This window comes from Amborella trichopoda, chromosome 7 (genome assembly GCF_054954075.1).
Source record: "Amborella trichopoda isolate Santa Cruz 75 chromosome 7, AtrichopodaSantaCruz75HAP2 v2.0, whole genome shotgun sequence".
Taxonomy (NCBI): Eukaryota; Viridiplantae; Streptophyta; class Magnoliopsida; order Amborellales; family Amborellaceae; genus Amborella; species Amborella trichopoda.
This window is the reverse complement of record NC_142342.1, coordinates 11327365-11615722: the sequence shown is the minus strand read 5'-3', so window position 1 is coordinate 11615722 and position 288358 is coordinate 11327365. Positions and strand designations below refer to the sequence as shown.

The window sequence follows — 288358 nt, the reverse complement described above, 5'->3', positions numbered from 1 at the left end:
CGACACTATCTAAGCCCTTATTAACAAGGGTCAGATAAAGCTCGAAGATTTAAAGAAAGTGTTTGAGGTAATTGAGGCGTCCCACATAGTGACGATCACTGAGGATGAGGGGGCACCCGCTATCCTCCGTGACGATCACCGACAAGGCAGCCTAAGTTCCTGCCTCCAGGAACTGAGAACCTTTGATGCTCGTATCACCTGATACGAGGCCATGACGTGAGCAAATTCACTGGCTTCCACGAACTCTTGGTAAAGAAGATGCAGCAATGTCAGGAAGCTCATGGTAACTCAGAAGGGTGCCCTCAAGTCCTTCTTCCACCGGTGCAAGAAGAACTCCCGACGCGAGCCCCGGGAAGCACTAAGCTAGACCCTCTATGGGCCCTCTTCGAGGCAATGCTCCAACAGGGCCTCATCACTCCCAAGCCCGCCAGGCAGCTTAAACTCCTTGCCCAGGGTACGAAAAACCTATGGTGCCCATTTCACCAAGTATAGGGCCACGAGCTGAAAGAATGTTCTGAGTTTGAAGCTATAGTAACTGGGAAGGTGTAAGAAGGACACATCATCTACGCCATTGTCCCTAAGAACTTCCAAGCCATTGCTCTTGTTCAAGAGGAGACCCCGCTGCAGATCCCTTATGAGCATACACTGGACCCTTCAGAGCCCTCAACTTCTTAGCCCTAGGAAATCTACCATGGGTGAAGTAGGCTCAAATCCCTGAAGCTTGAGGCAGTCCACCAGGCTAGGACTACTCACCAACCCGATGAAGCAGACCAAACGCTTCCTCAAGGGTTCAAAAGGAGATGATGAGGAGCGAGGTCACTCTGTCGAAGGAATCTCATCCCTCAGCCACCAATCGAGGAAGAATTCCTTAAGCCCCTTCCTCCATTACCAACTTTACAGAACTTCATCCCTGGCACAGCTCACCTTATTCTTTCGTCCAATCAGGCAGACGTCCTTGAGTCATCAACAGCTCGAGATCCCTCCAATATGGGTGATGACACTAAAAGCACCTCACAATGGTCAAAGCCGGGAAAGACCTAAAATATCCCCTGTAGTTGTCCAAAATGAGTGATGACATTAAAAGCACCCCTCAATGGTCAGAGCCGGGACAAGACCTAAAATATCCCCTGCACACGTCCAATTTCGGCGACACGTAAAAAGCTGCCCAGAATATTTTAACCCTTCTCCTCCCTCCTCTTCTATTTTCTCCATAGGTGCAACTCGGCAGTGTCTAAACTTCAACGCTCTAAACAAAGAGCTCGAAGGCACCAGCCTCAGCAAGAGCGCCTCAAAGAGAAGCTGACCCAGACGGCTAAACTCTTGATAGCCACTGACGCCTTGCCAATCCAAGCTAAGACCTAGCCATCTTCAGGCTCCCGTGCCCACGCAGCCTGCCACATGATCCAAGTTCATGACGCGTCATCTAGTTCAGGGCAAGCACCAAGTGATCCCAGACACGAGGTCATGGACTCCCCATTCGAGGTCGACCCCTTCCATTGTCTTGACCAACCAGGTATCAGGAGTCCTCTCCCACACTCGGCCCCTCCTAGAAGCCGAGATGTAAGGATCATGGGTTTCTACACTCGAGGTCAGTGAAAATCCGTGTAAGTCCCCTGTCGATGAACTTCAGGAAGCTCTAGAAGAGTGGGAAGAAGGCAGTCAGGCCACTGCTGACGAGCTTGAAGAGATCAACTTAGGGGATGAAGCCGACCTAAGGCAAAATTTCATCTCAGCAAAAATGTCCCCAGAGGAGAAAGATAGTTATATTTCCCTCCTCTGAGCAAATAGGGACGTCTTCGTCTGGCATTATCAAGAGATTCCCGGTCTAGACCCTTAGATTGCTATCTGTCGCCTTGGTATTGATCCCACCATCAAACCCATGAAGTAGATATCGAGGAGGTTTAGACCTGGCCTCGAGATGCAAATCGATGCTGAGGTGAACAAGCTCAGGCAAGCTGGGTTCATACGTGAAGTCAAATACCCAAGGCCAGTCAAAACGAAGAATATCCAAATTAGGGTCTGTACTGATTTCCACAACTTGAACACCGCCTGCCCCAAGGATGACTTCCCACTACCATTCACCGAGATGCTTGTCAACTCCATGGCTCATTGCCAGATTTTGTCCTATTTGAATGGGTATTTTGGTTATATCAAATCAGAATGGCACCAAAAAATGAGGAACATTAAGCCAACTCAACGGAAGTTCATTTCTTTTATTGCATTAGGAAAAATTACAAGCTACAGTCAAAAGCCCATTAGTAGGGAAGTTACAAAGCTTTTGCATTGAAGGGTAAGAGGACGATTATAAGCCAAAAAGAAATTCTCTCCTCATGAAGAAGAAGCGAAACCACCAAAGATGATGGTTACTAGCCAAAAAAAGAAGAAGCCAACCATTTCTGAGTCAGCTTCAATTCATCTGATGAGGCATGGCTAGCTTCCAAGGAGCCGGCCCATAATGGAACGACATGGACTTCACGGTTGTGCTAGAGGACTTGGCTTCCAACAGATAGCGGCGGCAGAGCCTCCTCATTTTCCATCACTCGACCCTCGTGAGACATCGTCGTCGCCGTGCGCAACTCAGCACCATGCGCAACTATCATCGTGGGCAAAACAATGTCACGTTCTACCATCACCACAGGCAGGCCAATGTGGCATGATACCATTTCCGCAAGCGATGTGCTCCCAAGCATGGCTATCGTTGTGCGTGGCCTAGGGATGCGTGAAGGCAGCATTGCATGCGACTTAATGTCGCGCATGCCCTTAGAGTGCCCCAATTCCCACCGTCTCCAACTCCCGGGGGACATCAACTCCCACGCCTCTTCTCACGACCTTTTGAACCTTCAGGTTTCGCTTAAAACACTCCTCCGCCCACCGGGAACCCTTGTCTAACCCTGTTCTTTCCCCTACCGGCATTGCCCCTCCCCGAAAGAAACACTCCTCCGCCAACTGAAAACCCCGTCTGACCCTTTTTTCCCCCCTTTTCTGACAGTCAGGCGTATTGCGGAAATCCACCAAAATCCCCAAGAAACGTCCTTGTGGCCCCATGGGTCTCCCTTCTCCTTGTTTTTGCGCTTCAACAGTTCGCCACAAACTCACCGAAATTCCACTGAGTTTCCAGTGAACCCACTGGTGCTCCTCCTTCTTTCCCCCTAATAGCCAGAGGACCGTCAAACTCCCTTGACTTCTCTGTGACCTCCCCTTCAGCCATGGGCTACCGGAGACACTCTCGAACTCCTGCAGAGCACCTCTGCAAATCTTGCTAAGACTCTGAGAAGCCCCGTTCCTTTCTTCAAAGAGCCTCTGCACTCTCTGAAAATGTTTGCTAAACACACTGTAGGGACCCGCAACCTGCTGAAGTTGCTGGAAAAGCCCCTGAAAACATGTCTGTTGCAAGCTTTGGCCCAAAAAACTCTCTTCGGAAGTCTTTTGCCAAAGGCTCAGGCTCTCTCTCTCTCTCTCACTCTAAACTATTTTACACTTTGGTAAAATGTTAAAATGGGGTTTTTCCCCCTTTTATACTAAGCAGTGCTGCAAACTACCCTTGACAAATCCAAAAAGACGCTGCAGTCCTCATCTTCAGATGGCAATAAGACCAGGCTGGGACGGGTCAAGCCCGTGACCCGAAAGGGCTATCACCACGCACTGCATAAGATGTCATTGCCACACGCCTTCGTCAGATTCTATTGTCGTGCGCCTTCGTTAGAGGCTATCGCCGCGCGGCTTCATCAAGGGTCATCGTCGCGTGCCTTCATCAGAGGCTATCGCTGCATGCCTTCGTCAAGGACCATCGCCGCATGCCTTTGTCAAGGGCCATCATCGCGCGCCTTCACCCAGCAGCTATCGTCGCGCCCTTCGTCAAGGATAAAACACCATGCGCCTCAACAAGGGGCTAACGCCGTGCACACAACATCTAGGCCTAATGTCACGTGCGTCATCCAACACTTAGTGGCGCGATCATGCCACGACATTCCCATCTTCCCTAAGAAGTTCATTCCCAACACCACAATCTCACGCCTCAGGGAGTCTAGTTTCTGGTGATGGCTCTGTTCCCCATGGAGTCGGGTTCCTTCACTATGCCACGGTCCGTGCTGCATGACTTTAAGCTACACAGCCACGATCTGTGCTTCATGAATTTAAACTGCACAGCCATGGTTCGTGCTGCATGACTTTAAACTGCACTGCCATGGTCCTAGTTGCATGACTTTGAACTACATAACCATAGTCCAAACTATATGACCTTAAACCATAATTCATGTCTTGACTGCATGACGTTAAATTTCTCAGCCTTGGTCCAAACAATATGACCCTAAACTATCGCAGAGGTCTAGTTGCACGACCTTAAAATGCATGGTTCTAACTCCATGACTTTAAAACTACGTAGCCATGGTCTGAGCTACAAGACCTTAAAACTGTAAAGCACGGCTCGACAAAAAGTCCACGCATATGACCTTAACTATGAGAGGGCCCACCTCTTCATCAGATGTATTTCATCAACACCCCCAGTGGAGTTAGGTGTATGACAAGAAAAGAGGGGTTGCACCTACCCTAGTGGGTCTGCTTCGCACCAACACCCCAGTGTGAGTCACACCCTATTGTGACTTACTAACCCCAATGAGTTAAGGCCATGCTTATCTTTTCAACCCTCAATAGGGTTACACCTGGCTCCGGCACATCATCCTTAGTGGATTTATGTGAATCTTCATCCTTGACCTTAGGGAGTCACACTTACCCCCTTAATCCCCAGAGGAGTTCACTTTTGTTTGCCACTTCTTGTAGGGCCACCATCTTCATCTAAAATCCCCTGCCTAAGTATAGCCTTAGATATTTTTATCCCCAGGGAGTCATATTACTATCCACAGACCTATCCCCCATGAAGCTTCACCTACGTGGAGACCCACACAATAGTCCGTGCTGCATGACTTTAAACTACACAGCCATGGTCCTAGTTGCATGACTTTAAACTGCATAACCATGGTCCAAACTATATGACCTTAAACTATAGCGGAGGTCTAGTTGCATGACCTTAAACTGCATAGTCCTAGTTGTATGACTTTAAACTACGTAACCATGGTCCTAGTTGCATGACTTTAAACTGCATAACCATGGTCCAAACTATATGACCTTAAGCTATAGCGTAGGTCTAGTTGCACGACCTTAAACTACATGGTCCTAGTTTCATGATTCTAAACTGCATAACCACGGTCCAAGCTATATGACCTTAAACTATAGTGCATGTCCTAGCCGCATGACGTTAAATTGCTTTGCATAGGTCCAGGAGGCATGACCTTAAAGACTCCCCCACATACGTGCACACCCCTTTTACGTGCATCTTCACGCACGTCTCCCCTAACCGACCCATTCGTGTGCGCATACCACCTCCATTGCCTTGACACACGTGCATACACCTTTTATGTGCATCTCCACACATGCCTTCCCTAACCGACCTGTTCGTGTGTGCGCACCAGCTTCATTACCATTATTTATCATTCCCCAGTGAATTCATTCCCCATTTCCCAGTGAGTCTTACCCATGCTCACAAATGACGAATCATTCCACCTCCATACTCGCCGTCAGCTAGTGGGTTACCATCGTTCACCTACCATTCATACATCATCCATCTTTCATAGGTAGCCTCGTACCATCTCCCCAAAGTGAGTCAAAACCATCACCATACTCACTCCATGGCCTCTATAGACCACCATTCGTCACCACTACGGTTCAGTTGTATGACCCTAAACTATAGTGCACGTCCTAACCCCATGACATTAAAAGGCTTCGCACAGGTCTTGAAGGCATGACCTTAAACACTCCTTCACGAAAAAAGAATGGGCATAGTGTACACTTGAACAAGGGAACCCCAAAAGGCCATCGTGAGCAAAAACAGATAAAAAGGGTGGACATGGTCGCCAGTTCATGGGTAAAAGAGCCCCAAAACAAAAGAAGTTGATGAAAGCTATTTTTACGGCACCACTTCTCTTGTTCAAGTGAAAACCCGCAAAAGGGCGCTTGGACAAACAAAACAGGTTGACGCACTGCCACAACCTCAGCCGACAGTCAAATTTCAAACAGTCACAAACTTGACTAATGAGGTCTACCTAAAATCCTCAAATGTCAGAATCCAATTACAACACCAAATGGCTCATCAAGGAGTGACATCCATAGAAGATCTCCCACACATCAACAACATAAAAATGGCTCATCCTGGAGTGAGAGCTGCATAAGATCTCCCACACTTCAACTCCAAAATGCTAAGGACCATCACGAACGCAAGAAACAGACGAAGCCAGGGCCTAACCTACCAGAGACTTCAGGGTTACTCCTCTCCATGAGATCGCCTCGCTTAAAACCTTTCTTAGTTGATAAGCCTAGAGCTTCGGGACATGCCCCTGACTGGACCCGGTAGGATGGGGCCTAAGAGGCCACCTCGCTAAAATCCCCTTAGTCAACAGACCCAAAATTTTGGGCAGGCTAGAATCCCCCTATTGGACCCTGCTAGACGGGACCTACAGAGATACCCTGATCATCAAAAGCAAACCTGGTGAATCATGATTTCATAATGAAAGGCCTGCAAGGTGCGATCCACTTAACTTGTGTGTGAAATGGTGCTCTCACAACCCCTCACACAGTTGCTTCATCTTCACTCTAATGTCCTCCCACAAGGTTAGAGAAAGGGGGCTGGACTTTGGTGTTTCAAGAGGGAAGGATGGGTTCAAAACGTGAAGCTAAAGCTAGAGAAGGGGCTTTTGTACTCTCTCACATAGGAGGTGGCATCCTGGGCTTGCCAAGTGGTAGCCTTAGTGTCATGTAGCTTGACAAGTGGCAGGGTGGCAGTATGCAGCAGGCAGCTAGCAACCATGGGCCATGTACAGGCTCGGCGGCATCGTATACTCCGTCACGTAGACTCTCTCTTCTTCTGTCTCTTACCACCACACACACTCCACCGTGCGCACTCTCTCTTCTTCTGTCCCTTACCGTAGTTCATGCTCTCTCTTCTTCTGTCTCTTACCGCCACGCACACTCTCTTTTCTTCCTTTTCTTACCGCCGCGTGCACTTTGTCTTCTTCTGTCTCGTACCGCCACACGCACTCCACCACGCGTGCTCTCTCTTCTTCTGTCTCTTACCGTCGTGCGCACTCCACCACACATTCTCTCTTTTCTTCCTTCTCTTACCGCCACGCGCATTCTGTCGCTCGCACTCTCTCTTCTTCGGTCTCTTACCGCCACGGGCACTCCGCTGCGTGTACTCTCTCTTCTTCGGTCTCTTACTGCCACGCGCACTCTCTTCTTCTGTCTCTTACTGTCGTGCGCACTCTCTCTTCTTCTGTCTCTTACCGCTGCGTGCACTCTCTCTTCTTCTGTCTCTTCCCGTCGTGCACACTCCAACTGGCCGGGATAGTCAGGGTCGTTACATTTCAGAGGGGTTTGAGGATAACAATGTTATTCAGATGATTGTTGGTATTATTTGTGCTATTAACTAAATTTTGGTGATCCATTTTTTGAAAAATCGTGATTGTTAGTGTTTTTCATTTTTTTGAAAAAACATGATTTTCTGAAAAATCTTGAAAAATTGTGACAAAGTTTTGATTATCATGAGAAATTAACTTGTATTTTTCAATTTTATTGTTAAATTTTTAATGCAAAAAAAATGTATGTTGATACATAAAATTTATGTATATTCTTGATAAATATTTTATCATTATTTTATCTTGAATGACTAAATCATTGTAATATTATTTGTGGCATGTATGTATATTCTTGATAGGAAATGTATGTATATCATTGTAAAAAAATTGTTGCATGTATGATAATTATATTTTCTTTTAGTTTTCAATTTTATTGTTAAATTTTTAATGCAAAAAAAATGTATGTTGATATATAAAATGTATGTATAGTCTTGATACATATTTTATAATTATATTATCTTGAAAGGCTTCCATTGATTCCCTTATTGTGCTTTTACTTAGATCATATGTTAACAATGTATATATGTATGTCAATTGTGTGTTTGAAATGAAATTACTGAGTTTTGTATTGATGTTTTGATTATAATTTTGTACAATTGGCAGAAGAGTTTTTGTAATTGAGTTGTAAGACTATTTGTGCTCATTTTTATCTTGGGATTGTACCCACATATTGTTATATACTTGCTGAAAACTGATCTTAAAAGAGGTTTTGTAACTAGGCTAGGTGGTGCTATCATGAAAACTTTTGGAAAGTGCACCCTGCTAGAGCCCTTTGCAGACCTCCTGCATCCTGGCCATAATAATAACCAATAAATTCAATTTTCATAACAATGTTAGGGGAATTAACTCAAATATCTCTTTATTTTTATGGCATTAAAAAATGTCACCAATATTTGAAATTTATGCAAATATCCCTGTTTCTGGATTTTTTTAAATTCCCAAAACTTGGTTTAAAACTCTATGTTCTAAATAGGTTTGTTTCTCTTTTTTGGTTTGATACATAAAATGTATGTATATTCTTGATACATATTTTATAATTATATTATCTTGAATGACGATATTATTGTAAATATTATTTGTGGCATGTATGTATATTCTTGATATTAAATGTATGTATATCTATAATGGTGCATAAATAAAAAAATTTTGCCAATAGGACCTAATTCATGCTTATCAAAATGAAGATTTGTGAGGAGTCTATATGTGTGGCATTGTGAATGACTATACCATTGTAAATATTTTTTTATATTGATACTATATCATTGTAAATTTATTTATATTATTGTAAATTTATTTATCTATATGTAGTGGTTGATACAGACTATTTTTATCTATAATGTTGCATAAATAAAATATTTTTGCCAGTAGGAAGTAAAATATTTATGCCTGTAGAAGTATTTTGCATGAACGACAAAGATAAGTTCATGAACCACCCCTACACATTATCACTAGTGATTATTTTTCATGTTTAATTGTCAGGTTCATTTTTAACCATTTACAAATTAAAACAGTTGAACCATGGCAAGATTCAAGGAAGACTCTGCAGGGCAACATGGGGTCAGACTTGACCCCAACAAAAAAGATAAAATTATTTGTAATTACTGCAAAAAAGTGGTAAGTAGTGGAGTACATAGGTTCAAGCAACACTTAGCAGGGGTTAAGAGAGATGTTTATACGTGCAATAGTATTCCTAGCAATGTAAGAAAGCATATGGTGGTCATTCTCAAGGCTACCAAAGGTAAAAAGTCGCAAAGCAAAGGATGGATGAGGAGATAGCTGGCTTATATACGCCATCGAACAGGATTGATCCAGAAGAGCAGTATAATAATGACTCGGAAATGGCCACAAGAATGAGCCCGCACGAAACGTACCACAAGGAAAGCGGGTTCAGAATGCCTGGTGGTTATGACATGGGCATGCATGGTGGGCCCAGCTCAAGCATGCATGGCGGGCCTAGCTCAAGCATGCATGGCGGACCCAGCTCGAGCATGCATAGCAGACCCAGCTCGAGCATGCATGGCGAGCCCAGCTCGAGCATGTATGGCGAGCCCAGCTCGAGCATGTATGGCGAGCCTAACTCAAATATGTATGGAGGGGCTGGTAGCAATATGTATTCAGAGGTACCGGACGTTGAAGAAATTGTTCCTGGCTTATCTAGGAGCATCAGTATTACAGGTCATGGTCGTATAGACCCATTTCTCTCAAAGTCAAAGTCACAACAGATGACCCTCAAAGGCATGATGAAAGGTACAAGGAACATGTTGGGCAGATATGTTGGTAAATGGTTCTACGCTAAAGGGATTCACTTTGATGCAGCCAATAGCCCATATTTCCCCCTATGGTCAACGCAATTCAGAGAGTTGGGCCCGAGGTAAAGCTCCCGACTGTATATGATCTCAGTGGGCTGATCTTGGATGAAGAGGTTGAGGAAGTTAGGAAGTAGATTGAAGAATATAAATAGCATTGGCCAAGAACATGCATTACTCTCATGAGTGATGGTTGGTTGAATAAAGTTAACAAAAAGGAATATCTTAACTTCTTGGTCTATTCCCTAAAAGGTAGAGCCTTTTTGTCTAGCAAAAACATTTCAAGAAAAAAGAAGGATGCAAACTTCTTGGTATGACTATATGACCATATAGTGGAGGAAGTAAGAGATAAGCATGTGGTCTAGTTTATTACTGAAAATGTGCATGCTTATGTTCCTACGGGCAACAAGTTGATGGATAAGACGAAGCATCTAGTATGGATTCCATGTGTTGCACACAGCATCGATCTTATGTTAGAGGAGATCGGTGAGATCAAAATTATGAAGGAGACTCTATAGGAAACGAGGTTGGTGTCAAGATTTATATATAACCACTCTAAAAAAAAAAAATTGTTCAGAGAACAATCTAAGAAAAAAGAGATAATCAGGCCTGTCATAACCCGCTTTGCGACATATTACTTGGCTGTGGACTTCATTCGGGAATCCGAAGCTATATTGAAGAAATTGTTTACAAGTGAAGAGTGGTCAAATGACCGCCTCTCGAAGTCCAGTAATGTGCTAAAATTGGAGGGCATATTCCAGTAATGATCTCGATGTTCCAGTGTCATAAGGGCTACTGCCCATTTGGTCATGATGTTAAGAATGGTGGATGCTGACAAGAAAGTTACCATGGCCATCCTTTACGAAAGTATCGAGAGGGCTAAATTAGCTGTCGGGGATAAATGTAGTTTTGCTAGTAAAGTGATCAAGATTATAGAAAGAATGTGGAACACCAAATTTGGCAATCAAATTCATTATGCAGGCACATATATATTTATAACCTTTGAATTTTTAATTCTAAAATATTTTTTAATGAAATTTAAATGACCTTTCTCTATTTATGTATTTTCTAAGTTACTAATTCAACCCAAAATTTTCTATTTGATACCTGAATATCCCCATAAGATTATTGAAGGGGTCAGATACATTATTGTCAGGCTGAAGAGAAGCCATCAAAACCAAGTAGCGGCAATACATGAGGTAATATTTAATATTTGGGTAAGAACTTCATTGAGTTGTTATATTTGCAAGGAATAACTAATGCACTAAAACGAAATATTTTGTTTTAGCTTTCTATGTATAAGGATGCTGTAGGATCTTTCGAAACTAGACTTGGTAGAAATTCTTGAACTAGTATGGATCCAGGTTAACCTCTAACTAATATTTTGTTCTTTCATATTTCTAATCTTATGAATTGTTCTTGCCCTTACAATGCTTTTTGCATTTTAATCCAGCTGAATAGTGGGAGATATATGGTAGTGATGCACCTGACCTAAGGAAGATAGTAATCAAGGTGCTCTCCCATACATGTTTTGCTATTGGGTGTGAGCGAAACTGGAGTACATTCCAATAGTTGCCAACTAGTAGGAAGAATCGATTCGCTTCTGAGAGGCTTCATAAACTAGTCTATATTTATTACAACTTAAACCTCTGAGAGCGATAAATACGAAAGAAGCTTGAATACTACATGTCGATAGATTTAGACACAATATTTGTCATAGACACAACAGAACAAAGAATAGTATAGAAAAAGGAGTCAGTGTTGCATAAGAGAGCGTTCCTTGAGGCTATCGATGAGGAATATCTTGAAGAAGGTGATGAACAGCATGAAAAAGAATGCTGCCCGCCAACATATCCACAATTCGTCGGAGATGTCAGTGATATTACACATAATGAGAGTGGGAAGGGGATATAAGGGAAAATGAGAAAGATGATGATTTTAAGGCCACCCTCTCCCAACAAAATTATTCACATAGTGAGTCCTAAGAGCAAGAGGGTAGGGACGAGCACGACAGTGTAGGTGAGCATGAAGGATAGACAAGCTTAGGAGAATTTGGATTATGAGCGCAACAAAACAGTAACACTCAGGGATTTGGGTATAGTCAGGTGCCCACTAATTTGCATGATTCGTTCCAAAATCGAGTCAATGAATTGCCATGTGAATTCAATCAATGGCGTCAGCGTAACCAAAATGAAGAACGACGACATATTTTATTTTATTACTAGATCGTATTTTACGAATTGTATGCTTTATTGTAGTCCATGTATGATGATATACTTCATCCATGATAGTTCTATGCTTATCATTTTGTGTGATGTAGATTTAATGGTTAACAGTAGTTCATGCAAGGAAAGAACATCCCAATATTCGCATATTGATGCCAAAAAATGAAAGTTCTTAATAGAGTACCCTTATTTCTTATTGGATTCCTAAAAAATAATATTTATAATGAATTTTAATAATATTTTCAGATTTTTTTTAAGGCTAAATCAGACCGATTCCCGATCTGAAACACCGATTCACTGATCCAGATGGGTTTTTGGGGTGCCCGATCTGGGGCACCAATCCGTTTTTTAAACCACTGGTAGTAATCTATTAAGAGGGGAACAACGTAGAGAGATCTTACACGTGAGAGAGAATGAAATCTTATACAGTGGAAATGAGAATGTGGCAGAGAGAGAAAAGAGGGAAGGTGATTGTTAGTGTGTGTTTATTTTGTAAAAATGAGGAGGAGAATGCTGATCACATTTTTTTTTTTTTACATTGCCCATATACCTATCATTTATGGTATTGGGCAATGTAAAAAATGTGAGTTCTCTTGCCCGTTCTGTCAGCAGTTTTTCTTCTTTTAAGTCAATTGAAGGTTTGTGGGATTCCGAAGATAGGAGGATTGCTTTGGGATAATCTTAAAGGTGCTCTTATATGGGAATTATGGCTAGAAAGGAATCCGAGGACTTTTGACGTTGTGGCCTTAGATATGGCAGGTTTAAAAAACAAAATTGTCTTTAGTACATAGACTTGGTTTAGATTAACGAAGGAAGGTTGGAGTGTTTCTCGGATAGATATTGAGGACAATTTTGATAAGTTGGTACTGCAAAGATTTATCAAGATTAGGCCACAATGTAATTGGACTCCGCCCACTTTAGATGATATGAAATTGAATTTTGATGGCTCATCATTTGGGAATCCAGGGCAATCAGGATTGGGAGGATTCTGTAGGAACAGTGAAGGGCAAATTTTATTTTGTTATGCAGGTCCTTATAGGATGGTGACTGCTAACCATGCGGAGATGGCAGCTTTGTTACAAGGATTGCTGATTTGTAGGGACAAAGGCATGGACAATAACTTGATCATTGAATGAGATTCTAACAATGTCATCAACGGGTGTAAATGCATGTCAAGACCTCCCTGGTGACTTCGATCTTTATGGCAAAAAGCGATGGATTCAGCTTTGGGTAGTAGATGTTTCTTCAATCATGTTTATCGTGAAGCTAATTCCATTGCTGATGAATTGACGAAGAAAGTAATTTGTTTGGATTCATAGGAGGGAGAATTTGTTTACCTCAACTTTTAAATTTGAGGTAAAAGTTGCTAAAAAAAACTTTATTAGAGGTAGGTTCTCTAGAAAGTCTTATTTTAAGAGATTTTTTTAATTTTCCCTAGATATAAATGTTGATATTTAGATGGAGCGCCTCCCTTCTAAGGGGTGAATAGTTACCGTCATTACACATTATCGTCACGTTAATGCGGACAAGACTTTGAGATGCGATATGCTGCATGAATTAAGTCATATTTTATACAGTAAAGATTAAAAAAGAAACCTTCATTTCCAACTTTTGGAAATTGAAATCTTGAAAAGAAGAGTTAGTTCATTTTTAAAATTAAATAATTAATAATTTTGGAATTTTTTTAAATATTTTATGGATATTTCATATTGTGAATGTCCGAAGTGGATGAAAAACTTAAATCAATTTTTTTAATAATCAAATGTTTATTCAACTTTAGGTAACTTTATTTTTTTAAAAAAATAAGAATATAAATCTTGTAGGAACCTAAATAATCACAATAAAGAAACCTAAATCAAAAGAAAGGAACGTAAATCTTATAGATCTAGCATACCCTTTTTTAATAATCAAATGTTTATTCAACTTTTAGGAAACTTAATTTTTATTTAAAAACATAACATACATGTTGTGAATGTCATAATTGCAAATGAGAAAATAAGCAAAATAAAAAACATAAATTATGAGCAACAAAATATTTTTTAAAAATAAATTCTCTTTATTTCAGATTTTCAATGTCCAGAAATTTAAAAAACCTTAATTTCTATTTTTGAAAATTGAAATTCCATAATGAATAATTTTTTTTTTTTCTAAACATAACATAATTCTTAATTTTTTGGATTTTTCTTAAGTTTTTAAAATATTTTTTAAAATTAGAAATATATATATTTATGTGCAACTATGTACAAATTCTAAAAAAGTACCCATCGAATGAGTCTATAAGGAAAATTTAAAAAAATAAATAAACTTTGCTAATAAGGATATGGATGAAATTTTTCGAAGTGATTAAAAAAGCAAAATTGGATAATTTCCAAACAAGACTCTCATCTCATAGATGGTCTATTACACATGTCTTCTATGAGGCAAATATGGTTGCTGATGCTATCACCAAGAAAGCATCCACTAGCCTCGACGCTACTGTTTGGCACTGCTTACCACCAGACTTTATATTTTCTTTGTTATTTCAGGACCCGCAACTCTTTGTTATTTCAGGACCCGCGACTGCCCATTATAGGACTATAAGATAACTATGTTATTTTTTTATTTTATTAATGAATTAATGAAAAAACCGATAACGGGCCTTCTCCCCCTGACTTACCCAAAAAGAAGAAAGCAAAATTGAAAAACCTCAATAAAAATTGTTGAAATCCTAAAAGATAACTCTTGCAAAAAGTTTAAATATTTCATTTTCATGCTGACAATTAGCATGCAACAAATTTTCAAAGTGTATTCTTTAACTTCTGAAAGAATCTCAAAAAATAAATTCTTCAAAAAATTAAATTCTAAAAATTAAATTATTCATTACAAATACTAACTTTTTATTATAAAATACACATGCAAGAATAAATAAAGCAAAATAAATGTTTGGCAAAAGAATTATCCAAAGTAAGAGGCATGTAAAATTTCACCAACCCTACAAAATGTAAAATAGGGCAGGATTGAAACCAAATAATGAAATAGATAATTGTTCTTCTACTTTAACTTATAAATGAAAAAACAAAAAGAATTAAAAAATAAAAAATAAATTCACACTTGCAAATGCAAAAAGAAATACAATAAATTGCCCTTTTCTGGATTTTCATTATCTGTTTTAAAACTTTGGGATGTTCAATATCCAAAAAATTGCATTTTAGCATCCCCAATATTTTTGAATTTTGAAAACCAAAAATTATGTGAAAATTAAAGTTTTGTATTGATAAAATCTAACAATTGTAAAAGAAAATAGCATTCCAACAATTTTTATTTAGCAAAAAAAAGTGTCCCAAAAATCTTAAATTTTGAAATTGCAAAATTTAGTTGAAAATTAATTTTTGGATTTTAATAAGCCAAAAATTACAAAAAGAATCCAAAAATTACATTTTATGCCACATCATGTATTTTTTTTGTTAAATTCAAATTTTGAATATTTGAAAATTTTGTGAGGACATTAATTAAAAAAAAAAAGAACTCGACTACCTTTCAATATCAAACAATTGTAATTTTGTAACTTGAAGATCCTAAATATTTTATTAATTCGGATCTTGAAATTCAGGAATACGGGCAATTTTGGAACCAAAAAATAAATAAAAAAACTGAGTATAAATATAATTGTGTTAAATTGTGAGTAAATTTTATATAACATTACACAAAATAAATATTAATAGAATTTTCTCTAAATTTTACAATTGAAAGAAATTGCGTAGAGAGAGATATTACATCGTAGTGAGAGATGGAGTGATAGAGAGAGAGAGTAAGATAAATCTTACACAGTAGTGCGAGAGAGCGAGACATCTCGTAAATCTTACATGGTAGAGGGTAAGAGATGCGATGCTTAGGTCCTGGGCTCTCTCCTTCCGAGGTAGCCACTTGAGCAACTAAATCATTTGGCCATTCCTCGACCAAACTAACACGGTCATTCAGAGTCAGCGCTAATGTTTCGAACTAATTGTGGAACTTGCGCTCAGGCTACTCGTAAGTTCACGTAGCGGAGGGAGGGAGGGCGATGAATAGAAAATTGCATGTAACCTGTTACGGGTCTTTGGAGATCTTTGTAATGCCGTTTGGTCTAACTAATGCCCCGATAATGTTGTCACTTAATGAACGATGTGTTGAGTGAGTATATCGACGTGTTTGTCATAGTATACTTAGATTTCATCGTTGTGCATAACCAGACTTAAAAGGAAAAAGTTTATATAAGGATGCTACATTCTTCTTTTTCTTTTCTGTTTTTCTTTTTATTTTATTTTTTCGAGAAGGTTCAAAATTTTTTATTACTTTAGAATGAAATTACAAAATCCGAAATACAAGAAGTAGAAAGGGATGAGCCTCCCTATACATATGAACAAAAGAAACAGTGAAGGAGGAAGAGAGGTCAGAAATATGAAGCAACATAGATTTGAGTTCCCAAGGTACCTTCTAATCATCTTTACACCATTTAATGACATTGAGGGAGTCCCCTTCAATGACGTAAGAAGATCCCAAATTCCTCTCCACAAGGGTACATAGACCAAAAACAAGGGCAAAGAGCTCTGCATAGTTAGCAGTCCGTACCCCAAGTGGCCCTGCATACGAAAAAGCCACAGTCCCCATCCAGTCCCAGAGCACTCCTCCAAAACCTGCTTGTCTTGGGTTACCTATCAAACTACCATCAAAGTTGAGTTTATAAACCCCAAGTAATGGAACCATCCATCTACTTTTAGGCCTACATTTAAGGAACACCTTCTTACATCCACTTCAGAAATGCCCTGCGCACAAGTAATAAGTAAGAGGTATAGCCAAATAGACTGCAAAATTCTCTCCAAAACTTTTCCAAGCGGCATAGAAATACTTTACAAAACTCTTCTATTTCTCTCTTTCTTGATTTCTCAGAGAATGACGCCTTTAGAGATTTACCAAACAACAACCCCAATCCGTGGTAAAGAAACTGACATATTCTTTAGAACCCCAACCACTTAACCCCAACCACTAAAGGAGGCATTACAATTGCATCCCCTAGCTTCTCAAAAACCCTCCTCCATATACGGCTAGCAAAAGGACAATGGAGAAAGAGATGCTCACCAAACTCCCCAACCTCCTTGCACCTAAGATAAATATTGGGCAAGATTTTCCCTCGCTTAATGAGATTATCCATCGTAGGCACCCTATTTTGGACCGCCAACCATAGGAAACCTTGCACTTTAAGAGGTATGGGCATTTCCATAAGATAGCTATCTCCGGCCTAGACCATCTCACCCTATCATGGAAGAGCAAATGATACATGGACTTTATTGAATAAGTCCCGTTTTTGTCAATCTCCCATACCACCTCATAAATAGCATTATATGGAATATAAACGTCCTTCAATAATTTGAGAAGGTAAGAAAATTGAGAGATAAGCAAGTCAGAAACCCTATTATAAGGAAGGGTAATATTGCACACAATATGGTCACCCCTTCGAACAAAATATTCTAATATAGTAGCTTCTTGATTAGATATCCTTTGAAACACCAATGGAAAAAGTAATTTCAGTGAATAGTTCCCAACCCATTTGTGGTGCCAAAATGAGATATTGCTGCCATTACCCACACAACATCGAATATCTCGATGAATAAAGCCCTTACACGAATGGATAGCTCTCCAACAAGTCGACATGCCCCTAACTCCTATAAGGATGCAGCCTTATAATGTAGAACTATGGATGCCCCTCAAAAATCCATCGAAAAAGATAGTTTTAACATTGAAAAACCCTTTGATTGATCATATCGACATTGAGACGTATGATTATGAAAAATAAAAAGGTTTTAAGTCTGAAAAATAGTACATTTTACAACATATAATCTACACCGTCCATTTTCAAGATTTTCATAGGTTTACAGATCTATTTGATTTTAACCATTTTTAAAATTTAAAATTTTGTAATTAGATATAAAAATAGATTTTGAGATAATCCTAAGAACATTTTACATCAAAATTATATACCATGATAAAATTTAAAGATGCACCTTAACTCCACACCTATGGATGCATTCGTATGCAAACTGCACCCGACTTTAAATGATCATGTTAATCATCTAATGCTGGTGTTGGAGAAGCTAAGGGAAAATCCATGGCGAAGCTAAGGGAAAATCAATTATATGTAAAACTAAGGAGGAGGAGGTCATGTTCCTTGGGTACAAGATGGGTAAAGGGCAAATCAAATGGATAATCAAAGGTGCTAGCCATCCAAGACTAGCCGCAACCTAAGGACATCCACGAGCTACGCTCCTTCTTGGGGCAGCTAACAGCCAGTAGATATTCGACATTTATCGTACAACATATCATATCTACAACACAACTAAAATTAAGCGTAAAATTTACCGCCTAAAACAAACCACACTCTTATGAAATCGATCTTGGCATACAATATACGAAGCATTTTCTTTTAGGAAAGCTTTCTATGTTCCTTCCTACAACATAGAAGTTCTATCCTCCCTTTTTTAATGGAGGGCTATTATTGTCCCAATCACAATATCACATCTCCACATTCTTTTATTTTTAATTTTTTTCTATATACTATTTTGACACCAAATTTTGGACATCCATTCTTCTATTAAACTCGCACTAATGAAAAATATAAAAAAAATAGTTTCAATAAAATAAAATGACCAAAATACCCTTAAAATATTCAAGGGGTATTTTGGTCATTATATTTTATTAAAAAATTATTGTTAATATTTTTTATAAGTGCACCCCAATGAGAAGATAACATGTACCAAATTTCATATTCAGAAAATTTGTATTAAAAAAACTAAAAATAAAATACTTTGAGGCATCGGATCTAAGATCAAATGATGAATGGCTCGCTTGACGAAATATGGACGGCTGGATGGTAAGGGAGGATAGAATTGCTATATTGTATGGGGAATATAGAAAGCTTTCCCTTTTCTTTTACTATTGGTTCATGGCATTTAGGACCCCAAGAATTGATTCTCTTCTTTACTTCACGGATCACATAGTCACGGCGTTAACTTTTGGCCTCTCATTCCACCTAAGAAAGACAAAGTGACCCGCAAGAGACGCTACTCATCCTCATCCACACTCACTAAATTGACCTAGTGAGTTTTAATGTTTCTGCCCCTGTATCATTTATTTTTCTTTGTAAATAGGTCTCTAATTAATTAGTGCATGGCCTCCACCTCCACCTCCTCTTCTCTCTCTCTAAAAAGGTGCACAGAATCACTATACCACCATTGCCATTGACCTCTCTCTAAAAAAAGGTGCATAAAAGATCTCTCTCTAAAAAACGTTGTATAAAATCATTGTACCACCATTGCCATTATTCTCTTTCTTTCTTAAATGTAGATATAAACCTAGACAAACCCTAACCCAAGGGAACCAAAATCGAAATCCCAATCTCTAGCAACATGGGAGCCCAACACTAGCTCTTCTTCATCAGTTTCTCTCTCTTGTTGGCAGCATTTATTTGCCATGGCTTTAGTAAGTGAAATTTTAGTTGGAGCGTACAAGCAAGTATTGGCCACTAAAACCCACGTTTCGGATCTGAGCAAACATGTCATCTCCACTTACAATAAACAAAGTGGAACCACGTTATATTTCATCCCCGTGGTCGAAGCGCAAGAATAAAACATAACAGTAGAGAATTATGAGTTGGCAATCCAGGTTCTTGAAAATCCATTTGTGAGGATTTACAAGGCCATTGTTTGGGAGAAGCCATGGCTGAAATTCATGAATCACACTTCTTTTGAACATGTTCTTACTTAATTTTAAATTTTCTAAGTATCAATATGGTCTTGGATCTCTCTATGTAGGTTCCCTGTAATGGGTCTTATCTCTATGAAATAATGATGCATAAATTTTGATAGTGAAAGTTATCGTACACAGAAACTCTAAACCCGATAGGTTGATTTTTGGCAAATAAAGTATGAGAAAAAAATATCTACAAAAACAAGCAATAAGCAACAAAAATAAAGTAAGAAATAAATAACTGAAAAATAACACCAAGATGTACGTAGTTTATCACAGATGTGACTACATCCATGGATAAAGATGATCGATGTTTTTCATTAAATCAAATAAAGAAAATTACAATGTAACTTATTTAAGAGATCTAGAAACTCAATCTCCCACAAAGCTTTATTCTCTATAATTTTCTCTTTATGCAAAACCCCTAAATATTTCTCTATATTTTTCTGGATCTTTTTCTCCCTATAAATAACCCATTATATAAAAAAAGCAAACCCCCATTATATAAAAAAAGCAAACCCCAAAGAGGTGCTACATGGGGCTCTATCTTTTCCCATAAAGTTAGGAAACTTTATTTTATCTTTATCTACTTGTGGACCTTAGGCTCCATCTTAATCTAAGTAGGATTTATCTATAAACTTCGATCATAAATATTAGGCTCTACCTAAAATAAATAAGAACCTAAATTAAAGAAAATCAATCCCTTGAAACTAGGGATTCAAGAATTCAAGATAAATATCAACAAATATTCACCTTAGCTTGAATTCCAAAGAGATTTCAATCGACCGTCTTCCCCACATGCATCCCCATAAGCTCTTACCTTGGCAACACATTAGCCAAGTCAAAGTATAGCTTGAACTTCTGTAATTAAACTGGTTTTGTCAACATATCTGTAGCATTCTTTCTAGTATTAATCTTCTGTAATAAGATATCCTCTTCAACTATGATTTCACAGATAAAATGGTATCTATCAATATGCTTCGTCCTTGCATGATATACTTGGTTCTTCACCAAATGTATTGCACTCTGACTATCACAATAAATAATAGTCCCGTCTTATTGTAAGCTCAAATTGCATGATGCTAGGAGCATACACTTGACAAGTGAGTCCCGTGCGTGCATGTGTACAGATATGCAGCCTTGATGCTAGGTGCATACACTTGTCAACTGACGTAATCCTTATGTTAATTGGCAGGTAGTAGTGGACAAGGCTTGTGCACAGCATGGTGTGCAGTTGCATAACTTATACACCACTGTTTGGCATGACTAGACTGTTGTCTGACCGTGGGATTAATGCACTTGGGTTGGGTAGCCACCATGTTTGAAATTCAAATTCAAACAAGCCAAGAGATGGGGGAAGTTGATATAATGGCCAGTGCATGGTCAAAACGGCCAGGACGTGGGCTATAGGAATACAAGTGATGATTAATGTGTAACTACTTTGGACGTGGGCAGCCTGGCCACTTTCCAGGTGCCCATGACTAGGATTTATGCTATGGCTGGCCACGACATGTACCAATTTTGAATTTGTAAACTGGTTATAGCAAGGAGTTATATAAGCCCCTAGCCCAAACCCTATGAGGGTACCTATGGGAGTATACATTGTAAGTATACAATTTAATAAAGTGGGCTATGGCCCTTGAACCCATTTCTCTTGTGCTAGTGCGAGTTGTCTGCATAAGTCATTTTACTTGGTATGCTTTGGATAGACTGAACCTAACCCTTAGCAAATTGGTTAGGTGTTAAGGATGCACGATGCTAGGTTAAAGAATAGGCCCCATGATAGATGGTATTAGAGCAAACCTAGGGCGTGGTGGAAACAATGAAATTGGCCACATACTTAGGATCGTGTAGACCACCTCGAGAACTAGTAGAAGCTAGTTGCATTACAGTGAATGCGCGAAGCTCATGTCAAGATCCAAGAGGAGCACTTGGAAGACATCCGTAGGAAATAACATTGGTCGTGATGGCATCAATGGACCTAGTCATGAAATCTAGGCATGGTGATGGCATCAGATACTAATCATGCAGGCAACAAGTGGGATGTGGTGGCGAGGGAGCTGACCACTCACTTAGGTGCGTGGTAGCTATACGATGACCAACCAATTGTGCTTTCGCTATTGAGACATTCACATAGCGGAGGGAGATGAATAGAAAACTGCATGTATAACCCGTTATGCGTCTTTTGAGTTCCTTGTAATGTCGTTTGGTCTAACTAATGCCCCGATAACGTTTTGTCACTTAATGAACAAGTATATCCACGTGTTTGTCATGGTATACTTAAATGACATCATCGTGTATAGCCAGACTTTAAATGATCATGTTAATCATCTAATGTTGGTGTTCGAGAAGCTAAGGTCAAATCAATTATATGTAAAACTACAAAAATACATCTTTGCCCGGGAGGAGGAGATCATGTTCCTTGGATACAAAGTAGGCAGAGAGGGCAAATCGAAATGGATGATTAAAGGTGCTAGCCAACCTAAGGGCATCCACGAGCTACGCTCCTTCTTGGGGCTAGCTAACAACTACCAATAGTAGAAATTAGACACTTATGGTACAAGATATCATTTCTACAACATTCCACTAAAATAAAAAGTAAAATTTTCTGCCTAAAACAAACCATACCCTTTTGAAATCGATCTTGGCAAACAGTATACAACGCATTTTCTTTTACTGTTAGGTAATGGCATTTAGGACCCCAAGAATTTATTCTCTTATGTACTTCACGGGTCACACAGTCACGGCCATAACTTTTGGCCTCTCATTCCACCCTACAAAGACAAAGTGACTTGTAAGAGACGCTACTCATCCTCATCCACACTCACTAACATGACCTACTGAGTTTTAATGTTTCTGTCTCTATTTCTCTCTCTAAATAGGTCTCTAATTAATAAATGCATGACCTGCACCTCCTCTCTCTCTAAAATGGTGCACTGAACCACTGTAACATCATTGCCATTGGTCACTCTCTAAAAAAGGTGCATAAACAATCTTTCTCTAAAAAAAGTTACATAAAATTATTGTACCACCTTTGCCACTAATCTCTCTCTTTGTTAAACGCAGATATAAACCTAAACAAACCCTAACCCAAGGGAACCAAAAAACGAAATCCCAATCTCTAGCAACATGGGAGCCTAATACCAGCTCTTCTTCATGTGTTTGTCTCTCTTGTCGGCAGCATTTGCCATGGCCTCAGCAACCGGACCTTTAGCTGGAGGGTACAAGCAAGTGCAACCAACGAAAGCCACATTCAAGATCTGAGCAAATACACTGTATCCACTTACAATAAATAGAGTGGAGCCATGTTATCTTTCATCTCTGTGGTCAAAGCGAAGGAACAAGTCATAGCAAGGGCGAATTATAAGTTTGAAATCCAGGCCCTTGAAGAACCATTTGTGAGGGTTTACAAGGCCATTGTGTGGGAGAAGCCATGGCTGAAACTCATGAATCTCACTTCCTTTGAACCTGTTCTTGCTTAATTTTAAATCTTCTAAGTAATTAAAGGGTCTTGGATCTCTCTTGGTAGGTTATTTGTAATGTCTTGTTTTTATGAAATAAGGATGCATAACTTTTGATAGTGAAAGTTACATTTTGCTTTCTTTTTTTTCATATTAGTGAAACAATATGTTGGAATCAATGTTTAAAAAGGGGTTGTATACTATGAGACTATTTACCTTTAATATAAGGAGGTCACAATTACTGGCAAAATCAATCGCTTAAAACCATGAACAAGATTACAAGTTTGGACTTAACTTTGGGTCATATGAAAAAAGGAAAAAGTTTATATAATCCATCGATAAAGGTAGTTTTAATGTTGAAAAATCCTTTGATTGATCATCTCGACATCGAGATGTATGAGTATGAAAAATAAAAAGGTTTTAAGTCGCAGAAATAGTGCATTTTACAACATATTATCTATACCGTCCATTTTCAAGATTTTCATATGTTTATAGATCTACTTGATTTTAACCATTTTTGAAATTTAAATTTTAACCAACGAAAGCCACATTCAAGATCTGAGCAAATACACTGGATCCACTTACAATAAATAGAGTGGAGCCATGTTATCTTTCATCTCTGTGGTCAAAGCAAAGGAACAAGTCATAGCAAGGGCGAATTATAAGTTCGAAATCCAAGCCCTTGAAGAACCATTTGTGAGGGTTTACAAGGCCATTGTGTGGGAGAAGCCATGGCTGAAACTCATGAATCTCACTTCCTTTGAACCTGTTCTTGCTTAATTTTAAATCTTCTAAGTAATTAAAGGGTCTTGGATCTCTCTTGGTAGGTTATTTGTAATGTCTTGTTTTTATGAAATAAGGATGCATAACTTTTGATAGTGAAAGTTACATTTTGCTTTCTTTTTTTTCATATTAGTGAAACAATATGTTGGAATCAATGTTTAAAAAGGGGTTGTATACTATGAGACCATTTACCTTTAATATAAGGAGGTCACAATTACTGGCAAAATGAATCGCTTAAAACCATGAACAAGATTACAAGTTTGGACTTAACTTTGGGTCATATGAAAAAAGGAAAAAGTTCATATAATCCATCGATAAAGGTAGTTTTAATGTTGAAAAATCCTTTGATTGATCATCCCGAGATCGAGATGTATGACTATGAAAAATAAAAAGGTTTTAAGTCGCAGAAATAGTGCATTTTACAACATATTATCTACACCGTCCATTTTCAAGATTTTCATATGTTTATAGATCTACTTGATTTTAACCATTTTTGAAATTTAAATTTTAACCAACGAAAGCCACATTCAAGATCTGAGCAAATACACTGTATCCACTTACAATAAATAGAGTGGAGCCATGTTATCTTTCATCTCTGTGGTCAAAGCGAAGGAACAAGTCATAGCAAGGGCGAATTATAAGTTCGAAATCCAGGCCCTTGAAGAACCATTTGTGAGGGTTTACAAGGCCATTGTGTGGGAGAAGCCATGGTTGAAACTCATGAATCTCACTTCCTTTGAACCTGTTCTTGCTTAATTTTAAATCTTCTAAGTAATTAAAGGGTCTTGGATCTCTCTTGGTAGGTTATTTGTAATGTCTTGTTTTTATGAAATAAGGATGCATAACTTTTGATAGTGAAAGTTACATTTTGCTTTCTTTTTTTTCATATTAGTGAAACAGTATGTTGGAATCAATGTTTAAAAAGGGGTTGTATACTATGAGACCATTTACCTTTAATATAAGGAGGTCACAATTACTGGCAAAATGAATCGCTTAAAACCATGAACAAGATTACAAGTTTGGACTTAACTTTGGGTCATATGAAAAAAGGAAAAAGTTTATATAATCCATCGATAAAGGTAGTTTTAATGTTGAAAAATCCTTTGATTGATCATCTCGACATCGAGATGTATGACTATGAAAAATAAAAAGGTTTTAAGTCGCAGAAATAGTGCATTTTACAACATATTATCTACACCGTCCATTTTCAAGATTTTCATATGTTTATAGATCTACTTGATTTTAACCATTTTTGAAATTTAAATTTTATAATTAGATATAAAGATAGATTTTGAAACAATCCTAATAACATTTTACATCAAAATAATATACCATGATAAAATTTGAAGGGCACCGTACCTCTACACCTACATAGGCATCCGTATGCCAACTGCACCAATGAAAAAATGACCCACTAACCCTCATTGGGCAAGGACCCAATCCCCAACCTGGAAGAACTTAAGACACATAAGTTTATTGATGAACTTGACTTTTATGTACAAACCCTAAAAGAGCTCCCATTGAATTAGTCTAATTTTTTGTTGAATTTTAAGCTATGCTAATTTGATAAAAATTTCAAAGTGAATTCCTTAATTTACGGAATGTATTAGATGCGCTAAATATAACTAACCATAATTTAGAATAGGGTATAGTTGAGACAAAGTAAGGAAATATTTGGTTGTTCTTCTGCTTTAACCTATAGATGCAACGACAAATAAAGTAAAAATAAATTTAAAAACCTAAAAGGAAAGAGGCAAAAAAAAAAAAACATCACACCTGAAAATGTAAAAATAACTAAAATAAAATAAGTTATGCGCAAAAAATCATGATTTATAGACGTTCATTTCTGGTCTTTGTTGCTTTCCTGCCAGCAAAATTTAGCATCCCCCAATATTTTAAAATTTTGAAAATCCACAATTTATTTGAAAATTAAATTTTAAAAATCTAAAATTTGTGAAAACAAATTAGCACCCAACAATTTCAACAATTTTAAATTTTGAAAATCTAAAACCTATTTGAAAATTACATTTTTTATTTTGAGAATCAAAAAAATTTCCCCCCCAAAAATAGTGTCCCAATAATTATATTTACCCGAATAATGTCTCCCAACAATTTTGGATTTTGAAAATCAAAAATTTATTTGAAAATCGGAATTTTTATTTTAAATATAAATTAAGCGCCCCAATAATTTCAGATTTTTAAAATCCAAAATATATGAAAACTGAATTTTTCAATTTCCAAATAAAAAAAAAATATTGCATTTTAGCATCCCTGAACAATTTCAGATTTTAAAAATCTGAAATTTACTTTAAAAATTAACTTTTCAGAATTAAAAAATTAACTTTTCAGAATTAAAAAATTAACATTTTCGAGCCAGATCTTGTATTTTTGTTAAATTCAATTATTAAATCCAAAAAATCTTGTGAGGGATAAAAAAAAGAGGCTCTCGACTACCCTTCAAGATATAAAAATCTGCACTTTCTAATCTTGAAGGTCTGAAATTTTTTATTGACTTCAAATCCTAAAGATTCAAAATATAGGCAATTTTGGAATAGCAAAAAAAATGAGTATAGATATAATAATGATAAATTGAGGTGAAGATTTAAATAACAGTTAAATAAATCATATATGAATGTAGTATTTTTAAATTTTACATTTAATTTAAGCCATTTTACCCGGTCAAAAGAGAAAGATCTTATATGGTAGTGATCCATTAAGAGGGGAACAGCGTAGAGAGATCTTACATGTGAGAGAGTGAAATCTTATACGTTGGAATTGAGAATGTGACAAAAAAGGAGAGAGAAAAGAGGGAAGGTGATTGTTATTGTGCGCTTATTTTGTAAAAGTGATGAGGAGAATGTTGATCACATGTTTTTTTATATTGCTCATATACATATTATTTATGGTGTTGGGCAATGCAAAAAATAAGAGTTTTCATGCTCATTTCGTCTTGAGTTTTTTATCTTATAAGTCAATTGAAGGTTTGTGGGATTCCAAAGATAGGAAGATTGCTTTGAGAAATTCTTAGAGGTGCTCTTATATGGGAATTATGGGTAGAAAGGAATCGGAGGAGTTTTGACGTTGTGGCCTTAGATATGGTAGATTTAAAAAACAAAATTGTCTTTAGTACATAGAGTTGGTTTAGATCAACCAAGGAAGATTGGGGTATTTCTCAGAGAGATATTGAGGACAATTTTGATAAGTTGGTATTGCAAAGATTTATCTAGATTACACCACAATGTAGTTGGACTCCGCCAGTTTTGGATGGTGTAAAACTGAATTTTGATGGCTCATTATTTGGGAATCCAGGGCAATCAGGAATGGGCGGAATTTGTAGGAACATTGAAGGTAGAATTTTATTTTGTTATGCAGGTCCTTGTAGGACAGTGACTGCTAACCATGCGGAGATTGCAGATTTGTAGGGATAAAGGAATGGACGATAACTTGATCATTGAAGAATATTCTAGCAATGTCATCAATGGGTATAAAGGCCTGTCAAGACCTCCTTGGCGACTTCGATCTTTATGGCAAAAAGCGATGGATTTAGCTTTGGGCAGTAGATGTTTCTTCAATCATGTTTATCGTGAAGCTAATTCTATTGCTGATGAATTGGAGAAGAAAGTAATTTGTTTGGATTCATTAGTTGTATCTCATGTATTGTTTTAATTTTCTCATTGTAATCACTCTATTTACTTAATAATATTCATTAACCTTGTCAAAAACAAGAGAGAAAAGCATTGCAAATCTTACATGGTTGTGTGATATAGAAAGAAACATTCCATGCTAGTGTCCTTTTCCTCGAGGGTAAGAGGCAGAACATATTAATAATCATTAAGAGATGAGCGACACATCTGTCCATAAGAGGGAGAGATATAAAGGGAAAAATACAAAAAAAAACCACTAAAATTATACTTTCTAGACAACTTACCCCCAACTAAGCTTTTTTTTGGCAATTTTTTTCCCAAATTTAATTTTCCGAGCAAAACATAAAAGGAAGACCAAAATACCCTCTGAAAAGCAAGTGGTCCAGCACAAAATGGGGGCGGTCTAGCACTTTGCTTCTAGAAACCATAAAGTCTGACACAAAATAGGAGCAGTCCTACACTTTGATCATGCGGTTCGGCACAAAATGGGGGTGGTCAAGCACTTTGCTTCTAGAAAGCATGAGATCTGGCACAAAATAGGAGTGGTCCGGTAAAAAAAAGGGGACAGTTCGGCACTTTGGGCTTCTAGAAAGCATGCGGTCCAACACAAAATGGGGGTGGTCCAGCACTTTGGGCATGCGCTCCAATATAAAATGGGGGCGGTCTGACACTAGGGGTATTTTCTTCAAACAAATATGACTTTATTGACTTGAGGGTATTTGCTAGAAATGTTAAATTTAGGGTAAAAGTGGCTAAAAAAACTTTATTTGGGGTAGGTTCTCTATAAAGTACCCTTTTAGGGGATTTTTTGTAATTTTCCCATGGAGTGATTATTTGAGGGTATTTTTCAACATTTGTATTGTAACGACCTAGACTTTCCCAGCCAAATAGAGTGCACGGCGGGATAAGGAGGGAAGTGCGCGGCAATGTACATGCGCGGCAATGAAGAGAGACTAGAAAGAGAGGGCGCGCGCAGCAGTGTGCACACGGTAGTGCGCCCATGGTAATGCGTGTGCGACAGTGTGCGCACGGCAGTGCACGAGCAGTGGAGTACGTGTGGCAGTAAGAAGAGATAAAAGGAGAGAAGAGCGCGCGACAGTGGAAGACGTGCGCGGTAGTAAGAGTGCGCAACAGTGGGCACACACGGCAGTTAAGAAGAAGAAGAGAGAAGGTGCACACGGCAGTAAGCATGTACGACAGTGGGCGTGCATGGCAGTAAGGAAGGAGAAGAGAGGGAAATGTGCACAGCAGTGAAAGAAGCAGAAAAGAGTGTCGCCGTGCACAATGCCGCCGTGCACAACACCGCCAAGCCTATGCATGACTCATGGATGACACTTGCCTGCTGCATGCTGCCACCTGCCACTTGTCAAGCTGCATGACACTAAGGTTGCCACTTGGCAAGCCCAAGATGCCACATTTCATGTGAGAGAGTACAAAGGCCCCTTCTCTCCCTTTTGCCTCACACTTTGGAACCCATTCTTCTCTCTTGGTACACCAAACTGCAGCCCCTTTTGAGCCTTGTGGGAATACTTGGAGTGAAGGTGAAGTGACTATGTGAAGGGTTGAGAGAACACCATTGCACACACAAAGTAAGTGGATCAAAAACCTTGCATGTCTTTAGTTGTGGAAGTATGAAAATTAAGCATGAACTTGTATGAATTTTGGGGAACAATGGTTGCATGTGTATCTTGTTGTGCCTTGTTTTCCAAAAATTAGGCCTTTTTTGCAAGACAAGATGAGCACTGAAATTACTATTGTTGATCATGAAAATATGTGAATTGGTATTCATGTGAGTGTAATTCAAGATGAAAAAGGTTTCATATTAATGTCTAACCTAAATTGAGAGTAATTGACTGTTACTTGACAGATGCCATGTTTACACTGTGAAATTGTAGGGAAGTTTCATGTTTTTGTAGCACTCTGTTGACCTATCAAATGACACCAAATCTCCTACATTGGAAATATGCATGTCTACTATGATTTTCATGTTTAAACATTGCTCAAATTCCTTATAAATCAAGAGCCATGCTTCAAATTGTGCAAGCATGTCACTGTTAGCAGATTTCACTGAATTTCAAAACTGTTGCTTTTGTTGTCTTGAGATTTTGAATGACCAAATGGAGTCCAATTGCTTTTAAAACCACTTCCATTTGAAATATTTGTGTGTTTACTTAAATTTTCATGTTCAAATCAGTTTGAAATACCCTTTAGACTGAAAATTATATCCCTGATAAGAAGGTTATATCATTGTTAACAGAATTCATAAATTCACTTCTGTTGCTATGAGCTTTTGATCAACCAATTGTAGTCCAAATGCTTTCAGATTGCCTTTGATCAAAAGATATGTATTTGTACTTGAACTTTGGTTTTGAAATCATCTTAGAATTCCCTCAAATTTGGGAGTTATGCTTATGTTGGTATAAGATGTCACTATCATAGATTACTGCAAATTATAGAAACTATTGCTCTTGTTCTGTTGGTCTTTTAATTGATCAAATGATGCACAAACAACTTCAAATTTCTTTTGAACGAAAGATATACATGTCTATTTCAAGTGAATATTGAAATTGAGTTGAAATTCCTGATGAATTGAATGTCATAGCTCATTTAGTATATGCATATCTCTAATGGGAATGACAGTAAATCCCAAACTGTTATTATGAACTATGCAAACATTATATACTTATGTTTCTAAACATAGCTAAATCCCTTCATAAGGAGATTGAAATTATCTGTCATGAGTTACTGAAAATGCCTTCTTGTGATACTATGAATGTTCTTAAACTCTTGAATGGTAAAGCATGAGCAAATGAACGCTAGAGCATACATATACGCAGTGAAACTAAATGTGATATACTATGATTCGGCTATATTGAGACTGATATATGTGATATGGCCACTACGCGATGGGTCTTCCATTGGTAGTTGGATACCGTGACTTTGTTATATTGAGACTGATATATGTGACATGATGGGTCCTCCATTAGTAGTTGGATATTGCGATTCTACTATATTGAGATTGATATATGTGATATGACCACTACGTGATGGGTCCTCCATTAGGAGTTGGATATTGTGATTCTGCTATATTGAGATTGATATATGTGACATGACCACTACGCAATGGATCCTCTATTGGTAGTTGGATACTGTGATTCTGTTATATTGAGACTGATATATGTGATACTGACCACTACACAATGGGTCCTCCATTGGTAGTTGGATATTGTGATTCTGTTATATTAAGACTAATATATGTGATACTAACCACTATGCAATGGGTCCTCCATTGGTAGTTGGATATTATGATTTTGTTATAATGAAACTGATACATGTGACTAACCACTATGCAATGGGTCCTCCATTGGTAGTTGGATATTGTGATTATATTATATTGAGACTAATATATGTGACATGACCACTACGCAATGGGTCTTCTATTGGTAATTGGATAGACTATGCCTCGACTCCAATGATAAAAACGGAGTCGAGAGGTGACTGTAAATTATAGGGAGGGTCGTGCCCCCCACATTTTTATAGGCAGTACGCATTGGGTCTTCCAATGGTAGTGTAACGCCCTCTCGCCTAAAGTCATAAGGAGAGGGTCATGTCTTGCAAGGCCACCGCCTATCAAAATCCCCAAAGCGTGCTGGGGATTGTGTGTATGATTGAGGACATTATGAAATGGGGCCTCTATTTATCATTGTCCTCCCTCCTGAATGAGGGTAGAAGTTCCAAGTTCAGGATTGGCTTAACCTGATCGATGTGCCTTCTACTTTGAGAGTAGACAACTCTAGACTTTGCTTGTGTGCTTTGTGTGTTCTTTCTAGGTACTGACCTGTTACTATGATAAGAGGTGCAATAATTGTTAGCTCATACATATGTACTACCTTGATATCTGAACTATACTCTGTTTTAAACTGCTAATGAATTGTGATACATTACTTTACTTTGTGACTTGTACGAACTGTGATGATCCGCGGACCACATTACCTCATAAGTGTGCATGTAGGTAGGAATGCAAGGGCACTGATCTACTTACTGAGCTTTGAGATCATTCTTCTTATTTTTTCTATTTGTGTAGAGTGATAACCGACCTTTCCTGAGGGGCAGCTGGACAGTGGTAACAGGCAGTTGAAGTTCAAGATCTGACAAGGAACATTTGATAGTAGGTGTTTGGTGGCAGTGCCACTATGTGATTTTGATGTAATATTGACATTTCGTTGTCAGGCCAGTAGTGCCTTGGACAGAATTATAAAGGACCCTTGGAAATTGTTTAAAATGGTTTTAATTTGTGTAGTTTTATGATGCTTGATGAATGAGTTTTTATTTTATTTCATGGTTTTCTTTCATTTTGCATTTTTAAACACGTTGAACCACTCCTCACCTGAGTGACATTCACGAGCTCTGGTCCCGATCCCGCACTCTGTCATCCTCCGACAAGTACGATAGGGGTCAGGGGGGGTCGTGACATGTATCTTCGATGCGAATAAGGATAAGCAGTTCGCAACCTAGGTCCACAGGTATCAAAATGCATGTGGACTACAGAAGCCGTAGGACAATAAGCTCTGATCCAGAAGTGAAATTTCTGACAGTCTCTGAATGGCCCAAGAAGGTTCAAGATAGTGCCTAAGGGTCTCCTAAGAACATCTTCCAAGTTTCGTCGTGATCCAACAAGTTAAAGCCAGTGCAGATGCAGAAACAATTTTGGAAAAATCGACATTTCGCATGCTGGAAATGGACCTTATAACTACAGCCCTATTACTGGAGCTTCAAACGACTGTGGGACTATAGCCATTAGATCCAAAATGTTCGAAAACTCCCATAGACCAAGTTTCGACTTGATGGGACGTTTTTTGACAGTTATGGCAAAATTACCCAAAACGGGTAGGTCACACAATATTGCGATGCACCCTCATTGAACCACTCTCCATTAATGGAAACTGAGTTTTTGTTATTTTGGCCTGAACTTTAGAAGGTCATATCTCTCTTGTCCCAGATTGGATCAAGCCCAAATTTTGGGAACATGTTTGTCTCGTCCGCTCGAACATTTCAAAATATGGCACGACCCTTGTTGTAGCCCAAGCTGGGAGAAAAACTAGAGAGAAAAGCGTGATCGAAAGCATGGTTGTAGAATTTCACAGCAAGAGGTATCGTCGATTGAATGGCCGCATCACGATGCTCACCTATCGGATCGGCCTCAAACTAGATCTGTTACGACCACAACGTCGGAAACTTCATTTGGGCTAAAAATCACACATGATGAACGGTTGGATATACCGTAAAAAGGCGACGAAGTCACTGCAATATCACATACCAATTTCTAGCTAAAAGACCTAATTTGGAAAATGGTCGTTCGGGCACCAAATCGAGCCACGTTTGTTGGAAACATTCATGATGGCATACTCGTCAAAATCCAGTGAAGAAATCATAAAAAACAACAAGAAATGGGTGTGATCTTGAATCAAAGATTGCACATTCCTCATAATTTTCACACTTCGGGATCGTGGCCCAAAAACCCGATCCATGGCTCGAAATGGGTATCAAAATGATCGTCTCCCCTAGTTGATCAAGAAAGCAATAATCTTTTGGCTGGATAGAGACCAGAGAGACCCTGGATGGACCTCGGAAGATCGCAGGAGTTTCATGTCCATGACAGGGATTGAATTGGAATTTCAAGATTTGTGAGAGAGGCCCAAAATCGTCATTTTGCCCCTATTTTCTTATTTTTATTAATATTATTTTTCAGCAATTAAGTTAAGAATTGGACATCCACCAATGTTTGGATTCAATTTCTATATAAGCACGTGATGTGCTCTTGTAAAGGACCCCTCTTTGATCAATTAAAATTTGGGCTTTTGTTTAAACTTTTGGGTCACGATTTTCTTCCTTGGAGAGAGAGAGGGAGGAGAGAGAAGATTTTAGGCGGGTACCCTTGAGCCATTAAGGTAACTTTCTCTCTCCTCTCTGCTTTCCTTTCTCACTCCTCTTCTTTCATTTCTCTTTCTTCTTCTTTCATTTCTCTCTTCTTCTTTCATTTCTCTTTCTTCTTCTTTCCTTTCTCTTTCTTCTTCTTTCCTTTCTCTTTCTTCTTCTTTCCATTCTCTTTCTTTTTCTTTCTCTTTCTCTCTCTTCACTCTCTTGGACGGCAGCACAAACCGTTGTTCATGTCTCTCTCTTCTCTCTCTTTCTCTCTTTTCACTCTCCTAGATGGTCGTACAAGCCACCATCCATGCTTTTCTCTTTTCTCTCTTCTCTTTCTTCTGTCTGGCACGGCAGGGTCAACACGTCGGGCTTGACTTTTCTCACTGCTTCTCTTTCTCTCTCTTCTCTGACTGGCACGGCAAGGTCAACCCGTCGTGCCTGACTTTTCTCATTGCTCATCCTTCTCTCTTTCCTCTGTCTTGCACAACAGGGTCAACCTGTCGTGCTTGACTTTTCTCATTCCTTCTCTTTCTCTCTCTTCTCTGACTGGCACGGTAAGATCAACCTGTCGTCCCTGACTTTTCTCATTGCTCCTCCTTCTCTCTTTCCTCTGTTTGGCACGGCAGGGTCACCCCGCCATACACGACATCTCTTCTCTCTTCTCTCTCCTCCCTCTTCTCTCTTCACCTTGGCACAACAGTCAATCCGCCATGCTTATTTTTCTTCTCTCTCTCCTCTTCTCCCTCTTTTCTCTCTCCTCTTCTCTCTTCTTTTCTTTTCTCTTTCTCTTCTCTTCTCTTTATCTTCTTCTTCTCTTTTCTTTCTTCTCTTCTCTTTTCTCTTCTCTATTGTTTGGTGATATGGCATGTGGTCATATGGTTGGAAGATATTAACTAAATATTGACTTGAAATATCTTTGAAAGATTTTGTTGAAAGATTGAGCAGACTTGTGCTATTTTATGATATGTACAATATTTTGATTAGATTTAATTTATTTAATTTCTATTGATGGGAAAATAGTTTAGGACAGGAGGATAATGGTTCATGCACCTTCTATAATGTTGATGGTCTATCTATGGAATGGATGGCTCAAATCTCTTACCCCACAAATTACCCTTGATCGACGGTCTATGTTTAATCTCACAAGAAGAGGTAAGCCAAAGAAAACCTTAAAAAACCCTAATCTTATTCAAGCCTATAAAAAGGGATTGTCTCTACTAAAAAATCTCTACACCTTATCTTTCTATCTCTCTCTCTCTCTCTTAAGAAAGTTTATCTCTCTCATATTTGATCTCTCTCTCCCACATTGTGAAAGAACCTAAGGATTTAGGTTATGGAGTTCTTCTCTCCTATCTTTTAAATATGGATTTATGGTTAAGGGTTTTAGGGTTTAGCAAAAAGAGAATCCATCTCTCTCAAACTAGATTGTTAAGAGAATTCACATAGGGTTTGAGTTTGTGATCAAATGGGCTCATGTTTCATTGGTGTGGCTTGGCCGAAATTTGCTTTTCGGGCTCGAGATTGAAGCTAGACCGTTGATCCCGTGCCATCGGATGGTGGTAACTCGGTGTGGGTGTAATAAGCCCGGTTGAGGTAATCTCCGCCACTCTTCCTTTTGTTTCTTGCAATCTTATCTTTTATTCTCAAGTATAGTGCATAGTTGTTTCAATGACATCAAGTTGTTAAGATCTTGGTTTTATTGTTATGTTGATTTTATTTTGAAATTTATCTTATTATAGTAAAGACCACCTGTAAGTGATCTTTTAAAAAAAAAAAAAAAAATGTATTCCTCGGTAAAGATCACATAGATCTTTTTTTCAAAAACCACCAAATAACTCAAGAGATTTACGAACCACTCCTGAGCCATCAACTTAGTAAAATATCCTGGATTTTATTCTTTTTTTCCTTCTTTCTATTACTATCATGGATCCAAATTTTCTTTGCTTGATATAATCAATTACAGGCATCAAGCACACTTGATTAAATGAAATTAATAATTATTTTTTATTTTTAAAAATTAAAATTTTAAATTTTAAATATTTTATTATTGCATGGGGTCTATTAGTACACATGGGGCACCATTGCAAGTTGGTGGGGGCCATGGGAGGCCAACCAGGGTGGCACGCCCCACCCTTTTTGCATCTTTCCATATATTGAGCTCAAGCAAGGTGGTTTCAAGCTTAAGACATGTATTTTCGAAAGGCTTGATTTTATGGAGATTTTGAAATCAAGTATAGAAGGATTTAAGAGGCTTGTGCATAAAATTAGAATGTACAATATTATGATGGAATATTTTTATATTTAATTTATTGTTGGAAAATTGGTTTAGGAAATGGGGATAAAGATTCTAGCACCTTCCATAAGATCTTGATGGTTAATCTATAAAATGGGTGACTCACATCTCTCGTCTCACAAGTCTTCCAAGATCAATGATGCAAATTCAATCTCACTAAAATGACCAACCCTATGGAAATCTTAAGAAACTTTAACCTCATTGAGACACTATAAAAGGAGGTACTCTCTACCCATGTGAGCACATCATCTCTCTCTTCTCTCTCCCATATCTCTGTTAGATGGGCACACTCCACATAGTAGTGTTTTTCTCTCTCTCTCTCTCTGTCTCATCCCATTGAACAGGCACACCCCACATAAACCTAGTTTAGGTTATGATGTTCTCTCTCTTCCATCTTTTATCTCGCTCATATCCTATGGGGTTTAGTATTGAGAGGCACATCTCTCGTCTAGGTGCTTAAATAGTGAAATCTTAGTTTTAAGGTAATGCTTTGTGATAAGAGTACTTGTTCCTATTCGAGGTTTGACCCATATGCTTTATCATCTTGGAGATTGAGGTCGACCATTGATCTCGTGCCATTGGAGGTGGAAACTTGGTGTGGGGTAGATTAAGCCCGGTTGAGGTAATCTTTAACATCCTATTTTCGTTTCTTGTCATACTTATTGTTTTTAGCCTTAGTTATGCACAAGCTTAGTATTGTGGTTTTTGTTTGATTAATGAAAGAGTGATTTTAGTGGCCTGAAATTTTAGATTCGGTTTTATTTTTCTTTGTTTATTTTTAAGTCAATGTATTGTAGTGGACTATTTGTAAGTGATCTAGCTGGAAAAAAATTAAAAAATAGAAGAAAACGAATAAAAAATAAAGAATACATACCCCAAGCTAGATCACATAAGTCCAACTTTCAAAAAGAACAAGGCTAAAAATAATGAAAAAAAATATGAGATTTATGACCTCACTGAAGATATGATCCTTGACATAGCAGAATGACAGACTAGGATTTGTATAGCTGACCACAAATAATTGGGAAATGGTTCTAGTGATGATGAAGAGTCATGTGTATCCTTATAAAGAAAATGGGCACACACCAAATTCTAAGTCAAAATGATATATAGAATAAAGGTCAAAATCAAATTTGAGATATACTCTAATCCATCCTTAGCCACCTAATTAGATCAAATGACTACGAATGACACTCGCATATATTTTATATGCAGGTGGTACACATAGAAACGTTTCTCATATATTAAATAACCCACGTAATGCATATTTCATAAGAACCCTACTAATGATTTTGAAACCACTGCTATTCGTGAACCAATAAAAACATAAGTGCCCATATTAAGTTAAGTTAGACTAACGCAAGGTTGTAAGTTATACATTGGGCAGCTCGACGATGGAATTTTTTTTTTTTTTTTTTCTTTGAAGAGTATTAAAATTTTATTAGATCAAAAGATAATTACAATACCAAATTCAAAGTAAAGAGTCAGAAACAACCAAAAAATCTAATGATGCACCCCTCTTAGCCAACCCATCCGTAACTTCATTGGCCTCTTATAGATATGATTAAATGTCAATATCCACTAGGATGTAATATCCATAACCTGCATCCATTGGCCTAGATTTCTTATTACACCAATTAATAACATTTAAGTGAATCTCCTTTAATTACATAATAACCACCAATATGGTTCCCCCTTAAAATTTGAACACTTTGCAATAAAGTGCCTACTCCAGTGTGGTTAGTAGACACACATCCATAAGGGCCCACAAAATAAAAAATAACATTGCCCCAATGATCTTGACAAACACCACCTGAACCCGCCAATCCTGGATTTCAGCCTACCAATGGTGGGATTCAACAGGTGGTTGGTGTCGTAGTTATTAAAATGGTCTCAACCATTAAGCAAAGGTTTCGGCATGAATTTTAAAACATCTTCAAATCTTTTTAGAAGATACAATATTTGGTGGTATAAATTTTTACTATGATACAAAAACTTATTTTCATCCCTAATTATGAAATTTAAAGCTCTAAAAATAATTCAAATGGAGCAGATCTACAAACACTTGAAAACATTACAAATTGATGGTGCGGCTAATATCTTACAAGTTATACTATTTGAAATCCTTTCCTTTCTGTTGACACGTATAGCTATGAGACCTTACGTGTCTTAGCCTACATTTAAGATAACCCCTTTTTTTTTTTCATTATACTTATCCAAAATTATATCCAATATTCATATGGTCCAACATCCATACGAACATTAGATGAATATCCCTGAGATCAGGGAATCCTTTTTTTTTTTATTAGAGACCCTTTGGAGAATATAACGGTTGGCCATTCTTCTTCCTATAAAATGAGAAGCTAGAGAGAGGAAGCGAACAACAAGAAAAAGATGTAAGTTCTTTTCTCTCTCTCTCTAAAAGGTGAAGGGATAAAAAATCTGGGCTCTGCAATCACCAGCCTCATGGCACTCCTCTCTGATCTGGGGTTGGGTCTCATCCACACTCCATCAATTTTTACTAACATTGGTATCAGAGCGATCCAGGTTTTATCTTACTCCTGGAAATTTCCTTTTTTATATATCACCTGTTATTTACCATCAACCTACATTGGTATACTTTCACCATTCATGCTTGAGATCTTTTTCCTATATATAGATTGTGCTTTGGCATTTTTTTATGCACTGTATTTTTTCCGTGAATATATTAGTGGCTTCAACCACACAGATATACATGTTTTATTAGGTTCCAACCTAGTTGGTGGCAAATCTAATTAATTACAGAGTTATCTGATTCATATGTTTATTATATACTTGAGAATAATATTTACTCTAATTTAAGAGAGTTGCTTGAAGTGCAAAATTATAGAAAGTCAATAAACGATGATGCGCCTGAGGTAAGCATTGTGTGAGGATAAAGCCTATAGTTGTAAACGCAACAACGTGACTCTAGTGCAAATATCTCTCCAAATATTGCACCTTTTATCAATTCCAAATATTGCACCCCAATGGGCCATTTGGGTACCTGAAAATATATTACAAGGAAATAGATTCTAGTAAATATCACATCCGTTTGGATACATTTATTAGTAAAAAAATGAAAATAAATTACACAATATTTCCCCACCAAATATAGTGAAATCTATTACACGTGGGGAGGGTTGAGAAAAAAAACCATTTTTCCTCTCTCCTGTGTACACCATCTTCTCCCTCTCAGCCTTCTTCTCCCTCTCAAGCCTCTTCTCCCTCTCAACCTAGTAAGCCTACCACTTCCCTCTCTCTCTCCTCCCTCTCAACCTGGTAAGCCTACCACTTCCCTCTCTCTCTCTAGCCCATTTTCGCTCTAACCTGGTAAGCCTCCCACTTCCCTCTCTCTCAAGTTCCCTTTTCCATATCCAATGACCCCTTTTTCCTCTCAACCTGGTAAGCTTACCACTTCCCTCTCTTTCAAGCTCCTCTTTTCCAGATTCAACGATGGTATCAATTTCTCTCATCTCATCATTTTGCTCGAATCCTCTCTCTCGTCTCCCTTTCTTCCTCAACCTTTCTCTTTTCTTCAGGCACTGCATTCATGAAAATCAAATGTTCTATGTTTACTTAGCCTCTCTTATCTGTCCCACTTCGAGTATGCCTTCTCTATCCCTCTTCGAGCCTCCCTTCTCTATGCTCTCTCAAATCAAATCCCTCTTCGAGTCTCCCTTCTCTATGCTCTCTCAAATCAAATGTTATATGTTTACTCAGCCTCCCTTCTCTGTCCCTCTTTGAGCATGCCTTCTCTATCGCTTTTCGAGCCTCCCTTCTCTATGCTCTCTCTACAAGCGAGCTATATGGATAAATTATAATGATTACTAAGTCTTTTGAGAAAAAAAGGATTTTTTTTGGACTAGTGTTTAGATGGAGACAAAAAAAAAGTAATAAATTATATTTTATTTAAATTATAATAATTATTTTTTGGGAAAAAAAATGATATTTTGGGATCAGGGTTTAGATACAGATAAAGGAGTGACAAATTACTTACACATTCGCCTATTCCAATATCTCAATCTAATTTTTAAAATACTTTCCATTTCACATTAATTTTTTTTTAAAATACATCACCATTTACTATTTAAACTATAAATTAACTATATTTAAAAGTTGTGACTAAAATAGTTCACTCAATGTTTGTGACCAATATTAATTCACAATTATTCTCAAATATATGAGATCTCAAATTGGATGGCTTGAGGTGAGTCATGAAGTGAATTTTTTTTTTGAAAATTTGTATTTATTCAATGATACTAGTACAACCAACTATTTTGAAATTTAAACAACAAGAATAATTGTGCGTACAAAAGATAAATGGTTTCTTTGTAGACAATTTCATGGTTTTTTTGTAGACAATTCCATATTAAATCGCTCTGTCTAGTAAGAGCAATTTAAGGTGCAATATAGACAATTTCAAATTAAACTGTGTCAAGTAAGAACAGGTTGCATCTAAATACTACCCAAACTGTAATACTCTATTTGCATGTAATGTATTACGAAGTAATATATTTCACAGACAATATTTCCAGGTATCCATCCAGACCTCAAGTGAATTTGGATTCCATGTAAATCTCTCCAAATAATCCACCTTTATCAATTCCGAATATTGCACCCCAAAATTTGGATTCTTTGTAAATCTCTCTAAATATTCCACCTTTATCAATTCCAAATATTGCACCCCAAATGAATTTGGATTCCGTGTAAATCTATCCAAATATTGCACCTCAAGTGAATTTGGATTCCGTTATCTTTGTGGTGTGTGTAGCCTGCTAATAGTAAGGAACCATTTATTTTGCAAGGCACAAAAAAAAAAAAAAGAAAAAAAAACTATTGTGTATGTAGAAATAAATGGTGCGAGGCAAGTATCAATTCATTTACTGATTATTGAAGGGCTGGATCTGTTATATAAGATACAGGTCAGTTTGATTATTGAAAAAAAAAACGGAAAACAATTTGAAGTGTACGAAAGTGGCACAGTCTCATCCCACCACAAATCGCACAAAGGGATTGCCTGGTTGTGTGGAGGCGCTCTGGTATAATAGTTTCTCTCTCCTCACTGTTTCGAAACCTTGAGTAATATACACAGTAAGCCTCATCTCACACACGCCCATTACATCACATTTTTGTACCATAAGTACTGCGTACTATTTTTCTCTCTATAATAGAAGTTTTATATTACTAAATGTGCATTACTGTGTAAAATGTGCATTACTGTGTAGAGTTTTCTCTCTCTCTAAATTAGAATACTTTATGACATAGTATGAACATCGATTACCTTTGCATATAATGTGATGTCCATGGGATTTATATTTTAACAAAATATTTTGTCTAATCATATGTTATCAGATAGAGAGAAATAGTCAGTTGCTAATAGAGGTAGTGACTTGATAAATAGATAATCCTCAAGAAATTGGCGGAAATAGTAACTCGTCATTTATTTATTAGAAAGGATAATTAGATTTTATTTTTAAATTGATCTTATCTTGTGGTTTTCTTATAATTGATAATAGATATAAAGACTAGAGTAAATTTTCAAGCCAAAAAACAAAAAATGGGCACCTTGAAATTAAAATCAAGCTAAGTGAATAAGTTACAATCATTTAAACGACAATTACAACAATTTCTAGCCTTATAAAACTACTGCAAATAAATTCAAATACCAATCCTTTATGGGACAATTACATATAAAGCAATATTAGCTTGTGAATTACACTTTCATAGCACAAATTACGTATACTATGTCCCAAAGCTTAAATACAACATGCAACTAATCTAAACAAAATTCTAAGAAATAAAATCAACTAAATAGGGAATTAGAATGCCAAATTAAAATAAAGAATCCATGTTACGAACCTTTGCGCTGGGGCCACACAATCGGGCCCTATAAGGACTTAATTTTGTCCCTTCGGATTGTACAAAAGTAATTCAATCTCCAAGTGTGTCTAATCCAAATGGGAAATAATTACGCACCTTAAAACCACTTCTTAAGATCTCAACACACTGGCATTATCATCCAAAACATAATGCAAAAGGTTTGAATCGAATCGGATAAAGAAAAAGAGAGTTATAGCCAAACTACACATAGTGGTCCCTCGTACTACCAAAACAGTCTTGTATGGAAAGATTATGAATCCCCATAGGTACAAACGTGATGAAAACGTTCTGAAAATTAAGTGACACTTTGAGACTAAATTATTTGAAGTATTTGAAGCAAAATAATCAGTGGATACCATGCATGATTATGGATTCTCATGCATATAGGCTATAACTCATAAAGGACCACACTATGAATAAACATGATGAAAAAGATGATTAAATGAGGATTCTAAGATCAATGAAACTTTTGTAAATTCAAAACTCTAGCAACTGTAGATGTCAAGAATATGATCTTATGAGAAAAAAAAATTCAATAGAGTTTACCTTGATAAATGCACACTATAGATTTAAGCATAAGAAAGAAGGACCACCATCAAGATCACCATTAATGAAACTCTAATATAGCTCTCTCTCTTCAATTTTCTCTCACAAAACCTTAAAAGAAGTGGGGGGGAGGGCGGGGGGGGGGGGGCGGGCAACAACTTTCTAAACTAGTTAAAAGTTGAGATAATTAAGGTTTGAGATCTCATGATATGCTTTTATAACATGGGTGTAACCTTAAACTCAATCAACACCCTTCATGCACTAATCCAAAGGCACATGAGAGGCTAATGTAACTAGCCACCCATCCTCATCCAACTATTAAAATGAAGGGATGAGATTTTACACCATTATCACTTACCCTAAGCCTAAGTTATGTCGCTTTACCATTTTGTCCTTGACCCATGTTTTTGTTCTAATTGTATCCAATATGCTCTTACAAAAATACCCTTAATTTTTTTAATAATGTATTAGAGTAGATAATCACAAAGGGTAAAGGGTAAAGAAGTAATTGGTAAAGCTCACACATGTGAAGATATTATACTTTATCAAAGCCAATCACTTTGTAGATCTAAAATTTCAAACCAATCAATTTAAATATAACGTCCCCTTCACATATGTGTGTGAAAATATTTTCAACTCAAATTTGAAAATGCATTTTCTCTTTAATATCAAAAAAATTAATTAATTAAACTTCACACATGCCATGCATGACCCATGTGTGAGTTAATTAAGACATGTGATAAAAAGGGGCCCTAAGTTATAACACTATATAACAAAACATAACAATATATAATAAGACATCATATCACTACTCCTTATAAAACAAGCAACCAAATGCCAATCTAGTCCCTCACCTAGGGATCAGCGCCCAACTGGGCGTTGATCCTAAAGTGAGGTATGGGGTGCCACGTGGCAGCTCTATGGGCACTTGGATGCCACATGGTACTACCAGGTTAAGACTAAAGTGGAATTTGAGTCAAACAATTTAAAAAACCTCATGTTTTTAGCAAATAAAATTTCAAAAAATTACCTAAAATTCACAATAAATATTTAAAATATTTTCGAACAATTATTAGGTTTTTTTCATCATTATAAAATCAGACAAAAGGTATATCGAGATCTCAGGCTAATAACTATTGGTATCAGAGTACTCCATTGGGCTAGTCCCGAATGATGTTCCGCCGAGTCTCAGATCGACCCAATATACCTATGTTCCACGGTCTAAAGTATGGATACATAATTGGCCATATCAAAGCCATTGAGCCAGAACTTCCAATCATCTAGCTCTCAATAGATTACAGGTGTATCCCTGTGGGACATGATCTAACTCAATTACGGGGGTCCTCTCAAAGCACATATGCACTGACTCTTCCAAACTCGGATAATGCATTTAGAAGAGTGGCTTCCCGTACGAAATGAAAATGCACATGCCATGTAATGGTCTCGTGTCAGGATACAGACTTATGTCCCATAAATCTTGACCATTCCATACAATGCGAATACTCAATAAGTACTCGGTTCTATTTTTCTCTTTTAGATTATCCAAGCCCTGGCCGATCATAGCTAAACATTAGGCTAACCTATAAAATCCTGACTAGGAGGTGACCCTCACACCTCCTGGAGAAATTGTTTTCTCAACACATGAACTCTCAATGGCTCATGCGTACTCGGGGTAAAAGAATTTGGGTTCCATTTCACAAGACGTCAAGATTTCAATCTCTCAATCGCTCCCACTGAATAAGAGACTACTAGAATTTAGGCCTTGATAGGCCATCTTTCCAACAATTATAACAGGTATTGACCACATATTTATTATTATGGTGGTTTCTATTTAATTTTTTTGAACTTAGAAATTAATTTTAGGCCCCTCATAAAGAACATAACTAGTCCTATAGATAGTAGAATTGTTGTGGCTAAACTTTCTAGTGTTGAAAAATTGAATGGAACCAATTTTAGCACGTAGAAGAAGAGGATGGAATATCTCCTAATCCAAGATAGAATCATATATGTACTAAAAAATGATCCACCAGTGGTTGGTGATAAAACAACTAAAGAAGAAAAGAAAAAGTTAGAAATTTTTTTAGTATATGACCTCATAACAAAAACTTCTATGTTAACTTTAATGCAATATGACCTTGTTAAGGTTTTCGAGCATCATGAAACATCTAAGAACATGCTAGAGGCAATAAAATTAAATTATGACTCAACCTCTGTAATGCACCACCAATTGCTATTAGAGCATTATAACTCATTTAAGATGAAGATGGTAATAATGTAGTGGGGCATGTAAACAAAATGCTTGTTATGACTAAGGACTTAGCCATTGCTGAGAATGAAGTCCCTGAGCGCATGCAAGTTTCCACAATCTTAAATAGTCTTCCACCTTCATGGAGAATGACAACAATTATACTTAGGTTGAATGACAAATCTCTTACATTAGGGGACCTACCTATGCAACTAGCCTTAGAACAAGAACATATGAACAAAGATAAAAGGAGTGAGCTCATGCTTGCTCAAGGACCTTCCAAAAGTAGCCAACCCAAGCCTAAATTTCAAGAGAAGTTTAATAAGATGAACAATATGTTAAAAAACATAAGAACTAAGCCCTACAACCAAGAATCTAAACTAGGACCACAAAAATGCTTATTATGTGGTCAGCCAAGTCACTTCAAGAACTGCTGGCCACATAATAAAAACCCGCAAAATCCAAATAATAGCAAAAATGAAAGTAAGATGCGTAAAGTTGTTTGTGTGGCTTCTGAGTGCCTGATGGCAGACCACGACATCAAAGGATGTTGGGTAGACTCAAACGCTAATCAACATATTGCAACCTCAAAAGGCCTCTTCGAGAACTTTAAAGAAATAAAAGTTGGGGAGAAACACATCTACATGAGAAACAACAACTTTTATGATGTATTAGGTATAGGAACTTGAAGGTTGTATGTAGGGACAATCGACCTTGTATTAATTGATGTATATTTTGTTCCTTATAAGAGACGAAATATTGTATCTGTTGCCTTACTCATTAGAAAGGGTTTTGAAGTTCGCTTCCAATCATTGAAAGTATTAATCGAAAAGCGTGGACAAAGTTAAGCTTAGGGACACTTAGTTGATGACCACAACTTGTTCTTTCTTCATGTAAATGAGAAAACTGATAATAAAATTTAAAATTATTCTGGTTATGTTTATTGTGTAATGGTTGTTGATGTATATACTTGGTATCCTAGACTTGGCCACATAGGAAAAGACAAGATAAATAGATCAACAAAGAAATGTCTTATTCCAAATCTAAATAATATCAAATTTTCAACCTGTCAGCATTGCGTCTACAGAAAAATGACTAGGAAATCATTCAATAAAGAAGATGGAGCTAATGAGTTATTGAATATGGTCCACTTAGACATTTGTGGGTCTGTCAATGTTAAAACTCATAGAGCGATGTCATACTTCATCACCTTTATTAATGATTTTTCTATATTTGGATTTGTTTATCTAATCCACCATAAATCAAAAGCTTTAAAAAAATTTAAAATATATAAAAATGAAATAGAAAACCAATTAGGTATGAACATTAAAGTTCTTAGAACTGATAAGAAATGTGAATACACATCCGAAGCTTTCACTACTTATTGTCAAGAATATGGTGTTAAAAGACATACTACTATGCTTTATACATCACATCAAAATAGAATAGCTGAAAGGTGTAATAGAACCCTCTTAGAAATGACTAGATCCATGATGGCTTATGCGAATCTACCCAAGACCTTTTGGGGAGAAGCAATGAGCACATTCATGTATATTCTTAATAGGGTTCCAACTAAGGCAATAGATTCTACCCCTTATGAACTGTGTATAGGTAGAAAACCTGATCTATCAAAATTAAAAAAGTGGGGGTCGACTGCACACGTCCTAATTCCATATCAGCATAGAAATAAGTTAGAAAACAAAACTCTAATTTTTAATTTTATAAGATACCCCAAAGAATCAAAGAGATATCGATTTTATCATAAAGATAATGGACTTATTGAAAGTTGAGATGCTGAATTCCTATAAGATTTTATTGAAAAAAACTTACATGTAGTGGATAATGATAATCCACTTAATATCATAGATGACTTAGAACCACTACCTACAGTGGATATGGATAGCCTTGATCAATATGATGATGTTGAAGTACACACACAACCAATGTTAAGTGGTCAAAAGAGGTCTAGAGCTCATCTATCATACATTGATGATTTTTATATTTATATGAATGAGGAGATAAACAACTTTATTGACCTAGATGAAATCCATAACCCCTTTGACTTCAATTTTGCAATGTAATCACAAGAATCTCAAAAATGGCTTAATGCCATGAGAGAAGAATTTGATTTTATTGAGAAAAGGAAAGTTTGGGATCTATGTGATTTACCATCAGATAGGAAACCTAGAGGTTCTAAATGGTACTTAAAAAAGTTAAAATATGTTGGATCAATTGATAAATTTAAAGCTAGGTTAGTAGCAAAGGGTTTTACCCAAAGAAATGAAGTCAATTATGTCGACACTTATTTTCCAGTTATAGCGTTTATTTCCATTAGAATAATTTTGCCAATCGTTGCATATTATGACCTAGAACTTTACCAAATGAATGTAAAGACTGCATTATTAAACGATGAACTAAAGGAACCCATCTACATGAAACAACCTGAGGGCTTCATAATTAAAGGCCAAAAAAACAAAGTATACAAATTAAATAAGTCTTTATATGGCTTAAAAAAATATTCAAGACAATAGTACTTCACATTTCATGATGTCATCCTACATATGGGATATGAAGTAAACAGATCGGACCATTGTGTGTATGTCTTGAAGAGTGGGAGTAAATTCACAATACTCTCATTATATGTAAATGATAAAACTAAGTCATGACTTTCTTCTCGGTTTAAGATAAAAGATATGAGAGAAACATCTTATATCCTAAGTATAAAAATAACTAGAGATAGAAAATAAAAAATGTCATGTTTGAGCCAAGAGATATATCTTGACTCTGTTCTCAAAAGATTTCAAATGGAAAATTGTAAACCATTGTTTACTCTTGTTGAAAAGAGATTAAAGTTGTCTAGGAAGGATTGTGCAGTAGAAGAACAAGAAAAGCCTAACGTTCCCTATGCACAAGCTATTGGTAGCTTGGTACATGCAGTAAGATGTACAAACCAGATTTGAGTTATGCTGTAGGACTTGTTAATAGATATCAGAGCAATATAGGCATAGCTCATTAGAAAACAATAAAAAGAATTCTAAGGTATATTAAGGGAACAAAGCATCTAAAATTGTGTTTTCAAACAGATAAGCTTGAAGTTATAAGATATTCAAATGCAGATTTTGTTGGGTATATTGACGATAGTAAGTCCACCTCAGGATATATTTTCCTCTTTGGAGGGGCAGTTATTTCTTGGTCTAGCAAAAAACAAAGGTGTGTAGCTAAGTACACACATGAAGCATAATACATTGCATGTAGTACTGCTTGTACTTTTGCCATCTAGATAAAACGCTTCATAGATGACTTGAAGTTGCAAATAATCAACGGATCTATCCAAATATTTTGTGATAATCAAGCCGTAATTAAATTAATTCAAAGTTGAGCAAATAGCTCCAAAGGAAGACATATAAATGTCTAATATCACTACATACAGGGTGTAGTTGATAAAGGTGAAGTAGTTGTTAGTTTCTTGCCCTCATCAAATATGATCGCTAATCCATTAAGAAATGGTCTAAGTGTTGAACAACTGTCTAAGCACATTAGCTTAATAAGACTTAAAAATGTTTAAGTCAGTCAGTTTTCATGAGTGACAAATCCGCATTAGCGTGAAAATCTTCATAATGGATATTTGTTATGAGAGACATATCCACGAAAGCCAAGTAGGAGCATGCATGTGACTTATTATGCTCGGGCATCATAACCAAGTGGGAGATGTTGACACGTATGGCTATGAGGCCGTACGTGTCTTAGCCTACAATTAAGGGAAACCTTTTTTTCTTTTTTTTTTCATTATAATTATTCAAAAATTATATCCAACGTTCATATGGTCCAACGTCCATATGAACGTTGGATGAATATCCCTGAGACCATGGAAACCTTTTTTTTTTTCTTAGAGACCCGTTGGAGAAATATAACGGTTGGCCCTTCTTCTCCCTATAAAATGGAAAGCCAAATAGAGGAAGCGAACAACAAGAAATAGGCGTACAGTTCTTTTCTCTATATCTAAAAGGTGAAGGGATAAAAAATCTGGGCTCTACGATCACCAGCCTCACGACACTCCTCTCTGACATCGGGTTTGGTCTCATCCACACTCCATCAATTTTTACTAACACTTACTTCATATCTACATGTATTGAGATTGAGATATTCAATCAGAAGGTTTTCCTACCTTGAATCAACAATTTCCAATAGATTTTTTAAGTGAATCCTACTTTTATAGGATAGAATTAACAACTTATACAAACCTCTCTTAGTGAAATCCTCGGTCAACAGTCCATATTTTATTGTCCTCCGTTGTGGCCATTAGAGCATTCCCTCTGGAAACAAGCATTACATTAACTAGGGGTTATTTGGTTCATAAGGTATCCAAAATCATGTTTTGTACACTCAAGGTATATGCATAAGAACATGTTCGACAATTTTTTTGGATACATAATCATGTTTTTTGTAACCAAGAAAGAGGGCGAAAACATGGGTACACAAAATCAAGAAAAAAGTTGGGTTATCTGAAACATGACTTTGTGTAAGCATCAAAGAGGGGATACAATATGGTACAATTGACGATAATATTATTTTTACACATCGGAGCTGCTCACTTTAGTAAATACAATTAATTATGCCAAAACATCCTTATAAATAAGAGAGAAACTATCTCAAATTTTAAGGTTTAGAGAGAGAAAGTATATTAAAATTTAAAGAGTGAAACTATATCAAATTTTAGAGAGAGAAATTAGCTAAAAAAATTTTAGAGAGAGAAACTATCTCAAAATTTGTAGGGAAACTATCTCAAATTGTAAGTTTTAGAGAGGGAAAGTATCTTAAAATTTTAGTGAGAGAAACGATATCAAATTTTAGATAGAGAACTGCCCAAATTTTTTAGAGATAGAAACTATCTCAAAATTTTTGGAGGAAGAAATTGTCAACTATCTGAATTTTCAAATTTTTAGAAAGAGAAATTGACTCAAAATTTTTGGAGAGAAAAATATGAAATTTTAATTTTTTAGAGAGAGACACAATCTCTAATTTTTAGAGAGAGAACCTATGTCAAAATTTTAAGTTTGATATGTTCTGTCTATGTGTGCAATAGCATTCAGGTTATATAAAAATGATCCAAACATGAGTTTTGCATAACTTGTGTACCATTCAAAACTATCCAAACAAGTCCTATTTGAGTAACCAGGTTTTAACTCACCCTTTTTCTACGTAATTCAATTTTTTTGTAATGGGGTTGAGGTCGTGGTGATAGCACCACTTGAGTCTCAGTTACAAGTCTAGGTTTCCATTCCCACTAACGCATTTCAAAACCGCTAATTATTTCTAAAAAAAATGGGTAGGGGCCTGTATTCCCCACTGATCTACCCAAAAAAAAAAAAAAAAAAACATAACCAAGGTTTTGATTCAAAACTTGTTTTATTGACCCATGGAGCCAAAGGTGCCTTGGGTAAATTTGCTCATCCTAGGGGATATTTTGAAAGGGGAAAGTTTATATAGAGTCGAGACTTTAAACAATCAAATTAGAGACTACATAAAAAATTTCACTAGAAGAGGTTGTTTTTATGCCCAAATATCCTCAAATTGATCATCTTGACATCAAGATGCATGGACATGAGAAAAAAAATGAATTTCAAGTTTTGAAAACAATGTTTTTTGTAACGCATTTTTGGACCGTCAATTTTCAAGATTTTCAAGTTTTTGTATATCTCTCAATCTACACTGTTTTTTGAGTTTTACATTTATAAACAAAAATGAAATATATTTTAAGGCTATCAAAAAGATTTCTAATTGAAACCGCATTTCTAGACGGAAGTTAGGCTCTAATTTGATTGTTTAGAGCCTAGTCTCTATACAAACAGCACCCTTTTTTAAACTTAATATTCATATTTTGTGGAGTAAAATATGTGACATCATGGTTAGATGCCCAATTAGAGCTCCTTAGACTTGAATTTGTGGAATACAATACGAGAGAGAGAAGGGACTTTTTTTTAATTTAATACTCATACTTTGCAAAATGAAATATGTGACATCATGGTTACATGCCGGTTAGAACTCCTTAGACTTGAATTTGGTGGAATATAATACGAGAGAGATATTATTTAGTTTACCTTAAAAGAAACATATTCTTTAGTGTAAATCATTGTCACATGCGATTTTGAGAGAGAGAGAGAGAGCGGGGTGCCTCCAATGCTTGTGCCTGAAGTTCCACATTGAGAGGCGTAGGAAATGAGCAAGGGTATGTTGATTAGACCTCTACCAAGACTCCAAGACAAATTATGTGTTACGACAAATTATTTCTAGAATACCACCAATCACAAATTATGTGTTTTTCAAAATTTATTTTTTCACTATTGTTTTAACTTTATTAAATTATTTTGTTTAATTTTACTTTAAACATATTTTTCTATTTTTGGAAATTTTTAATTTTTGTATTTTTTTTTCAACACTTTTCGGCTTGACTTGGACCCGGCCTGACTAGGGCTAAGTAACTTGGACCTGGCCCAAGTTACTCGGCTTGGGTAGGGGCCGATCCCGGCCCGGAGTCATGGGTTTGTGCATTGCTCATGGACACAAATTTGCATTGTTTTAAAAAGGTATTGTGAGTCTGAATCACTTTGAAGATCCAAGGGATTGCAAGGAGATGATAATTACCTTTAGCCATCAAATATGACATCCGACTGCTTGGGTGTGTTACAAAGTACTTTTATTTTGAGTTTTGTTCCTAATAAATTATTCACCAAAAACCATTCACATCCAATGATTGTTGTATTTTTTCTTTGCATAAGTACCTTATGTTATTCCAAAATAATATTCTTTTTGTTTTATAGTGTTTTGAAAATATAGAGCCTTGAAAATGATGTTTTATCTTATACATTGAGAGGGAAGTGATGGTTATTTATCCCATATTGAAAATGCAGAAGAGAACAATTTTATTTAAATATATAGACGTCTTCTTCACTTATTTTTTAAAAGTCAAGGGGCGAAAAAGTGTATATGCAGCATGCAAATGCTATCATGCATGTGCGAAGATGTAAAAAACGTAATGGTGCTTGATGGTACACTTAGTACTTCACATATACTAGCAATGTCTTCAATAGAATGCGCTCTCCGTGGATTGGTGATGAAGGGCATTCTGGTATACAGGGCGTCAATGGTTAGATGTGTAACAATTGCTTTACTGGAACTCAAGAGACACCGTGTGATTACTGGCCCACGCATGGACTTGTGGCAGTTAGTTTCTTGGAACCTGAAGGGTCATTGCGTGAATATAGGATATTCTGTTGCACGTCATTGCAGTAGGTGCGCCATTTTGATGGTCGAGATTTGGTGAGACACAAATCTTGACTGATGTTGTGGCATTTTGATGGTGGAGATTTTGTGAGGCACAAATATTAATTTATAGGTTCTTGAACAGTCACACGTAGTTGAAAAGTCACTTTATCTCTTTGTAGATAGAACAATGCTACTTGTTTGAACAAGTTTACATATCAAGTTTTTTTTAGCGTAACGGGACAACTCCATTACTCTTGCTCTTGCAATACATTTATATTAGCAATATAACATTTATATTGACAAGATAATTTTTTCAATCTTGTATTTCACGTATCTCGAGAATAAACTTGTTTGGTAAAAACTTAAATACATACTAATATTTATCAGTAACAACAAATGTTATATTGAGAAAGTAATTTATCATGCTCAGGAATATAAATATTGAAGTTTCCTTATTTCAGATTTTATAATTAAAGATGAAAATAGATTAGGGAAAAGTTTATATAGAGCCTAGGCTCTAAACAATCAAATTGGAGCATATCTTAAAACTTTATTTAGAAGAGGTTTGATGCTCAAATATCATCAAATTGATCATCTCGACCTCATGATGCATGGATATGAGAAAAAAATCGATTTCAAGTTTTGGCAATTCTGCATCTTGTAACGTATTTTTTGACCGTCAATTTTCAAGATTTTCATAGATTTGCTCAATCTACATTATTTTTGAAGCTTTAAATTTTATAACTAAAGATGAAAATATAATTTAAGGCTATCACAAAACTTTCTAGTATTGAAACCATATTTCTCGATACTATTTGAAGGTGGGCTCTAATTTGATTGTTTAAAGCCTTGGCTCTATACAAACCGCACCCAATAGATTATCGAGCCACACATTTTTTTTGAGAAAAATTATATTTATAATAAAATTTGTTTAAAAAGTAGAAATAGGCAATGATTCCATGCAACTGTTGTACGATGCAACAACTTTAAAAGACTATCTTATGGCCATTTTTTTGATCTAAAATTTGAAATATACACTTTTTTCATTTTAATGAGCAATCACAAGAAAAGAAAAAATTGAAAATACAATTTAGAAAGTATTTTTTTAGCCCAATTAATATAAGCTGTTCATTTTGGTGATGTGTTTAGATCTAGGCCTTAGAAGGATCTTTTGCATTTCTAATTTTTTTGGATGGCTTTATTATCATTAGATGAACAATGTTAAAAAATAAAAAAATAATTTGAGTTTATAAAGACTGAGATCTTGAAGTTTACAAAATAAATGATTTAGATTCGTTTATAAAGATTACTCATTTTGACCATAGAGTTGAAGTTGAACCTTTTTTTTTTTAATTTTTTTTTTTTTTTTGAGACTGATCATTGAAATAAAAAGATCGGCCTAAACTTTGAACTCATACAAATACTACAAAACTGATTTTCTAAAAGCAATCGTTACGATGTAACGATGATACTACCTCTTTACATTATACTATGACACAACCGTTAGCATAGGATCATTGCCCCCTACAAATATCAAAATTGTATACCTACAACCAGTACGGCCACGTATCCCTCGCTAGTTTTACTTATGTGCCAGGATGTTGTCGGTTCCCTCTCGCATTACTTCAGCTATTTGTTTCTCCCCAAAGTGTCCTGGATCACTTGCGTATCTCTCTCTCTCTCTCCTGCTATCTGAGAAATCATGGTCCTCTCTCTAATTCCTGTGATCTGAGAAATCATGGGCATGATTTGAGGTACATTTGTCATTTATGACGTTTGCCCATTAAATTCTATTTTGCTTTGCTCTTACTTGCAATTTTTATACAAACTTCATTGCTGCTTCATTTTCCCGTGATTTCACTTTATTCTTTACAATGTGTCTGGTTTTCACTCTCTCTCTTGTTTCCATGGCTTCTCATGATCACACGTATTCGACTTTCAAAAGTGCCTTTTCCGTGGCAGCGTCTATGTTGTTTCTGTAAGTTCGATAGTTTCACTTCTCAGAAGTAATGGCTGTTCCAGTTGAGGAGGCCATTTCAGCTCTTTCTACCTTTTCTTTAGAGGTATGCGACAATATTATTTTAGCACAAATGTGCTTGAACAATTGGTTGCTCTTGAGCTCCTTTTCCTCTTGATACATTCTGTTTCTCTTTCTAATTAACTAGTCATCAAATTTTCTCTCAGTTTTAATAAATTTGGTTGAAATTTTGTCACATTGCTTGTTCTATCATGTTTTAGTAATTCATCGAGAAATTGATTTAGTGATGAAATAGAGAAATTGATGTTCCACGTTGATGAATTTTTGCTACATTGGTGTCACTATGTTCTGCTATTCATCGAAAAGTTTGTTTTTTTAGAGTTTTGTTCGTTGCTCTAGTCTAGCAAGCTGTATTTCAGGGACCTATGGTTCTAAGTTCATTCCCTCCTTGTTCTTTATTTTCAATAAATAACCGTATGTTGTAAATACGTGCTGCTCCTTCCATGCCTGTGATGTTCTTTCTGAATCACTCTTGCTCCTTCAAACCCATTTGAAATGTACTTCCTCCTACTATCTGTTGTTTTTGCTCGTAAGCATCTCATATCCTTTGAATCCCCAAACTTGAGCAACACTTAACCCAATTAACAGTTAAACCTCTTATATATAGTGAAACTGGTTGATAAAGAACCAATGAGCCGATGACCAATTGGTCACCATTCCTTTCTTATTCTACTTAGTCTCCAGGCCCACTCATTGTCTATCTCCCTCTGCCTCTTGATGTATATTTCTTCCTCTAAAGTTCAATGCTTAACTGTAAAACAAGTAACTGTGGCAATGTTCTTGTCCCATCTACAATTCTGTTTCCAAAGAGAATCTGCTCTGTACTGATAATAATTCCAGTCCTCACTAAGGTGTCTAAGAACTTCACCCCCTAATCTTTCTCTTCAAGTAGTAGATGCCCGATGATCCCTTCTATCACGGCATCTATGATTTGGGAAGCTAAAGTTCCCTTTTCGGCTATTCCTTCTCTATCCACTTAAAATCAGTTTCTTACCATTTGTGTTCTTTGTTTAGACATTTGTGTTTTTGTCGGAAACTTCCACACTATGTTGCTTTTTGCACACGTTGTCTTTTATGCCCTCAATCATATCCTTTCAAGACCAATACTATTTCTTGCCATCATAGGACTTCCATTGGTTATAGGCTTGTAAATGTGTTTGGTCAGGTCAGGGTGAGACCTGGTAGCCACTGGGGTCTCGTTCAATTGGACCCAGATTCGATCCAACATCGAGTCAGGTTGGGTCATGAAAAAATAGAAATATTGTAATGATCATACTAGGTAAACCCATTGGGTTCAGAATCTGGGTTTGGAGCCAGATCTAGGTTGGGTCGACTTGTTGGTTCCGCAGGTAGACCCAATCCATTTGCCAATTCTTTGAGATCTCATAGTTGCAAATAATATATTCCCTGCCTTAAAAGGAAAGCACATACTAGAAATTTAGAGACAGACTTCCAAAGGTTATTTACATGCCCTGAATTATTATTATTTTGAAAAGTGATATTGATTTGAATGAAGCATACATCAAAAAAAAAACAAAAGATGATCTCAAAATAATGAATACAAACAAATATCTATAGACTGGGATAAAGAAGGGAAAAAATAAATAGTAGGAAGTGTGAAAAAAGGGAGGATGAATAGACTATCCAGAAATTGATTATCGTCAACTTGATAGATCCAAAATTACAAGGATTCCCTCAACTCTCAATGTATAACAAGGATTGAGTCACCTTCAACAAGGCGAAAGCACTTTTATAATTTGAGAAGAGGCAGAATGGGACTGATTCTCATTAATGGATTCATTAAAAATTAAAATTACGACATTGATATATGTACGGAGTATCAGGGTCTGAATGGTGAAAATACCTCTGCACAAATACATGTGCACATACATCAACAGAGCGGAAAGCCGTGGATAATCTTAAACTAGCCAGCAGGGGAGTCACTTCTGCCATGTGGGGTTGCGTGTCCCAACAAGGCCTGGAATGCCATGAGAATTCTGTTGCTCTAGGCTTTTAGATACTTTTCAATAATGATGGTTGATATTAAAGTTTGATTTCAACTGCTGTAGTTTTAGATATTTTACCTATACTAGAAGTGAAAGAAAAGCTTAATGCACTCCCTTGCTTTTGTGATTGTTGCTCTAGGCTTTTAGATACTTTTCAATAATGATAGTTGATATTGAATTTTGATTTCAACTGCTGTAGTTTTGGATATTTTACCTATACTAGAAGTGAAAGAAAAGCTTAATGCACTCCCTTGCTTTTGTGATTGTTTCCTATTCTTTCATTGCATTATTCTCTATTTAAGATGAAATTCTTTCAAATAATTGTACTTCAGGATGATCAACCAGATGTACAAGGGTTGGCTGTTCAACTGTCTGCTGAAAGATATGCTACAAGTAGTCCAATTGGTATGCGATATCCTTGTCTTTTCCATTTTGATTGAACACTTTCAAGTGTCTAAGCTTTAATTTGGCAATTTCATTTTTGGAAGTTTGAAGAAAATAATTACATGTATTATTTGTGTTGGTGGTTTATGCATAGATTGATTGTTGTAGTTGCTAGTTGCTAGAATACTTAATTACTGACCCCAAATACCCCAATTGTCTTGGAGTCTGACTCTAAATCACTTTTTTCTTTTGGGTAGATCAGTGGGGATTTTAGGCCCCTACCTGTTTTGGAAAGAGTCAATTTTTTGAAAGTGTTGGTGAGAATGGTGGCCATGACCTTTAACTGGGGCTCAGGTGGTACTACCACCACGACCTCAGTCCCATTCTCAACTCTAAATCATTTCTTATGGCAAGAACAAGTGAGCCAGTTCCTGCGGGATCCCCATGGCATAAGCATGCTTGTGCAAGAGAATCCCAAAGCAAATAATCTATTCAGGTGGCTCTGCATTCTGTCGCACCTAAGCATATAATATACAACATATTTAGCTTTTCATCTTCCTAAGTAGGTTAGTAGACACCATTTTGTTGCTTAGTTCATGGTTACGTTGCATACCTTAAATTAACAAATATGAACTCAGCTTCAGATTCACTGTAAAGGACACATCTTGACTATTTACATCACAATCAATTTTCTTCTTGCAGAGTATGCTGATGTAGCTGCATATCGTTTGTCATTAGTGGAAGACACAAAAGCCATTAATCAACTGGTATGTTCGTTTATGCCTCTTTTGTTTTGACTTACTGAGTTTCATTTCCACTAGATCTTAAAAAACATTATGTTGTTAAGGAAAATATGATGGGTTCTTTATACATACCTGATAAGAACTAAGAAGGCGGAGAGCAAAGTTTCCCCCACGAAAGACTCTTTTGCAATCCTTTTCTTCGAAATTATGCTATTCAGAGCTTATAGGTGTAGTTTTGGTCTTCATAGTCTTAATCCACTATTTTCCTTGAGGAATAGAAGTATAAAAAAGCTTTAGGCCTCTCTCTTTCTCTCTCTCTCTCTCTCTCTCTCTCTCTCTCTCTCTCTCACCCCTTCCTCTTTTTCTTCTGGATATCTGTTCATTTTTCCTTCCTTTTCTTTCTACATAAAGGTTTTATAGAGAAACCCAATTTATTAAAATTTCTTCAACACCCCTTTATAATAATAATTTCACATCGCTGGCCTTCAAAAGAATGATAAAAAAAGAGGCCTTCAAAAGAATGATAAAAAAAGAGGCTTTAGGGGATTTTTATTTATACTTTATAGAATATTGCTTAGTTCCCTTTGCAAGTATATTAACAAAACAAAATATTGCGTTTTTGGACACCATCTGGGGTAGTTGAAAGTTCCTTTTCCAATCTCTTAGACTCCTATGGACGTACTTGAGATAATCAAAATTTCTGAATTACACATTTGATATTCTCTTCACACTCCTTTGACCTCTACACTTTCTTCTGATGCTGCAAATCTTCCATGCTCATTCGTATGCATTTTGACTTAGTTACAGAGATAAATAATTACATTGCATTTTCTCTATGATCTCTAACTCTAATAATGCTTCCACAACCACCAATTTCATAAAACTATGGTGGTGGCATTCATTTGCCTTTTAATGCAGTCCAATGATGTTAATAAGAGGCAGTCTTTCTGATAATTGAAAGTGAACACCACCAAATTGAATATCATCAAATGTTGTTTTTGAAGAGATATACCAAATGCTAAATGGCACTCTCTTTATTCATATCTTGCACGATACATTTATTTCTTTTTTCTTTTGATTCTGTGGGTATGTTCAGAGTGGGATGTGAACTTTAATCCTGGTGGTTGGCATGAATAGCTTCATGCCCACTGGGCTTGGACTGTTGTAAATGGATCTTGGTTAATGGTTATTGACTTCTAATGAAACATTTGCAGAACTCCCTGATTCAAGAGGGAAAGGAAATGTCATCTGTGCTTTATACATACCGAAGTTGCGTCAAAGCTTTACCTCAGGTAAAATTTGTCTTGTCTGGTTTAATGATGGTCAAGGGATACTTATCAGAAGGGAAATGAAACTGTAGCATTAGCTTATGTCTAATCTTTCTATTGAATGGATCACTTTGTCTTCATCGTAAGGTTGCTAGCTTTTGAAATTGTAGTCCAATTTGATTTTTTTTCTTCGTGTCACATATGATCCCATTTGTTTGGTGGTGCACTTATGATGTCTTTGATCAGATTTTCATTCTGTTTTAAGAGCCCGTATGTAGTAATGTGTTTGTAATTGTTTTTTTCATGCCGCCCAGAGAGCTTTAGGAATCAAGATCTGTTCCATCGCTCCATTGGATGTCTGGTGATAACATTGTTTAATGGAAAATTTGTGTCTGTATTGTGAATTCAATAATGCAACAGCTTTCCTTATTACAGTCATATTTTGTCATGGATTTTTTTAAGATGGATCTGAAATCTGTTTTGCCAATGTGAGTAAATGATCATTTGACTATATGCTCCTTATTTCATTCTCTTCATTCAAAGAGGAATCGTGATGTTGTGGTTTTACATGGCTAATCTTATCTAGTGACTTGTTTGGTTTATATAATATTTTTGGTTTCTAGAGGATTTTTTTTCTTCTTGGCTTTCTTGTCAAAGCTGGCCTTTGGATTTTATGCCTCCCAGTACTTCCCTGAGTTTTGTCTTTTAGGAAAAGACAGAAAAAAAGTAAAATTGAAATACTTGTATGTCTTGGGATGTTTTGGTTGTGGTTTCTGTGATGTATGATGTGTCATTTAAGATGGGAAGAGGGTTCAAATCTCGGACAAAAGTTGGTTTGTTTAATCCTTCTAAGAAGCAGCTTTTTTTGTCTCCCTGCTGGAGCAGTTCCATTATATGTGCACAGTGATTCACTCTGGGATTTGGGTAGTATTGTTTGCGTGTGTTGCATTGATAGCCAGATTTTAGTTAGTTGATTGAAGACTGTTAATTGGCGTTGGTTTCTTTTGCATTGGATTCCAGCTTCATAAATGTGATGCTTAAAAATACAGTGAAAATCACACTGATCTAGGTATATTTGTTTCAGCCTACATGGACTCTGCAATCCTAGGCATCTTGAATGGTGCTTTTAAGGTCACTCTGTTGTTACTTGTAACACACTCCAGTGCTTGGGTTCCCTTTGCTCACTTCATTGAAGTTTTAGCTTACCGCTTCGCTTTATCTGAGCTTCTCTAATGATGTATCGAGTCAGCGGACCTTAATGATCTGCTATATAATTTCCGTTTTACACCCAATTGGTCTTTATTTTCCTCGCGTGATAAAATCATCTCTGATATCATTTACCAATGTTCCTATGGTCCTTGATCTACCCGAGAACTTTCAAACATTTCTTTTCTTCCATATATGCTAGGTCATAGTCCATTGTAGTTTATCATCCTCTGGCTAGCCATATTTGTGATCTGCAATGGTTGAACAGTTGAGCTACCATCTCCTCTTCTTCCCCCACTAAAAAGAAAACCATATTCCCATGCCAATATTGGAAGGACTAGATAGGAGTGGTTGGTTCAACCAGTGATTGGAACCAAAATCATTCCTGTCGTCCCTTAAACCTGGAATTCCGAAAAATATTGATTAAAATGGTGGTTAATTGTTTGGATTGATCTGATTTGTTTTTTGGGAATTGGCTGTTCTGGCATAGTTTTGTGATCGCTTCTACCTGTCAAATATCCATTTTTTAATTTCTCTGTGACTTTGGCAATTTTTGTTTTTGGTTATTTTTTGGTAAGTAACTCAAGTAACTTCATTTTGCTTTTTGTTGGATTTTTGGTGAAGGAAGTGGGTGAGTTGAAGACTTAAAGTCCCAAAACCTCTTTCAACTTGTGGGTGTTTCTTCTATCCTCTCGACATACTTAAAAGTTCATGTCCATTTTTGTGCGCAACAGATACTGAAAAATATTATGTGCTGTGCACAATAGATTTTGAAAAGTTTCATGTTGAGTATCTGCTGATGGAAGTCCTGAATAAGTGTTCGTTAAAGGGGAAAATAGAACATCAAGATTCCATTTACATTCTTGGTAAAATACAACCCACAAAAGAAGTCCATTTACCTTGAAAATAGTATTGGACTTTTGAAATATATTTCTTGTGAAAATGAGATTTTTGTTTGCTTAATATCATGCAACTGCTCTTTGATAAACTACAAGAATATGCAACCTATACAATAGTTGGTTATTTAATTCTGTTTTTTACTATATTTTCTGCCAAATAGTAATACATGCACACTAAGTTTTGATGGCCATATGAAATTGAAATGGTGTTGCAGTTGCCAGATTCTATGAAACAAAGCCAAGCAGAATTGTACTCGGAGACTTATCAGGTCCTGGACTTGGAGATGAGTCGTTTGCGAGAAATTCAGCGTTGGCAGGCTTTGGCAGCATCTAAAGTACCATTCTGGTTACTATTTCTTATGAACTTATTCTGCTTATGACCATTTCTTTTTCATTCTTCCATGTAACATTTAAAGCTTGTATCCCATTATCATATTATACCAGCAAACATTGTTTCACCTTCTAGTTGCAGTAAGTGGTTGTATGTCCAAGGAAGTTGATTGTACTTTACATGAAAAAATTAAAAGATGTAGTTTCTGTTGCATTGAGATGCTAAACAAATGCTTGTAAGCCTTTTATCAGTATTGAAGCATCAAGAGATGTTTCGTGGAGTTTCTGTTGCAGAATTTAAGGATCTTGCCTTCTATATCTCATATCACTGACTGTTCCTGTTATTAATATATCCATGCTACAACCTTATCATGTATTACTGGCAGTTTTTCCTTTTGCTTTACCTTTTAAATGACTCTGGTGTGTGATCAAAGTTATTATGATTGCTTGTAATACCCAAGATTTTAGTTTCTCAGTCGCTTTTTGTTGGGAAAAAGGTTTCATTTAACAGTTGTCTTTTTTCTTTGAAAAGCAGAAGAGAAAATGGACTGCAAATTCTTGAGGAATCATTTGTCCAGGGAGATCACGTTATTAAACTGGAATTATTGAGGATGTTGAGAGAGAGTTCTTAATAGAAAATTGGCTTCAGAATCTCGCTTAAAGAGTTTGGGAGAAATAGGATAGGGAAGTTGTTGTAAAGGCTTAGGGTAATCTACCTCCAAAAACATAAAACCAAGTGTTTGTCTGTGCAACGAATGAGGAGGATTTGTGTCCCACAACATCAGCCTGAAATCGACTCTGTTTTATAAGTTAATGGGAATATGTCATAGTGATGGATGAGGACTTTATGGCCCTGAAGAACATCATTATCAAGGATAAAACCCCTGTACCAGCCATTATTGAGTATCCTGGAGAACTTTGTAACAGGGATAGATAGTTCTCCAAACTTGAACTTAGATAAGGATATTATCTACAAAGGATGATAAATAGAAGACATTCCGTAAGACAAATTTCTATACCCATTAGTAGCCATCTTAAAATCGTTTTGATGCCATTCTGCGTGCAAATGGGCAATAACAGATCAAAGTACTCTATCCTCAATTGAGTAAGTGAATAACTATACGTAGTTAAATTCCATTGGAATTCACTGTAACCTTTTCTTTTTTATCAAACTCCGAGAAAAGGAATTTTACATTATACTAAGGGAAACCATTAAACTCAATTATCCATAACCTAGGAGAAAATTATCCAGGGAGTAGCTATATATCATAAAGTTATTGTCTTTAGTTGGATCGAGAGTTGAAGCATTTAGTTACTCTCTATTTTGTAAGAGTGCATAACAAATCTCAAATTAGATCAAAAGCATCAACTAAAGAAGTCTTAAGGTCCCTTCGAAGATTCTCAAGATCTTTGAGTTCAACAGGTTATTTTCACAAGTTCATGTATAAGATGCCATGGTAAGATAAGCTCCCTGCTAGCTACTCAATAAGAACTCAATTGGGCGTCTACTAGAGGCAGAACTGGCTTTCAAGAACTTAGAGAAATCTGTGAGTACCATCTCATATTAAGAATACTATTCAAGAAGTATCACCAGAATGGGGAATGTTCTTGAATCAGAACTGGCTTACTCGTGCAAGTTGGTGGTCCATTGGCTTTCATAATAAAAAGTTTATCAAGTTGAACTTGGCTTTATCCAATTACAAGATTGGAAATGTTGACAATCATTCACCTGACTTCTATATGGAAATACTCACTCATCATCTGGTGCTTCATCATTCACATTACTTCTCATGGTACCCTGGTCCTTTAACAACCAGAGGAGTCCTCAACCAAACAACAAATCGAGCCATCAAACTCCAAGGATATAGTTACAAAGTTATGCAGTGGAAGTTGCTCACTACAGTCGATGCACTTAGAACACAATCTGGGGAAGACCAAACGCCAATTCAATTTTGGCACCACTTATCAAGTGGATGAAATCATTCGAACAAGAAAACGCTTAAAAATCTAATCAATCCCTAATTCAACAGTCATAATAAGATCTGAATGTAGAACCATATACTTGTGAAAGATGTAAGCAAACGCTTACCAACAAGTCCCTGTTGACAACAATGGAACGATTACAGCTGTTGCACTTTAATGCATTAAAAAGGGGAAAATTTACCAAATCACACCGAAAGTATCAGCTATTTACGATTTCACATGTTTATCAAAATGCACTTAAAATATAAACTAGTCTAACACATTACACATAATTATGATTATTGATGGAGTTTTTGAAAACAAATAAAAAAAATGAATGAGATGTTAAAAAGTTCATATCCTGGGTGCTTTTGATAAAATTTCCCAGGCCTTTCCATCTCAGCCTTAATCTCTTGGACTTGAATGAAAAGGTAAATCAACATTTCTTTCGTTTACTGTGATATATCTCCAAGATCCCAAGCCCTTTTCAACTTTCTGCAATCCAACAAAACTTTGAGCTGACTTTATACAATTTATAGAAGACCTCTGTAGCCCCCTTGGAAAGGCAATCATTGAATTTTAGATCATTTAAGTACACAGGCTTCCCTCTACCTATTATTACTGCCGTACACTACCAAGATGGTGCATCGGTATTCAAACTTCATTGCCAACCTCGCTGGTTATACCTCATACTTTGAGCTGTTATAGTTGAGCTCAGCCACCCACCCAGAAATTTGTGTAGGAACTTATGAACTTATGACTCTCACTATTACTATCCACAAATACCACCTCTAAATTCAGTCATTTTTACATTTATTTCAACTTTCAAGCATGCATATCCTTTTTCACATTATTTATAATATGATTTGTATGATACATATTTCAGGCATGAGTAACAAAGAAATCCACTTTCCTTACAATGTAATAATCAATAAAAAAGGGAATGTCAAATTCTCGATTCTGCTCATACTTTGTGAGCTCTTCAAACGCAATTTAACACTAAGTTTTTCTGTCGTTTTTTGTTGGGAAAGCTTGGTTTAGTGGCACAATATATTCATAGCATTCATGCATTCTCAGAATACTATAACTTTAGATGGATAATTTCAGTAGTAAAACAAATTTATAAGCAACCACAAATATAGTGCCATCGTGGATCAGTAACAAGCCGCACTCACCCCCTGCGGATGTTTCTCCTTGTTCACCCATTAAACATGGCTTTCATTTTCTGTTGACACTCTTCTTTTTTTTTGTGTCTTTGAATGTTGTCTTGCACATCAAACTTACAGTCTCTTTATGAAGGGCTTGACGTGTAACTTCATTCTTTGCCAAAGCGCTGTCCTTGATAAGCGTGTGAATCCTTCATTAGACATGCAATATATGGAAAAAGATCTTATCGTCATGTGAGAGAAAACTCCTTAATAAGAAAAACGAGTATTTTATCCTCAAAATCTGGAGTTTCTTATTAAATGATATGAATTGTTTTTTTGATTCACCTTAAGGCCAATTTCTTCCACCTTTGACAATCACATGATCAATTATTCTCCATGTGCTTTTTTACATGAAAACTTTACCGCATGTTGCTTTAGTTAAACTTCTTGACTGGCATTCTAGGATATAAATTTGTTGCTTGTATCTATATTAAAACACTCAGTACATAACCGTGGACTTTTTATTTTTGTTTGAATTCCCTTTTTCAAACTTGCTATTGGCTATGGTATTCTTTTTGATTCAGGACCTATGAGGAGTTTCTTACTCATTCATTTACTACAGTTAGCAGTGGACATGCAGCGATTTTCGAGGCCAGAGAGGCGCATTAATGGTCCTACAATTACTCATCTCTGGTGTGTTCACTTGTGCTTATTCCCTTCTGATTTTCATTGACATGCCTGTTAGGTGTGCGAATAAGAGTCCAAGTCACTATGCTATGAACAGGATCCTGAGCTTCATAATGTGGTGTGGCTGTTGTTATGCCCATTATAATAGTGAACTACTAAAAATGGATGAACTGGTGCATGGATTGCTGCTTCGTCCATCTCTTGCTGCCCATTCTCAGAGTGGAGGGCAAGATATGCAAGGCATCATGGCGCATGCCATCTTTACTAGTTTCAATATCACAATGTTATTCTCAAATTATTTCTCTAAAAAATTATCTTCTTTTATTAGAAAGATTTCATTAATCGGGAATGGGGCTGGGGTCGTGGTGGCAGTACCACATGAGCCTCAGCTAGCGGTCTAGGCCTCCATTCTCACTAAAACATTCGAAAATTGACTATTTCTAAAATGGGTAGGGGCTTGTTATCCCCATTGACTTACCCAAAAAGAAAAAAGTTAAAAAAAATGAAGATTTCATTAATGTTCTTTTTGTTAAGAGGGTAAATAAGCACTCTCAATGTTAGGTTTACGTGCTTGCTTTTTTGTATTTTACGGAGTAAGGCGTGGATAAACTTTGGTTCCTTGTGCCCTATACAGAAGGCAATTCAGAGCCAATGGTTAGAAGTCACAAGACATAAATGACGAGCTGCTAGGAACTACATATTCCCCCTACCACCCTCAACAATGAATTGATTTGCTCTATTTTTTTAATATAAAGAAATTTGGAAGCCTTGATCTCTTGCAGAATGTTTGGAGATTTCTTCAGATGAAAAATGACCAACAAACTATTTTACATGGATAATTTTGTTTGGGTCATGTGCTTTTGTCGTTGTAGTGCTGGGGTCGTGGTGATAGCACCCCACACCTTAGTCACCATGTTGTGGTTTCTATTCCCACCACTAACACCACCCCACTAATATCTTCAAAAAGTTTACTCCTAATCTACTTGATAAAACGGGTAGGGGTCTATCTTCCCCACTGAGTTACCAAAAAAAAGTATACTTGTTGACACACACATTGGAAGATATTGTTCCAAATTCTTCTTCTCATTCATTGACAATTGACTGAATGATCGATATAGACTTTGATATTTTTTCTTAATTGGGTGGAACTTGAACTTTGAAGATCTATAGGAAGTCAGCCAACTAAGGCATGATTGATTTGTTTGGCTACTTTTAATGGAATGAAGTATTGGTAAACAATGTTAGACTTTGTTCTCTTTAACATATACCCTTGTCGCCGAATATTGTTCTTCATGGCATGAGGAATCTGACACTTCATGCCTATGTCTAACGCACAAGTACCCATGTCTATGCAACAAGTCTGTCCAATATCCATCACTTTTTTTGTGTATTTATAGTTTTCAGCTGTGCTCCACTGGGTGTGGATGCGTCTTGAAAGATATCTTTTACAACTTGTAACCCCTCTATCTATCAATTAATTTATGTATCTATCTATCTATATATATATATATATATATATATATATATATGTGGAAGATACCACTGTTAGCCCAAGGGCTAACAAGAAGATATGAGCCCAACGGCCCAGATTGAGTCTAGGCCGATCTGACAGTCACGACCTCATTTCGTGTTTAAATTTTAATTTTTTTTTCTACAAAGCCAAATCACTTGAAATTTTAAGCATATGTTATTCTCAACAATCCGCACCTAATAAAAATATAAAAAAATAATCCGCAAAAAACAAATTGATAAAAATACCCCTAAAACTTTACGGGGGTATTTTGGTCATTTTATTTCATATAAAATATTTTTTTGATATTTTTCGAAGATTCACCTATTTTTTATGAACACACACCTAAAATTTCAAGTGATTTGGATTTGTAGGAAAAAAATTAAAATTCAAACACTACTGGGCATCTGTGATCGTCAGTTCGGCCCAAATTCAATTTGGGCCGTTGGGCTCATATCTTTCCTGTTAGCCCTTGGGCTAACAGGAAGATTATATATATATATAAGGGCTAACAGGAAGATTATATATATATAATCGGAAGCTTGGTCCAAAATTCCCGATAAACGAGCATTTTATTATTACATGAGTAATAATCCAGCAAAAGGAGGATCATTCAGAGTAGGCTCTATGGACAACGGAGATGGGATAGCTGTTGGGTGGTTAGGACACCCAATCTTTAGAGATAAGGAAGGGCATGAACTCTTTATAAGTCGTGTACATTATCTATATATATATATATATATATGTGGGTTATGTTAGGGTGTTTACATAATAGAGCATTTTATAAATTTACTCAACAAATTTGGGATACTTATATATCCTTGTCTTGTACATGGAGCATTTTGTAATAAGCGTATTTTTGGTTATAAGGAGGGGTGTGACATCATCCACATGAGGTGTGACATCACCCACATGGAGTATTGAATGCCATTATTGTGCTCTATGTGGGTGATGTCACACCCCTTCTAAGGATAAAAAATACTCTTACTACAAAAATTTGTTGAGTACAATTATGAAATGCTCTGTAGTGTGAGCACTCTAACATGTAAAAAATTCATGAGCATGCTTCTGCAGTATTTCGCTTATGGCTCGTCACCATCCAAAGTCCATCAGATGGTCATCATTGTTTGATAATGTTTGAATTTTAATAATTTTTCTACAATTCAGATTTAACTTGAAATTTTGTGGCTTTGTGTGCCTTAGTCAGGTGCACCTAAATAAAATATAAAAAATAATTTAAATAAAAAAAAAGACCAAATTTCTTCTATGAATATTTCAGAGGTATTTTCGTCATTTTATTTTTTGAGAGTTATTTTTTTAATATTTTATTTTGGTGCGAGTTTGTTAGATGCACAGACTCCAAATTTCAGACGAATTGGATATATAGAAAAATTATTAAAATTTAAACACTATCATACAACTATAAATGTACAGACTTTGGATGGTGATGAGTCATAAGCAAAATAGTATAGCACCGGAACATAAGCATTATTATCATTTAATACATGTAGATTATCAGTAGCACTGAAGAGTAGGCTTTATTATCATTTAACTTCCGGCTTCACGTTATGAAACTTTTGTCCAATATTTTCTTTGAATAATTTCTCATTAAGTCAGCATCTCTATTGCCTTTGATTCTTTTATCAAACTAAATTTGATTCTTTTATCAAAATAAATTTTGGAGATCTGGTTGGGGAGGGGGCAGGGTTTTCTTTTCAGGAGTGAGGGGTTTAAATAGATAGCAGGCACTTAGGTTGTTGCTTCTAGCTGAAAGAAAGATTTTTTTCTTTTTTCTTTTGTTTTTTGAAGTAAAAGCTGAATGAAGAGCCTTTTGAATTTAAATCCTTTCTGTCTACCAAAATGCTCCATCCATCACTTCATACAATAAAACCCATGGAAGCTGTTTTCCTTTCCATGAACTTTAGAGTTTTCTCACAAATGACACTGATGATGTAAATATCCAAACTCATTGTATCGGATCATGGGTTCGTTATAGATAAACTGCATCACGTAAGAGAGGCTAAAAGTCAACTGGTGAAAATAACTCAATACTCATTTAATGAAAGGGCTTTGGAGGCTAAAACGTTAGCATAATTATGCTGTTTTACCTGTTTGTTTGCTAAATTCAGATGGAAATTGCTTGTGCTTTTGTTGAGGCTCTTGTAATCCTTTATAAACAACTCGGTGGAATGTATTCTTTTTATGAATATTACTGCTGCCTGTTGTACAATCCATTATATTTATGTGGAGGCTTGCCTTTGATAGTGGTTCTGATTTTTGCTTGCAGGTCCATGCTTAAGTTGCTAGATGTTTTACTAAACCTCGATCATCTCAAAAATGCCAAAGCAAGCATACCTAATGATTTTTCATGGTACAAGAGGTATGTTTGTCCTTTGCAACAATAAAGTTTATCTCCTCATCCCTGATGTTGCTGATTAGATTTATTTTTTATCACCTTATTAGGTTTCCGACTTAATGTGTATATCATTTGGTTTAAACTAGTAACTATAGGAAATCAGAATTATTTTTTGGTCTTTTGAGATGGATGCTTAATTAGTCTCTTTGGTTTTTTAAGCTGTATTGTATATGGAGTTAAATGCCTTTGTATTGGCCATTGAGTTGATTCTCCTCATTATTATTCATTTCTATTCTGCTGAAACTGAAACAATATTATTGCTGAATGATCTAGGTATGCATCCTATACAAAGAAAACAATTGTATGGGTACTGTATATTTTATATTTTATACTTAGGTTCCATTTTTTTATAATGAATATTGTATTTTAATTTTATAATTTTTTCTATATATCCAATTAAGCTTGAAATTTGGGCATCTATACTTCTTATCATAACGTATTTGTAAAAAACTATTAAAAATATAATTAACTCAAATACACATAAACAAAATACCCCTACAAATTTCAAATTTTAGAGGTATTTCTGTCATCTTATTTATTTTAAAATATTTATTTGGTATTGTTAAAACCCTTTGTTATCTAAGTTTTAGATCTAACTGTCCTAATTATGTGTGTATGGGCAGTTTTGTCTGTATCATATTTTTTTAATAAAATATATGGCTGGGAGGTGCGGGAAGTGACATTGAACCTCACATTTCTCTCTCCTTTTACATCTCTCTCTTCTTCTTCTTTAGCCTTTTGTCTTTATATTCTTTGACATGGTATTAGAGCTGGTTCTGAATTGATTCTTTTGTCTTCCCTTTTCTTTCTTGAATCCTTTATCTTTTCATGTTTCTCTTTCCTTTCATCTTCCCCCTTTCTTCCCCTTTCCTTTCATCTACTCTTTTTTTTTTTACCATTTCCTTAGAAAAAAAAAAGGAGACGGAGAGAAATCATGATCTTCCCCTTTCTTTCTTTTTTTGGTAATCATAAAACCCTATGATTGTTCGATGCTGCTGCTGTGTGTGATTTCTTTCCCGACATCAAGATCTACAGAGAGATCATGACCTAGTTTCAAGTTTTTCTTTAACCTTGTACTAGGCTTGTGTGAGTGATTGAAATTGGTCGATCGTGGTTGTCCTTATTCTCCCTCATCTTTTTATGCTCATAAATAAGGAAATTAAATTTTTAGTCATCCTGAAATTGTAGGGATACAAATCACCTTGGTAAAATTAAATGAGTCCAATTATGTTGTACTAGCGCAATTTGTCAAATTATCCGTTGGTGCAAGGGAAACCTAAAATATTTTTGACTAAGGACATGCATAGTAATTCTGATAGTAGATATGAAAAGTGGATGAGGGAGAATTACATAATCCTGATCATAATTACCCAGATCTCCTACTTTGGTAGGCAATCCCTTCTAGGATCTCGATTCTGTTGTTCACGGAACAGATCTATCAGGGATCTCAATTTTTAAATTTTGTAATCTCGAACCCCACTCATAGCGATCCCGATTCCTGCTGTTAGGGTCCTCGATCCCAACCTTAAAGACTAGACAACAACCAAACTGATGATTTTCATTATTTATGCCAACTAGCAACACAACCATTGCTTGCTTGCTATCAATAATAAGATTTCTACTTTAAAGAGTATACGTAATCCTAGATTATTACACACTTTAAGGTTGATAACAAGATCCCCAAAAAGTTGGGATCAAGATCCTAAAGGTGGAGATCAAAATCTCCAGAAGGTTGGAATCTCGATTCGGAACATTTGGGAATCTCGATCCCTAACATGTGCATTGTACGGGCGGCATTCCCAACGATAGGGATCTTCTAGCATTTCACGATCTCTTGCTCCCGATCCTGGTACCATTCCCGCGCTCGATCCCAACAACTATGATCATGACCTAGTTGTCGAGTAGTATGGGACCCTAAATTAGTGCCAATGTGATGTTTCTTGATACAACTAAGGAAATTTGAGGCATTTTAAAAGAAACATATTCATAAGATAAAATATCTCCGGGGTATATGAGCTGTTTGAGGAAAATTTTCAATTGCAATAGGGTAATAAGATTGTGAGTGAGTATTATAGTGGCATCTGGGGTAATATGGGTAGAGGTAAATCTATATCTTGTTATGTGGAGTTAAAGAATTGACATCATGAAGGAAGAGTTAATTCTATATGAGCTTATATCTAGGGATGTGGAATTAAAGAATAGGCAGCATGAAGCATTGAGGTTTACCAAATTCTTATCTGGCCTTATTCCTGAGTACCGTAGGCAGTGAACTCCCATCTCTCACGGATGTTTACTCGCGGATTCAACGGGTCAATATATCTGCTTCTTTCTCTCCATTTGATTCAAGTATTAGTGATGGATCAACATTGAATACATTTGTAGGGAGAGGTGATGGAAGCATAGCTCAGGGATTTGGTCATGACTCATGAAGACGCTGAGGTAGAGGTGATGTGGCACGGATCGAGGAACTCGCAAGTGTACGCATTGTGAGTGTACAAATTATGCGGTTGACAAGTGTTGAGACGAGATTGGTAAGCCTGTTTGGGCAGGTTTACCATTTGACAAGAAGTCTACCACAGGTTATTGTATATTTATTTGCGGAAACTTGGTAACATGGAGAAGTAAGAAACAAAATGTTGTGGCTAGATCTAGTGCAGAGGTTGAATATAGAGCGGAAACAAAATGTTGTGGCTAGATCTAGTGCAGAGGCTGAACTGCATAGTAAGATATGCGCACGATATGTGTCCAATATTATATGAACATACAAAGAACCTAACCACTATAACACATATTACTCTTCAGGCACAATTCATATTGATGAAATTCTTTGTTATTTTTTACCAGTTACAAACTATGCTGGCCACTAAATAGACTCTTTTCTGGCTGCACCTTTCATTTCCCCACTGGCATGAATAGATGCACAGCTGTCGGACTTCACTCCCACTCCTCCTAGGATAAAATTTCCAGTTAGCCTTCGCTCACCCACCTCAGATCGCATTCCTCTATCCACTACCCTAGTGCCCCCCATCTCCGTATCCCAATCCTGCTTTTCTTCACCCACAAACTCGAACCCATCTAACTCAACTCCACCAGTACTGCCCAATGCAGATCCCAGGCACCTTCTTCGCCTTTTTAGAGATCATCTACCCTCCTACTCACAAAAATTCTGACGCCCCAATTCTCTTCTCCGCACCCCCCTTTCCTAAATGCACTTGAACTAACTGATTAAACACTCTGGTCCCACTTCCTCCTAAAAGTTTCTCAGCCATCTCCAATTTCGACCTATCTTCCCTATCCCAGATAACAACCCACAAATAGTTGGAATGATGATGATGGGCTCCTCTACCCCTATTCATTCCTCCAATATCCAGTTCTTCTCCCTTCCTCCTCCAACTCCTCCTCTTAGTCCACACCCATCCCTCTTGCTACCCTTACCTCTAATCCCATCCTTGTGGCCCCAATCCATCCCACCTACCTAGCTTGTCCCACCCCAATCACCAACGGTCCTCATCACCTCGCAACCCATCCTTTACCTTCTTGACAACCCATCCCACCTCCCAACCCTCAGTGCAAATCCCCTAGCCTTTTCTTCTACTTAATCACTCTCCAGTAATCCCACTGCACCCCTCATGGACATCCATTTCAAACTCTTCATTATCGTCACCTGTTGACTTCGCAGATATCACTCAAGCCCTGCAGCAACAATCCATGAAGTTACCACTGCGCTACAAGGGATTGACAAAGAGCTCCACATTGAAGACATGCTGGACTGAATGGGTTTCTCTTATGATAGCCACGTACAGCGAAGCAGTGAATGCTCCTTCCCTTCCTTGTCAAGTTGAAGGGGGTGCAGGTGCGGTTTTGGAATCTCACTCACCTTCCCCCCTTCTTTGTTATCCCAGAAAATCGCCTTGAAGTCTCCTGCGCAATTGCATTCTTTATTGTTTTGAAGATTGGTATTTATTGTTGATTGTTGAACCACTTCTATGAATTGAAGGCATAATTGGATTGGTGAATTCACTATAATGTTTCCCCAGGCCTATAAATTGACCAAATAGACGATCTTGTAGGCCATTTTTACTGAATCTGGGTAACTAGGAAATATTAGAATAAAAGAACAAATAATGAAAACTAAGAAAAAGATAAGATATAGGATTGCTTACCAGAAAATTTCATTTTCTTGATACTTGTTTAAAATAGATTTTGACTCATATAAGTTCGTTGTCAGAGCTTTATGAGCTTCTGCATTTTTCTGAATCTGGGTAAGTAGGAAATATTAGAAAATAAGTAGAAAATATTAGAATAAAAGAACAAATAATGAAAACTAAGAAAAAGATATGATAAAAGATTGCTTACCAGAAAATTTCATTTTCTCGACACTTGTTTAAAATAGATTTTGACTGATAAGTTCGTTGTCAGAGCTTTATGAGCTTCTGCATTGGTCTGCATGGGAGATCAGCAAAGTAATGTCTTGGATGGAAACCCTATCTGCTCTCTGGAATGAAACCCACTTGGGCAAAAGGCGAGTACTTGTGGTATTTCACTGCTTTCCTCGAATTAAATAAGGGAGAGATTGATATACATAATTTACTTAGGGATGGGTATCTTGAGACCAGCTGGCCATGGATATGGAAGGAAGTAAAGAAAAGCAGTTCTTTTTCCCTGTTAATTAGGCAATGCAGTTGAAATATACTGCATCAAATCTCAATAGATTGATATTAATAAAAAACGTGCTTGTGATCCCCTTATGACTAAGGGTTTGAGATGTGATTGATTTATGGATTGTGGAGTATTCTGTAAAATTAGTTAACTTTGCTGATACAATCAGATTCTGACAGAATATTACTGGTGAATGGACATCCATTACCTGATTTGTTCAATTGGAGGAGCTGATTGCAAATAGTAGTTGAAGTTGGGTGGTGTATTATATCAGAGTATAAATATATTTACTTACAATAGTTTGATGTTCTAAAAGTGCCTTTTGCATGTGCTATCTTTTCTGTTTAGGAATATATATGTTATCAATTGTTAAAATTCTAGTGCACCAAATCTTATCATTTTATGGAGTATATTTAGTTATGTTGAAGACTATTTCATGTCTAGTAGGTTGAGTGGTTGTGCTTTGTAATAGTATTAACTTCTTTATCTCCCTTTATGCTTTTAGGACATTTACCCAAGTCAGTGTTCAGTGGCAGGATACTGATTCCATGAGAGAGGAGTTAGATGATTTGCAGGTTTGAGGAATTCCTTTATTTTAGTCTATCATGCTGTGGAATTTGTCTCTAACTATTTTCTCGTTGTTTGATTTCGCATATTGCGTACTTGGCAATTCTGTGATGTATCAAGAACTTTCACTGGGCTTAATTTGGCCACAGGCTTTTTTTGGCTACAATGTTCTTTTTGGGTTCTATTTATGTATAGGGAGCATATATTTCTAAGAGTTCTGGTTATGTAGTTCTTTTATTGTGCTATATTTAACTGGCTTTTGGCAGATATTTTTAAGCACGAGATGGGCCATACTACTAAACTTACATGTGGAGATGTTCCGCGTCAACAAGTATCCAATGCCTTGAATCCGTTTTTCTGTCTTTCTTGTGTAGGCTTCCATTCTGTTATTTGGAGAAATATTCCTTTTTGATTTCTGAGAAATATGTATACTAGTAGTATGGAGTTCTTTGTTTTTGGCTTTGGTTGTACAAATCCCATACATATAATTGAAATGCAAAACCAAAAAGTTGAGCCCCATAGTAACAAGTAATGCGGCTTCCATGTACTGGCCTGATTTCTAGTGGAATATTATAATTCTACGATGTCATTTTTGACGACCAAATTTCTATTTTGGCTGCTTACACTTTTTGAAATTTGAAGAACTTAACTCAGACACAGTGTGGAGGATATCCTTCAAGTTCTTATAGTTTACTGTGTAGAGTCTTTGGAATCCGATTTCGCACTTTTGTTTCCGGAGCATTACTGTCTTCTGCGAGTTTTACCTGTTCTTGTTGTTTTAGCATCATCGTCTGAAAAGGATGGGGATTCCTTATATAAGAGGGTTAAAATTAATCGCCTAATTAATATATTCAAGGTATGACACTGTTATCTGACTTTTCCTTTTTTCCCTGGACTGTAGAATTTCTGTATATACGTTTCCTCATAAATGCTTCTTTCCAAATTATATGCTTAATATGTTTTTGGTTTACAAACTGCAGTAGCATGGTTTAAAATTATGTTGATTGTTTTGCAGAACGACCCTGTTATCCCTGCATTTCCCGATCTTCACCTTTCTCCCGCTGCAATGTTAAAAGAGCTTTCTGGGTACTTCCAAAAATTTTCAAGCCAAAGTCGCCTTTTATCACTTCCTGCACCGCATGAGATTGGACCCCGAGAGACACAAGAATATCCTTTATCTGATACACTTGTAGCATTTTGGTTCCTCCAAGCCATTTTGGTTGGGATGCCTTCTCTGTGGTAGTGCTAGCTTTGCATTTTCAGAAATGAAGTTTTCCTCATTGGCTCTAATGTGTTGTCTAATAGTGGACTGAGAAGTTTGCGTGTTTCTTAAAATCCTTTCTGTAAATATGTTAACCAGTGGAATCTTGCATGGACTTTATATTGGCATATTTGGTATTCTATGAAAAACGTGAATACAATTAGAAATTTGAAGGCAACAGAATCCAGGTAAAACTTAAGGGATGGTGAGTGAGTGCTTACCATTTATGTGGTAAAATTGGCTCACATCTCTGGCAGCTATTGTATGTCTCTTTTTGTAGGTTCGAACATGGGTTCTTGTAGTCTTTTGTATTGGAAGAAACTGAGCGAATGTTGTCTGGGAAAAAGGAAGATCAGGGGGAAGAAATACCATGCACAATTCCACATTGCTGAAGTTCCCTCTTTGCCTTTATGTCCCTTTTGGGGGTGTTAATGTCAGTTGGGTTATGCAGTTTGAGGATCATCAAAGGGATTCCTTCCAGAATTTTGGCGAGCAAAGTGAGTTCCATGTACTGTGGGGGACACAGGTGTTTAGTATCAAATTTTAAGGTTGACGAAGCATTTAGAATGTTCGAGTTTATTAAGTAGTTTGGATGGACGGGCTTCTCAGTTTCTGGCAGGAGTGAGCTTTTGGAGAAAAATGCTAATGCATAAATTGCGAGGTGGAAAACTGATGCAGGAAAATAGAGAAAGGAGGCCAAAAAAGTTCAATAACCATCAAAATAAGCTAGATTTGAGTGGATCTGGCTTTCTTTGCACAAAAACGTGACCCTAAAACTTCTTGATAGGGCTTGCTGGCACCATTCACAATCTGTTTTTACTGTTTACGCCTCAAAAAATGGTAAAAACCCCAACACCCCAGGTCCTTTTATTACATTATGAAAAAAAAGGGCCAAAACTACTCCTACTTAAGTTAAAACATTATAAAAATATCCTGTAAGTCCCTTCGCTTAAAATAAAATGTAAAAGATCTCTAAATTGCCGCTAACTTTAATTGAAAAACTAGAAATAACTAGAAAATTGTAAAAACAACAATAAAAAATAAATTCCTTCAAAAAGTCAGTTTTCTCCTCTTGGATCTCCTTGCAATCTTGGGATGTTGATCATCATAAAGAGGTTCATCAAATGATGGAATGATTGAGTCAAGAGGGTCATGAAAACTTTATTGACTAGTCAAAGGACTGCCAGACGCATCAAAATAAGAGAAGCGTCAAATCACGCATAAGGAGCTTAGTGTTTTGACAGATGATTTCAAAGGAGTCATTATAGGGTGTCATTGTATAGAAGACTACATGCAGATTTTGGTGGGTGCTTGTGTGTTTTATTCTTTTGTATTTTTAGGTGACTATTGTTTTGTGTTGGTCACCCCTCCTCTAGGGTAGTGTCTGTTGAAAGAGAACAAGATCAAAAGGTTGTGGAACTTCTATGGTGGAAATAAGTTGTTTGCTCCCTTTGTAGTCAAATATTTGATGAAATGAAGAATTTAATGGCTGCTTGATTGTTCTTGGAGAGCTATATTTTTTGAACCATAATTGTTGAAGGCGGGGGTAGGTGTGAGAGTTGGAGTAGAAATGGGAGCATGGGATCTTTGCTTGCTAGGAGTTCCCTACCTTGGGAGTGCCCATACGATAAATATATTAAAATGTAGAACTATTTAAAAATAAAAGATTATTGATAATTTATCAAGAGAAATTTAGGCTCATACCCCCTAGATATCCGTTATTACCATTTTCCCTCCAACATTTTGTATGACATTCACCCGCTTTTTACCCTTTTTTGTTTTTCCTAGAATACCCCTACTTTGGACCTTGAAGGTTTAAAGTGATGACAACTTCAATTGAAGTCATGAAGAACTTTTTTACTCTGACTTGACTTTGGACCTTCAAGTTTCACAGTCAACTTCGGATCTTGACTTTGGACCTTGAAGATATAAAGTCAAGACTTGTAGACTTGACTACGGATCTTGAAGATCTGAAGTCATGAACTACGTTACTACTTCAGACCTTCAAGATCCGAAGTGGTAAATAAATTATTGACTTCAGATATTGAAGGGCTGAAGACTTTTAAATTGGTTTGGTTCTTTAAGATTTGAGATGATGTAATTCTCAACCACTTTGGACCTTCAAAGTCAAAGAAGGTCCAAAGTGGGGCCTTCTTAGGAAAAAATGAAAAAAGTGAGAAAAAGTGCGTATGAACCTAAAACACAAAAATTTGGTGGGGTTATCTGTTTGGGGGGGGAGGGGGGGGGGGGGGGGGGTGTGCATGTAAGTCTCATTTATAAACAAATTTTATATGTAAATTTAATGTATGAAACATATGTTTATTACACTAACAAATAAGTTTACTCATATAAAATTTGATAGCAATAACTCATGTTTATTTAATTGAGTCTTATCATATAAAGGTCATTCATAATAATATCATCATCATCATCATCCGAGGCTTATCCCAACTACTTGGGGTCCGCTACGTGGATCTTGTTTTGCCATTGTACTCTATCAAGGGCCATATCCTTCACGATAATATGCTAAAGATATTGATCTAACCTTGCATTTTGAATGATTATAAAGGATATTATTTTGATCGGTTGATATATGAGCACTGCCCTTTTCTTCATATACATACATTAAAAGGCACATTATATATATAGATGAGAGAGAGAGAGAGAGAGAGAGAGAGAGAGAGAGAGAGAGAGAGAGAGAGAGAGAGAGAGAGATCATTATCTCATGGGCACACTTTTGAGAAATGTCAGGTCCAAATCTCATACCATGTGACTAGAGTTAGACCTACCTTTTCCTACATGAAATATGCTTTTGCAAGCATCAAAACTCTCTTTTTGATCAATGTGTACTTAAGGATTCTTTTCCCTTTGAAAAAGTATGGAACATGGATTTGAATAGTTTTTTCTTTTTTAGTGATATGCATTTAGTTTGCTGTCCTTTTATATGGATATACATTTATTGCTTTCTTTGCTTTTTATGTTTTTCTTTTAGGGCCGGGGTGGGGGGGGGAGGAGAGAGAGAGAGAAGTCATTCTCTCTCATGCTTTCATTTTTTTAGAAAATGTTGGGTCAAAGTCTCATAACATTTATGACCACCATTAGACCCATCATTTCCTTTCATACATTAAACATGATTTTGAAAGCATTTCGGATCTCTCTTTTTGATCAATGCGGACTTAAGAATCTGTTTCCGTTTGAGAATTTGTAGAACACGGATTTGAATATTTTTTCTTTTTTTATTGATATGCATTTATTTGATTTTTTTTATTTTATGGATATTTGTTTGTTGTTCTCTTTGTTTCTTATGGAGTATGCATTTATTGCTTTCTTTTTTGGTTTGACTTGCATTTTATTGCTTTTATCCTGGAGAATTTGTGATTGGCTGGTTGAAGGTAAACATCTTGTTAAGTTGGCTGTCTGGGTTCTTTGCGTGTAACTTGAAGGCCTTGCATGTTTGTTTGGTACTAACATTCAGAACTGTGTTGGCCATTTGAGCTTGTGCTTTTGGTTGACGTTCACATTCTCATGTGATTTCCTTTGGATCATTGGAGGATTTCTGAAAGCTTCGTAAAATAGTTGGTGACTAGCAGATATTATGTATTGGCTTATAAGGTGATATCCAACTTCTTTAGAAAGTTTCTAAAGCTTTTGTAAAGGTTTTCATCATTCTGTTTCTGGTTGATGTCTTCGGTATTTCTGTGGAGGCTGTTGCAATGGCATGCACCTTAGTAAATATGATGTAACTTGGGATGATGGGGTTGTCTATCACTGTGAAATTTGTTTTTTTTCGTTTTTTGTTTTTGTTTTTTTTTTTGTTTTTGCTTTTTTGGGGTTCTGCTATCATGGTATTGTATTTATTGGTCGGTTTCTGATTATTTGTTGGTTTCTGTGTGGTTTTCTGTTTACCATGGTTTGACATAACCATGGGAAAGAAATATGAAGTGTTCCCTTATTTATAGTTTTATGTTCTGACAATGTGAGCTTGCTGGCGTTTTGCTCCTCATTGTTCTTTACTATGTTTGCTGTCTTATGGATCATGTGATATGTTAGTATCGAGATTGAATTTGACATGGCAATACTGCCAATTTCAATGACTTTGTTTCGTCATAATTTTGCTTGATGGTGCCATGTATAAAGTATAAACAAAGAAAAAAAGAAGCAATTTGTGCGTCAGCCCTTGACTAACTCACCTACCAGAGGCGTTATTTAATCATCAACCACATTGGAACTATCCGTTTGGAGCACGACGATCATGCGATACGTTTTGCCTCAGCCATGAATCAGGTACTCAGTTCTCTAGACACATTTTAAAGATTCTCTAGATGACCATTATTGCTTTTCTATGATCAATTTTGCAGAGAACCTGTTTGGTGCTGCTTTTCTTTAAGTCTTGCCTGTCAAAGGTCATGTAATGATTTTTTTTAATGTATATTTTATTTATTTATATCTCCTATCACAACTCATTTACAAATCGTAGATGTATACTTTGTTAATGATATATGCTATCCAGGTTATATTAATGAAGTCAACAGATGGTGCCGATTCTGAATGGTGCAAGGAGGTCAAGGGAAATCTGTATGATATAATTGTAGAAGGGTTTCAACTTCTCAGTAGATGGACTGGACGAATATGGGAACAGTGTGCATGGAAATTTTCTCACCCATACAGAAATGCTGATTCCCAAGAACCACGTGAAATTTCAGCGGCTTTCTCTGATTATGAAAAAGTCTGTTCATGTATCTAGTATTCTAACTTTTTTCTCTGTGCTTATCTCACATTCTAATACTAAATGACCACACATTTTCTTTTCATTCATGGTGGTAATTGTCACCACCAATGTAGTTTGTACTTAATGAATGTATAGCTAATGTGACTTCACACTTCACCTGGAGTACTATGATGCTGCAGTTACTTCGTTTTCTTTATTTTTCGGTTTGTAATGCTGAAAGAGTCATCTACAGTTAACCTTTTTCAAACAGAAAAAAAAAAAAAGAGAAGAGAGAAAAAATGCTGAAAGAGTCATCTAATAATTCTTAATCTTATTTGAAGGTGTTTTTTGGATTAATACTTTCTTTCCTTTTTCTGATTCCAAGAACGTGACTGTCAATTTCCTACAGGTCGTTCGATGGAACTATATGGTGGAGGAGAGGAAGGCATTGGTTGAGGTAGTGAGTTATATAAAGAGCATAGGTTCAATGCTGCATCAATATGATACAGTTGTGGCAGATGCTCTATGGGAAACCATTCATGCTGAAGTCCAAGATTTTGTACAGAACAAATTAGCGGCCATGCTGCGAACAACATCCCGAAAGAAGAAAGACTTGTCCAGGTGCCTGCGTCTTTCATGGTTTCAATTTTTTTTGAACTTCTATGGAGAATTGAGTTCAGACCCAAACTAGAGGAGTTTTGTAAAGGATGACCTCTCGAAAATTTTGGTCTAGTTGGCGGTTTGCATTTCAGCTGTGTCTCCATTTCTTCTTTTAGTTAAACCTAAAATTTGGTACGAATTTTATCAAATTTTCTGATTAGTCTTATTCTCTTTTTAATTAATAAAAGTAATTAATGGGAAGTATGCATCCAGTTGCATGATTAAAACACTAAAGTTTTTTTTCCTAAACTTAGATTTTTATTTATTAAATATTTAATTTCTTCTACATTTGAAAAATATTTTTAAATTTCTCTGGACTATGACCGAAGCTGTTTCTGAAGTTTGACCAAAACTTATTTGAATTCTTTACTGTTTACAAAAATTGAAATCTACCCAATGTTTGTTAGTAACATTTAGCAATTCAGCTGACCGAGTTTGAGTTTGAGGTCCTAACCACAGTTTGTAGTGACTTCGATATTCCTTATACGCATTTAAAAGCTCGTTCTTTTACCTCTAGTAGCATGAGTATGAGATTGATTTACGTACTTGAATTCAGCTGCTGATTCATTACCATGGTCCTTGGCTGCCCTTTGTGCATGCCTCCTTATATTCTAGGAATTTATGGTGTTAATGTGTTCTTCCAGTTGCCTTCTGACATGCAAGTTGTTGGTTTATGAGACAAATGTTTTGTGCGGAATTACATTTCACTTTCATAGATTGTTTCAAGCTAAACATGTATTTACCTTAATGCAGATGGGTATGGTCAAATTGATGCTACTGCAATATATTATTTTTATTTAACTTAGTCTTGACAGCTAGTTGTCGCATTCCAGGATTTTGTCAGACATGAGGACACTTTCAGCAGATTGGATGGCGAATACTGGCAAGTCGGACTCTGGACCTCAATCCTTGCAACAGGGGGGTGAAGGTTCCAATGGGAACACTTTTCATCCAAGAGCAGTGGCACCAACTACTGCCCAGGTTTGGCGCTTTGTATTTTGGGTTTTAATTACTATGTGGTTGGTCCATTGACTTGTTCCTGCCATGCTTCAAATCACTATTTTTTACTTTTTATTTTTGTATAGGGACGAATATGTATAGTTTTGTCCAATTTCATCAAAACAGATTCATTCGTTATTTTTCTTCGGATTTTCAAAACAAATTAGCAAACTTTTGTTGTTAATAAGATAATTTGAATCAAGGGTTTCTATGATCAAGCTGATAGAATACATGGAGCTGAATATATTTTGTTCCTGTTGACAATTTTTGATGATATTAATCACAGAGATATTGCACTATAGCAAACTATTTTCTTTGCTGTTGTTTTTACTAAATACAGAACCTTGTTTGAATTCCATCTGTTCTCTTATTATTCATGTAGTTTTTACGATTCCTATTTTGCTTTTGGATTGGTAGTCTGGTTTTCATGAAAGACCATGATTTGAAACCTTAACTTCCCTTTCTGAAATTGGGAGCAATTTCATTAGACCAAAGACCATAAAGAAACTCTGTGGTGCATCTGTTTTGAATACTTTTCAACTTTGTTGTCATTTTGACGAATTTTAAGATTTTGGCAATTGTTTACCGAAAGTGATGGTCAATTAGTTTAGTTTCAACAATATGTGTTTCCATGCATACATTTGTAGCTATTAGTTGAAGGGCTTTGATATTATTGGTGAGTACACTGATTTCCTTGAAGTGTTTCTTCCTATATAGAAGGCGTGCTGTTCTGGGTCACCTTCCAGGTTCCACAACTTGGATCGTTTGTTTGAACTTTATTATATAGTATGGTCTTTAGAAATGTTAGTATGTCTTGTGTGTCCAATTAGAGATGTGAGATACTATGTAACACGGGATGCATGTCCATTTACTGTTCCCTAAATCAGTGAAGTTTGTTTTCTGCAGGTGCATTGCCTCCAATTTTTAATTTATGAGCTCGTTTCTGGTGGTAATCTGAGAAAATCAGGAGGCGTATTTGGAAACAGTGGCTCAGAGGTTATGCCTAATGATTTGAAGCAGTTGGAGACCTTTTTTTACAAGCTCAGCTTTTTCCTCCATATTCTGGACTATACAGGTTTTTCTCAATTACTCTGAGTTATGTTGATTCCGTGTTTTCAAAATAACGTTGTAAGCTAGAGAAGTATTCTGTCTCTCGAGATCTTTAAATCTTGATAATTATGGTTGTGTTTTTGGTATCTGTCTTGATAGCTGGGTTCCTTCTGTTCTCATTTGGCATTCATATTAAGACACTATTTTTGACTTTTGAGCATCTTAGAAGAGAATAGTTTGGTTTCTTGATGGAGATCAAGTGATGACCTTGTCCAATTATTGCTTTGATTTGCATATCTTAAGTTTTAGTTTATCAATAATTTGACAGAGATGAAACAACAGTCTCAAGTGTATATAAAAATGTCATGGTTTTGGGCATGATAAGTTGTTCTTGTGATGGAAACATTTTCTTTGTTCATATTTTTCTTTGGGTAGGTCGGCACTCAACAGTGGAATTGAATCTGGGATGTTTTGCTTCTATTGTCAACAAGTGATCATCAAAATCCTTGTGCCCAAGTCATGGATCTATAGCTTTATAAGGGGCTTAATGAGTGACTTTATGAGAGTATTTAGCGAATTGTAAAAAGGCTACTTCTAGAATTAGTTGTCTAGAAAGATCATTTTGGAAGAATTTGAGAGTTTGAAGTTATATTTTGATGTGACAATAAAAAACAAAAGTTGGGTGCTTTCAATTACGAACTTTCTGCTTGGGGAGGTGGAGTGTTGGTGAGTGAGGGGGTGAAGGGTGTGGGGAAGTTTAAGGATAATCAACAATATGCATTCTTGTGAGAAATCATCATCATCATCATCGAAGCCTAATCATATATATTTGGGGTCGGCTACACGAATTTTGTTATGCCATTCTGCTTTACCAAGGGTCATACTCCCAGTCAGACGGACCATACATCGCCATATATCTTCTCACTACTTCTATCCATGTCCTTTTGGGCCTTCTCCTTATCCTTTGAGAGCCTTACACTTGAGCCAAATAGCCCCTCCAAACCATGTTTTTCGAGGTCGACACTGCACATGGTCTATTTGACCATGGTCAAGTTGGAAGTGTTCTATGCAAGCATGTTACCTATGGAAAATTGGAATTGACTGTAGAAGATGGAAAGTTAGAGTATTGGGACGCCTGGCAGTTTGTGGTTAGAATGCTTGGTTTAGGCACAATAGTAGCCTAGTTCTATTGAGCAATACGTGTCATATTTTCTAGTTTTTAATATTGTTTTTGTTTGAAAATAAACATGGCATCAAGCAATGTAGTTCGGTGTACTTGATCGTTGTTGGTTTTGCATTGTGTGCATGAGGTAGTGCTGGACTTATATGGAGTTGTGACATTGGGTCCTTAGGACATTAATTGATATTTATTTAGCTTCTGCATGGCTTGTTGCGTTACCTCTAGCTTAAATTTGTGCCTTCTCTCATAGAAAGGGTTTTCTAGGCGCCTTTGCCTAGATGAAGATTTAGGCTTAGGAGCTTACCTGCTTCCTTAAGGTGGTAATTCATGAACTCAGAGCAATTCATGGGTTCTAACTGAAATGATTTTCATTGAATAATGAGTGTTGGAGTTGAGTTAGAAGGTTTTCATTATGTTTTCTATAAAAGTGATGTAGAGACTGTGAATACGCACTACAAAATTGAGTCACAGAATAAACAATCCTATGTGCATAAAGACTGCTTTCTTACACATGTCAGTATAAAAGTGATGTAGAGACTGTGAATTCTCACTACAAAATTGAGTCACCGCACAAACAATTCTATGTGCATAAGGCTGCTTCTTACACACATGTCAGTAACAACTAGCCCTATTCTGCTAGCCCCTTCTTCAGCCAATGCCTCTTAATTAACAGCTCGACCTACATATTGTAAGGCCATTTGCAAGGTTTACATTGAAACCATATTTCTTGGAACATTTCATGCAGACTCACTGTGTACTTCTCCTCACTCTCAGCCCACTTGCTATTTTTTTTCATAGTCTCTTATTCCATTACACACATATATGGAAAAGGTTCCCATCATGCTCAATACCAAAAATCATATGAAATTCATAAAACACAATCTCATGGTCGTGGTTAACTGTATGCAACCATCATGAGTTTTCTTATTAGTCTATCATGTCTGGATTTCTTTATGGTTACATTGTCTATGATGGACACATATTTGCCCACCTGCATATGGGTATGCTTACCAAGCCATTTAGCTATCCATTTCTCTTTACACACACAGATGTGTATGTTTGCAAATGCAACACTAGCCAATAGTTGAGCATGAGACATATTGCTGAAACTTCATACACGAAGAAGGAATCGGTCAAAATTTTGGATATAAAATTCAAAGATTTTCAAAACAAAAGTCATACAAGAATAATTGCGAAAACATATGTAATAGATTATTAGGAAATATCTAAGTTAATTCTTCAAAATAAAGTTTCTTTCCTATGGTTCTTTTAGAAATGAGAGTTTAAAAAAGAGATTAAATCAATTTCAAAAGAAAGATGGTAGGAAAAAGTTGAGCAGGTGCTTAGAAAATTTGGCGCATTTATAAGAACCATTTAAAACAAAGGAATTTTAGTTCAGTAAAGTTTGCAATTTCTGTTTTAAGAATTTGGGAAAAGGGCACAAGTGCCTGGGTGGTGGGGATGTTGATTGGGTTAAATTTTGTAGAAAATTGAACTCCAAAATTTCAGGAGTAAAGAGCAGCAGAAAATGAAATAAGATTAAAACAAAACCGAAACAAAAGTTAAATGCCATATGAGCATATGTGACCTTATTTGGGCTTCATTGTTTGCTTCCATAAAGGTGTGTCAAAAAGATATATCGCATGTGCTAACCATGATCAAGACCTCAAAATTTTCAAGATTTCATGGAAATTTATTTTTCAACAGATAGTGGAGAATATTCATAATCACAAATAATTTAATTCGGATCATGATGTGAAGTGATAAGTCTCTCTCTCTATATATATATATATCATCATCATTATTATCATCATAGCCTTTTCCCAATTAATTGGGGTTGGCTAAACGAATTCTGGCCCTCCATTCTGCTCTATTAAAGGCCATACCCTTAGTGAGGTCATAAGTCCCCATTTTTTTTCGGACAACTTCCCATCACGTCCTTTTGGGCCAACCCCTTGTCCTTTTCAATCTTTCCACTTGAACTAACTCACACCTCCTAGCAGGTGCTGTACTGGGTCAGCGCCACTCATGTCCAGCCCACCTAAGTCTGCTCTCTCTCATCTTATCGTTTATTGGTGCCACACCTAAATTTTCTCGAATGGATTCATTTCGAATTTTATCCCTTCTTGTCTTGCCACATCTTCGCTACACTCATTATATGGATATATTGTTTTTTCTTCGCCCAACATTCTACCCCATAGAGCAAAGTTGGTCTCACAGTTGTCCTATAGAACTTGCCCTTCAACTTTGTTGGCATGTGGCGATCACATAGAATTGCAGTTGCACATCTCCCTTCGTCCACCGAGCTCTAATTCTGTGTGTAATTCTTCTTCAATCTCTCCATCTTTCAGGATTATCAACCGAAGATATCGAAAGTGCGGTTTTTTTTGTACTTCCTAGCCATTAACCTTAACTACTTCCTCGTCTCTACTCCTAGTATTACTAAATTTGCATTTTATATACTTTGTCTTAGTCGGGCTAATTTTAAAACCTTGGGATTATATATATATATATATATATACATAAGGGGTTGTATGCTTTTATGAGACTGTGCACATATTCATACCGCAAGCATTGTTTTGTTGGACCAGTCTCAATTTTATTTAGCTGATGACTTTTTTATTGGATCCATATTTAGTACTAATAACGTTTTGCTATATCATTTGGAATAAAATTTGGCTCATTGACATACCATTCTTATTTTTTCAGTTACACTTGAAACATTGACGGATCTTGGTTTTCTCTGGTTCCGGGAATTTTATTTGGAGTCCTCTCGGGTTATCCAGGTGAAACATGCGATTTTGTCGGTTGAATATTGTCTGTTTGTCATGCAAAAACTTGGTATTATTGGGGGCACACCTGGTTTGCATAGGATAGGTAAATAGGTTCTAACCACTCGTGTGATCTACCCAATAAAAACAAATAATAAATTTTGTTTTGTTGAGGAAATCAGTAGTTTTAATTTGAGAAGCATGTTGAATAATGTTTTTTTTTTGTGTGTGTGCTCACCGAATAACTATGTATGGCTTGTGTTATATTGCTGGATACTGAAACTTGGTTGAGTTCTTGGTATTTACCCTAGTTCTCTATTTTGGCTTTGACATTTGTTGTTTCATTCTCTTTGGTTCCCTATGAAGTGTGACTACTTACTAATATTCTCATGATTTTTCTAAGTCATTGTAACCATTGCTATAGGGATTTAAAATTCGAAGTAGAAGATAGAGTGAGAAAAGAGGAAAATAAAGTGAATTATGTATTTCGATACCTTTCTCTATCCTTGCTCCCGATCCAGATACCCTTCTCTATCCCGAACCCAACAACTATGGTTTACCTTTAGAAAATAACGAGCAAAGTGCCTGTCATCTTTTGATAATCATTTTCATAGCCCACACCAAGCTAAAATTGTCCTATGCACTTGCTTGATCGATTTCATGCCTTAGCCTTGATTTTGAGCATCATTGATGCGCAATGTAGGTGTCTCACCCCTAGCACAAACAATTGCTCTCTATATCCCACAGGTTGTGGTTTTTTTAGCCCTCTTCGGTTTTATGAAAATGCCCTGTGTGGTTTGAGCCTTTGGTATATTGCTTCTCGTTGTTATTGAATTTGGTCCATTAATTTTGCACTGTTTGGGAGGAATATAACATGGGGTATAATTAAATCCTTGGGGCTGGCCAGGGTAACCTAAGCATTTTGAACCGGCATCCCATGCTATGTTCACACATTTAATCATGTCTATATATAATAGAGATTAAGTTTTATTTTGTATGTTCCCTGTATATTATTCATGAGAAAATTTTATGTTCCCTGTATATTATTCATGAGAAAATTTTACAGCTTTGAATTTGTATTTGAAATCACATTGTATTGTTTAGTTCTCAATCTCCCTAGAGTTATATTGAATAGGAATTGTCTTAGGAACTATATGAAGTGGTCCTTGTAATATTTGGAGTAATTGTATGTGAGGAATTGAGTGGTTTGCATCCATATATACTGCTGGAATTTGGTTAACCAAGTTGTAATTAGGAAATTTTTTTATGGCTCCTGGAATTTGTGGAGCCAAGATGTAATTCTGAGTTGTTTTCCTATACCTTGGACTCATCCTCTACACCTTCCATCAAGTGCTATAAGAGCGAACTTTAAGAGAGTCCCATATTCCCACTCAAGGTCTAGATTGTGTTTAGGTGTGGAAATAGTCTCTAAGCATGGCTTGATGAAACTCTTCGCTGAAGCCACCATCTGAATAGCGCATGATAATGGGCTCGTGTGGTGCATGTGGGTTTCAGACCTGATTTAAACCACTTAGAATCAGTCACCAATTTAGTCAACTTCATGAAAGGGTCGTTTTGGTGTCTTGGGACATCAATTTGGTTGATCTTAAGCACAATGCTTGGCGGAAATTTCCAGAAACTCCAGTCTGGTCACTATTTCTGGATTAGTGAATAACGCATGATCCAACAGTATTTAGTTTGGGACCATCTTACATCTATTTAGTATTTTTTTAGTAAACTTTTATGTGGAAAAAGTCTCAGGGTATCATGCCATTTATATTTTGGGAGGTATAGAAAATATTTGAGTCGTCGCATACCAATGAGGCTGAAGGGCAAGTTTTATAGGATAGAGGTGAGGCCAGCTTTGCTCCTATGGGACGGAATGTTGGGCGGGCAAAAAACAATATACCGATAGAATGAGTGTAGCGGAGACGAGGATGTTGAGATGGATAAAACAAGACAAGAAGGAATAGAATTCTCAATGAATCTATTTAAGAGAATTTAGGTGTGACACTAATAGGCGATAAAATGAGAGAGAGTAGACTTAGGTGGGTTGGCCATGTGTTGTGCCAACCAAGTACAACACTTGTTAGGAGGTGCGAATTAGTTCAAGTGGAAGGACTGAAAAGGGCAAGGGGTGGGCCCAAAAGGATGTGGTTGGTAGTTGTCCGAAAAGGTATGGGCACTTATGGCCTCACGGAGGATATGACCTTTAATAGAGAGGAATGGAGAACCAAGATTCATATAGCGGACCCCAATTAATTGGAAAAAGGCTAAAATGATGATGATGATGATAGGACAATATTTGAGGGGTGCGAGTTTTGAGTACTGAAATTCCAGGGACAGTAAGATGTTTGACATGACCTTTTTGTGCTATGAAACCTTATGGGATTTAGAGGACTTGTTTTTTCTTTTAGAAAATTGGGTCTAGTTTCAGAAAAATCAAGTTTTGGAGAAAATGTCCTTATATTTTGGAAGTTATAAGCATTTTATCAGATGTTGCTTATTCTGTATTTTCTGCTATACATTATGAAAAATAGCTTTCAGAGTCACGAGTTAATAACCCCCGTTAATCGTCATTCGGGTGTCAAGTACTGAGTGTTTCTTGTCCGATTTAGAGTGTCTAGATTCTGTGGGGACCTATCAAGAAACCTTTCAAATTTTTTAAGTTATGGTCCTAGAATTGAATGGTGGTCAACATGAAGAACAAAAGAAGTCACACCCCATGAGCCTATTGTGCAAGGTATTACACACCCTTATGAACTCCTATCTTAAGATACTGAATTTTAAGTCTCTTGGACCTATTTAAAGTGTTTTGGATCAATGGAAGGCTTGGGCAACCTCCGCTGAACCATGTCTTCAAATTTGGATGCCCCGAGCTTCAAGACTTGGAGGAGATCGGGAATATACCTAGAAAGTATTTTATGGCATCCTTTACGGCCCCAAAGTTGCTTTATGAGAGATTGGACCATTGGAGTGGTAAAAGAAAGAGAATGAAAGAGCGGATTGAGTATCAAAGGCATGAGACTCCACAAGGCAGCATGGTGGACTGTGAGGTATAACTTCTAACACTTATGCGTGTAGTAGGCAATGACAATTCAATGAGCATCACACCCTTAGAGAAACAAACTTCACTTCAATTTTTCTTATCTCACTAGAGTGTGGTAGAATATCTTGGCATAAAATGATGTTGAAACTTGGAAAGCGAGGACTGGTCACATAAGCTAAAAGGGTGCGTTTGGTAACTTTCTATGCAGTTTCCCTGGGATTTTCTCTTGCTGCTGACTTTCTTAGAATCTGGGAGAAAGTGAAAATTGGTAACCTGAAAGCTGGGAACCTTGTTTGATGAATTGTTGTGCTGCTACTTTCTTTTGTTTGATAATGTTGATCCTGGGAAAGTACGAAACTGCCTGTTTTAATTGTACATTATGTATTTCCATGATTTGGTATGAGTAATGTATATTTTTGAATAAAGTTTTTTGCTACTACCTATCTAATGGAATTCTTACAATGTACGGTTAATATTGAAATTTAATCTCACATCTATGTAATTTAAGAAATACCCTCAATAAAAATTCAAATTTCTACCATACAAATATACAAAAAAAGATGAGTACATAATGATATCAAAAGTTCACCACGAAGGTCTAATGAATGACAGATGAGAGAGAGAGAGAGAGAGAGAGAGAGAGAGAGAGATAGAGATAGAGAGAAAGAGGGAGATAGTGAAGACAAACTTATAGCACACCAATATTTATTAATTTACTAATGATTGCGACATCTTCGGTGTGCAACCCACGTTTGCGATGCAATTTCATCCCTCAATTGTACCCCAAAGTTATGGTCAACTCTACTTTGGGAATTCAACTGCTCAATTTCTTCCCTTTCTTCATCCTCTTTACTTTTGCTTTCTTCATTCTCTTCACTTTTGCTTTCTTCTTCCTGTCTTGTGCGCCTTTCTTCTTCCTGTCTTGCGTGCATCTCGATATCTAGTCTCACTTGCCTAAGAACTCGATGCTCAAAAGATATTTCGGGGAAAGAGCTAAATATCTAAATTTGCTTCTTGATTAATTGGCTAAATGTAGGGAGTGTTCTCCCTTTTCCTGACTCATGCATTGTGTGTGACTGATTTTATGACTCTCAGGTCTTAAAAGATTTTTATATTCTGTGCGGTCCATGAGCACCTCCAAGACTCTTTGCAACTCGTTCCCTTAACAGTTTTTTGAAATTCTAGGCAAGGATATCAGGTCTGAAGTTTTTGTACTCCATTTAATATCGCAGACTGTTTTTTGGGCTGCATACCTTATTTTTTGGTTTTTCTTTCTTTTGTGCCTGTTGGTATCTATGAAAATTTGCTGTTACAAGTGTGCTATGTTTTATGATGAACTACATCGCCTTCGTCCTTGTCTGCTAGTAAACTTGAGATGTCAGAAATAATCAAGCTCGCTACTGTACTAGTTGTGATGCTTGTGGATGTTATTTATTGGTGATGGCATGTGACTAATCCAATAATTTTTCATGTTGTAGTTTCCAATAGAATGTTCTCTTCCCTGGATGCTGGCGGACTATGTAATTGAAACTGAAGATGGAGGGCTTATAGAGAGTGTTTTGATTCCATTTGATATTTATAATGATGCTGCACAACATGCATTAGTTGTCTTGAGACAACGCTTTCTGTATGATGAGATAGAAGCTGAGGTATGCATGTTTTACTTTACCATTATACACCGGCTAATGGTTTTTCTTGTTTTGGAGGGAATGGCATGCTATCTTATTGCTTTTATTAGTCCTAAGCATCAATTTGTTGTTTGGTTGATTTCTGGGTAGTGTCGTGAACTCTTTGCAAAATTATGAAGAAATGGTGAGGTGATTCAAATGGCCAAAATTTCAGATCTATCTTAAATAGTTGTTATCTGTATATGAATTGTAGAAATGGGTGCTTGGAGCAATGAGAGAGGTAATCCTCCACTAAGTCGTTGTTCGTCATCACAACGCTGGCTGTAAATTGTTGATAGATAAATATATGAAAAGGTCAAATTTTTTCTAGGTGTGATGGTTCTGAAAGTGATAATGTGATGATAGCCACAAGTTGTCTGGTGTACATAACAATATGAAATCATATGGACCGTTTTAGATGTCTTTTTGAGTTGATTAAAAGAAAGAGGAAAAAGATTTTGGGGACTTTTTTGTGTATTAGTTGGACTAAGTTCTCAAAAGAACATAAATGTGATATTACATTAAGAATGAAAACTATGGCTTTGGGTATGGGTATAATTACACATGCTCTTGTACTGCTGGAAACATACATGTCAAACATTTTATTTGTTCCTTTATGGGTTTGACTGGCTGCTCTGGTACAGTCAATGCTTAGAATATTGTACACGGAATTTGTATCTCACTTGGCTATAGCAGGGGCCCCTCGGCAACTCTTTTATTTTCTCAGTATTCTTAAAAACATCCAGAAATCTAAACAGAAAGAAAAATTCATGAAATATTTAAACACTGATGAATTTTGCTCAAGTATTTGGTATTCTTTCTACATATTTTACATAATAAAGTGGTTTAAATTATGATGAAGAGATGTTCACAACATAAGGGGAAAAAAAAATCCATCCATACAGTAAGGAAAAATTCAAACAAATGTGATAAAAAGTTTAAAGCACTAAGAAATAAAAGAACTTTAGAACTTTAATTTAGAACTTTAGGGATCTATTCTTTATCCGACAGAAGTTGCTGGGAATCACTGAATCTACTCTGGAGACGGTTACTAAAGCATTTTATACGTGTCAAACATTTTACAATGACTAATTTGAGCTATGGCAGTTGTCTTACTCTTCTTGCACGATCGTCCTATTAATATTAGTATGGCAGTGTCCTACTCTTCTTGCACGATCATCATTTTATCTTCCGTAAAATAGATTCAACAATTTCTAGGAATTGTGAATTATATGTTCCCTTTTATTCCAAAGCTTTCTCTCTTCACTAGTCCACTTTATCTCCTTCTGAAGAAAAAAGCACCACCTTGGACAAAAAAACAGACTGAGTGTGTTTTTGAGCTCACAAGACTTTCTCATAATCTTCCTTCTTTAAAAATCCCATCTACATGAAAAAGGATTTTACAAGCTGATGCTTCGGATGAATTTTGGGCATGCATCTTACTTGAAGAAAAAGATAAAGAACGAATGATTTGTGGATATAAAAGCGGAAAATTCAAAGAATCTGAATTTCATTACCACTCTACATTTAGAGAAATCCTTGCAGTAAAAAGACGAATTGAAAAATTCCAATTTCATCTGATAGGACATTTTTTCGTGGTAGAAGTGGATCTTTCAACATTTCCGAATATGCTCAGATTAAAAAACAAGATACTTCCAAATCTATAGTTACTCAGATGGGCAAGTTGGTTTTCACAATGGAATTTTGAATATAAATATATTTCTGGAAAGAACAATATCTTAGCTGATATATTTTCTCGAAAGAAGTATTATGAAGATACTATGTCTTACCATCATGGACTGGGTTCGTGTTTGGGATACCAATGTCTCTACCATAATAATTTTATTTGCTTTTAGTTGTGAAACAAAGCAATGGCAATATTTTGTTTGTTGTATTTCATTCTCAATCACTTTACAGGTGGATCTTTGTTTTGATCAACTTGTTTTCAAGCTAAGTGAGAGTATTTTTGCATACTATAAGAGCCATGCTGCGAGGTATCCTACATGCGTTCTTTCCATATTGTTTTGCAGTTACTTATGCTTTGAACATCAAAGAGTTGAGTTACATAGGTTGTTTTTCACTATTATCTTGTTTGCAGCAAATTGCTTGATCCAGCATTTGTGTTTGCTTCGGATAATGCTGATAAATATTCTCTCCCATCACTCCGATATGATGCTTTACTCAAAATGAAAAGGGTGAAGGTGAGAAAATTAATATGCTACATATGTTCAAAGGTGTGATTTTTCTTTGTTCTGAATGGTTTGGATGCTTATATATTTTGTAGGGCAGTTGTGGCTTTTATTGTTTGATCCTGATAGTTTCCTCTTATTACATTTATCTCTTTGTGCTGCTTTTTTTGGGGTAAATTCTGATTAAGCTGCTTCATCAGTTCGTACAAAACATTTATTATCTCTATCCACTAAGAACTCTATACTAGTCTATGCTTGCAAGTTCAAAGGTGACATGAATTAGTTTATGCATATGTAATCTGATCTTAATATGAATGTCAGGAATGTTATACACGCTTGACATTTAGCAATCATTTCCTCATCGTCTCAGCTTTATCCCAATTATTTGGGATCAGCTGCATGAATCTTGTTCTACCATCTCTGCCCTATCAAGGGCCATACCCTCAGTCAGATCATGAGTCACCATATCTCTTATCACTACTTCCATACATGTCCTTTCCGGCCTTCCATTTCCCCTTTTATAGTCTTCCATTTGAACCAAATCAACCCTCCTAGTCGGTGTTGCTCTACGGCGACGCCGCACATGGCCTCACCACCTTGGTTTACTTTCCCTAATATTTTCGCCTATTGGAGCTACCCCTAAGTTCCCTCGGTTGTGTTCATTCTGAACTTTGTCCTTTTTTTGTTTTACCATTCATCCATCTCAACATCTTTATTTCTGCTACACTCTTTCTATGGATATGTTGTTTCTTGACCACTGAACATTCCATTCGATAAAGCATGGTTGGTCTTATATCTTGTCCTATAGAATATTCCCTTCAATTGAACTCTAATTGGAGGTCCATACACCACTTACAAGATTATGTGGGCCCGACGCCCACTTTTTTGGCTCTTTGATCAGTTGCTTGGCACCCATGGTCCATGGTAGTCAAATGGTCAAACCTTTTGTATCAATAATACAAACCGTGTGCCAAATCTAGGCCTCACGTGTGATAAAATGCTCTCTGATCTTGTTCTTGTTTAAAGTAATTTATAATTCTAGGAAAGCCCCATTTTGGAAACAAAATTTTATTCCAAATACATCCTTATTTGAATGAAAAAATTAACCACACAAAATAAATTGGTTAAATAGCAAATTTAGGAACACTTTCAAAAGCCTCTTAAAGAACCTTAGAAGAATATGCTAGCATTATTGAGACTAGAGCCTGTGGCAGGTACTCCATGACTATCCTATGACCTCATCCAAACCCTAAACCAACCCAACAGACTGGACATGTCTCTCATGTGAAAGGTTCATGATTGGTCTTTCAGAGCTGGCCAACGTGCTGAAGTGTCATTGTCCAGAAATAGCCACAAATTCCAAGCGCACTCCCCAAGGAAAGTTTAGGGGCCTATAGACTCTCTCGAGAACATGCATGCTAATGGATCGCCAAATCCAAAATCTAGAATCACATAGATCGAATACTCTCTAGGATCACCAAATCTGAGACTCCTTAGGTTTGCAGATCCCATGCAACCAGCGCATGCTATTTAGGATTCCATTGCCTAGGATTTTAGACACTTGTAGTCATAAGCCACTAACATTAGGAGTTTCCTCCTGGCCAACATCTACCTTCGGGCTATGCTGATGTGGACAGGATAGTCATGGACCCTCTTTGCCAATGAGCACCATAGGGACTAGGCCTATCAAGTTTGGAGTGCGGGTCTACTCTCCAAGCCAAGACCCTGTCACACGCCATGGCAAGACTGAATGAGCTCACTGTGTCCTAAATAGAATAGCTTCTGTTCTATGCACCAAAGTAGAACTCATCCACCCTCATGTCACCAACCACACTAGGTTGGCTGTTGGCAACTCATGTCTGTTCTAACCATACTAGATTAGGCTCAAGTGGCTTTTTGCATCTTTGGAGTCCATACTACCAACTCAAACTGAGAGTACATAAAAAATAAGAGGACACATACATGGAGATATTGTAAAGAATTTTTTGTCAGAAACCATGTTGTACGGACATTTAAAACCCACAAACCCAAACATGCTTGTGGTTCAATATCCTTTGTGCACTAAAAAATTTGAGAGCTTCTTGGTCAGAATAGCTTACAAATCCTCATTAATTAGGCAGTGACACCAAAACCTTGGACCTTGAACGACTGTATAAAATTCAACATCAAAGGTTGAGTATCATGATCTTGCCTTGGTAACTTATCACAGAAAATTGCTGTTGGTCTCATTCTTGGTTGATGCTGGTACCGATCCTTATATGCAAGGCATCACATTCAACCTTGAACACCTTGGAAAAAAGCTGATAATGCCAATACCAGTCTACCTAGTAAAAGTATTAATTAATATATCATCAAATGAAACAAATAAAATTTACCGATAAATAGTCGAATAAATTGATTCATCACCCTCGTGAAGCTACTAAGAGCATTTGACAGACCAAATGGCATACCATCAGCTCATACAAGCCTTCTTGGATTTTGAAAGCTAGGCTCGATTTGGATCTGGTGCTGGTTTTTGCATCTACAAACCATCTCGCAGAAAATGCACTTGCTAGATAACATGTCCAAAATATTACTAAGCTGGATTATTGGGAGCCAGTATTGACAGGTATCCAGTTTATGGCCTGGCTATCAATGCACATCCTCCATATAACATCCTTCTTTGGCATGGGTAGTGTGGGTGCCGTTCACAAGCTCATGCTTTCACAAACGAAGCCCTTCCTTAGCAACTCCATTATTTGTTGGTGCTATTATTTCATGCTCTTTGGGGCACATGTGATAGGACAAGTTGGGAAGACTAGATCCCAGCAAAAATTTAATCTTGTGTTGGATGCTGCATGTTGGTGGCAACCCGCTGGACAGCTGATCTGGTATGAGATCTCTGTAGCTTCTCAAAATGGCCTTTATCTCTTTTGGGACCACAGCCCTTTCCCCACTTTTCATTGATATTAAGGTGTACATGTTGCCTGCTTCATGATTTCCCAACTCAAAAGCTGGCATCAATGGCATTCTACTCTCATCATCCACCTTGTCAGATTCGTTCCTTCGTAGGCAATAATGTGATCTTTACTCGATCATTTACAAAGGAGTATGTGTTCTTTTAGCTCCTGTGAACAGTTTCATGGTCATACTGCCACAGCTGGCTTAGTAAGGTGTGGTATGCATCTGTGCGCACAAGATCACACCACAACTCACCATCATACACCTGCCATTGGAGAATGACACCAAACACCTTTACTAGCACGCCATGTAATGTCTTACTTTGATTTTCTGCAATTTCCTGACTGAGCACTCTTCAGTAGGGTTTCATATCTCCCTAATCGTGCATGAGAGATCATGTAAGACTTGGGAGTAGTATCACATGTAAAATATCCATGAGAGATCATGTAAGACTTGAGAGTTACGAACTTATCATTGAGAGGTGCCATTTCTGATCCAAGAGGATCCAGAAACTGATTATATTACGTTTGGAAGAGAATATGACCAAGTTCTAAATCTTTGAGAATATAACCAAGTTCTAAATCAAAACCTCTACTCAAATGGGATTGGGCAACATTCATATCTAGGCTGGATTGCTTGGGCGCACCAGCCCTTTGTGTCTAACTTGGGGCGTGGCACTTGTAAGGCTAGGTGTTAGAGAAAACAGAGAGGGAGAGTAGAGAGAGAGTGGTGTGGAGGCTAGAGATAAGAGAGAGGTCTAGTGTGTAGAGTAGAGGCCACCCCAATGAGCATTTATAGATCTAAATTAGGATTTTTGGGGCTAGGCTTTGCCATCGTAAAGAGATTAAATCCTGACAGTCGATACAAGGTGATCTATGGGGTGCAGAAAAATTTCTAATCTCAGCTGTCTATTCCTAATTAAGGCATCATGATTAAAGGGAAGGTTTTCGAACCCTTATCCCTCAATTTCCTTGACCTATTCTCTCTAAATATCTGATTTTAAGAAAATATAGTATATCTTTCCTAAAATCTCAAGTTATGGACCAAGCTACAGAAAAAATCCAAAATCAACCCTTTCTCTCTCTAAACATATGTCGATCAAATATCTTTCATATATTTAGTCTTCCTTCCAATTTTATAAAACCCTCAACAAATTTTTAAAATACAAAGGGTGCTTTTAAAATTGATTTGTATTTACAAAACTTGAAAAAAATCTAACTTTATGCTTAGTAAAGAATCTTTTTGACAAAATATAAAATACAGAGAATCTTAAAAATTCATTTTAACATTTCATAATTCAAATAAAACATAATTAAATATAGGAAAAATATCTCCATTGCACCTAAATTTGGGGCTAATTACCCTACATCCCCTCCTATTTCTTAAATATCCAATGGCATAGAAACTTCCCTTAATGTTTCTTCCCATCCCCTAAGCTAAACTTCCGACATTTTTTTAAGATCATGCCCTTATAATTGCCCGAAACAAAAAACCTTAACCCCTTCCTATCGTTTTCTGTTTTCCTCTTTTAAACTATCTCTCACAACCTCATCTCTCTCTCTCTCTCTCTCTCTCTCTCTCTTTCTCTCTCTCTCTCTCTCATTCTTTACACCCAATCTCTCTCAAGCCCTCATCTCTCTCTAATGTAGGGCAAATTATTCGTATTTTTTTATTTTTTATTCAACTTCAAAAGATGTATATTATAGTATTAATTTTAGGGTTTATTTTTAGGGGTTTTTAGTTTTTTTAAGAATTTTATGGTTTTTGTATTTTTTATTTATTTCATGAGTACTTTTTACAAATACCGTTCGTGAGTGTTGTTCATGAGTATTGTTTATGGGGGTAAAATTGTCATTACGAGTTTTAAGTTTAAGCTAGGATATATGGGTCGATATATTATTTGTTTGGGCACTTTTTATACTTAGAACATTAAATTATGATATATAAGAGGTGTGTGGGGCCTTGAGGGGTCATTCCACATGATTTTTAGAATTCGAAAGAGAGAAAAGCCTATGCTTTTGAAACCCTGCGAATGATTGTGGATTATGGGAACTATTGGGCTAGTTTGAGAAGGTGCAGTGAGATATAGTCTCTAGAAAGGATGGAGTCCTTAGTATATTTGTTATAATCATATCTCTATGATCCTATTCCGTTTAAATCTTCTTGAATATGTTTTAATATATTTTAGTTATTTTTTAAATGATTAAAATAAATTTTTGGATCTCTCTAGGTATTTTATTTTATTGAAATATGATTTTTAAATAGAGAAAAAGCAATTTATGTATTTATTTTAGTTAGAGAGAAAAAATATATTTAATGACATTATAAAATTTATTTTATTATCTGAAAATTAGTTTTAATATATTGGGGGCCCATTGAAATTTATTGGGCCCACCAATTAGTGGGGTGTGGGGCCCATATGGACCCATGGGGGGTCCCCCCAACTCTTTTTTTTCTCCCTAAATTGTGTGATTGTAATTAAGTTACATGTTGGCTTGAGAATTTTAGGAAAGTGTGGTGTAGAGATTTTAATTGATTTCAAAAAGGGAAACTGTAAGGATTAATTGATATTGATTTAGTATTTTTCTCTACACAATATTTGATGGGAGTAGAGTTATGAAAATTGAAAGATAATGGTTCTACCTTACTCCTTCAATTGTGATGATTGATTTAATGAAAGAATCAATGAGATCTCTTCACCCCGTAGGTTTCCAAGATCAAAGGTCAAGATTAAGTCTTATAATGATTGCAAAACCCTAGCCCTAGAAATATTAGCTTTTATTTTGTATAAACTAGCTATGGGGGTTTATTCTCTACACACTTGATATCTTAATCTCTTTCTCTGAGCCTAAGGGGTGGCACATCCCTCTCTAATCACTCTCCCTAAATTAGGGTTAATGAAGCGCAAAAAACCCTAAGGGGTGGCTCGCCCAAGCCACAACACCCTAGTCTTCTAGTTTGGTCTTATGCTCATGTGTTAAGCCTTGGTCTAGTTTATCCCATGTCATACTCTTTGAGGTTTTTGCCTAGGCTTCCCAAGTTGTGAGACAGGTTTTTGAACCTAGATCCCATACGCCATTGGTGGAGGAGACTCAGTGTGGGGTGTGCTACGTCCTTGGGGGTAACCTGAGGTAATGTATGCATTAATTTCTTGGATTGTGCTCTCTTGATTTAATTTCATCGTTTATGTAAATTTCAAATCTATATTATGAATGTAATTTTGTTTTAATGGCAAGCGAGCATCCTTGGTATTTATTTGGTTCATATATTGTACTTGGACATGTGTGAGTGATTCAAGTGGCAATACATAAGAAAAGTTAGAAAAGTTTAATCCGTATCGACTTGCCTAGTCACATAGTCGACCTTTTAAGAAGGTACTATTGCAGTACGGAAGTTACTGTTGCAATTTATGGAATTTACTGTAAACTGTATAGACAGTATTGTAGCGTCGATGTTTTTGCCCTAGATCAATAACAAAGCCTAGATCTTGCTGATTTTAGTTGTTTTTTGTTGATCATTTTCCTATGATTTGTAATTTTGGTGATCCTATGGCTGCAATAAGGGGCCGAGCAATAGGGCGTTTCGTAGATATGTTTCGTGATCCTAGAGATGAGAGAATTGAGCAACTTGACTAGCAAGTTCAACAGTTGATGCAACAGTTCGTGAGCCTCAATAATGGGCAAGACAATGATTTTTCAACCCATGGGGATCTTGAGTACAAGATTTTTTACTTTCACTCTCTGCATGGGGAGTCGAGTGATGAGGATAGTGATAGATGACCTGGTTGTGAGGAACCTCACTCTAAGATTTTCAATTTGAAGGATGAGATTCTTAATTTTTACACAAATTGTATAAAAATCAACAAGTTGTAGATTAGGATTCATCACTAGTTTTCAATATATACTTAGATGAACAATTAGATCTCTTAGGAGATCTGATCTATGATAAGGATCAAAATGATAATGAAGATACTTCGGAAGAGGGTGAAGAATATGGTGAGGAGGCGACAGGAGGATTGATCCAAATTATGGCCTTTGAAGATCTCATTAATATCATAGAGGTGGAGCATTCACAAAATTTAGGGTATTGAAATCAGAGTAGCAGTGGAAGTGTGGTTGACTGATAAACTGCAAATTGTGGACTTGATTTCAGAGAGTAACGAAATAGATATCTAGAAAACCTATAAGGCCAAAACATTGGATTTGTTGTTTCCTATATAATTTTCAATAGGAGTTCAAGGATAGCGATATTTGACAAATTTGCATTGATTCCTCAATATGTATATCAAGATTTGTTTCTTGAGGAATTCATTTTACCATGGATAACATTTGAGCCGACCAAAAACAGAAGTTTGAAGAAAGTGGTTTTGATGCTAAATTCATCTAGGCACACTTCAAAACTCAAGGACGATTTTTCTCTAACCAGGGGAGAATAATGGAGGGAAAAATTATTCTTATTTTTTATTTTTATTCAATTTCAAAGGATGTAAATTATAGTTTTTGTTTTAAGGTTTATTTCTATGGTTTTGAGTTTTTTAAGAAAGTCTAGGGTTTTTTTATATTTTTATTTATTTCGTGAGTACTATTCACAAATATTTTCCACGAGTACTGTTCATGGGTATTGTTCATAAAGGTAAAACTATCATTACGAATTGAAGTTTAAATTAGGATATGTGAGTCAATGTATTATTTGTTTGGATCCTTTTTGTATTTGGAACATTAAATTATAATGTATAAGAGGTGTGTGGGGCCTTGAGGGCATCAATGCACTTGATTTTCATAAGTTGAAAGAGAGAAAAGCTTATGCATTTGGAACCCGAGCTTGGGTGTGGAGAAGAAACCATAAGTTTCTTCAATTTGTGCTTGTGTTTGGCTTGTTCCTTGCTAATTTTATTGCTTCCTCACATTTTCTCTATATCACTCTCTCTTTGTGCACCACTCACACCCTCATCTCTCTCTCTCACACGCCCTCTTCCCCTTGCTTTCTCTCTCTCTTCCCCACACACTCTCTGCCCCTGACTTTCTCTCCCACACTCATTACTCGGTTAGCAAGAACCAGGTAGGAAGTTGCAAGAATTGGAGAGGGTTTTCAATTATGCTCTTGATGAGAACACCAAGGTTTTTGCTGGGTTTTACAGGGATTGGTTAGAGACTAGGGGCAATAAGGTTGTTTTGCCTGAGGTTTGGGTGCCATTAGAGAGAGAGAGCGCTTTTGGTTAATGGCAACGGATATTTCCAGTGGAAGAGGGTCTCTAAGTTCATAAATGGATGTTATAATGTAACTTTCATATTTCCATTGAATATTTCCAAATTTTCAGCAATTTGGCATCTCTTTTAAAAATTATGTTTGGAATGGAGCAGTTTTGTAATTTCATTCAAAAGGAGGTACCCATGTCTTTCTCTCTCTCTGGCCTTGAAACAATTGGGTCACGGAAAATGTTTTATTTTTTCAATAGTTTGTTTTACATGAGATTTTCCACCAGAATTTATGTTTGACTATTATTAAGGTAGCAAAAAGCTCCTTTCTTGCATTTACAAACCATAGCCCATATGACTTATGCTTTGATGGTTCAGTTCCACCTATTATTCTGGTTGACGTTTTAAGAACTTGAGCTTGTAATATTAGTTTATTTGATTTTATCAACGAAAGCTTGCACTTTTAGGATCCCCAATTCATATGAGCTTTTCCTTTGGTTTTGTTCCATCCTTTTTTTGTATTGTGCTCTGAGTAGTTTTGAATTGGGTAAAGGTATGCTGCTGCAAATGATGTTCAAAAGGTGACAAAAACCTTCCACACAACGGGGAAATTCAAAATCAGTGCAGATTCTACTGTTTCATACTCTTCTTAGTGGTCTTTGCAAGCACATGAATGTGAAGGAAGCAGAAGAGTTAATTTACTCAACAGGTCATTTTTCCCATTGGAAATAGAGTGCTTCAACATAGTTTTAAATGGGTGCTGCAATATCATTGGTGATTTAATGGAAACAATGCGCGTAGAGAGAGATGTCTAATTCATGCATCACCGCATATGCTATTTCTCATGTGGAGGGCTAATGTGGGTGTAGAGAGAGAGGGGAAGTGGGCCTGCAAGAGAGAGAGAGAGAGTGAGAGAGAGAGAGAGGTGTGCTTGAGAGAGGTTGGGTGTAGAGAAAGAAAGAGATGAGGGCGTGAGAGAATTTAAAAGAGGAAAAGGGAAAAGAATAGGAATATGGGTTGAAGGTTTTTTGTACAGGGCAATTGCAAGGGCTTGGACTTGAAAAAAGTTGGAAATTTAGATAAGAGGGTGGAAAAAATGTTTTGAGAATTTTTTATGCCGCTAGATATTTAAGAAAAAGGAGGTGATGCTGTGAAATCAACCCCAATTTTAGGGGTTATGGAAAATAGTTCCCTTAAATATAATCAAGTTGGAATTGGATCCATCTGGTTAAGAAATATGTGAATTAACTGAGGCACTCCATCTATTCTGGCAACTGTGAACTATAGTCATCTTCTCAAACTATCCCAATGGAACCGTTGACCCACAGTGCATCACAAGGGCTCATGATCGGTCCAAAGTTTGGCCAAAAGATTACATGGTTCTAGTATGTGGATTACCCGCCCCACCTGAGGACAAGTCATGTCCCTCTGGACATACGCACACTATCGCAATGGTGCATGGGGTCCTCTCTTCTGCATATGCATGTGTTACACCCCTAGGTATCGCTTCCCAAATATGGCTATCATTTATACATGCTGTTCGATGATAATGATAAGAATTTGACCCTTGCTCTCTTAGGCTTGCCTGCTGCTCACAAGGGGTAGGAACTCCTGTCCCTAATAAACCACCATGGGCATCTATCCTACCTCATTAATGGCTAACGCTACAAGCCCTCCATAGTTGTGCCTTATGCCCACAGCTACAACATTTCCTGACTCCATCCTGGACATAGCCCATCAAACTCGGGTGATTCATGCCATCACAAAACATGCCCCATCAGTCCCTACTCCCACTAGGGTCATCATATCACTGTACTTATAATTTTACATGCTCCCATAAAGCCCTTAAATGGCCCAAAACCCCAAGAAAATCAAGGTTCCATGAGTAAATGGAATCGAGCCTTCACCAACATGGAATCTAGATTCTTTTACAATGAGACTGAGGATTACCAACACATTTCGAGATCCTTTTACAATGGGACCGTGGATCACCAACACATTTGAGCTGTCGACATTGTTTTTTAAGCTATGAGTTAATGACAATTTGGCACAGATTCCCTACTATGGAGGTTTTTATGACCTACAATCTATCTAAAGACGTTTGATTGTTATATTTTTACATACCTTGTGATAAGTTTTAAAACCTGAGGTCTGAATCCTCGTTTGGTTGCTGTTTGCCTATTGCTTAATTAATTAGTATATAAAGTTATGAAACATAATCATAGGATTAACAAAAAAATTAAAAAGTTTTTTAAAGATGGGAATTTTTGCATTTAATGATACTTTAAAATCAGAAAATTCAGTCAAGTTGTGGAATGGATTTTATTCCTGAGCTAGAGTACCCTAGTTAAGTGCTCTTGGGGGCCTCAAGTTTAAGCCGGACGGATCTCTATCCCGTGTACTTTATAGTTCGATCCTGAAAACTTTGGATCATGCTCCCTGTCACATTGGGACCTGGATCCCTTCATCTCAAGGTATACAGATCTCGATCCTTATCCTAGGGATCTTCATGATTGTTTCGATCTCACAACCTGATCCTGGTCAGGGATTTGATCCTGCTTCCATTCCCAATCATGTGACTGGTTTTGGCAGAGTCAGGAACTTGGTTTACTGAGAAGAATGGATAATCCACTAGGTACACTTAACAAAGGGTGCCTGGAAGTGCTTGAGGAACCTGCTGAGATGCCGTCTCAGAACGAGATTCCTGAGACATTACCAAAGAAGCTGCTATGACCTAAGTCTGAAAGTGGTTTACTTTTGAAGGACTCTTGATACTAGAACTTGAGGAGGAACTGGGTGTAATGCTCCCCAAGCGGGCTGCATTTGCTGAAGAAAAACTTGTATCAAGTTTATAACATCCATGGTGAATCAGCAAGTGACTGAGTTTCTAGCAACAGTATCTCGTTCAAGCAGATTTTGTACTGAATTCTGAGGCAATATACTGAGTTTATTATGAGAATATATAGACCAGATTGGAGTCGAACTTGAATTGGAGATTAAGACAAGGGTGAGCAAGGCTGTCTATGGATTTTCTCACATTTTTTTTCACAAAATATATTCCCAAATGAAACCCATGATGCCGGTACAGTTTTGAACGAAACCCCAAAATGCTGAAATATTGATCTACAATAGCCGGTTTGAGAAAATCCACTAAACTCTTAAGAACACATACACACTTGAAACTGCCTTGACGTGGCTTTGAAAATCCCCGATATGTATGTGGATAAATTTGGAGAACTAGAAAAGAAAATCCTTAAAACAAATCAAGACTTTAGAATGATTATATGGAACCCTATGGACAATTTTACAGACTAAGGTATCGATCGCTATAATAGGGCTATTCCTAGACTACTGTGACAACTACGCTAGTTCCTATAATACTAATAGTGATGTAGGAAAGTTGATAGAGAACAGTAAAATCAGCAAACTTTCAAGCCAAGCATAAGCTGTAAATAGAAGAAGCCCAGGGTTCTTTAAGCACAACTAGGACTCCAAAAGGCTTACGGTCTCTCTTTTTCAAACTGAAAAGTTGCGTGAATTGCTCTTCCTAGATCTGCACACCTCTTAAATATTATTATTTAATGTTCAAAGACATTAAGTGTCCAAACAATACATAAAATGACTCAAAAGTCCTAACTTAAATGACTTTTAAAATAAATGGCTTGGCTAAAAACAAAATATTCCATAATCACTTTGACTACATTATTAAACAACTCTTAAAATTCTAAAAATAGAAAAAACAAAAAACCCTAGAATACCTATAAAAAACTTAAAAACCCTAAAAAATCCTAAAATTTCCAAAAATACCACCCTAAAATTTAATAAGATAAATTAAGAAAATAGAGGCATCTTGTCTTTCATCAATCTCCTCTGGTTGGAAAAAACTCTTCATTGAGTTTTAAATTGTGTTGAGATGACATCAGCATCAAAACCACCTTCTTCAACCTTCATCTTGTTTGTTGGCTCATAGATTATTTGTCATAAGAAGAAATCCTCAAGAAATTAATTGTGATATGTATATTGAGGAATCGATATAAATTTATCAGATTCAAATATCCTTAAACTCGCATTGAAAATTGCATAGAAAACTCCAGGCTTATTTTCCATCCTTTAGAGGCTTTTTTGATATCCACTTCGTTACTTTATGAATCAAGGGCCACAATTTGTAGCTTATGAGTCGACCACACTTCCATTGTGTTACTCTGATTCCCAAATTCACCTATTGATTCGTTGCTCGAACTAGTAACCTCACCTATTGATTCTCCTTGGAGTTCTTCATCTTGTTGTTCTACACATATATCACCCACCGAATCATCAAAGATTGGATCACTATCAAACACAAGATCACTAACTCTATCCAAAGGTTCCTCATCAAAGATTGGATCACCCATGAGATCATGACGATCATTAAGGGTTTGGGGAAGAAATTCCCTTTTATTTTAGGAACTTATTCATAATTAAAAACCCTCTCTATGGTGTTTAACCAAATTCCCCATGTTGAGGCTTATTATCAAAATCAGGTGTATTTACCTTCATAACATCCTTGAGTGATGAACTCCACATCTAGGCCTTCTGTTGCTATCCTTACACTTGGCTCCACACTCCGAGTGCGACGGTGGGAAGAGTTATACTCAAGATCTTCTTGGGCCGAAAGTTCACCGTTTTACCCACGATTGATACTCGCGAACTGCGGTGCCAATTGCTAATTGATACTCTCTTCATCTCTGGGAGCACGAAGCAGGTATCCCCCTTTGTGATGCCTTCTCGCTGCCATGGTTCTCGAAACCGTAAACTCTAGGCAGTGAATAACGAAACCTCGTTGAAATCAGCAAGATGTAGGCTGAGTTTGGCAAACAGCAAGCTGAAATCAGGAATATTTGGCTGAAATCAGCAAACCTTGGCCCAAAATCAGCAAGCCCTAAACTTGGCTGTAGTTTCATGATCTTGCTGTTGAAGAAACTTGAGCTCAAATACCAAATTGGTGTAGGAAAATTGATGGAGAACAGTAAAATCGGGAAACTTTCAGGCCAAACATATTATTTTGAATTATAAAATATTGGCATGCCACATAATTAGCAAAAGGGGAGGCACGCCCCATGGTTTTGCTATTTGATTTGGTTCAAGTTTTAAATTTGATTTAGTTAATGTAGGAAATCTAATTTAAATTAGATTTGGTTTCCTATCCTTATGGGAGATCTAGATAATGTTTAAGTTCTGTTGTGTTTCAAATTTAAATGGGAGATCTAGATAATGTTTAAATTTGATTATATTTCAATTTATATAGGATTTGGATTGGGTCAAAGTATCCTAGGTTAATAGCCTAATCTTTCAGTCTTTTTCAATGGAAAGTCCCGTGAATGGCTGTCTGTGGCATGCTCCTCTTCGATATTATTATTTAATGTTCAAAGACATTAAGTGTCCATACAATTAATAAAATGGCCCAAAATCCTAATGTAAGTTACTTTTAACCAAAATGATCTTGACTGCAAATAAAATATTCCTTAAGCACTTTGACTATTTTTCTAAACAATTCAAAAATCATAAAAATATAAAAAACCTTAGGATCCCTGAAAGAAACTTAAAAACCCTGGAAAATTCCAAAATTACAACCCTAAAATTTAATAAGGAAAAATAAAAAATGGGAGGCTTGTTGTTCTGCATCAAAGATTCTCCACTACAGTGATTGCAATAGTTTTGCTACACTGATCACTGCAGTTTCAGTTTAGTAATGCGACAGTACAGTTGCTCGCAAATCTAATGTTTTGAATAGTAAGCGCCGTCAAATTTTTCATTCAAAGTCAAATATTAGTTTCCCGCAGAGTACTTACTGGTTTTTGTTGTGGTGGACTTAATTGCACAACAATTCTGTCAGTTTCAGATTTCTGATTCAAGCCTACCTCTAATACCTCCTTAGATTCATGAAAATTTGGGGAGAATTCTCCTTGATTAGAATTAGGGATTAATCCCATATAATAGATGGCTGGGTTGCTGTACATAAGTACCCTTACACTAATATGGCAAGACTACCTTTAAACTAATTAACAAATACACAAACTAAAATACATCTTAGCGGCAAATACATTTTGGATTTTTATAGGTTGAGTTAATTCTGGGTTGCTGTACATAAGTACCCTTACACTAATATGACAAGACTACCCTTAAACTAATTAACAAATGCACAAACTAAATATATCTTAGCGGCAAATACATTTTGGATTTTTACAAGTTGAGTTAATTCTATTTTATTTTATCTTGCTACATCTGTTGTGGCCATGTAACCATATTTTCTTCACTTCTTTAAATCAGTCGTGGAAAGAGATTGTTAATAGACTTCTCAAGAATATTTAATTTAAGTAGTTTTGTGGGACTTAGGGAAAGGCTAACAATTATGTAAATTACATGCCCATTTGTTTTGTAGTGTTTATGTAATAATTTTTATTCGCATGGGCATCAGCTGCTTAGAATGCTGTTATTGTCTAGAAATTTTGATTGAAAGTTTTATGTTATTTAGTTGATTATAATCTAGATGGTCAAGTCTTTTTTTCTAATTCTAGGGAATCATTTGTGTGTAGCTATTGGGAAGAAGTGTCGATTTGAGAAGTTTAATTGCGCAACGGATGAATAAAGCATTTCGAAAGAACATTGCATTCCTATTTGATCGCTTCGATTCACAAGATATTTGTGCTGTGGTGGTAAGAAAATTATGTCTAATTTTCTTCTTGACAATTTTTATCTCATATTTCAATTGGATACTCACTTCATGATTTTTTATAGGAACTGCAACAACTCCTAGATGTTTTACGACTCACTCATCGCCTTCTTTCTGAATATCTCACTATAGACCCATTCACACCAATATTGATGGAGATGCAAGAAAATGTTTCCCTTGCTTCATTTTCTGGTCGATTGGCTTCTCAGGTTTGAGCTGTCTCTCAATTTTCTTTAACAACTAGAAATTCATAATTATTAATTTATCAGTTTGTGCAGTTTTTGTTCCTTAAAAAACCCCATCCTGAAAGTGAAAGTCATAACATACTATATGGAGCAAGCTGTTTGTGAACTACATGTTGGTCTTCACCAGACCGTGCTCAATGTTGGATGGTGTTGAAGTTTGTTCATTTTCCACCTTCTGCTCAAGCTGAGGACAGCTCATCTCCACCATCCATCATAGAAACAAAACTATGGAGACTAAATGTAGTGCAAAAAAGTATACTACATTTAGTGTGGTATCCAATCTGAATTGTTCCTAACTTTTTGGTAAATTGCCACTGGAACTGATATATATTTTTTGGAAAACTGCTTGTTTTGGAAATTTGGACTCGATGTGCGTCTTTGAGTACAGATACATACTTGCTTTTGTTTTTTAAAGTCCAACTTGATTTTTTTTTGAAGAATTCACCTTATATATCATCATCATTGTCATCCGAGCATTATCGCAACTATTTGGGGTTGATCACACAAAGCTTGTTATGTCTTTCCGCTTTATCAAAGGCCACCCTCCGTCGGACCATAGGTCATCATAGTTCTTCTTACTACTTCCATTAGTGTCCCTTTGGGCTTTTCCCTTGCCCCTTTGAAGCCTTCAACTTGAACCAAATTACCACTCCTAACCGGTGTTGTTCTGGGTTGACATTGTACCTGGACAACCTAAGTCTACTTTCCATCAATTGTTGCTGCGCATCGCTTCCAAGGAGCGCCCTAGCTAACCCTTACACATTTCTCACTACACTTGGGTTCTGATACAACACATCGCGTACAGGGTATGCCCTGGCATGCACATATAACATTGGATCATGATTCATGAAATAGATGAGGCAAAAGTTTTATGCCGGTTGCCAACCTAACACAACCCTTGTCCTTTCTCTGGTCTTGAGACTGGCCATGCTAGAGTTTATATGTACATATATGTATATAAAATGTACAATAGTCTCACGACTCATGAGTTTGAGGCAGCCCATGTAGTGTAGCCTTATACAAAAAGAATGGGGAAAGAAAAAGAAAAAAATAGAAAAATGGTGTGGCCACTCACATATAGAGTGCTCGGTACTAGAAGAAATAAGAAAAATGAGATGTATGGCCACCCGGAGGCTGGATGCGCAACACACTCAGGGAGGCAGCCCACAAACCTGGTGCTCACCCCAAAAACGACAAAAGAAGTCCATAACCTGTAGGCTACCCAGGGGAGGGGGCAGCAAGGAGAGGGGGAGGAGAAGAAGGGAGACGGATTTAGAGGTAGAAAGGGGGAAGGAGCAAGAAGAGAGGAACAGATTATGGGGATTAGCGAGAGAGGACACGAGAGAGGTGGACGAGAGAGGTAGAGGGAAAAGGCCCTTCGCAGGGGTGTAGGAAAGAAAGTGTAGGAAAAAAGAGAGAGAGAAAAGGAAAGTGAGGGAAAAAGAGAGAACGAAAAGTATAGGGGTATAGAAAGATAAAGCATAGAGCAAAAGGGCACAAAACTCAAAGTTCAGGGTAAAAGAGAAAGAACGAAAGGTGCAGGGGAATAGGAAGAGCATAGAGCAAAAGGACGCAAAACTCAAAAGTACAGGATACAAAAAACAAAAGTGGCATCGGCTTCACTAAAGCAGTGGGACAACACTAGCAGCAATGCCCAACTTGATATTTCCATTCAGATAAAGTGCTTGTCTGTGGAATAACCAGTTGTAGACTATCCTTATTTGATGTTCTATGTTTCCAGTTGACAAACATAATTTCATCATTTCTTCCTGTTTGCATCAACTTCATCTCTTGGGGGTCAAAAAGTAATCCCCTAGTTTCGGAAGCTCCAATGGAGAGGTTAAGAAGTTCTAATTTGGCATTGTAATGCCTTCTTGTTTACCAAAACTTTTTTGTAGTTAGCATTGCTCAAGTTTGGAAGAGTTGTTAGCCCCCTTTGAATTTCTTTTCTATTTCGGAAGTCACCTTAATTTTGGGATAGCATAGCAAAGGCAGCAGAGCCCTTCAGCCCATGCTATTTGTAGGAAGAAATCAACTTGCCTCTCCATAACATACCTTGTAGATATATGTGTACTGTTGCCAGCAATATCTTTAGAAAATTGAGTTTATTTTTGTTCTAGTGTCAGGTATTAAAGCATGTGGCGTGTTCAGTTTCTCGTTATGTATGTATTGAGGATTTCTTCTGGCAGTTTTGAGATGCACATATATTTGAACAGCGCTGTACCTATTCCAAGCCTCTTTCCCACTGGCACAGTCATAAAGAATGTCTCATATTACTTCCATCACTATTCCTCTTAGAAGATTACCAATTGATAAATTTTTAATCTTTTCCTTGTTGCCCAGCCAAGACATCTTTCCATCCTTTTCACATGTTCTATATTTTGTGTGTGTTTGGTAATAGTATTCTTCTTCGTGTGCTTTAATCTTTTATAGGAAAAGAGTATTGGTAGTTTATGCATGTAACCTTGCTGTAATAAAAAGCCATGCATTTTTACGTTTCCTTAAAATTTCTTAGTTCATTTTGTCATTTTATCATGACTTGAGAACAGAAAATATGCGTGCATCCATTCTTTGCATCTCATAAAGCATGATCAGTTGAAAGTTTCCATTACAACATCTAATCTCTGATGTTGTTCCCTGTTAGGTGTTCACAGAGATGCAGAATGACCTCTTGCCCAATTTTATTCTTTGTAATACAACTCAGCGGTTTGTTCGTTCCCCAAAAATGCTCCACCAACCCATTCAAAAGTCATCTGTCCCTCAGGGAAAGCCTAGTTTCTATTGTGGTTCTCAAGTAAGAAGCTCTCCATACATGTTTCTTTCTTTTCATCATGATTTTACTGGGTTCTTGGCATTATTAACTGCACTATGTTGAATCTCAGTTGTCTGAAGCATATATACGAGCAACACATTGTACTTATCGTTTTCAAGTTATAGGTTATGCGCATATTTTTATAATTTCTTTTAATGTCATACTTTGAGCAACTTATTAGGATATGAGTCTTTGCATATTTTTCTTATATGTTCTCTTTCACTTATAATATTCTTGTGAATCGCGTATCTTATCTCTTGGTAAATAACTGCATTGTTCAACCTAGGGTTCTAGGCTGTCGGGAAAAAAAATGAATAATATGGGCCTAGGAAGACATTCCTAGGCAGGTGCCTATGCGGTTGCCTAGGCAGGCTCAAGACGGGTGCCTAGGTGGGCCAAGGAGCCTGCCTATTACCACCCCTTAAAAAAAAAGATGTACGCTCCTTAAAAACAAAATATAGTTAAAGGTCTATACCAATGGTTAAGGTCTTTCTCTCACTCATGGGCCCTTATACTCTCTCTACATATAAGAAGATGAAGAAAAACAAGACGCCTCCAAGTGGTCGATGTGAGGCCTCTCTCTCTTACCCCTCACAAACGCACTCATAAACCCATATGCTGTGTCTAAATATAAGAAGAAAAAGAAAAAGATGACCTCCAAGTCTTCAATGTGAGGATCCCTCTTTGATGCAAGAAGGAAAGATGGGAAATTGATGTCACCTTTTTTTTCTTTCTAAACATTGTTTTTTCTATTGGAAAGCAATTCAAAGATGAGATATGAGCCGATGTAGTACCTAGGGATGCATGCAATTTATTATTGGGCAGACCATGGCAGTATGAACGGCGCACCATACCTAATGGTTTAACACACTTATTCCTTTATTAAAGACATGATAAGGTGGCTTTAGGTCCATTTAAGAAGGAAAGTACCTCCAAATAAGATGAGGGGTGTACTAACCTTCTTTCCTTGGTGGAGTTTATGGAGGGGTTGGAGGAGTACATGATGTTGTACGCAATGGTCCGAGTGTATGAGCAACCTGTTAGTTCGATTGCACCACAGTTAGAGTCATTGGTGATGGATTATCGTGATTTCATGCCGAATGAGCTTCCTAAGTGGTTTCCACCCATGAGGGACATTTAATATCACAACGACCTCATTCCTGGGTCTAGCCTACGGAACAAGGCCACATATAGAATGAGCCCAAAGGATGATGAAGGATTGCAGAGACAGGTCATAGAGCTTCTGTAGAACGGGTTCATTCGACAAAGCATGAGTCCATGCGCTATCCCGGATTGATTGACACCTAAAAAGGATGGGACTTGGTGCATGTGTGTGGACAACATGGCTATTAACAAGATCACGATCTACTGCTTACCTAATTTCACACCTTGATGATATGTTCGATATGTTGGCTGGTGCGTTTGTGTTATCAAAGATAGATTTGAGAACTCGGTACCATCAGATCCGTATTCAGCCATGAGATGAATGGAAGATGGCATTCAAAACACAAGAGAGCCTTTATGAGTGGTAGATGATGCCATTTAGCCTCTCCAATGCTCCCAATACTTTTATGAGGGGGATGAATCAGGTGTTTAAGCATTGTATTGATAGTTCTTGGTGGTCTACTTTGATGATATTCTAGGAGACAACATTGGCAGGCAGGTGGATATGGAGTAATTGTGGTTGGTGCTTGACTTGTTAGAGGGACAGCAGTTGTATTTGAATCTTAAAAGTTTGATTTCATGACAAACAACTTAAGTTTTCTTGGTTATGTTGTCTTGGCTAAGGGCATTAAAGTTGACCAAAAGAAAGTAGCTGTCATCCGGGATTGGGTTACTACTAGAATGCATGATGTTTGCAGTTTTCATGGGTTGGCTACTTTTTATTGGAGGTTTATTAGGTCATTCATTTCTAGCAAAGCACCTATTACATATTGTCGAAATAAGGGGGAGTAAAATATCACAATAAGTACATAATACCTAGTACATATTGTATGGACTGATGAGGCCGAGAAGATTTTCCAATTGGTGAAGAAAAGGATGATTGAGGTGCCTGTGTTGGCTCTTTCGGACATTGGTAATATCATCGAGCTAGACTGTGATGCTTCGCATGTCGGAATTGGTGCAGTATTAAGTCAAGGGGGCATCTTACTTCCTTCTTCAGTGACAAGTTAGATGACACCCGGCAGAGATATCCTACATATGGTGTGGAGTTTTATGTTGTTATTCCTGTTTAAGTTACTGCCATTATCTAATTCATAAGGATTGTTTTTTGTTCTCGGATCGTGAAGTGCTATAATATATTACTAGGCAAAATAAACCAACTGAATGAAATGCTCGATGAGTAACCTATTTGCAGGAGTTTACTTCAGGCATTCAACATAAGGCAGACGATTGAAACAGAGTGGTAGATGCTTTGAGTAGAAGATTGGCTTTGTTGACTACCATGGTAGCTACTATTACTGGTTTGAGTTTATGAAGGAACTCTATGCTGATGATTTTAGGAAATATGGGTTCAGTGACATGATGGAGTTCGTGGAGATTTCTTTATTCAAGTTTGTGAAAAAGGACACAAAGACTAGAGCCAATTTGCAAGCCAAAAAACAAGGCAAAATGGACACCTTCAACAAGCCACTTGCTAAAACCAAGCTAAGTGAATAAGTTACAATTTTTTTACATAACAATTACAACCATTTCTAGCCTTGTATAACCACTGTAAATAAACTCAAATACTAACCCCTTATGGGGCAATTACATATAAAGTAAGACTCTTATGAATTACACTTTCATAACACAAATTACATAAACTATGTCCCAAAGCTTAAATACATCATGCAACTACTCTAAACAAAATTATAAAGAATAAAATCAACTAAACAGGGAATTAGAATCCCAAATTAAAATAGGGAAGCCATGTTTCGGACCCCTTGTGCTGGGGCCACGCAATCAGGCCTTATAAGGACTTAATTTTGTCCTTTCGGATAGTACAAAAGTGGTTTAATCTCACAAGAGTGTCTAGTCCAAATGGGAAGAAATTACACACTTTAAAATCACTTCTTAAGATCTCAATACACTGGCATTATCATCCAAAATGGAATGCAAAAAGTTTGAATCGAATCGGATAAAGAACAAGAGAGTTATGGCCAAACTACACATGGTGGTCCCCAAAACTGTCTTGTACGGAAGATTATGAACCTCCATAGGTAAAAACGCGATGAAAAAGTTCTGAAATGGAGTGACACTCTGAGACTAAATTATTTGATGGGTTTGAAACAAAGTAATTAATGGATACTATGTATGATCATGGATTCTCATGTATATAGGCTATAACTCATGAAGGACCACACTATGAATAAAAATGATGAAAAAGATAATCAAATGGGGATTCTAAGATCAATGAAACTTTTCTAAATTCAAAACTCCAGCAACTATAGATGCCAATGATATGATCTTATGAGAAAAGAAAATTCAATGGAGTTTACCTTGATAAATGTACACTGTAGACTTAAGCATAAGAAAGGAGGACCACCATCAAGATCACTATTAATGGAACTCTAAAAGCTCTCTCACTTCAATTTTCTCTCACAAAACTTTAGAAGAAGTAGGGGAGCAACAATTTTTCAAAATGGTTTAAGAGTTGAGATTGTTAGGGTTTGAGATCTCATGATGTGTTTTTATAACATGGGTGTAACTTTGGATTCAATCAACACCCTCGATGCACTAATCCAAAGGCACTTGAGAGGCGAATGTACTTAACTACCCATCCCCATCTAACCACTAGGATGAAGGGATGGGATTTCACACCATTATCACTGACCCGAACCCTAAGTTATGCCACTTTACCATTTTGTCTTTGGCCCATGTTTTTGTTCCAATTGTATCCAATATGGCATTACAAAAATACCCTTAGTTTTTTTAATAATGTATTAGAGTAGATAATCACAAAGGCTAAAGGGCAAAGAATTAATTGGCAAAGCTCACACATGTGGATATATTCTTTTTTATCAAAGCCAATCACTTTGTAGATCTAAAATTTCAAACTAATCAATTTAAAGATAATGTCCCCTTCACAGTGTGTGAAGATATTTTTCAACTCAAATTTGAAAATGTATTTTCTCTTTAATATCAAATAAATAAATTAATTAAACTTCACACATGCCATGCATGATCCATGTGTGAGTTAATTAAGACGTATGATACATTGGGGGCCTTAATTTTATAACATTATATAACAAAATATAACAATATATAACAAGACACCAAAACACTACCCCTTTTTAAACAAGCAACCAAATGCCAATCTAGTCCCCCTGCCTAGGGATCAATGCGCCCTATGGCCACTCGGACGCCACATGGCACTTTCAGGTCAGGACTAAAGTAGAATTTGAGCCAAACAATATGAAAACCCTTATTTTTTTAGCGAATAAAATTCTGAAAGATTCTCTAAAATTCACAATAAATATTTAAAGTATTTTTGAGCAATTATTAGGTTTTTCTCATTATAAAATCGGAGAAAAGGTATAGTAAGATCTCAGGCTAATAACTATAGGTATTAGAGTACTCCATTGGGCTAGTCCCGAATGATGTTCTGTCGAGTCTCATATCGACCCAATTGACCTATGTTCTACAATCTAAAGCAGGGACACATAATTGGCCATATCAAAGCCGTTGAGCCAGAACTTCCGATCATTCGGCTCTGAATGGATTACAGGTGTACCTATGTGGGACATGATCCAACTCAATTGTAGGGGGTCTTCTCAAAGCACATGTGCACTGACTCTTCCAAACTCGAATAATGCATTTGGAAGAGTGGCTTCTCGTACGAAATGAAAATGCACATGCAATGCAATGGTCTCGTGTCAGAATACAAACTTGTGTCCCATAAGTCTTGACCATTCCATACAGGGCGAACACTCAATAAGTACTCGGGTTCTATTTTTCTCATTTGGATTCTCCAAGCCCTGGTCGATTGCAGCTAAACATGAGGCTAACCTATAAAATCCTGACTAAGAGATGACCCTCACACCTCTTTGAAAAATTGCTTTCTCAACACGTAAACTCTCGATGCCTCATGCGTACTCGGGGTAAAAGAATCTGGGCTCCATTTCGCAAAACGCCAAGATTTCAATCTCTCAATCGCTCCCACTGAAGGAGAGACTACTGAAATTTAAGCTTTTATAGGCCATATTTCCAACATTCTCCCACTTGGGTTTTTGAGGCCTGAATTCGTATATCTCTCTCTCTCATTATCGTTTACAATAAATCAAAACATGCATACTTATCCATGAATTTATCATTCATAAGCAATAGACAAAGTAATAACAACTATGTCAACCTCCTTAAACCCATCACATGCACATGCCTCATAAAATCATTTGCCCCCAAGCCTTTGGTTAATGGATCTGCATGCATAGCCTCAAATGGAATGTAACCAGCTTCGACTTCACCAGTTGCTATCTCTTCTCTTACTCTATGATATTGAACTTTAATGTACATTGACTTGCTGTGGAACCTTGGTCCAACTTCCACTGCTATTGCAGCTTTATTGTCACACATGATTCTAATAGTTCCATGTTTTAGAGGGTTGAAGTGAAGATGATTCAAGAACTTCTTAATCCAAATGGCTTTTAAAGTTGCAGAACTTAAAGCCATATACCCGGCTTCCATGGTAGATAGGGCTACAGTGTCTTGCTTCTTGGTGTGTCAAGAAATGGCACCACCCCCATAAAGAAATAGATAACCCGAAGTGGATCTCGAGTCATCCGGGTCTCCTTGATAGTCAGAGTACGTGTATCCCAAAACTTTAAGCTCACTCGCATTGCTATAGGTTAATCCATAATCAAATGTTCCTTTCAAATACCTCATGATTCTTTTAACGGCTTTCCAATGTTCTAATCCAGGATCACTTTGGAATCGACCAATCAAGCTTTGAACAAAAGCTAGATCGGGTCTAGTTCCCATGGTTAAATATATTAGTGATCCTACGGCAATCCGATACGAGATCCTTTCCATCTCATTTCTCTCAAAATCATTGTGTGGTTTCATATTGACATTTAATTTTCCTCTCCTTTCCACAGGTGTATTTATAGGCTTAGATTCACTCATACCAAATCTCTCAAGATCTTTCTTGCAATATGTAGATTAAGATAGTTGAATAGTGCAGGCTGCTCTATCTCTTATAATATGAATCCCTAACACATATGTAGCCTCACCCATATCTTTCATATCAAAATTACTTTATAGCATTGCCTTTGTGTCCCTTATATGGTATAGGGTGCTACTAGCTATTAGAATGTCATCCACATATAAAGTTATGAAAGTAATGCCAGTCCCATTGATCTTATGGTATACACAATGGTCAACTTCATTTGGTTTGAATCCATATCTAATCAGGGTTTGGTGGAACTTGAGGAACCATCTTTTTGAAGCTTGTTTGAGACCATAAAATGATTTGTTAAGTTTGTACACAAACTTTTCCTTTCCTTTCACAACAAAAACCCTCGGGTTGGTTCATGTATATATCCTCTTCTAGGTCACCATTTAAAAAGGCGGTTTTCACATCCATTTGATGCAATTCTGGTCAAGGTAGGCTATTATGGATGTGATCATCCTAATTGAAGGCATTTTGGCAACAGGTGAGTAGGTGTCAAAATAATCTACCCCTTCCTTTTGAGTAAAACCTTTTGCTACTCTTGCCTTGTATTTTTCAATACGCCCTTCGGAGTTAAGTTTCTTTTTGAAGCTTGTTGAAGCTTGTTTGAGACCATCTTTTTGAAGCTTGTTTTTGAACAACCATCTTTTTGAAGCTTGTTTGAGACCATAAAATGATTTGTTAAGTTTGTACACAAACTTTTCCTTTCCTTTCACAACAAAAACCCTCGGGTTGGTTCATGTATATATCCTCTTCTAGGTCACCATTTAAAAAGGCGGTTTTCACATCCATTTGATGCAATTCTGGTCAAGGTAGGCTATTATGGATGTGATCATCCTAATTGAAGGCATTTTGGCAACAGGTGAGTAGGTGTCAAAATAATCTACCCCTTCCTTTTGAGTAAAACCTTTTGCTACTCTTGCCTTGTATTTTTCAATACGCCCTTCGGAGTTAAGTTTCTTTTTGAATATCCACTTACATCCAATGGATCTAAGGTTAGGTGGTAATCGGACTAACTTCCATATATGGTTCTTTATGATTGAATTTATCTCATCTTGCATGGCTTCTTTCTATAACTTATTATCCGGACAAGACATAGCATGTAGGAAAGAATAAGGTTTATCATCGGGTTCTTCACTAATCCTCTTATAGTCCTCCCCAAGGTAAGTGAAAAAGGTAGGTGGTCTCTTTATTCTCTCACTTCGCCTAAGTGGGATGGTTTCAATTTCTTTGTTAGACTGAAGCTCATGGAAGTCTACTCTCTTTTGGGTTGATTCTCTCTCAAGGAATTTATCTTCAAGGAAATGGGCATCAAGGCTTTCAATCACATTATGATTCACAAGGTTATAAAACCTAAAACCCTTCCCCTGACATGGGTATCCTATGAAATTATATTTTATGGTTTTAGAATCAAGTTTAGACCTATTTGGGAATGGTATGAGAACATGGGCTGAGCATTCCCAAACCTTGAGGTGTTTTATTGAGGGAGGTCGGCCCATAAAGAGTTGGTAAGGAGTTAATTAAATTGCTTTGGTGGAAGTCCGATTAAGGACATATGTGGCGGTTAGAATCGCCTCCCCCCAAAACTCTAATCTAAGATTAGCGGTACTCATCATACTTCGCACCATCTCAACTAGGGTCCTATTCCTTCTCTCGGCAACCCCATTTTGTTCGGGTGAGTAAGGCATGGTGGTTTGGTGGACAATCCCATATTGGACACAGATCTTGAAAGGCTTGGAAGGTGTATTCCCCACCCCTATCTGATCTAAGGTTTTTGATGGTTCGACTTAGTTGGTTTTCAACTTCCACTTTATATTGTTGGAATTTGGTTATGGCCTCACTTTTGTTTCTCATGAGATAGGTGTGATCAAAACGGGAATGGTCATCAATGAAGGTTATGAAATACCTCATGTGCCCCATGGTAGGCACACTCATAGTCCACACATCCGAGTGGATTAGTTCTAGAAGACTAAAGACCCTTTCGACCTTTTGGTGGGACTTCTTTACCATCTTTCCTTTAAGGCAAGCCTTGCATCTATTTTGAGAATCGATATTCATTTTATCAAGCAATGCTTCTTTCATCATAATATGCATTCTCGATGGATTAATGTGACCTAACCTTAAATGCCATATAGTAAAATTTTGTAAATCATCACCCATTTAAGCAAACTCCTTTTTCATTTTGATTTCATAAAGCCCTTGAACCAAGTGGGCTACAAAAACAAAGTCTCCATTAATAGAGCTATCATGCACATAGACCTTTTCCTCCTTAAACAAGAGCACAAACCCGACTTTACTCATCTTGAAAACCGAGATGAGCTTCTTCCTCATCCCGGGTGCATAGAGGGTGTCCTTGAGCCTGAGCGTCTCACCATTAGTGAGCTCTAACACATAGTCCCCTTTTCCTAAGACCCTTTTCATTTGATTTCCACCCATATAAAGATTATGGGTACCGGGTTTGACATCATAAAACCTTCTAAAGCCCTTCATAGAATTTGTCACATAGATAGTAGCCCCCGAGTCAAGAGCCCACACATCTACCTCCTCATTGGCAATCAAAGTCTCATGTACCATGCAAACTCTCTCTTTCCTTAGTCCTCCACCGGTATTAGCTTGAGGCTTACCGGTATTGGGCTTAAGAGCAAAATGAGGGTTTTGTGGAGACGAAGGATGTCTACAAAACTTTTGAGTATGCCCGTATTTCTTGCATCTAAAGCATTGTACGTTCGAATAATCTTGGCTTGAGGGTCAAACCAACCTCCCACCTATCATCATGGGTGTGGGTGGTGGTTTAGGCCTAAAAGGCATGGGGCTAGCGTGGTTTGGTGGGAACGCATGGGTTTTAGGAGGGTAAGGGCTAAAGGGATAAGGAGAGTAGGATTTTCCCTTTTGCTTCCCCTTCCCTTTCCATTTGCCTTTTCCCTTTCTGTTTTTGTTCTTAGCATTACCACTCCTATTCACTCTCACATTACATGTATTTACCATAGAAGAGTTAGGAAGAGAAGAAGAGATAGGAATAATGAGTAAGGGAGTAGAAGAAGATGAGGGTTGGTGAGATTTTACTATATGGACCATGGAAGATGGTCCATCCAATGCCATCCTTCTTTGCTTTTCCCCTTCTTTGAAAAATGCAATCTCCTCCACTGTTGTAGGTGCATCTTTGGCTATCAAATTGGCCACAAAGGTCTCCCATGAGGGAGAGATCGTAACCACAAACATCGTCTTTTGTGTCACCTTATCATATTAGTGACCGGCTCTCACTCTCTCTTGAACGGGCTACCATGGGTTCTTATTTGGCACTCTATAATCCCTCTAAAGACCCTAAAAGAGGCTGTAAATGAGCCTAGCTTTGATACCAATTGAAAGTGGTTACAAAGATTAGAGAAAATTTTCAAGCCGAAAAACAGGGCAAAACGAACACCTTCAACAATCCACTTGCTAAAAACCAAGCTAAGTGAATAAGTTACAATCTTTTTACATAACAATTACAACCATTTCTAGCCTTGTATAACCACTGTAAATAAACTCAAATACCAACCCTTTATGGGGCAATTACATATAAAGCAAGACTAGCTTATCAATTACACTTTGACTAGCTTATCAATTACACTTTCATAGCATAAATTACATAAACTATGTCCCAAAGCTTAAATACATCATGCAACTAATCTAAACAAATTATAAAGATAAAATCAACTAAATAGGGAATTAGAATACCAAATTAAAATAGGGAAGCCATGTTTCGGACCCCTTGTGCTGGGGCCACGCAATCGAGCCCTATAAGGACTTAATTTTGTCCTTTGGGATTGTACAAAGGTGGTTCATTCTCACAAGAGTGTCTAATCCAAATAGAAAGAAGTTGCACACCTTAAAATCACTTCTTAAGATCTCAACACACAAGCATTATCATCCAAAACGGAATGCAAAAGGTTTGAATCGAATCGGATATAGAACAAGAGAGTTATGGCCAAATAACACACGATGGTTCCTCGGACCACCAAAACAGTCTTGTATGGAAAGATTATGAACCCCCATAGGTAAAAAACGTGATGAAAAAGTTCTGAAAATGGAGTGACACTCTAAGACTAAATTATTTGATGCGTTTGAAACAAAGTAATTAATGGATACTATGCATGATCAAGGATTCTCATGCATATAGGCTATAACTCATGAAGGACCACACTATGTATAAGCATGATGAAAAAGATGATCAAACGAGGATTCTAAGATCAATGAAACTTTTCTAAATTCAAAACTCCAGCAACTATAGATGCCAATAATATGATCTTTTGAGAAAAGAAAATTCAATGGAGTTTACCTTGATAAATGTACACTATGGATTTAAGCATAAGAAAGGAGGACCACCATCAAGATCACTATTAATGGAACTCTAAAAGCTCTCTCTCTTCAATTTTCTCTCACAAAACCTTAGAAGGAGGTGAGAAGCAACAATTTTTCAAAATGGTTCAAGAGTTGAGATTGTTAGGGTTTGAGATCTCATGCTGTGCTTTTATAACATGGGTGTAACTTTGGATTCAATCAACACCCTTGATGCACTAATCCAAAGGCACATGAGAGGTTAATGTACCTAGCCACCCATCCCCATCCAACCACTAGGATGAAGGGATGGGATTTCACACCATTGTCGCTTACCTTAACCCTAAGTTATGCCACTTTACTATTTTGTTCTTAGCCCATGTTTTTAATCCAATTATATCCAATATGACCTTACAAAAATACCCTTAGTTTTTTTAATAATGTGGTAGAGTAGATAATCACAAAAGCTAAAGGGGAAAGAAGTAATTGGCAAAGCTCACACATGTGGAGATATTCTTCATTATCAAAGCCAATCACTTTGTAGATCTAAAATTTCAAACTAATCAGTTTAAAGATAATGTCCCCTTCGCACATGTGTGTGAAGATATTTTTCAACTCAAATTTGAAAATGCATTTTCTCTTTAATATCAAATAAATTAATTAATTAAACTTCACACATGCCATGCATGACCCATGTGTGAGTTAATTAAGACATGTGATAAAAAGGGGACCTTAATTTATAACATTATATAAAAAAAATATAGCAATATATAACAAGACACCAAAACACAACCCCTTATTAAACAAGCAACTAAATGCCAATCTAGTCCCCCGCCTAGGGATCAGTGCCCAGCTGGGCGGTGATCCTAGAGTGAGGTGCGGGGTGCCATGTGGCAGCCCTATGGCCACTTGGACGCCACATGGCACTACCAGGTCAAGACCAAAGTGGAATTTGAGCCAAACAATATGAAAACTCTTATTTTTTTAGCAAATAAAATTCCGAAAAATTCTCTAAAATTCATAATAAATATTTAAAGTATTTTTAAGCAATTATTAGGTTTTTCTCATCATTATAAAATTGGACAAAAGGTATCGTGAGATCTCAAGCTATTAACTATAGGTATCGGGGTACCCCATTGGGCTAGTCCCGAATGATGTTCCACCGAGTCTCAGATCGACCCAATAGACCTATGTTCCATAGTCTAAAGCAGGGACACATAATTGGTCATATCAGAGCCGTTGAGTCAGAACTTCCGATCATTCGGCTCTCAATGGATTACAGGTGTACCCCTATGGGACATGATCCAACTCAGTTACAGGTGTCCTCTCAAAGCACATGTGCACTGGCTCTTCCAAACTCGGATAATGCATTTGGAAGAGTGGCTTCCCGTTGAGTCAGAACTTCCGATCATTCGGCTCTCAATGGATTACAGGTGTACCCCTATGGGACATGATCCAACTCAATTACATGTGTCCTCTCAAAGCACATGTGCACTGGCTCTTCCAAACTTGGATAATGCATTTGGAAGAGTGGCTTCCCGTACGAAATGAAAATGCACATGCCATGTAATGGTCTCGTGTCAGGATATGGACTTATGTCTCATAAGTCTTAACCATTTCATACAGGGCGAATACTCAATAAGTACTCGGGTTCTCCAAGCCTGAGCCGATTGCAGCTAAACTTGAAGCTAACCTATAAAATCCTGACTAGAAGGTGACCCTTACACCTCATTGAGAAACTGCCGTGAACTCTCGATGCCTCATGCGTACTCGGGGTAAACTTCTCAGCCATTTTTAGGGCACTTTGTGGAAGAAATTAGGTACACGATTACTTTTCAGTAATGCCTATCACCTAAAGTAGATGGGCTGATTGAAGTGGTAAACCATACTCTTAGTAATCTTCTCACAAGTATTGTGAGGGAAAAGAAGAAACAATGGAATCTAGCACGGCCTTAAGTTGAGCTTACCTATAACAGTGCTAGTAGTAGGCCTACTTGTAAGAATCCAACTGAGGTGGTATATGGGAAGAACCCTACCCATTTGTACTTGTTTCCTATTTAGAGTAATGGTGTGGGTCATGCTACTGTTGAGGAGTTGTTTGTGGAGATGAGCGAAGTCCATGAGTAGGTGAATGCTAAGTTAGAGGCCAATACAGAGAAATATGAAAAGTTCCTAACAAACATCGTTGTTTAAAGGAGTTTAAGGCGGGAGATTGGGTGATGGTGTACAGAAAGGAAAGGCATCTACCTGGCAAATACAACAAATTGAATGGCTGCTAGGCATACCCGTTTAAGATTTTCAAGAAGATGCGCAGCAAAGCTTACAAGGTTGCATTGCCTTCACATATAGAGACTGCGGTAATATTTGAAGAAGATGTGCAGCAACGCTTACAAGGTCCCTTTGCCTTCACATATCGAGGCTCTGGATGTCTTCAACTTTGCTGATTTGTTCAAGTATCTTGGGCTGGATGAAGGCTCTAACTCGAGGGTTAGTTCTCCTCAACCCGTGGAGAATGATTATGCACAAAGTGAATCAAGTGGACAAAATGACGAGTTTCTCCTATGGAAGCAATAGATTCCTCCTAACTCCCCTGTATATTTGGAGGATGTGAACCCTAGGAGGGCTACCAAGAAGAACTAAAAGAACAAGCATTGCTTGGGATGATTTTCTAGTTATTTTTAGGTTATTTGGGTTATTTTTCTGTTAGTTTTAATTGGGTTTATTTTCTGTGCCAGTTGGGGGCTTTCTAGGCATTTTATTTATAGTAAGCGTCATTTATTTTAAAAGTCACTTAAATTAGGACTTTGGGCATTTTTTTTGTTATATGGACACTTAATGTCTTTAAGCATTAAGTAATAATATATAAGAGCTGCATGGGGCTAGGGACAGCCATTCATGTGACTTTTCAAATTGAAAAAAAAGAGAGAAAGCTTAGGCATTTGGAAGCCTTAGTTGGGGTTTGAAGATGCAACTCTAGACTACTTCTATTTGTTGCTTGCTCTTGGCCTGAAAGTTTGCTGATTTTACTAATCTCTATCAATTTTACAACATCAGTAATTGTGGTTTAGATTTTCCTGCTATTGCTTCTTTGGTTATTTATTTTTTCAAATTTATTAGTGTATTGTTCTTGTGTATTTGGATTTCTTGGAATCAGTTGTTAGTGACTGACAAGTTGGTTTAGAGTGCTGGATTTGTTGTTGTCGAAGGGGTGAGCACAACAAGTAGTAATCGAGTGAGTCTTGTTTTTCCACTTTTTTTGTTGGAGGCTTGTTTTTCAACTTGTATTAAAGAATGAAACAACCCTCAAGAAGGGATTTGATATTGTAGAACTTTAACTGTTGATATACTTGATGAAATGCCACATTCCTAGCTACGTGTTACAATTTATTTATGTCAAGCATACTCTTGACTTATTGAAACGAGACTTCTTAGAGCTAAACCTCGTGAGTTCCTTGTTGAGCGAAGTGCTATATTTCCCAGGCATGTCGGGAAGCCTTTTAGAACTATGACAGTGTAAGATCAAAGCTTCTTGAATATCCTTCATCACAAAACAAAATATTAGTCTAAAAGTGTTCTTTCCTATCATTCTTTCTGACATCCTTCCTTCAATCTATCCTTGATTATATTGCTATGAGAGAGATCTTCCTCTAATCACTATCTTGGTATAGATTTGCCTGTTAGTTGCATAGATGCCAAAATCATGGATATTTCTGTTTCTGTTTGTAAATATAAAAGGCTGATTTAAATGATTCAACTAGATTTCCTGCTTCAATTTATTTTCTTTTGATTTGGAAAATTTATGCTCGCCTTAGTATGATTTCCATTTAATAAGATATTTAGTTTTAGATTGGTATAGAGACCTCTCCAAGATATTCTACATCTCCCTTAGTTGATCCATCGAGTCAATGCTCACTTTTAATGGTGGTGTTCTGTTGTTTATTGATTGCTTTCTCTTACTTTTTTGTAGTACAGTGCATCAAATTAGTTGTGATTTGTCAAGGTTGTATCCTTTGTGTTCGTGAATGTTAACGAGTTTTTTATTGCTTTTTTTTTCCTTAGGCAAATGCCATGTACTTGATCCAATGATTGTGTCAATGTCACATGTTCCTACTTAATGTTTTAGGCTTGTGTTAGGAAACAGATTGGTTTAGTTAGTGTAGGTTTCTTCCTTGCCCTTCGTAAAAATTCTATTAGCTATTTGTTGCTTCATTCGCATGCTATTAGTTACAAATCTGATTGTTATTTTGGTGTCCTTTTCTTGCAGGAGTTGAATGTTGCATACCATAGTTTTGCGCAGCTATACAGCAAGTTTTTTGGACTACCTCACATATTTGCTATACTTAAACTTCTGGGATCTAGATCAATCCCATGGCTTATTAGAGCTTTGCTTGATCTTCTAACAGTCAAGGTAAACTTTACCACGAACAATTGAGACCATTGGTAAAAATGACAATCTAAGGATTTGTGTGCTGAAGCATTACAGATTTCTTTATATGTGTGTCTATTAGAATGATTTGCTTGTTTACATGATGAGACATCATTGGGGGAATTGAAACTTTGCAACATCATTTCCTTCTTGAATTTTGTTCTGCTTTTTGAATCTTGACTTATGATTTCTTTCTAACACCTTTATTGTCTGTTTGGTTTAGTGTTTGTAATTTTTCCACCTCCGATGTGATGAAGATCTGTTATATTACTGATGTATGAAAATCCTAATCCATTGATTGAGATCTTGCATACCAAAAACTAATATGGCTGGTTTCTAACTTGCATATTGGCTTGACTCCAAATTAATTTTGCTAAAGTTATTTTTCATTTATTCTTGGTTATTCAGATATTTTCACCTCTACATAGTGCGTAGCGTCATAGGGAATGTGATAGTATCTGATCCTTCATTCAAGACTATCACTTATTTATGAAACTAGTGTTGCCTTCTTGTTACAAAAAGTTAAAGTAACTTGCTTTTCATCAAAATTATAAGATGTGAAATAGACTTGGCTAATTTAATTTCCATTTAGATTGGGTTTCAAGGTTTATGTTCACAAATATGCCACTTATAGCATGGCTGATATGATAGAAGTTCGGTGTTCTATTTGTAGAACGCCAATGATCACTTGTCTATATGGATTTTCCACGAACTTTTGCTATTTCCTTCTAATGCCTAAATGTAATATGAAAAGAGCTATGTACCATTTAAAACTAAATACTCTGAAGAAAAGGGAACATAAATTATTAGATTACCCAAGATCTTCACTATCAAATATAGCATTAACATTTAGGTTCATTTCTTCTGCTCTATGTTTTGTTTGCGAGTCTCAAGGAGTAATGTTTTTCTAGTGCAAGTAGTAATGTGTGACTCTATTGCCAAGAAACAATCATGAAACTGGTTATTTGGGCAAGAAGCATTGAATGCTATCGTGATTCATTTCCCCTACTCTAAATTGAAATAAGATTGAAGGTCCACATTTCTTGATTCGCTCATATCACTTTCTCACTTGTTCTTGATGATGGAATTATTGATTATTTGTCTCATGTGTTTTTTCTTAACAAAAAAGAACTTAGAAACTTTGTGAAAAATGAAGATAGGAAAGTGATGGAGGGCAAAGCTATGCATATTTTTAATATTTGTTTAGTTTCAAAGGATTCATCTTTTTACAGTGTTAAAAAATGCGGATTCGGCTACCTAGGCATATTGGGGGCTAGGCGGCCAGGAGCCCGCCTTGGCGCCCAGGAACAGGGACGGGTAGCGACCATTCTCATAAGAATTTAATATATAGCTTACTATGTTTGTTGTACAATAGGACTTTACTCATTAAGATATCATATAATTAAGAATTTAAGAAAAACATATATAATTAAGATGTTAGTTTCAAAACAGTATGAGGTATGACTGAATATTACTTTACAATAAGACTTAAATGAGTATATCAGATCTTAGTTTCACTTTCACATAAAACTTAACTCATTAAGATATCACATAAATACATGTCAATTATTTATCAAATAAAGTAAAACAAAAATAATATAATATCAAAACATGACACATTGTACAAAAATGAATCAACTATTCATAAAAGAATACGACATATGCTCAATTTCATCGACCAAATGTGAAAAAAATCAATTAATGACAAAATAAATCAATCTTTTACTTACAAACATGTAAACATATTGTAAAAGAAAAAAAAAGAAAGTAAAAGAAAAACACATCCATCACAACATAATATATTGTAGCAAAATAAATCAAAACCATCTTTCAAATCTGATAATATTTTAAAAATATCAAAATCAAATCGATGTCGGTATAAACCTCGTCTATTAGGTCGCTCAAAGTCCTCAAAATCAACTACTACAAGCTTTAAATCCACCCAAAAACTATTGCCTTTCTTTTGGAAAAAAATCGAAAAAAACAAAAAATTATCGATCTTTCCATAAATCTCAAAAGAGTGATTTTTGGGGAGTTTTTCTCACCCTAAAAGCCATGGTTTTTTAGAATACCCCCGAAAACACATTTTTCCAAATTTTATGGGGGAAAATTTTCAATTTTTTGACCTCGCTGTGACCCATTTTCCGCCCTTTTGCAACTTGTCGTGAGGCGGGCGCCTAGACTAGAGCGCCTAGGTGGTGCCATGCCGCCCCCCTAGGCGGGCACCTAGATGCAAGACGCTTTATCACCTCGCCTTATTAGTGCCTAGTTGATTTTTGAAATTTTGGCCTAGGCGGTCGGGCGGGCGAATTTTCAAACATTAATTTTCTTTGGCCTTAGGGTTTATTTTTTTAAGGTCCTAAGTTCTTTTTAGGGAGTCTAGAATTTTTTATATGTTTTAGAATTTTAGAAGATGTTCAGAAAAATGGCTAGAACACTTAGGGAACCTTTGTTTGGTGTATAAAGTTTTCCCCAGGAAAAATATTTACATATGTAAACACTTTGTAAGAAAAACTTTTGTAGACTTTCTTTTCTCCATGTTTGTTAAGATGTTTAAAAGACATTGTATAATGAATTTCATATGTTTGGTATTTAAATATGTTTTTTAAATATGTAAAATATATACATGCATTATTTGAATATTATTATTTACATATTATTAAAATATTATATTAATATTATTTAAATGTTATATCTATATCAAATATAAACATTATATAATATATTGTATTGTAAATATCTATTATATAAACAAAATATTATATAATAAAACATATTTGTATAGGGTGTGGTTTCTATAGGGTTGCAACCTTAAACAGTGCACCTCCAAATTTTATTGTAACATGTAATTTTGGTGTAAAATTCTTAGGATTATTTTGAAAATCTATTTTCTTATCTAATTACAGAATTTTAAACTCTAAAAATGGTTAAATTTAAGTAGATCTATAAAAATATCAAAATCTTGAAAATGGACGGTCTAGATAATGTGTTGCAAGATACACTATTTATGGGGCTCAAAATCTTTATTTTTTTCATATTCATACAGCTCAATGTTGAGATGATCAATTAGAGGGGTTTCTCAACATTAAAAATCCTTTTCCAATGGATTTTTGAGGTGCATCTGTAATTCTACATTTTAAGGTTGCAACCTTATATAAAACTTTTTCATATATTATATATGGTACAAATATATACTAATACTATAAATATAAATATATAATATTATATATTATATATAATATATAATAAAATATAATATGATCGTATTTCTATAGAGTAATGATATGTAAGACCCTCCCACACCCATATGAGTAGGACCCCAAAGGATCACCATTAAATTTTGAAACAGATCCCTAGAAAAGTTATCAATAAACCAATTTACCTAACTCCCACACCCATGTAACTTTTCTAGAGATCTGTATTAAAAATTAATGGTAATCCTTTGGGGTCCTACTCACATGGGTGTGGGAGGATCTTATAGTGTCATTACTCATTTCTATATTATATAAATATAATAAATATATTTCATATAATACAAATATATTAGTAATATATATTATAGGATATATATAACACATAATACCATATAATATATTTCTATATTATATATTATAAAATAAATATTTATATTATATAATACAAATAATTATTAATAATATAAATATATTATTATATAATAATATTATTATTTATTATTATTATACTAATATATATTATCTAATATTATATAATGTAGTATAATAAAAATTAATATATTTTTTATATAAAATATTTTTTTATATTATATATTAAAATTATTGAAGTAAAGTTTATACATTAAATATACTATTTAATATATAAATAAAATAAGAGGGACTTTTTGTAATGAAAATGGCACCGCCTACCCCCCTCCCCTCTCTCAGCTGGAACCACATCTACGACTTGTATCCCACAACCCATCTTCTCCAATCTCGTCCTGTGAGTCCCCCTCCCCACTTAACCTTCCAACAGCATAACAGGGTTGTGGCTCAGGAGACCACAACACCCAGCCAGAAGGCTTCCTTTGCTCAGGTCACTTCAGCGACCAAACCTACTTTTGCCTCCCCTCCCAAACCCCTGTTGCCCTCTCGGAACCTCTCTCGCTCCTCCTGCTCTCCTTACCTTTCCTTCTGCTTATCCCCATCTCCCGAGGAGACAGAGTCTATTCGCTCTAAACTGTCTGTTGCTTTAATAGTGTCTTTTATTCCTCGTCGTGACGATTACAGAGGAATCGAGAGATGGGCAAGTAGCACTCTGAAGGAACCGAATCTATCCTGTAGACACCTTTCCAATGGCGATTACCTGTTCTCCTTTCTGTACCCTGCCGGAGCTTAGCTTGCTTTACAGGAAGCAACCGACCTTTCTTTCAAAGGAGCCCGTGTTTCTCTTCGGGCATGGTCGCTTGTTGAAGGCTCCTTCTGCGAAGAAAGGGTCTGGCTCACCCTTAAACACATCCCCCTTAACGTGTGGACACCTGAGATTTTCTGGAGAATTGGGGGAGCTTGTGGTTCATTGATCTCCATTCACTGGATCTTCATGGAAACCTTACCGTTGGGATCCATTCGACTTCTCTTGGAAGCCGTAGATACGAGCCACATCCCTCAGTTGGTCTAGCTTGAAGTTGATAATCTATACTACCGTGTCTCAGTTTCGTGGTCTTCAGCCTCGCCTCCCTCCTCAAAATTCTTTCAACATGCCGACCTTGTCACTCTACCGATTTCCATACCAGAAAACCATGATCAGGCTTGGACCGTGGTGTCCAGGAAGAAACGACACCGTCAGCGCCCCCGTAGACGACCCCCCGACCCAACCCACATCAAACCAGTCCGCCCACAACTCTCCAGCTAGAACCCCTCCTTCTGGCGTCCTCGGGCTCCACGCTCCTCTCCTTCTTTTCTAACTCGGGGTCCGCCGCATGACCCGAGACCCGGTGATATTGATAGGACAGGGTCACCCTCAGATCCCACCCCACCTTTGTCCCGTCGACCCAGAAAGAAGTTCTAAAGGACACCTCTTCACCTCCTCTACTTACGGGCTTTGCTGACAAACCCGGTCCGTCGCACTTCTTACCCTCGCTCTCCTCTCCCACCGACCTATGTCCCATCCCTCTCTCATCATTACCTCCCTCTCCCCCCCCCGTCATCCCCGTCCACGTGTCCCCTCGAGCCCCTTGTCATACCCCACCCTTCGCTCGATAAGCCCGCTGGTCCTCGTCACGTGTTGCAGTCGCCTCCTTCCTCCATGCACGTTTCCCCTCCGTCGCCCTCGCCGTCCTCTTCTCCTCTGCAGCAGGGACACCCGTTTCTGACGATGCCGGCGGCAACTGTACCAGCGCCGCCTGGCTCTACCTTTGCGCTTCCTTCTCTAGCTCTCACTGCTTCTTCTCTGGCTCTCACAGTTCCTCAGCAGTCGGCCTGTAGCTCTCCACCCACTTCAGCCGTTCCCCTTCCCTCCTCTAAAGCCTCAGAGCAACCCTCTTTCGCCGCTGCTGCTGCACCCTTTGCCCCTGTCGACCCTACCCCTGTGCTCCACACCTCTTTGTTGAAGGCCCCTCTTCTTTCCTCACCCTCCCCTCTCTCTCACCTTCTTCCCTCGCAACCTAGGTGACTTTTTCCAACATGTCAGGTATAACACGTCTTCGGAAGGTTACCACTCCAACAGGTTCTCACACAGGGACCTTATCCCACTGGGAATTGTTGGGGGTCACTCTTTGGACCACTCTCCCCTTGACCCAGCCTATGTGTCAAGCCTGCTAGCTCCTCATCTATCCTTTACCCCTCACCTCGTTCGTATCCACATAGTAAATACCATCCATGTTTCTTGGGCAGAGCAGGGTATATCCTCCAGACCAAACTTCAAATCCTTAGAGCCTCGATCAAAACTTGGAGTCGATCCATCCTTGGCAATTTTTCCCAACTCAAGTCCTCCCTGTTGAATACCATCCAAGAGGTTGATCGGCTCGAGGAAACTAGGCACTGGAACCCTTGGAGATTGACCTAAGATCTAAATCTAAACTTGAGTACCATTCAACTCTTAAAAAAGAAAAGATCTACTGGTTCCAAAGATCGAGAATCACCTGGTTGAAAGCAGGTGATCAGAATACTGCCTTTTTTCATCACATTGCAAATTGTCGCAGGAGAGACAATTCAATTTCAATGATTAAGGTTAATAACAGACACCTCACTCAACCTGTTGAGATGGAGCAGGCAATTTTAGAGTTCTTCCAGACTCTAAACTCTGCTCTTTCTGGCCTTAGACCGAGAATGTCTTCCCTTGACTTCCTTACCCTCACTGACGAAAAAGCTGTCTGGCTTGAGCAACAGTTCACAGAGGAAGAAATTTTATTGGCTATCAATGCTCTAGCCAAAGACAAGGTACCGGGTCTTGACGGATTCCCAATTGCTCCCTTCAAGGAGTCCTGGGACACCTTTCGTTCTGACTTCATCAAATTTTTCGAGGAGTTCTTCCACAAGGGTACTCTGCACAAAGCCATTAATGCAACCTTCATAGCTCTGGTTCCCAAAAAAGAAGGTGCTGAGGAAATCAAAGATTTCCGCCCTATTAGTCTCCTGAATTCTTCGTACAAGATCCTGGCTAAAGTCCTAGCCTCCAAACTCCAACAAGTCCTTCCCTCAGTTATTTCTTCAACACAATCTGCCTCTCTCAAGGACATACAAATTCTAGATGGGGACCTAGTAGCTAATGAGTGTATCCACTCGAGGCATCTGGCTAAGAAACCTGGCCTTATTTTCAAAATTGATTGGGAAAAGGCATATGACCATGTGGACTGGTCAATTCTTGGTGAGACGATGGCTAGAATGGGTTTCTAAAATAGATGGAGTGTGGATGAGAGGTTGCTACTCACATCCACATTTCTCTATTCTTATCAACGGAACCCCTAAAGGTTTCTTCTCTTCTTCAAGGAGTCTTCGCCAAGGAGACCCCCTTTCCCCCTTCCTCTTTGCTATCTTGGCAGAGGTCTTCAGTCGCTTCAGCTTCCGGCTCTATGAGACTGGTTTGCTGTAGGGCTTCAGGAGTAGTTCACATGGACCAACGGTGTCTCATCTGCAGTATGCAGATGACACTCTGGTGTTTATTGATGCCTCCTGCAATGAAGTTGAAACCCTCAAACTCTTCCTTAGCTGCTTCCAAACAGCAACTGTGTTCAAAGTTAATTTCGATAAATACACCAGCAGAGGCCGGATCCTTCATTCCATGGTGGGAATGTAAAGTGGAAGACTTACCGACTACGTATCTAGGCCTACCTCTAGGACTGGGTAAACCCAAGAAAAGGCAATGGTCCCATGTCCTAGACAAGGTAGACAGGCGTTTGGCAAGGTGGAAGACTTGGTTGCCCTCTAGAAGTCACTGACACAATGCTTCAGGGGCCTGGAGATCTTTTGCCTCGGCCCTTTCCCAGTTCCAAAAGTTCATAAGATATCATCCTAGAGAGGGCTCTAGAGTGAGGGTCCGACTTGCGGCTGGGACCCCTCCCCTTTGAAAGAGGTATTCCCTACCCTCTACTTGCTGGCTCAAAACAAAGAATCCTCAGTTGCAGAGGAGATGGTCCTTACTGGGGGACTGAGAGTATGGAACCCTTGCTTCCGAAGGAATCTTATTGATGAGGAATTTAATCATTTTCAGTCTCTCTCAATCTCTCTTCACTCCCACTTCCTATCGCCTCAAGGAAGTGATGTTATCATCTGGACGCTAGCTCCCTCTGGCATCTTTTTAGTAGCTTCATTCTACAATGGATTAATTCTACCTCCTACTCTCCCGGCTAACCTTATAGCAATCAAATCCAAAGTTTGGGCCACCATTGCTCCTCCAAAAGTCCAAACTTTCAAATGGCTCGCATGCTTCCATAGAGCTCTCACCGTGGATCAACTTCAAAAGAGAGGAATCCCGCTTCCCAACAGGTGTGTCCAATGCTTATGCGAGGAGGAGTCGAACCAACATTTGTTCATACTCTGTGACTTTACTTTCGACCTTTGGGGTCAAGTAATGCAATTTTTTGGCTTACAATGGGTCACACCCCTTCGGTCAAGGCCTTGATCTCTTACGATCTTGACTCGTGTTGACTTAAGGCAGGAAGATTGTTATGGAAGGCAACTATTGCAGCAACCATATGGTCCATTTGGTTGGAAAGAAACCTTAGAGTATTCCAAGGTGTTAAACTTCACACACCAGCTCTCTTTCACAAGATTATCTCTTTGGTTACCTTTTAGGCCTCCAATCACAAGGTTCTTTTTGGAATCCTAGGAAATTTTTTCCTTACCCAATGGATCAATGTTCTTCACCACCATCTTGGCAACCACGACCCCAAGGATGCATCAAACTGAATTTCGATGGGTGTTCCATAGGGAACCCTGGCCCGGCAGGGCCTGGGGGGGTCTTTCGAGACCACCAAAGCAACGTCCTTTTAACCTTCTCAGAGAACATTGGCATAAAGGACTCCAATCATGCCGAAGCTCTTGCCCTCCTAATAGGCTTAAAATTCTTCGATCCTTCCTGGGGCCCTCTATTGCTAGTAGAAGGAGACTCCTATAATGCTATCTCATGGGCAAGGAGAACGAGCTCACCACCGTGGTACTTAGCCTCATTGTTTGACGAAATTGATCATATATGCAGGGATATGGACGGCTCCTGGAGGCATATTTGAAGGACGTCCAACGACATCGCAGGTCTATTGGGAAAAGAGGGTGCTAGAAGCCAGGGCCAAGGACAAGCGCTACCTAGGTCCGACTCCGTTTTTGCTCAGGACCAGGGGCTCACGACTTAATGTGGCTCGCTTTTTTTGGTTTTTCCCTCTCGATGTATTTTTGTAAAAGCTTATTGTAAATTGTTGTAATTGGGTGGCCTTATAAGCCCTTTTTGTATATGGTAGGCTAGCACCATTTTTTAATGAGTCACCCTTCTCTAGGGTGATCTCGGACTTCAATGTAACTCTCTGCTAGTAATATAATGTTAACATAAAAAAAAATTATAAAAAAAAAATTATATAATATATATTATATTGTAAATAGTGAATAATGAATAATGGGGATGCTTTCCCATGGGTTGAGGTGTGGTTTTATTTTAATGCAAAGTGAACTATTTTTTAGTAAAATAGTTTATCATCGGTTTTGTCTTTCTTCCCTTACAAGATATGTGTAAGGCAATTTACTGTGAAAAATTTCTCGAGAAATATTTACCTTGAAAAGAAATATTTTCACACCAACCAAACGTGCCTTTATGGAATTACTTGTTTTATCAGGGGTAAAAGTATCGTTATGATTTGTCTTTAATTGAAAGGACTAATGGGAAATTTTTATAATGTTTTAACTTAAGTGGGGGTAGTTTTAGCTTTTTCTACTATAATGTAATAAAAGGGTCTGGAGTGTTAGAGTTTTCAACACTTTTGGAGTGTGAACAGTAAAAATAGATTGTGAATAGTGCCAAGAAGCCCTTTTTTTTTTGGCAAGGAAACCCAAATCCACACAAATCTAGCTTGTTTTGATGGTATGCCAATAGAGGTTTGGAAGTGCCTGGAGAGATTAATATTTTCTCGTTGACTAAGTTGTTCAACAAGATTTTGAGGACAAAGAAAATGCCAGATGAATGGAGGAAAAACACCCTAGTTACTATTTACAAGAACAGAGGAAACATACAAAGTTTACGAACTATCGAGGGATCAAACTTATGAGCCACGCAATGAAACTGTGAGAGGAAATGATTAATCAACAAATTAGACATGGAACTAGTGTATCAAAAAATTAGTTCGGATTTATGCTATGGACATCTACCTTGAGGCTATTTCCTACTTAGGCAATTGACTGAGTAGCCTAAGGGAAAAAGAAAGGACCTATACATGGTCATTATTGATTTAGAAAAATGATACAATAGGGTACCTAGAGAGATAATTTGGTGGGTGCTAAAAAAGATAGGAGTCTCAAGAGGATATATTGACATGGTTAGAGATATGTGTGAGGGACTACTAACTAGGAGAACTAGTGGAGAGACAAGTGAGTTTTCAGTGACAGCAAGCGTACATCAGGGGTCAGCGTTGAGCCCAATCTTTTTGTGTTGGTTACGGACTTGTTAACTAGGAATCTACAGGATGAAGTTTTGTGGTATATGTTATTTGCGGATGGTATAGTTTTGAATGATGAGACTACAGATGACGTAGGTGCAAATTTCGAACGTTAGAGGGATGCTTTAGAATTTAAAGGTTTTAAAAATAGTTGGATTAAAACAATATATGGAATGCAAGTTCAGCAATACTAGAAGTAAAAACAAGGAATTAATTAAGATTGTTGGCCAAGAAATACCTAAAAAGATCATTTCAAAAGCTTGATTCGATAATCCATGAGAGTGGAGAGATTGAAGAAGATGTTGCTCATAGAAGTAGAGTTGGGTAGAGAAAGTGGAGATGTACATTTAGAGTTTATGTGATCATCATATACCTATGAAACTGAAAGAGAAGTTTTATAAGACGTCTATAAGATCGGCCATATAATCAAGAAATAACATATTCATAGAGTAAGTGTAGCTGAGATGAGGATGTTGAGATGAGTGGCAAATCAAGGAAAGAAGTATTCAAAATAAATACATCCTGAGAGAACATAGGGGTAGCTCCAATATGCGATAAAATGAGAGAAAGTAGACGTAGGTGCTTTGGTCATGTGTAGCTGAGATGAGGATGTTGAGATGAGTGGCAAGTCAAGGAAATCAGAATTCAGAATTCAGAATGAATACATCCTGAGAGAACATAGGGGTAGCTCCAATAGGCGATAAAATGATGGAAAGTAGACGTAGTTACTTTGGTCATGTGTAGCATCGACCACGATCAATGCCAGTTAGGAGAGGCGGTTTGGTTCAAGTGGAAGGCTCTGAAAAGATAAGGGGAACAACCCAAAGGAGATTGATGGAAGTAGTAAAAAAATATGGTGACTTATGGCTTGACTGAGGGTATGACCCTTGATAGAATGGAATGGTAGAGCAAGATTCATGTAGCCAACCCCAAATAGTTGGGATATGGCTTGAATGATGCTGATGATGATTGCTAAGAAAACCCTTATAGTGATATTTCTATATAAACTCCTCTTGAAAAGAGGTATTAGTTAATTGAATGTTTGGATCCTTCTTCTTGGGACTACTGTTAATTCTTATATCCAAGATATCATGGAATAAGCTGGGAATTGACCAAAAAAATGCTAAAACAAAACCACAATCCTTTTTTTTTTTTTCGTTGTTGTTGTCTTTGTATTGTATTGATTGGCGGGAGTGATGACATTGCACCATAACTGTGTAATGTTTAGAGCATAGTTGAAGCCTTGTCAGGTGCGGGAGCTGGCTTTGGTCTACAAAACCGTGGATTGTTGGAAGCTCCGTGTGGTTAGATTGTCGTCCGTACAATCCTATATCAAGGAAGTGTGATCCTTGTCCTAGGGGAGCATGAATTCCATCAGGAAGGAATCGCAATAATAAGTTTTAAGGGATTGCGATTGATGTGTGAGTTCACAATACCATTGGGTACACTGAATTAGTGCATATGAATCAGTGTCTAATAGAGAAAACATCATATGCACTGCACCATATACTTGAGAACTGCAGTTCAAACCCTCTAGGAATGAGACCACAATATAGGGATCCACTTTCCATCCTGGAATCATGGGATCGAGGTTCCGGAGTGGGTCCATGGCCTTTCCTTACAAGGTTCCAACAACTATGGTTCTGAGTAATAGTGTTATGATTAGAGTTTTATTGTTCATGGATATGTTTACATTTTAACTATTTTGTTTTACGACGTTCCAACAACTATGGAATTTGCAAGCTAACCAGAAATTTCATCAACCAAGGGTTAGCGGGAGATACCAAAATGGGTAACATTAAGTTGAGGAACATGTCTCTCAAGTTTTGAAACTGAAAATCTGTTAGGAGGTTTTTTAATTAGCTAAAGTACTTTCTTGACTAATAAACCTGTTAGGAGGTCTTTTTAATTAGCTAAAGTATTCTTATCCAATTGTCGAGTTGCACTGGTTTTAAGCTAGTTTGCCTAACTTGTTCTTGAAGACTCGATTGTCGTGCTGTGTTTATTAGGCTGTCGAACTTGTTTTTGTGACTGCTACTAGAAACAAGCTTAGTAGCGTAGACCAAAACGTTTTTAAACTCCACCTGTCCTCATTGGCTTTGGCTCTACCAGTTATGTTCCTGAGAATGGTTTGACAGTTAGGTGCAGTGGATGGCTCTCTTTCAGCTAATCTTGTATTAGGCTTTTTATATTTTAAAATATTTAACAAAAGACAAAATTTCAAATTAAAAATGTCTCAAAACATAAAAGAAGTTCACTGTTGCACACTCGAGTAGTTTTTAAATTATTGAGGAAAAGAGGCTTTTAGAACTTCGATGGATATTTTAGAAGGTTTTTTTAATGACACAGAAATTGTTGAGAAAGTCAGGATTTCCTGGTGGAAACCTCAGGGTTTAGAATAGTGCAAGAAGAGATAAAAGGCTTCTACTCATTCTCTATGAGCTGCATTATTCCCTGAGTGAGGACAATGGAGGTGAGCTGCACAGCAAACAATCTGTTTCCTGGATTTTATGGGTCTTCCGCGCTTCACGTTTTACTGAAGGCATCGTTTTATTTCAAATTTGTATTGTTACTTTTGTATGTATTGGAAGGATATCAGTTGTGAGTCTGTGTGTCTGCATTGGATGACTCTGTGAATGCATTAATGTTTTGTATTTCAGGTTTGGTTTTTGAATTTGAAATTGAGGCTAGTAGATTCTGTTGCTTGTTCTGCCAATTGTATGCTCCTGGACTGGTTCCTTTTCTGTAGGTCGTGTACTCATATGTAAGATTCTCTATTTCATAGTTGTACTTCCCTGATTAGAGATACTATTGCAGGGAGCTGTTTTCTTTTTTGAAAAAATAAAAATAATATTAATTGGCCAACAGTTACCTGCAATTTGAAATAACATGCGATTTAAAGACCATGGAGTTCACTGGCCACCACTTGGTTTAGTTTGATATATCAGAATATTAAAGCTTGAGAAAAGTGGGCCTTGAGAATATTGATTAAATCCATTGACGGCCTGTGCCTTTTCCTTGCATATTAATGAGGGATAAATGAGTTCTCTATGTTTATATCAATGCAATGTTTAGGTGAACTCACTGGAATCAAAGATTATGGTATTGCAAGAATCATTTCCGAAGTCAATTGGATTGGTGCCATTTGATGGTGGCGTTGCAGGTAAATGTATTACTATCCAATTTTTTATAGGACTCAACTTGCATGTTCATTTAGCAGGCACCTCTCCACCATCAAATTCTTGACTGATGTATGACTAGCTTGATATATTTTGTATTGAGTCGTGATTTGATATGTACATGCTTTCCATATGCATAATGGTGTTAGTCTTATTTGTTAGCTTGATTTTAGGATGAAATGAATAGTGTGTGCTCTTGTTTGTTGGTCGTTTATATTTTCTTTTACTTGCTTGTGAAGATAGTCAGATAGCAACAGCTCAAAAGTCTTCAAAAGGGACCTTGAATCTTTTGTATGAGGAGAATATTGGTCAATTCTACAACCTTTATCTGAACCATTATGAGCATCTGGAAACACAAGTGCAATATTAATCCTGCAACAACAACGCTGAACCTCGTCCACAATGCATGCTTATATCTACTTGAAAAGATCCGTAAAGGCATGAGGAAGGTTCAGTGTGATGTGCAATCCTGTACCTGTTGCTGGCCTAATTGACGAATCCACCAAAGTTCAGTGTGTCAATGTTGAAGATGTTGCTGCAGGACTTATGCAATCTAATCATGCTTATGATCTGAAGGTCAGCTTTGGGTTCTCCGATGGCCTAATGGTTGACTTATAGTAATCTGGTGTTTATACTAATTTTGTTACCTCTTCTTAAGCAGATGAGATGGGACTGAAGCATAGTTAAGGGAACCTTATGGGTAGGGTGACGATCCCGCTCCGGAACCTTGATCCCATTCCTGCAACGGATCTTGTAGGGACCCCGGTTTTACGATTTTGGGATCTCGCTCCCACATAAAGCGGACCACGTTCCATCCATCAGTGCAATCCAATTCCATTTCGAAATAGATCCTCGCTCTCATCAACCATGGTCCAAGGTTTTGGTACATTGAAATCTTGGGTTCCATGTTTGTGGGATCTGCTTTCATGAACAAATGATATCAAGTTAGAGATTTCCATTATCCCAAGTTCCCATTATTTGGGAATCATAAGTTCCATGATCGTAAAATCCAGTCTCTTTTTCATATAGAACGAAGTTCCATTATTTTATATTCTTAATTTGAACTAGGCATAGTCTAGAATGACCTATTGTTTTATTAAGTCCTATTGTATAAGCCATTCCTCTTAGTTGTGAGAATATATATTTCATTTAAAACCTTATATTTATGATGTCCTATTGTTTTAGATTCTTATATCACAATGATGAATCCTCTTAGTTGTGAGATGAGAATATATGCTTTCATGTAGTGAGAGGGACATGCCTTAGTAATGGAGCACTTTGACAAGCCTAATCATCAGCATCAAGGCGGTCGCTAATGCTTCTAATACCCAACATCATCCTCGAGGTGGTCATCATTAGGATGAAAATCCCATACTTTGTACTCCTCTGCATAGTATGATCATAGTCTACTTAACAACTTGTCATTGTAGTGAACATAAACCAATGACTCGGAGTGTTGAGCATTTAACTTGTTCCGCTTAACACTGTGAATATAACTATACGTACTCCAGCACCTCTCAACACATAACGAGTTGACATTCTGAGACAACACCTTTACAGCTAGTGAATATAATTCAAGAACGCCACTACCATATATATCCCGCCATGAAATAGCTGACATTGTTCCTATGTTGGAAATGGATGCCGGGAGTAAGAAGACTGTTGTTGTATTCTGCCCCTCAAGCGCAGCAAGATAAGATGCTGATACTTCTTTATTGTGGTGCAGCTTTAGCCTCTTTTCCCAACCAGGAGTTGGCATAGTTAACCATTCCCGAGAGTGATACTTAAGACTTAAAACATATGCCAAACATAATTAAGAATCTCGATATTAATAAAGGAGGAACCCCGTTATATGACATACTTAAACCTCGATTCCTTAACCAAGGGAACTCGTACTAGCTCTACTTGACAAGCCTATTTTTATGTATAGTGGACCTTAGATTCCTGCTAGTCAAAACATCAAACCCATTGACATGGGGTCTCGCTCCTATAAACCTAAGGATCACATTCCTTGTCTTGATCATTGTACGGACACCAATCCTAACCCCAGGGAGCTTCCACTATAGGGCGGTTCGGCGAATCCCGGACCGATCCCACTCCCGATCCTGTTCCCGTCCCCAACTACTATGGACTGAAGCCTTAGGCATTGGCCTTCAATTCAAAGTAGTTGCTTGTAATGAATCTCAGCTGGCTTCAGCCTGTTTGGTCTTTCTTTAGCTCTCTTCAACCAGGTTATTTGAAGGTGACTTTAGGCAAAAGTACTTTTAAATATAGTTTGGTAAAAAAAAATTATATTTCATTTAAGAAGACAATGTCTTCTCCCAATTCATTCGAAGCATGACATTCTCTCGCTGGCCATATTGAAGAGGCCACAATGTCGTAGTCGCTTTTGAATAACCTCAGGGGCCAAAAGAGCAGAACAATTTAGCTCTTATTGTAGCATTTATAGATCTGTCAGTTTACCTTGAAAAAGTTGCAATGTTTACTGCCTTCTAGATTGCCGTTGAAGATTTCAAAACATGATGGACTCTTGCTCATTATAACTATAGGTGTTTTTACTAATCCTTTCATTTGTTTTGACAATATCATTTGTTTCGGCAATACATGGTAGCTTATTGAATTTGTGATCAGGATGGGTAAGCACCTTCCTGACCACAAAAGTGGAGCACCTTCCAGTATATATCATTTGATCACTGGACACTACTCATTGCATGATCACTGTTTAACAGAGTGGGCACCTTCCGGTATCTCACCTGATCACTGGATGCTCATTTCAATATCACTCTGTTAAACAGATCCATAAACTGTTAGAATTGAAGCCCCTGGGATCTTTTAGGAGTCCTGTGTTGTGCATAAACTAGACCTTATGATGTTAATTGCTACCCCTGCATAATTTCTAATTTCCCATCTTGATTAAGGAGTTCCAATGTATTCAGTAAAACCATGAAATATGGAGACATCTGGATATTTGAAGCAAGGCATTCAGTTGGCAGAAGTGAAAATATTTTTGAAAAGCTTCCTTTGGAAGAAGACTGTTTTCCTGCTTGATGTAAACTAGAACTTGTGAAGCTACATGCATTACCTCTGCATAGATGAGAGAATGAGGAGGCTAACAAATTCAGTAAAGTGATGGAAGTATCCTGACAATTGAAGCACCGGATTCAGTTCGTAGATGTCAAAGTTAATGTCTTTGAAATGCTTCCTCTGGAAGAGGACGAGGCACCTGCTTGATAGAAACTAGACCTTGTGATGCTACATGCTACCCCCTGCATAATTTCTTATTTGAATTGAGGAGGCTTAATAACTTCAGTAAGGCAACAGTTAAGAATTATCTAGGCAACAATTCGGTTAGCAGAAGTAGTGTCTTTGAAAAGCTTCCTTTGGAAGAAAACTGGTCACCTGCTTGACAAGATGACACTGCAGAGTATCTGAATTTGATAAGAGCAAGAAATGTTATAATTCCAAACTTCCCAGTTCATACGGCTTAGAGGGAGAGACCTAAACACCAAAGCTCTTCCACATACGACCTTAAAAGTGGTGCGTGATTAATCAACTTATCTGTTTATGAACAGTAATTGTGATGGAGAATTGAAATCACAGGAAAAAAATATCAAAGATCTCAAGAATTGACTGAAAATTAATGGAAGATTACAAGTCAAGATTCAATAGCTTTCTTTGGTTATAACAGGAATCGCAATAAAATCTCAAGACTTGAAAGACTGATTACATCTCTCTTCTTATCTCTAATTTATAGACCAAAGCCTAACCTAGACTCCAAAAAAATAATAATAAATAAAAGTATCCAACATGTCCCTCCTCTCTCTAACTCATGCAATTCCACCCTCACTCCTACAATCCTAGGACTCCCTGTTTAAGAAAATCACGTACGCCTCTCTCTAGATAGGATATAATTCAAGTTCTCCCCTCTCGATCCACTAATTAGGTCTTCCTTCTTTTCCCTACCAAATTGATGCAGGACAAAAATTTTCTAATTTTTAATTTTTGTTTAATTTTAAAAGATGTATATTTTAGTTTTAGTTTTAGGGTCTATGTTTTAGGGATTCTAGTTTTTTTCTTTTATATTTTGTATTTACTATTCACTAGTTAATATTCATAGGTACTGTTCATGGGTATTGTTAATGCATTACTGTTTACATGGGTATTTCTGAAATTTTAGTATCGTTTAGGGGTATTTTAGAATCCTAAATATTTATTTGCATTTCAAGTTAAGTTTAGGGTTTCGTAGGCTTATAAAGGTTGCATTTCAAATTCTTGCGATTCTTATGTTGTTGGAATGAATTTTATTTTATGAAAGAAAGTTTTTCTTTTTTTGGCTTGATTTCCAGACATAGCTTTTCTCTCTAATTGCTGATTTTTACTTGTTTGAGGTTAAAAAAAAGGTGAATTCAATTTCGTACCTTTCCTTCCAGCATCAAGTGGTATCAGAGCTCGGTTCGAAGATGGTTAGAGATTATGATGGTTGGTCGTGGAGGTCTTAGCCATGAGTATGTCAATCTGATCCGATTGCTTAAGGAAATCAACAACTTGATGGAGGGGGTTATAAAGCTATTGCTGAGGCCAGCAACAGTGTGCCCTAAACGAAGAGGAATCCACAGGGATAGATCTGAATTGTGAGCATTTTTATGGAGAATATTGCAAATCAGAATCTAAGTATGAGTCTGGGTGGGAGCGGACTTATAATGCATCAACCTACATAGATGGGTTCAATGCGCGATGGCATTGATAGGAGTATAATTTTGAAGAAGAACAAAAATGATCCAATCTTTATCAATATTCTAAGATTCAGTAGAAGGTCCTATCTTTGATAGTTCTCTTATCTTTTAGAGTATCCTATTTTTGATAAATTACCTGATGATCTCTTTGACGATGATCCTATTTTTGATGAACCATTGGATGAAGTAGAAGAATTTGGAGAACCTATCTATGATAAGGATCAAGATGATGATCTTGCTCGAGAAGAATATGGAGAGAAGGCAGTAGGGGGACTGATCAAAAGCCATGGCCTTCGAAGTTCTCAAGGACATCGAAGATGTGAAGCACTCAAGAGATTTAGGGAATTAGAATTAGAGTAGCGCAGTGGAAATGTGGTCGAGTCATAGATCGAAAAATTTGTGGTCTTGGTTTTAGAGTAATGCAATAGATGTTGAGAAAGCCTCTAAAGGCAGAAAAATTGAGTTTGAAGTTTCCTATGCAATTTCTAATGTGAGTTCAGGGATAACCAAATTTGATAAGTTTCTATTACATATTATACATACCAGGATCCATTTCTTGTGGATTTCTTCTTACCATGAATAATATTTGAGCCAATAAAAAAGAAGGCAGTTTTGATGCTAAATTTTTTTGGAAATACGACCTATCAAGGCCTAAATTCCAGTAGTCTCTCATTTAGTGGGAGCGATTGAGAGATTGAAATCTTGGCGTCTTGCGAAATGGAACCCAGATTCTTTTACCCTGAGTATGCATGAGGCATCGAAAGTTCACGTGTTGAGAGAGCAATTTATCAAGGAGGTGTGAGGGTCACTTTCTAGTCAAGATTTTATAGGTTAGCCTCATGTTTAGCTGCAATAGGCAAGGGCTTGGAGAATCCAAATGAGAAAAATAGAACTCGAGTACTTATTGAATATTCGCTCTGTATGGAATGGTCAAGACTTATGGGACATAAGTCCGTATCCTGACAGGAAACCATTGCATGGCATGTGCATTTTCATTTTGTACGGGAAACCACTCTTCCAATGCATTATCCAAGTTTGGAAGAGCCAGTGCACATGTGCTTTGAGAGGACCCCTACAATTGAGTTGGATCATATCCCACAGAGGTACACCTGTAATCTATTGAGAGCCGAACGATTGGAAGTTCTGGCTCAGCGGCTTTGATATGGCCAATTATGTGTTCCTGCTTTAGACTGTGGAACATAAGTCTATTGGGTCGATCTGAGACTCGACAGAACATCATTCGGGACTAGCCCAATGGAGTACTCTGATACCTATAGTTATTAGCCTGAGATCTCACTATACCTTTTGTCTGATTTTATAATGATGAGAAAAACCTACTAATTTATCAAAAATACTTTAAATATTTATTGCGAAGTTTAGAGAACTTTTTGGAATTTTATTTGCTAAAAAAATAAGGGTTTTCGTATTATTTGGCTCAAATTCTACTTTAGTTCTGACCTGAAAGTGCCATGTGGCATCCGAGTGGCCATAGGGCTACCACATGGCACCCCACACCTCACTTTAGGATCACAGCCCAGCTGCGCACTGATCCCTAAGTGGGGGGACTAGATTGGCATTTGCTTGCTTGTTTTATAAGGGGTTGTGTTATGGTGTCTTGTTATATATTGTTATATTTTGTTATGTAATGTTATAAATTAGGGCCCCCTTTTTATCACATATCTTAATTAACTCACACATGGGTCATGTATGGCATGTGTGAAGTTTAATTAATTTATTTATTTGATATTAAAGAGAAAATACATTTTCAAATTTGAGTTGAAAAATATCTTCACACACATGTTCAAAGGGGACGTTATCTTTAAATTGATTAGTTTGAAATTTTAGATCTACAAAGTGATTGGCTTTAATAAAGAAGAATATCTCTACATGTGTGAGCTTTGCCAATTACTTCTTTGCCCTTTAGCCTTTGTGGTTATCTACTCTAATGCATTATTAAAAAAAACTAAGGGTATTTTTGTAAGGCCATATTGCATACAATTGGAACAAAAACATGGGCCAAGGACAAAATGGTAAAGTGGCATAACTTATGATTAGGGTGAGTGATAATGATGTGAAATCCCATCCCTTCATCCTAGTGGTTGGATGGAGATGGGTGGCTAGGTATATTAGCCTCTCATGTGCCTTTGGATTAATGCGTCAAGGGTGTTGATTGAATCCAAAGTTACACCCATGTTATAAAAGCACATCATGAGATCTCAAACCTTAACAATCTCAACTCTTAAACCAATTTGGAAAATTGTTGCTCCCCTCCTTCTTCTAAGGTTTTGTGAGAGAAAATTGAAGAGAGAGAGCTTTTAGACTTCCATTAATGGTGATCTTGATGGTGGTCCTCCTTTCTTATGCTTAAGTCCGTAGTGTGCATTTATCAAGGTAAATTCCATTGAATTTTTTTTTCTCATAAGATCATATCCTTGGCATTTATAGTTGCTGGAGTTTTGAATTCTGAAACGTTTCATTGATCTTAGAATTCCCATTTGATCATCTTTTTCATCATGCTTATACATAGTGTGGTACTTCATGAGTTATAGCTTAAATGCATGAGAATCCATGATCATGCATAGTATCCATTAATTACTTTGCTTCAAACCCATCAAATAATTTAGTCTCAGAGTGTCATTTAATTTTCCGAACTTTTTCATCACGTTTTTTACCTATGGGGGTTCATAATCTTTCCATATAAGACCGTTTTGGTGGTCCGAGGGACCACCGTGTGTAGTTTGGCCATAACTCTCTTGTTCTTTATCCGATTCGATTCAAACCTTTTACATTCTGTTTTAGATGATAAGGCCAGTGTGTTGAGATATTAAGAAGTGATTTTAAGGTGTGTAATTTCTTCCCATTTGGATTAGACACTCTTGTGAGATTGAACCACTTTTGTGCAATACGAAAGGACAAAAGTAAGTCCTTATAGGGCCCGATTGCGTGGCCCCGGTACAAGGGGTTTGAAACATGGTTTCCCTATTTTAATTTGGCATTCTAATTCCCTGTTTAGCTGATTTTATTCTTTAGAATTTTGTTTAGATTAGTTGCATGATGTATTTAAGCTTTGGGACATAGTTTATGTAATTTGTGCTATGAAAGTGTAATTCATAAACTAGTATTACTTTATATGTAATTGCCCTATAAGGGGTTGTATTTGAGTTTATTTACAGTGATTATACAACGCTAGAAATGGTTGTAATTGTTATGTAAAAAGATTGTAACTTATTCACTTAGCTTGGTTTTTAGCAAGTGGCTTGTTGAAGGTGTCCATTTTGCCTTATTTTTCGGCTTGAAAATTTGCTTTGGTCTTTGTATCCACTTTCAAATTTATCATTGCACGCTTCAAAACTTGAGGACAAGTTTTCTCCGACAAGGGGAGAATGATGTCGGACAAAATTATTCTAATTTTTTTTTTTTGTTTAATTTCAAAAGATGCTTATTTTAAATTTAGGTTTTAAGGTCTATTTCTAGGGTTTTAAAATTTTTAGGGACTCTATGATTTTTTCTATTTTTTATTTAATATTCATAGGTATTGTTCAAAGGTGTTATTCATGTTAATGTTCACTTGTACCATTCATGTGTTACTTTTCACATGGGTATTTCAGGAATTTTATTATTGTTTAGGGGTTTTAAAGTCTTAAATGTTTACTTGGGTTTCATGTTAATTTTAGGGTTTCATAGATTTATTTAAGGTTGGATGTCAAATTTTAGGATGCTTATGTTATTGTAATGGATTTTATTTTAGGAAAAAGGAAAGTTTTCTCATCTTGGCTTGATTTACTATTGTTGTTGTTACTGTTGTCAATAGCTTGGATTGCAATCGCACCTAGCTAATATCTTTTTCTAGTGTTGTCTATTGCTAGCTAAGCCTTGATCTCAGGGAAGTGACGATAGAGGGTAGCTGCTGACTAAGTGAGGCGGAGAGCCGAGTCTCAAGCAAGAGGCTTCTTGCTGGCAGCTTTTCTCTATAATTGCTGATTTTTACTTATTTGAGGTTTAAGACAAAAGTAGATTCAATTTCCCACCTTTCCTTTCTGCATCACAAATCCCCTATTGTTGGACTCCCATGTGCATCTCTTCCCAGATCCATCATTTTAGGAAGCATACCCTTAAAGCTTGGAGATAATTCACATAACTTCCTCTCTTAAGTAGAATTATAAACTGCCCTTAAATCCCAAAACAACTAAAATTTCCAAAAACGAAATGCATCCTTTAATCCCCAAACTTGAAATCCAAAGGAAATATGTTTGTTTCTCTAGCGCCGGCATCAGAGTCCCTTGGTTGGAGAAATCTATTCTTGCAGTTTAGGAATCTGACTCCTTTGGTTGGTGAAACTTATCCTCGAGTTTGAAAGTGGACTAGGAAGGACTTGTGTTAAACCCATCGTCTTCTTCAACCTTACTGGCCTTCTCACCATCCTTAATATAGTCTTCAAACTTTCACATCTCTAGACACAAAGGCGCTTTATTAGTGAGATAGGAGATGTCTTCTTCCTCAATCTCCATGGACTTCGTCTAACTCTTAATCTCAGTCTCGAAATCTTTCTTTTACGTTGCAATCCCTAAAAAGTGTCTAGGACTGATTGAGACTTCCAGTGGCTAGGAGTGATCGTTAAAATGTGGGGATTGAGATCCCATGGAAATCCCTATCTGGAAGCGCTGCATTGGGATCCCAGAACGGATCGACACCTAGTTTGTTCAATCCCGATAACTATAATCTGCTCATCTGGAGCCTGCATCAAATGGGTGAATGATCATTAGGGGATTGGAGAATTGGCTTTCTTTGTCAAAAATTTGAGGTCCTTTGTCCTTTCACCGCCTTGAATGGAGCAAGTCAGGCTGAGGGGTCAATGGAGAGGGAGTCAATAGTGTACAATGAGGTTAGAGATATGGTTTGAGGGGGGTCCGAGAAAATTATTGAACGTCAATCTGTGCACGAACCTATGCAAACAGGGTTAAAAGCAGTGGATAGCCTGGTTCCTACTATTTATAAGCCACAGCTCAGTTCGATTTTTCCAATTTCCCATAGAATTAGGTGGTCCATTCCATTCCTAGTCTTAACCGCTATAGTTTTGTTTTTGTTTATTATGTGTCTTGAAGTTGGTTGGCTTTCTTATTTTGAGGTTCTACTTTCAAAGGTGGGTTTCCTTCTAGGGAGTCGAGCCCTCTCTTTTTTTTCTAAACTAAGCTGCTTTGGGGGTCCGGCCCTTTTGGTGTATTGTTCTTGTAAGGCGCTCATCCACTTGGATGAAATTTTCTTGCCAGATGTGGCCGATCTCATCTGCGCTCCCCTCATAAGGCTATGGTTGCTGATCCCCGCTCCCATTCACTCACAAGGACCAGGGGTCATGACCACTCACTTGTATAGTGAGTCTGCTCCAGCAATTCCAAACCGGCGGAGAATACCAGGATGTCACCACAAGGAATCTGTGCAGAGTATTATCATTGTCTGCATATTGTGATTATTATGGAGGAAAATATGTTTCTTACCAGGGGTCTCTCAGATTCAAATGTTAGAGAGATTTTGCGCCGTCATAAAATAGGACACCTGATAAGAGTGTTTTGTTGTTTCCCTTTTACCATGCTGCCTACAGTTTGGAGAAATGCCTATAGCTATTAATGCAAAATGCAGACCCCCAGATATTGAGAATTTTAGGCCCCTAAGCTAATAGCCTTTATAAAATCATTGGAAAGAAGGTTGTGTATTATGCTTTTGAAGATCATCTTCCTTGAGCATGGGACTTTTGCAAGGGGCATTTGTGTTGATGAAAATATATCTCCCTCATGAGCTGAACTGATCTCTGAATAATATGTAAAAATAGCCTTCGGAACTTTTCTTTTGAGATACACATGTCAAAAGCCTAGAATCACCTCCAGCGGAGTATCTTGGGTGATTTTATAGCTTATGAGCTGTTTCATTATTAACTCAAAATGGCAACAGCTGGTTGGGGTTGCGTTAGGGGATTTCCGTTGCAATAAATGGCTGTCTCGGTAGTGATTTCCCAGCTCCAAAGGGCTGCAACAATGCTGTTCACTAAGTCCATGGCTCTCTATTAATAAGTAGCTTTGCCTAAAGATTTTAAAGAACTAATTTCTAACATTAATATGTTGCCTCTCACTGTTACAATGACTAACCCTGGTTATCGATTGGTTCTGCCAGAACTTTATGATCTTTTTGGTTGAACTACTAAAAAAGATTTTCATCTAGGAAATTTTAATATAAGGATGCTTTTCATAATCTGCTCACTTCTTATGGATGGATTAATGGTGGGTTATCTATTAACAACGTTCGGCATCATTTGTATTTGCTTTAAAAAAGCTTCCTGGTGGCTATGCTTGAGAGGCTTTTGGGGTGTTTGAATCTTTTCAAGTTCATTGCATATTGTTCTTAACCCTAGTTGATTTCATGCAATGTATGAACTGTGCATTATAATTCTGGAGTAGTATACTTGATGGAGCTGCATGCTAGTGGTTTATATGGAAATAATGTGGAGTGCTACAATCTTATGCTCAGAGGTGAGCATTTTGTAAACTTAACTTTAACCCAACACGGGCATGCTTTTGAGCCTTTAGGGATCACAACATAAAGATTGTGAACTGTCATGGGGAACCTCTTTGGGTCCACCTCAGTTGGACCTCAAGTCCTTGGAGTTGGTGTGTTTATGGTGACTTCTATTAGCATGGTATCTTAAAGGTTTTACAATGTTGTGAGGGGATGGTCCTATTCCATTGAGGCTTAATGGGTATCATTTATAAGGTAAGTAGCTGATGATAGTGTGCAAATGTTGTTCCGGTTATTAGGACATATCTGGCTTCTAGTTAAAGTCAAATTCTCCTTTTTATGTGTGCGTACCTTTGTAGGAAAAGGATTTGGTCTGCACTAGGCCAGACTACTACAGTATAAAGTCTGCATGTTGGTGGGCTTTAAGGGCATTTATTTGGCCTAAAAATTTTCACACATACTTTCTTTTACCTGGCGAAGAAGCTCTGCAAAAATTGAAAAAGCCAATGGACGTAATTCAAGGTCACATGCTTATAGTTATCCGTGGTTTAGATAATTAAAAGTTTGACTTCATATAAAAAGAGAAATGGCAGAACTTAATGCATTTGCAGTTGCGCAAGAAATGGGCAAGTGAAATAAATATTTTAACAATGAAAATATCAAAAAGTTAAGAACAAAAACAGGAAACAAATTTGTACCTTGAAAATAATGACATTAAAATAATTGAAAATGAGGGATTTTACTTGTTAGATTCAGCTCAAACTTTGTGGCATCAAAACCCCTACCCTGGGGATAGGTATTGTTCTGCTCCAGGCTTGGGATACACCAATTCTCAACAAAACATACCTAGCCAAAAATTTCTGGAAAAGATGAACATTCTGAAAATTTATGTGACAACTCTCTTGTTTCCCAGCAACATTTGAAATCAGATCTGCTTTGTCAGAACCATTCAATAAAAAGATGTGAGGACTTCAATGCCCAGTGCAAACTACCTGCTTGAACAATTTGAAAGATGGCCAACTATGGAATGAAGAATGATTCCCTTCATTCAATTGGATTTTTGTTCAGGGAAGCAATACAAGCTAAAACACATGAAGAATATGATATGGGACAAGATATCTTACTCTGGTTTTTTCAATATTGAAACTATGAATAACATAAACTATGTGAAACAATTATACTAGACCTTGTGTACATTCTTCAGAAGCATGCTATTTTACCACCTTGGGCCTCTTCTGTTCTTCAAGACTCCTTTATATAATCAGAAAACTTTTGTGAGTCCTAAAACCACAGAGAGTCTTTGCAGCACTTTCTTCAGTTTCATATTTATTTATTTGTTATCAAATATGAAACTATTTTGCACCATCCACTGACCATTAATGCAATTGAGCTTCTATTTACATTTTCCACAGGTTCTTTGAGAGTTATCCATGAACAATTACATTGGGCATCAACATCGGAATTCAAAGTTGAAATTCTCCATTGTTTGAAGGAGATTGGGAGCATACTTTTCTGCATGGGCCTTTTTGACATTGTTCTGGTTAGATAGATTATCCACCTCTTTTTATTAGAATACCTTCTATTTTTTATATAAACGCCTTCTATAATTGTCATTAACTATTTATGGTATTAGCTACTGCATAAAAAACATTGTAGCTATTAGTGATCCAAAAAAAAAAAAAAGAATTTGTAGCTATTGATAAACTGAGTTATGGAGAAGCATCTCATCCTTTATTGCTAGGGATTGTGCAGCGCATGCTTACACTCAGAGAATTCACTAAGCAAAAGAATGCTTTCAATAACAGCAGTAACCTAGCAATTTGTTTTAGTCTTAAAAACACGAATTCATCATCCAGAATATCTATAACAGTAATATCATAATAATCCAAGGGTCCTTTTCCCTTCCCTTATGATTTAGTAAATAATGTTAGCTATGGCTTGGTGTCCCCTAATTCTGGGGCTTGTGGATATTTAAAGGCTGTACTAATAGTAATTGTAAGCAGTGTGCTTCCACTAGCAGATGATATATTGAAATAATTATGGTTTATTTATCCTTTTGATACATAATGATACTCTTAGTATCCCTGCCGACTCTGCTGTTTAATTCTTTCATTCTGCATCATCTCAGGCATGCTTGGATTCTGTTACCTTCTAACTGAGAACTACACTGTTCATTGTCATCTGGACTAAAGTACTGAACTGTGTTTCTTGGAAAACATGGATATTATGGTTCACATGAAAATCTTATGTGTCAATCATGTCACCAGAGAAGCCTGTTGACCTGGTCTATCTTTTCAAGAACTTGGGGATGGATGGTAGTGTAGGAGAAGTAATTTGTTCTTTGTTAAAGTGCTTCATATTTTACCTTCAAAAGGAGGAATTGAGGGAAAATAAACTCTAGAGGTGGAGTTTATATGCAGTTAAGATTTTCTAATCCTATCATGTTACTTATAACTCACAAATGGGTTTCCATGTAGAACATACTGTATTGAAATTACTGTAAGAATTTATAAGCTATCCTATCTTCAAGACATAGTATCATTTGTTTCCTTCTTGTAATTTGGTGTTGAACTGACTTAAACATGTCATTACCTCACAAGAACATTATTCTGTGGTCCTTCTGTTGCATAGGAAATTGTTCACATCATAGGCATGGTATGAAATATCAATTTTCTTAGTGATAAAGAACTTCTGCTAATAAGAAAATTTCCATATTTTCTTGTAAAACAGAGAGAAGTTGAGACAACCCAGTTCTTGCAGATCGCTCCATGGTTGGGTTTGGTTCCTGGAAATGAAGGACAAGTGCAGCAAGATCTAAAGGAAAATGGCAATAGCCCTATCATCAGCCTCTTTAAATCTGCAACTACTGTGATTGCAACATTACCAAGTTGTCCAAGTCCATCATCTTTCTTGACCATGTCAAAGCAAGCAGAAGCTGCTGGTATCAAATAGCTTCACTGTCTCATTTCATCAAGCATTTTTTTCTGTTTCATTTTGAAAATCATAATAGAGACATAGAAAGCATTCATGCAAGGTTGAGCAACATGGAAGCTTCAGGGAACTTCTTAAATGATAATCTCTGCCTGTCTCTCGTAGTGTCTAAAATGTCCAGTAAGAACCCTATATTATCTTTGGTATTTGATAATGAGTTGCTCAACAAAAGAGCAATTTGGTCAGGATGGAAACCATTGCTAAGTTATAGTTCTTGCTGACTCCTGGCTGAAGAATACACAAATCAAGAGAGTTATAAGTGTCACTGAGTTACTATAGCGGCACCCCGGGCATCTTGTTAGTGTTTTATTTAGGATGTTCAAGAAATGTGATGTGCTCCAGGTCTTTTCCAGACGTGTACCTCCTGAGGCTAATATGGAAGCAGATTCCATAGGCCATGAGAGTGTGGACCTTCAACCTTTCTGTACTTTGGTTTTGATTTGATATTCAGTTATCTATGATGTGACACTCTATTTACTTTTAAAATAATTGATATTTCTTAAAGAAGAATTAAATGTGCCAACCTAACCCTACATACTGTCCAGCCAAATATCTGATTTGGGTACACAAATGCATCCTTATTTTGTCAGTATGCTGCCCTTGTTTGAACTGGGAAAGCATATAGTAGTTCTCAAATATGTTAAACCCATAATGTGCCATGATGTCATCATCCAGGATGTCTAATCAGGAAATTTCAAGCTTGATCTCTTCAAAAACAGAAATTGTAGAAATTCAAACTTAATCTCTTAAAAAACAAAGAAATTGTTCTTTAGAACAAAGAAATATAGGGCTTTAGGCTAAGTATTTCAGGATTCATGTGACGCTTGTTCATGGTTTTGGCTTAAAAGAACATCCCAAATAGTTTTCTGTGTTGCCATTAGCCTTGATTGTTTAGGCTCAGAGCACATGTTTATACAGTTGCAGTTGCATGGCATCATCTGTTGTCAGTGTCGTGCCAATGTTATTTAGAGAAGTGACCAAGTTTTCTGATGTTTGGGCAATGTATTTTAGAAGAAAAGGACTTCAACTCTTTATCTGGTTTACCTCTGCCGTTTGTTAAGAATATCTTGTAACACAATACTTTTTTAACCAGTTTTTTCCAGGCCTATACCAAGGGTAATCTTCTAATAGTTTTACTTGTTGCCATAGTTCTTTCAGTTTCTTAATGTAGTTTCCTGTTTTTGCAGATGTATTTTACAAGAACAACCTGCATTCAGGAAGTGTGCTTGAATATTCTCTTGCGTATACAAGTGCGGCATTGGACAGGCTCCGCAGCAAATGGAGCTCTAATCCCAAGACTGGCTTCATTGACATCACAACCTCAAAGGATTTCTACCGAATTTACGGCGGCCTTCAATTTGTAAGCCAATATCCTCTGTATTTCATTTGACTTGTGGTGGTCCATGATTCACGAATGAGTCCTTATTTCCGTACTTAATTAACTAACATTAGAAAAGGCATCCTCTAAATTCCTTCTACGAATTGTCAATAATGGAAAATGTCTATTTTGGTTTACAATCAAACTATATGATTGGAACTCGAGAATAATACTATTAACTATATATGTTATACAACCCTATATGAAAAATGTCTACATATACAGAATACAATGAACTTACTAGGAAGTGCTTCTCAGTGGATAGGAAGGTGTTCTATCCACATATCATTATTATTCATATGTGTATTTTTCGTATTCTCAAATGTATCATTTGTTGACCATCATACATTTGAACTAAGTATTGTGCATTTATGCCCTGGTAGTTCTATCTATTCTACATTGTTGTAAATCTTCTATCGTGCCAGAAAGTCTGACAAAATTACTAAGCACTTCCACTATTCAGCAGTCTTCTTCATCCCATATAGGGCTTGCTCATGGTGTCAGAGCAGCTATCTGCTGGAATTCCCAAACTTCTCTTGTTGGCCATCGAAAACCCTTTTAAGTATAAAAGTGAAGACACACTCAAAAAAAAAAAAAAACATGGGCAAAACTATTGGCAGACTTCCATGTTTAGTTTTTAACAAGAAAAGACCCTGTTTGAACAGATACTTGTCCCTCTTAAGAGTAAAAAAATAAAGCCAAGGTTTCATTCAAATCAATCAAAACAGGTGGCTGCAGCAAGTTCTTACTAAACACACAAAACTAAGGGAATTTTGAACATCTTTTGTTTAGGGTTTATTGGTTTCCATGTATGGTTGCAACTAGACTTGTGTGATTTGGTTGCAAAAGCTTAACCCAAGGGTGCTTACAAAGTTTGGGACCCAATAAAATTTTATAGTAGAAACCCTGCTGTCCTAGTTTGGGGTTTTCTTCTTGATCGACACTAGAGAGGACCCCACATTATCCACGCTAACCAAGAATATGTTTCTTTTCCTTGTCTGACTTCAGTTCAATTTCACTCCTAACTTCCTGTGTTTTGATAAAATTTATGCTTTTGCTTCTTTGAGAAAAAAATTCTTTAGATCTTTATTGGGATATTATTTTTACTAGTTAATGGCTCACCGAAGGATTTTTTTTCCGGCCTCTAAGGGACTCAAACAAGGAGACCCCATCTCACCCTACTTGTTTGCTATCGTGGCTGAGGTCTTCAATCAGTCAATATCTCGAATGTAGAGGTCCGGTCGTGTTAATGGGTTCAAGAGCTCTCCCAAGGGAATGGTCATCTCCCACCTACAATATGCCGACGACATGCTTGTTTTTCTTGGAGCTTCACCGCCAAACCTTGAATTTCTTCGTATTTTCCTCGAGTGCTTCAAATTTTCCACGGGGTTCAAAGTCAATATGGCAGAATCCAAAATGATCAGGGTCTCCTTGAGTAGATCTTAGATGTCCTCCCTCGCATCTGGTTAGGACTGCCAGGTCGAGGACCTACCCACCACTTATTTCGGTATGCCACTAAACCTAAGAAGCGTCAATGGTCCCACATCATTGACAAGGTGGACTGTCGACGTGCAGGATGGAAAGGTCGTTTCCTCTATTTAGCTGGCAGAATTATCCTCATCAAGGCAACCCTCTCCAACACCCCTATTTACCTTATGTCCTTGTTTCATATGCCCGTGGCGGTCGCCTTTCGCCTGGAACAGCTTATGAGGGACTTCCTTTGGTCAGGTGACTCTAGTTCGAGAAAATTCCATCTCATCTCATGGGAGAAAGTTTGTCAGCCCAAACACCTTGGAGGCCTTGGGATCCGACAGTTAAGAAAACATAATTTGGCATTGTCGAGTAGATGGTGGTGGCGAATGGCAACCAAAGGCAATCTCTTATGGATCCAAGTTATCCAAAGCAAATACCGCCTTGACCCCATTCCTTGGCTACCCGTAGGCAGGCCTACTAGTTGGGCCTCAGGGGCCTAGAAATCCTTCCACTCCTCCTATACCCTCTTTCATCGACTCATCAGGTTCCACCATCGGGAGGGATGCCGTATCCATTTTTGGTCGGACCTCTGGTTTGGCCATTCCCCCTAACGGACCTTTTCCCATCTCTCTTCTCCCTTTCTCTAAACTAAAACTCCTCAGTTGCTGATGAAATGCCCCTCTTGGACCACTCAAGACTTGGAACCCTTTCTTCAAAAGACCTCTCACTGCCGCCGAAACGACAGATTTCATTAACCTTTCAGGCCTCCTCTATTCCACTTACCTAGCTTCCAGTGGGTTGGACCAAATTATTTGGACCGCCTCCCCCTTGGGGTGTTTCTCTGTGGCTTCGTTTTACAAAAACCTGCTTTTGCCTCTCACCTTCCCCCACTCACCAACCTCAATTGTGGCCCAGTCTTTGTCCTCCAGTGCTCCCCCAAGTTTCAATTCTATTGTCCATCTTCAATTACTGAAGAAACCACTTAATAATAGAGGGAAAGTTATTTAGAAATAGAAGTAACATTGTTGAGGTTTGTTTTATTTGAGAACACTTAACAATGCACTTAGTGAGTTAAAGATCTTCATTATAATACCACAATGAATTTCACGGGCAAATGACATTGCATAGATAAAAGGGACCTGTTAGATGTATATATTAGTCAATTTGCTTTGATGCTTTAATATGCTGTAGGCATTAACATAATGCTTGTATTAAATAAAATGCTTGTATTGCTGCTTGTCCTATCCACCTATGGCATAATATTTTTCATATGCTGAGAGCACCAGTAAATAATCAAATGGTTTCTTCTTGTATTCACATTTCTTCAGGCGGGATTAACTTTCTTTTTTTGATACATCTCCAGGTATGTATGGAAGAGTCCCTTCAAGATGCCTCAAGAAAGCATGAATGCTTAGGGGATTCTGTGGCTTGGGGTGGCTGTTCAATTATATACTTGCTTGGTCAACAGCTGCACTTTGAACTTTTTGATTTTTCCTATCAACTTCTTAATGTAGCAGAGGTGGAAAATACAAGCAGTGGTCAATCCATGTCTTCAGATAGAACCAAGAATACCCACTATCCCCAGGTATTACCTCACTCCTTACTAATGCTGTGTTTTATCTGTACATATAAGGAATTGTTTGGCACCCTATCATCCATTAGGAGCACCCACTTTACCAGATAGATGCGTGCCTATTTATTTGGCTGTTAGATACTTCCTTCAGAAGCAAGACATATGTGGTCTTGCTCTTATATACTGCAAATAGGTTTATATCAACTCTCATACAAGAGTCAATCGATGTTGATGACATAACCTCATATGTCACTTTTTTTTTTTTTTTTGGTAATTTAACTGAAACAGAAGATTGTGCCTTTGTTTTGTGGCTATCTGCTAGTACAGAGCCAGAATGTAATGTTTCACCTACATATAAAAATGCTTGATAACAATCATATCTCCTGCTGATTTTTCACTCATCCCAATAATATTAAATATATAGCTTGTAAGCTTCTGCTATTAATTAGCCTAATTCATAAACCATTACCAGGTAGATTGTTTCAACACACACTGCATGCCTCTTGGAAGCCTTGTTTTTAAGCTTTAAGTTGCCATCTTTGTATATGCTTTGAACTTGAAAGAATATTTGGTTAGTAAGTTATATGCAAAGTACCATAAACATATGTAATGCATGTGGGAGTGGGGACTAGGAGAGAAGTGGAAACTTTGAAATAGTTTCAAGGCTGTGGAGCATTTAAGATGTCTCCTTTTCTGTATTTGGATGGCAGTCGGCATTTTAGTTTCCTGAAGTGTAGAGTTGTTTAGGTTATTAGAGGACGAGAAGAGTTTAATTGTGAGCCTGATTCTGCTCTGATTCAACTGATTATTCAGACAAATTAGCTGTGGATTCAGCCATTTGGGAGAAGCAAACCTGCCAATGCACAAAATAAATAGCAAACAAGTTCCTGACTTTGCTTTGCCTTTCTGAAAAGACTATTTATCAGCTCTTCCGAGAGGAAATGAACCTGATGACATTGTTAACCCAATTAGAATTAGGAGGTCCTTTTCAACTATCACCATGACAAGCTTTATGTACAACTTATGAAGAAAGTGTTGTTCATCATCTCATTATTTTCTTCTGATTAATGGATTTATATTGGAAAGGCATGCCATAGTCTAATGGACGATGATGGCTACTTGAAGCCTACGTCCACTAGTTATTCCCAGAAACAGATGGTTGGAAGATTAACTGGATAAGGGGGAATGTTCCTTCTGGGGCCCACTCCAGTTAATTGCCAACCCTCCATTAATGGGAAAGAGACCTAGATGTAACCCAAGAGGACCAAATACTGTAGAACAATGATATCCGTTTCCTATTCAAATATAACTTACCTCGTGGTTTTCTTCCTTGTCATTTAAGTAACATATTCCAGTTTTCTGACTGGTTTGTTTGGTTGTTAAATAGGGGTGGGAGAACTTGATAGAAGGTGCAAAGAAAGTGAGAAGATTGAACAACCATGTTTTCTCAATGTTGAAAGCTCGTTGCCCATTTGAGGACAAGACAGCATGTGCAATTAAACCTAGTGGTGCCCCTCTCCCTCGGGTCAAGTACGAAAACACTGTTTCAGCATTCGAGACACTACCACAGAAAGCCAAAATTTCCTCATCTTTTGGTTGATTGAAGCTTATCTTTAAGCTTTAGTCACTCCTAGCATTTTTACATCTATGTTTTGTTCATTAACTCGTGTATGTAATCAGAGTGTTGTAATCTTTGTGATGCTATGTTGGAATTGAGCATCCATATATTCTTATTCATGGAATGGAGGCTTCATTCACTACGTCTAAAGTTTCATGTACTTTATTGTATGTTAAGGCCAATAATATCACATTGTTTGGTGCGTATAGCATGTAGCCCCAGGAGTTTGCTGCCCACTTACTCGCTTGGATAAAAAACTTACTTTGGAGCTGAACTCTTAACACTAAGATTTGACTATCTGAATGCTTGACGATGTTTGTTTAATGTTAGGACATCATTTTTACGGCTGATATTGAAGTCAAATATCTATTTTCTTCGCGGTAGGTGGTTACCTCCCAAAAATTGGAGGAAGAGCAAGATAGGGTTTTGCAGGATGGAGTGGATGGGTGATATGCTCCAGTTGGAGTTTATAATCTCTTGGCATAACTTATTTAGCTGCACTATGATGCTCCGCAATGGATCCCATCAATGCCCAAAGTGGTACAGGAAAAATGTTTCTACGGCTCGTAGATCCTTACTTTTCTGTTTTGTGCTTTTCATGTTGCAAGCATGACAGAAGTGGTCATGTGGAATTCAAGGGAGTAAAATAACAATTTTCTCTTTTTTTGTTTCTTTAAGTTACTGTATCTGAAATCCACTACTAATGACCTAAATAAGAAGCAAAAATGTATATACAAAATGGATCCTTTTTTTAATTGCCAAATGAATATGACTCGGTACAAGAGCTGGTTACAAGCTTTAAGTGCGAATTCCAGCACAATGTTCTTGAAAATTGAAATAAATTGAGCAATAATGATTGAAAATAAGCTTAAAACCAGTGTTTAAAAAAACGCCGAGTCGAACCGGATTCGCCCGTTTCGACTCGAGAATCATCATGGACGGATCGAATCGGCGAAAAAAACGGGAATCATCCGGTTCTAGAGAGAACGGGACGATTTTGTACAGTGACTCGCCGATTCACTGTACGAAATCGGCGAGCCCCGTAAGGATTTTTTTTTTTTTTTTTTTTTTTTTTTTTTTTTTTTTTTTTTTTTTTTTTTTTTTTTTGTTTTTGTTTTTGTTTTTGTTTTTGTAATCCATGATAGATTTTTTTGTAATACTTGATCGATTTTTTTGTAATCCCTGATCGAATTGTTTTTTTTTTTTTGTAATCCATGATCGAATTTTTTGTTTTTTTTTTTTTGTAACCCATGATAGAATTTTTTGTAATCCATGATCGAATGTTTTGTAATACATGATCGAAAAGTTTGTTTTTTTTTTTGTAATCCATGATCGAAATGTTTTTTTTTTTTTGTAATCCATGATCGAATTTTTTGTTTTTTGCTTTTTTTGTAACCCATGATAGAGTTTTTTGTATTTCATGATTAAATTTTTTGTATTCGATGATCGAATTGTTTTTTTCTTTTTTTGTAATCCACGATTGAATTTTTTGTTTTGTTTTTTTGTCTTTTTTTTGTAATCCATGATCGAATTTTATGTAATCCATGATCGAATTTTATGTAATCCATGATCGAATTTTTTGTAATCCATGGTTGAATTTTTTGAAAATTTGTGATTTTTTTTTTTTAATCCATGATCGAATTTTTTTTTGTAATCCATGATAGAATTTTTTGAAAATTTGTGATTTTTTTTTTTAATCCATGATCGAATTTTTTTTTGTAATCCATGATAGAATTTTTTGAAAATTTGTGATTTTTTTTTTTTAATCCATGATCGATTTTTTTGAAAATTTGTTTTTTTTTTTTTAATCCATATTATTCAAAGAGAAAATGAGAGAGATGATGATTCTGAGGCCACCCTATCCCAGCCATGTTATTCACATATCGAGTCCCAACAGCAATAGTGTAGGGATGAGCACGACAGTGCAGGTGAGCATGAAGGATGGACAATCTTTGGAGATTATAGATTGGAAACACAACAAAGCACTAACACTCAGGGATTTGGGAATAGTCAGACGCCTGCTAATATCGACGATTCGTTTTTAGATCGAATCAATGAATTGTTAAACGAATTCAATCAATGGCACCAGCGTGATCAAGAAGAATAATAACGCCGTCTATCATTTTATTTTTAGATCATATGATACTAATTTTATGCTTTATTGTAGTCCATGTATGTTGATATACTTATTCCACGATAATGATATGTTTATCCTTTTGTGTGATGTAAATTAAATGATGAATGACGGTTCATACAGGGAAAGAACATATCAATATTCGCATATTCATTCAAAAACATGAAAATTCTTAATGGAGTACCCTCATTTTTTATTGAATTCTTAAAAAAAAATATTTATAATGAATTTTAATAATTTTTTCGGATTTTTTGAAGCATTATTCTGACCAATTCACCCGATTCCCGTTCCGGATCGCTGATTTGCCGATCCGAATCGGTTTTTTGGAAGCCCGATCCGGGTCACCGATCCGTTTTTTAAACCATTACTTAGAATAATTGAGAGTACATACTTGACTTTACGTGTGGTCACACCATAGGACTTGGTACAACCCACAACTGATTATGTGATTGATGGGAAGTTTCCTTGGGCCGATACCCTGTTCAGATCTAGGATTTTAGAGCTTAAAAGAATATGAAGGTTTCTTAAGACTCTTTTTAGACCTTTGTAGGGCACGCCACAAGTGTTACCTCCTTTGGTTAAAATTAGGACAGGGTGTGTCTCTCTCTTTTATTTGTGGGCTGGTGCGCCTCCCCAAACTTACTAAGGTGGTGTGTGCCAGCCCTCAGGGCCTAGAGAGAGAGAAAGAATGGCATGGAGGAGAGAGAAGGGGAGAGAGAGGCTAGATATCTATATGTTAAGAATGAATTTCCTTCAAGAGGGTTCGGGCCTATCTGATTTTAATTCCTCTTGATTATAGAATATTTAGGTAATTTGTGAAGTGAGAGAAACAAATCTAAATCATCCTTCACATGAATCAACCATCATAATTTAGGGAAGAATTTGGGAACTTTATCTCCTAAATTTTTTACCCACATCCACTTCTAGTCATCTAGGATAAGATCAATCAAAATATATCTTCTATTTTGACTAGAACTTCTTTTCTCACACAAAAGATTGTAGAAAATCCAAAGTAAAAAAGATTTAGTCAAAGATCCAAAGATTTGAAAGAATATAAAATATTTTATACTCCCACGAAATAAAATCACATAATCTTTTCCAAATATTTCCACAAGGTTTCCTTTTTTAACAAAAATTCTTTCATAATTAAAAAGAGAATTAATAAAAAGAAAAGGAGGGCATTCCACCTCTATATGTGATGTGTGGACCCTATAGGCCTCATGTCCCACACATGCGGGTGTGGTGCATGTGTGGGGCTAGATCCAAAGCCCCACGTGTTCCTACTAGCCCCTTCCCAATTCCAAAAAATTTTAAAAATGCATTTTTAGGGGTTTTTCATTGCTGAAGATTATCTTAAAAATTCCAAAAAGTTTTCTAAGATTTACAAAAACATTTTTTTTTAAATCAGTTACTATGAATTTCATTCACCCAAGAACGATTACAAGGAGGATCAAGAAGAAAAGGATGTAACCACCAATAAATGTTGGTACAGACCACCCTTTGCTAAAGCATCAGCTTTTATATTAGCCTCCCTAAAACAATGAGATAACTCAAAAGAACCACTACTTAAAATGAACAAGTTTTATTCGAAAATGCTGCATAATCTCCAAGGTGGCTTCATTTTTCTTTTTTACCAAGCAATGACATTGCTTGAATCATCTTCAATCATCTTTTGCCCGAGGTTCTTTATTATCTTTAAACCCTCCGAAAGAGCTATTGCCTCAGCTTTATTCATTGTTGTATGTCCACATGGTCCCGAGTAGGTGAATTGCTCTTATGATCTCTAATGGTACCACTATAACCTCCTAGGCCCAGGTTTCCAATCGAGCTTCCATCAAAGTTGAGTTTTAAGCAAATTTCATGAGGAGGAATCCAAATAGCATTTCAAGTCTGTCTGTCATTCGTAATCTTAGTAACTTTAGATGAGTTCTAAAAAATCTGTGATTTTAGGATAAACTTACAATCTTTATTTGTTCAAAACCATCTAGCTGTTGTTGCTAAGGTGTTGAACTCCAAAACTTCAATCTCACTTTGTGTCCCTTCAAATGTTATTCTATTTCTCTCACTCCAAATATTCCAAGTAGTGCTCACTGCTCACCCATAAAGCTCTCCATAGCACGGTGTCAACTTTCGACAAACCAGGGTTCATCCATTGATAGAGGATTAACTCTGAGCTTTGTAGGATCAGAATATTTAGATTCAACAACTTTCTACACCAATCCCACATGCTTAGAGTGAAAGGACAATGTAAAATAATATGGTTCACACTTTCGTTATCCCTAAAATGTAGCCTACAAGCATTGACAATTATGAAACCTCTCTTACGATTATGAAACCTCTCTTACGAAAGTGATCCATCGTAGGCAGCTTTTTTTTAAGAACTATCCACAAAAATAACTGAACCTTCAGTAGCACCTGCAAAATCCATGTTCTTGCTAAGCTATGACCAATCGCTCTGTGATTCTCCTCATGCACTAGTCGATAGACAGACTTAACTGAAAAATCCCTTGAAGCTGAGTTCCCACAACAATAGATCATCTTTATTAGGAACATAAAAAAAATTATGCAACAGATTCATAAGCAATTGGAACTCATGAAAGAAAGAATCTAAGACCCTCATGTACCTCTGCAAACAATATTCCAAGAAGATTTAATAAAATCAGCTTCTCTGAGATCTTTCACTAAGACCAATGGATTGTCGACTTTGGCGAATACCTTAAGGAAAGAATCTCGAAGAGCAAGGTCTCCCAGCCACTTATCAAACCAGAACAAGGTTTGATATCCCTTTTCAACCACTTTGCGATCATGGCTTAGATATAATGATCGGTATACATCAATTTATTTCCAAATACTTGAAAAACCATCATTAGATCTTGAATTTTTAATGTGGCCAGTCAATATATCTATTCCATAATTTTCTTTTAGCACCTCTCCTCATGAGCCATCTTGCTGATTTTGGATGTGCCACCACCACTTAGTCAATAGACTAGTGTTCATCAATTTGAGCACTTTAACTCCAAGACGCCCATCTCTCTTGGAAGTGTATACATTTTCTCCATTCACAAATTTCAGTTCTTTCCCCAATCTTACATTGCCCCAAAAAAAAGATTTCATAATGTTTCCCAAAGTCTTCATCACCTGTTTTGGCATTCTAAAAATAAATATAAAATAGATGGGTAAGTTGGACAAAGTAGAGTTGATAAAAGTAGATCTTCCGCTAAACGACAACACTTTAGACTTCCATAGATCTAGTTTCTTATTAAATCTTTCAATAATAAGATTCCAAATAACTACTGATTGGTTTTCTCAAAATAAAGGAATACTCAAATATTTACAAGGAAATTTGCCAACCCTACATCGAAGAATTTTTGCCAAAGATGCAACCACGTTATCCAAAATACCAATCCCAATCAAAATTTTGTTTTCTCAATTCACTTTGATACCTATTGCTATTTTCATACACTCTAAGAACACCCACAAATTCCTTATTTCTTGTTCCTCTGGGCTACAAAAGAAAATAATATCATCTACCTATTGTAAATGAGAGATTGTTAGTCTACCAACATTAAATCCAAAACTAAGACTTCTACTCACCATAGAATTTAGCATTGTAGTAAAACTTTCAGCCGCAATAGTATAAATTAAGTTAAAAAATCCATCTCAAAAATATATTTATTGATAGGCCTGTATTTCTACATATGCGAGCTTGGCCGCATAGAAACCGGGTCCTTGTTTTTTTATTTTAAATCAAGGCCTTATCATTTTTTGAGAAATTTATGTACAAGCTATATTAAGGGACCTTTACAAAATAGAATCATGTTTGTATCAGCGCCGCCCTTGTTGCTCTGTTTTTTGTTTTTTTGTTTTTTTTTAAGTTACCTCTATCCGATAATATGAATACAGATAGGATTTATAAAGTACAAAACACAACAGCTGTTTTTGTTTGAAATAACTAAAGCTATATGCTATCCCTCCGAACCACCATGGCCTTTCTCCCCGATCTAAGAACCTCTCTCAACCCTTCTCTCTCCGGTTCGCTCTCCCCCCAAACCATCTCTCTCTCTTTCTCCCGTAACCCATCTCTGGATACCCCCACCCATACAAAACCCCCGGTTGATGGGTACGGTGGGGCACGCTGGGTAATGGCCTAACTTTCCGGAGAAGAGCTTCTCTCGCTCATATGGGTTTGTGCCCAGATTGCAAACGCTTAGCCTACAACACTGGATACCAACAGGCCGCCCCACCCAACAACTTGTCTCACCTCGCACTTCCCATCTCCATCTTCTCTCTCCACCCTCAAACAACTCCACTCTCACCTCATAACCACTGGCCACCAACAAGACCCCTTCTTCTGCACCGCTCTCATCTCCTCCTACTCCTCTCACAACTCCATTGAAACAGCTCAATTTCTCTTCAAAACCCTATACCAAAAGACTATCTTTTCATGGAATTCTCTCATCAGAGGGTTCACGAGGAACGGGTTTTATTGGGAAGCTCTCTCTCTCTTCAGAAATCTCCTATTTACCCCAACAAGACCAGATATTTTCACTTTTCCACTGGTTCTCAAGGCCTCTTCTGGCCTTCTATGCTCATACCATGGTTCAGGCATCCATGGCCTCGTAATAAAACTTGGGTTTTGTGGGTTAACCAATGTGGGTAACTCTCTCATGGCCATGTACTCAAATTGTGGAAGAATTCAACATGCAGTCCAAGTTTTTGATGAAATGACTGTTGAAGACTCTGTTTCTTATAATGTGATCATCAGGGGATTCGGGTTGAATGGTTTTGAAGAAGAAGCTTTAATGGTGTTTAATAGAATGGTAGGTTTGGGGTTTTCACCATGTTCTTTTGCTGTTAAGAGTGCCCTTCAGTCTTCTGCAGAGTTACGGTACTTCAGAGAAGGAATGTCAATACATGGTTATGTTTTGAGAAATGGTTTGGTTCCTGAAACCTCAGTGTGTAATTCATTGATTTCAATGTATGCAAAGTGGGGGAGAATTGATATAGCAGAGAAAGTGTTTGATAACATGGGTGAGAGAGATTTAGTTTCTTGGAATGCCATGATTTCTGGTTTTTGCCAAAATGGGTTTGGAACGGAAGCTCTGGGTGTTTTTGTCAGTATGAAGAGAGAGAAAACTTGGGTTTTCAATGAAGTGACCCTGTTGGGTCTGGTTCAAGCATGTGGATTATCAAGGAACTTGGATTCAGGTGCAAGCCTCCATGCCCACCTCACTGGCTTGGGTTTCTTATCAAATGTTTGGATCAAAACTTCGATAATGGACATGTATGCCAAGTGCTCTAGAGTGGACTATGCAACTAAGGTTTTTGAGGAATTGCATGATAAAAGTTTGGTTTCGTGGAATTCACTGATTGCTGGTTATTGTCAAAATGGGTATGAAATCGAAGCTTTGGAGCTCTTCCATCTCATGCTTCAAGACACATACCTGAGACCTGATTGTATAACCATGGCCAATGTACTTCCTGCTTATATAGGACTTGGAGATTTGCAGCTAGGCCAATGCATCCACGGCTTCATTATCAAGCAAGGATTTGATTTAAATTCAGATTTTGTATTGGCTACTGTTATTATCGATATGTATGCAAAATGCTTGGACATTGAGTCTGGTTTCGAGTTGTTCATGATTCTTGATAACCCAACTTTAGCATCTTGGAATGCCATGATTTTTGGGTTTGTTCTAAATTGTCAAGCTTCTGATGGCCTGCGACTTTTCAATCAGATGCTACAAAGTGGGCATATGCCTGATTCAGTTACTGTAACTGCCATCCTACAAGCTTGTTCTGTTTTGGGGTCTTCAAGACTTGGTTTGTCAATCCACAGCTTCATTCTTCGGAGGAATTCAATGGCCTTAAGCCTATGTGTTAGCAATGCCTTGCTGGACATGTATGTGAAATGGGGGAGGTTGGAAATTGCAAAAGTTTTATTCAATAACATGCATGAGAAAAACTGTGTTTCTTATAACACAATCATTTTTGGAAATGCAAAAGTCGGTTTGCCCATAGAAACTTTTGAGCTTTTTAACGAAATGAGATATGAAAATCAGCATGAACAAGCCTCCATTGCCATTATTGGAGTCCTGCAAGCCTGTGCAAGATCTGGGGACCTAAGACTGGGTGAATCAATCCATACCCAAGTGCTTAAATGTGGGTTTCAGTGCGATAACTTCGTCACTAACTCTCTCATGGACATGTATGCAAAATGTGGGTCATTCAATTCAGCCCACCATCTCTTTAATCAGTTTGGTCCAGTGAGAGAAACAAGCTCCTGGAATGTGATGATAGCCGCCTGTGGAATTCATGGATATGGTAAAGAAGCATGTCATCTTATGGAGAATGCGGAAAATGATGGCTATGTCCCTGATTCTATCACCTTCGTGAACCTATTATCAGCTTGTAGCCACTCAGGTTTGATCAAAGAAGGGTGTAAATATTTCAGAATTATGATAGAAAAGTATGGAATTCATCCTAGTTCAGAGCATCTTGGCTGCATGGTTGACATGTTTTCTCGAGCAGGTAAGGTCGAGGAAGCTTATGAGATGATGATGGAGATCGGAGAGAGGCTGAAGTTGGAGAGTGCTTGGGGTGCTCTGCTTGGTGGTTGTAGGATGAATGGGAAAGTTGAGGTGGGAGAGATTGCAAGTGAAAAACTTTCGAGGCTGGCACCGCAGCATTGTGGCTATTATGCGCTTTTGTCGAACACTTATGCCATGGCTGGTAGATGGGACGAAGTAGCTAAGGTTAGGGGAGTTATAGGGGAAATGGGCCTGGTAAAGAAACCAGGCTTCAGCACAGTCAAGATCTGAGGATGATGGGCTATTTATTTCATAAAACAAAAAATCATGGGCTTTTTGGTCATTTATTGCACAGTGAGGGGCTTCTTTTAGAAAGGGGTTATTTTTAATTTTTTGGAAATTCATAAAAAATTTCCACGAGCTATTTAATCTTACCCAGTTTTTTTATATAATTTAATAAAGCTCAGAAAACCAACATCTAGTGGTTAAGATCAATTGTAACCTCCTTGTACCAAAGGTTAATAGTCTCATTATATACTTTCCCAAATGTTCAAGAGTTAAACATTTGCGTAGGACCTGGTTTCTATGCAACCAATCCTGCATATGTAGAAATACATTTGAGATGGATTTTAAGACTTAATTTTTAAAGACATGTAATCATGAATATAAAATAAATAAATAAATTTTAAAAACTAGAAATAATAATTCTAGTATAAGAACATTTGGACTGTTAGTTTACATTAGATGGAACATCTACTTGCATCCATTTTTAAAATGGATGCTTTACACTTTCGGGAGTGCATATGTAGAAATGCGGTCCAGCCTACATGAAACAATTTTCCTTTTGAGTAAATTTGGACAAATTTTCATTATCTTTAATTTTTATTTTCATCCAAGGATATTTTGATAATCTATAAAAAGGAAATTTGCTCATTGAGGATTTCTATCACAAACTGCCATGTAGATTTCCCTTCAACAATACTTCTACCTGTTGAAGTTTCAACATTCGAAGGCAATTGCTTCGTGTACATTAGGGGTACAAAATTTACAGCACGAGTTCTTAATATCTTCAAGTTTCTAAACTGGTGGCACTCTACCCTTTAATTCAACCAATAGGTTTGGGGTTCGAATCCCTAACTCCTTAATTGCTCTTGCTTTAGTGGCAGCACGACGAGTGAAGAGAGAGAGCTTATTCCCCTCTCCCCTTCTCATGAAGCTCCCTACATGGATTCCACCTTTGATTTTGAGGAATGTGCTTGCCTCTCATTCCTCTCCAGGAAAAGGTGGTTACAACTTCTTTTCTCACTTAAAAATAAAATAAAAATAATAAGTATTTAAGAATTCAAAATTTCTTCTTTTTAAAATAATTGTATTGTAATTTGAAGTATTTAAGACCTCAAAATTTCTTTCTTTTTAAAATCATCAGATGGTAATTTAGGTGGGGGAAAAGTTTATATAGAGTGGAGGCTCTAAACAATCAAATTTGAGCTTACCTCAAAAATTTCATTAGAAGAGGTTGTTTTGATGCCCAAATATCTTTAAATTGATCATCTCGACATTAAGATGCATGGATATGAAAAAAAATAAGAGATTTCAAGTTTCGAAAATAGTATATTTTTGTAATGCATTTTTGGACCGTCAATTTTCAAGATTTTTAAGTTTTCATTGATTTGTCAATCTACACTATTTTTAAGTTTTTTAACACTATTTGATGGTAGGCTCTAATTTGATTGTTTAGAGCTTAGGCTCTATACAAACCGCACCCTTTTAGGTGGATCATAAAATTTTAGATCATCATTTTTTTTTTGACAAAGGTTCCAAAATTTTATTAAAGTGGCTAATCAAAAGATATTACATCGGAAGAGAACAATAGAGAAGGCAAAAAAGCCCCGCCTTTAGCAAGGGAATCAGCCAAAGAATTAGCCTTGCGCTACACATGAGAAAAAGAAACCGAGAGGGAGGCCAATAGCTCTACGATTTCCATCCAAGTAGACCTAAGCTTCCAGGGGATACGTCGTTCCTTCTTGTACGAGCCAATCATATTTAAGGAGTCACCTTCAATAATACAGTTACAACCAAGGTTTTTAAAGACGAAAAATTTTAAACCTTGCAATAACGACACAAAGCTCTGCATGATTAGCTGTGGCTGTGTTGAGGGGGCAGCATATGAGAAGATAATCTCCCCCAAACTATTGCGCAAGACCCCCCAATACCAACCAAACCAGGATTGCTTAGCACACTACCATCAAAGTTCAATTTGAGATACCCCTCCCCTGGTGGTGACCAAAAGCTCCGAGGTCTCATCTTGATTTTACCCACTAGGAAAAGATTAGGTAGATTTAGTATAACATCTGAGAGAGAAAGGCCCCACCCCACCTTGGTGACTGATAACCAATGCCATAAGGAGCTTGATATTGTCGAGCAGCCGGGCATCCGAGAGATTTACCCCCTCAAAACTCTTTCCATATTTCCCAAAACACCGCCCCTCTAGCAATTTGCCAGACCGTACAGCCACTGGCCGGTAAATGAGGAAAAGCGAGTTGAGACACTATATCCACAACTGTCATAGGAATGGGGGCGTGAATCCCAAGTAATCCAAAAAACCAATACCAGATTTTGGAGGCTACCCGACAATGAATGAAAAGGTGATTACCCATTTCCTCGTCCATTTTGCACATCAGATAGCTATTTAGTAACAATTTACCTCTCTTTATCAAATTGCTGATAGTCAAAGTCTTATTTTGGATGGCAAGCTATAGAAAAATCTGCACCTTATGGGGGATGTGCCATTTCCAAACTTTGGCTGCTGTAGGTAGAGACCAACGCCATTTGTCATGGAAAAACAACCTATAACAAGACTTGACCGAAAAAATACCATTGTATTCAAGTTTCCAAATGAGTTCGTCAAGGTGGCCAGGAGAGATGTAAACCTGCTCCAATAACGCCAACAGATGAAGCCATTCATTGAAAGCCTCACCAGAAAGACGATTATACGGAAAGGAAATATTCCAAACAACGTTGGAGCCTATACACTCAACCAAATCAGCAACCATGGCATTCGCTAAAAGAACCTTTGCGAAAAGGTCAGGGTAGTTTAGCTTCAGTGGGACATCTTCTAACCACTTATGGTGCCAAAAAGAAACGGAGGCACCATTCCCCATATTCCAATGGAACTGGCTAGCAATCATAGACCTACACCTGTAAGCCTCCACATAAATGAGGCTACACTGAGCTGGCCTCCTTCTAACCACATGCCAAACCTATCCCTACTATATTTGGAAGCTAAAACTTGAAACCAAAGCTGGTTTGAACGCTGGACACTCCTTCACCACCATTTACAAAGTAGAGCCTCCTTCATGAATTTTAGTTTGCGAATGCCCAAACCTCCACTCTTGGGGCGTAAACCATGTCTCATCTAAGCAAATGGAACTTTCGAGCAACTCCAAAGCTTTATCCCAATGATTTGGGGTTGACTACATGAATCTTGTTCTTCCATTCTTCTCTGTCAAAAGCTATATCTTTAGTAAGATCAAAACATAATATAGGTTCACGATTCATGATAACATGTGACGAAGTTTTACAATGGCTGCCAACTTAACGCAACTCATTTCTTTTACCTAGGCTTGGGAGGGTTAAAAGAAAATTTAAAGACCTTACCCTTACTAGACCATTTTAGAAAAATTAAATAAAGGAAACAAATTCCGAAAGATCACAAATCATCCTAAAAACTATTGAAATCATCTAGAAATTCATCTCAAAACAATATATTGATCATTTCCATTGTAATTTTTTTTAAAAAAATTATCTAAATGTTTTTAGGGGGCTTATGTGGTCGGCGAGATGCCGCCTTCCCACCAAGGTAAGGCTTTAAACTCGGTGGAGTCAACTTCAATTAGAGAGAATCCACCTTCTCTCTCTCCATTTAACTTGTAGAGGTCCTTCTCACAGTCCACCGTCCCTCTCCATTTCACCTCTGCAACAAATGATGTAGTGGCCCTTCTAAGCCTAAAAACAAACCCTAGATACTCCCAACAAGCTTCCATCTACCACTGCAAATGGTCAGGCAATGCCTAAACCGCCACAGGGCTCGTCCTCGAGTCCCAGGAATTTGATGTTAGGCCAAACCAATCTAGACCAACTCAGAGTCCTTACCTTTAAAAGCCACACTTTTAAGAGCCTTTGCTCCTTCAAATCAGAGCCCAAAATCTGATGAGATGGATGATTTGCAAAGCTTTTGCCCTGTTTTGAGAGAGAAAGAAGGTGGCCATGCACTGTTTTTAGAGAGAGAGAAAGGCAGGGAACTTTTTTGAGCAGTGTGATTTAGAGAGAAAGAAAGTATGTGTTCTCTCATTGTACAATGCACTTGGGGCAAACTCACCTCCGTCATGTCCAAGTAACTCTCCGTCACGTCCAAGTAACTCTGCCGGAGTGTGGAAACAGTGTTTAAAAGCCTATAGGCTTGAGCCCTCGATGAGTAGGAAAGAGAAAGAACAATGACTTTGTTTTGCTGCAAAAATTGGAATATAGAAGGAAAGAAGAAGAGCGCATTCATTTTGTTGGAAATCCAAACTAAAGAAAGAGATACAGAGAAAGAAGAGAGACCTTCACAGCCCAAAGAGAGATTGCAAGCCAGCACTTGTAGAGAGAGAAATGATTATGAACCTTGCATGCCTAATCCCTAATGAGAGAGAGAGGATGAAGAAAATGAAGGCAATGTATAACATTAAGAGGGGCTTAAAAGGGAAAAGAGTGAGGGCATACCTGTGAAGCCATGGCCATCAATAAAATCTTGATCAACCCTCAACTGATTGAACTAAAAAATTATCTCTTCGCGAGGGTTCCTAAAATATACAACATACTTGGGACCATGTGGTTTACTAGGAATGGGAGGCAATGGCCTCTCATTGACAATCTCCACAGTTTCAACCAATGGTTCCTTCTCATCATCACTCACAAGGCTTATTTCTGACCAACCAATGGTTCCTTCTCATCGTCACTCACCATTTTCGTCGCAATTGCAGTGAACCAAGCACCCTTGAAGCCATCTTCATCACTGCTACATAGCTTCCCTTCCTCAACATTATGGTTTTTCTTACTTGGTATCAGTCCCCTCTCTCCAAACTGTAATTTCAAAACCTCCCTATAACATGTATTAGTGCATAATACATGTGCATTCTGGTACTCTCTCTTTGCATTCTTCAGGTGCTCAGTACTCTCTCTCTCTACTCTGTTGCCTCTAAAATCTCTTCTCCACCTCTTTCCCTCTGGTACTTTCGCTCTCCTCGAAATCTCTCTCTCTCTCTCTCTCTCTCTCGTCATAACCCCCCATCATCTTAATCCTAGCGAGGTTTACTGGACGCCTATCGATAGCTCAAAACACCTTAGAAACAACCATGAGTTGTCCAGTGTGTCATCAACATCTTGTAGGTGGGATCTAGGACACCCTCCACTGATGAAGAGAAACCTCATGGGAGGTTTTCATTTTAAACATTGGAAATGAAGTCGCTAAAGAATTCTCCCATGATTGCCAAGAGGAAGGGGAAGGGGATCAAAGGCCCCATGATGATGGAACGTGTCCCACAGGATTGCCAGTTATGAGCACCAAGAGATAAGGAGCAATGCACCCATGATCTAACTTCACTTCCCATCGAACCCAGTAAACTTCATGACCTCGTCCATAATTTTTCATTCCATACGATCATAAGCTTTTTCCCTATCCAACTTGAGATCAAACCCAAAGACTTAAAGTCTCATCCAAGATGTGGCGATCCTTAGTGAACACACCCAGTATTGGAGAAAAATAAACCGGAAGGGGAGGATCGACAGCCTAGGCCGATTTGCATATGTCTAGAGAACAATATCGGGAAGTACTCACTAATTACTATATCGACTTACATGGGCTCATCACAAATGGATCATACAATTTTAGATTTTATAAAAAAAAAAAAAAAAAAATCATCCTAAGTTATTCTTTAACCCTAGGGAGTAAGTGTATTATAAGCTATGCTTATCATTAACTTTTATCTACTTATCTAGGAAAAGAGCTTGGGCTTAATTGGTTAGCGTTTGACGATTTGCAAAGCTCGTCAAACGCTATGTTCTATGCTTAATTCCTACCAAGGGTAGGGGACACTACCATGACTCACCCAAAAAAAAAAAAACAACTTTTATCTACTTATCACCCAAAGTATAAAAATAGATAAGAGCGTGTATAGTATGCTCCCACAAGACTATAGTATACACTTTATAGGGTAAAAGACATACTTAGGAGTGATCTACACATGGATTTGACCAAATTAAACAATCTTGGTTCAGTCTCATGACGTTATTTCTTCAAATGTTATTATCTGAGATTCTGTTACCTCATTACTACATATATTAGTACGTATATATTCTCCTCCTTTTAGTTTGTTACTCTTTTGGGTTTTCTATGATGTGGAGGATCATTGTAGTCAATTTTAAGTTTGGGTAAGTCACCTATCTTTCAATAGGTCTATATTACTTCTTATCGACCATTAGGTCTATATGCAGTCTATTAAAAGTATGGGATTGTACACTATGAAACCATTAATTACAAGGTCACTATGCTCTCTCTAAAATAGGTTCAGACAGAAGTAGGTTCCCATAGGAATAGGCTAAAAGACTTTGTCTTCTTGGGAAAAGTTTATATAAAGCCTAGGCTCTAAACAATCAACTTAGAGCGTACCTCAAAATTCATTAGAAGAGCTCGTTTTGATGCTCAAATATCATCAAATTGATCATCTCGACATCAAGATACATGCACATGATACATGGACATGAGAAACAAAATGGATTTCAAGTTTTGGAAATAGTGCATCTTGTAACGCATTTTAAGACCCTCAATTTTCAAGATTTTCAAGTTTTCATAGATCTGCTCAATCTACACTATTTTTGAAGATTTAAATTTTATAACTAAAGATGAAATTATAATTTAAGGCTATCACAAAACTTTCCAGCATGGAAACCATATTTCTCAACACTATTTGAAAGTGGGCTCCAATTTGATTGTTTAGAGCCTCGGCTCTATACAAACCGCACCCCTTCTTTCTTATATAGGGTTTCTTTATCATATTGTCCTACCCCCAAGTATTTTTAGTATCACACCCACCTCTCAGTAACTATTTTTTCTAGCTTCTACCCCCAATCAGAAAGTCTAAATGTTTGGAGCTAATCTACACATTTCAATAGCCATATCTCCTCCTCTCTGTCTCTTTCTCTCTATCTCTCTCCCCTTAAACTCTATCTCTCTTTTACTTTCTCTCTACCCGAACTATCTCTCTCTACCCACCCTCTCTCTTTACTTGCCCCTTCTTTCTCTCTACTCATCCCCCTCTCTCTATCTCTCTACCCGTCCTCTCTCTCTCTCTCAACCCGAAATTACAACCAAGGTTGGGCAACACAACATTTTTTTGACAAAATTACCCATCGGTCTGAGGATGCCATCTTCAGACCGTATTTTAATTATTATTATTTTTCATTGGTAGGGCAGTGCCCAAAGGTTTGGGGCACTTTCCAGGCAGTCTAAGGTTCAAATCCTCGGACCACTTCTTTCTTTAAAAAACTGAACTGCCATGCCAGTCCAAGGTCCCCATCCTTGGACTGCTATTTCTTTTAGCATTTCGGTCGGAGGATGGGGACCTCAGACCACTCTCTAGACTTAAAAAAATGAACTGTCAGGGCAGTCTGCGGTCCCCATCCTCGGACCGCTATTTCTTTTAAAATTTCGATTTCAGGATGGGAACCTCATACTACTCTCTAGACTTAAAAAAAATGAACTGTCAGGGCGGTCCAAGGATTTAAACATTTGACCACCTGGGAAGTGCCCCAAGCCTTTGGGCACTGCCCTACTAATGGAAAATAATAATAATAATAAAATAAAATGCAGTATGAGGATGATATCTTCGGACCGAAGGCTAATTTTGTCAAAAAATAAATAAAATTTGGGTTTACTGACCTTGGTTGTAATATTTGCATATAAAAGGAGCATACCGTATTTTTCCTACTTATATAGGGTCCGTACGTAATTAACTCTTATTTTTTTAGAGCATACAAACTGTGCTTCCTCAGAAGTATAATTAAACTACTCCCTCGGTTAGAAGACCTACTTGGAAGGATTCTTTCAATCTGAAATTTTGGGAACCGTTAATTTTTTTTTTTGGTTTAATTCAAAGACCTACTTGGAAGGATTCTTTCAATTTGAAATTTTGGGAACTATTATTATTATTGTTGGGTAATTCAGTGGGAAAGACATATGCCCCTACCTATTTTGGGAACCATTATTATTATTATTATTAGTATTGGATAATTCAATGGGAAAGACATATGCCCCTACTTGGTTTTTTCAAATAGATTAGCAGCTAACTTTTTTAATGTATTAGTGGGGTGGTGTTGGTAGTGGGAATTGAAACCACAATGTGGGGACTAGGTGTGGGGATGCTACCACTATGACCCTAGCCCTTTTCCTGGAACCACTTAAGTATTACGAGATGACTATTCTCAAAAAAATAAAAATAAAAATAAAAATAAATTGAGTTTTCTAACACTTAGATCTCACTATCTAAAAATTGGATGATCTCTATTCAATATCGAGATATGGTCTTTTTTAAGTGCACAGATGATACAATTAGGAACGTTTTCTTATTTTTTTTTATTGAGGTTAGTTAATCAATGGATTGAAGAGATTATATACCTTTTTTTTTTTTTGACGAAGATCATAAATATTAATAAAAAAGTGGTTACCCAAACGTGATTACACCATCAAAACAAAAAGCGAAGAAAGAGATGCACCCCCTTTGGCAAGGGAATCAACTAAGCAATTAGCTTCCCTAAAAACATGTAGAAACTAAGGATTTGAAGCCAAAGAGATTTGAGTTTCCAAAAAACCCTCATCTCCTTTTTACACCATTTGATAGCATTCTGCGAATCTCCCTCAACAACACAAGGTCTGCCCCAAAAATTAGAATGAAGAAATTTTAAATCTTGTAGAAGAGCTGCCATTTCAGCAAAATTAGTAGTGGCTTCTTCAATTGGATCTGCGAATGAGAGAAGAACAACACCATTGGAATCACAAACAACTCCCCCAATACCTATCACCCCAGGATTTTCTTGTGAACTCCTATCAAAATTTAACTTTATCATACCAGGCGGAGGTGGACACCACACGATCTTAGGCCTGATCCTTGCCGGTCTCAAAGAAATCAAATTGTAAAGATGTATTAGAACATCCACCTATGATATTCTCCATCCTTCTTTTGTTGACGCTATAGGGAATGTTTGATTTTTAGAAGGATCCTTTCAAAGGAAGGCACTCTCCTTCAAAAGTACGTTTATTAAGTTCCAATCAAATTTCCCACATAAATACACCCCTAGCTATCTTCCAAATAGCTTCTCGACCTCTGGTATACTAGATATGGAAAGGTTTGTTGCAATACCAGCCACATTTTGAGGCAGAAGCATGCTAATACCCATCACAACCAAAAACCAATGCCAAATTCTCGCAGCAAAATGGCAATAAAGAAAAAGGTGAGGCCTAGATTCCGCGTCTTCCTTACACATCAAACAAATGTTTAGAAGAATTTTCTCTCTCTTGATAAGATTATCAATAGTGAGAATCGTATCTTGTGCTGCAAGCCAAATAAAATTTTGAACTTTATGAGATACCGGCCATTTCTATATTTGAGACAACTGTGACATTGCCCTCCTCCACCGATCATAAAAGATAAGTCTGTAGCAAGACTTAACTGAAAACACACCATCACTTCCCTCCTCCTATATAACCTCATCATCCGAGGCATCATCCGAGGCAATCGGAATGTCAACCCATTTCAACATTTCCAAGAGAGAAGATAGTTGCACAATATGATTATCACTTAGCTTGTTATACGGTAAGCTCATTCCAGAAAACATGATCCCCCACTCCTTCATAAATATCAACAACCTTGGCATTTGTTACCTTCTCAAATAAGTCATGAAATAAGAGTTTCCAAGTACAGTCCCCAACCCACTTATGGTGCCAAAAGGAGATGTGAGATCCGTCACCAACTATCCATCTAATATTTCTATCGATGAAAGGTTTGCAAAGAGCAATAGATCTCCAAACGAAAGATGCATTTCCACCCCTACCAACTCCTAGCCACATGCCCTGTTTATCTATTCCATGTTTTGCAGTCAAAACTTTAAACCATAACTGATCTTTAAAGAAAGGACTCCGCCACCACCATTTAGATAAGAAATTTTTTTTTTTTATCGGAAGTCAATAATTTTATTATAGAGAAATTAGAAGGATATTACAGAATCAGAGACAAATGTCTCTATTAAAAACTTGCCACCCTTAGCAAGAAAATCCGCCAACACATTGGCATCCCAATAAACATGCACAAAAGAGAAATCTCAACTCCCAAGACGACTTCTGCTCCCCATTACACTATTTAATGATATTTAACGAATCACCTTCAACAATATAAAATGGAACTAAATTTCTTCCTACAAACAGTTTTAAACTCTGAAAGAGAACAAGAATTCAACATAGTTTACTGTTTTCTCTCCAAGAGGATCTGCATAAGTAAAAACTACATTTCCATCCCAATTCCTCACTAGATCCCTACATTTACATTTACATAAGAGAGCTTGGTTTCTTAATTTAACTCTCGAGATCCCTAAAACTTGTTCTAGGTGGGGTTTTACATGAGGAAGTAATAGTCGATTATCTCTCGGCTTTTTAAACTCGCTAGTGAGTAAACAGATATTCTACTCCTACGACAGTAGAATATCTCGGATTTTTTTTTTTTTTTTGACTTGTGGCCCACTTCAACATGATAGTGCAAGACACTCCAACGGTCTCTTTATTCAAACGCGTGAAACCTAACCCCAACAACCTATCCACAAACGCGGTGAACGGCGTTCTCATACACACACTCCAAAACGGACTGGCCTCTCTCTCTCTCTCTCTTTTCTCTCTCTAGGGTGGGCCCTTCTTCTCTCTAGGGTGGGCTCTCCCTCTCTCTTTCTCTCTCTAGAGTTCTTCTCAGTATGGTATGCTTTTTGTAGTGTGGGCTCTCTCTCTAGGTGGGCTCTTTCTCTCTCAAGAGTTCTTGTGACATATAGAGAGTAGGGTGGGCTCTCCCTCTTTCCTTTCATCTTTGTCGTCTACTCTCTGACTGCTTAATCTCAAAGAGCATCTTACTATCTTCGTAAAATGGCGGGACGAAATCCGCTCCGGTTCAATGTGAATTATCAAAAGTATCATTACGCCATATTTTCACAATATTACTGCCAAAAACGGGTCGTAGCTTTGTTGACTTTTTTTTTTTTTTTTTTCTGAATTTTGTTGACTCTTTATTAATTACACTTTTTTTTATTAATGTGCGTGGAATCATTGTTTGAAGGACCTCGCTTCTATGCGGCCATGTGAGCCTCTTAATAAATCTAGTTTTGAGAATGATTTTTTGACTTAATTTTTAAGGATATGTAATGTCTAATATGGAGATCATGAATATGAATAAATAAATAAATTTAAAAAATTAAAAATCATAATTATAGTAAGAAAACATTTGGACCATTATTTTTCTTTGTTTTAGATAGAACATCTACTTGTTTTATCTTTAAGATGGATGTTGTACACTCTTTGGATCGCATATGTAGTCATGCGGTCTAGCCCGCATTAAACAATTTTCCTTGTTTTAATACTTGGACTACCCTACTAAATAGCCACCAACAAAACTATTACAAATGAGTATATCAAACGGCTGATTTTTTATGTGAGTTAATTCAAGTGGAAAACTAAAAAAAAGAAAGAGGTAGTGCCCAAATGGACGTGGTGGAAGTAGTGAGAAAATATACATGGATTTATGATCTCATTGAAGTATGACCTTTGGAAAAGCATAATAGTGGAGCAAGATTTGTTTAGCCAACCCTTAGTAGTTGAAAAAAATCTATGATAAAGATGATGTCAAATGTCTAATTTTTGGCGAAAAGGTTTTGCAGTAACCTTGAGAAAAGATGAATAGGTGAAAATGGGCTAGTTTGAAAAGTCTCTAGACCCGGACCAACCCGCCATCGATTTCAAGCGGTTGTCTTCATATTTAAGCCTAGACTTAGCCAACACCACCATTTTAAAATAAGGATTTTAAAACCCAATAATTTTCGATCCGGATCAATAATCCAGTTGAGAATCAGTTGGGACCGAACTGGTGTTGGGATAGTGTGGGTCTTGGTTCAATTCCCCCAAATAGAATTATTATTTCCTTTTTGTTTTGTTTTTTTAGTAAGCTTATCTAATATCTCCATAGGTCCTTTAAATCGCCACCTCATAAACTCATATTTTAACTTTTTATATTTATTTAATAGCATTGTTTGGATCACTTATACGATTGGATTCATACCCAATACAAATCACTGATCCAACGATCACCGATCAAACAATACGATACCTATTTGTCTTTTTGAGTTTTATCATTGAGTACAGTACAGCATATTCGGGGACATGATTATCATTTCAGGGGGTATTTCCGAAATTTTAAGGAAAACTGTTGGCTTTATATTTTGCCATTCCAAGTTCTTAGCTTACATTAAAGTATTAAACACTTCATAAACAACGGGAGACAACAAAAAGAGCAGGCAATAGGATTCAAAACAAGAATGCAAAAACAATAAAAGCTGCTTCACTGGGTATGCTTGTTGAGTTGCAGCAAAACAAGAAAACTTGCTAATCCAGTTCTACACCATCACATCATTCATAAATGTACGTTGGTTCTTTTAATATTTCACAAAGAAAGGATTATCTCTTTTTACTCTTTTATTGGATCTTCTTTTTCATTCCATTTTTCACATTCATTGTCAGTCCTAACAGTTTCATTTAACTTCACAATTCTTTGAATTTCCTCTGCTGGTTGGACCTGCATTCTTTTTGTCCATTCCAGTTTTCACATTGATTGTCGGTCATAAGAGTTTCATTTAACTTCACAATTCTTTGAATTTCCTCTGCTGGTTGGACCTGCATTTCTCTCTCTCTCTCTCTCTCTCTCTCTGAGGCTAAATTAGTTGTTGGGTCTCTCTTTCTACTATTTTTGGTGGGTATTATTTAAAAGGTGGGTATGTTTCAGCTTAAAGTTCTTGACATGTAATCCCATTTCCATATATTGAATTGTGGAGTACTGGGCAGTCATTCCGTTGGCACATAGTTGTAACAATTACTGGTCTTTGAAAAATCTCTTCTGGATGAGTCTGCATATTTGTTTTCTCTAATCCATTTTCAAGTCTGGTTTGTCTAGTATAAATTGAGGCTTCAATCAAAATAAATCTATGGTTATATGACTAAGTAATGAGTTGCAAATGTCATGGTGTAACAATAGATTTCTCAACAGAGAGAAATAACCAACTACAATTTGTTGAAATTTGGGTTATTAGCTATATTAGTTTCTTTGATTTGGCAGAATGAGTGAGTCAAAAAAGGAAGTTGACAAAGGAAATGGAAGGAACTTGGAGTTGGTTTCATGGGAACAATCTCTGGCTCAGCCCGACTCTGTTAATTATCCAGCAGAAAGGAAGGCATCACTGAGAGCTCGATATGTATATGGGTTTATATTCCTTTTGACAAACCTATTGGCTTGGTTTTTTCGGGACTATGGTGATGGAATCCTCACTGAACTTCGATGTATGTTCCTTTGCTTTCTGTTTACTTTCTTATGCCATTATTTTAGGAAAAGTTTTTGGTCCCCTTTTCTCACCATCTTTTATTTGTCTTTTTTATTATTTTCATTTGTTTCTCTGTGCTATAAACATGGTTTGTTTGAACAGTTAAGCTTGGTAGCTGAAAAATTTGCATTGTAAACTTTGGTTCTCGTATCATATCTGTGTAACTTTTATGAAATTTGGTAAGGGAGCTTTGTCACTTCCCCTGGAGCAATGAGGGAGATTTTACTTTGTCATTTCACTGTAGATGGCCCTTTTCTGGAAATTGTATTTAACTGATAGGAAAATGAATATGGGTATCCTTAAAAAGTCTGGATTACAGGTACATAAGTAAGGCTAATGAAATATTAGGTGTCAGGATTTTTTACATTGGGCATTTTTCTCTATGCGATATTAAGGATTCTCCTGCGCTCCCCAGCTGTTTCTGGCTACCATTGCTTATCAAATTTGAAAGACGCTAATACAATTTTACTATTTTGATTTCAAAAGCTTGTACAAGTAGCGCAGTTTTACAATTGATGCAGTTTTGCACTGATTGCTTTAAAACTTGCTAATGAGTTAATAACTAATAAAAGCATCTTTGCACAGATTGCATATTTGAGGATATGTTGTATTGATCACTTTCAAGTTTTGTATCATTACAGTATTTCTTGTGACGAATTTGAGATCAATTCCTTTTTAAGTATTTTTTTCCTTATGACTTGTTGGCTTTTGTATTTTGTTTAACCATGAAGGACTTGCTTGGATGTTGTGCTCTGTCTTTGCAATTATCTAAAGGGGCATATTAGCTACTGGGTCTCACAGATTATTTCCTTTTTGTTTACTGATGCTGATAATATTCATTAGACTGATTTCCATTGTAGAAACATGATAATCTACAGGCATAAACATAGAGGTCATGGTTTCTGATCCCAAGTGTTTTGAGTCTAGCAATGGTAATAGCATAGAAACCCTACTATAGGATATGGAATTCTCATGCACATATTATTAATCAGCAGTACAAAATCCAGATATAACCCTTCACTTATCCCGATGCACATGTATGTTCACAAAAGAAATTTATATATGTACCTTCAACAAGAAGAATTTCAATCTTTTCACTGCTTTGAGGTTGGCATGTCTAGAGTCTGTAATGCTTTCCTTCTCTATCACTTTATTGAGTATAAATAGTAATTTATTGTGCCCAAATCCTTCAATTTTAGATTTTTCTTTTGGGATATGAGCTGTTAGTCCCAAAATTTATTGATTTGTGATTGCCATATATTAATTTGAAGGGAAGTCTTAATATTTGTAATTTTATTCCGTTGGAGAAAATATTTGTATTTTTTTTTTGTGCACTCACTCGTTCCTTTGTCAGTGGCATTCTCATGTGCACAACTGGTCTTCTCCCTTGATCTCATTTGAACTTTTACGTCTTTTGCTCAATTTTGAGTTTTGACGGCCCAGGCCTATGAGATGTTTTGATAATGGATTTTTTTCTTTGTGTGGCAGACCTTAAAGGATGCCAAGGTGGAGAGGAATGTTTGCACGCTGAAGGAGTTCTCCGCATAAGCTTAGGATGTTTTGTATCTTTATGAGGCAATAATATTAATAGTAAGCACTAGAGGCTTCAATTTCATGACAGATTTAGTGTATGGAATCTCTTCCTTGACAGAGGTTCAGATATTTTTCTTTTTTATGTTCATAACCACATTTAGGATAACAAAGTTCCATGAATCATGCAACTTCTGGCATACTGGGTGGTGGAGTTTGAAATGTATCCTGTTGATCGCATCATTGTTGGCTTCATTCTTTATTCCCTCAGCTTCAATTCACTTATATGGTATGGTAGCAGTACATTAAATTGTTGAGTTCAAACCTGAAGTTTAAAATATCAAGTGTACATGCTATTGTCTTGCTATACTTACCCATCTTGAAAATCGATTGTTAATCTATATATGTTACACCTTAATCCATGGGGCATCCACCATCTATTCTTGCCAAATTGATGATGGATATTAACTGTAAAGTGGTCCATGGTGATACTTACCCTGGTACAGCTAGTCTCTACTGTCTGTCATCCGAAATTGATGCCTGATGCCCCTTTGTTGTATTAATTTGTATAATGGTATATTGTCCCTTTAAAGCCAATCTCACTAGTGACCATTTGAAAATTAATGCCATACATAATGAATGGTAATTTTCTTGGTTGCAGGAGAAGTTGCTCGATTTGGGGCCGGGTATGTTTTCCATTAATCTCTAAAGCTCATGAATCTGTTAGTGTCTCCATTGATTTTTCAAATATTAGGGATACTCAATTGTCCATCTTGATTTGTTGTTCCTCTCTGTTCCTACAACTTTTCACAGTTTTTCTCTGAAGAATTTTTTAAAAGTTAATTTTCAACATAAGTTAATCCAGATTTCCAAGCATCAACTTTTTTAATTTAATTCAGCTTTCATTATTTACATTTTTTCTTGCAAAATCATGTTGTCTCTACCTTGTACTTATAGCTATACTCTGTATGGTTGGAGCGAGACTTCTTAGCATAAGATAACTTGTATTATGGTACAAATATAGACTATAAATTTACAAATCCTTTTAAATTTGTACTATGCTTCGGTCTTCTTTCCAGACGGGACGTAATATTATTTAAGAATTTGATGACATTAAAAATTTCTAAAAGATGAAACTGTGGCAAGGATCATATTTGTTATTCTCATGTTTCAGGGTTTTCCTAGTAGTCCAGCTTGTAAGTGTGATACAATTTATCAACTGGTGCGATAGTTACTGGATGCGTAATGAGAAATTGAAGCAAAGGTTTGGACGGTTTTCCATGTAATGGTGCTGACATACTTTATTTACAATGCTCAATTGGAACAAATGTGCACTATTATATTTGTTCACCATCTCTTATATGTGTTGATCTTCTTGTATTGATTATTTAATTTGCGAGAAGGATAGATGCACCTGAAAAATCGAACCATCCTTTAATTCATTTGCCATAATCATGTTCCATGACTAGAACATAGAACAAAATGGCGGAATGGCAACTTATGGTCTTGCTTAGGCTATGGCCCTTGATAGAGTAGAATAGCAGAACATGATTTATGTACCTGACCCCAAATAGTTGGGATAAGGCTCGAATGATGATGACGATGTCTTATGACTAGAACCACAAAACCCTTGAGTCATTCTAGGCTCAAACCTGTAAATGTAAGTAGTGTAGTTGAGCTTTTCATATCCAGAATGAAATATTTGGATCTTCATGTGGTAACTAAAGCCTTAAAGACGTGTTCTTAAACAGCCGCATGTCCTAGAATCTTTGGACTTCTCCCAAAAGAACAAAATTATGCATCTGAATTTTGAACATAAGTAGTTAACCACTCTGCTCAGTACAATTCAAAAAATCTCAAGACATTGTGTCGTTCATATTACTCTTCCCCAATTCCCATTTTCTTCTTGTCCAAACTTTAGATCAGTGATGTAGTAGATTTGGGATCATATGTATGTGATATCATATCAAGTGCGAACCATGTGTAAGAACTGTTACTCTAAAGGGTAGTACTGCTCTTTTATTTAATAATTTTAGTCTTTTTCTTTTACAGTTAATAGCTTGAGAAATTTAATCTTATGGTACATTTCAGTTTGTACAAAGACCTTGTGTCCTTGAAGTCATCATAAAAAAGATAAATTTTATTTTTGTCTCATCAGTGTAGCTAGTTTTTGTTGAAGTGAAGTAGCCAAACTCTGTGAAGTAATTTTTTGGTACCGTTAAATATAGTATTCAGCTACTTGTAAATATACATCTCAAACTCCTAATGAAAGTGTAATTATATGGACCATATTCTAATATCTCGATATCCTCTCTCTGTAACAACTTAAATTAATTTCCTAACTTACCATTTTCAATGGTCTTAAACAATGTTCATATTTTCTATGTGTTTGAGCAAGTTAATTCAATCTATATTTTTAATGCGCAGAAATAAATTCCTAATTGGATTCAACCTTGTAGTATTTTTTAACAAAGATGTTACCCTCAATTCTTTCGTCTATTATAAATATGTTGGTGTTGTTTCTTTGTTTACAGCTACTTCTTTGGGTTATTCTTATCTACCGTTGCCTACATTGCTGCTATTTGTGGAATCCTAGTGATGTTTTTGAAATACGTTCGAGGAACAGCCTGTCCCATCAACATATTTTTTATCTCTTGGACGATTGTTTTACTTCTTGTAATGATGATAGTGGCCTTACATTCAAAGGTATGTTATTTTATCTATTTCTTACATTTGCAGACTAGTAGATTCATTTTCTAGCTTTTCCCGCTTCATTTCTCCTGTGTGTGTAATTCTTCCCATTTAGCAAACAATAAATCTGGAATTTATTTTCTATCATACTGCTTGGAGCTTTGCATGCTCGGTACTGTGGAATTTTGTTTTCTTGGGTTTTATATGTTTGTCTCATGCATTATTCATTAAAAGAATTATTTGATTATAGTGCAAAAATTCAAGATTTCGATTTTATTAGATAACTTCTTTGCAAATGTAATAGTAAGAGGTTCTTAATATATTATGTTGCCTTCAATGAAGTGAAGTGAAAGTTCTATGTTCAGGCCATTGAATATTTCCTGATGGGATATCGTGAATCATTTAACACTTGAATTGGCATAACTGGTATTATCAATTTAATATGAAGAGGAATGTTTTATATTGTATCAAGTAAAACAAAAAAGGGCAATTCTAGATCATTTGTTAGTATGGACTCTTAGGTAGTATGGCCTTGAAGAAGGATGTAGCACTACCTACCCAAAATTTTTTGTACTCACCCAGAAAAAAAAAGAAGGCTATAGCATTAATTTCAATGTCTAATCCTTAATATACCAATAAATAGAAGGTTATGGAATGTAGTTTTCTACTTTTTGCAATGTATAGATTTCACACAATATTTATTTTATTTATTCCTTCTGGGATGCTCATCGCAGGTTAACACAGGTCTTTTGTCTTCTGGAATTATGGGGGCATACATTGTCTTCTTGTGTTGGTCTGCTATAAGGAGGTATTCACATGTTACTATAAGAACTATACAACTCATGATTTGAAAACACGGTTCAATGACCCAGATTGACCCTCCGCAACCTAGTGAACCAACGAATAAAAAATTAAAAAGAAGTAGGGAACAAAAAAAAATGAAAGAAAATATTAAAGAATAAAGTGGGAGCAGTTCTATGACAGATTCACTGGTGGCCAGTTCTGTCAAAGAACCAGCCTGCTGGTTCTCGATATTTAGGCAAAACCAGACTGGCTCTAATGATTCCGATCCAAACCCGCCAGTTCTGGTCCGGTTTGTCGATTTTTAAAACCTCAGTACACCTAGTTTGTTCCTTGGTTCTATTTGGTGCAGTGTAATGCTCGTAAATGAAATATTATATGATTGACTCTTTTTAAAAGCATACGTTGTACTCCAATTTCAAAGGATTGTGGACAACTGCTGCATAAAAGTGATGGAATATTTTAGACAATAGTCCTTCGAGAAATAACTTTTTACCCTGAGTTAGTTCTCCTAATGCCTTGGCTCCTTGGATGTGAAACTTGGATCAACAGTGAACCTGACGCTCAACAATGCAGCATGCGGAAAGAAATGGTTGTAAGCAATGATTGGACCACTGTACTTGTAAGTTGATAGTGACATTGAAACATTTGCATCTAAACCTATTTTCATAAAAATTCTTTCCATTGCTATCCTAAATGTCAGTTGCTGAAGTTTTCTCAGTATTTTATGAACACTTGATGATTGTGTTAAGTTGTACTAAATCTCCTTTTTTTTTTCATACCTTGTGTCTCTAAATTTCAGAGCTTCCTAATTGCTATTTCTGCAATAGTCATGGCGACTTTTTCCACAGGGATCGATTCACAATCATTTCAGGTGAAGTTGAGTTTCTCATAAGGATAAACCATGCTTCAAATTGTCACAGTGTTATAATCTCCTTCTCAATTTTCTAAATTTTATAATGCTTCTGAAATATATAATGCAACAATGGAACATATTGATACCTTTGCTCATGTATTTGTGTGATATATATGCAGTTTCGCAAGGTTGGAATCCAGTCGGAAGACAGCATACCTTATAATTATGGGTTTTTCCACATTGTATTTTCTTTGGGTGCTATGTACTTTTCGATGTTATTGATCAATTGGGATCTAGACCACTCAACGCAAAAGTAAGAAACTTGTTTGTGTGATCAAGATAACTTATGTTGGGTAGCTAGTGTTATGTTTACTTATGCTTTCCTCTTGTGCTTCAAAATCATCATAACATATATGGATATTTATAATCAGGTGGAGTATAGATGTTGGTTGGGCTAGTACCTGGGTTAAAATCGTCAATGAGTGGTTTGCTGCCAGCATCTACTGTAAGTGAAAGAAACATAACATATTTTCTTAAAATTAAATTATCCAAAGTACATGCGTTACAATATGAATTTTGTCGTATACAATCTGCTGTTAACTTCTGTTTGTTAAAAATTATATCTTATCTGTTATTCCATTTTTCATAATTAGAGTACACCTCACAAATGCTTTGACAAATGATATTGCCCACAAGATCATCTTCAACAACAAATTCATGACTTGTTGGTTATTAAAGCAAATGGCAGAAACTGTAAATAAAGAATCTTAGATAATGTATTTGTGGTCTCAACCTATAGTAGTGAAGTGGCTTTTGATTACAGGAGACTTGGATAGCAAAGCTTTCCACTTCAGCTTAGATGTTTCAAACTAATAAGTCAGAGTTAACTAAGAAGCACATAAAAACCCTTAATTCTAGATTATTGATGCATTTTGGTTGAATATCTAAAATATTTAAAATGCCCTTGCAATTGTACTTTGCTCCTTTCTAAAATCAGTTCGGATTGTCCTCCTCAACCTTCAAACCATCACAAAAGACCCAAAAAACTCAAGTGCTCTACGAGCTGCTCAGCCGTCCTACCTCTAGTGAAGCCATCATCGTCAATGAGTCACGAACGCACTCCGCTGCTCGTTTCGCCTTTTTGTGTCTTCTTTCTTGTCTGTGAATATGTAATGAGGTCAAGCCCCTATTGGTAATCTTTCATTCAAGATTACTTGGTTTGATATCTTGAATATCATGGTTAAAGCTTGTAAAATTGGTCCAAGAGTAACGAAAGCTCTGCAACTGTCGATGAATAACCATAACACATGGCAAAAGGACAAGACAAAATCATTTTTCATGAAATCGTATTTTGTTTTTGGGTCCTAGATCTTGAATTTCGCACTTGTCATGTATCACCCGCTGGATTCTAGTCTAGATTTGGAAAAATGATTTTTATTTGGTGGTTTCCTGGAACATATGATTATAAGTAGAAACTTTGATAGTTGTTGTCACCATGCTGTCCAATAGAAGTAAGGTCCATGGTCAATTTAAAAACACAGAAAAGCTTTAGATAGTGAAGTAATTTTATCAAGACCATTGAACACAAAAAGAACTAAATCCCAAATTTTCAAGAGAGCTGCCACCTACTGTACTGATATTCTCCTTGCATGAATAACTGAAGTTTTATTCAAGTGGAACAATCAGTACTCACTAGCCATATGATGCGATGCATTAGAGCTAATGATCCAAAACTTGAGAAACACAAATCAGCTAATGTATTTTTCTCATACCGAGACAATCATCAATGACTTGTCAAAATTCTTTACAAGTGCTTAGCAATCTATTTTCTTACTCCATAAGTATGCCATTTTGCATTACCAAAACATGATGTCTGAGAAGAAGCAATTAGACTTCCTTGGAGCACTGATGCTCAGATGTTTTCAATCTGTGAGGCAATTCCAAGGACTACACAATTAACTCACTAGCCTTAGCTTCCACATTGATCTTCATTTCACAATGCAATAAGATGTTTGTGTTCCACATCATTCTGTGGAGTCAAAAGCACCAAGTGCTCAAACTCTTGGATTGATAATCTCATTTGCTGATGACCTGAATTTTCCTACTCAAGTTCATATAGGCGAGCACATAGCTTCAAAAAGTGTTAGGCGGGTCCTAAGCGGGCTAGGGGGTACAGGCCACCCAGCGCCTAGGCGGGTGCCCAGAACCTGGGCAGCCCAGTCGAATCCAAACAGGATGGCGAGTCAAATATGCTTCTAAGGACTCAAAATCTTCTAAAAAACCCCCCAATAGATTTATAAACATCAAAAATTAAATCTAATATCAATGGTTGATGTTTTGATCAATTTTTATCAACTTTAAAAAAAAAAAATTTCTACCTCTGAGTGGGGCGGCCGCCTAGGCGGGTTCCGTACCACCTAGGCAGGGCGTTGATCCTAGGCAGCCGCCCTGGGCTGGGTGCTCACCTAGGCAGGTTCCTTACCGCCTAGGCGGCCGCCCAAGGACTGCCGCCCAGATTGGCCGCCTTGGCCTGGGCGATGCGCCCAAGCCTTTTGGACTGCCTAGGCGCTAGGCGGTCCGCTTTTTGAATCACTGGATGAGCGTCAATTGACTCAGCATATTTTTGTTACTAATAGGAGTCCATTGACCTGTCAAACAGAGTGAGGTCGGTAGCCATTAAAATATCAGTAAAGTTAAGAACAATCTTAAGATCATTAAACAATGTGTAGATCATGAGAGCAGTGACTTCTAATTAACTTTCAACCAATATCTGTCATAAAAATCTAGCCAAAAAATTACCATTTGAAAATTCCATAAGTATTTTTTCCCATTTAATTTAATTGATGTACTGGCAGAATCCTGCAATTTCATGTAAGAAAACGTTGGTTTGGAGACTTGAAATTTCTTCCTTGGAAAAAAATTAAAGTCACAATATTTCACCTTATTCATTTAGCGTTCATACATGAGCATATTGCATGGACATAGCTCTATTTTCACTACGTTGCATGAACACATCTCAAACCTAGCAAAAGTACCCAATCAAGCTGCATGAGTATCTGGATACAAACTTCACAAAGTGACATCTTAAGCATTCTAGGATAAAATTTCTTCTGGTATCAGCTGGGTCAATTCTTTTCTAGCCACAATTAGCTAACTAATTCAATAAATATATAGTAGTCATAGAAAACTAGTACATTCACTGTCACACTTTATAAGAATCCGGCAACAAGAAAAATGAAAAGAGGAAAAGAAGTTTACTAAACAGATTTGTTTCAGCTGATATCGCCTTTTAGTTTACTGGTATTGTTCCGGTTTCCCTACTATTGAAAGTTTTTTGATATTCAACTTCGACTACAAAAAAAGTATATGGATTGAAGTCTTAAATGTCCAATGCATTGTAAAAAGGTCAAAAACTGCATTGTATGGTAGCAGTGTGGTATGTGTATTTCTTCTTTGCATGCATTAATGAAATTTCTTAACTTGTGATATATTAATTATTAGAATGTTAAAAGCTGCTTTCCCATTACCATTAGTGTGATTTTTCTTATCCATCTATATTTTATATTCAAACTTCATGGAGTTGAACTAATGGTGCCACCTTTCTTTTCAATCAGTATGGAAATTGGTTTCTCCCCTTCTGAAAGAGACGAAGAATATGAATGGAGGAGAATCTGTATCAAATTCAGATGGATCAACATGACTCAAGTGGCAGATCCCTGAAAATCGATTTTCCATGCTCTCTCTGTCTTTGTTCGTTTATTCTTCTATGTCTTTGTAAGTTTAGATTCATTTCTCAAGCAAGCATGAAATGCTAATTATGATTTTTTACCTGGATAGTATGCAATGTTGTATAAATGTCTAGAAAAAGGTCGATTTTACTCTTGCATTATATGATTTCTTTATTCTTTTCCTCATTCCATCATATGAATTAGAAGGTAAAACTTTGTTTTGCCATATGAATTTCTCTAGTATACAAATTTCCATTTTTTTGGGATTTGTTTTAAAGGGTGAGATTGCACCCTAGTGTAGATGTAAGGTGCGCTTCTGAATTTTGTCTGGAGATGTAGTATCAGTGTTGGAAACCTTTTGATGCCCTAAAATTTGTATTCAACCCTAGTTATGAAATTGAAAATCCCAAAAATAGTGTAGATCAAGCAGGTCTATGCACACTTGAAAATCTTGAAAAACAGACGGTCTGGGTAACTTGTTACAAGATGCATTGTTTTTAGACTTGAAGGATTTTTTCCTTTTATTCCTTACATCTCGAGGTTAAAATGATCGATTAGAAAGTCTTCCAGCTGCAGTACACTCTGTTCTACTGAATTTGTGATATGCATCTTACTTATACAATATAAGGTGCACTCTATAATAAACTTTCTTCTTTTGTAAAAGGATAGAGTTTTAGTAGCTCACTTCAACTGCAACTGATGTACCTATTCCAATTCATTGTCCTTATAAAATCCATCTTAGAAATGAATTTTAGACTTAAAATATTACAGTTTGATAATCTCAATTTGCATTCTTATGTATCTAAAAACAATGGATTTTAAACTTTGAACATAGACTATTTTAAATGTTTTTTTGTAAAATTTGGAGATTCATATGTTTCATTGAGTAGTGCAAGTTGGTAATCTCAATTTGCATTCTAATGAATCTAAAAAAATGGATTTTAAACTTTGAACATAGACTATTTTAAATGTTTTTTTGTAAAAAGACTATTTTAAATGTTTTTTTGTAAAAAGACTATTTTAAATGTTTTTTTGTAAAATTTGGAGAATCGTATGTTTCATTGAGTAGTTCAAGTTGGTAAATATACACTTGTTTACAATAATCCCAAGATTGTAGGCATTGAGATAGTCCAAATCTTTAGAAAGTGCAATAAAATAGCTAATATAATACATCCAAATCTTTAGAAGTTTCAACTAATATAATACAGGTGGTGATATCCTACTAAATCAAGTTTCAACTAATATAATACAGGTGGTGATATCCTACTAAATCTTTAATCAGTCTCCCAATATTTTTAGATCATTCATTGTTGTTCATTTCATTTTTTTTTTTAGATCATCATAACTATATATTTTTTTGAGCTGCAACATAATTGATCTAAAGTGGAAATGTATCTAAAGTGGCTTGTTGAAAGAGGGACGCATGTAAATAGTGTTGGGAATTAAGAACCCTCTTATATATGAAACCAGGGAAACCCCCCCGGATCGTGTAGGTAACCATGCACAAACAAAATTAGTGAGTACTACTGACTATAATATGAGCATGAGAATTAAAGTAGAAAAATACACACATTACCAAAATACAAAGATTTACGTGATTTGGCCTAAAGGGCTATGTCCACTGGTAAGATGGCAAGCAAATTTACTAAACATTGTAGATTAAAAAATTAAGTGAAAATATCAATCTCTCAAACGTACCGGCTGATCGAGACCACCCGTCCTTTTTTACTTTTCTTTCCATATTGAAGAGCATAAGAGATATAATTTGTTTAGGTCTTTCTCGTTCTTGCCTTCCTTTCTTTCTTTTTTTAACCAAACTTTAAGAGATTTTATTGCTGACTATAGAAAAAGATTACATCATTCGAAATAACAATAGAAGGTAAAGTAACCCGACCTTTAGCTAGGGAATCTGCCAAGGAATTAGCGTTACTATATACAAAGGACACATATAGGGTCTCCACCAAGTCCTTGCAACCGCACGAAGCTCCCAAAGGACATTTTGTTCTTTGTTGCACCATTTGATAACATTTAAAAAACCCCCTTCAATCCAACAAAATTTCCCAAGATTCCTCTCAATCAAGACTTGCACTCCAAACAATAAAGCACTTAATTATGCATAATTAACTATTCTAGCTCCAATCGGGCCAACATATGTCACGCAGAACACCACTAATCCCTGCAATACCCCGGGTTCCCCAAAGAACTGCCATCAAAGTTTAACTTTAGATAGTCACTTAGTGGCACGTCCATATACTTTGCGGTCTATTGCTAGGCTTCCCAAGTAAAAAAGGTTTCCAAGATTAACCATCACATCAATCTTTGTGATATTCTTGCCTTCTTTGTGTGCTGACACCCATGCCCAAATAGTGAGTTTTGTGATATTCCAGCCTTCTTTGTGCGTTGACACCCATGCCCAGATAGTCAGTTTGATATTATTAAGTAATATCTCAGTTTGATATTATTAAGTAATATCTCAAAACACAGATTTTTCCTCAAATGTCTTTCTATTTCTCTCTCTCCATGCATCCCACAAAATAACACTTTTTGCTATTTTCCAAATGACTTTCCCAAATTTAGGAAGATGGGGAATAGAAAGTTGCAAAACGATACCAGCAAGTGAGGAGATACCAAGCTGATTCCTAGGATTCCAAAAAACCAAGCCCAAATTCTTGTTGTAGAAAGGCAATGAATAAACAAGTGAGCATTAGTTTCTTCATCTTCTTCACACATAATGACAAATATTTCGTAATATCTTGCCGTCCTTCTTTCAATAGGATATTTATTTTGGCAATGACAAATATTTCGTAATATCTTGCCGTCCTTCTTTCAATAGGATATTTATTTTGGCTTCCATTTTCAAGAGGAACTTTTTTTCTCTAAATTTTTCGCTCTTACCTTTTTTATTAAGAGGAGTTGACTCTCTTCATTCCTTCATGAAGATGATATCTCTCTTTAGAGATCCTTCATCAAGAGGCTCTTTCTCTCTCTTCAGTTCCTTCATCAAGTTCCCATTTTTTTTTGGGGGTTTTATGAAGGGCCAGAGTGCTACTGTGTCTCGTCAACTGTAACCGATTTACCTTTTGAAATTCAGTGTGCTTATAAAAATCCATCTTAGAGATGGATTTTAGTCTTAATATTTTATATTTTAATGATGTCGTAGACACCCAATTTTAAAATGAGCAACTTTCCTAAGTTCTTGAGCCTAAGGACCAAACCCTAGAGACCACAACAATCTAATAGATCTTAGTCACCTTTTTGAAATTAAAACCCAAACATTAATACTATCCAACAATCTAAATAGTCATCGTAGATAGTACTGGGCGTAATGAACATTAAAAAATCAATTCGGAAATCGATCTGACACCTTGAAACTTAGAGCCAATACCCAAAATTCTTAGCCCTACAGACCCATAAAGTGGATCCAAATTGGGCCAATTTTGGCTTTGAATTAAATAGGAGATCAAGATTTTTCCAACGGTCAAAGAATCGCATGAATCCACACGCTTGTTTAACAAAATTCCATCCAAATCCAGACAACATGATTTATGTCATCTAAGAAAATTCTAGACGACACGAATCATATCGGAAAGCAAATTGGCAAAAATCGGCACATCTTCCGGACAAAAAATGACCCCAAATGGCATGAATCGTGTCGTCTATTTGCTTTGACCATATGTGATTGAAATTTTGAGATGCACACGATCGACAAGCATCCAAAGTGCGTAGAAACTGTTTTGGAGCTCTATAAAAAGGCTTAAAACCGGTCGTTTGGGGGAGATCATCCATTAAGAGAGAGAAAATTTATGAACCCTAGCCAACCCCAATTCCAGAGAGAGAAAACCGTAATTCTAGCAAACCCTACTTTTGAGAAACCCTAAACCATTCTCTCAACTGTTAGCCTTCAACTCTAGAACCTAGGAGCGTGAACTCTAACCCTAGATTTAGGCCATTACAACCTATAAAAATCAAATATCAGCACTGAATCTTTCTTAGTCAAATTTCAATCAATTTCCAATGTGAAAAGAGAAGGCAATGGTGTAAACAACCCGCAGTCATGATACAAGTTCCAATTATGAGTTTCAAGTGTCCTGGGCCAATTGACCTGCCATGTAACTTCTTTCTATTTTTTTCTCTGTATTTTCAATTCATCTTTAGATCTATTTGCAGTAGTTTTAGAAGTATTTTTTGCTTAGAAAATCAACCGGCACTGTCAACAATGTTAGGAAGAAACTGATCAAATCAAGATTAGGCTTCTCTACTTCAGATTGGTCAAGATTACGCTTCTCTACTTCAACTTGTAATTCGATTAATCCCCACTTTCTCAACTGATTTCTATGTTTTAACTAATTTGGAGCTCAAACCAATGAGGGTCTTTCCATCATAAAATCTCTTAGATTTCGCTGTAAAAAAGTTTGCACCCAGCATAAGGCTATCGAGCATTTTTTTTTACGTCAGACGAAATAATAATAATAATAATAATTGCATTTCCACAACCATTTATTTTCAGTTAAATTCTCCATCATTTCCAACCTTTTCTTTCATTTTCAGTTTTTTTTTTAAATAAATATGTAGAGTCCATCTTGAATCTCCATCTCTGGGGCTTTTCTTTTTATTTTATTTAGAAAATCAGAAAAATAAAAAGAATTGAGATATTTGCAGGACTGAAATACTATACTGTTGGGTTTATGTGGCCTTTAAAGGCCTTATGAGTGTGTAATGAAAAACATTTATTATAATGGAACATAAACTTAGTAGGAGTGTGGTCCCTCGAAGACCATACTAAGCAAATGATATTTTCGAATACCAGATTGTGCTTGCGATCTATGTCCGTCGGTTGGAAAACCCAAGGTACCTGGGCATAAAAAAATAAAACAAGAAGGGTTTTTGGGTTAGCCCTAGATGAGGTCGGAGCTTATGCCTAGATGAGTGAGCCGAGGGACTGTGTGACCCTTGTGTATGATGGTAGGCCTACAGAGACGGGGGTCAAAACCTCATCCATGTTCCATCACACGACATGCATATAGATAGATTGCTCGAGAAAGCTAGATATTCATCTTTGAGTGAAGCATATGCATGTGCCAAAGATACCTTTATTTTCCATAGAGCTGTGATTGCATCAAGTTGTGGTGACCTTGGCTTGTCTCTAAGGGAGCACCTATAATCCAAAGACTGGGATTGCAACTCCTTAGCTCATCGATCAGACTTTGGTAACTCGCTAATGAGCCCCTGCTTGGACTATGGGTCATGGGAAACACTGGGTCGATTCGATAAAACAAGTGTAGTCTGTAGTCCACAGTTGAAGGTGCAGTACCCTGTGATCATTGATTGAATTCCTGAACCATATGGATCCACTTCTCATCATATTAATTTAATTGTGTTCATTGTATTATTAAATTATTTTAGATTTATGAATTGAATTTTTATAAGTCATTTGATATTTTATTTCTTATTTTTTGACTTATAAAAACTGAAGTTATTAATTTACAAAGTTATAATGTTTTAAAATTCCTTTTGTTTAATTTTAAAATATTTATTAAAAAAAAATACATGGGGGCCCATAGTGCACATGGGCCCACCATGTGGGTATTAGATGGGGCCGCACATACCATACATGGGTGGCACGTCCCACCTTTAGATATTGTCTCTTGTTGCTTTGTCTTCAAGTTCATTAAATATGATAACTATATCTTGTATCATATGGTCAAATATTGAATAGGAAATATTGACCATATCTTATCTTGAAGGAATATCTTGACTTGATATTATTGAAATATTCTTATGGAAAATATGAAATGGAATATGCAATTTATGGTATGCACTATATCTTTAATGAATTTAATTTATTGATGGGAAAATGGTTTAAGAAAAAGGGAATAATGGTTCATGCACCTTCCATAATGTTGATGAACCATCTATGGAATAGATGGCTCAGATATCTCACTCCACAAGTCACTTTGATCAACAGTCCATATTCAATCTCAATAAAGAGGCAAACTATGGGAAACCCTAAAGAAACCCTAGACCTAAATTTCACCATAAAAAGGGGTGCTCTCCCTATCTCTACACACCTCTCTCTGTCCCATAACTCTCTGTCTCGTCCCTAGGGGCCACGCCCCTCTCTCTCTACTCTCTGATTTTCTCTCTCTACTCTCTCTCTCTCTCCTAAAAAGACCCTAAGGGGCACGTCCCAACATAGAGACTCTCTCTCTTTAGATCTAATCTAAGGATCTCTCAAGATCTAATATAAGGGTTGGGAAAATTAAGGTTTAAGCCTAATTATTTTGGAGTTAGAATTTTGTAGATATTTAAGGATGGTTACTTAGTTTGGCCGGAAGTAGCTTTCCCGGTTCGAGATTGAAGCTAGACCGCTGATCCCACGCCATTGGATGTGGTGACTTGGTGTGGGGCGTAAAAAGCTCGGTTGAGGTAATCTTCGACACTTAATTGTTTGTTCTTTTATTTTATATTCTCAAGCACAATATTAGGTTGTATGAATGACATCAAGTAGTTGACATTTATTTTATTGATGTGTTATTTATTTTTGGAGTTTCTATTGTTTGTAATAAGACCATGTGTGAGTGATCTTTTTGCCAAAATTATAAAAGGTGATTATTATTTTAAAAAAATAAAAATTTGTATTTCCCCGACAAAAGATTATATCGGACTTTCTTTCATTGGTCTCAGAGCTACGTTTACTTGATTGTCATTAAGAGTCTTTTCTTATTTTTGCTTGATAATAGAAATGTAATTGCTGCTCGTACTTTCATCTCTGAGATCCTAAAAACCGAAAGGTTTGATGGGAACAACTTTGCTTTATGGAAAAGAAAAATCAAATTTGTGCTCTATGAAGAAAACTTGCATGAGGTACTCTTTGAGGACCGACCTCGTCGTCCAACTGATGACTCATCTCAAATAATCAAAGATGAGTACGCCAATTGGAAGAGGAGGAACTTGAGATGCAAGCACATTCTTTTATGTGCCACGACTGACTCGTATACTTTTAAGTACGAGTCAATCTATACTGCGAGTGAGATTTTTTATAAACTTGAAAGAGAGTATGCTGAACCCTCTCTCATGAAGCAAACTATAGCTATGAGAAGGTACAATGATTTAAAAATGGTAGAAGGTGCCAAGTTTAAAGATCATGTGTACATCGTGCCCTAGTTAGAGATTTGGAAGATACAGGCATGAAGCCCAATGAATCTATGCAAGTGATTTATTCAATGAATTCTCTTCTTAATTTATGGGAGACTTTCATATCTTTCATCTCTGCTAGAAGAAAGACACAAAAATTGGAAGAACTCATCATGACCATCAAATCTGAAGAAGAAATGAGGAGTTCAAGGCAAACCCCAAGGGAAGAAATACTTTTGAGAAAAAAATATATTTCAAAAGAAGAGATTTTGGAAATAAGGGAGCAAGGAGAGAGAGTCGAACTTGTTTTATTTGTAAGAAGGTGGGCCATTTAGCCAATAGTTGTCAGTTCAACAAATCTGGTGGAACTAACAAGGAATTGGCATGTGTGGTTTTTCGAGTCCATGCTAGCTGACCCCAAGGAAGCTTCTTGGTGTCTTGACTCGGGGGCTACAGACCATGTCACAAACACGAATGAATGTTATCGTTTTTTCACTCCCATGGGGTCAAGACAACAACATATTTATATGGGAGGAAATTAGAAGACTGATGTACTTGGAGTTGGAGATTTTGAGCTGGAACTAAAGAGTGGGAGCACCTTGATAAAGCAATCACCTTATGCTCCTGATATGAGGAAGTGCTTAGTTTCGATTCATAAGATGTATATGGCTATATTCATAACCACTTTCATTGGGGAGAAAGTGGTGGTCAAGAAGGGGAAAGATGTGATCATGACTGAACGACTTGTAGACGGGCTATTTACTATTGAAATAAATAAGAACGTTGCTTATGTCTCGTCCCCTAATGAATTAGATGCTACCTTATGGCATATGAAGTTAGGACACATTAATATCAAACGAATGGAAAGATTAAAAAGGGACGGGATTCTGCATAATTGTAAGGGAGATTTATCGAAAGTGTGCGAGTCTTGTGTATTAGGAAAACTGATAAGAAAAAATACCACCAGGGCAAAAAGAGCTACTAGCGCATTGGAAATCATTCATAGTGACATATGTAAACCTATGAATGTGACCACCAAAAGTGGAAAAAGATATTTTATCTCTTTTATAGATGACCACTTGCGTTATAGTCATGTGTACCTTATTCATGCAAAATCAGAAGCACTAGGAAAATTTAAAGAATATAAAGCCCAAGTAAAAAATCAAACTAACTTGAAAATTAAAGTCATTATAACCGATAGAGGGGGGGGAATATTCATCTGATCTTTTCAAAGAATTATGCATTGAAAATGAGATCATCGATCAATACACCATGCGTTATACTCCTGAACAAAATGGTATAATTGAGAGAAAGAATAGGACCTTAGTGAAAATGTTAAGAAGTATGATGGGGCATGCAAATCTCTCATTGGAGTTTGGGGAGAAGCCGTATTAACGGCATGTTACATCATTAACCTGAACTCCCACAAAAACTGCCCCATTTACTCTTCACGAAATTTTCACAGGTCGTATCCTCCCTTGAACACCTGAAAGTTTGGGGTTGCTCAGCCCATGTTCTTATCCCACATCAAATTAGAACCAAATTGCAACCCAAAACTGTCAAATCCATTTTCATTGGTTACCAAGATCATGGTAAGGGGTATCGATTCTACAACCTTGAAACTTGTACGGTTATTGAAAGCCGTGATGCTCACTTCTTGAAGAAGAGTTCCTTAAAGCAAGGGTGAGTAGAAAACAAGCCAACTTTTATGAAGAGGCAAAAAACAAGGATGTAGTTCGAGACCCTGAACCTGAAACTTCTAAATCAACCCAACCTGTTTCTAAACTCCCTAAAAAAAGTGAACATTTACCTGAACCAAGACAAAGTAACCGAGTCAGTAGACCACCTCTTTACCTAGAACATTTTGTCTACCTAGGAGAATATTTTGATAAGGTTGGAGAAGATCCAGATTCAGAACCTAAAACTCACCGTGAAACCTTGACCTGTCGTGAAAGGGAATACTGGGTAGAAGCCATGAAAGATAAGTATGCTTCCATTAACCAAAACTATGTATGGAAATTAATATCCCTACCTGAAAAACGTAAGGCCATTGGTTGTAAGTGGATTTTCAAGAAAAAGTTGAACTCTGAAGAGAAAATAGAAAAATACAAAGCTAGGTTGGTTGCAAAGGGGTTTCACCTAGAAAGAAGGGATAGATTATGAGGAGACATTTTCCCCTGTTGCCAAATTTCCATCCATTCGAATCCTTATAGCTATAACAGCCCATTTTGACTTTGAGGTTCATCAAATGGATGTCAAAACAGCCTTTCTAAATTGGGATTTAGAAGAAGAAATTTACATAACCCAACCTGAGGGAATTGAGGAGAAAGGGAAAGAGAACCTTGTATGCAAATTTAATAAATCCCTTTATGGCCTAAAACAAGCATCGCGACAGTGGTACATAAAATTCCAAGAGACCCTTGCTCTTGCAGGATTCTCTACAAATAATGAGGATTATTGCATATATCAAAAGGTCAATGGGAGTGAAGTGGTCTTTATATCGTTATATGTGGATGATATGCTAATTGTTAGTAGCTCAATTGCCCAAGTAGTAGAGACGAAAAATTTCCTTGCACAATACTTTGATATGAAGGATCTTGGAGAAACTTCATATGTGTTAGGCATCAAGATAATAAGAAATAAGAAAGAGAAGACTATCCAATTTTCCCAGACAACCTACTGTAAGAGGATACTGAAAAAGTTTGATATGAGTATGTGTAAGTCCATGTCAACCCCAATTGACAAAAAGACGAAGCTTAGTAATAAAATGTGTCCTACCGAAGACATGGATATAAGAGTCATAGAGAGAGAGTGCCATACAAGAGCGCAGTTGCGTCCCTTATGTACGTCATGACGGGAACAAGGCCTAACTTGTCTTTCGTCATGAGTCTGGTGAGTCGTTTCCAAAGCAATCCAAGAGAGGAGCATTGGAAAGCAGTAAAAAGAATTTTCAGATATTTAAAGGGGACCATGAACTATGCGCTCACTTATAAGGGGGGAACTGAAATAGTAATAGAGGGATATTCAGATGCAAGCTATCTCACGGATCCAGATGATGCGAAGTCTACATCTAAGTATGTGTTTATGCTTGGACGGGGTGCGATTTCTTGAAAGTCAAAGAAACAAGATATTGTGCAATAGCTAAGGAGACTGTGTGGATTAAGAAGTTTCTTAATCAACTTAATTTCTATCATGTACGTTGTGAGGCGGTACGAATTTTATGCGACAGTCGGCTATTTGTGTCTCTAAAGAGCCTCAGTTTTACAAGAATTTCAAGCATATCAAATCATTCTTCTATCACCTAAGAAATTAAGTGAGATAGAGATCGAGATCAGCTACATATCTATAGATTTGATGATTGCAGACCCTCTGACTAAGGGCGTTGTCTCTAATGTTTTTGTAAAACATGTGAGAGAGATGAGGATGAGAGAAAGTGAGGAAGAGAGAATGTAAGGCCTTCAAATACTAAGTGGGAGATGTTGGGTTTATGTTGCCTTTAAAGGCCTTATGAGTGTGTAATGAAAAACATTTATTCTGGTGGAACATAAACTCAGTGGGAGTGTGGTCCCTCAAAGACCATACTAAGCAAATGATATTTGCGCGGATACCGAACTTTGCTTGACGATGTAGGCTAGTCGGTTGGAAAAGTCAAGGTACCTAGGCATAAAAAAATAAACCGAGAAGGGTTTTTGGGTTAGCTCTTGATGAGGTCAGAGCTTATGCCTAGATGAGTAAATCGAGGGACTGTGTGACCCTTGTGTATGATGGTGGGCTTACAAAGACGGGGGCCAAAACCTCATCTATGTTCCATCACTGAGCATGCATATAGATAGATCGTTAGGGAAAGCTAGATATCCACCATTGGGTGAAGCATATGCATGTGCAAGAGATACCCTTATCCGCCATAGAGCTGTGGTCGCATCAAGTCGTAATGACCGTGACTTGTCTCTAGGGGAGGACCTGTAATCCACAGACTGGGATTGCAACTCCTTAGCTCATCAATCAGACTTTGGTGACCTGCTAATGAGCCCCTGCTTGGACTATGGGTCATAGGAAACACTGAATCGGTTCGATAAAGAAAGTGTGGTCTGTAGTCCACAGTTAAAGGTGCAGTACCCCGTGATCGTTGATTGAATTCCTAAACCATATGGATCCACTTCTCATCATATTAATTTAATTGTGCTCATTTTATTATTAAATTATTTTAGATTTATTATTTGAATTTTTATAAGTCATTTGATATTTTATTTCTTATTTTTGGACTTATAAAAATGAAGTTATTAATTTACAACGTTATAATGTTTTAAAATTCATTTTGTTTAATTTTCAAATATTTATTAAAAAAAAAATACATGGGGGCCCATAATGCACATGGGCCCACCATGTGGGTATTAAGTGGGGCCCAACATACCATACATGGGTGGCACACCCCACCCTTGGATACCTTCTCTTGTTGCTTTATCTTCAAGTTATTAAATATAGTAACTATATCTTATAGCATATGGTCAAATATTGCTTAGGAAATATTGACCATATCTTATCTTGAAGGAATATCTTGACTTGATATTATTGAAATATTCTTATGGAAAATATGAGATGGAATATGTAATTTATGGTATGCACTATATCTTTAATGGATTTAATTTATTGATGGGAAAATGGTTCAAGGAAAGGGGGATAATGGTTCATGCACCTTTCATAATGTTGATGGACCATCTATGGAATGGATGGCTCAGATCTCTCACCCCACAAGTCACCTTGATCAACGGTCCATATTCAATCTCAAAAAGTAGGTAAACTATGGAAAACCCTAAAGAAACCCTAGAGCTAAATTTCACTATAAATAGGGGTGCTCTCTCCATCTCTACACACCTCTCTCTCTCCCATAAACTCTCTGTCTCTTCCCTAGGGGCTACACCCCTCTCTCTCTACTCTCTGATTTTCTCTCTCTACTCTCTCTCCTAAAAAGACCCTACTCTCTGATTTTCTCTCTCTACTCTCTACTCTCTCTCTTTCCTAAAATGACCCTAGAGGGCATGCCCCAACATAGACTGTCTCTCTCTCAATATCTAATCTAAGGGTCTCTCAAGATCTAATATAAGGGTTGGAAAAATTGGGGTTTGAGCTTAATTATTTTGGAATTTGGGTTTTGTAGAGATTTAAGGGTGGTTACCTTGTTTGGCCGAAATTAGCTTTCCCGGTTCGAGATTGAACCTAAACCGCCGATCCTACGTCATTGGATGTAGTGACTCAGTGTGGGGTGTAAAAAGCGCAGTTGAGGTAATCTTCGGTATCTTTTCTCTTAATTGTTTGTTCTTTTATTTTATATTCTCAAGTACAGTATTAGGTTGTATGAATGGTATCAAGTAGTTGAGATTTATTTTATTGATGTGTTATTTATTTTTAGAATTTCTATTGTTTGTAATAAAATTATAAGGGATGATTATTATTTAAAAAAAAAAATTATATTTTCCCTACAAAAAATTACATAGATCTTTCTTTCCTGGCATGGTCGTGCGCAACCATCTATCACTTACGCCGGCAATTCTCTCTCAGACATTAATGTTTTCTTTTGGTGAATGTCTCAAACAGCAAAGTCTATTTGCACCTCTCACCACTTCATCGTTTTCTACTATTTCTTTTAAAGTTTCGGTTTCAAAAATAAATAAATAAATGAATTGGGAGTCTTAGTTAGAGAATTCTCCTTGCTGTATTTAGCTTTCTCCTTCAATTTAACATGCTTAGTTATCTCCGCATATAAAAATAAATAAATGAAAAAAAATAACTTCTTACGTTTATCTGTATTACATTATTAAGCGAGAATTAAGGGGTGTGAACACATGTCGCGAAATAAAAAGCTTTAATTTTAAAAAATAAGAAGATGTCTTAATTTTATAGAGTGTAGGATAGATTCTTAACTTTAGGGGAAGAGAGAGATAGAATAGGACCTTACTTTACTTTGGGATAACTAAATTAAAGAGAGTTTAGGATAACTAAATTAAAGAGAGACAAAATATTGAGCATGCACACAAGAGACATCTCTAAATTTTTTCCATATCTCTACATTATTTCTATATCTTAATTAGAGAGTGAGAAAGAGATTGTTTCCATATCTTAATTTATTTATTTATTATCCGTGGCTGTATGGATAGAGAGGACGTGAGTGGGTGGGGGCAAGAGAGAGGACGTGAGTGGGTGGGGGCAAGAGAGAGGACGTGAGAGAGAGAAGGGGAGAGGGCGTGAGAGAGAGGGCGGAAGGATGGGGGATAAAGATAAATGGTACGGAGAGAGAGATTGATTCGAGAAAAAAGAATTTCTTAACTTTTCACTTTCTTTAGGGTTCATCGTGTCCGTTTTTTCATGTTAAAACGGAAATTTTTAAAAAATACGACTTTACCTTTTTCAACAACAGAATTCAAAATATTATCGGGGCCAATTTCGGTTTTTGAATAACTAAAAATTTTAAATTTTCAGTTCTTCAATGACCGAAATTTTTTTTCTATGGTGGGTCTGCGTATCCTCTCCCTACATTACATGGGTAAAAATGATTTTTTTTTTTAAACTCTGTCTCTCCTCTTCACCCAGGTCTCTGTTTTTGGGTAAGTTCATAATCCCTTCGATTTCTCCTAAATTTAGGGGCTCAAATTAGTTATTCTTCATGATTTTATCGGATAAACGTGACTTTCAAAGAGGTATCGAGAGAATACGCTGCAAGATTTCTCTTAATCTTCTAATCTCATAATCTCTAAGATTTCTTCTAAATTTAAGGGCTCAAACAAGTCGTTCCCCAGAGGTATCGAGAGAATACGCTGCAAGATTTCTCTTAATCTTCTAATCTCATAATCTCTAAGATTTCTTCTAAATTTAAGGGCTCAAACAAGTCGTTCCCCTTTGATTTTATCTGATAACTTTGACTTTAGAGAGGTAGAGAAAATACAGAAAATACGCCACAAGGGAGAAAACCTTTTTGGGTTCTTGAAGAACCCAAAATTTGAAATTGGTGAAAATACTTTGAATTCCGTTGTTCAACAACTAAAAAGGGTAAAGTCTTTTTTCTAAAAATTTTCATTTTGACATGAAAAAACAGACACGGTAATAATAATCGAAACTATTCAGTAGAGCAGTAATAACAGAAACTATAATGGATATGTATGTAATTTTTCCTTAACATAATATCTTATAATTATTTTTTGATTATTTAATAAGAAATTCTTTGTTAAAGTTTGTTAATTTGATGTATCAATTCGTGACCAAATGTTATTGATGCATCATTTATGTCCTAGATGTTTTTACTCTTATCCAAAGTGTGACAAAATTTTGATTTACTTTTGGTGTGTTACTTTGTAATTTTTTTAGTTATTCTTTCTAAAAGTTCACATAGATCTAATTATATCTCCTCCTAATATTAGTTTTTTTTTTTTTTGTTAATAAAATAACAAATGTGAAGCGCAACAAAATTCAGATTCACTTTTGGCTGTTGCTTTATAATTTTTTTTCTTTGCTTTTTAGGCTTTCATTTTAGAAGTTCACGTAAGTCTAATTGTGTCTCCTCCTAACATTATATTTATTAATTTTGAAGTAATCGTTTGTAAGGTCATAATCAAATCTATGTGATTCAATATATATTTGCCATTTCTTTCTTTGTCAACAAGGTTTGCATCTATTATATGTTGATTTTATCATATTCTCTTATCTTCATTTTTTATTTATTTTATTCGTATCATGTAGGTTGATTTCTCTCATTCTCTCCAAAGCCAATATTTAAATAAGGTATGCCCATCTTTTTAATTTTATCTCATGGATTTTATATTTTTAGTTTCTCATTATTAAAAAGCTAATTGATTGAATTTATTTTAGATTTGTATTCAAAGTTATGGTCAAACACTTATGCATGCAAGCTAAACAATTTTTCTTTTTTGTCAATAATATTTATATTTGTTCTTTCTCAATATCATTAAAAAATTTATTTTGTAAGGAAATGATTTCATTTCTTTCCTTTTTTTCTTTCTTTGGCTTTCTCCTACATGTAAGAGGCATGCTTGGAAAGCTAAAAACATTAGATTCTTTTTGTAGATACGTGTATGAATTTTATTGCAAATTTTTTATATTGTAATTCTAACTTTTTAAAATTTTTAATCAAGGACATTTTTGGTTTCCTTTCTTATTTTTGAAAAACTTAACACTTTTAAATGCTATATAAAAATTATGTATGGTATTTTACACATATTTATGATTCTCAAAATTCTTAAATATTATTTATTGTAAATTTTAATTCTTTTATAAGAAAATGATAACAAATATTTTCTATGTAAGTATTTTACAAATAAGTTTTCGAGATTCTTTGTTTTGAGTACTATTTCTTCTTTCTGATATGTCGATGAAATTTGATGTCATAGTATTTATATGAATTTTGGTTTTTGGTGAACATTGAGATTTATATAAAGCAAAGTGTTTTGCCTTTATATTGGGCTACATTAAGATCTAGGGATAGGCATGCATTCTATTTTCTATAATTTCTTTTGCGTTAATTGTTATTCAATAATTTCCGATACTTTATTTTTATTTTTTGGATTAGTCTAACTACCAAAAAAAAATAATATCACTTTTAAACTATTCCATTATCTTCTAAATTTTTAATAGTTTTAAGTTTTTTAAATTCTATAATTTATAATTTGAAGTACATAGTATTGTGCTTTACAAAGTTTAACTAAATTTCAAATTAAATAACATTTTTAAATAATACTTTACAAATAGTTTAACTAAATTTCAAATTAAATTACATGTTTAAATATTTTAAATGATACCAAGTTTTTGCTTCTCTTTTTTTTTCTAATTCCAAATTTTCAATGGTTTTTAAATTACATTTACAATTAATTTAAGAGACGTTCAAATGTTATAAATGCTTAAAATTGTATGCTACCTATGTATGATTTATTTTGATGGGGGATTGCATTGTTTGACATGGTCCTTATCGGCTAATCTTTTTTTAAATTTGAAATTAAAAGTAGAAATTTAATGTATCTCAAATAAATTGAAATTTCTAAACCTATATTTTTATGTATTTACATCTAAATTTTTAATGCTTTGAAATTTCATTTATGATTCTTTTTTTTTTTGGAGAACTTTTAAAATACAAAAATTAATATTATTTTTTAACAAATTTTACATATTTTAAATAGTTTGCAACCAATTTCTAAATATCAATGCACGAATTTTTATAAACACTAAATACTCCATGACTAACACTTTGGCATAATTTTATCCTAATAGTTTTATATTTATATTCCCACTTCCATTAAAATTTATTCTATTTCTTTCCTATGGTTTAGCATTCCGCTGATAGCATTCTATATTTTGTACCAACCCCACTTTTATTTTTAATTTTTTTGAAAAAATATTTTCATAGATCCCTATTTTTAGGTTTCAGTTATAAGCTCATTTATTATGTCCTGCAACCCCGGTTTATCCATCTTATCCATTTTTTCAAAAAAAAAAAAACTATCTTTTTCGGAACCCCTCTGTCCCTCTACCCGTCTTTTTATATCTCCCCGCGCATCTCCCAAACCCCTCATACTTCCCCCAACTCTCTCTTTCTCATTTTTTTTCATCCTCTCTCTTTCCATCCTCTCTCTCTCCGCCAAATCCTTCTCTCCCTGTTTTTTCCATCCCCTGTCTCTCACTCTCCCCCGTGCTTCCCCAAATCTCTCTCTCCGTTTTTCCTCATCCTCTGATATGATTAATTCAACTGAGAAACATAATGACACATCCTCAAGTCTCCAAGATTGCCGCCTCCCATAAACTACATCCCAACTTAAAATGGGGTCTGCTAATTTCTCTTATGACATTGGTGATGTAATTTCACATTCCAAAAGCAAAAATGTGGAGAGAGAGAGAGAGAGAGAGAGAGAGAGAGAGAGCCCATAAAACTGAATGTTCAAACTTCAAACATAAAAACCCGGAACTGTCTATTTATTGTACAAGTTTCCTGATAACCAGTGCAATCATTCCACAATACAACCCTTGACCAAGAAAGAAGGGAATTGAATGACAAAATCCTGCTTTTTTCCTCCTCTCCCCTTTTTCCCAGCCCGAATTCTTGTGCAGTCTGGAAGATTTTCTTCTTGAGGCTAAGGTAATTCAGCCTTAACGGCAAGTTGAGAAGCTTCTTCAGTTTTAGAAAGTGGTGAAGCATTGAAAGTTGGCAAACCTGGGCAGTGCTACTCAAAGTGGACACACCATCATTTGAAACAAGCAAAGGATCATGACCCTCATGGGATAATTATGTATCTAAAAGAAAAATATTTCAAACTTTAAAAAATTTGCATCTTGTCGCACATTATTAAGACTATCAATTTTCAGTATTCACAAATCTATTAAATTTACATCATTTTTGGAGCTTCAAATTTCGTAATCAATAGCATAAAGAGGTATTTAGACCATTTAGGCTGACACCATAACTTCATTTTCCAATGTTTTTTTTTTCATATCTTTACTGTTGTTTAGTCCTAGGCCTTACATAGACCAGAGAACAATAACAACAATAATGTATCTTGTGAGACATTATTTGAACTGTATTTCCACCATTCATAAATCTGCTAGATCTTTATTATTATTGGAGCCTCAAATTTCATAATCAAGGAAACAAATAGATATTGAGACCATTATAAAGGTTTTCAACACCATAATTTCATTTTGTGGTGGGTTTTGATGTGCGATTGTACTGCTTTTATAAGGTGTCAGTGTTATATAAAAACATCTCTAATAATAGTGAACATCTCTAATAATAGTGATGATGATGATGATAATAATAACAATAGCAATAGTGATAGCGATAGTGATAGTAACAATAATAACAACAACAACAAGAAAGAACTAAATTTCTCTCTTTTTCAGAGTTAAGAATATGTGTTTTACATTATGAGTGAAAGAAATGTTGCAATATTGAAGGCTTGAGTTTAATTTTTAGAAATCCTTGCATATTTTGTGACTACTACATACTAAGTAGAGTTGAGTTTCCCAATCCATGTACTTTCATATCATCCTCTCTTCGAGACTTCAATAATGTACATAGTGATCTTATCAAAATTTCCAACCCCTTGAAACCCTAGCTACCTCCCTTCTGTTGTTGTAGGTTTTTTTTTTTTTTTTTTTCTCTTTTTTTGGGTGGGTCAGTGGGAAGAGGACTCTTATCCTTGGTAGGAATCGACCCTAAGATGTGGTAGGAATTGAACTAGGATGAGGCTTTACAAATCGTCAAGCGCTAACGAATTAAGCCCGTGCTCTTTTCCTATCTCTGTTCTGTTGGATTTATGTGTCCTTTAAATGCCTTATGAGTGTATATTCAAATACTTTCATTATAGTGAAACATAAACTCAGTGGGAATGTGGTCCCTCGAGGACCATACTGCGAATGATGTTTGCTTATACCGAACTGTGCTTATCGATCTAAGCTAGACAGTTGGACTGGACATAAAATATTAACCGAGGAGGGTTTTGGGTTAGCCCTTGATGAGGTCGGAGCTTATGCCTAGATGAGAGAGCCGGGGGACTGTGTGACCCTTGTGTATGATGGTAGGCCTACTGAGACGGGGTCAAAACCTCATCCATGTTCCATCACACGGTATGTATATCGATAGATCATTTGGGAAAGCCAAATATCCACCTTTGGGTGAAGCGTATGCGTGTGCGAGAGATACCCCTATGCATCATAGAGATGTGGTTGCATCAGGTCGTGGTGACCTTGACTCATCTCTAGGGGAAGACTTGTAATCCACAGACTGGGATTGCTACCCTTGATTCATTTGATTCATTGACCTAACTTTGGTGACCCGCTACCCCTGCTTGGACTGTGGGTCATGAGAAACACTGGGTCGGTTTGATAAAGCTAGTGTGGTCTGTAGTCCATAATTGGAGGTGGAGTACCCCATATTTACAGATTGAATTCCTAAAACCATATGGATCTTTTTTCCCATCATATTAATTTAATTATGTACATTTTATTATTAAAATAAATTTGTTTTTATTATTTGAATTTTTATTAATATCTCAATATTTTATTTGTAATTTTTGGTTTTATAAAATTACAGTTATTGATTTTACAAAGTTATAAAAAATTCAAATATATATTACTTCATTTTAATTTAATTTTAATACTTTTTATAAAATTTCATGGGGGCTCAAAGTGCACATGGGCCCACAATGTGGCATGTGGGTGGGGGCCCACCCTCCTTGGATTCTCTTGTTTGCTTCATGTTCAAGTTTTTAAGTTAAGGTAAGTTTGATTTGTAGCATGTGGTCAAATCTTGGAAGGAAAATATTGACCATGGCTTTATTTGTTTTATAGAAAGTTTGTTTTAAAGAGATATGGTCAATTTGAATAGATAATAAATATTGACCTCATCTTATTTATATTTGGTAGTATTTATTTACTTGATAATATTTGACATATCTTTATGGAATATGTGACATGGATCATGCAATTTTATAGAATGCATGATATTTATTTTATTTAAATATATTGATTGAAAAATGGTTTAAAGAAAGGGAGATAATGGTTCAAGCACTTTCCATAATGGTGATAACCCATCTATGGAATGGATGGCTCAGATCTCTCACCCCATAAGTCACCTAGATCAATGGTTTAGATTCAATCTCATGAAAGAGGCAAACTATGGGAAAACTATAAGAAACCCTAAGCCTAAATATACATTATAAATAGGGGTGCTCTTCCCTCTGCACACACGACCACTATTTTCTCTCTCTACTAGAGGGGCATGCCCCACTCTCTCTCCTCCATCTTTCTCTCTCTAATTTTTTATCACCAAATTTTAGGTAGTACTCTCTCTCCTATCTAGACCTAAGTTAATTTTGGAGGTTAAAGTTTTAGTAGAAATTTTAAGGGGTGGTTACCTAGTTTAGCCGAAATCAGCTATCTCGGTTCGAGATTGAACCTAGACCACAAATTTCGCGCCATTGGATGTGGTAACTCTGTGTGGGGTGTAAAAAGCTCGGTTGAGGTAATCTCTGACATCTTTTCTTTTATTTGTTAGTTCTTGTATTTTATATTCTCAAACATACTATTAGGTTGTATGAATGACATCAAGTAGTTGAGATTTATTTGATGTGTTATTTATTTGTGGAATTTCTATTGTTTGTAATAAGACCATCTGTGAGTGATCTTGTTGCCAAAATTACAAGGGGTGATTATTATTAAAAAAAAAAATTTGTATTTCCCCGGCAAAAGATCGCAAAGGTCTTTCTTTCATTGGTATCAGAGCTAGTTTTACTTGATTGCCATTATGAGGATTTTCTTATTTTTGGCTTGAGAATATAATGGCTGCTCGTATCTTCATCTATGAGATCCTGAAAATCGAAAGTTTTGATGGGACCAACTTTGCTTCATGAAAAAAAAAAATGAAATTTGTGCTCCATGAAGAAAACTTGCATGAGGTACTCTTTGAAAACCGAACCTCGTCGTCCAACTGACGACTCTTCTCAAATAATCAAATACGAGTACGCCATTTGGAAGATGAGAAACTTGAGATGCAAGCACATTCTTTTATGTCTCATGACTGACTCATATGCTTCTGAGTACGAGTCAATCTATACTGCAAGTTAGATTTTTGATAAACTTGAACCCTCTCTCATGAAGCAAACTATGGCTATGAGTAGGTACAATGATTTAAAAATGATAGAATGTATCAAGTTTGCAGATTATGTGCACGTGTTTCGTGCACTAGTCAGAGATTTGGAAGATACAGGCATGAAGCCCAATGAATCTATGCTAGTAATTCATTTAATGAATTCTCTTCCTTATTCATGGAAGACTTTCATATCTTCCATCTCTGCTAGAAGAAAAGTATCAAAATTGGAGGAACTCATCACGACAATCAAATCTGAAAAAGAAATGAAGAGTTCAAGACAAACCCCAAGGGATGTTGTGCATATGGTAAAATCTCAACCATCTTTTAAATTTAATAAAGGAAAGGGAAGAAATACTTTTGAGAAGAAAATATATTTCAAATGAATAGATTTTGGAAATAAGAGAGCAAAGAGAGAGACTCGAACTTGTTTTATTTGCAAAAAGGTGGGCCACATAACCAATAATTGTCTGTTCAACAAATTTAGTGGAACTAACAAGGAATTGATATGTGTGGTTTTCGAGTCCATGCTAGCTGATCTCAAGGCAGCTTCTGGGTGTCTTGACTCGGGGGCTACGGGCCATGTCGTAGACACCAAGGAAGGTTATCATTCTTTCACTCCCATGGGGTCAGGACGATAACCTATTTATATGGGAGGAAATCAGAAGGCTGATGTACTTGAAGTTGAAGATTTTGAGCTGAAACTGAAGAGTGAGAGCACCTTGATCCTAAAGCAAGTACTTTATGCTCATGATATGAGGAAGTACTTAGTTTCGGTTTCTAAGATGTCTATGGCTGGATTCATAACCACTTTTTTTGAGAAGAAAGTGGTGGTCAAGAAGGGAAAAGATGTGATCATGACTAGATGACTTGTAGACGGGCTATTTACTATTGAAATAAAAGAGAACGTTGCTTATGTCTCATCCCCTAATGAATTAGATGATACCCTATGGTATATGTGGTTATGACACATTAATATCAAACGAATGGAAAGATTAAAAGGGGATGAGATTCTTGAAAATTATAAGGGAGATTTATCGAAAGTGTGCGAGTCTTGTATGCAAGGAAAACTAATAAGGAAAAATACCACAAGGGCAAAAAGAGCTACTAGCATATTGGAAATCATTTATAGTGACATATGTGGATTTATGAATGTGACCACCAAAAGTGAAAAAATATATTTTTTCTCATTTATAGATGATCATTCACAATATGGTCATGTGAACCTTATTCATGCAAAATCAGAAGCCCTAGAAAAATTCAAAGAATATAAGGCTCAAGTAGATAATCAAATCAACCTGAAAATTAAAGTCCTTAGAACCGATAGAAGAGGGGAATATTCATCTTACCTTTTCAAAGAATTATGCATTGAATATGAGATCATCCATCAGTACACCATGCCTTATACTCTTGAACAAAATGGTGTAGCTGAGAGAAGTAATAGGACCTTAGTGGAAATGGTAAGGAGTATGATGGGCCATGCAAATCTCTCATTGGAGTTTTGGAGATAAGCCGTATTAACGGCCTGTTACATCCTTAACCGGGCTCCCACAAAAGCTACCCCACTTACTCCTCACTGAATTTTGACTGGTCGTACTCCCTCCCTTGACCACCTGAAAGTTTGGGGTTGCTCAGCCCATGTCCTTATCCCACATCAAATTAGAACCAAATTACAACCCAAAAATGTTAAATCCATGTTCATTGGTTATCTAGATCATGGTAAGGGGTGTCGATTTTGGAAAAGTTTGATATGGGTATGTGTAAGTCCATGTCTACCCCAATTGACAAAAAGACGAAGCTTAGTAATAAGATGTGTTCTACTGAAGATATTGATATAAGAGCTATGGAGAGAATGTCATACAGGAGCACAATTGGGTCTCTTATGTATGCCCCGACAGTAACGAGTCTTGACTTGTCCTTCGTCATGAGTCTGGTATGCCGTTTCCAAAGTTATCCAGGAGAGGAGCATTGGAAAGCTGTAAAAAGAATTTTCAGATATTTAAAGGAGACCATGAACTATACGCTCACGTATAAGGGGGGAACTGAAATAGCAATAAAGGGATATTCAGATGCAAGCTATCTCGCGGATCCAGATGATGCAAAGTCTACATCTGGGTATGTGTTTATGCTTGGAGGAGGTGCGGTTTCTTAGAAGTCAAATAAACAAGAATCCGAGTATGTGACATGTTGTCTAGCAGTCAAGGAGGCCGTGTGGATTAAGAAGTTTCTTAATCAACTTAATTTTCATTATGTACGTTGTGAGACAGTGCGAATTTTCTACTACAATACTGCGGCTATTTGTGTCTCTATGGAGCCCCGGTTTCACAAGAACTCCAAACATATTAAGTCTTATTTCTATCACCTGAGAAATGAGGTAAGATTGAAAGAGATCGAGATCTGCTACATATCTGCAGATTTGATGATTGCAGACCCTCTAACTAAAGGACTTGTCCTTAATATTTTTGTAAGACATGTGAGAGCGATGTGGATGAGAGAAAATGAGGAAGAGAAAATGTAAGGCCTTCAAAGGCCAAACGGGAGATGTTAGGTTTATATGGTCTTTAAAGGCCTTATGAGTGTGTATTGAAATACTTTCATTATAGTGAAACATAGAGTGTAGTCCCTCGAGAACCATACTAAGCAAATGATGTTTGCTTATACCAAACTTTGCTTATTGATCTAAACCAGACGGTTGGAAAACCCAAGGTACCTGGGCATAAAAAATTAACCGAGGAGGGTTTTGGGTTAACCCTTGATAAGGTCGAGGCTTATGCCTAGATGAGAGAGCCGAGGAACTGTATGACCCTTGCGTGTTATGGTAGGCCTATTGAGACGGGGGCCAAAACCTCATACATATTTATTCAAGTTTCATCACACGGTATGCATATCGATTGATCGTCCAAGAAAGCAAGATATCTACTTTTGGGGAAGCGTATGCATGTGCGAGAGATACCCCTATGTACCAAAGAGCTGTGGTTGCATTAGGTCGTGGTGACCTTGACTCGTCTCTAGGGGACGATATGTAATCTACAGACTGGGATTGTGACCCTTTGATTTATCGACCTGACTTTGGTGGCCCGCTAATAAGCCCCTGCTTGGATAAAGCTAGTGTGGTCTGTAGTCCACAGTTGGAGGTGGAGTACCCCATATTTACAGATTAAATTTCTAAAACCATATGAATCATTTTTCCCATCATATTGATTTAATTGTGTTCATTTTATTATTAAAATGAATTTAGTTTTATTATTTGAATTTTTATGAATCTCTCAATATTTTATTTGTAATATTTGGTTTTATAAAAATACAGTTATTGATTTTACAAAGTTATAAAAAATTCAAATATATATTAATTAGTTTTAATTTAATTTTCATGTTTTTTATAAAATTTCATGGGGCCCCAAAGTTTACAAAGGCCCACAGTGTGGCATGTGGGTGGGGGCCCACCCTCTTTGGATTCTCTTGTTTGCTTTATGTTCAAGTTTTTAAGTTAAAGTGAGTTTGATTTGTAGCATGTGGTCAAATCTTGGAAGGAAAATATTGACCATGGCTTTATTTGTTTTATAGAAAGTTTGTTTTAAAGAGATATGGTCAATTTGAATAGATAATAAATATTGGCCTCATCTTATTTATATTTGGTAGTATTTATTTACTTGATAATATTTGACATATCCTTATGGAATATGTGACATGGATCATGCAATTTTATGGAATACATGATATTTATTTTATTTAAATATATTGATTGAAAAATGGTTTAAGGAAAGGGAGATAATAGTTCAAGCACTTTCCATAATGTTGATGGCCCATCTATGGAATGGATGGCTCAGATCTCTCACCCCACAAGTCATCTTGATCAATGGTTTAGATTCAATCTCATGAAAGAGGCAAACTATGGGAAAACTTTAAGAACTAAACCTAAATATACATTATAAATAGGGGTGCTCTTTCCAATCTCTACACACACAAAACCTCTCTTCTCTCTCTCTACTAGAGGGGCATGCCCCACTCTCTCTCCTCCATCTTTCTCTCTCTATTTTTTTATCACCAAATTTTAGGTAGTACTCTCTCTCCTCTCTAGACCTAAGTTAATTTTGGGGGTTAAAGTTTTAGTAGAAATTTTAAAGGGTAGTTACCTAGTTTGGCCGAAATCAGCTATCCCGGTTCGAGATTGAACCTAGACCACAGATTTCGCGCCATTGAATGTGGTGACTCTGTGTGGGGTGTAAAAAGCTCGGTTGAGGTAATCTCTGACATCTTTTCTTTTAATTGTCAGTTCTTTTATTTTATATTCTCAAACATACTATTAGGTTGTATGAATGACATCAAGTAGTTGAGATTTATTTGATGTGTTATTTATTTTTGGAATTTCTATTGTTTGTAATAAGGCCATCTGTGAGTAATCTTGTTGCCAAAATTACAAGGGGTGATTATTATTTAAAAAAAAAAAATTATTTCTCCAACAAAAGATCACATAGGACTTTCTTTCACCTTCTACTGTTAAGGTGATTAATGTAAGGAAAGTAGGTGTCAAGGAAATGTATGCAGATACTGAAATCAACCTTAGTAGCTACCTTCAACCTCTAGATTGATGAGATTGCGGGTTTGGTGTTCAATAACATAGATAGAAAATGAGGGAATATTTGCAATAAAAAAAAATTCCTCCAAAACTAGACTCTTTTCATGTGAAAATCAGAAGAAGATACTTAGCGGGCTTTCAAGTAAAGATTCTGGACGTTTAAGGGCTCAATTTTGTTGTTGGAGAAGTCATCTCCTAAATCCAGCCACTCTTATTTACACCCTCAATAATCTATGCTAGCATTTTGTGGTCCTATTTGTTGGGAATTAAGAACCGTCTTGTACTTGAAAACATGAATCGCGAATATTGAATCATACCTAGATCGTTTACTTAGCTGGTTAGAAACAAAATCAGCAAGAGCACGGACTTTAAAATCGGGATGAGAACTAATAGATAAGAACGCATACACCACAAAAATACAAAAATGGAAGTGGATACGTCTACTAGTAAGCAGGCAAACATATTCATTAAACAATACAGTGTGTGTTTGGTTTAAGGGGAGAGAGACTAAAAAAACACAAAAAAACAAGAAGCAAAAAACAAAAAACAAAAAACAAAAAACAAAAAACAAAAAACAAAAGAGAAAAAAAGAAGAAACCATAAAGGCATATGATCTGATTGGAATGGTAAGCTGGTGATTGTGTTGTCACGATGGAGATTTGGAGATTTTGAGGCTGGTGACACCAAAATCAACACCCCATAGAATGTTCTTTTCTAAAGGAAGATTGACTTGAATAAAGAAGGATGTACATGATTATACTAGTTGTAGAGACTTGATTGAAATTATTTTTTATTTTATGGGATGTAAATTCTAATATTTTATAGTTATATTATATATGTTTTATGTCGGATTGTATACTATAAGACCGTTTACCTTTGCTACAAGAAGGTCACAAATACCTTAAGCCATCTGATTTCAAATTAGATAACGTACTTTGTGTAACAAAGTTCGAGAACATCCGATTTGAAATCTGAAGGATAAGAGTGATTATGACCTCCTTATGTAAAAATTAAGGGATTGTATACAATAAGACCATTTACATGTGGTACAAAAAGGTCACTATTACTTATAATCATCTGATGTGAATATAATAGCTTGGGTGTGTCAAAAAGTTCGATAAAATTCCTTTTGAACTTTGAGCTTGATCAATAGAATAATTGTAACCACCCAATTTCACATTCAATGGTCAAGATTAATTGTGACCACTTTGTATCAAAGGCAAATGGTCTCATTGTATACTTTTCCAAAAAAATAAAGGATGCGGTTTGCATAGAGTTGAGGCTCTAAACAATCAAAGCAAAGTGCACCTTCAAATATTGTTGAGAAATGTGGTTTCAATATTGAAACTTTTTGTGATAGCCTTAAAATATATTTTTATTTTTTAATTATAAAATTTAAAACTTCAAAAATAGTATAGATTAAGCAAATCTATGAAAACTTGAAACTCTTGAATATTGACGGTCCAAAAATGCATTACAATATGCACTATTTTCAAAACTTAAAATCTATTTTTTTCTCATGTCCATGCATCTTGATGTCGAGATGATCAATTTGAGGATATTTGGGCATCAAAATAGACTCTTCTAGTGAAATTTTTGAGGTGAGTTTTAATTTAATTTTTTAGAGCCTTGGCTCTATATAAACTTTTTCCTGAAAGAATTGTTATGCAATATAATAAAGGATTGTATACAATGAGACCATTTACATTTGACATAAGGAGGTCACAATTACTTACAACCATTTGATGAAATTGATAGCTTGAGTGTGTCACAAATTAAAAAAAAAATTTATTTTGAAGTTTGAGCTTGGCTAATGAAATAAATTAAGCCATCTAATTTCATATCAATGATCAAGATTAACTGTGACTACTATGTACTAAAGATAAATGGTATTATTATATACTTTTCCATATAATAAAAGCGCGTCTAAATTTATTATGGGACGGGGTTTCTAAGACACTGCCCACTCTACGACACATCTAAAGTTCATTTTAAAGATGGATTTTAGATCCAAATTTGTAAGAGAGATGTGATCTAGGCCATGGTGATTTTGACTATGAAAAAGAAATAAAATAAAAAAAATTATGAATATTTTGGAACCATCTAGTTGGGTGCCCTTTTGTTTACATCCATCTTTAAAGTGGACGTTTGATGTTCAGGTTACTCATGTGTCGCTTGTCTCCCAAAATTCTTTCCCTTTATTATACAAAGTAGGGCAAGACCACGCAAACTTATATGGACGATTTTGTAAGCACGTTTTTTATTATTTTTCAACGCTACTCTTTATTGAAGTTTTATTTTTTAAAAAAGTATACAAAAAAATTATTTATTTTTTATACAAGGGGGTCACAATATTTCGTATTCGTTACAAGATGACTTGAAAATCATTTTCAACACTAAAATTTCCAACTAAAACAATGTTACAGATCTTTATGAACCTTTATTTTTAGGGCGAAATAAACGGTTTAGATAATTTGCTACAATATATACTATTTTTAGAGCTTGAAATTTTATTTTTTTCTCCTACATAATGTCCAAGTCGAGATGATCGATATATAGGTTTTCTAATTCTTGAATTGTAATTTTGGATGAATTATGAAGCGAGGTTTTACTAACTTTGATAGGGCTGCAACCCTATCAAACCATTTTCCAAACCAAACAGTGTATTCATTAAATATGGTAACAATGCACATAACATATTGCTAGGAAGACCCACCTTCATTTCAACCTCCTAACAACTCTTTTCTCCTAATCCCAAAGCTAACACACTACACATCTTTAAACCACTTCACTTTCGAATTCACCCAACCACTCCATCCAATTCTTTTCCTTTTTAAGCTCCTCTCCCTCCATGCAAAATCCAACCCCCTCTTTTCCCTTCAAAATCAAAACCAACCCAAGATTTGGTCTCTAGCTCCCCTACTTGTACCAGCACAATAACTTAACCAACAACATGATGAAGAACTTAGCTAACTTCTTGTTCTTGGTCATCACCATAGCCGACATAGCCGGGAGCCTCGCCGTAGATCCCGCCCCTCCGGCCGACAAGGGCGAACCTGACCTAGAATTCCACATGCATGACATACTGGGAGGTAGTAACCCTACCGCTAGACCAGTTACAGGATTACTGGGAAACATCTATAGTGGCCAAGTGCCATTTGCTAGGCCAATCGGGTTCAATATTCCTAGAGGTGGGGTCGCCATCCCAAATGCCGATGGTACGATCCCAACCTTTAATGGAAACAATGGGATCCCTCTAGGCACGGGATTGTCTGGCACATCGTTTGCAGGATCCGCAACTCCTAAGAGTCAGACACAACTCAGTCCCGATGGTCTGGGATTAGGGTTCGGGACGATTACAGTAATCGATGATATATTGACTGCAGGCCCGGATCTAGGGGCCCAGCCGATAGGCCGGGCCCAAGGGGTGTATGTTGCCAGCTCAGCAGATGGTAGCACACAGATGATGGCATTTACAGCAATGTTGGAGGGGGGAGAGTATGGTGATAGTATGAACTTCTTTGGAGTATATAATGTGGGGTCCACCTCATGCCGTCTATCGGTGACCGGAGGAACGGGGAAATTCAAGAATGCTTCAGGTTTCGCCGAGGTTCGGTCGCTCTTTCCTTCCGGCCAGCATGTGACCGATGGTGTCGAGACGTTGCTCAAGATATCTGTGCATCTCATTTACTAGGGAGTATGATGAGAGTGGTTTTTTACCTAAGTATGGACTATATAAAGTATGTGTGGGGCCGAGGTCTGGTTTGTTGTTAAGCATAGGGGTTGAGAAAATCTAGGAATTTCTCAAATATGAGTGAGAACATAATTGGGTTGACTTGTTTTGTGATTCTTCTATGGTATGGATTTGCTCTTAAATATTGGACTTTCTTAAATGATTCTATGCTCCAACAGGAGCAAATTGTCCATTTGTTCCCTCAAGGAAACCCAAACCTAGGGTAGTTTTAGGACCCCAAATTTTGGGATGTATCATCTCCAACCTAATCACCAACTCAAAAGAAAAGAAAAAAGAGAAGGAAAAAAAAAAATCAAATGCACTTTCGGTGGGCGTGAAAAACATTTGGCTCCAAAATTAGATATAGACAGTCCAATTATTGGATAGCAAGATCTAATGTCGTTATTTGAAAATAATGATCCGGTGACGAATAAAAGGATCCTAAATTCAGAACAATAAACTCTTATAAATAGTTGTGTTAACAAAGGAAGCAAGTGAACAGTGTGCTCGCGTACCAGTATAGTACACGCGCTGGACTTTTGGAAAGAACGGTGTTGTGGCATGATATTTTGATGGAGATGCGGATGGGGTCTCTATGAGTCAGCTGACTCATATGTACACGTGCAGGCCCCCTCTAAAATTGACTTTAAAATTGGATTTTTGATCTAAAATTTTAGGGATTTATTATCTAAGCCAAGCTCATCATAAAAATAAAAAAAAATAAAATTAAATACGTTTTTTTAAAGATGTTTTTGGCACTGTCCATATTTAATTTGACATGCATTTTACACAACGTCCATCTTAAAGATTGATGTTGAAGAGTCAGCGGGCTCTTGCACCTCGAACACTTTTCCTGTGGTCGCAAGTTCGACGCCTAAAAGCAATCAAGATGAAGTCCAATGCTACAAACTTTATTCTCTCTTTTTTACACATATAAAACAGCCCTCTTAGAATTGTTTTTACAATCGAAAAGTATGTTTTCTATAAATACTAGTGTAAAATTCCATAAAGAGAATTAAATCAAAACACCCACTTTTATTTCTAAGAAAAACCAATTTATGTTATCAATATAAATAATAATAATAACAATAATAATAATAATAACAAAGCAAATCAAGCAAAACCACTAATTTGAAAATCTCAATTCATAGAATAAGGCAAGATAGGAAACCAATTTGATACATATTAATAAAGTCTACCATATTTAAAAATTGCAATATATGTTTTTCCAAACTTGAAATGGCATGCATGCGTGTGATAAATCTTGCATGTGAACAACATGAATTGATTATCAATATGGGCTGAAATTCAGGATCGTTGTGAGGATTTGTTGGTGTCTTTTCAGCATATGTATCGAGACGCAAATTCTATTGCGGATGGTCTCGCAAAATATGGTGCGAGTTCGGAAGTGCTCTTGGTTTCTGAGGATTTTGATGTATATTTAAGTATCTTGTATCCTGCTATCTTTTTAATAAAATAAAGTAAGTTTGTAAAAATAGAAAAATAAAAAAAAATAAGAACTTATGAAAAACAAAGGTACTTATCATATGGAAGCCTACATACCATTAATAACTCTTCGGCATCATGATACATATCTCTACTCATCATAGGCAACCCTCCATACCACTGACTTGGTTTCTCCAAATGGTCTGTGCCTTACACTCTACAAAAGGAAAATGGACAAAAAGGTAAGAAATTCAACCTAGTTTTGCTTGAAGAATGCCCTAAGTCCATGAAAGCATGTAAAGGAGTGCGACTTTTCTAGTTGGGTCGATAACAGGTTGAAAAGTCTGTCTTGGTGGCATCTTTGGGTTGGGCATTGTTGGATTCTCTTTAGTTTTTGGACATGGTTTCTTTGAGTCCATGTAGAAATGTGTCCCCTCTTAAAAAATCAATTTTTGAGATGGATTTTTTAACCCAATTTCTATGGACATATATTCTCTAACCTAGAGATTTTGAATATGAATAAATAAATAAATTTAAATTTAAAAATTAAAATTTTAAAAATTATATTTTATGAAGAAAACTTTTGGACTATAAATTTCAACTATTTTTAGATGAACCACATATATGCATCTATCTTTAACATGGATGCTTTATACCTCGGGGGAAGAAAATGTAGAAATGCATTACCAGACACATGGAAAAAATTTCCTTACTTTTTTTTCTTGATACTTTTTGTAGTAGTGGTGCTGGTTTTTCTAGTTGGTCCTTGTGGAGATTTATTAATTTTTGGAAATTCAAATCTCTTATATACAGTCAAATTCTGAGCATGGAAAAGGTCGGCCTCACAGCTTTCCTTCTATGATACACCTATCGCTTCAACTAGCGATTTATGATAGGACCTGGTTTTTATGTGGCCAAGCCTGCATATTTAGAAATGTGGGCCTATTAATACATCTATTTTTTAGATGGAGTTTTGGACTTAATTTTTAAGGACATGTAATATCCAACATGGAGATCATTAATATGAAAAATAAGTATATTTTAAAAATTAAAAATAATAATTCTAATAAAAAAACATTTGGATCGTTAGTTTCCATTGTTTTTAGATGGAACACCTACTTGCGTCCATCTTTAAAATGGATGCCTAACACGTTTTGGACCGCATATGTAGTCACGAGGTCCAACTCACATAAAACAATTTTCCTTTACCATAACTAAAAGTTTGAAAAGAGAAGTTTCAAAATAAATTTCAAAGATATTAAAAGCTTCGAAAAATAACACAAACAAAGAGAAGTAGATTTAAAGTGGCCTATGTGGTCAAGTTAGGCCACGAGCCTAACACCTGGAGTTGGGGACTGGGTCAGACTGAGGCGGTAGATGTGACCTTTCCCCTCTAGTTTGTGAAGATGTCTTGAGGCCGAAACACTCAGAGTAGAGTTTGAGTTTTGTTTGAATTGAGGATTAATTTGAGACTGTAGAGGTGGGGATTGAGGCTAAGGATTGTCTATGGTTATATAATGTTTTCACCTTAATCGGATGGAAAAGAGATTTAGGGTACTTAGGGCCTGAATTGATTAGGTTAGGGTTCCTTGTCTCGTAGGTTGTCTTAAGGCTTTATGGGAGTCGAGGTTTATGCCTAGAGCTAGGATTTCGAGGTTAGGATAGGGCACCTGTGGATATAAAGGTGAGGTAGAGAAAAGATACGTAAAATCCCTAATAGTCCCTAAATGAGGGTTTTTACAGTTTAGGGATTACAAGAGACCTAACCCCTTTAAGAGGAAGGTTTTGATATTTGAGAGGGAGGTTTCAATTTTTAAGAGGGAGGTTTTGGTGTTTAAGGAGGAGGTTTGGGCTTTTAAGAAGGGGGGCTTGGTTAGCGAGGTTTTGGCTTTTAAGAAGGGGGGCTTGGTTAGCCGTATATATATATATATATATTAATATGTTTTTTATTATTGAATGGTTCAAAATAAGGGTTTGGGTTAATTGGTTTACTTGATAGTGATTAGGAGGTTGTGGTGTAGGGATGTCTCCTAATCGAGGTTTGAATGGTTTTATAAGTGGTTTCTCCTAATTATGAAAGTTTTATAAGTGGTTTCTCCTAATTAAGCAAGTTTTATCGTAGTTTATCCTAATTTAGTGAGTCTTCCTAATGGATTAGATGATTAGTTAGTTTTTAGGTTAGAAAGATGGTTAAGTAATTAGAGTTTCTCTAATGATAGGGCTTCCATGGCATTTACAGGATGTTGCTTAGGATGTCAAGAGGATGGGATTAGGTGCAATGTTGACTACTAGCCTAGTATGGTCTTTATCATGGTTCCAATAGGATTAAGGTATTTAGGATTGCCAAGATATTAGGTTTAAGGAAGGCTTCTAGGTTTAGGTCATATGGTTTAAGGGTTGAAGCACCTAGAGATCCCCTCAGCCAAAGTGGGGTGTTCACAAAAGATCAATCCCAAAATATGTATATTTACAGCAAGAGCCAGTTAAGTATAAGACTTGGCATTGAAATAGAGAAAAACAAATTAGAGATGCCTTCATATTTTGGGTTCCAAATGCTGAATTGTGCGCCTGTCAGCTCGACCCTCTATCATCAACATCGTACAATTCAAACAATTGACCGTTATGGTCAATTCCATCAATGTTAAAGGAAAATTTGTACACTTTGTATGTGGTGCACTTTGTATGCTACTTGTATTATAGCGTATGATTACTAGCGCTACATGTACGATGGCATATGATTCCTTTTATGACTTGCCCACAGTTTCAAAATTCTATGATTCCTTTTATGACTTGCCCACAGTTTCAAAATTCACTGATCCGGATTGGGAGACACTAATCTGAATGGGAATTAGTGGGGACGAACCCGGTTCTTGTCAAAACTAGGAATAATTTAATTACCATAGACTCCCTAAGTCCCATTAAAGAATCAGGGGAGTATGTCAGGGAACCGGGAGATCCAGATTGTCTGAATTGCCTAGTTTCTGCCCATTTTATTCGTTACTTTTTTTTATTTTTTATTTTCAAAATAAAAACATTATTTAACTTTTTTGGTGATATTTCCCACATTGGATAATCAGTCCAGTATGGCATTTTTGAATTACCTGTTCGTTGATCCAGACTAGATTTTCCAAAGGCCAGCTGATCCACTAATCGAAACATAGGATTTGCCCATTTAACTACTAGTCCATTGAAAATGGGAAAGGTTCATTTTGTCGAACTCATGACTCCACCGGGGTGGTTCAGGGGTTTAAGATCTAAAATATATCGTAAGTCACTTAGAATGCATCTCAGCTTTATACCAAGGAAAAATTACGTCCTCGCTGTTTTAATCTCCCGGTTTAAAGATTTAGTACATAAATGTGTTATTCATCGCCATATTTTTTTTATTTTTTTTTTCAATTTTATCTCGGTCCCATATTTTAAACATCAGACTGAAAATATTAAATATTGTCAAAATTTTTTGAAGTTTGGGACTGGTCAATTGGCTGAGGGGCATTTTGGAGACGATCAAATATTGGACAACCCTAAAAGTTAGGGTACTCGTACCCTTTTAGGTCGGTGGAATGTTTGACACATCAAATTACCCTAAACCTTGCAAAACGAGGTTTAAAAGGCGATCTGATGTCATTCTTATTATATAAAAAAGAAAGGTGGTCTGTTGTCATAAACATCAAATGCCTATATTACTACATATGAGAGGAATTCCGATATTCAAAACATCGGACCGTTAGTTGCAATATTGTGATGCCATTCAATATTATGCCATTTAGACGCTTGTCGATGAGACTTCAATTGGAGGATATCTGCATAAAGAATGTAAAACCTAGTCACTATTTGTTTTGAAAAAGTATTGTTGATTGACAACAAGTTCATGGGTTTAATTGGTTAGCGCTTGATGATTTGCAACATTGTGTCCGAGGCTCAATTAGTAAAGGCCTCTCCCCCACTTACTCACGCCAAAAAAAAAATGTATAGTTGATTGTTTTAACTTGCACATGATATTTCAAGGTCATGTAAATGATTCAAAATGTGGTGATTAAATATGGCGATTACATGTAAAAGATTCAAAATATGTGTTTTATATGCAAACCACAACACTTTGACCTACAACTAATTGCAACACTTTGTCATGCAATATGGTTAATTCATCCCCAGAATTTTCATGTGGCATCTCTAATAAGTTTTAATTGCTTTCTCTTGGATATTTCTAGGAACCAGGTTTTGGTACTTTGCATGCATTATATGGAAGTGTTCAAATGGTTCTATCTCCACTAGGTAGGAACTTTACTCTCAATAACGGTCCGTTGGTCCAATATCGGACCGCTCGATGTTGTTCAAGCATTACATCGGTTCGATGTTTGAGACATTGGATGGATTAAAAGTGAAAATTTTCCTTAGTGCTGAGTGGTCCGATGTTTTGCACGTTGATATGTATGACGCCAAACATGTGGCTTAAAGTTTAAGGCAATTGGATGTTTTAAACATGGGACCTCCCTACAAACAGTCACCTTTTACGTTTTTTCAATTGGACAGCCCTATGAAAATAAAAAGTAGAAAAATAAAATTAAATATTTCATTCAATATTTGAAACATCGGATCCAACGCAAAGATGAAAAAAAAACAAATTTATGTGGGAAGGATCTCCGAATAAACATCACATATTAACATACTTTTTTTGTTATATCGGGAGAATAAAGCGGTTCGGACATAATTTTCCCTTGTATCAATGATTTTGCATTTCAAAAACCTCATAATCAAGGAAGAACAAAAATGAACAATTCAAAAAGAAAGTTAAAGATAGACTATGTTTAAATTTTAAGATAGACTATGTTTAAGTTTCAAAATCTATTTTTTTTTGTTTCAAGTTCATTGTCAAAATCATGGACCTATGAAATTTATTATCCAAAAACCATCTCCCGAATGAATTTTATAGTGCTTATAAAAAGCCTGGAACGCCAATCTAGAGAATTGGTCCGAATCGGCAGATCTGGGGGTCCAGATCAGAAGATTGGAAGACCGAATCCACGGTCCAAGTTGAGTGAATGGACTAAGAAAAAATAGAAAAATAGAGAAAAAAATAAAAATAAAATAAAAATAAAAAGTTGGGCCAATTCTGACTAGTTCTCTAATAAAATCGATTGGTTCTTGATATATGGTGGGAACCAGGGTCTTACTTACCAGTCTGGATCGGGCTGTTTCGATCCAAATGGACATTTTTTAAAACCTTGATATTTTAGAAGGTTATATAGGCGCATCGGGCGACCCACCAAGACCCTACCATTTAAAAATAGAGCATCTTTTAGTAAATGTTGGGGGAAGGATAGGTTTGTCGGTTTACAATTCCGTACACGTGTATGTCCATGCACATGCCCTTATTTATTTCATATATTTATTGGATAATTATTTATTTCATATATGTGACTGCCATCAAATAACAAACTTTGTTTAGTTTTATATGCTTAAGTTTGCGGGGGAGATGGAGATTGCATCATTAAGAATTGCTTAATCTACAAAATGCAATTTGATATGTAATTATCTAAGGACATGGTTTTTATGAGTTTTAGGACTTATATGTTGAGATGTCCCTCTTCATGACCTATCTTTGAGATAGATTTTGGACCTAATTTATTAGGAATATATAACATCAAACATGGAGAGCATGAATGTCTTAAAAAGAATAAATTTTAAGAATGAAAATTAATAAAAGTTTTTAAAAAAATTTAACCCAGTGATTTTACCTTTTTTTTTTTTTTTTTTGAGAGAATACATTCTTTAAGTTTATGAGAGGGACTCTTTGGGTAAGGGATTACCTGGTGAGGTTTTGTGAAAACACATATAGAATCCTGGGGTGGTTGGGTTGGTTAAACTAATTCTTGATTAAGGCTTGACAAAGGTATTATGACATTTGTCTATGGTAACAGTAAGGGTTGGTGTGAGGTGGGTCACAAATGAGAGTACACAATCAAGGAAAGTAATATCCGGCTTTCAATTAGGGTTTTGGGAGTTGATTCTTGTGGCTTGGTTGGTTTATTGAAAGAAAGATCTATGTGATCTCTTACCGGGGAATACTTTTTTTCTTCTTTTTTTTGGGCAAAAGATCACTTATAAGTGGTCTTTATTATAATAAGATAAATTTCAAAATAAAATCAATGGTCTAGCTTCAATCTCGAATCGGAAAAGCAAATTTTGGTCAAGCCACACTAATGGAACATAAACCCATTTGATCACAAACTCAAACACTAGGTGAATTCTCTTAGCAACCTAGTTTGAGAGAGATATATTCTCTTTTTGCTAAACCCTAGAACCCTTAGCCGTAAATCCATATTTGAGAGATAGAAGAGAAGAACTTCATAACCTAACCCTTAGGTTCTTTCACAATGTGAGAGAGAGATAAACTTTCTTAGGAGAGAGAGGTAGAAAGATAAGATGTAGAGATTTTTTGATAGAGATAATCTCTTGTTATAGGCTTTGAATAAGATTAGGATTTTTTAGTGTTTTCTTTAGCTTGTCTCTTCTTGTGAGATTGAACATAGACCGTCAATTAAGGGTGAATTGTGGGGTGAGAGATATGAGTCATCTATTTTATAGATGGGCTGTCAACATTATGGAAGGTACATGAACCATTATCCCCCTTTCCTAAACCATTTTTCCATCGATATATTTAAATAAAATAAATATCATGCATTATATAAAATTGCACAATCCATGTCACATATTCCATAAGGATATGTCAAATAATATCAAGTAGATAAATACTACTAAATATAAATAAGATAAAATGCATATCAATTCAAAATGACCATATCTCTTTAAAACAAACTTGCTACAAAATAGATAAAGTCAAGATCAATATATCCGTTCCAAAATTTGACCACATGCCACAAATCAAACTTACCTTATATTAAAAGCAAACAAGAGAATCCAAAGAGGGTGGGGCATGCCACCCTTTTATGGCACATGTGGGCCCCCACCCACATGCCACATGGTGGGGCGCATGTGCACTATGAGCCCCCATGAAATATTATAAAAAAATATTATTTTTAAAATATAATAAAATAATTTAAAATATATATATTTGAATTTTTATAAGTTTGTAAGAACAATAACTGTATTTTTATAAGTCCAAAAATTACAAATAAATAATTGAGAGATTTATAAAAATTCAAATAATAAAACTAAAATCATTTCAACAATAAAATGAACACAATTAAATTAATATGATGGGAAAAGGATCCATATAGTTTTAGGAATCCAATCTGTAATAACGGGGTACTCCACCTTCAACTGTGTACTACGGACCACACTAGCTTTATGGAATCGAATCAGTGTTTCTCATGACCCACAGTCCAGTAAGGGCTTATTAGCAGGTCACCAAAGTTAGGTCGATGAATCAAAGGGTCACAATTCCAGTCTGTGGATTACAGGTCCTCCCCTAGAGACGAGTCAATGTCACCACGACCTGATGCGACCACAGCTCTATGGCGCATATGGGTATCTCTCGCACATGCATACGCTTCACCCAAAGGTGGATATCTGGCTTTCTCGAACGATCTATCAATATGCATGTCGTGTGATGACATATGGATGAGGCTTTGGCCCTCGTCTCTGTGGGCCACCATCACACACAAGCACACAAGAGTCACACAGTCTCTCGGCTCACTCATTCAGGCATGTTCTCCGACCTCATTAAGGGCTAACCCAAAGACCCTCATCGGTCTGTTCTTCATGCTCAGGTAACATGGGTTTTTTCCAATCGACTGGCCTAGATCGTTAAGCACAGATCGGTATCAGTAAACCATCGTTTACTTAGTATGGTCTACGAGGGACCACACTCCCACTGAGTTCATGTTCCACTATATCATTTTATTTTACAAGCACTCATAAGGCTTTTAAAAGGCTTTTAAAGGCCACATAAACCCAACATTTATAAGTTCCAAACATTAATATTGTTTTTTATACTTTTGTAGTTTGTGATTTTATGCATTATTTTCAACATTCAAGTAATATAAAGTCTTACTAAGCAATCAAAAGTTGGCAAACTCCCATAAAGTCGGACCTAAATTGGGTTTCCATTTTGTAATGACATCTTCCTCAAAGTTAAAATCAAGTCAAGTCATCTTTCACAATTGAGGGATCCCAAGCATCCCTTAAACCCCAAATTTCCAACCATGTGCCTAATATTTAAAGAAGTCTCAACACTCGACATGTTTCCATTCCCTTGGTTTTTAACCATTTCAAAAAGCACCCACATTGAGTATATGGAAAAGCCATTTCTTTAGGCCATTCCAATCATTTTAAACAACATCATACTAATACAAAATCCAATTGATCTTGAAAAGAGGGACCAAGTTTATGAATACATGCATGTGGACCAATTTTAATGAACCCCCCCCCCCCCCCCCCCCCCCCCCACCCCCAACCACAAACTACTTATTAAACTCATGGCATTCAAATGGAACCAAAGCTGTGTTGTTGAGGTATAAAATAAACTTTGGTTTTTGTAGTTATCCAATGCAACCTACTTCCACACCATTTTTATAAGAGGCATCCCTGCCAACCTAGCTCTTTACTCTTTCCTTTTTTTAAAAAAAAAAAAAAAATTAACCCCAAGACTTGAGGATTAAAATAAATCAAGAGTCACAGAAGGAATCCTTAGAATAAAAAAAAAAAAGAGAAACATTTCCTTAAGAACTCTCCACCCTTTTTCTTGGAATATGTAACAGGGCTTGTATGCCTAATTACCTATTCTTCCAAGGCCAAAAAGGAGAGAAGCTTTTGATAGTTTAAGGAATCCCTAGGCTTCTTAGATGAAAAGGGTTAAAAAATAGGACCAACAACTTGATCACTGTAAAAATGTAAGGATAGGTTCTTTTTTCTATGAAGTCTATGAAATAAAGACGCTGAATCAGCCCGTTGTTGGTGTTTATTCAGTTGGAAGCACACTCAACAATGGTCAAATAGACAAACCTGCTACTATATAGTAAGATATGTTGGGTCTGTTTTTCCTATGTTAGGTTAGCTGGATTTGAACCTTGGAGGATGTGATGGGTCTTTTGCAAATTCTAAGAAATTGTTGATGGTCAAGTTGTTTTATTAAATGATTCAGATGGCTTAAATACATGCAGAGAGAGAGAGAGAGAGGGATTAGTTATTTTCTTCCATCCTACTGTCAAAGGGTATACCCTAAATGGAAAAAGTTTGCATAAGGGTGAAGCCTAAATAATCCAAATAAGGCGCACCTCAAATATTGACTAAAAGGAGTTCTTTTGATGCTGAAGAACTAATAATTCGATCATCTCGACCTCAAAACGTATGGACATGAGAAAAAATAGATCTCAACTATGGGAAACAATGCATCTTGTAATGTAGTACCTAGACCGTAAGTTTTTAATATTTTCAAGTGTTTATAAATCTGCTCGATCTATATTATTTTTTAATCTTTAATTTTATAATTAGATATGAAAATAAATTTTCAGGCCTACATAAAGATTTAGGATATTAAAACAAGAATAATGACACTATGAGACCCTCCCACATCCATGTGAGTAAGACCTCAAAGGATCACCATTAAACTTTGACATAGATCTTTAGAAAAGTTATCAAATGGATGTGGGACTTGGGTAAATGAGTTTATTGATAACTTTTCTAAAGACCTGTATCAAAATTTAATGGTGATCATTTAAGATCCTACTTACATAGGTATGGGAGGGTCTCATAGTATCATTACTCTTAAAACAATATATTTCGATACTATTTGAAGGTGTGCCTAACTTTGATTGTTTAAGACCTCGGCCTTATATAAAGCACACCCCTTTGGCACTTAGACGTGTGAGGATTTATCATGCTCATTTGAACCAGGGTTTCATAGACTGAAAATCAGTCACTATGACTATTGTAACGGTGACTCCAACGCCGTTCAATGAGAGGGAGACCTGCCCTTTATGCATAAAAAAATGACAGGCATATTCGTCAACTTTAAATAATTAAAATAAGACGCACCTCCAAAAACCCCTGCTAATGCAGATTTGGTGTTGCAAACATTTACAATGTCTTGAAAATATATTTCGATCCCTAATTGAAATTTAAAGCTTCAAAAATAAGGGTGTGGTTTGTATAAGGCGCTAACTTTGAACAATCAAAGTAAGGTTCACTTTCAAGCCGCATTGAAAGATATAATTTTGGAATATAAAGACCTGCAATGGCTGAAAATTTAGTTTTACCTGTAATTATGAAATTTAAAGTTTAAAAAATAATACAAATCAAGCAGATCTAAAAACACTTGAAAATTTTAAAAATTGATAGTTAAGATAATGTATTAGAAGATGCATTATTTTCATGACTTGGAATTCACTCTTTTTTCATATTCATACATCTCGAGGTCGAGATAATCAATTGGAGATTTTCTACAATTAAACAACTTATTTCTATGAGTTTTTTAGGTGCGTATTATTCCTATAGCATCAGGTTCACATTGACTAACTTTTTCCCTAAAAATAGTGCAATTCAGTTTTATTAACACTTGAAAATCTAAAAAAGCAAATTAATAATTCTCTGTTACAAGATCCACTACTTTTGGAACTTGCAATCATTTTTATTTTCATATCTATACATACATGTAGGTCAAGACAATTAATTGAAGGGTTATTCAGTGTCGGTACATTTTTTTGGTTAAATTTTCTCCCACTATTAAAAGGCCTTGTACTTTACATAGATGGCACGAAAGTTGCTCTATAAGATATCAAGATAATCACGATTTATATAACGCCCTCTACATATGTTATAACACCCCTTATTGCTTTTAGTGTTTTTTATTTTTCTCCCTTAAATACCCGTTCATTTAAAAATTTTATGATTCAAAAATTCTAATATTTTCCTTTTTCCATTATCACCATGTAGTGAGAACTTCCCCTACCAAGTAACTTATAAATAACCTTCAAACCTTGTTATTTTGTTGAACCACCACAAAACTTGAGCATACAAAAAGTCTTCCATTTCCTCCTTAATTTGGTATTTATATATAATTCACCCTTAATTAAATTTGTACTAATTTTATGTTTTTTTGGTAATTCAGTTGGGAAGACACACCCCAATTAATTGGAAAAAGGTTAAAATGATGATGATGAGTGGGGAAGACAAGCATCTACCCCTTTTCTCAGATAGATTTGGGAGTTAGCTATTTTAAGAGTTAGCTTTTTTGAAGATGTCAATAGGTAATGTCAGCAGGATGAAAACCACAACATGATAACTAGGTTGGCGACCTAGCCCCTTTCCTTGGTATTACAGGATTTTGACACTCATTTGTATTGAGGGATGCCTTCTTCTTGCAAACCAAGTGGCACTATCCCCCCATACAAAGAAATAGAGATCCAACTTTGACAAATGGATCTCCACTTAGAAAAGTCCCTATCAAAAATAAATAAATAAATAAAAAAGGAAAAAAAAGAAAGAAGAAGTATAAAACTACTAAATTACATGAGAAAACACCTAACCACTAATAGAAACTTTATTTTGGAAATATATTTTGTGAAGAGTTTGTTTTTCATCAAAATTACTTTCTCTAAATATTATTTTAAAAGAGCAAGGCGAAGGCCCAAAAAGATATGGATAGAAATAGTGAGGCAAGATCCTTGATAGAGCAGAATGACGAAACAATATTCATGTAGCCGAACTCAAATAGTTGGGATAAGGCTTGAATGATGACGATGATTTAGAAAAAAAATTAGTTAATAGAAGAAACCACTCCATTTTGTGAAACCTTACTGCCCAAGTTGCCTACTATTTTGGAAAACTTAATCTTTATTTGTTTTTTTAAGAAATAAAACATTAATTGGGACCTATTTCATAAAAAGGTTCAGTTGGCATACGAACGCCTTCGAAGGTGTAGAGGTACGGTGCCCTTCGAATTTTATCATGGTATATAATTTTGCTGTAAAATTTTATTAAGATTATCTCAAAATCTATTTTATATCAAATTATAAATTTTAAATTTCAAAAATAGTTAAAATCAACTAGATCTATAAACATATGAAAATCTTGAAAATTGACAGTGTAGATAATATGTTGTAAAATATACTATTTCTTAGACTTAAAAATCTTTTTATTTTTCATAGTCATACATCTCGATGTCGAGATGATCAATCAAGGGATTTTTCAACATTAAAAGTACCTTTTTCGATGGATTTTTTAAGGGCGTTTGTAGCTCTACAACAAGATAGCATCCTTATATAAACTTTTCCCTTGAGAAAATCAGATGAAAAGTTTGGATTTACCTAACACAAGCATGTGCTTTTGGTCCAAATTATATATCCAAACAAACTTTAAACAAATAAATGAGCAAAAGTGGGTACAGTTCAAACCTCCAAGAGATAATAATAATAAAAATAAACAAGGCAAGCTAGACATGATCACTAAAATCCAATAAAATAAGAGAAGAAGAAGACGGTCCTGTCATTTTTTGTCCCTGACAGGTGTCATGCTTGTGAGATGTGGACGCTAGTGTAAGATAAAATGGGCGGTGGAGATGCAATGACCCCACATAACAAAGTGGGCTTGATGAGTGAAAAAGATAGAAAGAGTTGGCATGGGTCATAGGCACCATGAGTGCCATGGTGTTGGTGCACTCTCAATGTGGCTGCCACTTTGAGGGGCAATAAACCAAAAAGGAAAGAAGAAGTTGTACAAATACTTAACAGTCATCAATTTCATGTGCTTAGATAGGGCTGGCAAATGGCCGGGCAGCCTGGCCCGGTTAGCCAGCCCTAAAAAAGTAGGACCTGTGTCACAAGCCCTGGCCCGAGGGCGGACTAAGGCTGGTATCGATCTGGCCCGGCCGAGTCAGCCCGGCCCTAAAAAAAGTAAGGCCTGTGCTATAAACTGCAGCCCGATGGGCCGGGCTAGGGCCAATGCCAACAAGGTCGGGGCAGGATTGGGCCGGCCCTATGGAGACAAGGGCCATGGCTAGCCCGGCTGGCCTGTTGCTGCTCTTATACTTCGAGAAACTTGGGTTTCTTTCAAAAGAATTTAACGAAATTTAAAAAAAATAAAAAATAAAAATAAAAAGAAAAAAATGAGTAAAAAAAAGGGTTTTATAAGAGTCACATGGCACGCCTGCCGGCCACCGAGGCTTCAAATTCAGGCCCCCTGGCCTTCAACTTGAGATCGGAGGATTTGCCATGATTATGTGAAGGATTTTCATGTCCTTAAAAGTGTCTAATCTTTTACTTATCAGTCAAAATTAATGGTATTATATCTCCTTTTATCTTACCATAAAGTATGTTCATTGGATGGCCCTGCTTAACTTCAATAATTAATAATTGTTTCATCAATAATAAAAGAAAAAGGGTTATTGGTTATCACGTTTTCTTTGAAACCATTATTCAATATTAGTAGAGATCTATTTCTAATGATTGAGATGACAAAAAAATAAGCATTATTTTATGAAAAAATAGAAATCTGCACGTAAGTGAGCATGCCTTCTTAAAAAACCATAAGTTTATACGACTATAATGTTTTGAATTTACTTTGGCTTTGTGTATGTTGTTTGTATGGAGATGAAATTTCGTAGGGGTGGCTTTGTGTCTATTGCTTGTATGCTATAAGAAATTAACATATTCTTTTGAAGGAATTTGAGGAGATAATATTTCTTGAGGATCATAATTTTATTTCCTTGGAAGTTCTTGATAACTTTTGTATTTCCTCAATCTCATGACAAATATTTTCAATATTTTTTGTCTAAACCTTATTTTCTTTCTCAATCTTCAACATTAGCGGGTTTTAAAACCCCAAGAAATAATTCATTAAAATTTTAGCCAAAAGATTATATGCTCCAACATATCCAAGATTCACTCCCTCGAGTAGGAACTCAAAATTTTGGGATTTAACCTCCTCAAACTAGCAATAACCTAAAAGAACTAATATATATATATATATATATATATATATATATATATATATATATATATATATATATATATATATATATATATATATAGAGAGAGAGAGAGAGAGAGAGAGAGAGAGAGATATGTGCCAAAAGAAATAACATCCAAAGACGGCAGAAACCGTTCAATTTTCGAATGATCAGATATTTTTTAGGTATTGAGGAACTCAAATATAGTTTGTTTTTAAAAAGACTCATTCATTGATTCTAAAAGTATATTTTAAATTTTCAAATTAGAGTGATTTACGTATGGGTGCAGTTTATATAGATCCAAGGCTCTAAACAATCAAATTTGAGCCCACCTTCAAATAGTACCGAGAAATATGGTTTCAATGTCTGAAAGTTTTGTGATAGCCTTAAATTATATTTTCATCTTTAGTTATAAAATTTAAATCTTCAAAAAGAGTGTATATCGATCAGATCTATGAAAACTTGAAAATCTTAATAATTGAGATGATCAGTTTGATGATATTCGGGCATCAAAACGACCTATTCTAATAAATCTTTTGAAGTAGGCTCTAATTTGATTGTTTAGAGCCTAGGCTCTATATAAACTTTTCCCTTTAGGTATAGACCTTAAATTTTTTTCTAAAATAAGAAATGTTGTGGAAATTACAAAAAAAATCAGTCAATTATTTTTTTCAAAATTTCCCCACAGTCCGAAAACATATGTGAACCAAATTTTAATTATTATTTTGTTTAACTTTTTTCATTAATAGGGCACTACCCAATGGAGCATATATATGATAGGATCCCGCAGGAGTATGCTCCACATGCTCAATGGAGCTGGCTTAGTTTCTCTTTCCTAAGTCCTAACAAATATGAATAATAGCATTTATTATCTCTTTTTTGTGCTTTTTTGAATCACCTTCAAACTTTTGCATTACTTTAAAAAGTTCTTTAGAAAGATTTATGAGTGTCCTATTTAGAAAAAGGTGTGGTTTGTATAGAGCCTAAGCTCTAAAAAATCAAATTAGAGCCTATCTTCAAATAGTGTCAAGAAAAGTGGTCTCAATATTGAAAATCTTTATGATAGTATTAAAATATATTTTTATCTTTATTTATAAAGTTTAAAGCTTCAAAAATAGTGTAGATCGAGTAGATTTATGAAAATTTAAACTTGAAAATTGACCATCAAAAATAAATTAAAAAATGCATTATTTCTAAAACTTGAAATCCATGTTTTGCGTCCGTACACGGTGATGTTAAGATGAACAATTCGAGGATCAAAACAATCTTTTCTAATGAAATTTTTGGGGTAGGCTCTAATTTGATATATTAGACTTTTCCCTTTAAAAAATGTCTTTATTTAAAGTGTCATAAAGGTATTTTAAGGAAGTTCAAGTTCTATGAAAAGTCAAGGTTGGTATATATCCATGTACAGCTTAAGGTATCGGTATTCCTACCAAATATGGCATTTTTAGCTTTGGCTTGGAAGCCGAGCCGAGAGGATACTGCTCGCCGCGTAAGCCATGACGTAAGGAAATTGCGAGAGAGAGATGAATCATGCTCTCCACATGGGCTTATTTTTCATGGGAGGTTTTACCAAAATGTCCTTACCTGATCCATGATATTTCTACACTGCGCCTAATTTATTTGGCTCATGAGTGTGTATACCAATGTTTTAAAATCCAGATTAGTTTAATGTTGGCCATTCGAAAAATTAGTTTGAATTGGCAAATTGACTTTAAGGATGGGTCAATAAAAATGTCAAAAAATATTGAAAAAATAAACTAAATAATAAGAAAAAATTTTGATTAATGATTTCTTGATAAAATTGGTTTGTTCCTTAATATAATTGACCGATTCTATAGGAACATGATCAATTTTTTATTTTGATTAGAAACGAGGTCGATCACTACCAATTCCCAATCTGGATTGCGGATTTTTTAGAGTATGGTGTAAGCTATGAAATAGAAGCACCTAGTAAAAACTAATTCTATTCTACAATTGACATTAAATGATCATGCCTATCATATGAATGCAATCTACCAAAGAAACCAATAAACATTTAATTACTGTTAGGAAAGGGGTTGGATCATGATGGTGGCACCCCCATACCCTATTCACTATGTTGTGCTTTTATTCCTACTTACACCACCCCACATACAACTTCAAAAAACTAACTCTTAAACCATTTTACAAAAGGAAAAAGTTTATATAAGGTTACAACTTTAAAATATAGAATCACATATGCACCTCAAAAATCTATCGAAAATGTTGTTTTAATGTTGACAAAGCCCTCTAATCAATCATCTCAACATCGAGATCTATGAATATGAAAAAAAAAAAAGTTTTTGAGTCTCGGAAATAGTGCATCTTACAACACATTATCTAGACCGTCCATTTTCAAGATTTTCATATATTTATAGATCTACTTGATTTTAACCATTTTTGAAATTTAAAATTTTCTAATTAAGTATGAAAATAGATTTTGAGATACTATTAAGATTTTTTTACAACAAAATTATATGTTATGATAAAATTTGGAGGTGCGTCTTAATTGGATTGTTTAAGGTTGCAACCTTATAGAAACCACACCCTTTAAAAAATGGGTAGGGGCCTTTCTTCCCCTTTGAATTACCCCGAAAACAAACAAAAAAAAACATTAAATTAGTGTGTAGAGACAAGGAAATGGAAGCAAATCTCTTCCCCTTTGAATTACACCGAAAACCAAAAAAAAAACATTTAATTAGTGTGTAGAGACAATGAAATGGAAGCAAAGGAACTTGTAAAAGATTCAGTTTTTGTTGAGAAGGAAATTGTTACTTTATAAACTTGGTATGCTTCTCGCTAAAGTGAATACCCTATTGTACTAGGTAAAGAGTTCGGGCTTATCCTAGGTTCAATTCCTATCAACGGTAGAGGCCCTCTCTCCACTAACTGACCCAAAAAAAACAAAAAATTCTACTATACGATGTTTATTGTCCATTAATGGTTAACTAGCTGAGAAGCTCTCTCTTCTCTGGTACGCATGAAATACTTTCATTTAATTAGGTTTGTGAAAATACTGTTGTCCATTCATTGCTAACTAGCTGAGAATCTCTCTCTTCTCTTTTGTTTGCATGAAATATTTTCATTTAAGGTTTGAGAATATTTTCACGTCAATTAGGTTTAATGTATCTTTTTACACTAATTTACAGTTAATAGGAATAAAAATATTTCCGCACCAAACCAGTTACGCTGACCAAACATGTGTTTTAAAAGTATCCAAACAGGCAGTTACTAGGAATAAAAATATTTCCGCACCAAACCGGTTACGCTGACCAAACATGTGTTTTAAAAGTATCCAAACAGGCTAGTAGAGTTTCATCTCTCTCTTCTCCCTCTCTCTTTATAGAGTGAGATTTGTATAAGGTATCCACCTTATACTATTGAAGTAAGGTGCACCTCATGCCAATGTCAAAAAATGTAGCTTTGGTACCGCAAAGCTTCGCAATGCTATGAAAATCTATTGTTACTCCCAATTATGAGATCTAAAGTTCTAGAAATGGTGACGATTAAGTAGATTTATAAACGCTTGAACATATTGAAAATAGATGGTCCAAATAATGTGTCAGAAGATGAACTATTTTTAAGATTAGAAATTCTTTTTTTTCCCCTTTTTTATGAATCTTGAGGTCAAGATAATCGATTTGAAGGTTTTTACCCTAGAAACAACTTTTCCTAATGGTTTTTTAGGTGCACCTTATTGGTACAGTATAATTTTGACACCTTATATAAACTTTTTCCCCTCTTTATGCTTCCAAGCCTTTCCTTTCCTTCCCTGACACAAGCTACCCAACCCACGGCCGAACCAATAATCATTTTCGCCAATGGGGAAAGGAAAAAGTTTATATATAGCCGATGCTCGAAACAATCAAATTAGAGCCCACCCCAAAAATTTCACTAGCAGAGGTTGGGTTGATGCCTAAATATCCTCAAATTGATCATCTCGACATCAAGATGCATAGACGTGAGATAAAAAAAAAAAAAAAAGATTTCAAGTTTAAGACGCAGTGCATCTTGTAACAAATTTTTGGAACGTCAATTTTCAAGATTTTTAAGTTTTTATAGATCTACTCGATCTACACTATTTTTTAAACTTAAATTTATAATTAAAGATGAAAATATATTTTAAATCTATCACAAAAATTTCGAATATTAAAATCACATTTCTCAATACTATTTGAAAGTGCGTTTTATTTTGATTGTTTAGAGCCTCGGCTCTATCCAAACCGCATCATGGGGAAAACCCTAAAACAGTAACGGGTATGCATCCGTAAATTTGTAAACTAAATGAGGTCATTTATGTCATTTTTCTATTGAAATCCACTGACCTTTGTGCCACCTCTTGGCTTAGGCTCTGGCGATTCTGCACAAACATACAAACCCCATTTATTACTTAATTAATCGTCTAACGGATTAATCTATTCAATTTTTAAATATTAATTTAAACATTTATAATATTTAATCTTGTAAAAACAAATTAAATGTATTTTTCTCCAGAAGTGAGATCTCACTCGTTTCATTGTTACTTTTCGGTACTAAACCAGTGGCTCAATTCCATTCAGCCAAGTATGTTAATGGAGTGCATTTAACTTTCGATGGAAATATTTTTTATTTTATTATTTTATTCATCAAAACCATTAATTGACTGTGCATGTTCATTGACCCATAAAATGATATCTTCAAATTCACTCTTACTTGTCTGAGAACTCATGGTTTGGCTGAAAATTCATGACAACAAACCTTGTATTTGCTCACTGTTTAATGGTGCATGACTCTGTAACTGTCTCTGTTGGTATGTTTTTCTATATGGATTTCTGGTTTTACAAGATCTTCAGGGAAATTGGATGCATTACAGTTGGGTTTTGTCTGTTATAGGGGGAGGAAGCAGGGTTAGAACTTTGGAACTTTGTGGGTTTTTCTTCATTGCATGTTTTTCTATATGGATTTGGGGAGGTGGGTTTTGTTGGGTTTCTATGATTTTTGGGTTTTAAATCCTGGAGATCAATAAATTGACTCTGGTTCAAGTGCCCAAGAAAAATGCTCTTGTTTTGAGAATTTGCTTGAATTTAGCTTCTGAAACTCTTTTCTGTTGTTTTCCTTTTGGGTTTTGTTTTCTTTGTTCTGTTTCAGAAGTTCTCCCTTGAAATTCTTCCTCAAATCCAAGGACTTTGCTATGATTATCACTTTGAAATCAGGGCCTAACTGGGGTTCTCTTTTATTTTTATTCTGAAATGCGGCTTCCTCTTGATCACCTTCTCTGGAATTGGGGCCTACTTTCCTGAGTTTTCTTTGGCAGCAGCACCAACTACATGGTTTCAGTCTTCTGCATTCCATTTTGAGAATTGAGTCTTTTAGGAGAAGTTATAAGACGACATCATGCCGAATTTCTCAACTAGAACAGGCATTTTTTATCCTTGTTCATGCATTTTCTGTTGTTAATTTTCTCTTGTTGATGTTCGACTGCTATGTCGGAGGACACAAATGTTCACAGGGTTGGTGTGTCATGGATCATTTTAATGAGCTTTTTTCTCCTCCCATTTTGCAATGGGTTGAACATGGAAGGCCAGTACCTCTTGGAACTGAAGCAAAGCCTCCATGATGAGTTGAATCTCCTCTCAAACTGGAATTTCTCTGATGAAACTCCCTGTTCATGGACTGGTGTATATTGCACTCTTAGTTATTATAACACCCCAACTGTCAGGTCTCTTAGTCTTAGCCAAATGAACCTATCTGGAACTTTATCGCCCAGTATTGAGAGCCTGACCGGCCTGAATTCCCTTGATTTATCTCATAACCATTTATCAGGAAATATACCAGAAGAGATTGGGAAGTGCTCAAGCCTAGAGTCTCTGGATCTCAGTAACAACTATCTTGAAGGGGAGATTCCCCCACAAATAGGCAACCTCACCCTCTTGAAAACTCTGATTATTTGGAATAACAGGCTTTCAGGGAGTATTCCTGAGGATACTGGTCGGTTATCATCTCTTGTTGAATTATGGGCCTACACCAACAACCTAACTGGGCCTCTTCCTGCTTCTCTTGGAGGTCTCAAGAAGCTGGAGACATTTAGGGCAGGACAAAATTCTCTCTCTGGAAGTTTACCAGTCGAAATAAGCAATTGTGAGAACTTAAGAGTATTGGGTCTTGCTCAAAACTTGCTTGAGGGCGAAATCCCAAGAGAAATAGGGAAGCTTTGCAATCTCACTGATCTGATATTATGGGGAAACAAGTTCTCCGGAGTCATCCCAAAGGAAATTGGGGATTGTCAGAGAATTGAGACTCTTGCTCTTTATCAGAATAATTTGGTGGGAGAGATACCAGTGGAAATCACAAATTTGAAGTATATGAAGAGGCTCTATCTTTACAGGAACCAGTTGAATGGAACCATTCCAAAAGACATTGGAAACCTCACTCTCGCCACTGAAATAGACTTCTCAGAGAACAGGTTGACAGGTGAGATACCTGGGAGTATCAGCAATGTGAAGGGCTTAACATTGCTTTACTTATTTGAGAACCAACTCGGTGGCGTTATTCCTATTGGCCTTGCAAGCTTGACTAATCTGTCTAAGCTCGATCTCTCGATAAATTGTCTCACTGGTCCCATCCCTGTGGAATTTCAGTACCAGAAGAATCTGATAATGTTACAGCTCTTCGATAACTTGTTAAGCGGCACCATCCCACCAAGGCTTGGGGTGTACAGCCCATTGTGGGTGCTTGATTTATCAGAGAACAATCTCAGTGGGAATATACCAAACCATTTGTGCAGGCATTCGAGGCTCATTTTGCTAAACCTCTGGTCAAATGAGCTCATAGGTAACATTCCAAATGGAGTAAGAAACTGTAGAACACTGGTTCAGCTTCGATTGGGCGACAATGGGCTCACTGGTGACTTTCCTGTTGAACTCTGCAAACTGGTGAACTTGTCAACCATTGAGCTGTTTCAGAACAGGTTCAATGGAACCATTCCTCCTGAGATAGGAGGCTGCAGAACCCTTCAAAGGCTCCACCTTTCAAACAACTATTTCACTTCAACCTTGCCTAGAGAGATAGGCAACCTCTCTCAGTTGGTAAGCTTCAACCTTTCTTCCAATCAGATAACGGGAAGCATCCCTTCTGAGATTGTTAACTGTGCGAGGCTTCAGAGACTTGATCTGAGCAGGAACCTCTTTGTGGGTACTCTTCCAAGCGAGCTCGGAAGGTTTGCACAATTGGAACTCTTGCTGCTCTCTGATAACAAGCTATCAGGAACCATAACCAATGTTCTATGGCAAAATCTCACCCATTTGACTGAACTGCAAATGGGTGGGAACAACTTCTCGGGTCCAATACCTCCTGAATTGGGCCAGCTCTCTAGCCTTCAAATTGCCTTGAATCTTAGCCTGAACAATATCTCTGGTGAAATCCCATCAGAACTTGGGAACCTAGTTTTGCTTGAATATCTCTACCTCAATAACAACGATCTCACTGGTGAGATCCCCTCCACATTTGCAAATCTCTCAAGTTTAATGGGTTTTAATGTATCTTACAATGACCTTAAAGGCCCTCTACCTGATATTACCCTCTTCCTGAACATGTCAGTTAGTAGCTTTGTGGGAAACCAAGGGCTTTGCGGTGGACCTTTGGGGAATTGTGGCTCTCCCCCATCGCCTGCTGCCTCTCAACCCTTGCAAGATATGAAGGCACCTGTTGGCAAAATAGTTGGTATAATATCTGCAGTTGTAGGTGCGATCTCACTAGTTCTAATAGTGGTTATCATATATTTGATGAGACGTCCAGTTGAGGTGATCACACCTTACCAAGATAAGCAGTTCTCCACTGTTTCCGATGTCTATTTCTCTCCCAAAGAGGGGTTCACTTTCCAGGACCTGATTGAGGCCACAAATAACTTTGATGACAGTTTTATTATTGGAAGGGGAGCTTGTGGAATTGTGTATAAGGCGGTCATGCCATCAGGTCAGGTGATTGCTGTGAAGAGGTTGGCATCACAAAGAGAAGGGAATAACAGTGTGGATAGTAGTTTCCATGCTGAAATCTCAACATTGGGGAAAGTCAGGCATCGAAATATTGTGAAGCTTTGTGGGTTTTGTTACCATCAGGGTTCTAATCTTCTTTTGTATGAATACATGTCAAAGGGAAGCTTGGGCGAGCTGCTTCATGGGTCATCTTGTAACCTTGATTGGGATACCCGTTACATGATTGCTCTTGGGGCAGCGGAAGGACTATCTTATTTGCATCACGATTGCAAGCCTCGTATTATTCACCGAGATATAAAGTCTACCAATATCCTTCTAGATGATAATTTTGAGGCCCATGTTGGTGACTTTGGACTAGCTAAGGTGATCGACTTGCCGCAATCGAAGTCAATGTCGGCTATTGCAGGATCCTATGGGTACATCGCTCCTGGTAATTAACTCTCTGCTTGACACTTATGGATCTTTTTAGGATTTCTTAACCAGTCATTTCTCATTTTAATCAACTATAAAAAAAATAAAGCAGTATTACTATCTTCTTCACCTTCGTAGAAACCTTAAATTGCAAAATTACTTGTCTTATTTGAATGTTAGTCATTCAGGCTGTCATGTCTCTCCTATTCAATTAGTGTGGCTTCTTGCTAAGTTTCAGCTGCCAAGAGCCAATGCATCTCTCTCCAAGATTTCAAGAGTTGGTCAGAGACTTAGATGTTCTGTTCAAACTTCTAACTTCAAACTTCAAATCTGATGCATTATTCTGCTCTCTATAGTTGTAACACTTCCAAGAAAGTAAGGTCTTGGTCTTCTCCCTGTATTTTCAGTGTTGTTGCAAGCAATCTATCACATTCACTTCACTAAGGCATTTGGCTCTGGTTTATAAAGAAAGAAGAAAATGCTTATACTTATTTTTTCTATAAGCTTATAATTATTTTGTCTATATTTCAGGCCTGTTTATTTGTATCTGACATGACCAGGTCCAGTCATTTTTAATTGTTTACCTTTGGCTGTGGTCTTAGGTGAAAATTCCATACGATTAGTATTTTGGAGTTGAACATAATTTTACCTTAGCATGTATTATGGTTAGATTTTATTCTTTCAAAGCCAAGAATGGCATGCACAGAGCTTGAATCCCATTAACTTGGTCCATCGACATTGCAAATGCCTAAATTGTTGATTGGAGTCTGGACTTCCTAAAGCTTTAGTAAGCACATGGTCTAAATGGAGTCCCTGCCTTGTATCTTACATAATGGATACGAATACCTTGGATTCCACTCTTGTCCTTGAATGGCAGCCCACTCTATATGTCTTCTCATAGGTAATTTGATCGGAGACGATATCAAGTGTTGCCTGTTCTTGACAGGATGGTCAACTCTGAAGTCATGTCGTCCTTAGCAAAGATTCCAATCAATGCTGTAAGATTAAACTGGGCCAACTATTCTGGCCTGTTTTATGTGCGCGGTGTCTAAAAAGGGTCTAGTCTTGATGTCAAAATGCTTAATGAAAATGGCTAGGTTCCCCTCAAGAACATATCCTTGTCAATCACAAACATAGTGTCCCTGACCCCCTTTTCCAAGCTCAAGCTCAAGCTCACTGTTTATGGCACCTCTTAAGTCCAGATCTTGGAAGGATGGTCAAGACCCATTTTCAATGGTTCATAAATTCTTGAATCCATTTTCCCACTTATCTCATCCTTGACCCTAAACATTCACTCTCCTATCACAACCACATTATGGTCTTCCTCTTCCTATTAGCATTAGGGACAATGTTGAAGAAGGTGAGAATTAAGGTTTCCATCCGTGGCATATTTCTCCCTATGTTCATCATCATCTAATGAAAGCTTTATACTCAACCTGTCTTTCTATTATCAACTCTCTAGGACACTTCATTGTTCTACTTTTTGACTTATCTTCTAAAACTTTGAGTTCATGGAACTTGGAAATGGCCCAGATATTTCAACATGCTTAATGGATGATTAACCTTAAAATTTCTACATTCTTGTAGTGAAATGATTAATGTCAAAATTTGTGCATTCTTGTACTGAAATTTAATCCAATAAGAGGCTAGAAATTGCTTTTGGACGTATAACCATTTCCCTTTTAAACTTCTCACCCTGTGACTTTTCGCTCTCCCATAATTGGCTGATTGTGTATATATTATGCAACTTGGCAAATCATGCTTATGATATTATCTTAATTAATGTGCCTTTTACCTTTTAAGTCTTGAGTGTCTCAAGATATGGACTACTACAACCGAATGCATTTATGATCTGTTGAACCTTCCTATAAATTAACAGCGTGTTTGGTCATCTATAGTGAGATAAATTGGGCTACTAGAAGGATGCTCGGTGTTGTTATTTATTTATTTTGGTTGAAGTAGCTCTTGATTTTATTTTGGATGCTTTTTGGAAACCTAAAACTGGCTTGTTATCATTGGCTATTAACCATTTCACTACAATGGAAACAATCATTTGTTGGATGTAGTTCTGCAATATGTCAATCTTTTGGCGTTTGTTAGTAGTTTTATATAATTAATTCGTTTTCCAAATAAACTATGAGAACCACAAAAGGTTATATATATATATATATATATATATATATAGATATGTATGAGAATGGATGCTTCAGCCCACGAGCTGACTGCTACAGTATCAGCCAATGACCCAGATTGAATCTGGGCCAATCTGACGGTCACGACCATATTTCGTATTAGAATTTTCATTTTTTTTTGTAGTAATCCAAATCACTTGAAAATTTAAGCGTACATTCTAATCATCAAGGTGCACCTAATAAAAATATAAAAATAATAATTTGCAAAAAACCAAACTACCTCCAAAAAGTTTCAGGGGTATTTTAGTCAATTTATATTTTTCGAATTATTTTTTTAATATTTTTATTAGATTCTACTATGCTTCAAAAATAGATGCTTTAAATTTCAAATGATTTGGATTTGTATAAAAAAAAAATGAAAATTTAAATACAAAATGAGGTCGTGGCCATTGGATTAGACCTAGATTCAATATGGGCCGTTGGCCGACACTGTAGCTATCAGGCCGTGGGCTGACTGGATCTTTTCCCTATATATATATATATATGGAAGAAACTACAAAACACCTATGGGCGAAAATGAACAATATTTTTGTCCATAGGCTCAAGGCCGTCTGATTTTGTTGGACGGCGTGGATTAAAGATCGTCACGGATATAGCATGTCCGTGGCAGGATTGTTTTTCACGCAAAAAATATAAGGGGACCGCCACGTTTTCCATAGGTCCATGGTGGTTTTTAAGCAAAACTATCACGGGTGATACACTGTAGCAATTCGCCTATAGGCATTTGTAAGAATTTTCCTATATATATATATATATAGATGTAACTCTAGATACCCATGTCCTTCCCCAGTGATCACACATTAATGGGTACAGTTTGTTATTTCTCAGCTGTCGAACGTTTTTAACAATTATGAATTTGTGTTGAATGAAATACCTTCTCGTTATCATTTTTCAGGCATATATGTATTTCAGTTGTTGGGAACTAACTCCTCTTTCATTTATTGGGCTACAGAGTATGCATACACAATGAAAGTTACAGAAAAATGTGATATTTATAGTTATGGAGTTGTTCTATTGGAGTTGTTAACTGGTCGAACACCAGTACAACCACTTGACCAAGGGGGAGATTTGGTTACATGGGTGAGAAGCACAATCCAGAACCTTCAGTTGAATGCGAAGGTACTTGATTCTCGATTAAACTTGGATGATGGAAATACTGTTGATCACATGATCACTGTCCTGAAAATTGCTTTGCTTTGCACGAGTATGTCGCCTTTTGATCGACCAACTATGCGTGAAGTCGTGATGATGCTAATTGAGTCCAAAGAGAGAGCAGGAAACAATGTGGCCTCTCCAAATTCTGAAGTTCCTTTAAAGGAGGATGGCTCATAATGGTCCCTTGATTTATGTAACTGAGATATAATTCTTTTTTTTCAATGAATCCTTGTAATATTTACAAAAAGAAATTAATGAAATTTGACTGTGTACAATTTCAATATCTTGTTCATCTTCAGTTGTAATCGTGAACGAGGAACTGTAAAATTCTTTAGCATAGAATTCTTGATATTTAGTACACAAAAAATAACCACTGATACCTTAGGTTTTGAATTTTTGACATCCAAAATGGGAGCAGCACAAAAACTACAAATAAGAAAATCCATGTACTTTGCTCTTATTTTTATCATCTCCACAATAATAACAGTCTTCTAGAAACTAAGGTCCTTTACAATTTGAATTTTGTGAGTTTGTTTCAGATTCTAATATGATTAAAACTCCATTGGAAGCCCCAAGTGGAATTGATGGCCATCACAGTTGTCTTTGAGAAGATCATCATGGACTTTGTCAAGGAATTCTTATCATATAAAGGATTATATTTTGTTGCATTTTAGTGTCTAGCCTCGAAACTGCATAAAGCATGTCTGGAAAAAAATGACAATTTTGGTGCGTAAAAATTTGTGCCTTACAACATTAGATTTGGTGTTGTAACTTCCAAAGCAAACCCTAGTTCTGGTACTTGGGCTAAAATGATGAACATCAGTCATTTACTTTTTATGGTCCCCATGGCACAAGAAGGTTCCAAATTAGGTGTGAACTGTAATAAATATAGTGGATTATTTTACTTTTTGGGTACTTATATTTTTTTGAGAAGTAATGTAATGAAAATGATCAAAACTTAGAAGAATATAAAATTGTTGAGAAAATAGTAAACAAGGTTAAACTTAAGGTATATGATAATTTATATAATAGATTAGGACAAGAGAAGGTGAAAAAGATGTTTTAAAACTAACAACAATGAGCGAGAGGAAGTATAGGGATCTAGATCATATTAAATGCATTAAAAGTGAGGATCAGATGGTTTTGGTGAAGGATGATGAGGTCAAAGACAGGTGGATAGCTTATTTTTTAAATTTATTAAATGAGAAACACTATGGGGACATTAGCGTTAGGAAGAACCTTTTATATGAATGAGGACAGAGGTCATAGATTCATTCGTACGATTAGGATATCTAAAGTAATAGAAGCTTTGAGAAAGATGAAGATAGGAAAGACTTTAGTAATAGATGGTAACCCGATAGATGTTTGGAAATGCAGGGGATTGACATATGCAAAACTAACCGCATTTTTCAACAAGGTGCTGAGAACAAAGAAAATACTAGTCGAATACAGAAAAAATATTGTTGTACCTATTTATAAGAAAAAAGGAGACATACAAAATTATAGGAAGTATCAAGAGATTAAACTTATGAGCCACAATATGAAGTTGTGGGAGAGAGTGATGAGCAACGACTAAGTCATGAAACGAGTGGATTAGAAAATCAATTCGGTTTTATATCAGGAAGTTCAACAATTGAGGTCATCTTCCTAATTAGAGAACTAATTGAGAAGTAAGTTTAGTAATAATAGGAGTAGAAACAATGAAGTAGTTAGATTGGTAACAAAGAAATACTTCAAAGAGATTAATTTTGATATTTTAGGTCGATGATCCAGGAGAATGGAGAAATTGATGAAGATATCGTATATAGAATTAGAGCAAGGTGGGCGAAGTGGAGATGTGTATTTGGATTTTTATGTGATCGTCTTATTATCAATGAAATTGAAAGGTAGGACCAGTCATGCTTCAACAAACAACATACCCATATGATGAATATAGCTTAAATGAGGATGCTTAATGGATGAGTGGCAAGATAAAAAAGGATAGAGTTTGAAATGAATACATCCGAGGGAACTTAGGAATGGCTTCAATATGCAATAAGATGAGCGAAAGTAGCCTTAGATGGGCTGGCTATGTGCAACTTAAACCTAATACAACAATCACAAGGAGGTGCTATTTAGTTCAAGTAGAACTCCAAAAAAATAAAAGCAAATCCTAAAAAGATATGGGTGGAAGTAATGAAAAAAGATATAGTGACTTTGTGGTCTTACTGAGGATCGGACCCTTGATAGAGTAGATTGGGGGAACATGATTCGTATAGCAAACCCCAAATTGTTAAGACAAGATTCAGATGATATAAATGTTTATGATATTTTTCTTGAGAGGGGGATGATGTTCGGCATTCATGGTTTATACTGAATTTCAAGACTTCTTGGTTTCCTCTATAGAATGATGGGACAGCTGAATCCTTGGTTTCCTCTATAGAATGATGGGACAACAATCTTTTTTTGTTGATATTTCGGAAGTTCTTGGCCAGGAGGAAACTCCTTTTAACAGTGTGTAAAGTTAATCTGGTAGGTACTTGGATAATAGCATTTTTATTATTCGTTGTTTATTATTTTGACATATCTATGTCATGAAAAGGTATAATTAATTTTCTAAACGTATAGTTTTTTTTGTTTTTTTTTACAAATGTTAAAGCTTTATTAATTCGAGACCTACTCAAAGAAACATCATCAGTGGATTTCGAATTAATAAAGCTAACAATTCCTTATAGTTAGCGGTAGCTATTCAGATAGGTCCAACATAGATGAAGATGACATCCCCTAACAGTTGCGTACTACACTACCAATATCAGCCACACCTGAATTTCCTTTCGTGCTTCCATTAAAGTTCATTTTGAATTGACCATGATAGGGTGCAATTGAAATACTACGTGGCTTGATCTTAACAGTCCCATGGAAAAAAAGTTATTTAAATTAATCATAACATTAGGTTTCTAAACGTACAGTTGCCATTTTATATTAGCACCATCATATTATAGCCATTTTATAATGTTTATGTGGACCATAAACATAAATAACCCTAGACTTCTACATTCACAAATGCTTTTGAAGTTTCTTGTACTCTCCATCATTCACAAATGCTTTTGAGTTTGTTTAGCAAATTATGCATTATGATTTTTTTTTTCTTGCGTGTAGAAATTTAAATTGGTGTGCCCAAAGGTGGTCCATGCATTTTAGAGGAAATCAAACTGCTATAGACACCCTCATACATTTATTTATTTATTTATTTTTGACAGAAATCAGAGATTATGTTAAAGATCTAAAAAGAGATTATAGAGTTAGAGAGACATCCTCATACATTTAGACTGAAACTTTAGGACAGCTTCTCTCTCATATGTATTTTTGACCGGTTTATGAGAATTTTTCAATTGTTTTCTTTGAATCAATTTCATGTGTGCTTGACCCTTGTTGTTTGTGTTAATCAAGTGACAGAAGGGGCCTAGTGAGCCATGGGCACGTTTGGTTGGTGTGAAAATATTTCTTGAGGAACATTTTCACGATAAAATTGCCTTAGACATGTTTAGAATGGGAAGAGAACATATGAAAACAAAACCTATGGTCAAACGTTTGGGCAAGTTTCTTATACTTCCCCTAATGTATAGTTATATACTTATCCTTATCTAGCCATCAAATCTGAATGAATGGTTGAGATAGATCCAATTACGATGTCACGCCTCTATACTATTTTATTTTTAGTTTTTTTCTGCAAAACCTTATGACACCAAATTTTTGGCGTCTACTCCTCTCTTAAACTCGTACCTGAAAAAGATATAAAAAAAATATTCCCAAAGGAATAAAATATCCAAAATACCCTTGAAAGTTTCAGGGGTATTTTGGTCATTTTATTTTACTAGAATTTTTTTTGTTATAGTTTTTTTAGGTGTGCCCCATTGCGATGATGACGCCTACAATATTTTTTATTCATATAATTTGTTGAAAAAAAATTAAAAATAAGATGAATCTAGATCAAGTGGTCAATGGCTTGTTTGATCTAAAAATATACAAATATATATTTTAATATATATATTAATATAAATAAATATAACATATATAATACATACAGATATATATATATATATATATATATATATATATATATATATATATATATATATATATATATATATATATATATATATATATATATATATATATCTGTATGTATGTGTGTGTGTGTGTGTATATATATATATATATGTGTATATATATATATATATATATATATATATATATATATATATATATATATATATATATTAAATATTTATATTTATACTTGTATTATGAGTATATATTTGTGTTATATATAATATATTTTATTGTATAATATGCAATATTTTTTATTATATAATATATTTTATTGATATAATATACAATATTTTAATAATATTTAAGTAGTATTTAAATAAATCTAACCATATATTTTTAGTTATATTAAATAATACATGTATATATTTAACGGGTAGTGATTTCATCCAACGGTTGTATAGTAATATGATGCAGCAACATTCAGAAACCATGTTAGGGCCATTTGTTTGATCCGAATTTTGAAATATTCATTCTTTTCATTCTAATGAACAATTACAAAAAAAAAAAAATTGAAAACGGAACCGATAAAGCATTTTTTTAGCCCAATTAACATAGGCCGTCCATTTTGAGAAAATGCTTAGATCTTGGAAGGCTCTTTTCTTTTCTAATTTTTTTACATGGCTTTATCATCATTAGATAAACAATCTTAAAAAATAATAAAAAAAGATTTTGAGTTTGTAAAGCCTAAGACCTTGAAATTCACCAAATGAATGGTCTAGATTCGTTACAAGAAGTGACTCATTTTGACCATATCTACAGTTCAAAATGAACTTTTTTTTTTTATATAATGATTATTGAGATGAAGAGAATGTGAGTGTAAAATTTTGGGTCATACAAATACCACAAACATGGTTTTCTAAAAATATCGCAGCATTATGCTATGATACAATCATTGCATGAAATCACTACCCATATTTAACATATCTATAAAATATATTTAAATTTACTTATATATATTGTACGCCTAGTCACTCATATGTGAATGGCCTAGATTAAATTTGGGCCAATTTGTGGCCGATGTGACCCTCACATATGCCTGATAGTGTTTGAATTTTAAATTTTTTTCTACAAATCCAAATCACTTGAAATTTTAGGCGTGTGTTCTTCTCATCAAGGCGCACCTCATAAAATATAAAAAACAAATTCACAAAAAAACCAATTGACCAAAATACCCCCTGAAACTTTTCGGGGGTATTTTGGTCAATTTATTTTAGTTTTTTATATAGTTTTCGTAGATTCGCCTATTTTTGAAGAACACATGCCTAAAATTTCAAGTAGTTTGGATTTGTAAAAAAAATAAAATTAAAATTCAAACACTATCGGACATCCATGATCATCAGATCGGCCCAGATTCAATCTAGGCTGTGGGTGTTTACTATAACAATACGCACCTCGGCGTACAACATCTTTACCCATATATATATATATATATATATATATATATATATTCCCTTTTATCCTTTTGCATAAAACGACAAAAGAGCAATAAGCAAAGATGCCCTTCGTCCGACCACGACAAGACAGTGAAATAGTGCAATATTCCTTCCCAACAGTAAATGATCAATGTGACTAATTTGGAGTCATATCAAGAAGCACAGTAAAGATTCCCCTTCCTTACTATTCACTAATATGACAAATTAGGGGTCACATCACTCACTGACGTGTCTCCTTCTCTTTCGACGATGACTCACGCCCGCCGCTCGCACAGCCACTAAAGATTCGCCAGTACACCACCAGTCGCCATCACCGACACCCAAAGCTCTCCTGCTTCCGCCACGTACCTACCTTCACCATCGGCAACCTTATCCTTGTATTCCTTCTTCAACAAGCAACGAATATGAACCATATGAATTTCCTTCGTCCCGAAGCAATTACTGACAACCACATACTCTCCATCAGAAATTCTCTATAAATAACCACTTCGGCCAGAGGTAGAGGATCAGACTGCATTCAAGGAAGTAACAAGCCTCATCAAGCAAGAAGAAAGCTCGCATAGCTTCTCATATTCTCTACTCTCTCATACTATCTCTTCTCTTCTTCCTTCTTACCTTCTTCTTCATTCTCTAGACAGTAGGTTAGATTTTGTTCAAGTCATCGACATTTGTACACCATCAAAGTCGGTAACTTCCATAACTTCTTTTTAGACAAAGTGTAATATGTGTGATTGTAATCTATCTTCTTTACCTTCTTATTATCCTCCTGAGTGGAAGAAATTTGCAAGTCTCTGTATATGTAACCAGTAAGTTATGCAGTTCAAATTTGTCTTTACATTTAAAATTTGCGATTATACTCATACATCTTGGATCATATTTGATATATCTGTACTTCCTATTTTAATCATTTTATTTGTGTTTTTATATTATATCACTATTCTACAACAGTTAGTAGCTTATAATTCAGCAATCTTTTCATATTTAATATAATAATTAACTCGTTTTACTTAGGGTAGATTTTGGGCTAAAATGGTATCAAAGCCAACCCTGTTTTAGAGATCTAATAGTAATACGAGTTCTGCTATCTCAAGAAACTTAATAAATTAATCCATTAGAGAAAGTTGGTCCGAGAATTGAGGTTAGAGACGCTCAGGACACCCAGTCAGTTGACCGTTTAGGCCAGGAGAGCCGCTGAGGTCTAGAAGACGTAAGAGGTAGTCAAGGAGGACTGTCCAGATAACACTCAACCGCAATCTAATAATGGAAAAATTTATTAAGAATCTGACAGATAACACAACTAGTAAAACTAATAGAACTCTAAGGATAAAAAACAAAGAGGAAATTATTATTAATGAAATTGAAAACCAAATACAAAATTGGAACATACCAAAGGTTCCAATATCAGATATTTACAAAAAAGGTACATTCGACCTCAAAATTGGATATGCCATAAAAACAGTAGAAGAGACTCTCTCTGTTACTAGTAATCAAGAAGATTTTCAATTATTATCTCAAAAGATATTACAAGTTCATAAAAATAGAAATTTTAAATATCTACATATAGGATTAATACAGATAGCTGTTAAACCTCTAACTCGCTTAGGATTAAATAATTTTATCTTAGTTTGTTTACGAGATACTAGGCATAATAGATTTTCAGATTCTTTATTAGGAATGGTCGAATCTAGTTTATGTAGTGGACCAATATATTTTAACTGTTTTCCAAATTATTCTGTATCACTTACAGATCCAAATATTTTAAATGTCTTATCTCTAAACCTTAAAACACAGGGATTTGATATGATAACAGGTTCTCAAAATATAGCCATTGTTTATAGAATATATTACAAAGTAATGACTACATTATGTCCAAATGTACTCCAAATAGATACTAGAGGACAAACAATATTTTTTCAAACTAATATGGAAAAATCAAATACAATTATACCAAAAACAATATCATGGTCAGATATTGTTCTACCCCAAACGTGGGCTATCCATAATGAAAACCAACCATCACAAAATCCTATTCAAAATATTCCAGACAAGATTATTGAATATACAGACGGAAATATTGAAATACAATTTACTACAAATAACAGAATTATGGATAATTCATCCACTTCAGAGACGTCAAGTAATTATTCTTTTCGAGAACCAGAACCCCCAAGAAAATCCATTACTACTTATACTAGAATTCCTCCTATAATAAGTATTCCATCAACACCAAAACCACAAATTGATGGACTTCTGCGAACATCTGATAATATCATTATTCCTCAATACAAAAAAGCTGGAGAAGAACCTGCTGAAGCAAATTCATTCAAGTATTACAACTTGAAGAAACATTCACTAGAGAAGATATTATCAAAGATTTTTTATCCCCAGAAAATAAAAATATTAGAGAATGGTATGTTAAAGAATTTAAACCCAGGCTAGTCGAATTATTTCATTCACAATTTAACAAATGGAGACAAAAGGGAAATAAAGGAAAATGCTTTTTTGACTGGTTAAGGGACACCTTAAGCCAGCATAATATTCATATTCCTGACTTTGAAATAAATACAGTAGAAACTCAATATACAGTATTCAATACTACAGAAGGAAATACTATCAAATCTATACATCCTCCTGAACAAAGCCTAAAAATACAAGGAGTTGCTACTACAGTACCAACTGCAAAAACTCCAGAACAAACAGTAGGATCCTCAGTAACCCAAATGGTTGTATATGAAACAGTAGCCACACCATATAAACTTAACAATGCCAATATAGCTCGTATAGAATTACTCCCACAAATAATTGAACAAAATAATTATACAAATCTTTGTCTTCATACGCTTGGACAACAAACTAATAGAATAGAAAATTTATTACAACCTCCTACTTACAAGGAGAAAAAACAATTATTTTTTAAACCACCTCCTGACTTGAATAAAGATAAATTTCATATTGGAGATGATAATACAACACTTATGGGACAATTAATTTCTAAATTATCTAAATTAGAAATAAAAGATCCCAAACCAATAATAGTTCTCCCAGTTCTCCCAGATAATGATAAAGGAAAAGCAAAAATCCCTGAACACGATAATATGACTCTACAAGAAGAAATACTTTTCCAAACCAATGAAGTTGTAGAACCACCAATTGCCAATACAACACAAAATATGCAAACAGCATTTTCTGAAATACAACTTACTCCTGATAGTATAAATCGTATCAATTATAGTAAAAACTGGCAACCAATAAATGCCCGACCATATTATAAAAGACCAACCCCAGTTGATATTCAATTAGAAGAAGACCTAACAAGTCATACTTCTACATATACAGGTAGAACAATTATAGATTGGAATATTGATGGAATTTTCGATCACCGAATATTGGATACAATGAAACACATGACTATGTATGCTTCAGCATGTAAAATGGCTAGTAGTCATGACCAAGAAATAGCAAAAGCCATAGTCTCGAGATTCACCAGATGGCTTAGAGGATGGTGGGATTCTTATCTTATTGAACAAACAAAACAACAAATATTAACTAATACTCGACAATGGACAGCAAAAAATGAACACAACCAGGATATGGTATATTCTGAGAGTGATGCTGTCAATTCCTTAATTTATACTATTGCTCTTCATTTTATAGGAAATACTTCCATACTTGCAGCAAGAACTGCTGATCTATTATCAAATCTACGATGTCCTACACTATCACACTGTAAATGGTATAAAGACGTTTTTTTCTCCCGACTACTTATACGGGAAGACAGTCATCTTGACCATTGGAAAGAGAAATTTGTAGCAGGATTACCTTACCTGTTTGCTGAAAAAGTCAAGGAACGTCTTAAAAATAAGAATAGTGGTGTAATAAATTATTCTCAATATACACTAGGAGAATTATCCTCGGAAATCTGTGCTGAAGGCCTAGCCCTATGTACAGATTTAAAACTCCAAAAACAACTTGATAAACAGAATCTAAGTGGTAAAAAGGAATTAGGAGATTTCTGCCAACAATTTGGCTATCATATGGACCAAGGTCATATAGATAAAACTAAACCACATAAAATCCATAAAGTATATATAAAAAAAAAACATCGTAATAAACCAGACAAAACATATAAGTCTTTCCCAACCAAGCAGAAAAAATATAAGAAATTTACAAAACGTTTTGCTTCTAAGTCATCTCAAAATAAAAAGAAATTACCTGTTCGTTATAAATGCGGCAAAGTCGGCCATTATAAAAGTCAATGCAAAGTCAAACAAAAATTAGACTCTATTACATTGGATGAGTCTATCAGAAATAAAATCTATGATATTATCCAAATATATGATTCGACTGATAGTTCAGATACCGATACTACTTCTTCAAGCAGTGATACTTCTTTCATGGGAACAATACATAATGATGATTTTTATTGGTCAAATAATAGTTCAGATACAGAAGATGAAATATGTAGATGCCCCATTACATCCTCTGATATTCATACATTAACGAAAGAAGATAATCTCATCTTAGACTTAATAGAGAAAATATCTGACCCTAATGAGAAAAGAGAAATAATTACCCAATTTATCAATTTAACTAAAACAAAAACAAAACATACACCATTAGTTAAACCTCCCAATAATTATAATTTTTCTGATATCATGAAAAGAATCAGTCAGCATGAAGCCACCCAAAAGGAACCTACTATTGCTGACCTCAAAGCCGAAGTGAATACAGTAAAAGTAGAATTAGCTCAATTAAGAACAAGGATTCAAATCCTTGAACTTCATGATAATACCTCAGAACTACATACTGAAGAAGACATAGTAGAATTTAATCATTTACTAAAATCATATCACCCCAATGATTATTTAGAACAAATGGATCACTGCGAATCATCAAATAAACATTCGGTAAATGTGTTAAATAGAGTAATAACACAAAAATGGTTTGTGTTAATAACCATAGTAATAAATGATGAATATGAATTCCAATCCTTAGCATTGGTAGATTCAGGTGCTGATCTGAATTGCTTTAATGAGGGATTAGTCCTTACAAAATACTTTGATAAAACTACTCAAATTCTTAATACAGCCGATGGTAGTAGACTATTCATCAAATACAAATTGTCCAATGCCAAAATTTGTACAGAAGGACATTGTTTTCCTACTCCATTCATAATGGTCAAAGGACTCAGTCAAGCTGTAATCCTTGGCGTACCTTTTCTTACTTTGCTATACCCAGTCAAAGTTTCTCATATAGGTATTGAAACAAATACTCATGGTACTCCTATTAGATTTGAATTTCTTGATAAACCAAAAATTAAAGAAATTAATACTGTTAAACAAAATATGAAATACAAAGAAAATTTCTTAGGATCTTTACAACTTGAAATCAAACATAAACTTATCAGTGAAAAGCTCCAAACTCATGAGATAATACAAAAAATACAACAACTCAAAAATTTTATTGAAAAAGAAATATGCAATGAATTACCCAATGCTTTTTGGCATAGAAAACGACATATTGTTGGATTACCATATGAACCAAGTTTTAGTGAAACAAAGATACCAACAAAAGCTAAACCAATTCAGATGAATACAGATTTATTACAAACATGTCAAATGGAAATAAACGATTTACTCCAAAAGAAACTTATACGACCCAGTTCATCTCCTTGAAGTTGTTCTGCTTTTTATGTGAATAAAAATGCTGAGCAGGAACGAGGAGTTCCCCGGTTAGTCATTAATTATAAACCTCTTAACAAAGTCTTAAAATGGATTCGATATCCTATTCCAAATAAAAAGAACTTACTTGATAGATTATTACAAGCTGTAATCTTCTCCAAATTCGATTTAAAATCTGGTTTTTGGCAAATCCAAATAAAAGAAGAAGATAAATATAAAACAACCTGCAATGTCCCTTTCGGACAATATGAATGGAACGTTATGCCTTTCGGTCTTAAAAATGCTCCATCTGAATTTCAAAAAATAATGAATGATATCTTTAATCCCTTTTACAAATTTATGATTGTTTATATTGATGATGTTTTAGTCTTTTCTGAATCAATAGAACAACATTTCAAACATCTTCAGACTTTTATTCACACAGTAAAAACAGTTGGATTAGTTGTTTCTGCTAAAAAAATAAATCTGTTCCAAACAAAAATAAGATTCCTAGGACATAATATCAATCAAGGAACAATTATTCCAATTGATCGATCTATTCTTTTTGCTGATAAATTCCCTAATAAAATTCTAGATAAAGCTGAATTGCAACGATTTTTAGGATGTCTAAATTATATAAGTGATTTCTACCAAAATCTAGCTCTAGATGCTAAACCTTTATATGATCGGTTAAAAAAGAATCCTCCACCCTGGACTAATATTCATACTTTGGCTGTCCAGAAACTTAAACTCAAAGCCAAAGAGCTTCCATGTTTAACCTTATCTGACCCAACAGCTTTTAAAATTATTGAATGCGATGCTTCTGAAATAGGATTAGGAGGTATATTAAAACAATCAATTGATTCTAAAGAACAATTAATACGTTTTACTTCCGAAGCTTGGAATCCTACCCAAAAAACTTATTCTACTGTAAAAAAGGAATTACTTGCTATTATTCATTGCGTGTGCAAATTTCAAACTGATATTTTAAATCAACATTTTCTCATTCGCACCGATTGCAAAGCTACTAAAGATATTCTGCAAAAAGATGTCCAAAATCTCGTTTCAAAGCAAATATTTGCCCGATGGCAAGCTATTTTATCTGCTTTTGATTTTTCTATTGAACATCTTCACGGTTCTTCTAATTCTCTCCCTGACTTCTTAACCCGTGAATTTTTGCAGGGGGGACCATATACCACAACCTAAGGACGATACCATCTCATCCTACTGTTTTTCCTCCTACGATTTGCAACTCTTTTTCTCAAATAAGAATATCAATACAAATATCAATATGAATAATTTTCAGTCTTCAAATACCAAAGGAAAACAACCCATGGACTTAGTCCCAAGCAACAGGTATGGGCCTCTTATGCCCATCCATTCCTCTCTTAATTTGACACCTATGTCACCCCTTCGATCTTCAAACGTACCTGAATATTTAATACAGACTCCTCCACAGAGTCCAATATCTACTCCAAGTCTAGCGTTTTCCCCGGCAACATACCCACATAAACAGACCTCAACCTCTGCCAAGTCAATTTATATAGACACTACTTTCCTACCTGATATAACCGATTCTGATGCTCATGCACAACTTGACCCAAATAAAATCGCTCCCCTTTACCTTGCAAATCATTTGAATCCATCCTATGGCATTAAAACCCGTGAATGGTATGAAGCCATTCTTATGGAAACCGGTTCAGTCTCCATTCATTTTTATCAAGGTAATACTAAATTATATGCTTATTCTAAATTCCAAATCAAAAAATTGCTTTCTTACGAGGATTGGGGATGCAATCCCCTTCAAGGGAAAAAATTATTGAATCCGGAATTCCAATACAAATATTATAAATATTCTTAATATATTGATGCATGGCACAAGGTATTCGCTTACCAAAATTCAAATAATACTCATTCTTGGTACCTCCAGTTCAAACTCCCTGTTCTTGAAAGATTCCCTAGCTGGTTTCGACATTGGTTTTTAGTATGGGGATCTCTGACTCAAATATTGCCTGATACTTTCCAGACTTTACAGACAAAATTTGCTCAATATAATACTTGCACAAACCAAGATGATTACCATCTTTATTTCATGGCAATCTACCAAATACCCTGGATTTTAAAATGGGAATACTCTATTTCCGAAAATAATACTAATAACCATGAGTATATTCCCATGCTAGGAAAAACCCTTAAAACCAAATGGTGGGATATTTTCAGTACCAATCCTGCCACTTTACCTCTGAAAAGGATACCTCAACAAACCAATATCCTCACTCCAATCAATATCCTCACTCCACCAAATAATACAGTCAGTCTACCCACATTCTCAGCCTATCTCAAAAAGCTGAAACAAACACATCCCAATGCTACTTTTGAAGAAATAGAGCAAACACTTCTTCATGTATTTGCTCCTGATACTACTATACCAGCAACATCAGAAGAAACTGTCCAATCAGGCAATCCCTTATTAGATGATTTCAGCCAAAGGCCCACATATTAAAGCAGCTCGGTTATTCAGCCCGATATAGTCCAACATCAGCCCGATACAGTCCAATAACCCGATACAGTCATAAAGCCCTCTACAAAAGATTCCCTTTAATCCTTCTGCATAAAACGACAAAAGAGCAATAAGCAAAGATGCCCTTCGTCCGACCACGACAAGACAGTGAAATAGTGCAAGATTCCTTCCCAATAGTAAATGATCAATGTGACTAATTTGGAGTCATATCAAGAAGCACAGTAAAGATTCCCCTTCCTTACTATTCACTAATATGACAAATTAAGGGTCAAATCACTCACTGACGTGTCTCCTTCTCTTTCGACGATGACTCACGCGCGCCGCTCGCACAGCCACTAAAGATTCGCCAGTACACCACCAGTCGCCATCACCGACACCCAAAGCTCTCCTGCTTCCGCCACGTACCTACCTTCACCATCGGCAACCTTATCCTTGTATTCCTTCTTCATCAAGCAACGAATATGAACCACATGAATTTCCTTCGTCCCGAAGCAATTACTGACAACCACATACTCTCCATCAGAAATCCTCTATAAATAACCACTTCGGCCAGAGGTAGAGGATCAGACTGCATTCAAGGAAGTAACAAGCCTCATCAAGCAAGAAGAAAGCTCGCATAGCTTCTCATATTCTCTACTCTCTCATACTATCTCTTCTCTTCTTCCTTCTTACCTTCTTCTTCATTCTGTAGACAGTAGGTTAGATTTTGTTCAAGTCATCGACATTTGTATACCATCAAAGTCGGTAACTTCCATAACTTCTTTTTAGACAAAGTGTAATATGTGTGATTGTAATCTATCTTCTTTACCTTCTTATTATCCTCCTGAGTGGAAGAAATTTGCAAGTCTCTGTATATGTAACCAGTAAGTTATGCAGTTCAAATTTGTCTTTACATTTAAAATTTACGATTATACTCATACGTCTTGGATCATATTTGATATATCTGTACTTCCTATTTTAATCATTTTATTTGTGTTTTTATATTATATCACTATTCTACAACAGTTAGTAGCTTATAATTCAGCAATCTTTTCATATTTAATATAATAATTAACTCGTTTTACTTAGGGTAGATTTTGGGTATACATATATATATATATAGGGAATCACTGGTGTACGCCCATACGTGAATGGCCCATATTGAATCTTGGCCATTATGTGGCCGATCTAACGTGCATGGATGTCCGATAATGTTTCAATTTTTATTTTTATTTTATATAAATCCAAATCACTTGAAATTTTAGGTTTATATTTTTATCATCAAGGCACACCTAATAAAAATATAAAAAAAATAATTCGTAAAACAAAATAGACCAAAATACCCCCCGAAACATTTCGAGGGTATTTTGATCAATTTATTTCATGCAATTTTTTTTTGATATTTTTCATAGATTTGCCTACTTTTAAAGAACACCAAATAAAAACAAAAAATGGGTAGTTTGTCATAGATTAGCATGATTTTGGTTTTTGAAAAATTAAAAATGGGTAGTTTCATTTTTTTAAAAAAAATTGTTATGAAGTCTAAAACATGGATATATCAATAATAACGGAAAATATTCGGTATTTTGGTAATAACGGAAACTAAAATAGATATTTCTGTAATTTTCCCTAGAATTTTCCATCAAAAAATGACTTCAATAAATAGTTGGTATTTTAGGAAAGCTTTTTTTGTCTTTTTAGAATTCTCCTAAACTCAATTTCAAATTAAAAAGAAATTCTTTTGACTTTTTTAATAATAACCGGATCATTAAAATAATTTAAAATTAAAAAATTATCAACAAATATCCTTATATTTTCAAAAAAAAAAAAAAAGGCAAACAAAAAAAATAAATAAACAAAAAAACAATATTTTTAAAAATTGTGTCCACACCCAATAGTTTTTTAAAACCTAAAATGCCCTTCATGGCTCTAATAGGGTTGTGATGCAAAAGAACTCCCTTGTGGGGCTTTCATCACGGCCCTTAAATTCATTAGGTGTCTTGGATGCACCCAAGCATCCCAGGGATGGGATCTTGGGATGATCATGGCCCCAACAGGGCTGCAATGGCACATCACAACTATAAAAGGGTTATGATACCCATGGAGAACCCTATAAGGGCATTATTGGGCATCAAGGCTCTCTCAGAGCCACGAAGGGTATTTTGTGTTAAAATAAAATTGTTGGGTGTGGATGTAGTTTTTTAAAAAAAAAAATGGTAGTTTTAAAATCTTTAAAAAATATGAAAATATTTTATATAGTTTCCAACAATTATTTCACTTTCCAAATTTTCAAACTTTGTTATCAAAAATTTCGAAGTAGAGAATTCTAAGTTCACTAAAAGTGTGATGCATTATAGAATATCCCATATAGGGTTGTCACTTAAAATGGATAGTAATTAAGTTATATTTCTAATCATCAGATCTTGATCAGACAGTTGAGAGTGCATTATTTTAATTTTAACTCTTTTACAAATCACATCAATATGAAATTTTTGGTGTGTGCACTGTATATATTTCATGCAAAAAAAAAATATTATCTGAATATTTCTTAAAATGATAATGACTAAAATACGCTTGTAATGTGTGAGGGGTATTTGGTCATTTTAAGTTTTTCGAAAAAAAATATTTTGTATTTTTCACTAGAGTGTGATGGTGTCAAGAAGATATTCTCAAAATTTTAACATAATACAATTTGTATAAAAAAGATTAAAATCCAAATATTTGCATGTATTCTCAACCATCTAATCAAATGGGACGTTGAGAGCATCATCAAAATTAATTCGTATTTATTTTAAGTGACAACCTATTGTCCATAAAAGTTGCTCTTCAGCTTTATTAGTATACAGCAATCACAAAAAACTATAGTTGTATATTGTAGAAGAAATTAAGAAGAAGAGACAAAAAGAGAAGAAGAGAAAGAAGAAGATAACTTTACATGGTTCGGTCTCTTGGACCTACATCCACAGTTGAAAGGGCTATTCAGTTGTGTCCATTATTTCATTCACCAATGATTATATGGATAATACAAAATCTCAACAAGATAGAAACTAGTTCCCCAAATATCTCCTAAATATATTACAAATATAGTCTAACTAGTTAGTTTCTCTAAATAATGGATGTCCACCGTGTAACAAATTTTGTGTAACAGATTTGGGAATAGTTGCACATGGTTTCAACACTCCCCCTCAAGTTGATACCTTGATATCTATCAAGCCCAACTTGCTTAATATTTCTTGAAACTGTACTTTGCTTATAGCTTTGTATAGATATCAGCAAGTTGATTTTTGCTTTTGACGAAAGGAGTAGTAATTTCCTTGGCTTGAACTTTCTCTCTCACAAAATGACAGTTTGCTTCTATGTGCTTAGTCCGTTCATGAAATACCTGATTTGATGCAATATGTATAGCAGTTTAGTTGTCGCAATTCATAACCATAGGATGCAAAACATTGAACCCCATATCTCTGCAAAGAGATTTTAGCCAAATTAATTCGTAGGTTATAGTTGTTATGGCTCTGTATTCGGCCTCTGCACTAGATCAAGCAACCACCGACTGTTTCTTACTTTTTCAAGTTACAAGGTTACTCCCTACAAATGTACAATATCTTATTGTGGATCTTCTGTCTATAGGACTACCTGCCCAATTAGCATCAGAAGAAGCAACAATATCAGTATGACTATTCTTTTTCATTAAAATTCATCTTCCAGGTGATGACTTAATATATCTTAAAATCTAATTGACATCTTCAAGATGAGTAGTTTTTGGAGAATGCATGAATTTACTTACCATACTGACCACATACGCAATATCAAGTTTGGTGGCAGTGAGATATATAAGTCGACCAACCAAATGTTGAAATATCCAGATATCTTCCAAAACTTTGCCTGAGTCTGTGTTGGCTTTGTAATTTGTCTCAATTGGAGTATCAATAGGTTTACACTCTACCTTGCCAGTTTCACACAAAAGATCTAAAACATATTTTCTATAAGAAATAAAAATACCCCTGTGGGAGTAAACAACCTTTATTCCAAGAAAAAATTTGAGTTTTCCCAAATCTTTAATATTTTAAACTTCATATTAAGTTAAGCTTTCAATTTTGTTCTGGCATTTGAATCACTTCATGTTATAACAATATCATCTACATAGATAAGAACAATGACATTCCCGGATTGCCTTCTTTTTTATAAACATGGATGAATCTGCATTACTATGAAAAAAAGCCTATATCAATAAGAGCTTGATTTAGCTTTGCAAACCATGCCCTGGGAGATTATTTAAGCCCACATATTGCTTTCCTAAGCCTGCAAGCCAAATTTTTGTTGCCTTCTTGAGGATGACCGGGAGGAAGTGTCATATAAACTTCCTTTTCCAAATCTCTATGCAAGAAGGCATTTTTTACATCTAGTTGATACAATGGTCAGTCATTGTTTGAAACAATAGAGAGTAAAACCCTCGCAATATTCATTTAACCACAGGAGTAAAGGTTTCCTTGTAGTCAATACCATAGGTTTGGGTGAATCCCTTTGTAACAAGTCTTACCTTGTATCTCTCAATTGTTCTATCACTTTTGTATTTTGTTTTATAGACCCACTTGCACCCAACAGGCTTTTTCTTTTTAGGAAAAGTAACGATATCCTAAGTATGAATTTTTTTTAAAGCAACAAGTTCTTCTTTCATAGCAGTTCTCTATATTCAATGGGAATTAGCTTCCTTAAAGCTAATAGGTTCTCTAGTTGAGGAATTTTTAATAAAAAAAACACTATATTTAGCAGATAATTTCTTAAAGTTCATCTATTTTTCAATGGGTAACGTATCTTGTGATTGCTTTCCTTGATATGATATGTATAGTAATCCTTTAAACCAAAAGAAGGTCGAGTAACGACCAGATCGTCTTGCCTGGAAGTCTTGAGGAAGACTTTCTCCTTGATGTTCATTTGATTATTCCTCCTCATTGGAGTTTTTTGGGGTTTCAAGAATGGATTCTTCCGGTATAGGTTGAGGTTTTTCCTAATTAGGCGTGGTGCTCTTAATGATTTCGATTTTGCAATTGAAATCATTCATTTTTTAGAGATCCTGGGTAGATGTTTTATTAATCTCCCCCTGAGGCTTATCAGTTTGAAAGTAAGGAGTATGTTCATGGAATTCAACATTTCGTGAAACATACATTCGCTTAGTTTTTGAGTCATAGCATTTGTAACCCTTTTTGGTAGGTGAATATCCCATGAATATCGCTCGGCAAGTTTGGCTCTATGATTTTTTGATAAGTGCACAAAGCATTCTCATCCAAATATCTTTAAATGATGAATAGTAGGAGAACCACCATGCAACATTTCATACGAACTTTTGTTATCCAATACTCTAGTCGGCAGTCGATTTATCAGATGAAAAATAGTAAGGATACCCTCAGACCAGTAAGATTTTGGAACATTTATTTAAAAAAGTAAGACATGTGTTACTTCAAGAAGGTACCTATTTTTTCTTTCAGCAACTCTATTTTGTTGAGGAGTTTCTACACATGACATTTGGTGAATGATCTCATGATCAATCAAATATGAAGAAAAATGTTTATTTGTATATGAAGTACTATTATCAGTTTTTAAAATTTTCACCTTGGCATCAAATTGATTTTTTATTATGGCAGGAAATTTCTTAAAAGCAATGAATGCATCACTCTTGAACTTCAATAAATAAATCCAAACATAACGGGTTCTATCATTGATAAGGGAAACCACATATCTAAAACCAGAAAAGGAATCAACAGGAGCAGGTCCCCATAAGTCAGAATGCATAATATCAAAGTTGTTTTTGCTTACTCTATCAAAATTTGGAAAAGATATCTGGTCTATTTTGGATGTCGACATACCTCACAAGATATAAATAACGTATCACCTACTTCAAATTTTATCTGATGGATGTCCCAATCTAATATGCCATGTACTATCCTCGAGTTACATTTTTCCTGTAAAAAAAAATTTAGAGGTTTGATCCAACAGTTACAACCCAGGTCACCAATCTTCTTCCCATATACCCCGATCCTGAAAAACAACATTGTCAGCAGAAAAAATAGCCAAACAATTATAAGCTTTGGTGTTTTGACTAATTGACAATAGATTCGAAGGGAAGAGGGGATATATAAAACTTCAGATGACATCTCATTGAAAAAGAGGTTAATATGTCATACTCCGCAAACAGGTATCATAGTTTCATTGGCTAATGACACAGGACTCCTTGAAGTGGTATGTTGAAATCTTTCAAGTCTGCTATAATGGCCAGTCATATGATCTGTGGCTCCAGTATCAACGATCCAGGTTTGACAATTAGTAGAAGATAGGTGAGGAAAAGAATTACCTTGAGTAGTCGGTGGAATCTCAGATGATGAAGCAATGTTGGACTTCCCAATCTGTTAAAGTAATTCTTTTAGCTTGTCAACAGAAAGAAGCATCTCACTTTGAGCAACTTGAGCAGCAGGTTTCCCCCTACTAAGGAGTTTTCCATGGAGATCCCACCACCTTTCTTTAGTGTGTCCCAACTTTTTGTAATGAGTGCACTTAAGTCGACTACGGCCACGACCAGTATTCTCGAATTTGTCATAAATGGGAGTAATTTTTCAATTTTTTGAGACTCAATAAGAAAGATTGATTTCTCAATGTTGTCATTGAGATCATCCTTATTAGGTAGGTTCATAACCATGCGCCTAGTTTCTTCTTTTTGGATAGTGGTGCATGCAAAAATATAGGAAGGAAATTCAGTAGCCATTAGAATTTGACTTCTAATGGGCTCATACCCATGAGCGAGGCCTGCTAACATAGCAAATTAGTTCCAAGCATCAATATTATACTTAAAATGATTGATCATAGAATTGCTAATTCTAACATAAATGAAAATTGTTTAATGCGGGGCTGGACTGCATTGCTATAATATGCAATCTTAAGTTGTCACAACCCCGCCCCCTGACCACTACTATACATGTCGAAGGACAACAGAGTGCTGGATCACGACCAGAGGTTGCGAATGTCACTCAGGTGGGAGTGAGCTCGGCGCATTTAAAAGAAAGAAATCAGAACAAACCATAAAAGAAAACAGAAACTCCCACTATAACCATAACAAAACTGGATAATTTAAAACCAAACTTACAAATATTACAAATTGTCCAAGGCATCAAAGGCCCAACAACAAAATACATAACTTCACAAACAACAATTATACAGCCAACGGCCATCTAACACTTACAATCTAAAGGGAGCTATCTCGCCAAGCTTTGGTCTTCAACCGTCAGTAACGAACACCCTCCGTATGTCCTCGACCTGCTGCTATTAATCTGCAAGGATGGAAGCAAACACAATGAGCTATAAAGCCCAGTAAGTAGATCAAACATCATGCTTTTCAATCTATGAATATCATTTTACAATAATGTACAAGGTTCTATACCGTTCTCATAAAACATAAGTCATGTGCCATAACTATATTCATCAATGTGACGTGCATAGTCCATAGTAAAGCGATAACAATCGGATCAATCATATATGATATGATGAGGGGGTCAATCAAATCATGCAACCATACAAATCTTGGCAATTAACCTATTAAGGTGAATAACAACCATTACCACTAACTCACTCCCTAATTTGCCTACTCCTGAAGTAGAAGCCCTATTCATTAGGTCAAGTCAATCACATTGCTTAGGACTTCTACCATCACTCGGGAGGAAAAAAAATGACAAGTGGGTGACCCACTTCGTAATACTTTCACACACACACACACACACACAGTTCTCAACTCGCTTTGGGGTTTTTGATAGGCGATGGCCTTGCAAGACACTACTCCGAACTCCACCTTGGCTAGTAGTGTTACACCGTCAAGGTGCCAATCACTATGAATGGGGGAGCGACCACCCAAACATCATCTACCCCGACTCTCGTCCTATCATTGGGCAAGCCAGAAAGGTCACCAATAGGCAATGCAATACGCTCAAAGCACGTCAATAAATCTCATATCACCTCATGGTTATGCAATACGCTCAAAGCATGCCAAGAGATGTCAAAGTCGGGCCATGCAATATGCTCAAAGCAAGCCAATCATTTACATATCATGGTATGGCCATGCAATACGCTCAAAGCATGCCAATCATTCATATATCATAGTATGGTCATGCAATATACTCAAAGCATGCCAATCATTCACAGATCATGGTATGGTCATGCAATACGCTCAAGGCATGTCAATGATTTATATTTCACACATCACATAGTTGACCGCACAGGTCTTATCACATAACACTTGTCACAATCATATCACATCACATCACACTACCAATGGATGACCCATAGCATAGTGCTTCATAACACCTTACTTATCATATCAAATCACATCACACTATCAATGAATGGCTGATTGCATAGTATTTCATATCACATTACTTATCATAACCCACTTTCATCAAATCATAACAAGCTTTCATTTCATAATAAAGCATGTATTCATTTCATAACAGAGCCAGTATTCCTTTCATAACAGAGCAGGTGTTCATCTCATAACAAGGCATGTATTCCTACATGTACTTACATCATAACAGAGCATATCACATTCTTATCATATCAGGCCCAATTACCAATGGGTATCCCAATGTATAGCGTTTCATATCAAATTCTTATCATATCACATTTGTGGCATGTATGATTACAACCATGCACACTCAATATCTCACAAGCATTCACCATTTTATAAGCCTTCACTTCATAAGCATTAACCATGCTCATCCAATATTATATGAGCATTCATAATTTCATAAGCATTCAATAGTTCATAAGCATGTCTTATTACAATCATGATCATTCATATCTCATAGGCATGTCTTAATACAATCATGCGTATTCAATAATTCGTAAGCATTCACTATATCATACGCATGTCTCATTGCAACCGTGCATATTTCATAATTCATAATAGAATAGAATTTCAATATGAAAACCTCTTATAAAATTTGGCTTAACTTCCAATCCATAGGGAATTTAGTCATGTTCCTAAAACCATTTTAAAAATAGACTTACTCATTCTTCATTTAAAAGTGATTTAGCTCAATCAGAGACATATTGGTCCGTGAACAACTTCTCATAAAACATATGACAATTCTGGAAACTTCATTGCAACTACAACATAGACATCCTTATACAAAAAGGAGAGGAACTCCCAAATGATAAAGAATTCCAACATTGTTCCAGAACCATTTTTAAAGTAGACACACCCAAATTCCATTTAAAAGTAGTTCGAAATCATTTGGACATCATTTGGAAGGTAAACAGTTTAATACAAGATAAGCAACAGTTCTGAAAATTCACTGCAACTCGCAACAGTGATAAAGTAACAGAGCCATAATTCTCAAACCATCAAGAATTTCAAAATTATTTAAAAACAAAATTTGAAATATACACACCCATATTTCATTTTAAACTAGTTTTAGTTTATTTGAACACCATTTGATCAGTAAATAGTTTAGTATAAAATATACTAAGTTCTAGAAATTCACTACAACTAGCAAAAGTGATATAGTCATGAATATAGGCGCATAATTCTCAAACCATCAATAATTTAAACATGATTCCAAAACTAATTTTGAATTAGACACGCCCATATTTCATTTAAAACTAGTTTGAGTTCATTTAGATACCGTTTGGTCAGTAAAAAATTTAGTACAAGACATATAAAGTTCTGAAAATTCTCTGTAACTCGCATCAGTGACATAGTCATGAAAATAGAAGAATAATTCTCAAACAATCAATAATGTAAACATAATTCCAACATCAAATTTGAAGTATACACACCCATAGTTCATTTAAAACTAGTTTGAATTCATTTGATGCCGTTTGTTCAGTGAAAATTTCAACACAAGTACCTACAAAGTTCTTAGAATTTCATTTCCAAGGTTTGGCATGCTTCAAGGGATGAATAATAACTTCCAAACCAAATTAAGCATTAATACAAGGTATTTTTCTTTTTAAAATAGATTCACAATGGTACCGTTCCACCAAGTTTCATAGCTAACAGAAATGATTTCATTGCTCAAACTATCATGCCAATAAGAATCACAGTCCTGAAAAAAAGCATGCATATATAACATAAATTTCATAACATGCAACCGCATCCTCAATAACATAAATTCAATAGCATGCAACCATGTCCTCATTCAAAAATCATACTTATAGCCATGCTTATACTTCATGCAAAACAATCAAACTCACTCAGAGAAGCTTGAATGCTAGATCTACTTACCTTGTATCAAAAGAACTCTAAGTTTCCCCACCCACGTTTCTTTTCAAAATGCTAAGTTTCAAGGGATCGTTTCAAGCTTAGGGTCATGAGGCCTTAAGGCAGGGAGAAGAAAGAGGGCCAAAATTCTCATGGAGGGGTGTAAAGGGGTGAATAAATAAGAAAAGAAAGGGGCAGCATGCAAACAACAAATGACATCAAGAGGCATCCACATGGCACATAAGTGGCAAGTGGCATCCTCATGTTATACAAGTAGCAAGTGGCATCCTCATGGGAGACTGTCTGTGTTCGGCGGCATGAACACTTTGTTGTGCACGGTGGTACAAACTCTCTGTTGCGCATAGCGACATGAACGCGCTCGGCGCCATGAACTCTCTGTTGTGCACGGCACACACACACTGCCACGCACGGCGATACACACACACTATTAAGGCTCATGCCTACAGTTAGATCAAACGTCAATATATTTTTTTCCCATTATTTCCATCCAGGTCGCTTGGGCCTTCTTATTACCCTTTCTAGACCCTCCACTTGAACTATCTTAACTACTGTCGTTATAAGTCACCTTTGCAGACACACACATATCACTTGGTGGCTGATTTCATGTTCCCAAGCTATCACTCCTTTGATCTTTCCTAAGAATTTCTTGATGGAAAACTTCGAATATTTCCTTTATCTTTCTCTCATGCTCCCACATACTTCTAGATCAAATCATGCTTCAGAGCCTCTAAATTCAAGTTGTTGTCAATGGGTGGGTATGGTTTGCATACCACTCAACTTGAAATATATATATATATATATATATATATATATGAAGATACTGCAAAACGGCTATAGGCGAAAATGAATAGTGATTTCGTCTACCCTCATCACCATCCAAGTTCATCGCACGGTCACGATTGTCTGGTAGTGTTTTTTTTTCTTTTTCTTTTTTTTTTACCGATCTGAATGATCTGTAATTTGGAAAGTGTGTTCATAAAAAATAGGTGAATCTAGAAAAATATCAAAAAAATATTTTATAATAAATAAATTGACCAAAATTCTTCCAAAATATTTCAGGGGTATTTTGGTCAATTTTTTATGAATTATTTTTTTTATATTTTTATTAGGTGCACCTCACTAAGATGTACACATAATCCAAATTTCAGATCATTTCGATTTGTAAAAAAAAATGAAAAATAAAATACTGCGGGACAATCGTGACCGTACGATGAACTTTAGACGGTATGAGGGTAGGTGAAATCGCTGTTTATTTTCACCTATAGGTGTTGGGAAGACTTTTCCGAATATATATATATATATATATATATATATATATATATATATATATATATATATATATATATATATAAGGGAAAAGTTTATATAAGGTTGCAACCTTAAAATGTAGAACTATGGATGTACCTCAAAAATCTATCGAAAAAGGTTGTTTTAATGTTGAAAAACCCTATGACTGATCATGTCGCCATGGAGATGTATGGCTATAAAAAATAAAAAGATTTTGGATCTCAGAAATAGTACATCTTATAACATATTATCTATGCCGTCCATTTTCAAAATTTCCATATGTTTATAGATCTACTTGATTTTAACCATTTTTAAAATTTAAAATTTTATAATTAGACATAAAAATAGATTTTGGGATAATCCTAAGGCTATTTTACTTCAAAATCATTTATTTTGATAAACTTTGAAGGTGCTCCTTAGTTGGATTGTTTAAGGAAACCACACCCATATATAAGAGGTTTCAACATTAAAATGTATAATTAAAGATGCACTTCAAAAATTATGTTAGAACTATTTGTTTAACCATAATTTTTAAAGGGATTGTAGACTATGAGAGCATTTATCTTGATTAGAAGGAGATCACAAATACTAAAAGCCATTAGATGTCCAATTGGATGGTTTGGCGTATGTCACGCAGTTCAAAAAATATGTTTTGGAAACCATCCAATTTGAAAACTAACAAATAAGAGTGATTGAACCCTCATTGTACTAATCAGTGTTTTAAAAAACGTTGAGTCGAACCAGACTCACCCGGTTCGACTCGGAAATCGTGAAAAGGGGACTGGATCGCCTAAAAAATCGAAAATCGTCCGGTTCTAGAGAGAACCGGGCGATTTTGTACAGTGAATCGCCGATTCACTGTACGGAATCGGCGAGTCCGAACAGTGAATCGGCGAGTCCATACGGAATTTTTTTTTTTTTTTTTTTTTTTTTTTTTTTGTTGTAATCCATGATAGATTTTTTTGTAATACTTGATCGATTTTTTTGTAATCCATGATCGAATTGTTTTTATTTTTTTGTAATCCATGATCGAATTTTTTGGTTTTTTGTAACCCATAATAGAATTTTTTGTAATCCATGATCGAAATGTTTGTTTTCTTTTCTTGTAATCCATGATCGATTGTTTTGTTTTTTTTTTTTTTTTGTAACCCATGATAGAATTTTTTGTAATCCATGATCGAATGTTTTGTAATACATTTTGTAATCCATGATCGAAATGTTTGTTTTTTTTTTTGTAATCCATGATTGAATTTTTTGTTTTTTGCTTTTTTTGTAACCCATGATAGAGTTTTTTGTAATCCATGATTGAATTTTTTGTAATCCATGATCGAACTGTTTTTTTCTTTTTTTGTAATCCACGATTGAATTTTTTGTTTTTTTTTGTTCGTTTTTTTTTGTTTGTTTTTTTTTGTAATCCATGATCAAATTTTATGTAATCCATGATCGAATTTTATGTAATCCATGATCGAATTTTATGTAATCCATGATTGAATTTTTTGAAAATTTGTGATTTTTTTTTTTAATCCATGATCGAATTTTTTTTTGTAATCCATGATAGAATTTTTTGAAAATTTGTGATTTTTTTTTTAATCCATGATCGATTTTTTTGAAAATTTGTTTTTTTTTTTTTTTAATCCATATTATTCAAAGAGAAAATGAGAGAGATGATGATTCTGAGGCCACCCTATCCCAGCCATATTATTCACATATCGAGTCCCAATAGCAACAGTGTAGGGATGAGCACGAAATACTGTAAATTAAATGCTGAATGGCGGTTCATGCAGGGAAAGAACATATCAATATTCGCATTTCATTCAAAAACATGAAAATTCTTAATGGAGTACCCTCATTTTTTATTGAATTCCTAAAAAACAATATTTATAATGAATTTTAATAATTTTTTCGAATTTTTTTTAAGCTTTATTCTGACCGATTCACCCGATTTCCGATCTGGATCACCGATTCGCCGATCTGGATCGGTTTTTTGGAAGCCCGATCCGGGTCACCGATCCGTTTTTTAAACCATTGCCCCCACCCATACAAAACCCCCGGTTGATGGGTACGGTGGGGCACGCTGGGTAATGGCCTAACTTTCCGGAGAAGAGCTTCTCTCGCTCATATGGGTTTGTGCCCAGATTGCAAACGCTTAGCCTACAACACTGGATACCAACAGGCCGCCCCACCCAACAACTTGTCTCACCTCGCACTTCCCATCTCCATCTTCTCTCTCCACCCTCAAACAACTCCACTCTCACCTCATAACCACTGGCCACCAACAAGACCCCTTCTTCTGCACCGCTCTCATCTCCTCCTACTCCTCTCACAACTCCATTGAAACAGCTCAATTTCTCTTCAAAACCCTATACCAAAAGACTATCTTTTCATGGAATTCTCTCATCAGAGGGTTCACGAGATGATCAATTGATCATCTCGACATTAAAAATTTCATGGAATTCTACGCCTCCTCTACAGCATAAAACTTATATACTTCACCTTATCTAACCGTCTATTCTGAATGGGGGGTTAAGATTGCCCCAATCACAATATCACGTCTTTACAGTATTTTATTTTAAATTCTTTTCAATAAACTATTTTGACACCAAATTTTTGACGTCCAATCCTCTGTTAAACTCGCACTAGCCAAAAATATAAAAAAAATATTTCCAATAAAATAAAATGACCAAAATACCCCTGAAATTCACAAGGGGTATTTTGGTCATTATATTTTATCGAAAATTTATTTTTGATATTTTTTATAGGTGCACCCCAATGAGAAGATAGCACGTACCAAAGTTCATATTCATACAATTTGTAAAAAAAAAAATTAAAAATAAATTAATTTAATACGTTAAATATAAGATCAAACGGTGAGTGGCTCTCTTGATCAAAATTGGACAGCTAGATGGTAGGAAGATAGTTCTTCTATGCTGTACGGGAAGTATAAAAACCTTTCCCTTGTTTTAATTGATGAAATAGGGGCAGTATTCTCTCATTTCAATAAGATACTTTACACATGGGAATGAGACAATGTCCGCAATATATATCAATAATTGAGATAACACAGTTGTCTTCCCTTTACTCCAAGTAACACCCTATTACTCCCAAGTAACAGCTTGATGGAATCGGCACAACAGATTGAAAGAAAAAAAAAGGAACTCTCTGTTTGATTTCTATGTTCTTTCCCACGATTGCATAGTTCAGGCTGTAATATATGATGACCTGCAAGCTATTTTTAATCATCTCACTCAAAAGACTAGACTTCATCGAAACCTTACATGTGTGCATCATCAACTAAATTCTTGAACTTAACGCATCATAGCAACAGTGCAAGAAGTTTACTAGTGTTGACCTTTGGGGTCTCTCAAACAAGCCCTACATAAATTGGCCACTTAAAATGGAAAAATTATAAACAGCTCTCTCTCTCTCTCTCTCTCTCTCTCTGCCTTTCGTATGATATTCGCGGTTCACCAACTTTCGATCCGATTCAATACCCACGACCCTAATTAAATTGTTAATACTCTTCCAAATTGTGGCATATTGGGAATAAGATCTTAAGAGACTTTAAATTAAAAAAGAACTGAAGATCCACAATAGAATATTGTCTATTTCCTTATACTAACACTCATACAAATTTAAAGAGAGAAGATAACTGTTAACTTACAATTTGTTACAAATTAAAGTGAGAAGATAAAACCATTAACTGACACAATTTGTTATTATCCTATGCCCCATGGAATTCACCAAAAGTTCTCCACCATTCACTTTCCATGCCCCCTATATTGAGGGGTTTTTTAGCATTAATCTTTCATGTAGCACTACTCACTGAAAACAAAACAAAAAGGATAAAGAAAAAAGAATACTTTCCTTTTGTGGTCTCATGGTTAGGGTTTTTAACAAATCAAGTATGGGCATCGATCAGATGTAATGTGCAGAAATGACATAGGGGATTCATTGTGGGCCAATATCACAAAAGTTAAATGGTAAAAAGAGAGTTGGGGACCCAAAAGTTGGGCAAGAGCATCTCTCCTGTTGTGCAAGTTGGGGCGGGGATGGACATCAATCATAGTGGGAGCGGATCTCATGCCCCCCTATCTTTTGCATTATAGAGAGAGAGAGAGAGCACGTCGGAATCCACCCACCATCAACCCTCTCTCGTGCTTACGCTATCGCCGCGTTAGTGAGAGAGTGTGTGTGACAATAAAGAGAGGTAATGATAGGATGGCCCGGAGGAAGCACGGTGTCTGTCGCAAACCTGCATGGGAAGGGAGGGGGCGGCCCACAGGGGAACATGAACTTTCCAATTATATGGCTACCAATAAGCTTTCCACATGCATACATAAAAATATATATATGTGGGGGACCTAGACCCATCTGAAACCCTGTAGAGATAAGATGATCCCAAGCATTAAAGAGAGGTGGGTAAATACTACCCTATCTTTAAAGACCCACAGTTTAGAGAGAGACCCCAACCCTAAAGATAATAAGACTCGTAATCCTTCAAACTGCTTAGCATAAGATGGCTCAACAAAGAGAGATGATATGATTGCATGGTTGGAATAACCATAAATGAGAAGGAGAGTGTGTGTGTCAGTGAGAACATTAAAAATAAAAACAGAGTAGAACCAGCAAAAGTCAAAACTAGATATGAAAACACATACAACAAAACTATTTACTTTTGATACAAAAAAGTCACAATTACCATTACCCATTAAATTTGGAATCAAATAGTTGAAGATGTATTGTTATTTAGGTACAAATTCAAAAATTAAATTTCTCAAATGTCGTAATACACTGTCATCTTCACATCTAATGACTAAAAATGATTGTGACCTCTTTATACCAAAAATAAATTGTCTCATAATATACAATACGAGTTCACCTCCGGTTAAAGAGCCTTTAGATAGAAGAAGAGACAGACCCCACCTTGCTTCCTATTCATATCACTACCTATACAGATATATGCTTGCACCCTACAAAAGGTAGGAGCCAACGGCTCTCCCCACATCCACCACCACATTTACAAGATTCACACCCGCTATTTCAACATCTCCCCCCAAAACCACATGCCCCAAGTAGTCCCCACAATTTTCACTCTTGTAAAAATAAATAAATAAATAATTCATACCTTTACCTTTTATTTTCTTTCCCTCTTTCTTTCTTCTTTGGTTAGAGAAGGCGAAATATCCACTCAAAACAAGAACCTAATAATTTTAAAAAGGGAAGAAATTGTAATAATTACAAGCTGCCGAAGTGTCGCTATACGGTGGCTCAATACAAGAGGGGAAAATTGTGTCTCTCTCTCTACAAAATTAGCAGGGGGCTGCTTTTCCCAAGCGAACCCACCAGCTTCAACCTGCAATAACATGCATCATCAAGAGAAGAATAATATGCAGACCCACCTTTGATTCAGAAAAGATGAAGCAACCACAGAAAAGAGAATAAAAAAGAAGAAAGTGGTAAATTAAGGCAGGAAACCTACTACAAACTGATCATTCAAGAACAAGAGGGACAGTATAGCGTGGCCCATAGGATTGTAGAAAAGTAAAGATCACGTGTCGTAAGCATCCAATCAAGTGATGGAGAGCGGACACAGCAGGAACACAGTATGACCCGAGTGATAGGTATGTCCCACTTCCTATTCATCACCTCCACCATCCATTGCTTGGAAGGTGATAGAAACTAATGACCATATATTTCCTTCAGTAATATGGATCACGGTGTAAATTATATTATGCCTTTTGAGTAGGCATCAATTTTGTCACATTTCACACAGGTGTATACCACGCTACACCACAGCATGCAGATAAATGGTGTAGTGCATCAGTGACCCACCATTCAAGCTGCATTTGCATCCAAACATCCACTTAACTCTCTGGCTATTGACATTTGAAATTCTGGGGCAAAGCCCCACATACCCTAATGGTTTGGAGCTCTTAGCGCTGCATCCTTAGTTGCAGGCTTTTCGACCAACCATTCAGTGACCCACCATTCAAGCTGCATTTGCATCCAAACATCCACTTAACTCTCTGGCTATTGACATTTATAATTCAGGGGCAAAGCCCCACATACCCTAATGGTTTGGAGCTCTTAGTGCTGCATCCTTAGTTGCAGGCTTTTCGACCAAGCTCAATCGTTACTACTGGTCTGCTACTACTATTCTCAGCCTTACTCCCCAACTTGTACGTTGGAAATACTAATAACAACAACAATAACAACAACAATGATAATAATGATAATCACAATAGTGATACTGTACTACTAATCAAAAGGTATATAAGAGTCATATTGTAACAGTAATCCAAAGGTATCTCACAGTTATCATCGCCTTTATGCTTAGAACAAGTACAGATCACATGATGCCCGTTCAAGTGTTACGGCAGATTTATAATAGGGAAGAAGATGCACAAGTGCTATTATTCTTTAGGAATAAAATATTACGAAAGTCGGTACGGTATCTGAAATTTAAGAATAGTATAATTCATAAGAGTTTGACAACAGTGTTTTACCATTAAATATAAAACTCAAATTTGGCCATCCTCGATATCATAATGAGGCCAGTAGCCCACATCTAAAGCTGGCCACTAAGCTTTACTTTTCAATGATAAAATTCACTCATAAAGATGAGTAACTAGTTTTTTCTTCTCAATTATTAATATATATCTAGTTTTTGCAAAAAAAAAGGGAGAAATTACACTAAATTCTGAAATTTAATTTTCAGGTTTGAAGAAGAGAAAAGAAGAGCCAACTCTTGGAATCTAACTCAAATGATTAGGGTATTCTTTCAATTTCAAACAAAAAATTCTGGAACAATTGTAAAAAAAATTCAAATTTCAATGGATCCAACCCCTACATAAATAAGTTGAATGAATAGCTAGAAGTTGAATTAAATGCATAATTAATGTATAGAAGTTGAATTAAATACCTGATTTGGCATTGTTAGACGTCTCAGCTATTGCGCTGGGGTTTGACTGGGAAGGTGGCTGGTTTTGCTGCATGATATGGGTGTTACTACTATAAGGTAGTATGTTCATTGCCTGAGTCATCAATAAGACAATTGCCATCAATGTCTTCATCAACATAAAGAAATTAAAACAAAACAAACAAACAACCAAAAGGGAGCTAAAATTTGATAAAACACACTAACATTGACAAATCTGACAAAGTACTTTCTCGAGATATTAGCTTTGTCTTAGGAATCTTAGAGAATTTGTCAGGAAAAAAAAAAGAAAGTAGGAAACCCAAATACTTGAGAAAAGATTTTCAAAAGAAAAAAACAGAACGAGTTTTCTCACCACTTAGTTCTAATACTCTACAAACTTATTCTCTTTTTATCTTTTTTTGTTGAGTATGTACCCCACAAACTTATTCTTATTATTAAAAAAAAAAAAAGAAAGATAGAAAATTTACAAGAAGTGAATAAGGTGTCAGCCTAGAGGGGGTCTGAAACTACTACTCTAGGAGGATCATGAAAGATTTTTCTATTTTTGGATGCGTAAACCACATGGTATTTTCAAAAATACAAAACATGGGATTGACTAACATGCTTGAAAGCAAACATGGACATACCAACCTGAGGAGGCATTTGCATAGGATGAAAGCCCATGTAGTAAGGATAAGGAGCATCAAGAAAATTGGAGTTATGGGGCGTTTGGTTCTGTTGACCAACATGGCTAGGACCGACCTCTTGGGGATGTGGGATTGGCAGGTTGCTTGCTTGATGAGAAGGTGTATCAGCAACTTGGGTAGCAGACACACGTAGCGGAGGTAGAGGAAGCCTCGAACTTGAATGCCCTGATGCACCATGTCCATGCATGACTGGAAGGATGGGCGCATGTGGATGTGTATGCATGGGAGAGAATGGCATAAGAGGTCGGCTCAAACCAGCGGCTGCCATCTCCATACCCATCCCCATGCCCATACCCACCCCCATCCCCATACCCATAGGTGTCACATATTGTTGGATTCCAGGGAGCATCATAGGTGGCATTGCACAGCCCATAGACATCATCTGCACATGATTCATGTCCAATGAAATTCTGTCATTCATGCACTTATAATTCTTCAATAACATGTGCCCATGTCTGATATGTCAGAAGATGACATTACAAGTGGGGTTCATGAAAGTCATAAAGTCATGATGTCAAATATAAAAAATAAAAAGCAAGCAAAGACGAGGGCAACGGCATAGAGATTTATAAGCATTAGCAGCACATACTATAAAGGACAAGTTATAAAGGACAAGCATATGTGTGAGAGTGCACACATACACGAGGATTTTGTGTGTGTGTGGTGGGGTGTTTGGGGGGCGGGGGGGGAGAGGCAGAGGCAGAGGCTTCCACTGAGAACACAGGAAGTTCGTGACCTTGAAAGAATGTCAATGGTGGGAAGATAGAGTGTAGACAATTAAATTTATGTAAAAATATCTTTCTCAAGCAATGACAGTTATAGACAACATCAGAATTTTCTCTTTCTTGGATAAGGAAGAGTACAAAATATATATGAAAGCTAAAGTATCTCAAGTGGTATAAAATCTTATAGCCCCATGTTACTCTTAGGTACCACCAAATTATCCAGTCTATTGTGGCTTTAGGAAAAGCTCGTAGAAGATTCCAAAAGGAAAAGGAAAAGAAATCCAACCATGTTTTGAAATAATGATCCATAGTAATAGGCAACAAGAAACAAAACCTGCACTTGTAACTGAAGTGTCTTCAGGTACTCGATTGCCTCATCAAGCATTGAGGCTTTATCCGACTGAAGAATCAGAAATTCTCAAATTAGAAACATGTTGCATTTGTCCACCACAAATTCCCTACCTAGCATGTTGTACTTTCTACCACTTGATCCAGATGACCTTAACTAAATAGGGCCATTCAATTTTCAGATGGAAAAAAAAAAGAAAAAAAAAAAGAAAGAGTGAATATAATCATCGTACCTTGTTACAATGAGGTATGAGCTCCTGCAGGGCTCTCATCCGCTCATTGATCCTGTCCCGCCTCCTCTGTAAAATAAACAAGAGGTGCACGTAATACAAGCACAAGGAACCGAACATTAAATGTTGTCGGGAGAAGTAAATTTATAGGTTCCAAAATCCTGAAAATTCCAGGGAAATCGGATAAAGAAAGGGGGAGGATGGGGAAGAGGTAGATGAATAATACCCTTTCCGAGAGATTATGAACCTCTGCGGCACGAGTTCTTCGAGCTGTTGCAGATCGTTGTGAAGCCTTCTTCCCATCAAACGACTCAACATCCTACACATAAAGCTGAACTTAAAAGTGGATGGAAAGAGAAAGGGGTGAAGGGGAGAGGAGGAGGAGGGTGGTGGGGGGAGATTTATAGATTGATAGATAGATAGATGGATAGAGAGAGAGGAGGGGGGGTGGGTTGAACTATTCATTAAAGCACTTCCATCATCTCATATCTATGCCGACACTGAGTTCCGAAATTAACAAATTAAACATGTTCCCCACATGAACTGAAAAGGCCAAATACAAATCCCATTTTATGCCAAGACACATCATTTTTTCCTCCAAAATTGAGTCCAAGTGTCAACTGATGCAAGCACAAACTCACCATGCCAAAGACTAAACCAAATAAATTAAGCAATGGTTTCCAACATAGATTTCAACCGGCAATTGATACACCTCAGTTTTCTATCACAACATGCAAATACAAGAAAAGTGAAAAGAAGACCCATATTTTCCAATCAGCTCCTAACAGAATTCCAGTAAGAAGAATCACATATTAAGAATTCAATTTCTAATTTTTCCAAGAAACTAATCACCCAAATTTCAAATCCAATACGCAAAAATAGAACAAATAAACAGTTAATATTAATAAAAAGAAAAAATAAAAAATATCAAATAAACCAAAATCCCTGCATATTAACAAACAACTCTCTAAAAAAACATGAAACCCCCTGTAATATCTAAAACTTCTAATCAATAATCCATCATCCTTGTTAACCTTCTTCAAAAAAAAAAAATAATAATCCATCACCCTTGACACACACACAAACACAAACACAAACGCTTAGGGAAACAAAAGCAAAAAAGGAATAAAAATAAAAGAAGAAAAACAGAAAAACTCAAACCTCGCTCTGGCACTCAGCCTCGTCACCTTCACGCCCCTTCCTCTTCCTACACTCACTACCGCCGCCAGCTGCCCCTGAACCCCCCGAAGATGTGGCCTCGCATGCCGCCTGCATCTCTAGGCAGCTGCTGCCTACTTGCAGCTGGGACCACTTCCCTGACCCTATCACCGGTGCCGTTGCTGCTGCTGCAGTCACTGTATCATTTGAATCGACCACTGTGGATTCCCCCCCACACACCGATCCCACAGCCCCTGTCACCGCATCCCGCCGCAAAAACTGCGAGAATTGTGTGACCCTTTTGCCCTCCCCAAAGCCTGAGTTCTCCGCATGTGAAGAACCATGATGGTCCTTGGTCTTTTCTTGAGGGACATTACCTGTGAAAAGCTCAGAGCAAAAGTCATCCAATGGTGAGCAATGGAGCCAAGCTGCCATCTCGTCCTCTTGGATGAATAGCGGGTTTTCCAGCAATGGCTCCGCTGGAAAACCAGAGTTTCCAGCAATGGCTTCCGCTCTTCTCACAATTGTTTCCGGTTTTCCAGCCATTGGTGGGGCCCGCCGAGAGGTCTTCTGCATCATGACCTGGCCGTCTTGCCATACCAGCTCAACTAACTCGTCCTCAGAAGGTCTGAGAAAACCATTGAAGAAAGAATTTGAGTTGAACATTTCTTGCAATAGGGAGAGAGATTTTGGCCAGAAAAGTTGACATATACTCACGCAGAGGGCTTCTTGAGGTGGCCTGAAGAGGGCTGGAAATCTGATGAGGACGGAAGGGGGTCGTCCTCCATGTCCCAGTCGGGAACACAATGATTCATCTCCTTCAATTTAGAGACGAAATCGGAGAGAAGAAAATAGAGAAAGAGAGACGTGAGAGACAAAGATAACACAGACATGTCACAGTAGAGAGCGAAACTAGAGAGAGAAAAGAGATATATATATTTACAGAATGAAGATGAGAGATTGGAGAGAAGAAAGAAACTTGCAGAGAGAAAAATTAGAGAGACTAAACAAATTAGAAAGGAGAGAGAAACTGCAAGGGAAGGAAGATAGAAGGCATAAGGGAGAAACTAGAGACAGAGAGAGAGAGCTAGTGAGGGGAAAGTGAGGCAGAAAAACAAAAACAGAAGAGAGAGAGTGTATGTGCTAAGTACCTGATTGAATCCTGCGATTATGAGAACATATGATTCCGGTATAGAAGGTCGTCAGAAAATCAATTCTTCGTACCAAAAGCACCTGAAAGTTAACCCTAATATCGATTTCAGACAAAATCCCACCGCAAAAAAAACCAGAGCTGAATATTGAAGAAGAACAAGGGTTAGAAGCAAAACCAGGAGCTCCAAGGAGTAGTTGCGGGAGAAAATAGAGAAATCTCGGGAAGAGGGCGCCATGGCTACGCGGGCAAGGAGCCACCCATGGCCGCGCCACCTGTTTCGAGCCAAATGAAACCCTAGAACTTTTCAGAGGGTTCTTGGATCATTACCGTGAAGCCAATCGAAGAAGGTTCCTCTCTTCAATGGCGGTTATGCATTTGGCCTCGCAAATCGATCAATGAATGACCGCGCACCAACTGAGAGCTAGAGGGAGAAAGAAAGATTGAGAGAGAGAGAGGCGCGGCCAAAAAACCAGAGCTCAACACGAGTACATGTGTACCTTTTCGAGGCGTTTGGGCTTTCTTTATTTAGGAATGGATAGAGAGATTTAGCCTTAAAAACACCACACCTCTCTTTCTCTCACACTCTCCTCTATCTCTTTCTCTCTCATCTTAAGCACTTAAATCACACTCCTCTCTCTCATCCATTTCTCTCTCCCATCTTAAGCATTCGATGGCGTTTGTATAGAGCCGAGGACCTAAACAATCATAGTAAAGACCACCTTCAAACAATGTCCGGAAATGTGATTTCAATATTTTTTTTATTTTTTTTTACCCATGTTTGGAAATTTTATTGATAAAACTACCTATAGGTGGTCCCATTATTTACGTCATAAGATAAGGTCACATTCCACACAATATTATCACCGCTTTCTTGGAATATATCCCCTACTTTTGCATGTTGAATTGTTACCCTCTAGAAAACTTCTGGATAGCTTAACCGGATACTCCTCCAGCCACCTATGATGTCAAAAAGAAATACTGGATAGCTTAACCGGATACTCCTCCAGCCACATATGATGTCAAAAAGAACTATGTTCCCCATTACCGATTAAACATTCAAGGCTTCTAAATATGAAAAGCCTGCAAAAGGAAATAGCTTTCCAAATATTAAAAGCACTAGAACCTTTTCCACTTCCAATCCACGTCCCTTGACTATCCAACCCATATTTTGCCTCCAAAATTTTAAACCAAAGATGGTTCCTAAGAGTGAAGCTACGCAACCACTATTTACATAAGAGATCTTGATTGACCTACTTTAACTTACGAAAGCCCAGCCCTCATTCACTTTTAGGTGTACAGACATGATCCCACTTAACTAAATGATACTTTCTAGCCTCTCAACAAAGCCCCACAGGAAGTCACGCACCATCTTTTCTAACTTCTTTACTATAGTTGCAGGGATTTGAAAAATGAACATTTGGAAAATAGGAAGGTTTGATAGGCACGACTGTAGAAGGGTAACCCTACCTCCCGAGGATAAGTACCTATACTTCTACAAGTCTAGCTTTACTTGAACTCATTGTAACACTTTATCTTAGACCGAGTTGGGTAGACTCCTATCCGAAATAGGCAGACCTAAATAAGTTATTGGGAATGATTCCGTTCTACAATTAAGAAACAGTTGCCAGATCCAAGAGGGCTTCCTCATCACATTATATACGTATCATCGATGTCTTCCCTAGATTGACCTTCTTCAGACCCATCACAACTTCACAACACATCAAGAAAGTAGCAACATTCTGCACCTGCTCCACCTCTGCCCCACAGAAATGAGAGTGGCACTAACATATTGAAGATGCGAGACATTGAGGTCATTACTACCAATTTCAAACCCAGAGAAGTTACCTCGATCAACCACATTCTTAAGCATCAAACTAAAACACTCGGCATATAGAGTGTATTTTCTAAGAATAGATTGGGTTACTAACAGAAAACCTCTTATTACTTGACCAAATGCAATAGTCTCCCAAGTTTCTGCTATCTCATCCTCTTTTTTCGTGTCCTCTTTACAGTTGAAAGTTTGAAATTCAGGTTTTTTCTTTGTCCAATTCCTAAAAATTAGGTTTATGATTATGGAGATATCAAAATAAAAAAAAAGGTTTTTGTCTATTCTATCCAAAAATAAGGGAGAATGCAAATTTCTTGTGAACAGGAAAGGAGATAAAGGATCTCCTTATCTTAATCCCCTCAATGCTTTAAAAAAACAATAGGACTACCTTAAATAGCACTAAGAAGTGTGCTGAAGACAAACAACCGGAGATCCAATATTGCATCTCTCCCCAAAACTCATCACTCTCATGATCTCTAAAAGAACACCCCATTCAACTTTGACATGTGCCTTCTCCATATCAAGCTTGATGACAACCCCCCGTGTCTGACTTAAGCATTTAGAGTGAATCTACTCCTGGGTCACCAAAGCACTATCCATAATAAGCCTATCCTAAATAAAGGCAGATTGCGTCCCATATATAATATGAGACAAAACCACTTTCAGTCTCTCAATAATAACCTTTGCCACTTTTTTGTAGAGGCTTGTAAGCAAGCTTATTGGTCAAATGTCAGACAAATCAGCAATAAGGCTTTTCATGGGAATCAGTGCGATAGAAGCCGAATTCACCCCTTTGAAAAGCTCACCTGAAGAAGAAACCCTCTAACCATCTCTAGAAGCTCCCCTTTGATTAAATTCCAAAACTTTTGGAAGAAGACCAAAGGGAAACCGTCCGGTCTAGGGGCTTTATCCCCCAGGAATGCACAAACCGCACTTTTAAGCTCCTCCATTGTCAGATCCCTCTCAAACTCCCCAACGACAGAAGGAGAAAGTGAAAAGAAAGGCACTTGGTTTAGCTTGGGTGAAACCTAACTTCAAAAGAAAAGGCTTTCTTAAAGTGAGCTATTGCCTCATTCCCCATTGCCAACCCATCTTTCTGATCAACCCCTTGAATAGATAACCCCAAGATATCATTCTACCTTATTCTAGAGCTGGCAATGGCATTAAATAATTTTGTGTTTCTATCTCCCTCCTTTAGCCATTTGATTCTTGATCTTTTTCTCCAATATAACTCCTCAATCCTACAGAGTTCATTGAGAGACTTGATCTTACTATCTCTTTCAGTATTTTGGTCCTCATAAAGAGAATCTCCATGTTGGATAGTAAAATCCAGCAATTCTATTTTAGATAGGAATTCATCTATCTTCCGTTGAACTTAGAATCTATTTTTCTTTTTTCATACAATTAGCTTATGTTTAATGCTAATTAGCTTATTATGTAACTGAAAGTCTAAAGAACCCACAACATTTGTAACAATCCTAAAATTTCAAAAAAAAAAAAAAAAAAAAGGAGAAAATATGCTTATAAATAGGTGATGTTCTGTTTGAGTATGATGGTCCTTGGGGACCATCACTGTTTTCAAAAACTTTTGCTTTGAATTAACTTTTGCTTTGCCTTTACTTTTTCCTTTGCCCGCTTTTGCCTCCTGCTGCTTGCAGCTGGCAGCGTCCTTTAGCGGACGTGGTTTTCGTACGATAAAAGTCTGCTTTTAACGCGACACCTCAAGTATGAGGTAGAGCGTAAGAAAACAATATAATAATACGTTATAAGAATTTAAATAGGGGATGTGAGCACTCCCACCCTAAAACAAAATTTTGAGATCTCTCTCTCTGGTCGAAACACAGTGAACTTCTCTCGCGAACCGAAATTTTTTATCGGAAGCTCCCTCTCAAATAATTGTGGGTAAGTGACATCGTCTTTCTGAAAAATAGTCTATTTGTAATAAATAGTGATATTTCCGTCTAGGATCTTTATTTTATCAGTTTTATGTGTAAGTGACCTCATTGTCTCAAAAAATAATCCATTATCTTTAAAAATGAAATGAAATAATTATTTCTGCTTATTATCATGAATTTTAGGCGCGATAAATTTTATGCGCACGTGACCTCATTATCTTGAAAAATAATCTTTTTAATAAAAATTGTGATATTTTATCTATGTTATAAATTTTGAATGCTGTAAATTAGAAAAATAAATTTATTTATTTTTCTTGTCTATTGTTAGAAATAAATGTGATATTTCTGCTTTTAGTAAAATTGTGATATTTCTTTCTACTGTTTTGAATATTTAGACATTGTAAAATTCATGTGCAAATGACTGCCGTATTATTTAAAAATTGACATTTTTGCAATTGATTATAGTATTATTGTGAAATGTTTATT

General features: G+C 36.3%; 6 protein-coding genes and 2 long non-coding RNA genes across 23 annotated transcripts; 6 read left to right on the top strand and 2 right to left on the bottom strand.

Moving 5' to 3' along the window:
• Positions 1 to 16402: 16402 nt before the first annotated feature.
• LOC148781256 (uncharacterized) lies at positions 16403 to 18298 on the bottom strand. The gene is made up of 2 exons (XR_016058947.1): positions 18012 to 18298; positions 16403 to 16775 (listed from the first exon to the last, which is right to left on the bottom strand). It is a non-coding gene; the product is annotated as an uncharacterized LOC148781256 (long non-coding RNA).
• Positions 18299 to 22668: 4370 nt separating this feature from the next.
• Positions 22669 to 23338, top strand: LOC148781255 (uncharacterized). Its single transcript, XR_016058946.1, has 2 exons — positions 22669 to 22733; positions 22819 to 23338. It is a non-coding gene; the product is annotated as an uncharacterized LOC148781255 (long non-coding RNA).
• A 30094-nt stretch (positions 23339 to 53432) lies between these two features.
• PIR121 (transcription activator) lies at positions 53433 to 159710 on the top strand. Of its 6 annotated transcripts, none has more exons than XM_088871276.1 (31): positions 53433 to 53567; positions 53776 to 53876; positions 56190 to 56262; positions 56944 to 57008; positions 58199 to 58276; positions 60573 to 60692; positions 64420 to 64490; positions 68282 to 68374; positions 73575 to 73644; positions 73903 to 73967; positions 74297 to 74492; positions 74652 to 74803; positions 79088 to 79181; positions 79408 to 79623; positions 80015 to 80226; positions 81099 to 81246; positions 82171 to 82339; positions 86204 to 86280; positions 90793 to 90963; positions 92899 to 92975; positions 93080 to 93182; positions 107878 to 107997; positions 108080 to 108223; positions 110904 to 111053; positions 125804 to 125947; positions 139131 to 139218; positions 151884 to 152011; positions 153232 to 153412; positions 154650 to 154822; positions 157677 to 157898; positions 159274 to 159710. In XM_088871276.1, the coding sequence occupies exons 2-31, from the start codon at positions 53823 to 53825 to the stop codon at positions 159484 to 159486; spliced, it is 3867 nt and encodes a 1288-aa protein (XP_088727402.1). In that variant the 5' UTR covers positions 53433 to 53567; positions 53776 to 53822; the 3' UTR covers positions 159487 to 159710. The 6 variants fall into 6 exon arrangements, 5 of the variants coding, with proteins under 5 accessions (XP_088727402.1, XP_006854249.2, XP_088727401.1 ...); XM_006854187.4 differs by having other exon boundaries at positions 153202 to 153412; XM_088871275.1 differs by having other exon boundaries at positions 53759 to 53876.
• A 5751-nt stretch (positions 159711 to 165461) lies between these two features.
• Positions 165462 to 168511, top strand: LOC18444010 (pentatricopeptide repeat-containing protein At4g04370). The gene has a single exon (XM_088872863.1). It carries the CDS (start codon positions 166306 to 166308, stop codon positions 168457 to 168459), a length of 2154 nt encoding a protein of 717 aa, XP_088728989.1. The 5' UTR covers positions 165462 to 166305; the 3' UTR covers positions 168460 to 168511.
• Positions 168512 to 180774: 12263 nt separating this feature from the next.
• LOC18444012 (Serinc-domain containing serine and sphingolipid biosynthesis protein) lies at positions 180775 to 191648 on the top strand. Of its 4 annotated transcripts, none has more exons than XM_088871274.1 (12): positions 180775 to 180928; positions 181620 to 181840; positions 183370 to 183471; positions 184073 to 184097; positions 184586 to 184675; positions 185946 to 186117; positions 186837 to 186910; positions 187456 to 187525; positions 187706 to 187777; positions 187939 to 188072; positions 188191 to 188264; positions 191374 to 191648. In XM_088871274.1, exons 5-12 carry the CDS (start codon positions 184650 to 184652, stop codon positions 191457 to 191459), a joined length of 708 nt encoding a protein of 235 aa, XP_088727400.1. In that variant the 5' UTR covers positions 180775 to 180928; positions 181620 to 181840; positions 183370 to 183471; positions 184073 to 184097; positions 184586 to 184649; the 3' UTR covers positions 191460 to 191648. The 4 variants fall into 4 exon arrangements, with proteins under 4 accessions (XP_088727400.1, XP_088727399.1, XP_011627076.2 ...); XM_088871273.1 differs by having other exon boundaries at positions 180784 to 180928; positions 184586 to 184693; XM_011628774.3 differs by lacking the exons at positions 180775 to 180928; positions 181620 to 181840; positions 183370 to 183471 and adding an exon at positions 183545 to 183700.
• Positions 191649 to 219714: 28066 nt separating this feature from the next.
• On the top strand, positions 219715 to 220729 carry LOC18444013 (dirigent protein 16). The gene has a single exon (XM_006854192.3). It carries the CDS (start codon positions 219790 to 219792, stop codon positions 220528 to 220530), a length of 741 nt encoding a protein of 246 aa, XP_006854254.1. The 5' UTR covers positions 219715 to 219789; the 3' UTR covers positions 220531 to 220729.
• A 19560-nt stretch (positions 220730 to 240289) lies between these two features.
• On the top strand, positions 240290 to 247959 carry LOC18444014 (uncharacterized). The gene is made up of 2 exons (XM_020673553.2): positions 240290 to 244348; positions 247474 to 247959. The coding sequence occupies exons 1-2, from the start codon at positions 241411 to 241413 to the stop codon at positions 247851 to 247853; spliced, it is 3318 nt and encodes a 1105-aa protein (XP_020529212.1). The 5' UTR covers positions 240290 to 241410; the 3' UTR covers positions 247854 to 247959.
• Positions 247960 to 277582: 29623 nt separating this feature from the next.
• On the bottom strand, positions 277583 to 285002 carry PIL5 (phytochrome interacting factor 3-like 5). Of its 8 annotated transcripts, none has more exons than XR_016058938.1 (10): positions 284325 to 285002; positions 284148 to 284229; positions 283714 to 283814; positions 283000 to 283624; positions 282065 to 282157; positions 281842 to 281907; positions 281595 to 281660; positions 280476 to 280917; positions 279832 to 279943; positions 277583 to 278262 (listed from the first exon to the last, which is right to left on the bottom strand). XR_016058938.1 is itself a non-coding variant. In XM_011628718.3 (10 exons), the coding sequence occupies exons 3-10, from the start codon at positions 283809 to 283811 to the stop codon at positions 278258 to 278260; spliced, it is 1503 nt and encodes a 500-aa protein (XP_011627020.2). In that variant the 5' UTR covers positions 283812 to 283814; positions 284148 to 284229; positions 284325 to 285002; the 3' UTR covers positions 277583 to 278257. The 8 variants fall into 8 exon arrangements, 4 of the variants coding, with proteins under 4 accessions (XP_011627020.2, XP_020529187.1, XP_020529188.1 ...); XR_016058939.1 differs by having other exon boundaries at positions 284148 to 284242; positions 284325 to 284788; XM_011628718.3 differs by having other exon boundaries at positions 280480 to 280917.
• Between the last annotated feature and the right edge of the window lie 3356 nt (positions 285003 to 288358).

What these genes read in the sequence shown, in the direction of transcription:
- LOC18444013 (XM_006854192.3), top strand. Translation starts at nt 219,790, where the DNA reads ATGATGAAGAACTTAGCTAACTTCTTGTTCTTGGTCATCACCATAGCC.
- LOC18444014 (XM_020673553.2), top strand. Translation starts at nt 241,411, where the DNA reads ATGTCGGAGGACACAAATGTTCACAGGGTTGGTGTGTCATGGATCATT. An exon ending in CTATGGGTACATCGCTCCTG is followed by an intron (nt 244,349 to 247,473) that starts GTAATTAACTCT and finishes ATTGGGCTACAG; the next exon opens with AGTATGCATACACAATGAAA.
- PIL5 (XM_011628718.3), bottom strand. Translation starts at nt 283,811, where the DNA reads ATGAATCATTGTGTTCCCGACTGGGACATGGAGGACGACCCCCTTCCG. An exon ending in TCATACCTCATTGTAACAAG is followed by an intron (nt 281,661 to 281,841) that starts GTACGATGATTA and finishes CTGATTCTTCAG; the next exon opens with TCGGATAAAGCCTCAATGCT. An exon ending in CTATGCAAATGCCTCCTCAG is followed by an intron (nt 279,944 to 280,479) that starts GTTGGTATGTCC and finishes TTGATGACTCAG; the next exon opens with GCAATGAACATACTACCTTA.
- LOC18444012 (XM_020673450.2), top strand. Translation starts at nt 183,556, where the DNA reads ATGTTCATAACCACATTTAGGATAACAAAGTTCCATGAATCATGCAAC. An exon ending in ATGATTGGACCACTGTACTT is followed by an intron (nt 187,526 to 187,705) that starts GTAAGTTGATAG and finishes TCTAAATTTCAG; the next exon opens with AGCTTCCTAATTGCTATTTC. An exon ending in CTAGACCACTCAACGCAAAA is followed by an intron (nt 188,073 to 188,190) that starts GTAAGAAACTTG and finishes ATTTATAATCAG; the next exon opens with GTGGAGTATAGATGTTGGTT.
- PIR121 (XM_006854187.4), top strand. Translation starts at nt 53,823, where the DNA reads ATGGCTGTTCCAGTTGAGGAGGCCATTTCAGCTCTTTCTACCTTTTCT. An exon ending in TTGCCTCAGCCATGAATCAG is followed by an intron (nt 79,182 to 79,407) that starts GTACTCAGTTCT and finishes TATGCTATCCAG; the next exon opens with GTTATATTAATGAAGTCAAC. An exon ending in GCCTTTTTGACATTGTTCTG is followed by an intron (nt 152,012 to 153,201) that starts GTTAGATAGATT and finishes CTTGTAAAACAG; the next exon opens with AGAGAAGTTGAGACAACCCA.
- LOC18444010 (XM_088872863.1), top strand. Translation starts at nt 166,306, where the DNA reads ATGGCCATGTACTCAAATTGTGGAAGAATTCAACATGCAGTCCAAGTT.